Source organism: Dendrobates tinctorius, unplaced genomic scaffold, assembly GCF_039654945.1.
Source record: "Dendrobates tinctorius isolate UK_male_01 unplaced genomic scaffold, ASM3965494v1 ptg000039l, whole genome shotgun sequence".
Taxonomy (NCBI): Eukaryota; Metazoa; Chordata; class Amphibia; order Anura; family Dendrobatidae; genus Dendrobates; species Dendrobates tinctorius.
The window spans coordinates 9,478,577-9,722,369 of record NW_027361707.1 but is presented as its reverse complement, the minus strand read 5'-3'; the positions used below and the strand labels follow the sequence as shown (position 1 = coordinate 9,722,369).

The following is a 243,793-nucleotide window of genomic DNA, read 5'->3' as shown; positions in this document are numbered from 1 at the left end:
CGTTCGTCCACTTACGGGCGACGACTAACGGGGGTCCCGCTGCCACCAAAACGCGACGGACAGCGGACCCTGTGTCACCACTATGTCACGATCCCACCACTGACACCGGTGTATCAGCGGACGGAGGGACGTGACACAATGCCGGCACATGGCTATCACAGGCGCAGTGGGGCTTATCTTAGTTATCCCACCACTGGCACCATGTGACAAAAATATCCAGCAAGCTAATCTCGCTCTACAATTTGCCACAGGGGGAGTTTAATTTGGATGCCCCACCACTGCTATCAATCTTCCAAGTACTGCGGGGATTTGTGTATATCCCACTTTCTCAGTTCCACCTTGGAACTCGCAGCTCTCCGGCGCCCCCCCTTACCCTCAGGTCAGTCAGGGAACTGCACCTAGGATAATTGGTCGCCGGACGGGCTGCCTGTTGTGAACCGGCAATTAGGCTTCTGCAGTAAGGGAATTATCAATGCTGTGGCCGCAGACCCTTATTCAGCAATATAAGACCCTTCTGTACTGCCAGCAAGCCGTAATAGCCGTACACAACGCGCTGCCACCAGTCACGGTTACTTAATTCACAGTGTTAAATTAAGAGGGTCCGTGGCAAACCCCTTGAATTAGTAGCGATTATCTATCAAAGGCGTATAGTTCGAGTCTTAGAGCATAGAGACAGATCTAAATAATTATTTCATTTATTTTCCGAAAGAGGACAGTGATTACAGATAAAAGTTGCTATAAAATTGAGACATAAAATATGTACAGTACAGGTATAAAATAAAAGTGGAGAAAACAAAGAGATTGCACTCACAGTTCCATATTGTTCCTTAGGCGGACCATGCGGCTAAGGTGGGTGGAGGCGGAGCTGCACTTCTCCGCTCATCTGAGTTCTTGTCAGCACGGACTCTGCAGCTGTTCTGAGCTGGTTTGCCCAGGAAATGCCTTATAGACTTTCCTATGTGACATCACAGAGAGGTGCATTCTGGGTTGATCCCACCTCTCTTATCCAAGTTATGTTTTGGCTACAAAACTTAGATTAGCTATAACTTTATGGGAGAAGCTGGTATGGACTCATCAGTGGTATCATGTTTCCCAGCGTAATGAGCCCATCAAGAAAACATCAAACATCTATGCGATATGACCATCCATTTGGGCGCAAATCCTATCTCATGTTCTGGACAGGGTAGAACTTCGAAACATACGCGGTCTCGAAGCTGGGACCGCTCAGGTTACAAAAATATGATTTTCATATCTCTAGGGTATTTGGTTCTTATGGTATAGTCTCTCATAGTTTTATTCGTTTCAAACAAAGAAGTTTAGTTCCCGCACTTTTTTCTCTTTCAGCTGAGAGAAGCCAAATGGTGTGAGGAAGATGGTCTAGCTAATTAACATTCCTGCTCTTCCAGAGGAAGTGGCAGGGTTGGTAAAACCTGGGGGGAAGGAATTCCTACTACTGACAGTTTACAATGTCCTAGGATGGAGGATTTGTTAGCACATTGCAACATAAAACATATCTTGCAGATATTATACATCACACCTATTACCTTCAGTTTTGTTAGCTCGGGGTCTCATGCCTTTCCGTCCCTCCTAGGATACATCTCCGGATAGCCACTCTGTCTCTCTTAGTCACTTATCCTCAGGATCCCGCTATCCCTCTTCTTCAGTCTCCTCTCATCTAGAATCACTCTCGAATGGTGGCACTGTACACCTAGGACCTTGTGGTCCACTCACTGCACTCCCGGCTCTAGATGCCTTCCCATCACTTCCCCTTTCACTATCCTTTCCCACTGTGGGGTATTAGAGGAAATAAAAGAGGAGACAAGGGGCGCAGAATCTAAGTGCAGGTGTATGATAATATCCACCATGAACCATTTTGATTATTGCACTCACTCTTTAGATGTCTTGTTTATTCACTCAAAAGGACCATGTGATGGATCCAATCTTTGTAATCCTCCGGTCTGCAGCACAATGACGGGAACTAAACCAGCCATGATGCAAGGTTTGCTTGTGAGTGTAGTGTTGAAAAAAAAAAAGGATTTTCCTTTTCGGTGATTCTGGAGGACAAGGATAATTCATAAAAAAAAATTTTTTATTAAAACACTTTACTGTGATTAAAAAAAAAAAAAATGAAGAAGAGAAAAAAATGTAATCACAATTTCATGCTATACAATTTTACATATTCCTTTGTGCATCACTGTTGTGTAATTTTTGCAATTGTCATTGTGGTCTGTGTACATCTCTTTGTGTATGTGCTTTTTATTTCTGCATATTTTTGTATACCATTTTTATTTTTTTTTTCCTCTTTTTTTTTTTTTTTGAGATACCAATTTGATTCAAGACCATGCTGCCCTAACATGGGTGTGGTGTTAACCTCATTTGATTGAGGCGCACCCCTGTCATATTTGTTAGAAACCACTAGTCTATAAAGACAAACTTTTTTTTCCAAAAAATAATAATAATAAAAAAAATGCATAATATACCTGATGAATGCTGTTGCAGGTTTAACGCTTTGTTTTAGCTCAGTAAAAAGTGTTTTAATAAAAAAATTTTTACGAATTATCTTTGTCCCCCAGAAGAGCTGAAAAGGGAAATCCTTTTTTTTTTTCAATACTACTTTCCCACTGTGGGCTAGTCCCAAATATTGACTGTGGGCTAGTTCCAAACATTTTTTTCTCCATCTTCTGCTCGTCCGAGAGAATCGGATCTCACTGATCAAACTCTTATTGCTCTTATTGAAGTCTGATGAGGGTGTGATTTGCAAGAGGAATAACAGAAAGATAACATACTTTTGAGTTATATAAAACAGGTGCTTCAGATGTGTTATTCCATGGAAAAGAAACGTATTTAACAATTACAGTGCTGACCATTAAAGAAGCATTCCTGTTCTGCACACTTCCGCAATAAGAGGTAAGAGGAGCCGGTGAGGTCAGTCCTACGTATACTTGTCAGGTATCGTGCCACAATAGGAGACTTCACGTCTATTGATATCTGCCGGTTTACAAGTCATATACCTGTCGATCAAGCCACTGAATCTCCAGCTATCTGTTGACATGATTTCACCATTGTCGCTTATCTCCTGAAGCGGAAGTGAGCAGAGATGAAGCATCCCTTTCATTGTCACACCTTGTAGTGTTTTTGCCTTCTTCCGGATTCCATTTTTCTTTTCTTTCTTTGTAAATGTCTTGGACTTCCGTATTTTTCTTACACTTTCTGAGTGGTTGCTAGTGATAAACAATAGTCGCTGCTCGGCAGCGCTCTGCTGTGGCGCCCGCACTTTGGTGGTAGAGGACCCAACGTTAGATAATGGTTCCCAATGGAGCAATTTACCTAAAACTTCGCATTACGGGATTTAGGAGCAATGACTTGCAGATATGGCTGCTGGCTCTGAGAGAGTTAATGGGATAATTACTGCACCTGTAGCTTTACAGTAATAATCGGCCCCGAAGAGCGGTGCCAGGACCTCCGCTGGGCTTTACTGCAGGTGTTCAGCATCACGAGAGCTCCAGCATGTCCTGCTGGTACAGAACACAACGCCATGGTTATTCTTCCTGCCGGACGGCAAATTAACAAGCAATTCCGAGAATATTCTGAATTGAGAATCCTCAGTGGTTGATACTGTTTAATGGCTAACTGAAAAGATGGTAACACATTGCAAGCTTTCGAGACTACTCAGGTCTCTTCATCAGGCATTGACTAATACAACATCTGAAGAGTCACATATTTATGCACAGCACAGAAATAATGCAATAGAAAAGACAAGTGACGTGAAGCAAAATTGTCATTATGGGAGAGGGATAAACATAAATATTGGAACAGTTCATAGATAAGGAGCGTGAAAGTTTTATTGTCCTCTGGTTTTCGTTGTGATGACCCCAGAAGGTCTGAAGAGCAAATTCCTTAATTGATGTAAAAAGATTTATGTCTTTTTACATCAATTAAGGAATTTGCTCTTAAGACCTTCTTGGGTCATCACAACACAGAACCAGACCCAAATCAGAGGACAATAAAACTTTCAAGCAATTCCAGCAATATTACAGAAGTGTTAATCAGCTTTCCTGGAGTCCGGAACGCCAGTACTATACAGATATGATAGAGAACATCACAAAAATTCAAGAAACACCTAATGTTTCCTTTTCCCCCACTACCTCATTTTTGAAACTGAATACAGAGCCCCTAAATAAACATATAAACCCCCATTCATCATTCCGATTCTTGACTTTTTTTAGAGTAATTTCCTCTTTATTAGCTGCTTTTGCATTTGCATCTTATCCTCTATAAGTTTTGCAACATTTTTTTTACATTTTTCATTCCTCAGTCCTTTTTTCATTTTTCCTTACCAACTTTGCTAATCCAGATGTTTAAGACTTTCCCAAATGCCGATTTTTCCTTTTTTTTAGGCGCATCTCACCATAGTCCCTGCCTGGAGTAAAGTTTCTGGCGGGCGGGCGGGCGGACTTTTGATTTTGGCGCTGTTGAAAACTAACGTACGATGCTTTAACCCCTTCACCACCTTAAGATTTTCCATTTTCGTTTTTTTTTTTCTCCCCTTCTTCCCAGAGCCATAACTTTTTTTAATTTTTCCATCAATACAGCCACGCGAGAGCTTGCTTTTTTGTGAGACGAGTTGAACTTTTGAACGACACAATTGATTTGACCATATAGTTTACAGGAAAATGGTTAAAAAAAAATTTCCCAGTGCAGCGAAATAGCAAAAAAAGTGAAATTCCACAATTTATTTTTTTTTATCATGTTCACTAAATTATAAAACTGACCTTGCACTATGATTCTCCAGGTCATTACGAGTTCACAGATACCAAACATGTCTAGGTTCTTTATTATTTGTGTTGTAAGAAAACAAATCCAAAATTAGTAAAAAAAAAAAAAGACGATATCTGAGTGCGGTAAACGCCGACGTCAGCAGCAGAGGGGATGGAGAAATTAATTTCTACGCCTCCTCCGCACCTATGCTCCATCAAAAGATGCATGGAAGATAAACTGACTTTTTTTTTAGCTTTTGCCATCGTCTTTGCTAAAATACACACTATAGATTTCTTCATGGCTCAAAGTAGTGAGAAAAATGACTGGAAAACAGTAAGAAAACCCTTCAAAAGGTCACAGGTTGGAAAAAGCATCCAAAATGACCGAAAAAGCGGCACAAAAGACGGTGTCAGGGAGAAAAACTCCAGCGTTTCGTGAAGCATCTTCTGCTTGGAAAGTTTGTCCGTTTCGCCTCAGTTTAAAAGGAGTTTTGAGAATTTGAGGAGGATTTGCAAATGTTCTACTCTATTTCCACTTGAATTCTGCTCCACAAACGTCACAAAAATCTCTGGAACATGTGCCTGGAATATGTCAATTTGATTTTGCTATTATTTTTTTTTTTTTTGCTACAATTTTGTTGCCTTTTTTTTTCCAGGCAGATTTCAGGAAAAAAAACTGTCGTGTGCACATGGCCCAACTCTTTTTTGCAAAGGTTAGAAAATAAAAAAAGGTCCCGCAACATAGGATGTGAAAAACAATCTTTACGTAGGTGGTAAAGTCTGAGGGGTTTTTCAAGCAAAATCTACTTTGGGAAATGTAGTTATTTATTTTTTTTAGGCAGTTTTCCTTTACAGACCATTTTTTACGCGCTGTTGATAACATTTTGTTGTCATTTTTTTCCGCTCAAAATGTTTATTTATTTTTTTTTTTTTACAGCCAGTTGATTATATAGTGACAAGTTTGGTGCAGATTTCAGGAGGAACCCTCATCAAAGAAGTGAAGTATCATTATTATTTTATCCACAGCGAGGATTTCAAACCTCTGTAGTGAAAAAAAAAAAACTTGCTTGGACAATAAAGTGGAGTTTACAGTGAAATGAATAAGATTCGCTGCATTGAAAAAGTATTTATACCCTTTGAACTTTTCCACATTTTATCACATTACAGCCACAAACTTAAATATATTTTATTGGGATTTTATGTGATATACCAACACAAAGTTTAATTTATTTGTGAAGTGTAAGGCTAGGTGCACACGTGCGGAATTGCCCTGGACATTTCGGCAACTCAGTGCCACGGGAAATACGCATGCGGAATTCCCGCGAAAAACTAGTGTTTTGCAAGCGTAATTAGCTTGAAGAATGCTAGCTTTTTCCAACCGATCTGTTGCATCGCTTGGAAAACTGATTGACAGGTTGGTCACACTTGAAAAGCAGTGATTGACAAGTATGGCCAACTTTTTACTATTGATGCTGCCTATGCAGCATCAATAGTAAAAGGATAATAAAAATAATAAAAGGTGTTATTCTCACCTTCCGACGGCCCCCGATCTGCTCTGCGGCGCTCCCGGCATCTTCCGGTTCCAGTAATGCTTTGCGCAAAGGACCTGAGATGACATCACGCTCGCGAGAGTGCGACATCATCAGCGGTCATTCGCGCAAAGCATTACTGGGACCGGAAGATGCCGGGAGCGTGGTGAGAGGCGGGAAGGACTCCTCTGGCCGTCGGAAGGTGAGAATAACAATATTTTTTTATTTTTATTCTATTTTTTACAGGATTATGGTACCCAGGGCCTGGAGGAGAGTCTCCCCTCCTTCAGACCCTGGGTACCATCTGCACATGAAGGGCTCTCTTTACGCATGGTGGGCATAGCCACATGCGAAAAATGAGCGTTTCAATGCAATACTATGGGTGCGGAATCGCCGCGATTCCGCAAAAGGAATGAGCATGCTCGGTATTTTTCCGCTATGCGATTACGCAGCGGAAAAATCTGGAGCATTAGCACAGCATTGCCGAATCCCATAGGATTGCATGGGATGCGGTTTTTGCATTTTCACGGCAATTCCGCGCGTAAAAAAATGCCGCGAAAATGCAAAAAAAAATCGCAACGTGTGCAAACAGCCTAAAGGAAATGATACCTGGTTTTATAATTATTTTAAAAATATAAATCTTAAAATTGTGACTATTATTTGTATTCAGCCCCCTGTAGTCAGATACCCGTAAATAAAATCCAGAGTGACCGATTGCCCCCCAGAAATCACATAATTAGTAAATTGAGTCCACCTGTGTGTAATTTATTCTCAGTATAATTACAACTGTTCTGTGAAGGCATCAGAGATTTGTATGAGAACATTAGTGATCAAATAGGATCATGAAATCCAAGGAGCCCACCAGACAGGTCAGGGATAAAGTTTTGGTAAAGAGTAAAGCAGGGTTAGGTCATAAAAAATAGCCCAAGCTCTGAACATGTCATGGAGCACTGATCAATCAATTATCCAAAAATGTAAGGCATATGGCACAACTGCAAACCTACCAAAACATGGCCGTCCACTAAACCTGACATCCTACGTAAGGAGAACACTAATTAGAGAAGCAGTCATGGTCACTCTGGAGGAGCTACAGAGATCCACAGCACAGGTGGGAAAAATCTGTCCTAAGAACAATTATTAGTTGTATGCTCCACAAATCTGGCCTTCATGGAAACATGGCTAGAAGAAAGCAAGCCATAAGAAGTCTGAGATGCAGTTTTCAAAAAGCCATGTTGGTGACACAGTGAGCATGTGGAAGAAGGTGCTCTGGCCAGAGGAGACCACAGTAGAACTTTTTGAGCTAAATGCAAAATGCTATGTGTAGCATAAAACCAGAAAACTAGCCTTGCACATCACTCTGAAATCACCATCCTCACCATCACACATGGTGGTGGCAGCATCATGCTGTGTGGAGGCTTTTCTTCTGCAGGGACAGGGAAGCTGGTCAGAGTTGATGGGAAGATGGATGAAACTAAATACAGGGTTATCCTGAAGGAATACCTGTTAGGGTATGTTTCCACGGGCCGGATTACATCCGGATTAGCTTCGGATTGAACGCTGCGTACAGCCATAGTGTTCAATCCGCAGCGTCCAGATGTTACAGCATAGTGGAGGGGCGGCCCTGCGTTTCCGGACATGCGGCATGTCTTATTAGACAGCAGCATGTCTGTTTTTCTTGTGGCGACACTCCGTCTCAGCAGGATAAATAACACAGTCCTATGTCATGTCCTATGTCCCAGACATCTGACTGGGATGATTTAGCGAATCCTGCTTTGAGCAGGGGGTTGGACCAGATGGCCCAGGAGGTCCCTTCCAACTCTACGATTCTATGATTCTATGATCCTATGTATAGGGTGCGGCGATTCCGGATGTGTTCAATGAAACATCCGGAGTCACCGCGCGTACAGAAGGGGGCGGCGCTTTGGGCAGAGCGGGGTTTCCAGTAACAGTCCAGACCTAAATCCCAATGAGAATCTGTAACAAGAATTGAAAACTGCTGCTCATCGACGCCTCCATCCATTCTCACTGAAAGAGAGAGTGCAAAGAAGGGGCAAAAATGTCACCTCTAGATGTGCAGAGCTGAAAGAAACAGACCCCAAAAGACTTGCAGCAGTAATTTCAGCGAAAGGTGGTCTTACAAAGTATAGACTCCGGGGGCTGAATACAAATGCACGGCACAATTTTCATATTCTTTTTTTAAATATTTAGGAAATCATGTACAATTGTCTTTACACTTCACAAATACTTGTTACTTTGTGTTGGTATATCAGATAAAATCCCGATAAAATACATTTAATTTTGATGTTATAAGGTGGAAAAAAATATGGAGAAGTTCAAGGGGTGTGTGAATACTTTTTTTGAGGGACTGTAATTCAAAGAGTATGTGATGCCGTCTTTGAGGAGCATTTTATAGAGGACTGACTTCAAAATCCTCCTCTAAAAAAAAAATCAGTGCGCACTTGGCCTAAGGCCAGACTCACAAATCAGTGTTTTGTGGTCGGTACGGACCTCTGGGAGGGCTCCCGACCGATCGACGGCCTCAGTATGAGGTGGGCGAGTGACACCGGGTCAGGACGCCCCCCGCAGGCAGCACAGCGAAGTGAGACTCTGCCCTAGGGCTCCGTTCACACACAGTTTCTTCAGGTGGATTTTTGCAGCAAATTGCGCAGAAAATTCCAAGCAAAAACAACGCTATAAAAACTCTGTAAATCACTTATGCCTGTCCATCTCAGTGGAAAAACGCGCCTGCTATGCACACTTTTTTCTTTGGCCGATCAACTGGAATCGATATTTCCCCGTTTATACACAGTACAAAAAAAAGACACCAAAAACGTGAGGTAAATTTTGACATTTTCTGTCAAAAAAAATCCACTAAAAAACCCCCTTGACTTCTAAACACCCCTTTATAAGCGAGGTGTCACTCATTAATTTATTAATGAATTTATCGTGTGATTCTCCCTCCTCTTCTCTGATATATTTAACGCTAAAGCGCCACTTTTATCACAACACTGAACACCTTGACGTTTATCGCCACAAACACAGCCCTAAGACTTGATTGAACTACAATTCCCGGCATGCCTCTGTTACTTCCCCACGCTATCCATCGCAGTAAGCGTCGGCGCATTGCATCTTGGGATTCGTAGTTCGCTTCAGGCGTATACTGCGGGCTTTTCTAACCTAAGCTTCTTTTTTTCTTCCCTGAAGGTGGCAGCAGTGAGCGCTCAGTAAGCAGCACGTTGACGTAGAATTGCGCTATGACGTGTGTGCGTAAGACGGGAATAGCTTTCCTCCTTGTGGTCCGCCATATTGGAGTCTAGCTTGGCTCCGCTCTGGTCGGTTGTTCGCTTCTTCTGCCGCCCTGTCATTTATCGTTGCGGCTTCTATCAGCGCTCCTCTTCGGTAGAGCTCCGGTGTGCGGCTCTCGGTAGAGCGGACGGTATTGTAGCGCAGATATGAGCCCGGCCGACGCCAAGAGAGGGGCGAAGCGGAGGAAGAACAAGCGGGGCGGAGGCAGCAGCGGCAGCAGCAGCGGCAGTAACAGCAGTGCAGCCGGGGACGTGAAGGCAGCGGCGGCGGCTCTGCGGGGACAGCACAGCGCGGCCGCCGGAGGAGGCAGCGCAGGAGCGGGCAGCGCGGCGGGAGCAGGCCTCATCTCCAGCACCGCGCCCGGGACAGAGGTGAGCTGCCAGGCCCTGATGCCCGGTGTGTGCCCTGGAGGGGGCACTGCCATGTGTCTCCCGGGCCAGGGTGGTGGGAGCGGCGCTCTTACCACCACTGACACGGCTCTTATTTTGTGGGGGCCACTTTTTGGGGTTATGCTAATGTAGTTGTCATGGTAACCATACCATCAGGGGGCTGGGGTCCTACTCCAAGCATCTTGGTTTTGGAGAACTGCAAGTCCCAGCTTTACCTGAGCATCTTGCTGCCTGTCCTGATGAAGGTTGCATGCGCTTTTTATTTTATTTTTCCAATTACCAGACTCGACCTTGAGTGGCGCCGTTTTGCTAAAATAATTATGCTGGCATTTATTCTTTTAAAGGGGATTTTCCCAAAAAAAAATCCTAAAAAACCCCCCAAACACTGCATTTGTCCCGCTTCCCAGGTCCTGCACGGAGTCTCTGCCGCTGCTCTCAGTGTCGTCTTTGTTGTTGTTTGCAGATCTGACGTCACTGACAGCGCTGCAGCCAATCGGAGGGCTCGGCAGCTTTTTAACTGTCTATTCTAGCTGAGCCTACTGATTGGCTGCAGCGCTGTCAACGTGACATTTATGCAGATAAGACGCTGGCAGCAGCAGTGGGAAAACAGCGCTGGTCTTGGGGAGGGTGAGCGGAGCCCCATTTTTCTCTTACACTTGAAAAATCACATTAGAGGTTAATTAAAAAAAAACCCTGTTCTTCTGCCTAAAAAAAAAACCAAAAAACTTTTGCATTACTCACCCTCTCAAGGCCATGCACTGACGCTCCGCTGCTGCTCCCGGTGTCTGATTTTGGCTGCAGTGCTGCTGACATGACCTCAAGACACTGAGAATAGCGGCAGACATAAAGTGACGGACCTGGGGAGAGAGAGTGCAGCGCAGGTTTTACCCCCCAAAACCTCTGAGATTAAATGGGATTTTTTTCGGTTTCACAAATCCCCTGTTCCTCTGCCTAAAAAAATAATGCATTACTCACCCTCCCCTGGTCCCTCACTGAGTCTCCGGTGTCTGATTTTGTCTGGAGTGCTGACGTCACATTGACAGTGCTGCATCCAATATGTGATCTCAGCAGCTGGAACTGTGTAATCAGGCGGAGTCACTGGGGAATGCTGATTGGCTGCAGTGCTGTCAACGTGACATCAGTGCTGCAGATAACACACTGATAGTAGTATTGGAGATGCAGCGCTGGACCTGGGGAGGATCAGTGCACTATTTTTTTTTCCACAACACCTGTGTTTTGGCTGGAGTCTTTCCTGAAACCCCTTCAGAGAGCTTGGTTGCTGCTGTCACTTGTGATTTTGAGTGTTTTTTCAGGGATGGGATGCAACTATATTTGCAAAACTTTTGGTGGTGGCAACTATATGCATTGCTGTGGGTCAGGGCATTGCCTGACAGAGGTGTAGTCCTGGTATCTGGATGGACAGCTCCATTATCCTGGTGGGTGGCAGAAAGGCTCCACAGCTTTGGGGGGGGGGGGATACGTTGACTACTGCAGTGCCTTCTTTCACTTTCTACTATATACCTTGATGCGATTTCTTTCTGATTTTAAGATCAATGCTTGCTGTCAGGAACTAGAATCCAGATCAGAGGTTGAAAATTCCTCGCTCGCCCAGCTGAGGGTTTGTTACATGTGAGGCTTCATTCACCTGTTATTTTGCTCCGTCACGGAGCTGAGCAGCGCAGATGGCTGGAGGAATGGGCATGATCACTGCCCGGCTGACCCCCGTGGACTATAGTAGGGTCTGTCTGGTTTTTGTATGGCGTCCTGACTCCTAATAGCACAGAGGTTTACCTAGACTTGATATTGTCTAACAAGCTCCTTGGTTGGATGAAGTTTTGGGGTCCACACAGTGGATGTAAGAATGTTTCCCTTTACTGACGTCAGCTAGTGATTATTTATTTATTTTTTGAAACAGCGAGAAATTGAATTCAGAAGTTTGTTAGAAGTTTTTATTGTGAAGTGATTACAAAAGTGGCAATCCCTTTAAGGATACGGCAATATGGTCGCTTGTAAAGCATGATGCTGGGAGGCAGCGTTGTCTTTTTCATGTCTGGAAATTCAGGCAGCCACATCTCCGAGTTAGAAGTAAGGTATTAATGCATTTGACATTTATAATCCATTTTTTTTTCTTGTGAAGAGGTTAACTATTTCTGTTGCTTGAACTAAAAAGATACAACCAACATTTTTCCTATGCCTCATTGGGGGACGCAGGACCATGGGTGTTATGCTGCTGCCACTAGGAGGACACTAAGTGAACATAGAAAGATTAAGGCTATGTGCCCACATTGCAGAAGGAATTGTCCGCAGCATTTCTGCAACTCCCCGCCGCGGGTAAAACGCATGCGGAATTCACACAAGCGGTTTTAGCTTGCAGAATGCTAGCGCTTTTCCAAGCGATCTGTAGCAGCGCTTTTCCAAGCGATCTGTAGCATCGCTTGGAAAAGTGATTGGTTGGTCACACTCGTCAAACATAGTACTTGACAAGTGTGATCAACTTTTTACTATTGATGCTGCCTATGTGGCATCAATAGTAAAAGAGAGGATGTTAAAAATAAAATAAAAAAAATAGAGAGATACTTGCCTTCTGTCGGCCCCTGTAGTCCCCCCACCTCTCAGCGATTCTGCCGGCAACTTCTGTTCCCAGTGATGCATTGCGCGAATGACCTCTGATGACGTAGCATCACGCGAGACCGCTACATCATCAGAGGTCATTCGCGCAATGCATCCCTGGAAACGGAAGTTGCTGATGAGGGTCGCAAGGACTCCGGGGGCCGACAGAAGGAAAGTATATCCCTATTTTTTATTTTAATTCTATTTTTTAACAGGAATATGGTACCCAGGGCATGGAGGAGAATCTCCTCTCCTCCAGACCCTGGGTACCATCTGCACATGAAGCGCTCACGTTACGCATGGTGGGCATAGCCACATGCGTAAAGTGAGCGTTTCAATGCAATCCTATGGCGGCGGAATCGCCGCGATTCCGCAGAATTAATGGCCATGCTGCGGATTTTACCGCTATGCGATTCCGCTGCGGAAAAATCCGCAGCATGGGCACAGCAACTGTGGAATCCCATAGGATTGCATGGGAATGTGTTTTATTTGGGGTTTTTAAGAGTTTCTGCAGTGGCGGAAACGCTTAAAAAAACGCAACGTGGGCACCTTAACTCCTCCTCTGCAGTATACACCCTCGTGCTGGTGAGTACACAAAAATCCCTATTTTGAAAAGTTAAGCTACTCCTGCAGACCTGTGTATGGTCTCCATTGTAACAAACCCTGTGTATAGCGTGATCCTGCAGTGACATGTAACTCCGTCCTTGCATATAGCGCTGAATGCACACGTTGCAGATTTTCCACCTGGAAGAAACGCAGCGTAGTATAGCGTCAATTAAGTTTAATGCAGAAATTATCTGCACATTGACCTGCCGTGCAGATGTTAAACCCCACAGTACGTCAATTCTTTATGTTGATTTTATTGTGGCCTTTCAGTCTTGTAGGATGACATTTCTGTGTGTGTTGTATGCGGAATAACAGCGGAGAATCTGCATTGAGTCCACAATGTGTGATTCTAAGATCTGTTTATCTGTTACCTTGGAATCACATCAGCCTGCCGGGGAGCTGCAGACACACATTGGCCAGAGAGATGTAACCAAAACTAGATTTGCAAAGTTTATTTGTTTTAATTCAGTTGCTTTGGAGTAAGTATACTAAAGAGTAAATTACAAGGGATGTACTTACTTTGCAGTGCAAATATGTGAATTTACAGGTCCTACAAATGTGGTCCTATAGATGTTGATAATGCAAATTATGAATGTAAATACTGTGCTGGTTTTTAGCTATGAGGAGCGCTGCCTAATGTGATTAGGGTGGACAGCAGGAGAGATTTGGGGGCCCAGAGCTCCTCTACATTGGTGTTTGGAAGAGAAAAGAGCAGCCTGTATGACTGGTCCCCAGCATGAGGGTTCACATATTTTATTTCCCCTTTAATTTACCAGTCTTGGGCAGCTTATTACCTTTGCCTTTATCCTTGGTGTCAGCGCTGAGCCTTCCTAGGGCTGGGTGTACTGGGTACAGGTATTTCAGGTCTTCCTGTCCCGATGTCTCTCATTTCCCTCTTTCTGCTCAGGCGCTGTCACTAGGTTGGTCACACATTTGTTTTCCAGATGATACATCTTGTGCTAATGCTCTGCAGCACGCCAGCTGTTGGCAAAACTACAACTCCCAGCATGCCCCGATAGCCAGCTGAAGTGCCACAGGTTGCTCACCCCCTGAGTCTGAAGTCTGGGGAGGAGAGTTGTGATTATGGTGCGTTAAGCCTCTGGTTGGAAACAAGCTTGAGGGATTTCAGCCCCCACCTGTTGGGCACTGATGTAGTGTCCTGTCCATAGACCACCACTGCTGACTGTAGAGTGAGCCTGCAGTTTAGCACTAGTAGAAATATTAAATTGCTTAAAAAACAATCCCCCAAATGTGGTCTTAGGCATGTTACACACTTCAGCTTTCTGGCGTCAGTTAAAATCCGCCAGTGTGTGAAAAAACGGATCTGTTTCCGTTTTGCGACACAGATGCCACCGGATCCGGTTTTTGTATGGATCCGCTTTAGTCGCTAGTGCATGAAAGTTAAAGGTAACGAGAGATTGAGAGAGAGATTTTTTGCTGCCAGGAAGGGATTTGGGGTTAAATACCATGAAAGGAAATTCTTCCGGGCATGCTTAGTATAAAAAGGCGGATCCGTCAATTAACGGTTGGTAACAGATCCGCTGTCCATTGGCGTCCATTATAACGCATGGCGGACAGCGATGGATCCGCTGTTTTAACGCACACAAAAAACGTTTCATTGTCCGTCCACTCAAGACAGTGGACACCAAAATTATGACGGACCCCTTAAAAAACGGATGACTATCCGTCAAAATCCGCCGCAATGCAAGTCAATGGGAAGAAAAACTGATCCGCCAAAAAAAGGCGGATCCGTTTTTTTTGCAAAACGGCGGATTTTGACTGACGTCAAAAAAGTGAAGTGTGAAACCGCTTTATGCTTGAGCATTGTTTTGATGCTCCTCCTATATTTACTTATATTATCCATTTATAGAATGCCAACATATTCTACAATGCTGTACACACATGTCATCCCATATTGATCGTTGGAAGCAAACCCACCCAAACAGTGGGAGACCATACAAACTTAGAGATGAGCAAAAAGATTTGCGCTGCCCTGATCCAGCGTCCAGTCTGGTCCTCCGTGGCAACCTTCCTACATCTTGCTCGCTCCATCGCCTTTGGACCTACTGAGTCCAGAGTGGTCGAGTCTGCTGGGCTTGGAAGTGATGACTGCCTTGGCCTGCCTGTCACCGGACTGGATGCCAGACCAGGGCAGCGTTAATGTTATTATGCCACATACACGGAGGACCCCTGTGCCATCGTCTGACTGTGGTTGTCCCTGCTAGTAACAGGAGGAATAAATAAGGCAAACCTTGTAAATGGCTGCGACGGACTTGTCCGCTGGGTTGGGTCCTAGAATCGTTTCACTGAATATATTTATATGCTTTTTTTCTTGGGATGAGAGCTAGTATGGACCTCTACTGCAGCCCCTGCTGGTGCTGACGCCCAGCTTTCCCTGGCTCCTGAGTGACACCCCTACATATTTATGCAGTAGTATCTCCAATTTTAGAGGAGATTGGTGGCAGCATAGATCAGGGGTCAGCAACCTGCGTCTCCTGCTCTGACAATATGCCCCCAGTGTCTCATGTGGGTTTTGCTGCCAGTCCAAGCAAAGCTGTGTAATGCAATCTCCCACCTACTCTTAATAGGTTTTTGTCTATTCACTTGATTAAGTTTAGGATGTCTTTGCTGTCACCGGTTCGAACGTGGACATTGGTGGCAAGTTGCTAGGGTGTGAGGCCAATGCCTAGGCATAGACAACCTTGTTACATATACAACTAATATACTGTGTATATGTATCTATAAATGCAGCACTTGGTAAATAAGAAGTAATGCATCTTATGTGAATCACTCGGTGCCTTGGGGTCCGGTCTCCAAGCAACTCCATGCTCTTCCTCCACCGCATCCGGCCCCTGATGAAGTCTGTGCACTGGCAGGTCGCTGGCTCCTTTCTGCTCTACTTTCTCTAAATTGCTGTTTTGCTAATGACTGAGCTGTGGAAAGTGCTGTGTCGGTGACATTTGCAGAGCCGGGAGGTGCTGTAGATACGTATGAATGTGTCTGCTGTCTGTCTTCTCCCGAGCTCTTCGGCTGCCGCTTATGTAACATCCATGTAAATAAAGCCGGTGGTTGTGTGAGGTTGTGATTGCTCAGCTGTTCAGCGGCTCTCCGATTCAGACAATTCCGCCGACATATCAGGAAAGGATGGTTTATGTGCGGATGAAGTCTAGATGTTGGGTGTGATGTTTACGTTTTATCCTTTTGTATGTTTTTATCAGAATCGCAGTTTAGTTTGCTCTTTGTTTTTTAAGCAAATTCACTTTCAAAACTTTTACATATTGTCATTTGTGTAAATGTTTGTCAGTCTTTGCACCTGTCACAGAGGAGCACTGGGAGGATGTTATGGAGCATTTTGCAAAAATGTGTGTGTTTTTTTTTTTTTTTTTGTTTTTTTTTATACTTCAGATGAGCACTTTTGTGAATCTTGGATTTGGCATAGATCATCCTGTTTTGTGTACACAGCTCCTATACATCCTGCACATGCTACTCCTACTCCATTTCTTCAGCCTCCTATTTTTTATAAATATACTTGAGGGAGTTTAAAAGGGTCTTCCAACCTTGACTATGTTGACTTAAGCGCAAAAAGCCCCCCAACTTTTCTCAAACCATAGATTTTCTCCCAGTCGGGTGGCTGAAAGTTTGGATCATGACTGCAGGGTCAGACAACTCACGGTTTGTAGTGCATAACTATGGCAACATAGTTTTGCATGAGAGCTGTATACACAGTTTTTTTTTTTTTTTTTTAATTTAAGTTAAACTAACAGCACAGTTACTTTTATCCAATGAATCAAAAATGTAAAAATAAATGATTTACAGTCTACATTCCCTATACTATTACACTGGATTAATGTAGAAAAATTAACAAAAATATATAACTTATAATAAAAAATGAAACAATTATTAGAAGCCGGACCGTTGCCGCCCCGTTATGTCCTGAGCGCTAGTATCGGAAACAATATGCACCTAGCCGTGCAGCATGTGGACCATAAATGCTGTCAAAATCTTTTCTTTAACAGTTCTGTCATCTATTTCTAGTGTAAGACTAAGTTCACACTGTTTTTCCCCAGAAAAAAACAAAACAAAATCATGTGTGGTCCTACTACTTTGAATATGAAAGCGACTTGCTGTTCATATGTTCTGCTTTTATACGCCTTCAGGCTTTCAAAAACTCCCAAGTCTTTGATTCATCAAGTCGATGAGGGGGCAGATATCCTGATTCATTACAAGGCGCGCGCTTCTTAATCTATCTGGTGTGTCTGAGAAGTTGTGGGCGCCTCACCGCAAATCTGACTCTAGTTAGTGACTGGAGTAAGATTTCTGGCATAACATACGCCATAGCTTGACTTGAATTAGATGAGCCGTGGCGTGTCGCCCCCTCTCGTCTAAGCTCTGCCCATTTTGGCAGAGCTGGGTGAAAGTGGCGTGAAAACACCAGAGGTTGCAAGGTTTTTATGCAGCCCAGCATTGCACTGAAATGTTGCTACTTGTTAAAGCGATTTACACCAGTGGGGCCCAAGTGTTTAACGTGTAAATTGTTGTTGTTCTCCGCTAGAAAGACACTACGTACTTGGGTATTGTATAATTGAATGGGAAAGCTAACGACGCATGGACATCTTTTCCAGCGTTTTTGCTTAAAAAAATGCTGTCGTTTTCTTAGCTTAAAGGATTTAATAAACATCTGGAGAAAAGCAAGAAGACCCTAAAAAAATAATAAAAAAAATAATTAAAATACACATGTGAGAAAGTGCTCAGGAAATTACCATTAAAGCCAAAAAAAATGAGGTTTGCAAAATTCCAGCGAAAAGAAGCGATTCCTGGAGCGTCTTCTGCTTAAAAAAAATAAATGTTTTGACTGTCAAAGAACCCCCCCCCCCTTTTTTTCTTTTCTTTTTTTTCCATTCATTTCATTCTAGGAATTGGGAAATTAATGGATCAATGTCCTGAAATAAAAAGAAACATGGAGTAATTAAAAGAAAGTAACTTTGCAATTTAATTTTTTTTTTTAAACTTTCATTCCCAAGGACACAACTTTTTAATTCTGTTGAATATTGTTCTTTGTCCAGGTTAGTGATAGCTGTAGGGAGCTGGCGCTTGCATGCTTTAGAGCAGGGATAGGGAACCTCAGGCCTGCAGGCCGTTTATGGCCCTCGATGACCTTTTATTCAGCCCCCCTGGACAGATTCCTGGGAACCTCAGTGCTTGGGGTCGGTAGCTGGATTTTGACGGCTGCCGGCGCGTTAATTTCTTTTTTTGCTTTGTGATCACACTCACGCAGTGTTCACTACTGATAGCTGAGACTCGTGCAATGAAAGATTACGTCCTGACACCGGTGTTAGTGTCCGGAGTCCGGACATATGTTGTGGGCGCAGTTAGGATACAATTGTATGGTATAAATATTCAGATGGCTCTTAGCAGGTAAATATTCCCCACCCCTGCTGTAGAGCCTGCAAACACCGCCCTGAAGCATCGGTGGCTTATTGGCCAAGCTGCACCCCAATACAATGCTTGTGCCTTATTAAAAAATATTACGGTGCTTGATAGGTTAGTAAGAAGTATGAGGGCATGACTTCTGTATCACCCCCCCGTCTCCATTATTGTACATCTAATACATTTGAATAATGAAAAATCTCAAATCTTTCTGCATCTGCAGTTTCTATTCAGAACTATGTGTCTCCTTGGTTACAGACTACGTTTCTTTGTAGTCTGTAACTATGGAGACACATGAAAATCGACCTAATCGTTTATTCCCACATTTCATAATTGCAGCAGATTTCTTTTTTGATTGATAATCCACTGCGTTTGTAGCAGAGTGTTTTGAGATTTTAAGGAAGCTTGTGCATATGCTGCTAAAAAGAAAGAAAAAAGGTTTGGAGATGTAAGAACTGTAGTTGTCGGCCTGTGCTGCTGACGTCTGTGTATATTTCGCCCTTTGCTGCAGACCGGCGCCATTAGTCGTAAATGCCGCTGAAGAATTCACATTTCCAAAGCGGCAATGTCTGAGAACGTACTCTTATCTTGAAGAAACCAGGTAGTGATGAGATCTGCTGCCTTGTAGGCTTTATGATGTACGCCCGTCCTACAGAATGGGCGGATATCTTATGAAAGTGTCACATAAACAAGGCTATGGCCCCAGGAGGTGAAAACTACTCTGCTTTTTATACACACTGGTCTTAAACTGGGGGTTAAGGGTATGTGCACACTTTGCGGTTTCTGCTGCCTTTCCGTAGCGTTTTTGGCTCTGCAGAAACGCAGCAGATTTTGCTGCGCTGTACAGTACCTTTATTTCCTATGGAAATAAAAAAAAAGCTGTGCACATGCTGCGTTTTTTTCCGCGCGGTTTTCAAAACGCAGCATGTCAATTGTTTGGTGCAGAAACGCTGCAGTTTTAGGCTGTGTGCACACGCTGCGGATTAGGTGCGGATTCATCCGCGCGGATTTTGTAAAATCCGCAGGTGAAACCGCAGGTCAAAATACCTGCGGTTTTACCTGCGGATTGCTCTGCGGTTTTGCCCTGCGGTTTTTCATCTCCTCAATGGAGGAGATGGCAAACCGCAGGAGAATCCGCAGAAAGAATTGACATGTCAATTCTTTCTGCGGATTGAAAACTGTAGATAATCCGCGCGGAAAATTCCGCACCGTCTGCACTGCGGTTTTTTATTCCCATAGGGAATCATTGTACTGTACACCGCAGCAGAAACTGCTGCGGGTCCGCAGCGGCCAAAACCGCTGCGGAACCGCAGCAAAATCCGCAGCGTGTGCACACAGCCTTACACCTCATCCATTATGAGGTGTAAACCGCAGGGCAAAACCGCAGCACTTTGTCCTGCGGATTTCCTGCGGTTTTCTCGACAAAATCCGCAGAGACAAAAAACTATGTGTGCACATACCCTAATGGGACAGTTATGGTTTCAGTGTACTTTATTAGAAAAATCTTAATTTTGTCTTAAGGGAACCTCTCACCATGAAAATGCCGTTCACTCTGCAGGCACCATGTTATAGAGCCGGAGGAACTCACTAGACAGCGCATGGTTTTGTGAGAGAAGATTCAGTATTGCCTGTGGTTTATTAATTTAATCCTCTACCCTTTGTGGGATTGTTAGTACAGTGGGCGGTCCGATCAGTGACTGACAGCTTCCTTTGTATAATTGTGCATACTGAGCGAGCTGTCAGTCATTGATAGGAACGCCCACTGGAAGCTGAAAAAAGCATCCCCCACAGTGTATGAAAAACGCGCCAAATTCCATGCAAAGTGCCCTAACTGGAACCTTTACTGGTAGAGGAACTAAATGAATTGACAGCAGCAGATTTTTGCATCATGTGTGGAATACTTAAGAGTGGATTTACAACTTTTCTGTACTGTAAAACCAGAAAACAAAATCATTGGATTTTCCTGCATGTTGGCTCATTAGCCTGCTGGTTCTGCTGAGGAAAGATGGTGGATTTCATCCCTGATGTTGCAAAGGGTCAAAATCCTCACAAATACAGTGTACGTTTTGAAAGATTTTATTTTTGCAGTAAAGTTTTCAGCTGTAAGTTGGGGAGGATGTCATCTGAATTTTGCAGTAGATTTAGTTGAAGATTGGCAGCAGCTTTCATTGTGTGCGCTGCATTTCATAGTTTCCTACCGGATTATGTGGTAATCAAGTCCTAATGCAGCATTGCTCAGTTTTCAAAGCATCACGTCACCTTTAAGCATCGTCGTGCAGTACCAGGTCACGGAGGGCGTCAGCGGTACTCTGGGGATGTACGGTACTCCAACAAGTACTGTCAAGTAGCAGCTGTGCAATTTTCACATCCAGGAGAGGAGATGGTTAGCGCTCCCTTTGTCTGCTGCCTCCTCCCTTCGGTGCTTAGGTGGGTGCAGGGCAAAACTACCCTTGGAAAAGTCTGAATGGTATTTTATTTTTTTTCTCATACTTTTCAGACTTGAATAATCATGTATATTTTTTCCTCATACTGTTCCGTTAATCCCTTTCTGCACAATTCCATACATTTTCCCACAGCAGTTTGCAGCTTTTAGTGCCTGGGATAGAGGTTTAACCCCTTTATATACTATGGTCATTATGGAATTATAACCCCAAAGTGTTTTTTTTTTTATTGACGGAAGCCATATATATCCATATATAAACCCTGTTTAGTTTGATCGCAGGTTGCTGGTGGGCAACGGAGGGTAGCCATGGGGCTCTCAGCCGCCATGTCTGTCATGTAATGTATCCGATAGGTGCAATCAGGTGGCCAAAAATTGGTTCATGAGAATGCTCAGTTATTGACTTGCGAAAATATTTTGGCTAACACCCAAGGAAATCACTGGCGATAACTTGAGAATGTATGGGGGGGGGCCAGAACGATTGAGCGCCATTGAATCGACCTGTTCTCATCATTAGGCCGGGGTCAGACTTGCGAGTGTGATGTGAGAAACGTGCCCATCAATACCCGACACTGCCGCCAGCACTCGTCACCGGAGTGTGCAGCTGCATGTATTTCTATGCAGCCGAACACTCCTATCCCGTGTATTGATGCGAGAGACTCGCGTCAGTTTCTTGCTTTGTACTTGCAAGTCTAACCCCAGCCTTACTAGTCAGCTCACGCACAGTTCGTACTCTATGTTCACATTGAGGATTTTTTTAAAAAAAATTGCTTTAGAAACACTTGAAAGCCTTTTCCTATTCATTTCTATTGTAAAAAAGTTTTTTCTCCTGCTTTTAATGAGTAACCTTTGTTTTAATTTTCTTTTTCCATAAATCAATAGTACACACAAAATGTAATCAATTTTTTTTAATAAATCTTATCAGAGAAATCTTCTTTCTCCTCCTGGACTGATCGTTCACTCAATTTATGGGTAAAATCAGTCTTCACTGGACACTGATAATATCATTATTGAGAGAGGAGATGGCAGTTGGTGCTTTTAGAATTCTATGGAGGAGGGAGGAGCTAGAGGAACACAGACATTCTGCTGCAAGTTCTCCTCCTGTTAACGGCAGTTACGGTTCTGCATAGAATGTTACGAGCACCAACTGTCATCTCCTAGCTCAGGAATAGGAAATTCTGTCTTCACTGAAGACACATTTTACCGCTAAATTATACATTTTGAGACTGACTGGACCAGTCCAGGAGGAGGGGAAAAACTAATTTCTCTGAGATATAGCAAAGTTTGATTTTTGTGTGATATTGATTTAAGAAAAAAAAAGTTTGATAGATGCTTGGTGCGGCTCCTGGTGTAGAGCGCTTCAATTTTGGCACTATCCAATAAAGGCTGCAAAATCGCTACCGTAAAAAAAATCTTTCAGAACGCTTAAATTCTTAAATGCCACTTAAGAAAACGTACCCAAAAAAGAAGCGTTTCCCTTTGAAACTTGTTTTCGGCTGCTTCCAAAAAATACCCAACGTTTGGCCATTTTTTATGCACAAATTATTTTTTCATGTATTCCCCTTTATATAGGCGTATAATAATAATCTTTATTTTTATATAGCGCTAACCTATTCCGGAGCGCTTTACAGTTTGCACACATTATCATCACTGTCCCCGATGGGGCTCACAATCTAGATTCCCTATCAGTATGTCTTGTAATGTGGGAGGAAACCGGAGGAAACCCACGCACACGGGGAGAACATACAAACTCCTTGCAGATGTTGTCCTTGGTGGCATTTGAACCCAGGACTCGTGCTACAAGGCTGCAGTGCTATCCACTGAGCCACAGTGCTGCCCTATGAGAAGGCATATGACTAAGTGCTACATGGAGAGCATGCTGCATTTGTGGGAGAAACCCTACACCTGGGAGATGAAGGCACAGCATAAAAAAAATAAATAAAAAAAGCGTTGGCTGTAGACAGAGACGGGCAGTGTATTTTTGACCTTTTTTTTTTTTTTTTTTAATGTTCTAAGGCTGTGTGCACACGATGCAGGTTTGCAGCGGATTTTACCGTGCAGAAACGTTGCATAGCCGCATTGTGGTGTACAGTAGCCTTGAAATCAATGAAAAAAAAAAAACCGCTGTGCAGACGCTGTGGATTTTTCTGCGCGGTTTTCCTGCGGTACAAAATCCGCAGCATGTCACTACTTTTGTGCGGTTTTCCACCTGCTCCATTCTCCAAATCCGCAGGGGGAAGTCCGCAGTGGAAAACCGCAAGGAAACCGCAGGAAAAATGCAGGTCATTTGACCTGCGGATTTCTCCATTCTGCACGGAAAAATCCGCAGGGCTAAAAACTCCGTCTGCACTCAGCCTTAAACTGCAGGCGCACAGTTAACTGTGACATCCCTCTTTGCCTCTGGATTTGCACCTCCTATTTAAAATAATATATATATATATATCTATATCTCTCTCATTCTTTGCTAAGACCAATGGGGCATGTCAAAAAGAAAAAAAAGGCTGCGGATTTAATTGTGTGGAAATGCCTTTGATTTGTAATCCACGGCACAGTTAATTTTCCACTGTGGATTTTCTCCAGTCTGCATTTTAGAATTCTTAAAAACATTGCAGATTCGGTCTATGGAAGAAAATTGCTCATCTGTGTTTCCCAATTGGAACATGTCTGGTTTATTTAACCATAAGACTTTATTCACGGACCTTGTGATTTCAGTGACACCAGCTTAAGAGGCGCTTTTCAGAGCCGTTTTGGAGTAAACTTGCTGCAAAAAAGCAGGTTTTGTTTAGTTTTTGTTGCTTTTTTTTTTGTTGCTTTTTTTTTTTTTGCTGTGTTTTTGTGGCTTTTTTTTGGCAGCAGTTTTTTCATGCATTTGTCTCTCGTATATGCTGATAGTTTATTGCAAAATAAAATCTATAAAAAAATCACTTTCTACTAAACGAGGCTTTGGCACAAAAAAACACAGCAAAAACTGATACCTGTGTTTTTGCGGCTTTTTTTTTCACTTTTTTTTTTCCCATCACCCTTTTTTTTAATGAGTGAAAAAAGTCTGAAATTGACATGCTCCATTCTGCAAAACCCAAGGTTTGGCACTAAATATGGAGGACAAAAAAAAGCAAACAAGCTGTGTGCGTGAGATTTCTGAAATCTCATACACTTTTCTGGTACTGTAAAACGCAGCTAAACGTTGCATAAAAAAACCCACGTGTGAATTGAGCCTTAGCGTGACAGTCGCTGTGAATGTGATTTGCGCAGCATGGAAATTGTATGCTGCTGATATTCACAACGGTTTTCACTCTTTGCAAATACATTGTAAATCTGCAGCGAAAAAAAAAAAGCCTCAGAGTTTGGTGCAGATTGTGTCGCAGATGTGTGAAGGTTTCCCTCTTAGATGACGTTAGTATATTGGGTAACAGGTGACGGGAATTTAGGGCGGGCGGAGTGTGGTAGTTACAGTGAAGTAGTAGGAAATGATGCGTATATACAGAACTTCTGCACTGGATGTGTATTTTCCTCCTCTTATTAGTCGGCTCAGATCTGTGGAGATGTTGGGCTGACGTATCCCTGATGACATTTCTATGGATGTCGTGTTTTCCCCCATTCATCTCTCTATCGATATCAGTGATTGGCCGACTCCTGGTCCCTTCACTGTGCGGTGTCCTGAAGTGTCCTTTTCCCAAGCAGGAGGCACGCTTGTGTCCAGGGCGGGGAGGAGGAGGAAGTGTTGTCTGCTCATTTACATGATGATGCATGCTCGCCCTGGCGGCATTCTCCTTTACCAGGTTGGGGTGACTTCATGCTATGCGGAATCGCACTGCTGCTGCTTTATATACGGCGGTCAGTCTTTACAATGTACTGTAAGTGTTTTATATTTTTTCGATATTGGAATTTTTTGCAGCTTTGGAGGAAAGAGGAGGTCTCATTAAATTGTCTGTCACTCCCAGTTTTTAATGAAACCTTCACTCTACAGGGTGGGCCATTTATATGGATACACCTAAATAAAATGGGAATGGTTGGTGATATCAACTTCCTGTTTGACACATTAGTATATGGGAGGGGGGAAACTTCAAGATGGGTGGTGGCCATTTTGAAGTCGGCCATTTTGGATACATCTTTATAAATGGCCCACCCAGGTGTATCCATATAAATGGCCCACCCTGTAGATCTCATACTACAGCTCCCAGGATGCCCAGACTACTGAGGAGCCCCAAGCTAGTCCTGAAATTGATTACTTTTGAGCCAAGACATTCATCAGCGTCTTCTGCGACCTCTGTTGAGCGCTCGCTTGTCCATATTCTGCATCCAGTGTATGGAGCCGTTACATACTCGGATGTTTATATCCAGCGAGGCGACTAATTTTCCTGACGGGTCTGGCAGAGGTTGAGCCTTGCAGATGACCCAAGAGCATGGACACGTCGAAGACTGAAAAAACTACTAGGCTAACTTTCTCAAGTCTGTCTTAAACTTTTTTTTTTTTAAAGGAAGCTAAAAATTATTTGGCGTGTCAGAAATTAGTGCGCCTGTGGATCTGGGTGGCCGCAGTTTATATAGCGGCGGCAGTCCTGACTTTAATGTGGTGATCAGCTTCCTCTCCTGTAGTTTTCAGCTTACTCTGCCTTTGACCTGATTTTTCGGAAGCGTCGGAGCACATTTACTAACGTCTGATAGGCAGCCAGCGCGAGCGTAAGGTGCATTTACACCAAACAGATCCCAACTATTGGCTCATGTAAATTTGGCAGATATATCAAATTATATATATATATATATATATATATATATATATATATATATATATATATATATTATATATATATATTATTTATTTATTTATTTTGGCATGGTTATCGACAGCATGTTGCCTTGTGTATTCGGGGTGTACAGGCCTTCATGATTATCCAGTGCCCGAAGGGCATTGCTCACAATGAAGCCGTCATCAGTGTGGGATGCGGCAGAGGACGTCCACTTCTCTGCCTTTCTGTCACTTTTCCAGTCTCTGTTACACCCTGCTGATGACTGTGACCCTCTAAGCTCAGTGGCCTCTTCCGTCTGACAACATCATGCTTGAAGCCTCGGAATGGCGAGGTCCTGGTGATCAATTGTTAGGTGTCATCTTGGTCACGTGATGTCAGTGTGACCAGCATGATGAGGACTGTTTAATACCAATTCTAACTGAGCCCAGAAATGTATTGGCCGATTCATGGATCAAACACCTGTTCAAGTTGTTCAGAAAGTACTGAGACATTAAACAGTTGAACATGTGCAATCAAAAGTTTAGGGACATTGCATTAAGTTCACCTGATAATGTGTGCATTGTAGGAACATCATGAAGTTTCCCCCTTAGTCTATTCTAATACAGTTCGTGAACTGGTATATATCAAAGGGCTACGGAAATGGCAGTGTAGGACAAATGGAAAAACCTGAGCTGTTGTTTGCCTGCAACGTCTGTGACTTCATGGGATGAGGGTCACATATAGGCGCAGATCTATTAGTAGTAAAGTGTGCGTTGCATGTGAAGAAGACTGTAATGGCAGCGTCATGGGACCGCTCCCCTCAGAGGGGCGCTGCTGCTGTAGTAACCCGCCACGATAGATTAAGCACAGAGGATGTCATCTGCTACATGCTACACTTATCACAGGATTGTGCACTCTGCATTCACACAGGTTTTTTTTGCCAGGAAAGCCTCTGCAGCACGCCTCAAACGTGTCTCAAGGCCTCCTCACCTGAAAACGGCCAAGTCTTTTTTTTTTGCAATATATACTAGCACAGTCTGTAGCTTTTGAACATGAGCGACAGATCCCGCTGCCTAAGGGTGTGTGCACACGCTGTGGATTCTGCTGCGGTTCGCAGCGGATTTGGCCGCTGCAGAACTGCAGCAGTTTTTGCTGCAGTGTACAGTACCATAATATCCTATGGATATTGAAATCCGCAGTGCAGACGGTGCGGGGTTTTCCTGCGGTTTCCAAACCGCAGGAAGAGTTGACATGTCAATTCTTTCTGCGGATTCCCATCTCCTCCATTGTGGAGATGAAAAACCGCAGGGCAGAACCACAGGCTAATCCGCAGGTCTTTTGACCTGCAGATATACCTGCGGATTTTACAAAATCCGCGGGGCCAAATCTGCACCCCAATCCGCACCGTGTGCACATACCCCAAGGGTATGTGCACACGGTGCGGATTCTGCTCCGGTTCCGCAGCGTTTCTGCACCTGCGGGTCCGCAGCAGATTTTGCTGCGTTGTACAGTACATTTATTTCCTATGGAAATAAAAAAATGCAGTGCACATGCTGCGGATTTTTCCGCGGTTTACAATCCGCAGCATGTCAATTGTTTGGTGCAAAAACGCTGCAGTTTTACATCCATTACATCCAGTTTCATCCATTATGAGGTGTAAAACCGCAGATAAACCGCAGGACTTTTGTCCTGCGGATTTATCTGCGGTTTTCAATACAAAATCTGCAGAGGCAAAAAACTACGTGTGCACATACCCTAAGGCTGCTTTCACACATCCGGCTTTATGAATCCGGCACGATGCGGCAAAATTTGGAGCAACTGGATCCGGTATTGTCCCATAGAGTTGTATTGTCGCCGCACCGTGCCGGATGGGTATGCGGCGCATCCGGTTTTTGCCGGATACGGCAAAAAGTAGCCGTCCGGCGTCTGCAAAAAACGTTCACTGCAACGTTTTTTGACAGCGCCGGACCGGTTTTTCTCAGAGCGCATGCGCGGAGACTCTGAGTCTCGTGCTGCTCTTTTAAATGTGGGCGCCACCGTATCCGGCCACACAGGCATCCGGTGTCTCCGGCACATCCCGGATCCGCCCCTACGACTTTTCACCGCACAGCGCCGGAGACACAAAGCCGGATGTGTGAAAGCAGCCTTAGGGTGTTTGTGGCATCACACCATTATGCTCCGGTGGAGCCCCAGCAGTATGGCCACTGTCCTCTTGCTGCTCTAAAGCCGCATGTCTTTAGTTTGTTGTCTAGTAAACACTTCGCTTGCAATGTGATTTGCATTTTTATTCTTTGTTTACATGAAGTCTGGAATAAATGTCTTCCAAAACATATCAAATAGGTTATCAAAATCAGATAGGTGAGAATGACACCCTCACTGATAAGCACAGCTGCAACCTGTATTGTGGCTGTAGCGGGGAGCAGCAGATCCACTCCTTTTTCATTCGAATTTGGTAAATCTGCAGTACCCGGCCGCTGCCACTATGCTGCTAACAGAGCTGTGCAGTACCTGGCAGCTGCCACTATGATGCTATCAGAGCTGTGCTGTGCAGTATCCGGCCACTGCCACTATGCTGCTAACAGAACTGTGCTGTGCAGTACCCGGCCGCTGCCACTATGCGGCTAACAGAACTGTGCTGTGCAGTACCCGGCCGCTGCCGCTATGCTACTATCAGAGCTGTGCTGTGCAGTACCGGGCCGCTGCTAACAGAGCTGTGCTGTGCAGCACCCAGCCGCTGCCACTATGTTGCTAACAGAGCTGTGCTGTGCAGTACCCGACCGCTGCCACTATGCTGCTAACAGAGCTGTGCTGTGCAGTACCCGGCCGCTGCCACTATGCTGCTAACAGCTGTGCTGGGAAGTACCCGGCCGCTGCCACTATGATGCTAAGAGAACTGTGCAGTACCCGGACGCTGCCAATATGCTGCTATCAGAGCTGTGCTGTGCAGTACCCGGCCGCTGCCACTATGCTGCTAACAGAACTGTGCAGTACCCAGCCGCAGCCACTATGCTGCTAACAGAGCTGTGCTGTGCAGTACCCGGCCGCTGCCGCTATGCAGTTGACAGCTGTGCTGTGCAGTACCCGGTCGCTATGCAGCTGACAGAGCTGTGTTCTCCAGTACCCGGCCGCTGCCACTATACAGCTGACAGAGCTGTGCTCTGCAGTACCACAAGTGATGTGTCTGGGACCAGCTTATAGGCAGGAGTTTCGGGTGTCTCGCCATCACCAATCTGATATTGATAACATATATTGGGGGGGGTGGTTTATTTTACAATTTTTCCATTTCCCTATGTGTTAAAAAACAACAACAACCAAATGAAAAAGAACAAACGCAGAAAACTTGCAATTTTAACACTGGCAACTAGGTTTTATACTAGACTTAATCTTCCTACTTTTCAACAGTCATTATCACAGGATTACAATAACAAGCTACTCTGCACTGTACACAGCAAATGATCCGCCACTTACAATAGGGGATGTCACAGTTCACCACCTTCTGCTCCTGCAACACTTCTATATACCGCAGATAACACAGGATCCGCCATTCACAATCAGTGATGTCACAGCTCACCACCTCCTCTTCCTGTACAATGACTGATTTTTAAAATAATTTTAACATAAAAAACTTTTTTTAGCAAAATGCTTTTTCTGATGAGATTCCATCTTTATTTAACCCCTAAACTCCTACTTGTACGTCCAACGTAGTGCCCCTCTCTGAGCCTGCATTATGTAGCCAGCACTTTCCTCCTAATAGAAGGCAGTGGAGCTAATCCCCGCCCGCGGCTGTTAACACATTGAATGACGCTGTCTATCTTGGACCGTGTCATTTGTAGCACGCAAACCGGACAGGTGTGCCCTCATACAGCGCTATTAACTGAAAAATAAAAATATATCGGTTCTCAGGACATGGAGAGACGAGTACGGTAATTTTCTATTTTTTTTTTTTTCTTACAAATTTCTGAAATCTATCGTCACCACTTGAAAACAAAGTTTTGATATTGCTGTATTTGTACTGATCTGGAAAATCGTATCTCTAAAGTCATTTTTTATTTTGTTTTTACAACATTCAATCCAATGTACTATACAAAAAAAAAAAAAGTCTAAAAAAACAATTGCGTGCTTGTCCTTTTTTTCTAGGACTTTGAATGGGTAAACCGAAAATTTCATTCAAAAGTATAACTCATCCACAAAAAAAACGAAAAATCCTCGTGGTAATAAAGTTAGTTATAGCTAAGAAGAAGGGGAGAAAAGAACAAAAGTAAAAAAAAAATACCCTAAATAGTGAATTGCTATATGCAAGATAGGTGCATTTTTTGCTTCATTTTTAAGGCATTTTCTTTTTTATGCGTTTATTGTTCTTGCTGATTCTCCACCCCCCCCCCCCCACTCCATTAACATGGGTGAAATCAGTAGCAAAAAATGTTTAAGAAACTGAGATGCTACTGATTTAAATCTGCACCAAATCTCCAATTAAAAAATGAGCAACGTGTGCATGAGACGTCAGGAATCTCATTCACATTGCTTGGCAGGTTTTGTGAAAGACCTGCACCAGAAAAATCAACAAATCTGCAACATATGCACAGGCACATAAAGAGAATATTCCTGCAGGATTTTTGCTATGTAATCTTATGTAGGGGCAGAGAACCTGATTCCAGCTATGTGTCGCTTGCTGCCGTTGTGATACAGTCTCTGTTTTCTTTGCTGTTTTTTCTAGCAGTGCTCAAGAATGCTGAGCTGTGTATAACCCCACCCACACCCCTGATTGGCTGCAATGTACAATATACACAGGAAGCTGCCTATCAGTGGTGGGGGCGGGGCTACACAAATTAACCTTACTAACATGGAACCTAGTCCTTCAGTGATAATCTCCTTCTGATAAAATACTAATTGTATTGAAACTACAGCAAGACACATCACTGGAATCAGGGTCTACATCATGCTGCTCTCAGAATACATCCCAAAAACCTGCTGACAGATTCCCTTTTAAGGTCTCGGTAGGTATTACAATAGAAGTCTTCCTATGGCGATGGCTGTCTCTCTCCTGGACCTTGTAGTGCAGTAATGGGGGGTATTACACTAGCCTATATTGCTAGGATTAATGCATGTGTTCATGAGTCTGTGGTTAAGCAGAAACCCTGTCCTTTAGGCCACCTGGCTGCTTTGTCTGATTCAATATGGCTGCGTTCACATCCTCCGCTGGTTTTGCCTCCTATTTTTAGATCATCGAGCCTGGCAACAGGGTACAGAATTATTAATTGACTCGAGCGGCTGATTTTATGAAGAGCTGCTTAGTATTCGTCTCTGGCATGGCTGAAGGTGCCAGCCGGTATTGTGCCGGCGGCATGACTTGGTACTTATTGGCGTGCTCCATTTTTGTACTTATCATGAAGCTCCATCAGCCCATAGTCATTGGCCCTTTCTGATCCAATATCTGTCCTTGTCCGATATTACGATTTTCCTGTTCCGCTCCGATGTTTGAAGACGTCCGACTTGTCTTAATTTTTTTGTTGCATTGAATTTAAAATTAGTGCTGACTTGGCCATGTGTTCTGAAAAATCAAACCATTTAGTCTCTAGCTGCTACAAAACTACAAATCCCAGCCAGCTCAGCGGTTTCTGTGACTCCTATAGATTACATTGCTCATGTGCACAGTAAAACATATTTCTCCTACACCTCATTGGGGGACACAGAGACAGTGGGTGTTATGCTGCTGCCACTAGGAGGACAGTAAGTAAACCAAAAAAAAAGTTAGCTCCTCCCCTGCAGTATTCACCCTCTCGCTGGCTGAGATTTCTCCGGTTCTTTGCTTAGTGTCTGTAGGAGGCACTTGGGTCTTGTTTCAGACCCCACCGTTTTTATTTTTTAATTAACGGATTGAAGGGGGCGACGGTTCCTTTCTATGGCCCGCTCTCCCCTGAGCCAACAGGCAAGCACGTGGAGTAACCCTTCACGTACACTTTCCTGCAACGAATGGGGCTGATTCTTCTGACCATGGTTCCCTTACGGTCGGTACTCCACAGATATGAGGGCAAGCGCAACAGGACGTAGCACAGGAGTGCATGGAGAAGTACTTAAGCAGCGCTTTTTCGGATGCCCTGAATCAGCCCCAGAGCTCTCCATCCCCCTGCCACAGGGTGGATTGATTGAGCAATACCCCTTTAAGACCTCCTCCTCCAGCTCTGCTACATCGCCTGGAGGATGAGACAAGAAGTCCCCGGACAGCGACGACCTGCCTGAGAACAGGAGTGGAGGTATGGGGCCGGGTCCTAACCCCCCGGGAGAAGCGCTGACTTGACATCAACGGTGGTGCACGCCCCCCCGCGCTCGGGTAGGCCAAAAATTTAGTCCCGGCTTTTCTGGCCTGCTAGGCCGCAGTTTGAATAGCGCTGCCCACTAGTGCCGCCCTCTCCACCCCCGGCGCCTACCGCGGGTAGGCCAAAAATTTAGTCCCTGGCTTTTCCGGCCTACTAGGCCGCAATTTGATTAGCGCCGCCCGCGCTAATGTCGCCGCCCCCCCCCCCCCCCCCCTATAGACACCTTTCATTACTTATGAGATGCGCAATTCTATTCTCGGGGGCCATGTCTTCAGCTGCTGTTAACCCTTTCATGAGTGCTATGCCTGCTCTAGACAGCCGGATACCGGGTGACACCACAAGACACGTTTTTTCCTCCCGGGGGACCCAGCACAGGACCGGGTAAGCTGCATCTGCCCTCAGATTAAAGCTTAACCCCTTCACGGCACATTCCCTGCAGCTGCAGACACTCTGCCTTTAACCCTTTCAGGAGCTCTATGCCTCAATCTAAGGAGGCTAAATGGGCTGTTAAAAAGCACACTGCGTTTTTTACCATGTGTACCACTTGCAAGTCTGCCTTACCCAGTGCACAGACTAATCCGTTATACACGGATGGTGACCCGGACTGCGCCCTGACCTGCGCTCCAATGTCCCTCGCCGCCGCTGCTGACGGGCTTCCTGCGTTTAGTAACCCTGAGTGAGCTGCGTCCCTGTCACGGTCAGTGGAGTCTCTGACCCAGGCATAAAGCGTCCTTACCTCCCGCGGAGGGCTCTGGCATCAGCCGGGAACCGTCCCCCAGCAGGGACCATACTCTTCCAAGGGATGGTCAGCGCCTCAGCATCGGCGACTCCTGTCTCTCGTTCGCCCTCTCCTGAGGTTCATAGCGAGCACAGCTCTGATTTCGAATTTGACACGTCAGCCCCTCAGAATCCCCCAACTGACCAAGAGTCGCTTGATTCTCTTATAGAATCAGTCAACAGGATTCTGAGGTTGGATGAGGAAAATATTCCCGCTCCAGCACACCCCAGCGCATTTAAGGAAACCTAGCATGTGCGCACGTTATTTATCAGCCGTCCAGAAACATATGGATCGGCCACATGAGCGGTTCACAGGGCAAAAGTCTACTCAGGCTAAATACCCTTTTCATCCAGACCTAATGTAGGATTGGTTACAGTCCCCTCCAGTGGACCCTCCTGTATCACGTCTTGCTTCTAAAACGCTCCTATCTGTTTCTGAGGGTTCCTCAGTCAGAAACCCCTCCGATTGTCAAATTGACTACCTTGCCCGTTCAGTTTTTTGAAGCTTCAAGAGTAGCATTTTTTTCCATCTTTCGCGGCAATTTGGGTAACCAAGGCAATGGTCGCTTGAGCAGAAGTCTTGATTACTTCCTTCCAAGGCACCAATCTTCCTCCGGAGGCAACCACTGTCGCCAGGCAGATACTTCACACAGCTGACTTTGTAGTAGACGCTTCTTTTGATGCCGCCAATTGCGCGGCTCAAACTGCCGCTAATGTGATCTCCATTAAAAGAACCCTGTGGCTCCGTGGCTGGCGGGCGGATGCCACACCTAAAAGATCGTTGTCTTTTCTCCCCTTTCAAACGGGTCGTTGTTTTGGAGAGAAACTGGACCAACTCCTTTCCTATACTACCGGGGGAAAAAGTAAATTCCTTCCTCAACAATAGGGGCTGTTTCGCAACCAACAGCCGACGAGTTTTCGATCTTCTCTCAACAATTCCGGTTGGTCCTCCTCTACCTTCTCTTCTGGATCAGGTCAGTCCCCGCGCGGAGATAGAGGCTCCCAGGTCTCATACAGACCTAACCGCTCTTGGAAACCCAGGCCTAGGGCTTCTGGATCTAGGGGAGCCAAATCTCATAGATCTACCCAATGATGACAAGTGGGTCAGGGAGGCTGGTGTCCTCCGGATACAAGAGATAATTTGCGACTTGATCCAGCCTGAATACCTTTACAAACATTGCCTAATTCATTCTCAGGCCTCTGAGGATGCAGCCTGCAATTGGCAGTACCTCACTGTTGACTCCGTGGTACATGGGGTATTAGCAGATGTATGCTCCCCACTCAGGGACTGCTTTAGATGTCCCACTGTCTCTGTGACCCCCAATGAGGCGTAGGAGAAATAAGGTTTTTTGTGTACTCACCGTGAAATCCTTTCCTCCGAGCCAATCATTGGGGGACACAGCACCCACCCTGTTTAGCCTATTGGCTCATTGTAGCATTCTTAGGCTTTGACTTAGTTATGGTTATTATTGACTGTTTATGCTCCTACTGCTTTTTTCACCGAACTGGAGAAATCTCAGCCAGCGAGAGGGTGTATACTGCAGGGGAGGAGCTAACTTTTTTTCTGGCTTACTTGGTGTCCTCCTTGTGGCCAGCAGCATAACACCCACTGTCTGTGTCCCCCAATGATTGGCTTGGAGAAAAGGATTTTACAGTGAGTACACAAAAATCCCTATTTTTGCACCATATTTATTAAAGCTGTGAACACTTTTTATTTTTTTTTTTCCTTTTTTAACCGGCGGAGATCAGAGTGAAAAATAGATAATTTGTTTGACCATGTTTTGGCTTCAGCAAGCTCCTGGTGTAGCCTTTGTCTTATGTTGTCACGTCACAAGCGTTCGTGTGTTTTCAGTGGGGAGAGAGGAGAAAACTGGTGCCAGACCCCTCTGATCTCCCCTGAAAATCAGGGCTGTGGAGGTTTTTCTTATTGACTCCACAGTCCCCTGCTGAAAGCAAAAAGGCATTGATAATTTCAACAAGTCTGATCCTCATGTCCCCCCCCCCACAAAATGACAGTGTACAGCCCTGAAGCCCTCATGCCTATCAAAAGGTCATCTGGTCCTGCCAAAATCAACGTCTTGTGCCTACTTTTGTTTTGGTCAAATCAGTTTTCTAAATTTTTTTTTTTTGTTCTGTTTATCATCTCCTCCATCCCTTTTATTACAGTATTAATAGTAAAAATTACAAATCTTGCATTCTTCACACCGACTGTGTGCTTCCTGTCCTCTCAAGAACAAACACATGTACATTAGCCACAACAGACAGATTTCCCCCCCCCCTTTCTTTTTGAAGTGTCTAATGACTGTGTGCAAAATGTCATTGTGAAGGCAGGGAAAGGGATGTATAGAGGTGTTTCCTTTCAGTGTAATCCTGCCTTTGATCATATTGAAACTGCTGTAAAGTCTTCCTGAAATAACTAGCACCCAGTGGCCAGTGTGAAAATTGTGGTGTTTTTTTTTTTTTTTTTTTACTAAAGATCTTGACATGAGCAAAAAAAAAAAAATTGAAATGAATACATGTATCACAAAAATCTAATTTATCCTGAAATGTTTTTTTACAATAAGTCATTTACTGAGGACACAATGACTTAAATAAAAAAAAAATAAAAAAAATCCGTTTTCTCTTCCAGCCCGACTGAGGGGTAGAAAAAAAAAGTGTGTATGTTTTTTTTTTTTTTTTTTTTTTCAATCTCTAGAGCTCTAGAGGAATAGCTTTTATACCTGCCTTGAATCCAAAAAATAGACGGACGGACAGCAACGTGGTCTGACCCCTTTCGGTTCTGTAGAACGTAGAAAACCTACATTTATTGTGCTTACTTATTTTTTTTACTCCTCTTGAAGAATATAAATTTAGCCTTGCTGGTGATGGTTGGTGTCGTTAGTGTGTTTGTTATTTTGCATAGTTTGTGGCACTTGAGGTTAAACAGATGGTCTGAAATATCGCCAATAACTCTCCTCCATATGAAGTGCTGCACAGATTATGGCAAGGAGGAGTCCTCGCTACGCCCTGAGAGAGAGAGATATATATATATATATATATATATATATATATATATATATATATATATATATATATTCACACACGTAGGAATTCATTAGATGTGAAAGCACACCTTGGCTGAACCCGATGTGTTGTAAAATGTTGTTTTTTTTTTTTGTAATATATTTAATTTCTTTGTTTTGCAGATCGCATTAAACGGTACCTCTTTCACTGACGGACCCTTCAGTTCCGATTTCACAGGCGTCCCACAGGTAAAAGATTGTGTGTGTGTGGGGAAACATTTGCTCATGACATGGAAGCAGATGTGAAGAGCTTGTGTGCTTTAGTCTATACTTTTTTTTTTTTTTTTTTCTTTCTACATACCACTACTGGATTGTCCACTACTGGAATAACCCTTATTAATAAGGGCAAGGGAAAAAAAACCCTTAAAGGGAACCTGTCGCCTCATTTTTCGCATATAAGCTGCGACCACCGCCATTAGGGGCTTATCTAGCCCCTGATGTAACCTGAAAGATAAGAAAAACAAGTTGGATTATACTCACCCAGGGGCGGTCCGGTCCGATGGGTGTCCGGGTCCGACGGCTCCCATCTTCATGCAGTGACTTCCTCTTCCTTGCTTCTGGCATGGCTCCTGCGCAGGTGTACTGATCTGCCCCGTTGAGGGCAGAGTAACGTACTGCAGTGCGCAGGCGCCGGACCTCTTTGACCTTTTCTGGCGCCTGCGCACTGCAGTACTCTGCTCTGCCCTCAACAGGACAGAGAATTACGCCTGCGCAAGAGCCAAGACGCGAAGCAAGGAAGAGAATGTCATCGCATGAAGATGGGAGGCACCGGACCCGCGACACTAATCATCCCGGACCGCCCCCGGGTGAGTATAATCTAACTTGTTTTTCTTATCTTTCAGGTTACATTCTACAGCATTACAGAATGCTGTAGATAAGCCCCTAATGGCGGTCGCCGCAGCTTATATGCGAAAAATGAGGTGACAGATTCCCTTTAAGAACAATGGCCACATCCCAGACTGGTGTGGCTCCTCTGTAGTCACTGCTGCATTCCCCAACAGTCTTCTTGATCAATGTCTGCTTTTGCAAAATGTGAATGCTGCAGACAAGACTATATGCAATCCATTGAATGCTTTTGTTTATCTTTCACAAGTCGTCATCTTTCTGTGGGTGGTGTGTTGCCGATGGTAATTATTTATTTTTCATATGAACTATTTGCTCATTTGTTTCGTGGTCAATGGCATTGTTACACAGGCTGATAATTACTAACAAGGATTCCTGCAAACGCTTGTTCACTGGTTATCCAAATGCACATTAAAATGCCGGGCCGTGGAGTCGGTAAGCCAAACTTCCGATCCCTCAATGTCCCTGACTCCCGAATCCACTGGTCACTAGTGAGCATGTACATAAAGTGCAGCACAGATTCATCCCAACTACGACCACAGCCCCGGTCACTACTGAGCATGGACATAAAGTGCAGCACAGATTCATCTCATCTATAACTCCACAACACTGGTCACTACTGACCATGTGCATAAAGTGCAGCACAGATTCATCTCCTCTATGACCCCACAGCACTGGTCACTACTGAGCATGTGCATAAAGTGCAGCACAGATTCATCTCATCTATGACCCCACAGCCCCGGTCACTACTGAGCATGTACATAAAGTGCAGCACAGATTCATCTCATCTACGACCCCACAGTACTGGTCACTACTGAGCATGGACATAAAGTGCATCACAGATTCATCTCCACGCCGACCCCACAGCACTGGTCACTACTGAGCATGGACATAAATGGCAGCACAGATTCATCTCATCTATGACCCCACAGCACTGGTCACTACTGAGCATGTGCATAAAGTGCAGCACAGATTCATCTCATCAATGACCCCACAGTACTGGTCACTACTGTGCATGGACATAAAGTGCAGCACAGATTCATCTCATCTATGACCCCACAGCCCCGGTCACTACTGAGCATGTACATAAAGTGCAGCACAGATTCATCTCATCTATGACCCCACAGTACTGGTCACTACTGAGCATGGACATAAAGTGCAGCACAGATTCATCTCATCTATGACCCCACAGCACTGGTCACTACTGAGCGTGTGCATAAAGTGCAGCACAGATTCATCTCATCAATGACCCCACAGTACTGGTCACTACTGTGCATGGACATAAAGTGCAGCAAAGATTCATCTCCGCTACGACTCCACAGCACTGGTCACTACTGAGCATGGACATAAAGTGCAGCACAGATTCATCTCATCTATGACTCCACAGCACTGGTCACTACTGAGCATGTACATAAAGTGCAGCACAGATTCATCTCATCTCCGAACCCACAGCACTGGTCACCACTGAGCATGTACATAAAGTGCAGCACAGATTCATCTCATCTCCGAACCCACAGCACTGGTCACTACTGAGCATGTGCATAAAGTGCAGCACAGATTCATCTCATCTATGACTCCACAGCACTGGTCACTACTGATCATGTACATAAAGTGCAGCACAGATTCATCTCATCTCCGAACCCACAGCACTGGTCACTACTGAGCATGTGCATAAAGTGCAGCACAGATTCATCTCATCTATGACTCCACAGCACTGGTCACTACTGAGCATGTACATAAAGTGCAGCACAGATTCATCTCATCTCCGAACCCACAGCACTGGTCACTACTGAGCATGGACATAAAGGGCAGCACAGATTCATCTCCACTAAAAGCCCAGATCATGAACGGAGCAGACATTTATAAAATATTTCATAACTTTCCCAAATTCTTATGAAAAAATGTACTACACATCCTGCATTATACTACTGTACCCAATGTATTATATATTGTCGTAGTTGTCCCATTTTTTCCTGACTCGTACGCCACCAAAATGGAATCAGATTGTACATCCCTGATTAAAATGTAAGGGTTAATGCATGGATCGTCTCTGTGCATGCTGCAGGTCCACAATAGTGACATAATAGTAGACGGATGGGTTTTCTATGCACAGGCGTAGTGTTTCTTTTGGAGATGTCTTCTTGCGGTATCGATTTGTATAATTAATTAATTAATGGGAGTGCCGCTCTGGGCAATCCCTGGTTATTCATAGCAAGCTTGTTATAATAATGGCCATCCTGTGGACCTGAGCAAGCAGAATCTATTGATCTGAGAAAGTTCGGGATACTTATGGTGTGTTGTATGGCTGCTTTTAAGCATTGTACATGCAGAATAAATATACGCCACTCAACGTATTAGGCCCACAGTATTTACCTCTGTCCCTCCTTGGGACCTCAATTTAGTCCTAAATGATTTACGGAAGAACCTTTACGTACCTCTAGACCAGGCAGACCTCAGGTCGGTAACGCTCAAGGCATTTTTTTCTAGTGGCAATAACCTTAGTAAGACTTATAGGGTAGATCCAGGCTCTTTCCATAAGAGACGCATATCTGAGGATCCAGGAGGACTGTATCATCTTGAAATTGGATCCTGGCTTCCTTCCCAAAGTGGTAATTGACTTTCACAGAAACTGGGAGATAATATTGCCCACCTTCTGTCAAGACCATAAGAACGAGAGAGAACGCTCTCTCCACTCTTTGGACGTTAAAAGGATAGTACTACAGTACCTAAAACTCATGAAAAGCTGGAGCGTAGACTCGAACCTCTTCATCCAAATGGCAGGAAAGAAAAGCGGAAAGAAAGCATCGAAAGCCACCTTATCCAGATGGATAAAATCAATCATTACCGCAGCATATACCTTGGCGGGAAAGACTCTGCCGGAAGGCCTCAGGGCTCACTCGCTGAGAGCTATCTCCGCAGACAGTGCAGGGGCTTCTATGGACCAGATCTGCAGGTCCGCAATAAATACTTTTTGTAGGCATTCTAAACTTGGACGTTCTGTCAAACCAACAGACGGCTTTCGGGAGGAAAGTCCTCCAAGCAGTAATCCCGCCCTAATAGGAGTTATTTGGTACTTCTCCTGGTAGTGCTGTCCGGGAGTCATTTCCGCAGCATTTCTGCAATGTGGGCACTTAGCCTAAGACCTTTATTAATAAAAAAAACCCAAAAAAATATGTGCTATGGTTGTGTCTGTAAAAACCCAAACTTATGGGTATGTTCCAGCGACAAGTGTTTAAGTTCTTGATGTTGCAGATTTTCTGTACCTATTTTTTTTTTTTGTTTATTTTCCATCCTGTTTTTCATTGTGTTTTTACATACGTTCTTACCTCATTTTTTGAGGATGTAGGTTGTTGTCTCTTATTTTTGTATGTTATGCTTTAAATCTGCATTTTTATTTTTTTTTATACTTCCTAGTATTTGGCTTTGAAAACCTATTTCTACCTTTCTCTCCCTACAAATGTTAAGAAAAACAAAACAAATGCTATTTCTTAGTCACCTTGCGTCCCAAAAATTTTTGGTCAAAGTCACAAACCCAAAACTTACACCAACTAAAATTCGGTCTGCAATAAAACAAGCCCTTTAATACCCTTCCCCTTCTCAAATAAAAAAGGCCAAATTTTACACGTCTGACCACTGTCCCTTTGAGGTAATAACTCTGGAACGCTTCAACAGATCCAAACAGCGCACATAAGGAAAAAATTCCCAAAAATTAAAAAAAAAAAACACATTTCAAAGGTAACTCACCAAAACCCTGACTAATGCACTTGCAGGATGCAGCAGACCTCCATTGATAAAGGCTGGGGCAGCATAGGTGCAAACCACTGATGAGAACAGCCAGTAACCCAATATGGTCTGGCTGTCTAGTGGAAAAAAAAATGCACACAAATAGGGCTTCAACAGATCCCAATGATTCTGAGATTTTTTTTTCGTGGCATATGGTACTTTATGATAGTGGTAACATTTAGTTTGATATTTGTTTATGGATTTATTTGTGAAAAAAAAACCCAGAAACTTGGCAAAAAATATCATTTTTCAAACTTCTTATTTTTGTGCCCTTAAATCAGAGAGTTAAGGGCCTGTCACACTAAGCGATATCGCTAGCAATAGCGCTATAACTTTTGACGTTATAACGATATTGCTAGCGATATCGCTGTGTGTGTGATACTTACCTACGACCACTCCCCCGCTGGTTATCGCTGATCGCGTGAGAACGTCCTGGACCGTTTCTCGTCGTCAGCTTCCTGCGGCGCTTCCTGTGGAGAGATGAGCGTGGAGCCGGGCGGGAGGACGCAGGATCGCCTGGTGTGACAGGTAAGTAGTGACCCCCGTCCCCTGCTATGTCGCTGGTGAGATCTGCCTGTGTGGCAGCTCACTAGCGACCACTTAGCGATGTACCAGCGATCCTGACCGCGTCATATCGCTGGTCGGGATCGCTGGTGCATCGCCAAGTGTGACAGTACCTTTATTGTCACACAAAATAGTTAATAAGCAACATTTCCCAATTGTCTTCTTTACCTCAGCACAATTATTAAAACCTTATTTATTTTTTTGTTAGGAAGTTAAAAGGGTTCCAAGTTGGCCAGCGATTTTCAAACAAAATTAACAATGCCTTTTTTGTTAGGGACCTCATCATATTTGAAGTGACTTTGAGGGGTCTATATGACAGAAAATACCCAAAAATGACACCATTTGAAAAACTGTACCTTTCAAGGTGCTCAACACCGCATTCAAGAGGTTTATTAAGGCTTCAAGTGCTTCCCAGCAACTAAAGCAGTATGGAACAAAAAATAGTTAACACTTTTTTTGCATTTTTTTTTTTTTTTTTTTTTTCTAACTTTAGACCCTACTTTTTATTTCCATTTGGTTAACAGAAGAGAATATGGACCCCAAAATTTGTTGTACAATTTCTTCTGAGTATGCCAATTCCCTCTATGTGGGAGAAAACATTTGAGCGCACGGCAGGGCTCCAAAGGAAAGGAGCGCCATTTGACGTTTTAAACATAAAATTGGTTGTAATAGCTAGTGGACTCCATATCACATTTGGAGAGCACCTGATGAGGCTAAACAGTGGAAATCCCTCACAAGTGACCCCATTTTGGAAACTAGACCCCTAGGAAAGAAAATATCTAAACTCATTAGATATATTCACACAGGTGTACACCACCAATTAGATATTAAAAAGAGGGAAAGGGAAGGAAAAGGGTTAAGTGAATAAAAAATGTACTTATTTTTAAAATTATAAATTAAATGAGTTGTACATAGATCTTAAGATGTACATTGGATCACAGTGTGTGAACCATTATACAAGTGCCGCTGTGATCCACTAGTTCCCTAGTGATAGGTCTTAGATTGTATAATATAAATGATACCCCAGCTATGACCCTCAAATAATGCTGGTATTCAATTTATTATAGACACTTAGGCTTTGTGCACACGTAGTGTGTTTTTTTTTTTTTTTTGCATTTTCGCGGCGTTTCTTAACGCGCGATTTTGCCGCAAAAACGCAAAAAAAAGCATCCCATGCAATCCTATGACATTCCCCACATGCTGTGCTAATGCTGCGTATTTTTCTGCTGCGGAATCGCATCGCGGAAAAATCCGCAGCATGCTCAATCTTTGTGCGGAATCGCGGGAATTCCGTACACATAGGATTGCGTTGTTCCGCTTTCTTTCCGCATGTGGCTATGGCCCACCATGCGCAAAGTAAGCGGATCATGTGCTGATGGTAAAAACGCATGTGAATTCGCATGCTTTTTACCCGCGGCGGGATTTGCGGAAATTTTCGCAGCATTTCTGCAATGTGGGTACATAGCCTAAATGTCTAATTATAGGGCTATGTGCGCACAGTGCGGATTCTGTGTTTCTGGCCCTGCGGGTCCGTAGCAGTTTCTGCTGCGTTGTACAGTACCATTGTTTGCAACGGTAAAACCAAAAACACTGTGTACATGCTGTGGATTTTTCCGCGCGGATTTGCTGCGGGTTACAATCCGCAGCATGTCAATTCTTTGTGCTGATTCCGCTGTGGTTTCACACCTTCAACATTGTAGAGCTGTGAAACCGCAGGGCTAAACCGCAGGTATTTTGACCTGAGATTTTACCTGGGGATTTTTACAAATCCGTGCGGAAAAATCCGCAGGACCAAAATCTACGTGTGCACATAGCCTAAATTGGCCATAGATATCGTCTATATCCCCTTTTATGAACATGGGTTATAATATGCAGCAATGATAGATAATATCACTAGGGAACTAGTGGATCACAGTGGTGCTTATATTGTTCACACACTGTGATCCAATATACATCTTAAGATGTATGTACAATTCATTTAATTTATGATTTTAAAAATAAGATTTAGTATATTTTTTTTTTTTTTATTCACTTATCCCTATTTCACTTTCCCTCTTTCCAGAAACTAAACCCCTCAAGTAACTTATCTAGATGTATGGTGAGACCCGTGAACCCTCAGGTGCTTCACAGAAACTTAAAATGTTGAGCCGTGAAACAAAAACATCATATTTTTTTTTCTACAAAAAATGTTATTTTATAGCCCCCAATTTTTTATTTTTATTTTCACAATGGTAACCGGAGAAAATGAACTCCAAAATTTGTTGTGCAATTTCTCCTGAGTATGCTGATACCCCCATATGTAGGAAAAAGCTACTGTTTGGGCGCACAGCAGGGCTCATAAGAAGTAGTGAAATTTTTTTTTTTTTAACACAGACTTGGATGGAGTGGTCTGCAGGCATAATGTTGTGTTTGGAGAGGCCTTGATGTGCCTGAACAGTAGAAATCCCCCTCCCCCCATGACAACAAGCCCAGGGGCCCTGCTGTTAGAATTAAGGTGCCTGCTAATTCAATCACGTTAAAAGTGGTGCCACATTTTAGCCATGAAGTACCCAATACGTCCAATGTCGGGAAGGGGATATGGTACCAATAAATTCTGTCGCACAAAAAATAAGGTCTCGCACAGCTCTGCCGAAAAAATTAAGGTACAGCTATTAAGGGCATGTCACACTAAGGCTGGTTTCACATTAGCGTTTTTTAAGCGCACGCACGGCCGGGGGTAGCTCCGCCCCCGAGCCGGCTCTCTGCCCGGCGTGCACGCCCCTTGCTTGTAGCGCCGCCTCCTAGTGCACAGCGGCGCCTGCGATCGGCGCACCCTATCTTTAGCATAGGGTGCGCAGATCGTGCGCAGGCCGTGCGCTAGTTGCGCTTTGACCTGCGCTGCGCACTTTTGACGGTGCGCCGTGCGCGCCAAAATCCGAAAAGTTTGATTTTGGCGCGCACGGCGCACCGTCAAAAGTGCGCAGCGCAGGTCAAAGCGCAACTAGCGCACGGCCTGCGCACGATCTGCGCACCCTATGCTAAAGATAGTGCGCTAGGAGGCGGCGCTACAAGCAAGGGGCGGGCACGCCGGGCAGAGAGCCGGCTCGGGGGCGGAGCTACCCCCGGCCGTGCGTACGCTTAAAAAGCGCTAATGTGAAACCACCCTAAGAGATATCGCTAGCAATATCGCTGTAACTTGTGACGTTATAGCGATATTGCTAGCAATATCTCTGTGTTTGATACTTACCTACGACCGGCTCCCCCGCTGCTTATCGCTGATCGCGCGAGAACGTTCAGGACCGTTTCTCGTCGTCGGCTTCCTGCGGCGCTTCCTGCTGTGACGACGAGCGACGCGTGGAGCCGGGCGGGAGGACGCAGGATCGCCTGGTGTGACAGGTAAGTAGTGACCCCCGTCCCCAGCGATGTCGCTAGTGAGATCTGCCTATGTGGCAGCTCACTAGCGACCACTTAGCGATGTACCAGCGATCCTGACCGCGTCATATCGCTGGTCAGGATCGCTGGTACATCGCTAAGTGTGACAGTACCTTTAAAGTATGGTGACATAGCAAAACTTTTTTTTTTTTTTTTTTTTAATTATTAGAGAACCTGTCATCAGGATTTTGCTAAGTAAACTACAGGCATTGTCATGTTGCTGCTGTTAGACTGATTAAAATGATACCTGGGTTGAAGAAATCCGTCCCATTCAATCTGTGTTTAAGTTAATGAGATGCTCGTGCTCCGGAGCTGCCTGTGGGCACTGTCTTTTTTGTGCTCTGGCCTAATAGTCCTCATTCTGGGCTTAAATGACAGGTCACTGAACCCTAAGTGACCTGCCTTCTACTCTAAATACTGTGCCTGCACGGTTAATATTGTGGTCCTCCAAAAAAAAAAAATGCTATGTGCACTGCATTCTTAGATTCAGCCTTGATGATTTCCTCTTCTTGTGCGCACTCCCGCACTGGTCTTCAGTACACAGACTGAGAGCATCACTTGCAACAGATAGATGATACTACTGTGCATGCGCCGCAGCCAGTGCCATTTTGTTGGAGACAAATTTTTTTTTTTTTTTTTTAGACCACAAAAAAGGGTCAGAGACTTGAGAAGTGAATAACATTTTAGAAAACTTCCTTGAAAATGTGAAAAATTGCTGCAAAAATTATAACTACTTTGGCGCTCCCCCTCCCACTCTAAAAAAAATAAAATAAACGGACGTATAAGAAAACTTATTTGCATATAAAGTAGAAATATGACAAATGTCAGTTGTATAAAAAATATAGAGACACTTCATCCTGCTTTGCTGGAGATGTACGGTGCTGGTTTGGTGGAGGGGGAGCTGCCACGGTCCATGCGAGAGGCAATAATTGTTGTACTGCCGAAACAGGGTAAGGATCCGATAGATCCAGCCTCTTATCGTCCAATCTTGCCTAACCGCCTAAATAAAGTAAAGTAATAACGACAATAATACAGAGGGATCAATCCGGGTTTATGGCCAATAGTTCTACAGCACATAGCCTCAGGCGATTGGTTCTTAATTTGGGGGCAAAGGCGGATAATATGGGTTGGAGGGTTGTGGTGTCTTTAGACGCTGCTAAGGCGTTTGATAGTGTGGCGGTATTTGTGGGTGGTTCTGAGGGCTATGAGTTTTGGCAAGAAATTCATAAGTTGGGTGCAGCTGTTATATGCATCTGAGTGCTAGGGTACGGGTGAATGGCCTCCTGTCTGAGGATTTTCCTTGGAACACTGCAGGGGTGCCCTTTGTCTCCTCTGCTGTTTGCGATAGCTATAGAGCAGGGTTCCCCAACTCCAGTCCTCAAGGCCCACCAACAGATCATGTTTTCAGGATTTCCTTAGTATTGCCCAGGTGATAATTGCATCACCTGTACACAATACAAGGGAGGTCCTGAAAACATGACCTGTTGGTGGGCCTTGAGGACTGGAGTTGGGGAACCCTGCTATAGAGCCACTGGCGGCGGCAATACGGAGGGATAGGGATATAAAGCGTTATAGATATAGAGTATTAATTCTATAGAATTTGCCCTGTGCCAACCACACTGGAGCATTATGCAATATATAGAGGAGCTGAGGCGCAAGTATGATTTTGATCAGATTGACTCTACCTGCCACAGACAGAAATAGTTTCTTCCAGGCCCCCAGTTTGTTGAATCTCATAGGACCTCTGCGGAATTCGAGGGGGTTCATCACTTTGATGTATAGGGGCCTGTTGGACACTTTTTTTTACTGAGACATCCGTTAATGTTGAGGGGAAAAAAGGATGGCAGACTGGGTAAAGGGGCTAGTTCATGTTAAATGGAAATGTTTCAATCTGCTTTGTAATTTTGGTATCTGTCTGAAGTTTGTGTCAGACTGTATTACAGTTTTGATATATGCCTTAAAGGGAATCGGTCACCCCTTTTTTGAGATCATATAATGAGATCATTCAATTGTGTGTCACATAAGGATTCTCTTAGTACTTTTGCTTCCCCCTGACCCCGCACCTTTCATGCATAAATACCTTTTTTATATTGGTTCAGATGTATGTAAACTGCCACGGTCCGGTCCGCTGGGCGGGGCTTATTCACCTGCTTCCCCCCTCCCTGTCTTGCTCTAAGCATTTCTTCTTGTGTAGAGCAAGACAGGGAGGGGGGAGTAGGTGAAAAAACCCCGCCCAGCGGACCGGACCGTGGCAGTTCACATACATCTGAACCGATATAAAAAAAGGTATTTATGCATGAAAGGTGCGGGGTCAGGGGGAAGCAAAAGTACTAAGAGAATCCTTATGTGACACACAATTGAATGATATCATTATATGATAGCTCAAAAAAGGGGTGACAGATTCCCTTTAATAAAAAGTACTTGATTTAAAAAAAAAAAAAAAAAAAATTACAAATGTCAACTACCTATTTTGTGTGGTATGATTATTTGTTGAAGCGTGTACACATTAAAAAATTATTTTTTTTAATTCGGTTTCTTTAGCTTTTGTTTTTTTTAATTCAAAACTAAAGTATCCTATCACCAAAATGTACCTTTCAGGTTATCCCTCAAGTACCCTCACTTGTCTTCCCTTCTTTTGAGGTCCATGCTGTCAGACTCTACACCCCCTTCTCCATGCGAGTGGCGGTGGTGTATCGTCCTCCCGGCCCCTCCCATCAGTTCCTGGATCATTTTGCCACTTGGCTTCCACATTTTCTCTCCTGTGACATCCCTACCCTCATCATGGGTGATTTCAACATCCCCATTGCTCTTCCCCTCTCCCCATCTGCTACTCACCTTTTATCTCTAACCTCCTCATTTGGCCTTTCGCAGCTTACTAATTCTCCAACGCATGAAGACGGAAACTCCCTCGATTTGGTCTTCTCTCGGCTTTGTGCAGTGGATGATTTTGCAAACTCCCCTCTCCCGCTCTCTGACCACAATCTTCTTTCATTCTCTATCAAGAACTGCCAGGCTGCTCAGGTCACCCCCACTGTCCAGACTTATAGAAACATACAGGCCATTAACACCCAGAAACTTATGAAGAACTTGCAGTCTTCATTGGCCCCTATCTCCTCCCTCTCATGTCCTGATTCTGCATTGAAGCATTACAATGAAACACTTCAAAGTGCCCTGGATGAATTTGCACCCCCTATAAATAGAACACCACAACGCAGACGGCGACAACCCTGGCACACGGTGCAAACACGTTTCCTGCAGCGGTGCTCCAGGTGCGCCGAACGTCTGTGGAGAAAATCCAATCTACCCGAAGATTTCATCCATTTTAAGTTTATGCTTAGAACATACAACACTGCCCTTCACCTCTCCAAACAAACCTATTTCAACACCCTCATCACCTCACTGTCCAATAACCCGAAACGTCTCTTTGACACTTTTCATTCTCTACTCAATCCAAGAGTACAGGCCCCAACCACGGAGCTCCGAGCTGACGATCTGGCCAATTACTTCAAAGAAAAAATTGACCAGATCCGACAGGAAATTATCTCCCAATCACCTCATACCATGCACCGTCCTCCCTCCCCCACTGCATCTAACTCACTCTCTGATTTTGAACCAGTCACAGAAGAAGTAAGCAGGCTCCTTGCATCTTCTCACCCAACTACTTGCACCAGTGACCCATTTCCGTCACAGCTCCTTCAGTCCCTTTCCCCTGCTGTCACCCCTCACCTAACTAAAATATTTAACCTCTCTCTCTCTCTTCTGGTATTTTTCCCTTCTCATTTAAGCATGCCATCATACATCCACTACTTAAAAAACCATCCCTCGACCAAAACTGTGCCGCTAACTATAGACCTGTCTCTAATCTTCCCTTCATCTCTAAACTCCTGGAACGCCTGGTCCACTCCCGTCTTATCCGCTATCTCTCAGAAAACTCTCTTCTCGACCCTCTCCAATCCGGTTTCCGCTCTTTACACTCCACTGAAACTGCCCTCACTAAAGTCTCTAATGATCTGCTAACAGCTAAATCAAATGGTCATTACTCCATGCTAATTCTCTTGGATCTCTCTGCAGCATTCGACACTGTGGATCATCAGCTCCTCCTCACTATGCTCCGTTCCATTGGCCTCAAGGATACCGTTCTCTCCTGGTTCTCCTCCTATCTCTCCGACCGCTCCTTTACTGTATCTTTTGCCGGTTCCTCCTCCTCTCATTTTCCCCTTACTGTTGGGGTCCCCCAAGGATCGGTTCTAGGTCCCCTCCTCTTCTCCTTGTACACTGCCCCTATTGGTCAAACAATCAGTAGGTTTGGTTTCCAGTATCATCTCTATGCTGATGACACCCAATTATACGCTTCTTCTCCTGACATCACGCCAGCCTTTCTAGAAAACACCGGCGATTGTCTAAACGCTGTGTCTAATATCATGTCCTCACTATATCTGAAACTGAACCTGTCAAAGACTGAACTCCTGGTGTTTCCTCCCTCTACTAATGTACCTATACCCGACATTGCCATTTCTGTGTGTGGTTCCACTATTACTCCCCAGCAACAGGCCCGCTGTCTTGGGGTCATACTTGATTCCGAGCTTTCCTTTGCCCCCCACATTCGATCACTGGCTCGCTCTTGTCATCTGCACCTCAAAAACATTTCTAGAATTCGACCTTTTCTTACCTTTGACTCTGCAAAAACTCTTACTGTTTCTCTTATTCATTCTCGTCTCGACTATTGTAACTCTCTTCTAATCGGTCTCCCTCTTACCAAACTCTCCCCCCTCCAATCTGTCTTGAATGCTGCAGCCAGGATCATATTCCTCACCAATCGTTACACTGATGCCTCTACCTTGTGCCAGTCATTACACTGGCTACCCATCCACTCCAGAATTCAGTATAAACTTATTACCCTCACTCACAAAGCCCTCCATGGCTCAGCACCACCCTACATCTCCTCCCTTGTTTCAGTATACCACCCTACCGGCGCCCTCCGTTCTGCTGATGACCTGAGATTAGCATCCTCAATAGTCAGAACCTCCCACTCCCGTCTCCAAGACTTTACACGTGCCGCACCAATTCTTTGGAATGCACTTCCCAGGTCAATACAATTAGTCCCCAATCCCCACAATTTTAAGCGTGTCCTGAAAACGCATTTATTCAGACTGGCCTACCACCCCAACACATTAACCTAATCTATCCCTGTGTGGCAGAGCCAAAAGTTTTACCATAACCAGGTTCCCCGCATCATGTTCCCACATGCTTTATGCCTCCATTAGCCCTCTGTGTCTGTACTGTTACACACTTAACATTATGACTGGTCCATACAATTCAGGGTAACTGTTACCACCCACCTTTCGTGTCTCCCTCTTTCCTCATAGACTGTAAGCTTGCGAGCAGGGCCCTCTTTCCTCTTGGTATGTGTTATAATCTACTGTATGTGATTATTGTTATGCTGTAATGTCTATTGTCTGTACAAATCCCCTCTGAAATGTAAAGTGCTGCGGAATATGTCGGCGCTATAAAAATAAAATTTATTATTATATTATTTATATTAAAGTACAAAGTGTGATGAAAAAAACTGTCTGAACCAAGGAGATACATGAAGGCATTACAGAGTTCTTGCTTCATAAAGTGATGCAATTCAGAACTGAATTTTCCAGCGTAAAACCAGATTTTTGGTATTTCCAGTTCTGATTTTGTAAAGATATATAAAATGAAGGCCTGACCTGGGTTGGATTTGTATGGACTCTGAACGTGTTAAACTTTATTTTAAGGAGGTGTAGTGCTTCCAATCTTCTCTTTGGGTCATACTTTTATGATATATTCTAGCTATTAAACCGATTCTCCGCCCGGGTGGCGAGCATTTATATTGGTATATGGTCTCCATCCTGGTATGTGCAGCTTCCATCCTGCGCCCTAATCTTTTCATATGCTGCTCCCATCCTGCGCCCCCTTCCTGTCATGTCCAGCCCCCATCGTGCGCCCTCATTCTGTTTTGTGCGCCTCCATCTTGTCATGTGCTACTCTCTTCCTGTACCCTCATCCTGTCATGTGCCCCCACCCTGTTATGTGGTGCTCCCATCCTGCACCCCCATTTCTCCGCTGACGTATCTATAAAAATGGCACTGGAAAGTGCAGACTGCGCAGGTGCCTATTCCGGCGCCACATCCCGCCCTCTCCTGACATCACAGCCTTATTTCAATAATTTCCGCCCACCAACAAAATGGCGCCTAAAGTGCGCTATGCGCATGCGTTGTTTTCGACGGGGGATTCATGTCCCTGCCTCCGGCCCAAAGAGACCCTGTGGCGATACTGGATAGGTAAGTTGTTGTGCTGGAGATCACGGTATGCTTTCAGTGCTTACGCATACCGTGATCTCCTGGGCCACAATCCTCCTCCCCGGATGCGTAACTCTGTGGGGTCCAGACTGTGCAGGCTTCGGACAGAGTGACGTTCCTAGAGAGAGAGCGAGAGAGAGAGAGAGATACACATATATACACACACACACACAGACACCTTTACTTTAACACAAAATTAGGCGAGAAACCCACGGCAGAAAAAAGGTTAAAGGGGGATTGTCCAGGTTTGTTGATCAAGTCTGCAGTGACTGTCCCTTACCAGAATTTTAGAAGGATCAAAAAATTCAATAGAAATCAATAGGTAAAGATGTGAAAAGTTGTGAAAGTCACCAGTGACTTCATGGATGTTTGTAGTTGTATAAAATTGCTTAATATCTTTTTCCTTTTTTAATTAAAGGCACCATTTACATTTGGTCTGGGCCAGAGGGCACCTTACACCACGGGAGAACACTGCCTCCTGTGTAGGAGTGAACGAAAGGACCTTACACTCTCAGAGTGCGGCACAAAAAACTCAAGCAAAATAGCACTTTCCACATCTCCAAAATCCAACACCAAGATGCACCTTCCCTTGTGGGTATGCTCAGACTGCCGGCGGACGGTAGAAAGCGAGGATATCCACCACACGCAAGACCAATCGTTAGTGGTATGTTTGCTGCTACAATATTGTTTGATATTGTTTGAGGGAGTCTCGGCAGAGAGTGACTGTTCACACCAAGCACAGACGCTCGTTACCGCCTACTCGTCTTTTTGTTTTCTATCCTTCCTTCCTTGACTGACTGACTTTACAGGATGCAGAAAAAGGTAGAGATAGCTTGGAAACTGCTAAGGTGTGCTCAATTGTTTAACCACGCCAAGGTGTTACCGAGAGGCTGTGCTTGGTTTGATCAGTCATTGACTCCCTGATCCATGGTTGCGTGGGTCTGCCTACGTTTTTCTCAGTACTACTGGGTTCCATTTGTTAATCGTGTACTACATACACCTTTGTTTTTTTTTATCCCTTATATTTATAGAGTCAAGATTTCCTTTTGCACATGCCAGCGGGAAACAGCGGTTCAAAACAGGAATCTGTCGGCGGAGGGCGGATGTTAGTCGGAGCTCAGACTGTTGCACCCACCGTGGCCCTTAATAACGCTGCACCTCCAGAAATGTCATGCGGTTGTGAAGCATGTAATGAGCGCAGGTAAGACCCTTGTTTGCAGAAGCATCACAGTATGCTAGGATTTAAAAAAAATAAAAAAATTTGTTCTGAATTTTTTTTTCTCGTTCGCCTTTTTGGGGGACACAGAGACCATGGGTGTATGCTGCTGCCACTAGGAGGCTGACACTATGCACAAAAAAAGGTTAGCTCCTCCTCCGCAGTGTACACCCCACCGACCGGCAGGAAGGTCCTCAGTTTAGCTTAGTGTCAGTAGGAGGTGGACACGGGTCTTTCATTAGACCCATATCTACCTCGATGTGCGTCGTTCCTTTTCAGGTTCCAGGAGGGATACAATGTGAAGTCACAACTGTACTCCCACAAAGAGGCTATGAGTACGGCGTGTACTGCCACCCCGTATCCTCTTAGTTTTCCGGGCGGACCACAGGCTGAGCACAGGTGTCGTGCCAGCGAAAACAGATGGTCCTTGCCCCCCGCCTCCCACCCACTCGCCCACCAGAGCCTGTCGGTTGGACGAGGCGCGAATACGTAGAAGATGAGCAGACAGCGTGGGATACAGAAGGTACCTTTATTGGAGCAACGGAACATAAAGCCACAAGATGACCCGGGAGCGGCGCCAAAGTAGTGCCGCAGATTCTCGCACTGCTCGCGCCGTCCGACGGTCGCCGCATCCCTTTTTGGCCCCGGCGGCGGTGCGGGCCTTCTTCACCCCACCGCCGGTATTCTTGTGAGGGTTGCGTCTGGGAGCAGGGCTATGGCGGCGTCTCCTTTAGGGGCGGACGCGGCTGCGTCGCAATTCTTCCGCGCCGCCCCGTGCTGACAGGCGGCCGCCGTTTCAAATTTAGTCCCCGGCTTCAGTTTGGGCCTTTGCGCCCGTCGCAGCCACGCCCCCCGTTCATTATCATAGGCCGGCTGCGCTCCCATGCTCTCTGTGTCAGGTACGCCAGGATAGAAAGACGGTGTCCTTCAGACCCACTCCCTCCTGGCGATCTCACTCCTCCCAGGGCAGACCCTCCAGGTCCAGATCTGGACGGTCCACGTCAGCATGACTGTCAACGAACTCCCGAGGGTCCCTCCCAATTGGGAGGTCGACTCCGTTTCTTCAGGGATACCTGGCTGGCCTCAGTGGAGGACGCTTGGGTCAGGGAGCTTGTATCTTCAGGGTACAAGATAGAGTTCATTTCTCGTCCACGGGATCGCTTCTTCGAGTCCCGTCCTCCAAAAGATCCAGCCTTAGTTCCGGGGTTCTTGTATCCATTGCCTCTCTCCTCAGTTCCGGGGTAATTGTGCCCGTTCCCGAATCAGAACGTTTCACAGGGTTTTCTTCAAACCTGTTCGTGGTGCCGAACAAAGGCGGGACAGTTCGCCCCATCTTGGACCTCAAATTACTCAACAGGAGAGCCCGACTGCGTCATTTCCGAATGGAGTTTCTTCGGTTAATCGCTTCCATGGAGATGCAGGAGTTCATGTTTTCAATAGACATTCAAGATGCCTATCTACATGTTCCCATATTCTCCGGGCATCAGAAATTCCTGCGATTCGCCAGGAACATTATCAATTTTGTGCACTGCCATTCGGTCTTGCCACTGCACCTAGAGCATTTACAGAGATCATGGCGGCGTTGATGGCCTGGTGGAGAATCAGAGGTCTCGTTCTTTTTCCGTACCTCGACGACATTCTGATCAAAGCTCCATCCTTTGGTCAAGCTCGCCAAAGTCTTACCTGACCAATTTCGGGTGGCTCATCAACTAAAAGAAGTCCTGTCTTGTCCCGACACAACGTCTTGTGTTTCTGGGTCTATTGTTCGACACTCGTCGATCGAGGGTTTTTCTCCCTCAAGAGAAAATTGGCTCCCTGCAACGGGATGTACGATCGCGGCAGCTCATGAGACTTCCATCTCTCCGGACGACCATCAAAGTCCTGGGAAAGATGGTGGCGGCAACAGAGGCGGTCCCCTTTGCCCAATTTCACTCCAGACCTCTCCAACTCGCCATCCTATCCCGGTGGAACAGGTCTGTCCTTTCCCTGGATCGCCCATTTCGTCTTTCAAACCATGTCAAGCAGTCCCTCAATTGGTGACTGACGTCTCCTCTCATCTCCCTAGGACGGTCATTCCTCCCCTTTCACTGGCAGATTATGACAACAGATGCCACCCTCCTCGGCTGGGGGGGGCAGTGTTCCGCAATCACACTGTTCAGGGTCGTTGGTCAACTCAGGAGTCAGCCCTGCCATTCAACGTCCTCGAGATACGAGCGATTTATCGGTCTCTCGTTCACTGGGAGAGACTTCTCAGGGGACTGCCTATCCGGATTCAGACAGACAATGCCATGGTGGTGGCATATGTCACACACCAGGGAGGGACGCGGAGTGTCTCAGCCCTGGCAGAAATGTCCAAGATTCTTCATTGGGCGGAGGCTTCAGTCCCGGCAATATCCGCGGTACACATTCCCGGCGTGGACAATTGGGCCGCCGATTTCTCAGCCGCGAGGATCTCGCGGCGGGAGAGTGGTCCCTACATCCAGGAGTATTTCTTCAACTTGCCGTCGTGGGGAACCCCGGACGTAGATCTGCTAGCTTCTCGCCTCAACAGAAAAGTTCCACAGTTTGTATCCAGGGCTCGAGATCCTCTCGCGGTGGGCGCCGACGCTCTGGCCATTCCTTGGTCACAGTTCGAGCTCCCCTACCGGTTTCCTCCCCTGCCTCTTCTTCCCAGGCGGCTGAAGAAAATCAAGGCGGAAGGAATTTCAGTCCTCCTCTTCGTCCCGAATTGGCCCAGTAGGGATTGGTTCGCGGACGCCCTCTGGAAGCTTCCAGACTGAGCAGATCTGCTGTCTCAAGGTCCGATTTGCCACCCCAATTCTCGGCCGCTCAATTTAACGGCGTGGCTGTTGAGGCCGAGGTTTTGCAACGATCAGGATTTTCCGATCGAGTTATTCATACCATGATCCGAGCCAGGAAGCCATCGTCTTCCAAGATTTATTGCTGTTCTTGGAAGAACTATTTCACTTGGTGCGAGATAAATGACATTCCGCCCATGTGTTTTTTCGCTCCCTTCTGTCCTGGCGTTCCTTCAAGCGGGGCTGGATGCGGGTCTTGCCCTCAGCTCTTTAAAGGGTCAAGTGTCGGCGCTGTCCATTTTATTTCGTAAGACGTTGGCTCCCGTCCTCAGGTTAAAACCTTCCGTCAAGGTGTGGCTCACATGGTTCCTCCGTACCGAGCGCCCGTAGATCCATGGGATCTTAATCTGGTTCTCGAGGTTCTGCAAGGTCCTTCCTTTAAACCTCTCTGGGATGTTTCCCTTTCTCTCCTTTCGTGGAAAGTAGCCTTTCTGGCAGCCATCACCTCCATCCGGCGCGCGTCGGAATTGGCGGCCCTCTCTTGCCGCTCTCTTGGTACTCTACCAGGACAAGGTAGTTCTGCGGCCTCCGCCCTCTTTCCTTCTTAAGATTGTGTCCACTTTCCACCTGAATGAGGACATTGTTCTCCCGTCCTTTTGTCCGGGTACAGCTCACCCTCGGGAGCGGTCCTTGAACAAGCTGGACTACAATGTCTACCTAACTAGGATGACTTCTTGCGGAAGACAGATTCTTTCTTCATCATTCCAGATGGGGCGCGGAAAGGTCACCCGGCCTCCAAAGCTACTATTGCTCGCTGGATCAGATCGGCAATTTTGGAGGCCTACCGGGTCAAACGAGTGGTCCCTCCGGGAATTAGAGCGCACTCTACCCGGGCAGTGGGTGCCTCCTAGGCGGTACGTCACAGAGCTTCTGCGCTGCAGCTTTGCGAAGCTGCAACCTGGTCATCGGTTCACACGTTTGTAAAATTCTACAAGGTCCATACCTACGCTTCGGCAGATGCCAGCCTAGGTAGAAGGATCCTGCAGGCTGCGGTAGTGAGTCCGCTGGCCTGATGGAAGTTTGTTTTTCCCACCCCAGGGACTGCTTTGGGACGTCCCATGGTCTCTGTGTCCCCCAATAAGGCGAACGAGAAAACAGGATTTTTGGGTTGCTTACCGTAAAATCTGTTTCTCGGAGCCTTCATTGGGGGACACAGCACCCTCCCATGTTCTACAACTCTTGTTATTATGTTGGTTGGTTTGAGTTGTCTGTTCTGTTTTCAATCTATTCTGTTACTTCTCCTACTGCTTTCTCACTAACTGAGGAACTTCCTGCCGGTCGGTGGGGTGTACACTGCGGAGGAGGAGCTAACCTTTTTTTGTGCAAAGTGTGAGCCTCCTAGTGGCATCAGCATACACCCATGGTCTCTGTGTCCCCCAATGAAGGCTCCGAGAAACAGATTTTACGGTAAGCAACCCAAAAATCCTGTTTTATAATTTTTTTTCTTACATTCCCTCATAGTGTAGTCCCGTGTCACTGTCCTGATTTCATCCCATTGAATGTTTTGTCCTAGTAACTTTACTGGGACGCTGCATCAAGGGCTCTATCATTCTGTATTATTACCCCCTGATACGTGACAAAATGAGAAGTCATACAGTCCTGTAAATGTTACTCCACATCGCTTTTAACATTTCAGCTCCTGCTGTGTTTTGTATGAATGGATGAAAATGCAGGCGGGGCTAGCGCCAGCCATCTAATGTGTACAGGGTGTGAGGACTTTTCCTTAACCCCTTCATGACCCAGCCTATTTTGACCTTAATGACCTGGCCATTTTTTGCAATTCTGACCAGTGTCCCTTTATGAGGTCATAACTCTGGAACGCTTCAACGCATCCTAGCGATTCTGAGATTGTTTTTTCGTGACATATTGGGCTTCATGTTAGTGGTAAATTTAGGTCGATTAATTTTTGCGTTTATTTGTGAAAAAATCAGAATTTTGGCAAAAATTTTGAAAATTTTGCAAATTTTTAATTTTTATTCTGTTAAACTAGAGAGTTATGTGACACAAAATAGTTACTAAATAACATTTCCCACATGTCTACTTTACATCAGCACAATTTTGGAAGCAAAATATTTTTTTGTTAGGAAGTTATAAGGGTTAAAAGTTGACCAGCGATTTCTCATTTTTACAACAAAATTTACAAAACCATTTTTTTTAGCGACCACCTCACATTTGAAGTCACTTTGAGGGGTCTATATGGCAGAAAATACCCAAAAGTGACACCATTCTAAAAACTGCACCCCTCAAGCTTGGACATTTTAATTTTTCCAACACAAATTTCCTTTCAGCATCAATTTTTTCATTTTCACATGGGCAACAGGATAAAATGGATCCTAAAATTTGTTGGGCAATTTCCCCTGAGTACACAGATACCTCATATGTGGTCATAAACCACTGTTTGGGCGTACGGCAGGGCTCAGAAGGGAAGGAGCACCATTTGACTTTTTGAATGGAAAATATGCTGGAATATTTAGCGGTTGCCATGTCGCGTTTGGAGAGTCGCTGTGTGCCTAAACACTGGAGCTCCCCCACAAGTGACCCCATTTTGGAAACTAGACCCCCCAAGGAACTTATCTAGATGCATAGTGATCACTTTGAACCCCCAGGTGCTTCTCAAATTGATCAGTAAAAAAAAAAAAAGTACTTTTTTTTCACAAAAATTATCTTTTAGCCTCAGTTTTTTCATTTTCACATGGGCAACAGGATAAAATGGATCCTAAAATTTGTTGGGCAATTTCTCCTGAGCACACCAATACCTCATATGTGGTCATAAACCACTGTTTGGGTGCAGGGCAGGGCCCGGAAGGGAAGGAGCGCCATTTGACTTTTTGAATGGAAAATTAGCTCCAATCGTTATCGGACACCATGTCGCGTTTGGAGAGCCCCTGTGTGCCTAAACATTGGAGCTCCCCCACAAGTGACACCATTTTGGTAACTAGACCCCTTAAGGAACTTATCTAGATGTGTAGTGAGCACTTTGAACCCCCAAGTGCCTCACAAAAGTTTATAACATAGAGCAGTGAAAATAAAAAATCATTTTTTTTCCTCAAAAATGATTTTTTTAGCACGCTATTTTTTATTTTCACAAGGGTAACAGGAGAAATTGCACCACAAAAGTTGTTGTCCAGATTGTCCTGAGTACGCTGGTACCCCATATGTGGGGGGGGGGGGGGCACTGTTTGGGTGCACGGCAGGGCGCAGAAGGGAATGAGTGCCATTTGACTTTTTGAAATGAAAATTGGCTCCAATCGTTAGCGGACACCATGTCGTGTTTGGAGATCCCCTGTGTGCCTAAACTTTGGAGCTCCCCCACAAATGACCCCATTTTGGAAACTAGACCCCCTAAGGAACTTATCTAGATGCATAGTGAGCACTTTGAACCCCCAGGTGATTCACAGAAGTTTATAATGCAGAGCAGTGAAAATAAAAAATCTTTTTTTTTTTTTCCTAAAAAAAAATTTTTTAGTCTGCAATTTTTTATTTTCACAAGGGTACCAGGATAAATTGGACCCCAAAAGTTGTTTTCCAGTTTGTCCTGAGTACGCTGGTACCCCATATGTGGGGGTAGACCACTGTTTGGGCACACGTCGGGGCTCGGAAGGGAAGTAGTGACATTTTGAAATGCTGACTTTGATGGAATAGTCTGCGGGCATCATGTTACATTTGCTGAGCCCCTGTGTGCCTAAACAGTAGAAACCCCCCACAAGGGACCCCATTTTGGAAACAAGACCCCCCAAGGAACTTATCTAGGTGTGGTGAGCACCTTGAACCCCCAAGTGCTTCACAGAAGATTGTAACGCAGAGCCGTGAAAATAAAAAATCATTTTTTTCCCTAAAAAAAATGATTTTTAGCCCGCAATTTTTTTTTTCACAGGGGTAACAGGAGAAATTGGACCCCAAAAGTTGTTGTCTAGTTTGTCCTGAGTACGCTGATACCCCATATGTGGGGGATGACCACTGTATGGGCACACGTCAGGGCTCGGAAGGGAAGTAGTGACGTTTTGGTATGCTGACTTTGATGGAATGGTCTGTGGGCATCATGTTACATTTGCAGAGCCCTTGATGTTCCTAAACTGTGGAAACCCCCCACAAGTGACCCTATTTTGGAAAATAGACCCCATAAGGAACTTGCCTAGATGTGTGGTGAGCACCTTGAACCCCGAAGTGCTTCACAGAAGATTGTAACGCAGAGCCATGAAAATAAAAAATCTTTTTTTTCCTCAAAAAATGAATTTTTAGCTTGCAATTTTTTATTTTCACAAGGGTCACAGGAGAAATTGGACCCCAAAAGTTGTTGTCCAGTTTGTCCTGAGTACGCTGGTACCCCATATGTGGGGGGAAACCACTGTTTGGGCACACGTTGGGTCTCAGCAGGGAAGTAGTGACATTTTGAAATGCTGACTTTGATGGAATAGTCTGCAGTCGTCATTACGTTTGCAGAGCCCCTGATGTGCCTAAACAGTGGAAACCCCCCACAAGTGACCCCATTTTGGAAACTAGACCTTCCATAGGAACTTATGTAGATGTATGGTGAGCACTTTCAACCCCCAAGTGCTTCACAGAAGTTTATAATGCAGAGACATGAAAATGAAAAAAACATTTTTTTTCCACAAAAATAATTTTCTAGCCCCCAATTTTTTATTTTCCCAAGGGTAACAGGAGAAATTAGACCCCAAAAGTTGTTGTGCAATTTTTCCTGAGTACGCTGATACCCCATATGTGGGGGTAAACCACTGTTTGGGCACACGTCGGGGCTTGGAAGGGAGTGAGCACCATTTGACTTTTTGAACGCAAAATTGGCCCCCTGATGTGGCTAAACAGTGGAAACCCCTCAATTCTAACTCCAACCCTAACCCCAACACACCCCTAACCACAACCCTAACCCCAACACATCCCTAACCCTAATCCCAACCCTAACCCCAACACACCCCTAACCCCAACACTAACCATAACACTAACCACAAGCCTAACCCTAATTCTAACCCTATCCCTCTTTTCAACCCTAACCCTCTTTTCAACCCTAACCCTCTTTTCAACCCTAACCCTCTTTTCAACCCTAACCCTCTTTTCAACCCTAACCCTCTTTTCAACCCTAACCCTCTTTTCAACCCTAACCCTCTTTTCAACCCTAACCCTCTTTTCAACCCTAACCCTCTTTTCAACCCTAACCCTCTTTTCAACCCTAACCCTCTTTTCAACCCTAACCCTCTTTCCAACCCTAACCCTCTTTCCAACCCTAACCCTCTTTCCAACCCTAACCCTCTTTCCAACCCTAACCCTCTTTCCAACCCTAACCCTCTTTCCAACCCTAACCCTCTTTCCAACCCTAACCCTCTTTCCAACCCTAACCCTCTTTCCAACCCTAACCCTCTTTCCAACCCTAACCCTCTTTCCAACCCTAACCCTCTTTCCAACCCTAACCCTCTTTCCAACCCTAACCCTCTTTCCAACCCTAACCCTCTTTCCAACCCTAACCCTCTTTCCAACCCTAACCCTCTTTCCAACCCTAACCCTCTTTCCAACCCTAACCCTCATGGAAAAATAAAAATATTTTCTTTATTTTATTCTGCCTACCTATGGGGGTGATAATCGGGGGGTTCATTTACTTTTTATTTCATTTTGATCACTCGTGAGAGTGATCAAAATGAAATAATGGAATCTGCAGCCGGCAGATTCGGGCGGGCGCACTGCGCATGCGCCCGCCATTTTCTAAGATGGCGGCGCCCATGAACCGGACCCGCCGGACACCGGAAGCGACGGGGGGACTTGGAAGGTGCCGGGGGCGGTGAGAGTGGGTGAAGGGGGGATCGGAAGCTGGCGGGGAGCGAAGGGAATGGGAGGGGGGGCAGATAATGACAGCGGCGGCAGGTCGCCGCTGTCATTCAGTGACAGGGGGGGGCGATCGCCGGTGGGGGGGGGGTCAAATCGGTGTCTCCAGCCATGTCCGATGCTACTGCAGCATCGGCCATGGCTGGATTGTAATATTTCATCAATTTTCATTGATGAAATATTACTATCGCTCTGATTGGCTGTTTCACTTTTAACAGCCAATCAGAGCGATCGTAGCCACGTGGGGGCGAAGCCACGCCCCCTGTGGTGAATTACAAAGCCCCCTGTATCTGCGGGTCAGGTGACCTTTCATTGACCCCGGTCACCCGACCCGCAGGGGGGCTTTGAATTCATGACACAGGGTATGCGTCATTGGTCGGATTGGCACCGACTTTCATGACGCATACGCTGTGTCACAGGTCGGGAAGGGGTTAATGGAAAGAGTAAGGCAAAGGTGATTTTGTTCTAAAAATAAATCTGGAAATTGAAATAAAATTGTAAACTAATTTTCTGAGACTTAAAACTTTTTCCCCCCAGCGATGTGATGTGTGGCGAGCTGTCATTATTTTTTTTTTTTTTTTTTTTTTTTAATATTAAATATGGTAAAAAGTGAATAAAAAGTTTTAAAAAATAGTCAAAGAATGAAAAAACACAATAGATGATATCACCCCCCCCTTTTTTGTCCCAATAAAAATAAAGCAATTTAAAAAATAAATAAAATACATATTTGGTATGTCCGATCTATCAAAACCTAAAATTAAATTCATCCAAACGGTAAACAGCGTAACGAGAAGAAAAAACAAAATGCCAGAATTATATTTTAAAATTGCAGTAAGAGGCGATCAAAAGATCGGGACTACTCCAAAATGGTGTTAATAAAAATGTCTACGTAGGACGCAAAAAATTAAGCAGTCGCCCATCCCATTATCCAGAAAAACGAAAACGTTGCGCGTCTCAAAAAAATAGCCACAAAAACAACTTTTTTTCGTTGTCAAATTTCTGAGTATTTTTTCATCGCTTAAATAAATTAAAATAAAGTACACATGTTTTGTATCTGCGTACTAGAGCTGACCTGGGGAATCATATTGCCATATAGTGAACATGATAAATAAAATGCCCAAAAAAACAATTATAGAATTGCACTTTTCTTTGGCAATTTCAGCGAACTTGGAATGCTTTTGCTGGTTTAAACCTGCAAGAGAAAAATAAGTGATGTGTGCATGAGATTTAAGAAAGCTCATTCGCTTTTTATGTGTTGCTGTGACTTTTGCTATGGTAATGATTTTTTTGCTGTTTTAATTTTAGGGAAATTTCAGCAGAGACTGAACGGGAATCCCAACAGCTCCAAAATTACTGGTCAGACGTACGGTACATGATCCGATGCATATACCGGCAAGCTGGAACGCCTTTGGCGGACGACCAGGACCAGTCCCTGGTGCCAGAGAAGGATGGGATGAAAGAACTGGTAGATAGGTAAATGCACAAGATGGACAATCCCAAATGGATGGTCTGCGTCACGTGCACTTCAATGTATAGTGCAGACATGATTCCATTTTGGGGTAGATAAAATGTTTTGATTTCCTCTTACTACTTTTTTTCATGCTGTTCCAGCAGCCAAAAAGATCTGCCATTTTGGTGGTTTGATTTCTATTTTAGTTGCAGATTACATTTTGGGTTAATTGTAAGTTATTGATTGAACTTTTACGGATGTGGAGATGCCACATGTAGTTTTTTTTTAAAGTTAATTTTTAATGGTGGGATAGGGGCTTTTTTTCCAACTTGATTTCTTCGAATTTTCACTGTTTTGTAATCCCACTTAAGGAACTTGAACATGCGATTACACTGCGTTAGAAAGGTTTTGTCCCTCGGACAATTTTGAGTGTTCCTGATAGATTTTTTTCATGCTGATTTCAGAAATGACTTCAGTTTTTTTTCTATCACGTAAGGTTTTTGAGATGATACGAAACATTATAATGTTATAATTCTAAAAACTCATATGAACTATTTCTGAAACAGTATATTCTGAATTTTCCACTGAAATAACATAAATCGCTGATCTACACATATGCAAGCACTTATTATGCGAATTCCACGCAGGCGCAGTGAATCATTCGGCTGACCGTGTATGGAGCATTCCACATCTCCTGGGCAGGGGAGGAATTAAAAGACGATACTGACATACTTAGAGCATGGCTGAATGGATCACGACCTTCAATGCCGTTCGCTGTCCAAATGATATGGAGAGACCAGAGAGATCATGTAACAGATTGCTACATCTGCCTTACAAATGTAACAGGATATTCAGCAAAGAACAAGAAATCAATAGAATATCCTAATCTTCCGTCAGCCATAAGACCGGGGCCACACAATGAAAGTCTTCGTGTTCCAAAGCCGCCCAAAGTATGGACAATGGAGGATGACGAAGATGAACTAACAATGTCAGTGGAAAATGAAACTGCTGCAGACCCAGACTTTGAGTCTTCTACATCTAATCCACATCTGTTCAGTCAAGCTGATCTGAGTGACTTGGTCAGAGATTTGAAATTGTCAAAGGCAGGCAGAATTATTGGGATCAAGGCTACAAGAACAGAATCTCTTATTACCATGAACAAGAGTTTCTGTTTTTGCTGTCGTCAAGAAGACCTTAATCAATTTTTCAACCATTTGGACAGTTTAACCTTTTCATAGAATCGTAGAGTTGGAAGGGACCTCCTGGGCCATCTGGTCCAACCCCCTGCTCAAAGCAGGATTCACTAAATCATCCAGCCTCTGTCTGAAGACTTCTATTGAAGGAGAACTCACCACCTCTCGTGGCAGCAATGACGTCTTGGGGTTGTTTGGTGCTCTTGGGTGCGAACATGACCCGAATGAATGGCGGCTGTTTGACTCATCAATTTTAAGTCTGAAGGCTGTTTTACTACACAACGGAAATATCTATCCTCCTATACCTATTGGACATGCTGTACACATGAAAGAAACATAGGAGAATATGGATTTACTGTTGACCCACATTAATTATAGAAATTATAACTGGAACATATGTGGTGATCTAAAAGTTGTTGCACTTCTTCTTGGACTGCAGCTTGGATATACCAAGTATTGTTGTTTTGTTTGAGAGTGGGATAGTCGTGCACAAGAAATGCACTATTTCAGAAAGGAGTGGCCACTCCGCGAAAACCTGGTTGCTTTACAGAAGAATGTTAAGCATAATCCTCTCGTTGATCCAGCAAAGATATTTCTCCTTCTTTTGCATATTAAACTTGGGCAAAGCATTTTATCAAAGCAATGAACAAAGAATCTGAAGCCTTTTCTTACTTGCGACAGAAATTTCCAAGAATAAAGTGATGTAAAGGTTAAAGGTTTTTTTTTTTTTTATTGGCCCGCAGATCAGAGATATAATGAATGACAGTAGCTTTGATGGTCTTTTGCAAGGTGCTGAACAAGTGGCATGGAGAGCCTTTAAAGATGTGACCTTCAAGTTCCTTGGCAACAGCAGGGCACCGAACTTTGAACAACTCGTGGACAACATGCTCACAGCATATCATTTGATGAAATGCAATATGTCACTAAAAATGCATTTTCTCCTACGCCTCATTGGGGGACAGAAAAAAGTTAACTCCTCCCCTGCAGTATACACCCTCTCGCTGGCTGGGAATTCCCCAGTTCTTGCTTAGTGTCTGTAGGAGGCACTTGGGTCTGACTTCATATACCGTATATACTCGTGTATACGGTAGCCGACCACCTTAATTTTGCCACAAAAAACTGGGAAAACTTATTGACTCATGTATAAGCCTAGGGTGGAAAATGCAGCAGCGACTGGTAAATTTCAAAAATAAAAATATATACCAATAAATGTAAAATTGAGACATCAGTAGGTTAAATGTTTTTTAATAGCCATATTGAATCAGGAGCCCCATATAATGCTCTATACAGTTCACCATGGCCCCATAAGATGCACCATACAAAATACAACCCATATAATGCTGCACAAAGGTTAATAATGGCCCCATAAGATGCTCCATAGAATAATGTGTCCCATATGCTGCTCCATAAAGGTTATGGCCCCATAAGATGTTCCATAGACTATGCCCCATATGCTGCCCCATAAGATGCTCCATTGAATATGCTGCCCCATAAGATGCTCCATTGAATATGCCCCCATAAGATGCTCCATTGAATATATCCCCATATGCTGCCCCCATAAGATGCTCCATTGAATATGCCCCCATAAGATGCTCCTTTGATTATGCCCCCATATGCTACTCCCATAAGATGCCCCATAGATTATGCCCCCATATATTGCTGCTGCTGCTACTGCCGGTATTAGGGAAAAAAAGACCTAACTCTTGTCTCTGGGGGCCAGGTGCCGGTGTGCTGAGCAGGCGGACACCGGCAGGCGCTATGGGGGACAGGTGTCGCCTCTGGCTCAGGACCCGACACCTGAGATATTCACCTGTCCCGGTTCCAACGCTGCTTGCCGCTGTCTGCCCGCCGGGTCCCTCTGCAGAGACGTCAGGCAACAGAGGGCGCACACTGACTACGTCATTGCGCCCTCTGCTGCGTGAACGTCACTGACAGAGGGACCCGGCGGGCAGACAGTGGCGAGCAGCATTGGAATCGGGACAGGTGTCTCTGCAGCCCCGCTTCTCCCACGGTCTCCCTTCCTTCCTTCAGTGGTCAGGTGGTACCGCTCATTAAAGTAATAAATATGCGCATATTCATGACTTTAATGAGCGGTACCATGTGACTGCTGTAGGAAGGAAAGGAGACCGTGGGACAAGCAGGGAGGCTGCAGAGACGAACCAGGGTGGGTCAGTATGATGTGACACCCCTGCTCCCCCTCCCCCACCTACCCCCTGGCTATATGACTCGTGTATAAGCCGAGAGGGAGGAGGGGGGGACATTCAGCCCCCCCCAAAATGGGCTGAAAATCTCTGCTTATACACGAGTATATACGGTAATAAGTTAAGCCGATCTGTGAACAGCGTAACGAGCGAGGAAAAAAAAAAAACTCAACTCCAGAATTACGATTTTTTTGAGGGCCAAAAGAGGCGATCAAAATATCGTATCTATCCCAAAATGGTATTGGTAAAATCGTCAGCTCAGGGTGCAAAAAATAAGCCCCCACACAGTCCCGTGTCATGAAAAATGAAAATGTTACGGGTCTTTTTAAAAAAATAAGTGACAGAAGCTTTTTTTTTTCACAAATTTTAATTTTTTTTTTTTTTTCCCACTTAAGAGAAACTATAAATCTTTGGTATCTGAGTAATGGTTCTGACCTGGAGAATCCTATTGCCAGGTCTGTTTTACCGTATGGTAAATAAAGCAATGCAAAAATTCCATTGTGGAATTGCACTTTTATTTTTGCAACTTCAACACTCTTGGAATTGTTTCTTTCCCCCCCCCCCCCCATTTTCCAGTACGATATGTGGTAAAATTAATGGTGTCATTCAAAATTACAGCTCGTCCCTCATATGGCCATATTGATGGGAAAATAAAAAAGTTACACCTCTGGGAAGAAGGGAAGGAAAAAAAAATCGAAAATGGTCATTTCTTGAAGTTAAAGTCAGAAGACCGACATGGGGTTAATAAAGGTCTAATACATACTAACTATGGCCCCATTTTCCATCAAGGTGCACACGGATATGGCTTTGTTACACACAGCTCTATGTTGAGCCTATAATCACAGGGGATCTACTTTCAACTCTTTACTACACTGCCTCACTTTATGGCTTTTCCTTCCTCCTATGCAGGTTATGTGAGCGGGACCCTTACCAGTTGTATCAACGCTTAGAGCAGCAAGCTCGAGAATACGTCCTAGAGATGAAAGTCCGTCTACTCAAGCACTTGTCATTGGGCTTTAAGGTGACCCCAAACAAACCACCTCAAGCCCACCAATTCATCTCCCTCCTCCTAGAAGAATACAGCGCCCTCTGTCAGGCGGCATGCACAATCGGCACCTTCCTCGTCACTCTGGTAGGAACTAAGTGACTAAACTACATGTTGTAAGCCTTGATAACACTGTCCTCGGCAGCAGGCAATGTCTTTTGAGAATGTCATTTGCAGTTTTTTTTTTTTTTGTTTTTTTTTTATTTCTGATCGGCAGGAAAATGAACATTTGAAGAAATTCCAGGTGACCTGGGAATTGCACAATAAGCATCTCTTCGAAAACTTGGTGTTTTCTGAACCGTTACTCCAAAACAGCTTGCCAGCATTGGTTTCACAGTTAAGGTAATCTGCCTTCAAAGTGTTAATGATCCTGATACAATTTTATTCCTGATCTTCGATGTTGATCAAGAAGTATTCCCATTTCCAAGATCCTATCCCAATATGTAATGGGTGCAGTAATAATATTAGAAAATGCCTCCCATTAGAATTGTAGTATAGTTCTTCTGATTAGCTGTGTCCCCTACCCTATGTGCAGGACATTGCAATAGCTTAGGTATCCATGGTTACGACTATTCATATTGACAGCTGTTAGTGGCTGTAACCATGGATATCTAAGCTACTGCAATGCCCTGCACATAGGGTAAGCGACATAGTGAATCAGAAGAACTATACTACATTTCTATTTGTAGGTATTTGCTAATATTATTGTACCTACTATATATTTGGAATATTTGGATAGGATCTTGGAGGTGGGAATACCACTTTAATGGCTGTAATGTAATGCAACCTGTGCCTTTTTAAGGGGTTTGATAGCATGTTATCAATGAACTATTCATAGGATAGATCATTATCAGTTTGGGGTTACGATACCAGGAGCCCCTATTGATTGGCTGCTACCAGCTCCGGCAGCGGAAGCAGAACATGGACTACATCACACTAGTCAGTGGCAGCTCCATGGAACTGCACATCATCTCATCTAATAGTAACCAAAGTGAGCCTAGTTCTGTTGGTTGTGTTAAAAGAAAGCTAAACGTAGAAAATGCACACATAAATTATATATACATTCGCACACGATATAAAAAGTCTACACACCCCTGCTAGCTTGCCGAGATTTTTTCATGTTTTAAAAAAAAAAAAAAAATTATGAAGAATAGTTTCAGAACTTTTCACCTCTGTCACCCATATTCTGTACCATTCATTGATAAACATCAATAAATTAAAAACAATTCCCAATTGGTCAATCACATGTAAACGCATGGTAAGTAGTAGTCAGTGCACAGTTGCCATCCTTTACAGTGATTCTGATTAACCGCATATACAGTTTAGCTGTTCTAGGAGGATTTTCCTAGGTTGCATTTTGTAGCAAAAGCCATGGTCTGTAAACGGCGTAGGTGTACAACACAGCAAGGGGATGTAAACGGCTTACAACACAGCAAGGGGATCCCAGATCAAAGGCTGTATGACTCAGAGCTTGTCTGCTGCCAGGTGTATTTTTCTCTGAATGTTCTGGTGCTTTACAGAAAAGTGTGGTTATAAGATCTGGCTGAGGACTATGGCTGGAGATGAGACCAGTCCGCTGCCATTTCACGAGATGGGACAATTGGGAGGAGCCGGCCAGGGGCAGTGTTAGACTAGTCTTCTTTCGTCCCCAGCTGGATCTCATAACTATATTTTATATTTTCAGGAGACAAAGTCAGGATGTTTTCAACTTTAGTGCAGACTTCTATAGCTTGGAAAGCCTGGACATAATGGTGGTCTGTTTGATGAGGCACAGGTAGAAAAAGCTGGGGCGCCCAGAGATCCCAAGATCATTACTCTGGAATCCAGTGAAGGAAACGCATTCATTTGCTTCTCCTCCCGATCTGCTCCTATAGTGCTTGATCCTAAATGGCTCTTTTCTAATGATGGCGTTTACAGGATTAGTGCATGATTGTTGGCTTGTATGGCTGAACAGCGTTCTTGCAGAATCATGTGGTTTCATTCGTTTACTCTTACAATTGGTCCGGTGTTTTGTGCCCCAGGCTTGGAACAGCATCACACGACTCATACAGCGAGGACATGTACACTACCTTACTACAAAGGTACCTTCAGCTGGAACAAGAGATGGCGCAGATCGCAGAAGAGTGGCTGGAGTGTCAGAAGAGGATCGACAACTATGTAGATGAGCAGGTAAACGAGAGCTGGTCTAGTCCTGTAATAATCGCTTCTCTTATGGGAGAGCTACATATTTGTGTAGTGCATGTTCACACTTTTCGCTGTCCATATCTATGTGCAGGTGGAGAAGAGGATACAGACTAATCTGAGAATTTCCATCGCCGCTGGCTTTTCTAGTTGCAGGATTTGGTCATTGGTCACCTAGCATCTATTGCTCTCATCACTGATCCCACCTTTGGCTTTGTGAAGCCCACCGACTGGGCTATATCGGTGTGATACACCGCACACCTTGCTTTGGTGTTTGCCAACCTTATGGAGATTAATCATAGAATCATAAAATCATAGAATCGAAGAGTTGTAAGGGATCTCCTGGGCCATCTGGTCCAACCCCCTGCTCAAAGCAGGATTCGCTAAAGCATCTTAGTCAGATGTCTGTCCAGCCTCTGGTTGAAGACTTCCATTGAAGGAGAACTCGCCACTTCTCGTGGCAGCCTGTTCCACTCATTGATCACTCTAACTGTCAAAAGTTTTTTCTAATATCTAATCTGTGTCTCCTCCCATTCAGTTTCATCCCATTGCTTCTAGTCTTTCCTTGTGCAAATGAGAATAAAGATGATCCTTCTACAATGTGACCGCCCTTGAGATATTTGTAGACCGCTATTAAGTCTCCTCTCAGTCTTCTCTTTTGCAAACTAAACATTCCCAAATCCTGCAACATTTCCTCATAAGACAGGGTTTGCAGACCGGTCACCATTCTGGTTTCTCTTTTCTGAACTTGCTCCAGTTTGTTGATGTCTTTTAAAAATGTGGTGCCCAAAACTGGACACAATATTCCAGATGAGGTCTGACCAAAGAGGAGTAGAGGGCAATAATGACTTCACTTGATCTAGACTGTATGCTTCTGTTAATACATCCTAGAATTGCATTTGCCTTTTTTGCTGCTGCATCACACTGTTGACTCATATTCAGTCTGTGATCTATTAGTATACCCAAGTCTTTTTCACATGTGCTGTTGCTTAGCCCTATTCCTCCCATTCTGTATATGCTTTTTTCATTTTTATTGCCCAGATGTAGTACTTTTCATTTTTCCCTGTTAAAAACCATTCTGTTAGTTGCTGCCCACTGCTCCAGTTTATTTATATCTTTTTGAATCCTCTCTCTTCTCTAGTATTAGCTATCCCTCCTAGCTTTGTGTCATCAGCAAATTTAATCAGTTTACCCTCAATTCCTTCATCTAAATCGTTGATAAAGATGTTGAACAATACAGGGCCCAGGACAGAGCCCTGTATATGATTAGACAGATACTCCTGCTTTTATCCGCTGGTCTGTGACCCTTTCAAGTAATCTTAATTGTTTTTATGTTCTTGATGTCCTCTGCATTTATTTAAACTAAAATTGGTGTTGATGGAAGGAAGTGGAGAGGAGCAGAGTAGTCATTGGATAACATTAAAGGATTATTCCCATCTCCAAGATCCTATCCCAATATATAGTAGGAATAATATTCATTTGTAATATCAGCAAATGCCTCCAATTAGAAATGTAGTATAGTTCTTCTGATTCACTAACATTGCAGTAACTTCGCTATTCATGGTTGCGACCACTAACAACTCACTGAGTGGTTGTAACCATGGATACCCAAGCTACTGCAATTCCCTGCACATGGGGTAAGCGACATGGCGAATCAGACTAACAATGCTACATTTGTAATTGGAGGTATTTGCTAATGTTATTATTAGGGATGAGCAAATAGCTTCAGATAAGTGCTTATCCGAATAGCTATAGCGCTTTCTGAATAGCAGCATCAGGATCCTGGATACCTGGAGCGCTCCCGATAATCAGCTGTTCGGTGCCGCAGCTGCATGTGTCGCGGCTGTGTGACTGTCACAACACACAAGCTCTGCTATGCATATGTACTGTGACTGTCAAACAACATCGGGAGTGCTCCAGGTGTCCAGGTTATCTGAAGCTATTCGCTCATCCCTAGTTATTATTACTACTATGCCTACTACATATTGGGATAGTATCTTGGAGATGGGAATACCCCGTTAGTTAGATCTCACTTTCCATGGGGTTCGTCGTATGTGTTCAGATTATTAGCCCCTTTCTGCTCCATAACCCTCATATATCGGTTGTGGAAAGCGCTCCGGGGCGGAGTCCACTCCCTATTGGGTAGATACCATCTGCGTTACACAGCCACCATCTGCCCCTAATAATGTTGATCAGATCGCTGCTGTTTAACCACTTAAGTACTGCTGTCTACTGAAAGTGCAGCTGGGGCATCCGTTCAGGGTGCCCATCACATATTCCTCCCTGTGATGGGACTGTGTGGTACCGATTGCCCTTGGCTGCCGTTGTAACACCGCCAAAGTTCTGGTCCTCCTGGGCTTCATTGGAAACACTGCTTTGTACTATATTATGCAATACAGAAGTATCTAGTAAAAGTGATCAGATCAGGTCCAGGAACCAAAAAATTAACCGGAAAAGTTAAAAAAGCTAAAATAAAATATACATACTAATTTAATTGCTGCTTCTGTAAATCTCCGATGTATGAAATTTGTTTAAAACAATTTAAATGCCAGATCTGTCTTTTTTTTTTTTTTTTTTTTTACGGCACTGCATCCTCCATGATAACAGGCTATCAAAATGTATGAACCACACAATTTTACTATTAGCTGCTTGCCACGCAAAAATCAAGCGCTCACACAGCTCCATCGATGGAGTAAAGAAAATGATGATGCAATCAAATTATTTTTTTGGTTCTTATAAAGTTAAGAATTTTATTTTTTTTCAGCTCAGGAAATAATACATGAAAAACTAAGACCGTGATCTGGAGAATCCTATTGCCAGGTCATTTTAGCCCCCCCCCAGGATGAACGCCGTAAATGCAAAATAACATAACATGGAGGAATTGAGATTTTTGTGTTATATGGTAGATTGAATGGTGTAATTCCAAATTACTCTTCCCACCGATAAGTTGTTATGGCTGTATTGCCGGAACGATAGGTTATATCCCTTGGAATAAGGGGAGGAAAAAATAAAGTGCAGAAATTAAAATTGGATTCCCAGGGCTCCTTCCCCTTTTTGTTTCAACCAGTAAACTTCAATTTTCAAAGCATCAGGAGGCTTTTTATTTGTTGTTTTAGCCAAGAGAATATTTCAGTAAATGTTCCTAATGGCAACCATGCACTTTAAATGGCTACCAGACTAGCATTGTCGGCTGTCTATACCATGTACAGGAGCGAGACTGTGTTCTCTGTGAGAAAGCCATCGACAGACGTGTTTGTCGGTAGCTTAATAATAATCTTTATTTTTATATAGCGCTAACATATTCCCCAGCGCTTTAAAGTTTGCACACATTATCATCACTGTCCCCGATGGGGCTCACAATCTAAATATCTCTAAGAGAACAAGGTGATTGGCTGTCCAAAATCGGATATGCCTGATTGACGTCTTTTCTGACCATCAGTTGGCCGGCGCCCCTGTACACTGTCTGTCAAGCCCATCGATATCGGCAGGTTTGGCAGACATTAGTTTGTCCATTGGAGTATTTAAGGATGCTTTTGCGCTGATCAATAATTGGCAACGTTCCGGTCTAAAAAGTTAGCTTGATAACCCTATGCTTACTGTATATTCATTCTGTTCTGTGACGTATAGAGAAGAAGCTGAATGATTATATCGGTTTGCTGGATAATTTTCTCTAAGGCTATGTGCCCATGTATGCAGTAATCGCCTGAGAAAAACCAGACTCCTTCCCAGGAAATCTGCGTTTTTTTCGCGGACTTTTCCGCAGCATCCGAATACAATGAAATCCGCAAATTTTCTGCAAAATTAATGAACATGCTTCGTTTTTTTTCCGCTGTGTGTTTTTTTTGTGGAAAAAAAAGCATCATGGGCACAAAAATTGCGAATTTCATTCTAATAGGATGCTTAATGTATGCGTTTTTTTTAAGCGTTTTTGCTGCGGAAAAATGCAAGAAAAACGCGAAAAATCCTGAACGTGTGAACACAGCCTAAAACTTGCAATTTAGTAATTGAAATCCCTAGGTTTTGCATGAATGAGTCCAATGGGCGGTTCTACGTTTGATTTATTGCTGTTCATGCACAGTCACAGAGGGTAGACTGTCAATCACCGAGTAGGACCGCCCACTGGACTCCTACACATACAGTGCATTTTGATTAATAAAATGCAAGTTTTACCAAAATTTTGACGCCATAATCCTAATCAGCTCTTCCTGCTCTTAAACATCCTGCCTGCAGATGACATGGTGTTTTTAACATTACCGGTTCCCTTTTAAGCTTTCTTAAAAAAATCATTGTTCTCGGTAGCACTTTGAGCTTCCGAGAACCACCGCAGCAGCTCATGCGTGCAGTATTGGAACAAAGCTATTAGATGAGTGCCAATCGGCGGTCTTCAAAATGGATATGGCTCAGACAGTTTAGAAAAGTAAAATTGACTATTTTCTGTAAAGGCTTTAAAGGGGTTAGCTCCTTTACAATCTCTATGACGCTTTTAAACTGGTGTCTTCATATAGAAACCCCAAACCCCTCTAACATCATACCGCAGCACCCCCCTTCTAAGTCGTATGCTGGATCCAGTGTAAACGCGGTGTCCACTTCTGTCCTGGTTCACATGGTGGCCGTCATGCGACTTACCCACAGGAAGGTAAAGACTAGGACAAAGCAGTGGGGGCGGCCTAAATGGCGTGACACTGGCAGCCCACCCGATCCATGGGAAGGAAGGGGCCTAGAACAGGAGCGCTGCCATAAGAAATGCAGGCGGTTATGGATTTCCCAGAAAGCGTGTTTACTCTGGTCTAAACTTCATTTTAGATGGCATTGCAGTCCAAGCACAGGATGCTAAAAGAAGATTGGGAATACTATAGACAAAGGATGTTTATTGAAGACCACGTAAGGCCGCCACCATTGCTTTCACTGTGCTTTGGAATTGACTTTCATGAAGCAAAATCCTCTTTGGGGGAGGGAATAAATTGAGAATAAACTCTGTGATGGCAACCTCCTCTCTGCTGGGTTATCTGCTTGGTTCTCTCCGGCCCTGGCCGTGTGCTCTTCTGCTTTCCTGAAATTCATGTTGCAAAAAAAAAAAAAAAAAAGCAAAATAAGAAATGTCTCCAGCTGGAGGCAGGTGTCCTGTAAGTCAGGGTCTGACTCTTTAATAAGTAGGTTGAGTTTAGTAAACCAGGGTCTCGTCCAAAAGAAAGTCTCCCACCTGCAGACAGTCCTGCTGAAATCCAGTCCTGCCAAATTACTGTTGGGCATTAATCCCATTCTCTGTGCTTCTTTCTGTGCTTTTGGCCCAGGTGTTTCCTTACAGTAGGTCTGGTTTGTGTATGGTATTTATTATTTTATTTATTTTTTTTTTTACTGCATTTATCATCTGCGTCCAAATCCTTGTCATTACCACCATAGGGCTGGGGCTACATGGCGACTTTGGTCACGCTACAGCATATAAGGCGTGCAGTCGAAAAAAGTGTGCAATTTCCCCCCCCCCCCCTTCAAGTTGCTTTTCTTTTTTAAGTCTACTCTTGAGAACTAGTTTATTGCAGAGCACTTGAAAATTCTTTTTATGTATCTGAACAACATTTCCATCGAGCTCAATTAGAAAAGCCATTTGCGATCTGTGACTCCATGTTTTTTTTTGTTTTTTTTTACTGTCGCAGTTGCAGTAAGTACCGCTGCACTCTATACCTATGGTGCCACATTGCTGTCTTGGTGTTGCACAACCAAAGTGGCCGTGTAGCTTTACCGTAACCAGTCAAATTAGAAATCCTGATTGTTTGTCTATCTGTTCTTGTCCTAATGTCATTCACGTCAGTCCCCGTTTTCTTTAAAACCATTGCTCCGCAGTGACGCTGTGCCGGTGGGCGTCACCGCGGGCCACCGCACAGGAGCTGATGGCTTAGCACCCTGTTCTGTTTCATGAAACTTCATGATGGGGATATTATTTTTTTTTTTTTAATTTTCATCCCCAGTTAAACAACAAGAAGGCGTTAACTGGTGAAAATAACTTCGCAGACAAAATGAGACACATGCTGTCAACGCGGATGTGCATGTCCGACTGTCCGAACTGTAACTACAGGAGGAGGTGGGTTTATTGCTGTCGGTATAACCATGGACTGCTGCTTGATACAAATCCCTGGAAAGTTGCTAGACCAAAGAGAGAATGTTATAAACACTCCTGTATATGACGCCTTGCATAACCCATTGCTTGCCGCTAATTTGTATGCATGACAGTCTTTGCAGCTACGAATTATGGAGCGTGTGTAGTGTCTCTGTTTTGATTATCGCCTTCTCACAAAAAACAACAAAAACCGTTAATTATTTTTTTCTCTGACTGTACACTGTCGTGTCTGTGTTCTTAGGTGCACCTGCGATGACTGCAGCCTGTCTCACATCCTCACGTGTGGCATCATGGACACCCCCATTACAGATGATATCCACCTAAACCCATTGCCACTACAAGTAGACGCCACTCCAGATTATCTGTCGGAGATACACCCGCCCAGCATGTCCTCCGCCAGTTCAGGTTCTGGTCCCAGTTCTCCCATCACTATCCAGCAGCATCCCAGGCTGATCCTTGCAGACAACGGCTCTGCACCCACGTAGTGAGTTCTTAGTATGCATGTGTGGTTAATGTTGTGCACTGTATCTATTACGTATGTATATAAATATATGTCTGTGTGCACGCACGCTCACACACAAACTATATATGTGTATATATGTGCTGATCGGCCAGCGCGATACTGGAAGTCGGGTTCCCTTTGCAGCTTATTCTGTAAGCGCTATAATTTGCCAAGTAAGAGGGAGCCAGAACAAATTTGCCCAACTCTAGTCAAAATCCATGTTAAATTTCTCAGTAATGCGCATTAAGCTATACTTGTTATATTCACTGGGATATGCATCCCAAAACTGCAAAGCTCCCCCCACTCACGTCAATTTTATGTCTTCCCTCCTCCAGATTTACATGGCTTACATGGACGACACCTGGGCCCGAGAGATGTTTTCTCTATGGGTTACAAGATCAAATTTGTCGCTCTGCTCCTAAACAGGTTCTTTCCTTCATTGCCTCTAAAAGCTCGACCTCCAGTGCTTTTATCTTTTTTTTTTTTTTTTCTCCTCCCCCAGCCATCCACATTCTTAAGGGGTTGTCCACTACTAGGTCAATCTCTTTTCATGCCCCACGCTTGGCCCCAATAAAATGAAAAAGCCTATAGTCTGCTCCTGTGACAGCATCATTCCCTCAGTGTCGGCACTTTCTTCCCCTGGGGCTCTTGTACGGTTGTTGTCAAAAGTGACCCCAGCACCCAATCAGTGCTGGCATCACTGTCCTCGCCTCTTGTTGAATTGAACCGCACGGGAGCCCCGGGGAGAACAAGTGCTGACACCGTTGGAACAGCATCGGTACAGGAGGTGAGTATAAGCTTTTTTAATTTTATCGGGGCCAAGTGTGACAAGGAGTTGTCCAAGTAGTGGACACTTATTTAAGCTCCAAAGAGTCATTGTTGCCTGTTCATCATTTTCTAAGAAAAGGCGACTTGATCAGGCACATTTTTGACCTAAAAAGACAGTAGATTTTTGAGGGTCTGAAGATTTGACCTTTTATACCTGCGGTCTGTGGTGCGATCACTGGAGCTAGAAGAATTCCTCTTTGTTAGACACACATGATCCGTATCTTCATATCCCTATTGCAGAGTTCCACCAGTGGTTTCTTAGCAGGCATTTCTCTTCATATCCAGTTTGCCGCACCCTCCTTCAGACAAGCCCTTCATGACGTTCCTCCATGCTAGTAGGGTGACAATTGGCGCTTATCTGGATGATCTGTCGATAAAGACCTCGTCCAGGAAGAAGAATTTGTCCACCCTCCAAAATGCTCTGGATTCTTGGAGCGCTTTGGTTGCATCATCAGACTATAGAAATCATGTTCGACGCTATACTAGCGTCTAGTATTCCTGAGCATGACCTTAAATAACTGGGTGAGTTGAGTTTTCCTCCACCAAACTTTTTTTTTTTTTTTTCTTACAGACTGCCTTTTATTGTACAAAGAACACACGATCCATCTTTTTTTTTTTTAATTTTTTTATCCCCATGATGGTCCTGGGCTGGATGGTTTAATTTTTGGGCAGTACGCTTTGTCTGATTGTATCGCCCACCCTCTATAATATTACATTGTCTCTTCAAAACAAGTCAGTGAACTCTTAGGACCATCTCACCAGTCTCCCTGTTTGAGTTCGCAGAGGCCTTTAGTGGTTGAAAGCCCTGGCTCTACTTCTGGCAGATCCTTCCTTGCTGTTTAATTTCAGATGATGGCAGCCAATGTTAGTCTTTCTTGCTGATGGGAAGGGGTATTCACCAATTATACCACTCCGTCTTTGGCAGAATCCCACCTACAGATCTGTTTGCAGGAACTGTAAGCCATCTTTCTAGTTCTCCCACTTTGTGAGCAGTCTTGCAATCCTGTAAACTCTACTCTCATGGCCTACTCGAACCATTAGAGGGAAGACCCCAGGAGTCTTCACTGGATGGAGCATCATGTTCCATCACTCACCCTGGTCCACGTTCCAAGTGTGGAAAGCTGGGCCTTGGATTTCCACAGTAGAGAACCTTTCTGGATCTGAGAGAGTGAAATCTTTTACAGATGTTCGGCCAGCTACCATCGCTGGGGCCACTTCGATGTAGACCTCTTTGTGTCTTGTCTCAATCACAAGGTCCCAACCTATATCGCTGAATCCCTGAACTAAAGGACCTTTGCAGCAGATGCTCTTGTCACTCCATGAGCAGAATACTCACTGCTCTGTCTATCCCTCCTGATCACCTCCTTCCTCACATTCTCAATTGATCAAAGCGGAGGGGGATCCTAATGGTTCCAGACTGGCTTCTCCAGGCATAGTACTCTGACCTTATGGAGCTGGTCAAAGAAGCTCCATGGCTTTTTCCTTTTCATCATCAACCATCTTTCTCCTGGTCCTGGTCTTCCACCCCACTGTACCGCAGCTGCATTTAAAAGGTTGGCTGTTGAAACCGAGGTTCTGAGATCCAATGCAATTTCTGTCTTCGTTGTCCAGCCCATGCTGATGGCTCATAAATCTCAATATGACAAGGTTTACTGCTATACTTGGAGTTTCTATTTTCACTTGTGAGGACAAAGGATCTTGCATCACAGGGTTTTTCTCCATTCCTAGGATTCTTCATATACTGATTTTTCACAAATATGATACCTTTTTTTCAGGGGGTTGCTCCTTCTGCCCCTCTTTACGGACACTTGGTGAAATCTTGGGACAGTTTTAAAGAGGTTGTCCTGTGAGCAAAAGACATTTTAATTAATCTTGGAATATTAATAAGTTTAACAATTGGATGTCTTAAAATAAATTGTGTTCCTGTGTTAAGACGTTTATAAATGTGCCCATACAGTCTTTTTGGCTGTGTCCAACCATGTAGAGCTGCTCCAGTGCATACTACAACTCCTGGCCAGGGGAGGAATAAGAATATACAGACACAGCAGGGGCTTGCAGCTACGTCTTTTTGTAATAGATCATGTTTCCCTGCCTGTTTTATCACAGGAGCGAGGTGTTTCTGCTGTTTTTCCCCCTCTGAGGTCATCATAAAATTGCTGACCATATCAGCTCAGTATCCACCGTCACTCAATGACATGATTTATGATGAGCTCAAAGGGCTGGGGAGATAGTGGTGGTTTTAGGGCATCCCAGTAATACTGAGTTACAACACCACTGCAGTATTGGTAGTTTGTGTATGACGTCTCCTATCTAATTCAATATAGCAGTCATCCATAAAATTTGGGATATCGGCCTACCTATGAGGCTTTATTAATGGGTGAACTTAAGTTAACTGGATCATCTTTGTTTAAAGCGGTAGTGATGATGAAGATGGTGCCCCCTTATCAGCAAAATTTGCTGATATTTACCCCCTGAACAACTACGATGACGTGGAAGTCGTCGCCAACATGAATGGTATTCACAACGAGTTCAATGGCGGTGGAGAAAACATGGCGTTGAAAGACGAAGTAGGTGACTTCCTATGGCACCCGGCATCTCTCTCGTCTTTCATAGAAATGTAAATTGTCATGGTCTCTGCTTTACAGTCTCCTTCAGTGAGCAGCACAAGCAGCAGCTCCTCAGAGGCGGACGATGAAGAAGCAGATGGCGAGAGCTGCGGTGAGCAGCCAGACATGTCAAAAGATGACATTCATGTCGGGAAGAGGTCACCTCGAAAGGAAGGCGCAAAGGTGGACAGCCCCCCTCCATCATACCTCAGCCCACAGGTAATCCAATACTGATTCTTACTCTGTAGAGTAGGGGTGGGATGTTATACACTGGAGGGTGAGGAAGTTGGCTGAGGGTAATGGGGCCGGATGGTATACATCGGGGACTACGGAGAAGGATGTTGTACATCAAGGACTACGGTGAAGGATGTTATACATCGGGGACTACGGTGAAGGATGTTATACATCGGGGACTATGGGGTCGGATGTTGTTGGACACAGTGGACTATGGGGGCCCGAAGTTGTTGGACGCAGGGGACAATGCAAGGGCATTGATTTAGACACTTGAATTGAGTGATTAACAGGGGTTTTCCCATATTTGTAAATGTACAGAAGAAAAACAATTCCATTCACTGACAGCAAACAGATTTTAAATTTTAATAACATTAAACCGTTAAAGCACAAATATATTAAAGCGTTCAGATCAAAATAATACAATAATTCAGAAGACAACCGTTAGTCCAGACACATACATTGGAGTGATCAGCTGATCAAGCCCAGTCCTGGGGCTGGTATCCCTGGTAATCAGCCGAGTTTGCCCATCAAACTCAGGGGGTTAGCAGCCAGCCATTATTTTAGGCCAACATTCAGCCATACAGGTAGTACAAGGAAAGCTCTCCTAGCTCACATAAGTGCTCCCCAGTTTGTTTTGATATGACTGTACATAGTGGTGTAATTGTGTTTTGTATTGTAGGTGGATACTATACCAAATACTTGCGAGTGTCATGTTTGTAAGCAGGAAGCTTCTGGCCTTTCTCCGTCTGCACTGGTAGCTGGACGTCTCCCGATTGGACATCAGTTTGTTAATCCTGACAAGCCAGCGCACCCAGCACTTCACCTCTACCCCCATATACACGGACATTTACCCTTACACACAATCCCCCACCTGCCCAGACCTCTCATCCATCCCACTCTCTATGCTTCCCCGTTTGCACACAGTAAGGTAAGTTTTGAGGCGTTGAACTTTGCGCTCTTCCATCCCGCTAAGCCTATATATTGCCCTTTTACTTTTGTGCTTGGGTATATGGCTCCTATTAACACTTGCATTTTTTTTTCTTTTTTTCTTAGGCCTTGCCACCCACAACCGTACAGAATCACACCAATAAGCATCAAGTGTTCAATGCCTCCCTACAGGATCACATATACCCAACCTGTTTTGGCAATTCTCCCGAGTGGAACAGGTCAAAATTTATAAGTTTATGGAATTCAGAAATGATGAACGAGAAAAACTGGAGTCCAACGTCTTTTTTACCCGACCCCTTGGCAGGTAAATATGGCAGTATGGCAGTAAGTATCCTGCGCAGAGAGCAGTCGAGAGTTTCACCCTATAAGAGATGAGCCAAAGTGACGCTGGTTTCTTCCTTTGCTTAGGCATTAGTGATGAGCGAGCGTGGTTGGATAAGGTGTTATCTGAGCATGCTCGGGTGCTAAACGGGTGTCTTAGGCATGCCCGAACAATTTTTTTGAATCCCTGCAGCTGCATGTCTCGCTGCTGTTTGATATCCACAACACATGCAGTTATTGTCTTTGTTAGCCAATCCCTGCATGTTTTGTGGCTGTCAGAACAGTGGCGAGACATGCTTCTGAGGAAATTTGAACATATTTTTTGACCATGCCGAAGACTCTCGGTTAGCACATGAGCATGCACAGAAAACACCTCAACCAACCACGTTCGCTCATCACCATTAGGCATCCCTCCACCACAGACACATTGCAAAAAAAAGTGTACTGTATGCATGGTGTATTTCTCTAGTCGCCTTCCACGACAGCTACATCGGAGGATGTAGCTATCATGGAAGGTTCCTAGAAACCGAATTACCGGTAAGTCTAATTCTATTATTTTGTGCCTTAACGCCATCGATGCAATTAAATAAAGGCCAAAGTAAAAAAAAAAAACAAAACTCCTGGTCTGTCTGGTAAATGGTGGGGTGGGGCTATAGCAACATTAAAATATGTACTGGGAAAGGCTCATGAAGTATACTTTTTAGGCTGAGGTCCCCCATACACAGCCAAATTTGGTAGGATTTTCTGACCATCTAACTAGTATTGAGGATCTCCCATAGGAACAGGCTGTTGAATTTAACAGCGATTGTCCTGATTGCTAAGGATATAAGTAGGCAGCAATTCTCTGAGTACTGTGGCGCTCAGCCGAGCATTCCTGTGTGTAGTGGGGACGAGAGAGAGACGTGTCAGCTGAAAGATTGGACAATAGCTATCTAATGTGCATTGCCAGCTTAAAGGAAATGTGTCATCGGAAAGTGAACCTTTGTGTTAACCAGCTGTTATCTTTATACGTTTTTATTTATATTTGCTTTGCACTGATGCGGGGTAGATGCCCCGAAACACGTATCTGCAAATGGAGTATCTGCTTTGGATTTTATCTGGAGTCATTTGGCAAGGGTCCATATTGACTTTTAGGATTGCTTTTCTTCCAGTAGGTGGCACTAGAGTGCTGGTCCACTTCTTCTCTGTAGAGGCAATTTGCATATTTGATTTGCCAGAGGAGCATTGCATGGCCTATAAGTCTCCTTACACTGTCATGTCACTTTCCACAAGGAAAGCCTATGTATTTTTTAAGAATTGTTGTCAATTTTTAATATGGCAATTTAAAAAAAACAAAAACAAAAAAACAATTCATAATTTTAAAATTTTCACACTGGCCACTGGGGCTTTTTATCGTTATTTTCTGTCCTTTTTAGGATTTTTTCCTTCCCATCAGAGGCAGGATTGCAATGACTAACGCCTCTATACGCAGCTAGGATCCACCTATCTCAATACGTGGTCACAGCTCACCTCCTCCCTCTCCTTGCCTGCATCCCTCCCTATCCGTGCCCTCTCGCATTAGATGATTAAATACAAAAAAAAATAGGGTTGGAGTCTGTGCTTTGCTGCTAATGTTCATGTGAATTTCTTGAAAATGGAAGTTGGAGAATAAAAAAACCCTTACTAGCTTGTGTGGAAATTGCTACATTTCAATTTTTTTGTCTTTTTAATACAGATTTTGATAAGGGGGGAGAGACATTACCAAAAATGGACAAAAAAGAATACATTTAACAGAAAAAGCTGATTTAAACAATGGCTTATTTTTTTATCTTATTCACCTCCTCCCCCCTTTCTCGCTTTCCAGGAGGGGATATATTAGGTCCAGCCCTCCCAGAAATTAGACCAGAAACACTTCCCACCACATCCAGCAATGAGACGACAACAGCATCGGATGTTAAAGAGAAGAAAAACACTGCCAAAAAGAAATGTCTATATAATTTCCAGGATGCCTTTATAGAAGCAAATAAGGTTGTAATGGCAACCTCGTCCGCAACGTCATCCGTTTCCTGCACAGCCACGACGGTACAGTCTAGCAGCAACCAGTTCAAAGTGTCATCCAAGAGGCCTTCTTCTATCGGTGAGTGAGGGAGCGTATACTTGTCTACAGACATTGGCCCTCACACCTGTAAGCCACAACTGTCCACTGTTTTGTTTTAGCTTTTAATATTTTTCTCCCCTTCACTTATCAGTGACTTATATTTGCTTTGCACTGATGAGGGGCAAAGACCCAGAAAGACGTGTGCAAATATCTATTACAGAGTGGGCTCATGAGCGGAGACTAAACAAATACAGCTCAGGTGCCGACTCTGTTATACAGCCGTCACCCGACATTAGCTCCAGTTGCACCAATTTAACCTTTTGAATGCCATTGTCACTATTGACAGTAGAATCTAGGAGGTTGGAAAGAGCTGTCACCCATCGGCCACAGCCTTATAGCAAGAGGCAAACTAGAATCAAATATAAAAGTGTAATTATGTGCATATAAATTTAGTATTTGCTGAATTGCCTGAAATAAGAACATGTCAATATTTTTCCCATACACTGCAATGGAGAGGGAAGAAATTGGCAGGATTACTGTTTGGTGGGCAAATCATCAAAAAGTAAAAAAATAAACAAAATTTGAATAAAGGGAACACAAGGTCAAATGTACCAATAAAACTATAGTTCATGCAGCAAAAAAAGACACAACTTTATTAATTGAAAATTAAAAGTGGTGGCTGTCAGAGTATTTGAAAAAGGGATTTTTAGGTCCCCTGTCTGCCTGCTGCAGTTTTTTTTATTTTTTTAGTTTATTTTGTTTAATTAAAAAAAGCACTCTTCCTAACTCACCCCATGTTTGTAACACAAGTGAAAGGTGAAAGAGTGGTGTGTTTTTTTTTTTTTTTTTTTTTTTTCTTCCCCATGTACAACACTTGAGTTTATCTCACCCTTCCCAGGTGCAGCACAGAGTTTCTGTGGTTGCTCCCTGCATGTAACTACAGCCGGGGGATCTGTAAAAAATGCAGCAAACATGTATAAAACAAAACTCAGAAAATGAATGGCAAAATTGCTGTTTTTCTTCCTCATTCCCAGCCAATTTGAATTTTCTTTTTAATTAGCTTTAATGATGAAAATATAAAGTTAAGGGTCTTAGAAGAAGTGGAGGAAATTTGCCACTAGATGGCGCTGACAACATTCTTTTATGCATTGAACGCAATGCCTTAAAGGGAACCTGTCACCCCATTTTTCGTCCATCAGCTGCCGACACCGCCATCAGGGGCTTATGTACAGTATTCTGTAATGCTGTAGATAAGCCCCCGATGTAACCTGAAAGATAAGAAATAAGAGTTATATTATACTCACCCATGGGCGGTCTGGGTCCGGTCCGATGGGTGTCGCGGTCCGGTCCGGCGCATCCCATCTTCTAATGGCAATGTCCTCTTCTTTGCATCCCGTTGCGGCTCCTGCGCAGGCGCACTGCTCTGCCCAGGCGCCGGGAGAGGTCCTGCGCACTGCAGTATTCTGCTCTGCCCTGCCCTCAAGTCGCGACGGGAAGCAAAGAAGAGGATGTCACCGTTAGAAGATGGGAGGCATCGGACCCAGACCGCCCCTGGGTGAGTATAATATAACTCATTTTTCTTATCTTTCAGGTTACATCAGGGGCGTATAGCAAATGTGGTGCCAATATTTAAAAAGGGGACAAAAACTGAACTTGGAAATTATAGGCCAGTAAGTTTAACCTCAACTGTGGGTAAAATCCTGGAGGGTTTTCTAAGAGATACTATACTGGAGTATCTGGAGAAGAATAACCTTATGACCCAATATCAACATGGGTTTACAAGGGACCGTTCCTGTCAGACTAATCTGATAAGCTTTTATGAAGGGTAAGTTCCGGACTGGACCAAGGGAATGCAGTGGACGTGGTGTACATGGACTTTTCAAAAGCTTTTGATACGGTGCCACACAAAAGGTTGATACATAAAATGAGAACAATGGGGATAGGGGAAAATATGTGTAGGTGGGTTAAGAGCTGGCTCAGGGAAAGGAAACAAACGGTGGTTATTAATGGAGCACACTCGGACTGGGTCACAGTTAGCAGTGGGGTACCACAGGGGTCAGTTTTGGGCCCGCTTCTTTTTAACATATTTATTAATGACCTTGTAGGGGGCATAGAGAGTAGAATTTCAATATTTGCAGATGACACTAAACTCTGCAGGGTAATCAATACAGAGGAGGACAATTTTATATTACAGGAGGATTTATGTAAACTAGAAGCTTGGGCTGATAAATGACAAGTGAGCTTTAATGGGGATAAATGTAAGGTCATGCACTTGGGTAGAACGAACAAGATGTATAATTATGTGCTTAATTGTAAAACACTGGGCAAAACTGTCACTGAAAAAGACCTGGGTGTATGGGTGGACGACAAACTCACATTTAGCGGCCAGTGTCAGGCAGCTGCTGCAAAGGCAAATAAAATAATGGGATGCATTAAAAGAGGCATAGATGCTCATGAGGAGAACATAATTTTACCTCTATATAAGTCACTAGTGCGACCACACTTAGAATATTGTGTACAGTTCTGGTCTCCGGTGTATAAGAAAGACCTAGCTGAACTGGAGCGGGTGCAGAGAAGAGCGACCAAGGTTATTAGGGAACTGGGGGGTCTGCAATACCAAGACAGGTTATTACACTTGGGGTTATTTAGTTTGGAGAATCGAAGGCTTAGGGGTGATCTTATTACAATGTATAAATATATGCGGGGACAATACCAAGACCTTTCTAATGATCTTTTTACTCTTAGATCTGTGACTGGGACAAGGGGGCATCCTCTACGTCTGGAGGAAAGAAGGTTTAAGCATACTCACCAATGCGGATTCTTTACTGTAAGAGCAGTGAGACTATGGAACTCTCTGCCATATGATGTTGTAATGAGTGATTCCCTACTAAAATTTAAGAAGGGCCTGGATGCCTTTCTTGGAAAGTATATTACAGGGTATATATACTAGTTACCTTAAGATTGCGTTGATCCAGGGATCTAATCTGATTGCCGTATGTGGAGTCGGGAAGGAATTTTTTTCCCCAATGTGAATCTTACTGTTGCCACATGGGTTTTTTTTGCCTTCCTCTGGATCAACATGTTAGGGCAAGTTAGGATAGGATATGGGTTGAACTAGATGGACTTAAAGTCTCCCTTCAACCTTAATAACTATGTTACTATGTTATCTACAGCATTACAGAATGCTGTAGATAAGCCCCTAATGGCGGTGCCGGCAGCTGATACTCGAAAAATGGGGTGACAGATTCCTTTTGAGCACCTTGGCTCCCTCTAGTGTTGCTGATAGCTATCTTTACTGATGGATGCTACATTTGCAGGAAGACCATTGCTTTTTCATCCTTTCACTTTCTCTGTTATTTCAGGTGATGTATTTCATAACATCAAAGAAGAGCACAGACATCCATCTACGCCGGTTGCACCGAGAAACAGTCCGACAAGCTTAGCAGCTCTTCCCTCCCTATCTCCTGCCACACATTCATCTGCCTCCACTCCACACCATCCAAATATTAATCCTCAGCCCTTTCCCAAAACAGCTGCCACTGCTCCTGGTTTTGTGGATTCTCATTTAGGTTTCTGTCCTTCCACTGCTGCTCCTCCAACGTCTGCTACAGACAGTACGCTCAGTGCACCGCCTAGTGTCTGCAGGTAAGGGAACGCGTGTTATAGAGGTGCAGATGCTCGCTCTTAGCTCCATTCATTTGTCTATTGGACTGCCGGATGGAGCAGAGTCCAGCACTCTGCTTTCTCCAGAGTGCATAGACGATGAATGGCACGGAGGTGCACAGGCTCTACTTCGGCCAGCCGCCGCCTTTTGGTCAGGGAAGAGCAGAGGCACAATTTTCACAAGTTTTACATAAACAACATTTACTTGATTGAGCGGTTTTCAGACTTTAACCCAGAGTGACTTGTGTTCCAGCGATCCAGAATGCGAGGGTCATCGGTGTGAAAACAACGTGGCGTACGATCACCAGCAGTACGATGGGGAGGAGAGTCAGGACGAAGACAGCTGCTCCGAACACAGCTCCAGCACCTCCACATCCACTAACCAGAAAGAGGGCAAATACTGTGACTGCTGCTACTGCGAGTTCTTCGGACATGGAGGGGTGAGGGTCTTTATGTGTATAAGTAGTAATTAATAGTTTTCACTAGTGATGAGCGAACGTGCTCGGATAAGGTGTTATCTGATCATGCTCGGGTGCTAACAGTGTCTTCAGCGTGCTCAAAAAATATGTTCCCGCGGCTGTTCAATTGCCACAACGCATACAGGGATTGCCTAACAAACAGCCAAGAGACATGCAGCCGCGGGGACTCTTAACATATTTTTCGAGTACGCTGAAGACACTCAGTCAGCACACAAGCGTGCTTGGGTAACGCATTATCTGAGCACGTTCGCTCATCACTAGTTTTAACATATTCTATAACTACTACCTTGCCTGACAGCAGTTGTGCCTAGCATGCAACTTTCTATTCACCCTAATCTGAATCGAACTCCCTGCTTTTTTTTTTTTTGTGTAAAGGCTTAGGGCCATAGTTCTGATCACTGTACTCTAAGTTTGGCATTTCTCACCGAAGTGTAGCCATTGATTCAATGATTTAGTGGGTAAATAAAAAAGGTGATAGTCAGTGTGCAAGAATTCACAAGCGGTTGATTTCCTGCAGATATTACTTACGGATTTGTGCAGGTAAAAATCCACAGAGGATTACAGTACAGGCTAGTAGAAATTCTCATCCCTGTGCTGCCAACATTTTTCACATAAAAATTATCACACGAGTTTCATTCCAATGGGGGTGAAATCTGCGACTAATGTAACACACCCTGCATCAGAGTAATCGGCACGTGATCAAAACAGATGGAAGTATATAATAAAAGTCTTGATTGACAGCAATCGGAGGTCTCTGAACTTTGAGCAATTTTATATAAAAATTAAAAGTTTTACATTTCATTTTACCAAATCTGTAATAAACACTTTGCAGAAAGTGCCAACAGATGTTGCTCTTTGAATATGTTCGTACTCTAGCATTTTTTTCGCGTGTGACTTGGTTCATAATACTGTGCTCTGTGGTCTGACACGATCTGATTCCTACTTAAGCCCCCGTCAGCACCAACCAGTAGAAATTACACAGAAATGAGGGAGAAACTCCGTTTACGGCTAACCAAGAGGAAAGAAGAGCAGCCCAAAAAGCCAGAGCAGATCCCAGAAAGGGATACCGGTGTGGTCGACCATCGAAAGGTAGAAGACCTAGTACAGTTCATCAACAGCTCGGAGCCCAAACCAGTCAGCAGCTCACGGGCCGCCAAGCGTGCGAGACACAAGCAAAGAAAGGTAAGCTCCAGTCTGTTCCCGGGGCTCAGCATTACTGTGTACACACACTTGCCTGCTGCCTTGCCTCATGTACATAGGGTCCCAGCTGTTTTTTTACTCTGTGCACCACACACTTTTAAGACCTGTTGTCTGTGCTGGTGGAGCCTCCATGATAAAAACTGGCCTCTGTGGAGGTAGCAGCCAATCTCATCCATGTGGAGGCCAGTTTTTTCCACAGCAATAAATATTCATTAAATCCACAACTTGTACAGTGACATGTAAAAGTTTGGGCACCCCTGGTCAAGATTACGGGGGTTGTGAACGGTTAAGCAAGTTTGAAGATTAAATGGTCTCTAAAAGTGATAGTTACAGATGACACATTTCCTTTGTATTTTAGGCAAAAAGAGAAAAAAATGTTTTCATCTTTCACATTTTAAAAATGACAAAAAGAAGAATGGGCTAATGCACCCTGCCTGGTTAGTAACTAGTTGCACCCCCCCCCCCCTTTTTTTTTTTTTTTTTTTTTTTTTGCAAATATCACAGGTTGTACACACGTTTTTTAGCCAGACAATAGGCCTTCTATTCTTGTTTGAGGGATTTTCTTTGATTCTTCCTTACAGTTCTGTGAGATTCCTGGGTCGTCTTGCATCTTCCGCTATTTTGAGGTCTAGTCATAGATTTTCAATTATGTTCAGATGAGGGGACTGTGAGGGCGATTGTAAAACCTTCAGCTTGCGCCTTATGAAGTAGTCTTATTACTCTGTCGCCTTATTGGGGGACACAGAACCGTGGGTGTTATGCTGCTGTCCACTAGGAGGCGACACTATGCATAATCTGAAAAAGATTAACTTTGGCTCCTCCTCTGCAGTATACACCCCTGGACGGCGTCAGCCTTCTCCAGTTTTTGCTTAGTGTCGCAGGAGGCACACCTAAGATTTTTTACTCCGTCTTTTTCCTGGATTTTTTTTCCAAAGGACTACAGATGAAGAAAAGAGGGTCTCCAGCGAGACTCACGGCATGGCTCCCTCCTCGGTCCCCCATTAGGGGTGCCCGGTTGAGGTCGAGGTGGCTATTCCCCATGTCGCTCCCTCACCAGTCCCTCGGGTACTGGTTCGAGGTCGAGACCCCCCCCTCCTTCATCAGTTCCGTCCGGCTCGAGGTCGAGGCGACGATGAAGCCCCCTGACGGTGACAGCAGCACCCTCCCTAATCCCCCTCTGGGGGTATTAGGTTGAGACACCGCAGGTAGGGCCTGTACCAGGCACCAGGGACCCCAGTCTACCTGTTGGCTTCTTTTGGGACCAGGGGAGGTGCAGCGAGGCAGGGCACTTATCAGAGACCGGGCTCCCTGCGCCCCGGTCTCTGCAGCAATGGCACCCCAAGGGACCCTCCACAGGGCCCCAGTCACATACATGGCCCCACCGCCTGCCCTCCTTTCATTCTGGGGGGGGTCTGGTTTAAATCCGACCCCCCCGACCGCGCTGTCCTGGAGCCCTGCTGGGCAGGAGACTTCAAATTTAGGCCGTGGCTTCGGCCTAGCCGAAGTCGCCGCCCCATTCCCGCCCCCCGGATGACAAAAATGACTGACAAAAATGACACTGTAGTGTCATAGAAGGGGCGGATAGAGGCAGGATGGGAGCACTTTTACATGGCCCAGCGCGCCCTTTTCCAGCTCTCCGCCCCCTTCCCTCTCCACCTCAGAATCCGGTGGCCATCTTGCTGCACCTGGGGGAACGCAGCACAGCAGTCTCCGGGGGGCACAGGACGTGGGACTTATCAGCGCTGGACACCGGTGGGGTAAGATCACAGCTGGGTCCTTGGTACTCAGCTGTGAATTCCTATACCCTATAGCGCTCTCCTACTCCTTTCCTCTGCGTAGATACCCCTGTAGGGCTTCCACTAATCAGCCTAGGTACTATGTCGGGCTCAAGGAAAAGAACCAGGCAAGACTGCTTTTATGCAGTCTGCACAGCCTGCAAGGCCACTCTCCCCAGCGGCAGCACGTACCCGCACTGCCGGGATTGTACCCAAAAAACAGGATCAGAACCCCAAGAAGTCCCTACCAACGCTTCTGCGACCGCTACTGCGCCGGAATGGGCATTGGAATATTGTGTCCAGTTTTGGGCACCACATTTTAAAAAAGACATCAACAAACTGGAGCAAGTTCAGAAAAGAGCGACCAGAATGGTGACCGGTCTGCAAACCCTGTCTTATGAGGAAAGGTTGCAGGATTTGGGAATGTTTAGTTTGCAAAAGAGAAGACTGAGAGGAGACTTAATAGCTGTCTACAAATATCTAAAGGGCTGTCACATTGTAGAAGGATCAACTTTATTCTCATTTGCACAAGGAAAGACTAGAAGCAATGGGATGAAACTGAATGGGAGGAGACACAGATTAGATATTAGAAAAAACTTTTTGACAGTTAGAGTGATCAATGAGTGGAACAGGCTGCCACGAGAAGTGGTGCGTTCTCCTTCAATGGAAGTCTTCAAACAGAGGCTGGACAGACATCTGACTGGGATGATTTAGCGAATCCTGCTTTGAGCAGGGGGTTGGACCAGATGGCCCAGGAGGTCCCTTCCAACTCTACGATTCTATGATTCTATGACTCAGATGTCGCAGTCTATGACACAGTCTATAGATAACCTGACCTCCACATTACTGCAGGGTCATGTCTCGGCTATGAACGTTACCCAGCAAAGGGATGTCCGGTCTCATGATCAGGGCGCTTCCGACAGTTCGAGGCGTAAGCGGACCCACAGGTCGCGTTCATCTGCGTCTCACATAGCAATAGGTCTTCCCCCTCCAGGGAAAGACACAGTGGCCTCAGCTCACCGAGGCCGTCCCCTGATAGAGAATGACAATGCGGATCTCCACAACGATCCCAGACCACGGGAAACCTCCGCTCTAGTTCGCCCGCTAGGGAGCTCCTTAGCGATGCGCAGGACTCAGAGGGCATATGTGACTCCAATTCAGATAACGAAACAGAGAACGCTTTGCTCCCTTGTCCCCCTAGCAATACTGCGATAGTTGAGGATATCGTCTCTTCCATCCTTCGGGTGCTGGACATTTCAGATTCAACCCCGGAAGCACCAGAACACAAGATTTCTTTTGAAAGTGTTCAGAAACCATCGAAGGTCTTCCCTAATCACCTGGAATTTCAAAAAATCCTTTCTAAGCATTTTTTGCAGCCTGAGAAAAAATTCGCCAATCGCAAGTGTTTGGAAGCAAAATACCCCTTTCCACAGAAAGACATCAAGGATTGGACAGATCCGCCTGTCGTGGACCCTCCAGTCTCTAGACTAGCAGCACAAACGCTTCTCTCGCTGCCGGACAGTTCAACCCTCAAGGACACAGCAGACAGACAAGTAGAACGCATGGCTTGTTCAATCTTTGAAGCGACAGGTGCCTCTTTGGCTCCCGCATTTGCTTCAGTTTGGGCAGTCAAGGCCATCATTGCTTGGGCTGATCTATTGCAAAAGGGTCTTCAAGCTTCAAATCCTCAGCTGGCGGACCAGGCGGTGCAAATTGCAGTGGTGGCAGATTACATGGTCCATGCAGCGTTGGACTCTGCAAGAGGGATAGCGGGAATAGCATCAAACGCCATCACAATCCGGCGTATTCTCTCGCTAAGAGAATGGAAAGCGGATGCGGCCTCAAAAAAGTCCTAGCAAATCTCCCGTACTTCAGTTGCCGTCTTTTCGGTGAAAAGCTGGATACAATGATATCCAATGCTACCGGGGGCAAAAGTACTTCCCTCCCTCAACTAAGACCAAAACGCACGTTTAAAAGGCGTAATCAATCTCGTTTCCTATCCTTTCGGAATTCTTCAGGCTGGTCCGTCTCACGTCCAGCACAAAACCGTAATCGTCCCCGTCCCCCCCCCCGCAGGGACAACACACGTGCGGCACAGAGGCCGGACAGGAACTGGCAATCAAAGGCAAGCCAGGCAAAACCTAAAGGAGGAAAACCTCAGGTTTTTCCCTCATCCTGACTCATGCCCTCTGGAAGACACCCCACTTGTAGGCGGACGACTGCTACTCTTTCAGCAGGTCTGGCTGCCTATTACAGAAGACAAGTGGGTCAAGGAAATAGTGTCTTCAGGATACAAAATCGAGTTTACTTACTAGCCCACCGCACAGGTTTTTTCCCCTCTGTCCCTCCAAAATCCCTGCTCATAGCTCAGGCCTTCCGTCAAGCGGTTTCTTCCCTCCTGTGAGCAGGAGTCATAGTGCCAGTCCCAGCAGAAGAGCGCTTCCGAGGTTTCTACTCCAACCTGTTCATGGTGCCCAAGAAGGGAGGCAGCGTCCGACCCATACTAGACCTCAAGCAACTCAAAAAGTACGTTCGAGTTCGCCACTTCCGCATGTAATCCCTCCGGTCAATCGTTGCGTCTATGGAAAAAGAATATCTTGCCTCAATAGACATACAGGACGCATACCTGCATATACCGATTGCTCCCGCCCATCAGAGGTTTCTCAGATTCGCAATCAACCAAGACCATTACCAGTTTGTGGCCCTCCCGTTCGGTCTCGCCACGGCTCCCAGAACATTTACAAAGGTCATGGCAGCTACCATGGACGTTCTGCACTCCAGAGGCATAGTAGTCGTTCCATATCTGGACGACCTTCTCATCAAGGCCCCCACCCTCAAGGACTGCGAGGTCAACGTCTCGATCACGATCGACACTCTGAGGCGCCTGGGATGGTTAGTCAATTTACAGAAGTCCTCGACTACCCCGAGTCAGTCTCTGACCTTCCTGGGGATGCTATTCGACACCTCCAAGGGTCTGGTGATCCTCCCCAGGGACAAGGCACTGGCTCTCCGTCTGGGAGTTCACACACTCCTCCGCAAGTCCCCCAGATCTCTCCGGTATGCCATGAGAGTACTTGGCAGGATGAGAGCAGCAATGGAGGCGGTACCATTTGCCCAGTTTCACCTTAGACCCCTTCAACTGGCCATCCTCAAGTCCTGGGACAGGAATCCGCTCTCCCTTGACAGGGAGTTCCGGTTATCAACAAACACCAGGAGGTCCCTGCACTGGTGGCTCAAGCCAACCTCGCTTGCAAGGGGAAAATCCTTTCTCTCCGGTCAATGGAAGGTTTTGACCACCGACGCAAGCCTTATGGGTTGGGGCGCGGTGCACCTACATCACAGAGCGCAAGGCAGGTGGTCACCAAGGGAATCGACCATGCCCATCAACATCCTGGAAATTCGGGCCATCTTCCTGGTGTTGAAAGCCTTCCATCACTTGCTAGCAGACTCTCATATCCGAGTACAGTCGGACAATGCCACGGTAGTGGCATACGTGAACCATCAAGGCGGCACTCGCAGCATCCAGGCGATGACCGAAGTAACACGTATCCTACAATGGGCGGAGGCTGCAAGGTCGGTACTCTCCGCGGTCCACATTCCGGGTGTGGACAACTGGGAAGCCGACTATCTCAGCCGACAAGGAATGGATTCGGGGGAATAGTCTCTCCATCGAGAAGTCTTCTGTCATCTGTCATCGTTGGGGGACCCCGGACGTGGATCTGATGCCATCCCATCTCAATGCCAACTTTCCCAACTTCATGGCCAGGACGCGCGATCCGCGGTCGCTCGGAGCAGATGCCCTGCTTCAGGACTGGACCCAGTTCCAGCTTCTGTACATTTTTCCACCCCTCCCCCTGATCTCCAGAGTCCTGAGGAAGATCAAACAAGAGGGTGTTCCCACCATTCTGATCGCTCCAGACTGGCCAAGGCGTACATGGTACGCCGACGTCGTGCAACTAACAGCAGACGCTCCCTGGTGTCTCCCCACACGTCCCGACCTCCTGTCAATTTGACGGCGTGGCCATTGAGACCTGGGTTTTGACCCAAGCAGGTTTTTCACCGGACGTTGTTAAAACCATGATCAGGGTTCGAAAGCCAACTTCAGCCAGGATTTACTATCGTACCTGGAAGGTTTTCTTCACATGGTGCGAATCTCGTGGGCAGATCCCACTCCCCTATTCTCTTCCAAAGGTCCTCGGTTTCCTTCAGTCAGGCCTGGACGCCGGGCTATCCCTGGGCTCGCTGAAGAGCCAGGTGTTGGCGGCTTTCAGTGCTCTTTCAGAGGCGTATTGCTAACAAGCCGCAAGTGAAGACTTTTCGCCAAGGGTTTTCCCGATTGGATCCCCCCTACAAACGTCCGTTGGAGACGTGGGACCTCAACCTGGTCTTGACAGCACTACAGTCACCTTCTTTTGAACCCCTTAGGGTGATCTCACTCCGCTTTCTATCACAGAAAGTGGTTTTCCTGGTGGCAATCACCTCGCTACGCAGGTGTCTGAACATTCAGCTCTTTCCTGCAGACAACCTTTCCTGGTTTTTCATCAGGACAAGGTGGTTCACCGTACAGTACCATCCTTCCTTCCGAAGGTCGTGTCCAGCTTCCACCTCAATGAGGAAATATCACTACCGTCTCTTTGCCCGGCTCCCGTTCATAGGGTAGAGAAGGCTCTGTATACGCTTGACCTTGTCAGGGCATTGCATACTTACGTGTCTAGGACTGCTCCCTTCCGGAAGCCTGATTCACTTTTCCTTATTCCAGAAGGCGTTCGCAAGGGCCTACTGGCTTCGAAAGCCACCCTTGCTAGGTGGATCAAGTCCATCATTCAAGAGGCTTACCGTCTCAACAATTCTCCCCTTCCGGCCGGTATCACGGCGCGCACTACGCGGGCGGTAGGGGCCTCTTGGGCCATTCGGCATCAAGCCTCGGCACATCAAGTGTGTAAAGCAGCCACTTGGACTAGCCTGCACACATTTACAAAACACTACAGAGTGCATACCCAGTCCTCAGTGGATGCGAGCCTGGGTAGACGGGTCCTGCAGGCGGCAGTACCCCAAGTGTAGGGGACTGTCAGCACAATATTTGTCCACTGCTTCCCACCCAGGGACTGCTTTGGGACGTCCCACGGTTCTGTGTCCCCCCAATAAGGCGACAGAGTAAAGGAGATTTTTGTGTACTCACCGTAAAATCTCTTTCTCTTAGCCTTTAATTGGGGGACACAGCTCCCACCCTGTTGCCCTTGCGGGCTGTTACGGTTGGGTTCTCATATTGTTTGAGCCTGTTTATAGTAGCCTTTTTTTACAGGCATGGTTATGTTTCTGGTATATTCCTCCTAATGCTTTTGCACAAAACTGGAGAAGGCTGACGCCGTCCAGGGGTGTATACTGCAGAGGAGGAGCCAAAGTTAATCTTTTTCAGATTATGCATAGTGTCGCCTCCTAGTGGACAGCAGCATAACACCCACAGTTCTGTGTCCCCCAATCAAAGGCTAAGAGAGATTTTATGGTGAGTACACAAAAATCTCCTTTCTTTATCGCCTTATTGGGGGGCACAGATTACCATGGGTGTATGCTGCTGCTGCTAGGAGGCTGACACTATGCAAAAAACAAGAAAATTGACTCCTCCCCGGCAGTATACACCCACCGACAGATACCAAGTACCTCAGTTTGTGCTTAGTGTCTAGGAGGCGGACCGGGATCTCCCCAGATCCGCATCTAACCATTTTCTTTTAGGTTTTGTGTGTGTATTAATCTTTTCCCATTTATTTTCCAGATTCTACACCGGGAAACAGGGGGTCAATGTTCACCCTGCTTTCCCATATCATGCGGCTGAGCGAGCAGTGTGGTGTCGACCACATCGCAACTCACAGTACTGCAGGCAGGACTTTTTCCATATCACCATTCGGTGCTATGGGCGGACGACAGGTGGCCGGTCCTTGCCAAAACAACTCCTCATCCCTATCCCAGGACAGGGCTGAGAGGAAGACGGTGGTCGCCATCGCTCCCAACAAAAGGACGCCGTCTTCTACGTGACACGGGTAAGAGGACCTCTCCCAGCGGCCTGTTCCCTACTCATGCCCCTGTGGCCCTCCTCTTCAGGGACGTCAGGTAAGATCCTGAACGATCCCTTAGCCCCGCATGTCTCAGGAAGCAAGAGTGGAGATCAGTCTGCATTTGAATCTCCCGCCCCTACTAGCCGCGCGTCTCTCATATCAGCCGCGCTTCCTGTTAATACAGAGGCACATAACGCGGGGGTCTTCCTGGGCTCAGGGGGCTCTTTCTTATTTAGCAGGGTAGCGCAGGCTCACCTTAAATAGCGGCGCCGCGGGTGTCCGTGTAGAAGCTCGGGCGGGGAGAGAGACCGCTTTCACTTTCACTTTCTTTCAGCCGCGCTTTCTCTTTCCCCGCTCTGAGCGCGCTCCCTGTTACACTGGGCGCGCTTTCTTCTCTGAGCGTGCGTTTTTCTCGCCCCCTTTCCACCCTATCACAGCTTGTCTTTCTTTTTAGGTGATGTCTCTCTCCCTTTTACCGCGCCCCCCCCTCTGCTATTGCCAATCTCCTCCTGGCGGCGAATCCCGCCCTCCGGACGCACAGCCAGTTCCCTCCTGCAATTTTCTCTGCTTCCTGCGCTGCTTGGGGGACACGTCAGGGTCCGGCTGCTCGTCAGATTCTCGGTAGGCTCGGCGCTTAATGGCAAATTGGCTCCCCTCTGCAGTACTTTTCTGTGTAGTGCAGCCATAAGGCGTATCTTTCCCTGCAACAGCTCTGTCTTTCAAGCCCACCGTTACCCATTATGCCTGTGCACGCTGTAACAAGAAGTGGGCTTCAGGTCAGTCATCTGTCCGTCCTGCAGTCCTTCAGTTATGTCGGCCTCTCAGGAGCACACCGATTCCCGGGATGAGGGTACTTCCCACCTCCCAGAGTGGGCCATTGCAATGTCACAGTCGGTCCCCGATCTGACTAAAGTCTCTCAGTCCCTTGTCCAGGTCTTAGAACGTTTGCCTCAGTTATCTACAGCCACCTGTGCACCGACCACCTCTCAGGGTGGGTCGTCCGCACCTGACCGCGACCTTCAGAGGGACAGGCCGAGTAGGATTTCTAGGAAGCGTGTTCTGTCTGGCTCGTCTTCCAGTTCGCTAGGCCCGTCGGCTTCTCCCTGGTGTCCTTCTCCGTCTTCAGAGGACGACCCTAGGTCTGACGACGATCCCCAATCGGGATCTAGTTCAGAAGCAGATAACATATCTAAAACGCGGAATATGGTCGATAGTCCTCTTTCTGCCATCTTCCAAACTTTGGAAATTACGCAGGACAAGCCTTCTTCTCAGGAATGTTCTGTTCCATTTAAACGAGCGAAGCCTCCATCCCGAACCTTTCCAAACCACAAGGAGTTCGATACTACTCTAGCCAAACATTGGGAGCACCCTGAACAACGCTTTTCAGGCCGCAGGTACTTAGATGTCCTGTATCCCTTTGATGTGGATCTGCTCACAAAATGGACCAAAGCCCCCGAAGTGGATCCTTCCGTCTCTCATATAGCCTCTAAGACGGCTCTATCCCTGAGCCTCTCTCTGTCCTATTTTCACTTCCGCCTGGGTGGCAAAAGTCATTTCAGCTTGGGCAAAAATTCTTCGCAGAGGCATCTTAGCGGCAGCTCCCCAGGACGAGCTGGCAGATCTAGCAGATCAAATTAATCATGCCGGTAAATACCTCTTAGCCGCCTCCTTGGATGCGGCTGGGTGCGTAGCAAGGGCTAACAGCAACATAGTAGCCGTATGCCGAGTCCTTTGGCTAAAGTCATGGAATGCAGATACCACCTCTAAAAAGTCGCTTACCAATCTCCCTTTCCATGGTTCTCGGCTCTTTGGAGCCAAGCTAGATCAAATAATTTCGGATGCCACTGGTGGTAAGAGCACTTCTCTCCCTCAGTCTAGGCCAAAAAGGGTTTCCGGCCGTTTAGGCCCTTTTGTGCCTTCTCGTCCACAGAAAAATCTACCCAGCAAGATCGGCCTTCCGGCTCTACGGAGCGAGAGCAGAAGAGAAAAAAAAAAAAAAATCTTACAAACCTGCTCCCCGCTGGAGATCTAGAGGACAATACTCCAGGTCTTCAGGTGTCCGTTCCGATAGGTTCTCCTCCAAGTGACGGGTCACTCCCACCTAGAAGTTTTTCCAGGGTGGGAGGCAGACTTTCCTTTTGTCGCGGACGCTTGGCTGTCTGTTGTCGACGATGCTTGGGTCAGGGAAATCATCGCATCCGGATACAAGATCGAATTTGCTTCCCAGCCCCATCTCCTCCCTTCTTTCCGCCAGAGTGATTGTTCCCGTTCCCTCAGACGAACGGTTTTCAGGGTTCTACTCAAATCTTTTCGTAGTCCCGAAAAAAGACGGGACCCTTCGACCAATCCTGGACCTCAAGTTGCTCACTCGCCATGTGAAGATTCTACACTTCAAAATGGAGTCTCTTCGATCAGTGATAGCCTCAATGGAGCCCGGAGAATTCCTCTGTTCTGTGGACATACGGGATGCTTATCTTCACATCCCAGTTTGTTTGCAACATCAGAAATATCTTCGGTTTGCGATTCAGGAAAATCTCTATCAATTCACGGCTCTTCCCTTCGGCCTAGCCTCTGCTCCCCGTGTTTTCACGAAGGTGATGGCGACGGTCATGGCCATCCTTCGATCCAGGGGGATTCTCATCATCCCTTATCTGGGCGATCTCTTGATCAAAGGCTCGTCCCGTCAAGACTGTCTCCTGAGTCTTCACATAACCCTGGATACCCTCGGCTGTCTCGGATGGTTAGTCAACAAGGAAAAGTCCATTCTCAGACCCACTCAGCGTCTGACCTTCCTAGGCATGGAACTCGACACGAATCTGGCCCGGGTGTTTCTTCCGAGGGGAAAAAATTTGTGCTTCTGTCCAAAGAAATTCAAGCCCTCAAACGGCCGAAGCCCATTCCCCTTCGGCACGGCATGAAAGTTCTGAGGAAGATGGTGGCTTCCATGGAGGCAGTGCCTTTTTGCACAGTTTCATCTTCGCCCCCTTCAGCTGTCCCTCCTCTCAGCTTGGGACAAGACGACGTTGTCCTTAGACCGCCCCATTCTCCTCCCTCTCAGAGTGAGGCATTCCCTGACTTGGTGGGCAATGCCTACGTCAGTCCTCCAGGGGAGGTCCTTCCTCCCGCTCCAGTGGCAAGTCATTACCACCGATGCCAGCCTTCTAGGTTGGGGAGCGGTTTTCCATCAGAGAACGGCCCAAGGACGCTGGAATCCACAGGAAGCCCTGCTCCCTATCAATCGTCTCGAAATCAGAGCAGTCTTCCTGGCCCTTCTTCGCTGGCTACCTCTTCTCGTCGGCAAGCCGGTCCGCTTTCAGTCGGACAACGCCACGGCTGTGACGTACATAAACCATCAGGGCGGCACGCGCAGCAACCAAGTGATGTCAGAAGTGGCCAAGATACTGCGCTGGGCAGAACGGTACATTCCAGCAACCTCCGCTGTGCACATTCCAGGGGTGGAAAACTGGGCAGCCGACTTTCTGAGTCGTCAAGGCCTAGCGTCAGGCGAATGGTCTCTCCAGTCCACGGTCTTCGATCAGATATGCCAGCGCTGGGGTTATCCGGATGTCGACCTCATGGCATCTCGGATGAACCACAAGTTTCCGCGTTTCATAGCCAGGTCCAGGGACCCTCTAGCCGTCGCTTGCGGCGCCCTAGTAATTCCGTGGTCCCAGTTCCAACTCCCTTATCTGTTTCCACCTCTTGCCTTGATCCCAAGAGTGGTCAAGAAGATAAAATCGGAAGGGGTGCCAGTGATTCTTGTGGCTCCAGACTGGCCAAGGAAGCCTTGGTATGCGGAACTGGTGTACATGCTCGCGGACGTCCCCTGGAGGCTTCCAGACCGTCCGGATCTTCTCTCGCAAGGCCCCCCTTTACCATGAGAATTCTCGGTCTCTGAATTTAACGGCATGGCCGTTGAGGCTGCAATCTTAAGAGATTCAGGTTTTTCAAACCAGGTGATTCAGACGATGATCAAAGCCAGGAAACCAGCCTCTTCCCGTATCTACCATAGGCATTGGAAGGTCCTTTTTCCGTTGGTGCGACGATAAGAGTCTTTCCAATGTCCTTTTCCATTCCGTCCATACTGGGTTTTCTCCTGTCTGGCTTAGATTCGAGTCTGTCTCTCAGTACTCTCAAGGGCCAGGTTTCCGTTTTGTCTATCCTTTTTCAAAGGGAGCTCGCTTCCTTACCGCAGGTTAAGACATTCCTCCAAGGAGTCGCTCATGTGGCTGCTCCTCATCATTCACAATAGAACCGTGGGATCTCAATCTCGTTCTTAGCGCTCTCCAAAAAGCACCGTTTGAGCCCATCCAGGACATTCCTTTGTCTTTTCTGTCATGGAAGGTAACCTTTCTAATTGCCATAACATCCATCAGAAGAGTTTCTGAATTAGCGGCCCTGTCATGTCGTTCTCCTTATCTGGTCCTCCATCAGGATAAAGTCGTCCTCAGGCCCGTTCCTTCTTTTCTCCCAAAGGTGGTATCCTCCTTCCACATCAACGAGGATATAGTTCTTCCATCATTTTGTCCTGCTCCTTCTCACCCTCTTGAGAAGTCTCTCCACAAACTGGACGTTGTTAGAGCCTTGCGTGTTTATCTCGCTAGGACTGCTTCTTTTCGTCAATCCGATTCATTGCTGGTCATCTCTGAAGGTCACCGGAAAGGGCTTCCGGCATCCAAATCCACGATCGCTCGCTGGATTCGTTCTACTATTCTGGAAGCATACCGTCTTCAGGAAATACGGCCGCCTTCGGGAGTGAGGGCTCACTCCACCCGGGTGGTGGCAGCTTCGTGCGCCGTTCAACACCAGGCTTCGGCTCTGCAAATTTGCAGGGCCGCGACCTGGTCGTCTTTGCATACGTTTGCGAGGTCCTACAGGGTTCATACCCAGGCCTCGTCTGATGCAGTCGTTGGTAGGAAGGTCCTGCAGGTGGCGGTGGCGCATCGGCCGACCTAAGCCCTTCCTGTTCTTTCGTTCCTTATTGCTGTTCCCGCCCTTGGGACTGCTTTGGAACGTCCCATGGTAATCTGTGTCCCCCAATAAGGCGATAAAGAAAGATGGATTTTTGGTTCTTACCGTAAAATCTTTCTTGGAGCCTTCATTGGGGGACACAGCACCCTCCCTGTTTAAGTTGTACCGTGTTGGGTCCTTGAGTCCCTTGTTGGGTTGGTACATATGTTTATTGTTCCGTGGCTTCTCCTACTGCTTTCTCACCAACTGAGGTACTTGGTATCTGTCGGTGGGTGTATACTGCCGGGGAGGAGTCAATTTTCTTGTTTTTTGCATAGTGCCAGCCTCCTAGCAGCAGCATCATACACCCATGGTAATCTGTGTCCCCCAATGAAGGCTCCAAGAAAGAGATTTTACGGTAAGAACCAAAAATCCATCTTTTTGGATTTTGACGTGTCTTTAGGATCATTCTCCATTTGTAGAAGCCATCCTCTTTCCAACTTCAGCTTTTTTTTTTTTTTTTTTTTTTTTTTTTTTTTTTTACATACAGTATAATGTTATGTTTGCATCAAGATTTTGTTGAAATTTCATTGAATTCATTCTTTCCTCTACCCGAGAAATGTTCCCCGTGCTATTGGCTGCAACACAACCCCAAAGCATAATTGATTCACTTCCATGCTTAATGGTTGGCAAGATGTTCTTTTCCTGAAATTCTGTGCCCTTTTTTCTTCACACATACCTTTGATCATTCTGGCACAAGAGTTCTATTTTACCCTCATTGGTCCACAGGACTTGTCTTTCTGAAGGTCTTTTCAGTCATGCGGGGGTTCTGATTTGCCTCTAGCAATTCTACGAGCAGCTCTCACTGAAATTTTGCTTGGTCTTCCAGACCTTATCTTGACCTCTGTTGTTCGTGGTAACTGCCTTTTCTTAATTACATTTCATACTGAGGAAAGGGCAACTTAGAAAAACTTTGCTCTGTCCTTACAGCCTTCACCTGCTTTGTGGGCCTCCACCATTTTCAGAGTTCTGGACAGCTGCTTAGTAGAACCCATGGCTGCTGTATTTTGGCACAAGGATAGAGGCGGCTGGTTTTTTATAAAGCTGGGAAATTGGCATCACCTGGCCTTTCCGAACGATAATGGTGAACAAGCCATAATCCTAACAGGCTAATTTAACTTTGACCTAGGTTTCAGACCTTATGTGAGCACAGATCTCCACGGGTGATACGCTTTGCTCAACTTGTTTAACTGTTCACGATGACAGTAATTTTGACCAGAGGTGCCCAAACTTTTACATGCCACTGTATAATGCATGTCTTATTTATTTTTAATAACCAATTGTAATTTTCTTATTCTAATTCCTCATGTGCTGTCCTCCATAGGAGTATGTGGCGAGTCCAGCGATGAACATTATCGTCAGCCATGTACTCGGCTCGGATGGGAGCATGCAGAGATCCTGCAGCAGCATGGCCGATGAACGGACTGAGAGAGTAGACGCCGAACCAGAGCGAGAACGACTGGAAAAGCAGCAGGTTAGCATCTTGGCCAGCGGCGTCTGGGAGCATCTTTTGGGTGCAAGGTACCAAGGAGTAACACGAGGGACAGTATCCATCCCTGCTGTGCTTCCAGTGCTAATGTTCACAATACCTCTTGGGGGTATATATGGCGTAAAACACTGACTTATATTTCCGCAATGCTCAGTTGTGCACAAATTATGCAAGGTTTGATGGTTTCACGCCATTTTAACCCCTTCCTGACCTGTGACACAGCGTATGCGTCATGAATGTCGGTGCCAATACGATCCATGACGCATACCCTGTGTCATAACTTCAAAGGCCCCCTGCGGGTCGGGTGACAGGGGTCAATGAAAGGTCACCTGACCCGCAGATACAGGGGGCTTTGTAATTCACCACAGGGGGCGTGGCTTCGCCCCCACGTGGCTACAATCGCTCTGATTGGCTATTAACCCCTTAAGCCCCAAGGATGGTTTGCACGTTAATGACCGGGCCATTTTTTACAATTCTGACCACTGTCCCTTTATGAGGTAATGACTCTGAAACGCTTCCATGGATCCCGGTGATTCTGACATTTTCTCGTGACATATTGTACTTCATGTTAGTGGTAAAATTTCATTCAAATAACTTGCGTTTATTTGTGAAAAAAACGGAAATTTGTCAAATTTAGAAAATTTCGCAATTTTCCAACTTTGAATTTTTATGCCCTTAAATCGCAGAGATACGGCACACAAAAAACTTGATAAGTAACATTTCCCACATGTTTACTTTACATCAGCACAATTTTGGAACCCAAATTTTTTTTTGTTAGGAAGTTATAAGGGTTAAAAATTGGCCAGCGATTTCTCATTTTTGCAACACCATTTTATTTTTATGGACCACATCACATTTGAAGCCACTTTCAGGGGTCTATATGATAGAAAATACCCAAAAGTGACACCATTCTAAAAACTGCACCCCTTAAGGTGCTCAAAACCACATTCAAAAAGTTTATTAACCCTTTAGGTGCATCACAGGAATTTTTTGAATATTTAAAAAAAGAACATTTAACTTTTTTTCACAAAAAAAATACTTCAGGTTCAATTTTTTTTATTTTACCAAGGGTAACAAAAGAAATTGGACTGCAAAATTTATTGTGCAATTTGTCCTGAGTACCTGATATGTGGGGGGGGGGAGAACTACTGTTTCGGCGCATGGCTGAGCTCAGAAGGGAAGGAGCGCCGTTTGACTTTTTCAATGCAAAATTGGCTGGGATTCTGATCGGGCGCCATGTCACGTTTGGAGAGCCCCTGATGTACCTAAACAGTGGAAACCCCCCACAAGTGACCCCATTTTGGAAACTAGACCCCCCAAGGAACTTATCTAGATATGTGGTGAGAACTTTGAATCCACAAGGGCTTCACAGAAGTTTATAACGTACAGCGGTACAATTAAAAAATCATATTTTTTCCACAAAAATGATCTTTTCACCCCCAATTTTTATTTTCACAAGGGTAACAGGACCCTAAAAGTTATTGTGCAATTTGTCCTGAGTACGCTGATACCCCACATGTGGGGGTAAACCACTATTTGGGCGCATGGCAGAGCTCGGAAGGGAAGCAGCGCCATTTGACGTTTTTGGCTGGAATTGAGATCGGACACCATGTCGCGTTTGGAGAACCCCTGATGTGCCAAAACAGTGGAAACCCCCCACAAATGACACCATTTTGGAAACTAGACCCCCCCCAAGGAACTTATCTAGATGTGTGGTGAGCACTTTGACCCCTCCAGTGCTTCACAGAAGTTTATAATCGTATTTTCTCGTTCGCCTTATTGGGGGACACAGAAACCATGTATGTATGCTGCTGCCACTAGGAGGCTGACACTATGCACAAAAAAATTTAGCTCCTCCTCCGCAGTGTACACCCCACCGACCGGCAGGGAATTCCTCAGTTTAGCTTAGTGTCAGTAGGAGGTGGACACGGGTCTTTCATTAGACCCTTATCTACCTCAATGTGCGTCGTTCCTTTTCAGGTTCCAGAGGGATACAGTGTGAAGAGTCACAACTGTACTCCCAGTACGGCGTGTACTGCTACCCCGTATCCTCATAGCTCTCCACAGCAGGACCAAGAGCTCAGCACGGATGCGTGCCAGCGATCCAGATGGTCCTCGCTCCCCGTCTCCCACCCACTCGCCCATCAGAGCCCGTCGGTTTGGATGAGACGCGGACACTACAAAAGACAGACAGCGTGGGATAATGAGGTACCTTTATTGAATGCCAGACGGAGGTAAGTATGGGGGCCGAGTCGCGTCCTCCTCATCCCTAGATGCGCATCTCGGCGGCTCCAATATTATTCAAAGCGGCCACTGCGGCCGCCGCAATTACTCCTGGCCCTGGCGTCAGTAGGGGACTTGCCCGGCGTTTTCCCCCCCGCCTTCAGTCCTTGGCGCAGCAGATAGCAGCGGCGTTCTGCAGAACGGTTGCCGCGGCAGCGCTGCGGGACCTCCGCGCCGCCCCGCACTGACATGCGGCAGCCGCTATTAATTTAGGCCCCGGCTTCATTTCGGGCCTTCTTCTGCTTCGCGGCCACGCCCCCCGCCCCTTTCTTCTAAGCGGGCTTCTCTCCCGCCCGTTCCAGGTCCTCCCACCACCTCCTTCTTGCACCCCAGCCTATTCTTGGCCAGCGGGCGGTGCCTCCTTCAGCCTGGCAGTTAGCGCCGCCCTCCTTCTTCCCCTGGGAGCGCGCGTTTTTCCCATTCTTCTCAGGCGGTCGCCATCTTCCCAGCCTGTCAGCCGGATATCGCTCTCTGGGCCTGTCAGCCAGATTTCGCTCTGACCTGCAGCTGCAGACAAGCCGGATAGCATTGTCTTTGGGGATACCGGACCGTGAGTAGCTCTGCATCTGCAGACTGACACCCTCCTCTGCCTTCTGTCCCCCAACCTTCCGGCACTACCTCAGTTATCACTATGTCTAACTCTAAATCTGATCGTACCCGCTCTACGGCTCCCCCTGCACTCTAGTCAAGTACTTTGCGTGCTCTTCTTGCAATCGCAAACTTACCTCAGGTCAGTCCACTCCCCTCTGCCTGGACTGTAGCAATCCAATTCAGCCTGACGCCGCCCAGGAGCCTTCTATGGCCCCAGGTGAGAGTGAACCCCCCATGCCTGGCTGGGCTTCATCTCTTTCTCAATCAGTGGCAGACCTCACCAGGGTGTCTCAGTCCCTAGTAGCCACTCTGGATAAGTTGCCCCTGGACACTTCTGCAGGGTCCAGCAGGTCTCGAGATTCCTTCTGAGTCAGCCAGCGTTAGTCACAAAAGACCCAGGCAGGATCTCCAGCTGGAAGCCTCTCCTCGTCCCATCTCACCGCATAGTCCTTCTCAGCAGCCTCCTTCCCGGGCCTCCTCTCCCGAGTCAGGTGAAGCGTTCTCGGACAGGTCTTCTGAGGGGATTTTAGAGCTGGATTCGGACCAGGATTCGAACATGAAGGTTACGGTGCAGAACCTCATTGCAGCGATTCACCAGACCTTCGAGATTGCTGACCCCCCTGCGAAATCCTCAGATCAGGAGGTTTTGTTCAGACGAGAGGAAACACCCTCCAGGGTATTTCCTTTCCATTCAGAGTTTGGAAAGATTTTTACCAGGGAAAGAGAAGATCCGAGCAGACGCTTTCAAAGAGGAAAGCGTCTCGGCGTACTGTACCCGTTTGCTAAAGAGCTCACGGACAACTGGTCTGCTTCTCCCTCGTTGGACCCGCCCGTGTCCAGACTTTCTAATAACACGGTTCTCCCGCTTTCAGGCGTGGCGGCTCTAAAGGATTCTAATGATAGGATTATAGAATCCCTAGCTAAGTCCGCCTTCGAAGCGGCTTCAGCGGCAGTATGTCCAAGCTTTGCTTCATCTTGGGCAGCAAAAGCCATAGCTACTCGGGCAGAGGATCTTCGTCAGGGCATCCTAGATAAAGCACGTCCAGAGCGATTGGCCGATCTCGCCAATCAGATTTCCCATGCGGGGGATTATCTGCTTTTTGCTTCTTTGGATACCGCATCCTGCGCAGTTCAGGCGTCAAGCAACGTTGTGGCAATCCGACGTACAATTTGGCTCAAGGACTGGCAGGCGGACTTGTCTTCTAAGAAGTCTCTTACTAATCTGCCTTTTCAGGGAGTACGCCTCTTTGGATCCCCATTGGACTAGATTTTTAAGGACGCCACCGGAGGCACGAGTTCCCTCCTCCCTCAGTCCAAGCCTCGCAGACCTCCACTAAGGCGTCAGTTTCGACCCTTTTGGGCTTTCCGCTGTTTCAATACGGCGGAGACCCCATCCAACCAACAAAGACCGCAGGTGCGCCAAGATAGAAAGTTTGCTTCAGACCCACTTCTTCCTGGCCATCCCACTCTTCCCAGGGCAGACCATCCAGATCCAGGTCTGGACGGTCTACATCTGCATGACTGTCGTCGGACTCTCGAGGGTCCCTTCCGATTGGGAGGTCGACTTCTCCTCTTCAGGGACGTTTGGCTGGCCTCAGTAGAGAACGCTTGGGTCAGGGAGGTTGTATCGTCAGGATACAAGATAAGAGTTCGTTTCTCTTCCACGGGATCGTTTCTTCGAATCCCGTCCTCCAAAAGATCCAGCCTTGATCCCGGGGTTCTTTACGGCCATCACCTCTCTCCTCAGTTCCGGGGTGATTGTGCCCGTTCCCGACTCGGAGCGGTTCACAGGATTTTATTCGAACCTTTTTGTGGTGCCGAGAAAAGGCGGGGCGGTCGACCCTTCTTGGATCTCAAGCTTCTCAACAAGAGAGTATGCCTTCGCCACTTCTGGATGGAGTCGGTTCGTTCGGTAATCGCTTCCATGGAGGAGCAGGAGTTCATGTGTTCAATAGACATCCAAGATGCCTATCTACACGTGCCCATATTCTCCGGACATCAGAAGTTCCTGCGTTTTGCGATTCGCCAGGAACATTACCAGTTCGTCGCGCTCCCCTTCGGTCTTGCCACCGCTCCCAGAGTCTTCACGAAGATCATGGCTGCGCTGATGGCCTTGTTGAGGATCAGAGGTCTTGTTCTTTTTCCGTACCTCGACGATATTCTGATCAAAGCTTCCTCCTTTCAACAGGCTCGCCTAAGTTTGACGATCGTCCTAGACACCCTTTCCAATTTCGGGTGGATCGTCAACAGGAAAAAGTCCTGTCTGATTCCTTCTCAACGTCTTGTGTTTCTGGGTATACTGTTCGACGCTCGTCGGTCAAGGGTCTTTCTCCCACGAGAGAAGATTCTTTCCCTGCAGCAGGATGTACGATCGCTGCAGACCACACTATTTCCGTCCCTCCGATCAGCTATGAGGGTCCTGGGAAAGATGGTGGCGGCGATAGAGGCAGTTCCCTTTGCCCAATTTCACGCCAGACCTCTCCAGCACGCCATTCTGTCGAGGTGGAACAGGTCGGCTCTGTCCCTGGATCGCCCTGTACGTCTGTCATGCCGGGTCAAGCGGTCACTCAACTGGTGGTTGACGTCACCTCTTATCCACTTGGGTCGGTCATTTCTTCCCATTCACTGGCAGATTGTAACAACTGACTCGGCTCTGCCGATCAACGTCCTAGAGATACGAGCGATCTATCTGGCTCTCGTCCACTGGGAGAGGCTGCTCAGAGGCTTGCCTGTCAGGATTCAGACAGACAATGCCACAGCGGTGGCATATGTCAACCACCAAGGAGAGACATGGAGTGTCTCAGCTCTGGCAGAGGTGTCCAAGATTCTTCATTGGGCAGAGATTTCTGTCCCGACAATTTCCGCGGTACACATTCCCGGTGTAGACAACTGGGCCGCCGATTCTCTCAGCCGCGAGGGTCTCGCGGCGGGAGAGTGGTCCCTACATCCGGAGGTGTTTCATCTGCTCTGCCGTCGATGGGGAACCCCGGATGTCGACCTGATGGCGTCTCGCCTCAACAGGAAATTCCCACAATTTGTTTCCAGGTCTCGAGACCCTCTGGCAGTGGGCACAGACGCTCTGGCCGTTCCTTGGTCGCAGTTCGAACTCCCCTACCTGTTCCCTCCTCTGCCGCTTCTTCCCAAGCTTTTGAAGAAGATCAAAGCAGAAGGAATTCCTGTCATTCTCATCGCCCCGAATTGGCCCAGGTGGTCTTGGTTCGCGGACATTGTCAACCTTCTCGCGGACGCCCCCTGGAAGCTTCCAGACAGGGCATATCTACTGTCTCAAGGCCCGATTTGCTACCCCATTTCTCTGCCGCTCAATTTAACGGCGTGGCTGTTGAGACCGAGGTTTTGAAACGGGCAGGATTCTCCGATCGAGTAATTCATACCATGATCCGAGCAAGAAAGCCATCAACTTCCAAAATTTATTATCGTACTTGGAAGGCCTATTTCACCTGGTGTGAGGCCAATGACATCGCACCCATGTGCTTTTCGCTCCCTTCTGTTCTGGCGTTTCTTCAGGCAGGGCTGGATGCGGGACTTGCCCTCAGTTCTTTGAAGGGTCAGGTTTCGGCGCTATTTTATTTCAGAAGACGTTGGCCTCCCGCCCTCAGGTCAAAACCTTTCTTCAGGGCGTGGCTCACACGGCTCCTCCGTACCGAGCGCCCGTGGTTCCATGGGATCTTAATCTGGTTCTTGAGGTTATGCAAGGTCCTCCTTTTGAACCTCTCAGGGATATTTCTCTTTCTCTCCTTTCTTGGAAGGTAGCTTTTCTGGTGGCCATCACTTCCATCCGGTGCGTGTCGGAATTGGCGGCTCTTTCTTGCCGCTCGCCTTTTTTGGTACTTCACCAGGATAAGGTAGTTCTGCGGCCTCCGCCCTCGTTTCTTCCGAAGGTGGTGTCCTCCTTTCACCTCAATGAGGATATTGTTCTGCCTTCCTTCTGTCCGAGTCCGTCTCATCCTCGGGAGCGGTCCTTGAACAAGCTGGACCTGGTCAGGGCGCTCAGAGTCTATCTGTGTAGGACGGCTTCCCTGCGAAAGACACTTTTCGTCATTCCAGATGGGGCGCGGAAAGGTCACCCGGCCTCCAAGGCTACTATTGCTCGCTGGATCAGATCGGCAATTTTGGAGGCATACCGGGTTAAGCATCGAGTGGCTCCTCCGGGGATCAGAGCGCACTCTACCCGGGCAGTGGGTGCTTCCTGGGCGGTACGCCACAGTACTTCCGCTCTGCAGCTTTGCAAAGCTGCAACCTGGTCATCGGTTCACACGTTTGTGAAATTCTACGAAGTCCACACCTATGCTTCGGCGGACGCCAGCCTAGGTAGAAGGATTTAGCGGGCTGCGGTGGTGAGTCCGCTGGCCTGATGGAAGTTTGTTTCCCACTCCAGGAACTGCTTTGGGACGTCCCATGGTCTCTGTGTCCCCCAATAAGGCGAACGAGAAAACAGGATTTTTGGGTTGCTTACCGTAAAATCTGTTTCTCGGAGCCTTCATTGGGGGACACAGCACCCTCCCATGTTCTTCAGCTCCTGTTCTTTCTTTGGTTGATTGGTTACAGTTGAGTTGTTTGTTCTGTTTTCAATCCATTCTGTTGCTTCTCCTACTGCTTTCTCACTAACTTAGGAATTCCCTGCCGGTCGGTGGGGAGTACACTGCGGAGGAGGAGCTAACCTTTTTTGTGCATAGTGTCAGCCTCCTAGTGGCGGCAGCATACACCCATGGTCTCTGTGTCCCCCAATGAAGGCTCCGAGAAACAGATTTTATGGTAAGCAACCCAAAAATCCTGTTTTTTCCACAAGCATGATCTTTTAGTCACCAATTTTTTTATTTTCCCAAGGGTACCAGGAGAAATTGGACCCCAAAAGTTGTTGGCCAATTTGTCCTGAGTACGCTGACACCCCATATGTGGGAGAAAACTACTGTATGGGCACACGTCGGGGCTCGAAAGGGAAGTAGTGACTTCTTGGAATGCAGACTTTGATGGAATGGTCTGCGGGTGTCATGTTGCTTTTGGAGAGCCCCTGATGTACCGAAACTATTGAAACTCCCCTCAAGTGACCCCATTTTGGAAACTAGACCCCCCACGAAACTTATCTAGATGTGTGGTGAGCACTTTGAACCCCCAAGTGCTTCACAGAAGTTTATAACGCCACAAAAATGATATTTTTGCCCCCAATTTTTTATTTTCCTAACGGTAACAGGAGAAATTGGACCCCAAAAGTTGATTTGCAATTTGTCCTGAGTAGGCTGATACCCCATATATGGGGGTAAAACACTGTTTGGGCGCATGGCAGAGCTTGGAAGGGAAGGAGCACCATTTGACTTTTTCAACTCAGAATTGGCTGGAATTGAGATCAGACGCCATGTTGCATTTGGAGAGCACCTGATGTGCCCAAACAGTGGAAACCCCCAATTCTAACCCTAGCCCTAGCCCTAACCCTAACCCTAGCCCTAGCCCTAACCCTAGCCCTAACCCTAGCCCTAACCCTAGCCCTAACCCTAGCCCTAACCCTAGCCCTAACCCTAGCCCTAACCCTAGCCCTAACCCTAGCCCTAACCCTAGCCCTAGCCCTAGCCCTAACCCTAGCCCTAGCCCTAGCCCTAACCCTAGCCCTAGCCCTAGCCCTAACCCTAGCCCTAGCCCTAGCCCTGAAATGGAAATAAATACATTTTCTTTTCATTTTATTATTTTTCCCTAACTAAGAGGGTGATAACGGGGGGTTTGATTTACTATTTATGGCGGTTTTTATGTTTGGCAGCTGTCGCACGCTAAAAGACGCTTTTTATTGTAAAAATAGTTTTTGCATCACCACATATTGAGAGCTATAATTTTTCCGTATTTTGACCCACTGAGTCATGTGAGGTCTTATTTTTTGCGGGACGAGTTGACGTATTTATTGGTATCATTTTCGGGCACGTGACATTTTTTTGAGCGCTTTTTATTCCGATTTTTGGGATGCAGAATGAACAAAAACCAGCGTTTCATGAATTTCTTTTGGGGGGGTGCGTTTACACCGTTCCGAGTGCGATAAAATTGATAAAGCGGCTTTATTCTTCGGGTCAGTACGGTTACAGCGATACCTCATTTATGTCTTTTTTTATGTTTTGTCGGTTTTATGCAATGAAAACTATTTTATATAAAAAATAATAATTTTTGCATCGCTTTATTCTGCGAGCTATAACTTTTTTTATTTTTTTGCTGATGATGCTGTATGGTGGCTCGTTTTTTTGCGGGACAAGATGACGTTTTCAGCGGTACCATGGATATTTATATGCGTCTTTTTGATCGCGCGTTATTGCACTTTTTGTTTGTCGGTATGATAATAAATCATTATTTTTTGCTTCTTTTTTTATTTTTATTTTTTAAGGGGTTCGCTAAAGGGGTTAACTAATTATTTTAACACTTTTTTTTTTAACTGTATTACATTGTCCCAGGTGGGACATCTCTGTCACAGGCACTGCTGCAGACTTCCTCATGCCTGCGCTTTGCAGGCACTGAGGAAGCCGGCTCCCTGCAGGCACCCGTCGCCATCTTGGATTCGAAGTCAAATGGCGCTCCTTCCCTTCTGAGCCCTGCCGTGCGCCCAAACAGTGGTTCCCCCCACATATGGGGTACCAACGTACTCAGGACAAACTGGACAACAACTTTTGTGGTCCAATTTCTCCTGTTACCCTTGTGAAAATAAAAAATAGCAGGCTAAAAAATCATTTTTGAGGAAAAAAATAGATTTTTTATTTTCACTGCCCTACGTTATCTTTTGTGAAGCACTTGGGGGTTCAAAGTGCTCACTACACATCTAGATAAGTTCCTTAAGGGGTCTAGTTTCCAAAAAGTCAAATTGTGCTCCTTCCCTTCCGGACCCTGCCGTGCGCCCAAACAGTGGTTTATGACCACATATGAGGTATTGGTGTGCTCAGGAGAAATTGCCCAACAAATTTTAGGATCCATTTTTCCTGTTGCCCATGTGAAAATGAAAAAACTGAGGCTAAAAGATAGTTTTTGTGAAAAAAAAAAAAGTACTTTTTTTTTTTTTCCGATCAATTTGTGAAGCACCTTGGGGGTGTGCATCTAGATAAGTTCCTTGGGGAGTCTAGTTTCCAAAATGGGGTCACTTGTGGGGAAGCTCTAGTGTTTAGGCACACAGCGACTCTCCAAACGCGACATGGCAAGCGCTAAATATTCCAGCATATTTTCCATTCAAAAAGTCTAATGTGCTCCTTCCCTTCTGAGCCCTGCCGTGCGCCCAAACAGTGGTTTATGACCACATGTGAGGTATCGGTGTACTCAGGAGAAATTGCCCAACAAATTTTAGGATCCATTTTATCCTGTTGCCCACGTGAAAATGAAAAAATTGATGCTAAAAGAAAATTTGTGTTGGAAAAATTAAAATGTCCATTTTTTTCCTTCCATGTTGCTTTAGTTCCTGTGAAGTACCTGAAGGGTTAATAATCTTCTAGAATGTAGTTTTGAGTAGCTTGAGGGGTGCAGTTTTTAGAATGGTGTCACTTTTGGGTATTTTCTGCCATATAGACCCCTCAAAGTGACTTCAAATGTGAGGTGATCCCTAAAAAAATGGTTTTGGAAATTTTGTTGTAAAAATGAGATCACTGGTCAACTTTTAACCCTTAACTTCCTAACAAAAAAAAAATTTGTTTCCAAAATTCTGCTGCTGTTAATGTAGATGTGTGGGAAATGTTATTTAGTAACTATTTTGTGTCACATAACTCTCTAGTTTAACAGAATAAAAATTCAAAATTTAAAAATTGCGACATTTTCGCCAAATTTCAGATTTTTTTCACAAATAAATGTAAAAATTATTGACCTAAATTTACCACTAACATGAAGCCCAATATGTCACGAAAAAACAATCTCAGAATCGCTAGGATGCGTTAAAGCGTTCCAGAGTTATTACCTCATAAAGGGACAGTGGTCAGAATTGCAAAAAATGGCCAGGTCATTAAGGTCAAAATAGGCTGGGTCATGAAGAGGTTAAAGCAGCTTCACCATAATAAAAGGAGCTGGGAGGAGACTGGACGGGCATCCACTACTCCTGTCAAATTCATATGGTTGCCTATTCTCATCTGCTACTTTTAAAGGGGTCTTGTATCACAGTGCAGCTCAGGGATCGATAATCCAGTCTATAACCCTGGACCGGAGATATGTTTCTATATACAAGCTGTAAAATGGTTTTCATTTTTTTTGCCGGCATCACATTTTTTAATAACTTTATAGATTATGTGGTTAACTTTTTATATTTGAAGAGTATTTCCATTTGAAGTGATGACTTATTGTTATTAGTCATGGCCGAAAGTGTTGGCAACCCTTGAAATTGTTAGAGCAATTACACATGTTTTGTTATATACATGTTTATTTCCTTTGTGTATTGGAATAACGGAAAAAAGGCAAATTGGACATAATTTCACAAACATCTCCAACAATGCTTCCTATAACCATTAGCAAGCTTCTTACACCTCTCATCTGGACTTTTGGACCGCTCTTTTGCAAACTGCTTCAGATCACATATGTGAAGGCGCTTTCTCCCAACAGCAATTTTAAGATCTCTCCACAGGTATTCAATGAGATTTATATCAGGGCTCATTGCTGGCCACTTCAGAACTCTCCAGATCTTTTTCCATCTGTTTCTGTGGGCTTCTTGAAGTATGTTTGGGGTCATTAATCTACTGATAGACACTTGACACAAACCCAGCTTTCTGACACTGGGCACTGCATTGTGACCCAAAATCCATTGGTAATCTTCAGATTTCATGATGTCTTGCAAACAGTCAAGGAGCCCAGTGCCAGAGGCAGTAAAGCAACCCCAAAACATATTTGAAACTCCTCCATATTTGACAGTAGGTACTGTGTTCTTTTCTTTTGTAGGTCTCATTCCATTTTCAGTAAGCAGAATGATGTGCTTTACCAAAAAGATCTGTCTTGGGCTCATCTGTCCTCAAAACGCTTTCCCAGAAGGATTTTGGCTTCCTCACTTTTTGGCAAATTTCAGTCTAACTTTTTATATCTGTGTCAGCAGTGGAATCCTCCTGGGTGTCCTGCATTTCATTTAATTCAAATGTCAACAGATAGTTTGCGCTGACACTGATGCACCTTGAGCCTGCAAGACAGCTTGAATTTCTTTGGAACTAAAATTGCAGCTGCTTATCCACCATTCGGACTATCCTGTGTTGCAACCTTTCATCAGTTTTTCTCTGCCATCCTCATTTAGGAGTTTAGCTACAGTGCCATGGATTGTAAACTTCTTGATTATGTTGCGCACCGTGGACAAAGGAGCATCAAGATCTCTGGAGATGGACTTGTAACCACCTTGAGAGTGTTGATATTTTTCAACAGCTTTGGTTCTCAAGTCCTCATATGGTTCTCTTGTTTTCTTTCTGTTCTCCACGCTTAGAGGGGCAAACACAGACACACAAAGCAAAGACTGAGTCAATTTCTCCCCCTTTTATTTGGTTTCATATGTGCTTTTCATATTGCCCATACCTGTTACTTGCCAGAGGTGAGGTTGAACGAGCATCATGTTTGAAATAAAGTTGTTCACCCACAATGTTGGAGAGGTGCAAACAATTTTGTCTTGCCCTTTTTTTTTTTTTTTTGTGAAATGATGTCCAATTGGCCTTTTTTTTAACCTCTGTTTTTTTTCGTGTTCCAATACACAAAGTATGTAAACGTAAATGACAACCTGTGTAATTGCAATGATTTTCTGGGAGAAATACTTCATTTCTGGAACAATTTCAAGGGTGTCAACACTTTTGGCCATGACTGTTTATTCCACCACTTCTGATTATTGGGGGTCTGACCTCTGCCAATCCTGAAGTTAGTCTGTTCAGCTGAATGACACCCGATCACCCAAACTATATGAAAGTCACATCAGACTCCAGAGGCCGGAACTCGGGGAGAAGCACAGGTAACATAACGCCTGTCAGAACATTCTCAGCTAGACGACATGTCACCAGGGAAGCTGCTCAGGTTACACAAAGATTTGGGAAAGCAATGTATTTGGAAATACTTTTAGAAAAGATTCCATCTGTTGCAGTAACTTCACAGTAGTGGCCAACCCCTTCCACTAAGATTCACAATGTGTTTGCTCAAATAGCTGCATGCATCATTCCAGCCCTAGGCTAAGGCTACGTGGTGGCTTTGGCTAACCAAAGTTCGCTAGATGTTTCTGCTACATCACAGCTCATTAGCTGTGTATGGTCGCTAGGTGTCGCTGCCACATCACAGGTCAATACGTGTGAATGGTCGCTAGATATCGCTGCTACACGTAAATGGGGTTGTTTTGCAACTGCATGGGTATGGCGACCACGACAAGCAACTTATTTTTTTTTTTATGACTTGCTTGTCGCAGTACCCTGGGAGTGACAATGCGACTCCATTTCCTTTTATTGTGCTGCGTGGTAGCAACAACTCCTAGAGAACTTTGGCCTTGAATCCTGTCCTGCATCTTAAGTCACCGTGTAGTTTTAGTCTTAAAAGTGGTTCTCAAGGATTTAGCAGAGATGAGGCTCTGCTTTATGTGCTTGTACAAGACATTGCCGACCAAGAGATTTGTAATGTTATCCTTCAGCTAGACACACATCACATCCTGTATGGTGATATGCAATTAACCTCAACCTTGACTTCCCATTCTCCAGTAGATGTTCATTTGATAAGTAGCACATTTTGCTGTTTTGAGCCTTCAATATTGGAGAACATCATACATATTTAGAGGGTTGTTCTCAGCATTGAAAGGTATCAATTATGCATGGGATAGATGGGAACGTCCTGATTGGTGGGAGTCTTGATAACTGGCACCCTGAAGGATCCCAAGAACTTGGCTCTAATATGCTTCTTTGGAATGGGCTGGGGCATAAATATCCGAGAATTTTAAGCATTTTTTATGGTAACGAGAATGTTTCACAGCAGAAAATCTTTAATAGTTCTTATATCTTCTTTGGTTTTAACACAGTTGGAGGAAAAGGCACGACATGAAGCTGAAGTCCGAGAACTGGAAGTCTGTCGTCTCATAGAAGAGCAGCAGCAACGAGAGGTCGAAGAAAGGTTGAAACAGGAACTTCATCGGCACCAGGAGTGTCATGCGCTCAAGAAAAAGAAAAAGGATCGCTCGACTAAGGACTGTCACAAGTCTGATCGACACACACACCACTCTCTCCCCAGTAAAGAAACCTCCACAGAGGTTCTTCCCAATGGGACCCTAGAGCAGGAATCCATATCCGTTCCTTTACACAAAAGGCAGTGTCACAAAACCGAGCCAAATCCATTATTAGAGGCCATGAATGAGCTCTCCAATCACACGCACGGCAGAGACTTAAAATCTTACACCTCAAAAGAAGTGAAGGCAAAACAGCAAGAGCAGCTCTCCCTCCTCCTAGACTTAGTCCAACAAAAAGAAAACCACGTTAAGCAGAAGTCAAAAGTGGCAAAGCTCAGCCTGGAGCAAATCAAAAAGTCTGAGGTCCCCAAAATGTCCGAACTCCAACCAAAACCGAAGAACCAATGCGAAGCCAAAGTCCGAGCCGTGGAAATCGCACCTTTGGTTGAGCAGAAGAAGGAAGAGAAAAAGTCCGCCAACGGTAACACCAAGAAACAGCTAAACTTTATAAAGGAAGACAAACCCCCAGCACCTTGTGAAGCCACCATCATTGGGGAGCAGCAGAACAACAAGCAGCTGATCACTGCTGATTCTCCGCAGCCCAAGGGGAAAAGCAAGAGGAACAAGAAGAAGAAAGGAGAAAAAGTGAATAATTCAATTGGTAAGTTTCCAATCCACATTGGTGTTGGTTTATAAAGGGAAACCAGGGAAGGGGCTAATGCTGGCCAGGGAAATAACCTTGGGAGGCAGGAGCTCGTTAAGTGCTTTTGTCAACACTGAGCACTTAAGGCCCTTTTACATTTAGCGATGCACCAGCGATCCGACCAGCGATCCGACCCGGTCAGGATCGCTGGTGCATCGCTAAATGATCGCTAGTGAGCTTTCATACAGAAAGATCTCACAGCGATGCAGCAGCGACGCAGCGCACGATACTTACCATTCACACACAGCGATCCAGACGTCCTCCCGCCCGCCTCCACGCGTCGCTCGTCGTCACAGCAGGAAGTCTCAGCAGGAAGCGCCCGACGAGAAATGGAGCCGGACATTCTCGCGCGATCAGCGATGGACAGCGGGGGAGCCGGTCGCTGGTAAGTATCACACATAGCGATATCGCTAGCAATATCGCTATAACGTCACAAAACCAGTGACGTTTTAGCGATATTGCTAGCGATATCGCTTAGTGTAAAACCCCCTTTCTCGTTCGCCTTATTGGGGGACACAGAGACCATGGTGTATGCTGCTGCCACTAGGAGGCTGACACTATGCACAAAAAAAGGTTAGCCCCTCCTCCGCCGTATACACCCCACCGACCGGCAGGAAGTTCCTCAGTTTAGCTTAGTGTCAGTAGGAGGTGGACACGGGTCTTTGATTAGACCCATATCTACCTCGATGTGCGTCGTTTCTTTTCAGGTTTTTCCGGAGGGATACAGTGTGAATAGTCACATCTGTAGTCCCACAAAGAGACTGAGTACGGCGTGTACTGCCACCCCGTATCCTCATAAGTCTACAGCAGGACCAAGACCCCTAACATGGATGTGGCGTTCCAGATGGTCCTCGCTCCCCGTCTCCCACCCACTCGCCTACCAGAGCCGGTCGGTCGGTTGAGGCGCAGGATACTCTCCTTGAAACAGTACGCTGGATGAAACGGATCAGGAGGGTAAGTATGAGACCTGAGTCCCATTCTCCCCTGCGGATTCCACGCCAGGCCATTCCATGGATTTTTCGGCAGCGGTCGCTGTGGCAGTGCTGCGACGCCTCCGCGTCGTCTCCAGGCGGCCGCTGCAGCTATTTGGGCCCTGGCTGGTTATCGGACAGCTCTTTCCCCCCCCCCTCTGCCGGGCCCTAGCTGTCCTCAGTAGCGGCCACCGCGGCGGTTCTGCGACGCCTCCGCGCCGCCCTGTGCTGACAGGCGGCCGCCTCTTCTAATCCAGGCCCCGGCTTCATCTGGGGCCTTGTCCGGCGTCGCGGCCACGCCCCCCGCCTCCATCCTCGGGCGGGCTTCCCTCCCGCCCGCTCTAAGCCCGCCCACGACCTTCTCCCCTCAGGTTGAGCGTCCCGGAGGCGGCACCGTCCCTCCCACCTACCATCTTAGCGGGCGGCACCATTTTTTATCATCGGCGCCTAGCCCCGCCTACCTCCCTCCTCTGCATCTGCAGGAAAGCGCGCGCTTCCTGCTCGGCTCCTCTCTGGCTGCCGCCATTTTCACAGCCTGTCAGCCGGACGCTGTTCCCTCAGCCGTGCCCCTGCAAGCCGGACGAACCGTGCATCTCCATTTATTGGAAGCTGCGATAGGACACCGGACCGTGAGTAGCTCTGCATACTGCAGACTGACACCCTCCTCTGCCTCCTGTCCCCCAACCTTCCGGCAAGGCTTCAGTGACTGTCCGTCAGTATGTCTAATTCTAAGTCTGACCGCGCTCGTCCCCCTGCCTCCTCTGGCACCTTAGTCAAGTACTTTGCGTGCTCTTCTTGCAATCGCAAACTTCCCTCAGGTCAGTCCACTCCCCTCTGCCTGGACTGTAGCAATCCAATCCAGCCCGACGCCGCTCAGGAGCCATCCATAGCCCCAGTGGTGAGTGAGCCCCCCATGCCGGGTTGGGCCTCCTCTCTATCACAGTCAGTGGCAGACCTCACCAAGGTGTCTCAGTCCCTAGTAGCCGTTCTGGACAAGTTGCCCTTGGGAGCTTCGGCGGGGCCCAGCACGTCTCAGGACGTCCCATCTGAGCCAGCCAGCGGCAGTCGCAAGAGGCCCAGGCAGGACCTCCAGGCGGAGTCCTCCCCTCGTCCTACCTCACCCCATAGTCCCCAGCAGTCTCCCTCTCGGGCCTCCTCTCCCGAGTCAGGCGAAGCGCTTTCGGAATCGGAAGGGGTCTTAGAGCTGGATTCGGACCAGGATGCGAACATGAAGGTTACGGTGCAAAACCTCATTGCTGCGATTCACCATACCTTTGACATCGCTGACGCCCCTGCGAAATCCTCAGATCAGGAGGTTTCGTTCAGACGGGCGGAAACACCATCCAGGGTGTTTCCCTTCCATTCTGAGTTTGGAAAGATTTTTACAAGGGAGAGAGTAGATCCGACCAGACGCTTTCAAAGAGGAAAGCGTCTCGGCGTACTGTACCCGTTTGCTAAAGAGCTCACGGACAACTGGGCCGCTTCTCCCTCGGTGGACCCTCCCGTGTCCAGACTTTCTAATAATACGGTCCTTCCGCTGTCAGGTGTGGCGTCTCTATAAGATTCTAATGATAGGATCATAGAATCTCTAGCAAAATCTGCCTTCGAAGCGGCATCGTCAGCGGTATGTCCAGTCTTTGCTTCTTCTTGGGCAGCAAAGGCCATATCCACTTGGGCAGACGACCTTCGGCAGGGCATTCTGGATAAGGCACGACCAGAGCATTTGGCCGATCTCGCCAATCAGATTTCCCATGCGGGGGATTATCTGCTTTCTGCCTCCCTGGATGCCGCAGCTTGCGCAGTTCAGGCGTCAAGTAACATCGTGGCAATCCGACGTACAATTTGGCTCAAGGCCTGGCAGGCGGACTTGTCCTCTAAAAAGTCTCTGACCAATCTACCTTTTCAGGGAGTGCGTCTCTTCGGATCACAATTGGATCAGATTATTAAGGACGCTACCGGAGGTACGAGTTCTCTTCTCCCCTCCAAGCCTCGCAGACCTCCTCCAAGGCGTCAGTTTCGTTCCTTTCGGACTTTCCGCCGTTTCAATACGGTGGAAAACCCTTCCAACCAGCAAAGGCCACAGGCACGTCAGGAAAGAAAGAAGGTTTCCTTCAGGCCCACTCCGTCCTGGCGGTCCCACTCTTCCCAGGGAAGACCGTCCAGATCTAGATCTGGACGGTCTACATCCACATGACTACCATCGGTCTCCCGGGGGTCCCTTCCAATTGGGAGGTCGACTTCTTTTCTTCAGCGACGTCTGGCTCGCCTCAGTAGAGGACGCTTGGGTCAGAGAGGTTGTATCAACAGGATACAAAATAGAGTTCATTTCTCTTCCACGGGATCGCTTCTTCCAATCCCGTCCGCCGAGGGATCCGGCCTTGGTCCCGGGGTTCTGTTCGGCCATCGCCTCTCTTCTCCGTTCCGGGGTGATTGTGCCCGTTCCCGAATCGGAACGCTTCACAGGGTTTTATTCAAACCTGTTTGTGGTGCCGAAAAAGGACGGGGCAGTTCGGCCCATTTTGGATCTCAAGTTACTCAACAAGAGAGTTCGCCTTCGCCACTTCCGGATGGAGTCTGTACGCTCGGTAATTGCTTCCATGGAGGAGCAGGAATTCATGGGTTCCATAGACATCCAAGATGCCTATCTGCATGTGCCCATATTTCCCGGACATCAGAAGTTCCTGCGGTTTGCGATTCACCACGAACATTACCAGTTCGTCGCGCTTCCTTTCGGGCTCGCCACCGCTCCCAGAGTCTTCACGAAGATTATGGCGGCGTTGATGGCCTTGTTGAGGATCAGAGGTCTCGTTCTTTTTCCGTACCTCGACGATATCCTGATCAAGGCTCCCTCCTTTCAACAGGCCCGCCTAAGTGTGGCGATCGTTCTAGACACCCTGTCCAGTTTTGGGTGGATCGTCAACCGGAAAAAGTCCTGTCTGGTCCCTACTCAACGCCTTGTGTTTCTGGGCCTTCTGTTCGACACTCGTCGGTCAAGGGTATTTCTCCCACAAGACAAGATCCTTTCCCTGCAGCAGGGCGTGCGATCATTACAGATCACACGATTTCCATCCCTCAGGACAGCCATGAGGGTCCTGGGGAAGATGGTGGCGGCGATAGAGGCAGTTCCCTTTGCCCAATTTCACGCCAGGCCACTCCAGCAGGCCATTTTGTCCAGGTGGAACAGGTCGGCTCTATCTCTGGATCGTCCGGTTCGTCTTTCATGCCGGATCAAGCGGTCTCTCAACTGGTGGTTGACGTCTCCCCTCATTCTCTTGGGGCGGTCTTTTCTTCCCGTTCACTGGCAGATTGTCACTACGGACGCCAGCCTCATCGGCTGGGGTGCAGTGTTCCGCAATCACACTGTTCAGGGTCGATGGTCGACTCAGGAATCAGCTCTGCAGATCAATGTCCTAGAGATACGAGCGATCCATCTAGCTCTCGTCCACTGGGAAAGGCGCCTCAAGGGCCTGCCTGTCAGGATTCAGACAGACAATGCCACAGCGGTGGCGTATATCAACCGCCAAGGGGGGACACGGAGTGTCTCAGCTCTGGCGGAAGTGTCCAGAATTCTTCAATGGGCAGAGACCTTTGTTCCAACGATTTCCGCGGTTCACATTCCCGGCGTGGACAACTGGGCCGCCGATTTCCTCAGCCGCGAGGGTCTCGCGGCAGGGGAATGGTCCCTACATCCGGAGGTGTTTCATCTGCTCTGCCGTCGGTGGGGAACTCCGGATGTAGACCTCATGGCATCTCGCCTCAACAGGAAAGTCTCACAATTCGTGTCCAGGTCTCGGGACCCTCTGGCAGTGGGCGCCGACGCTCTGGCCGTCCCTTGGTCACAGTTCGAGCTCCCCTACCTGTTCCCCCCTCTGCCTCTTCTTCCCAAGTTGTTGAAGAAAATCAAAGCAGAGGGGATTCCAGTCATCCTCATCGCCCCGAATTGGCCCAGAAGGTCTTGGTTCGCGGACATTGTCAACCTTCTCGCGGACGCTCCCTGGAAGCTTCCCGACAGGGCAGATCTGTTGTCTCAAGGCCCGATTTGCCACCCCAATTCTCGGTCGCTCAATTTAACGGCGTGGCTGTTGAGACCGAGGTTTTGAGACGGGCAGGATTCTCTGATCGGGTGATTCATACCATGAGCCGCGCCAGAAAACCTTCTTCTTCGAAGATCTATTACCGTACTTGGAAAGCCTATTTCTCCTGGTGTGAGACCAATGACATCGCGCCCTTGGTTTTTTCGCTCCCTTCTATTCTGGCGTTTCTGCAGGCAGAGCTGGATGCGGGGCTTGCTCTCAGTTCCTTGAAGGGTCAAGTTTCGGCACTGTCCATTTTAATTCAGAAAACGCTGGCCTCCCGGCCCCAGGTCAAAACCTTCCTCCAGGGTGTGGCTCACACGGTTCCTCCGTACCGAGCGCCCGTGGATCCTTGGGATCTTAATTTGGTTCTTCAGGTTCTGCAGGGTCCTCCTTTTGAACCTCTCAGGGACGTTTCCCTTTCCCTCCTTTTCATTTAATATATAACATATAAATATGATAATGTATATATTTGCATTTATGCAGTCTGTATGTATGGGTTTTAGTTTGATATGCGGTTTTTGTATCTTATATGGATTTCATCATTATTGGTTGTTTCTTCAATATTATCGCTCTGTGTGTGCGCATGTTGACGGCGTCTCCTAGGTTACCCTCACCACGGAAGGTGTCGATATGACGCGCCCATGTTCCACTGACGTCAGTGGAGCAACTGCTCCTGGGACATGGCACGCCCGACGCCGGAAGTGATGTAGTGGTGCCGGACTCTCCGCCTCCATGCGCTCGTTTTACACAGAGCGATTGGATCCGGCTCATATATGAGGGCCTATTTAAGGTGAACAATTTCAGGAGGGATTATATCGCCCCCCCCCCGAGGAAGCAAGGTGCGAAACGCGCGTCGGGGTGTTTTGTGTGACGTGGCGACATTTCTTTATTATGGGTAAGGGAACTCTTGATGTTTATACACATGATCTTTTTTGCTAACACTACTTAATGGACTATACTGGGATGTTTCCTCCCCTCTTTTTAAGGTAGTGTGTCTCTATTAAAATTTAAGAAAATTTTCTATTTATGTTTATATTAATATTTAATAGATGACACTTATTGTTAGCATTATAACTATTGATTTTTACATGGGAGTTTCTGGTCCCTTGTTTACATATGTCTCCATGTCACAACCACGGTTGCATCATTATCTGCCTCTTACACTTGTATAATATCTTTTGTAATTGTATGTTTTGTCATTTGATGTACTGTTTTTTATATTTAATAAAGTGAACTTTTTGTATAGACGACAAAATGTATTAGTATTTTTCTGATATTTTCCTTTCTTTGGAGGGAATTTAAACTCTCATATTTTCTTGATGATATGCTATTTGGACAGAGAGTGTCCCTAATTAAATTATGGTATTTTTGTATATCCACATTCCTGGCTATGTATTCATCATTTCTTGGAAAGTGGCCTTTCTGGTGGCCATTACCTCCATCCGGCGCGTGTCGGAATTGGCAGCACTTTCTTGCCGCTCTCCTTTTTTGGTCCTTCATCAGGACAAGGTAGTTCTGCGGCCTCCGCCCTCTTTTCTTCCGAAGGTGGTATCTTCGTTTCACCTCAATGAGGACATTGTCCTGCCATCCTTCTGCCCGAGCCCAGCTCACCCTCGGGAGCGGTCCTTGAACAAGCTGGACCTAGTCAGGGCATTGAGAGTCTATCTAGCCCGGACGACTTCCTTGCGGAAGTCAGACTCTCTGTTCATCATTCCTGACGGGGCGAGGAAAGGTCACCCAGCCTCAAAGGCCACTATTGCGCGCTGGATCAGATCGGCAATTTTGGAGGCATACCGGGTCAAGCATCGAGTGGCCCCTCCAGGGGTCAGAGCGCACTCTACCCGGGCGGTGGGTGCCTCCTGGGCGGTGCGCCACAGAGCTTCCGCGCTGCAGCTTTGCAAGGCTGCAACGTGGTCATCGGTTCACACCTTTGTGAAATTCTACAGGGTCCACACCTACGCTTTGGCGGACGCCAGCCTAGGTAGAAGGATTCTGCAGGCTGCGGTGGCGAGTCCACTGGCCTGATGGAAGTTTGTTTCCCACCCCAGGGACTGCTTTGGGACGTCCCATGGTCTCTGTGTCCCCCAATAAGGCGAACGAGAAAATAGGATTTTTTGGGTTGCTTACCGTAAAATCTGTTTCTCGGAGCCTTCATTGGGGGACACAGCACCCTCCCATGTTCTACAACTCCTGTTCTTATGTTTGTCGGTTTGTTACAGTTGAGTTGTTTGTTCTGTTCTCAATCTATTCTGGTACTTCTCCTACTGCTTTCTGACTAACTGAGGAACTTCCTGCCGGTCGGTGGGGTGTATACGGCGGAGGAGGGGCTAACCTTTTTTTGTGCATAGTGTCAGCCTCCTAGTGGCAGCAGCATACACCATGGTCTCTGTGTCCCCCAATGAAGGCTCCGAGAAACAGATTTTACGGTAAGCAACCCAAAAAATCCTGTTTTAGTCTCACTAGCTTATGAATGATTTTTTTCTGGAAAGCCGTAACAGATAAGATGTAAATTTGTCTGTAAATTAACATTTGAAAGACCTCCGTGCCATTTTTATTCCATCTGGGGGTGTCTATTTTACGGACAACAGCAGGATTGTAAGAAAAATGAAGGTGGGTCTTGGACCTGGGCCAAAAGCATTCCCTCAAGTGAGGTCATGGGGCTCAAAAACTGGTCTACGGGGATGAAAACTTGTGTGTGCCTGCAACAACCAGTCATTGTGTGGTAAGAAAGCCTTGTCTTGCTCATGGAGAAGACCCTTTGGATGGATGTAGCTTTAATGAAGATTGGACAGGTTAATCTGCAGCCTACAGATTGCAGGTCGGTGCCCCGATGGGCAGAGCCTACAGATTGCAGGTCGGTGCCCCGATGGGCAGAGCCTACAGATTGCAGGTCGGTGCCCCGATGGGCAGAGCCTACAGATTGCAGGTCGGTGCCCCGATGGGCAGAGCCTACAGATTGCAGGTCGGTGCCCCGATGGGCAGAGCCTACAGCTTGCAGGTCGGTGCCCCGATGGGCAGAGCCTACAGAGAGTGTACGGGTAGATGTTGCCTCGGTAGGTAGAATATCAGCACCTCCAGGATTTGTGCTCCCTCTGGTTGTATTACAAGGTGTGCAAGGTATTATCCTGGTGGGTGACACGTACGTAATCTTTGAGATTCCGGCGGGTAGGGACCCATAGGGGTGTCCCTTTTTGTGGGTGCTCAATCATATGTGGATTCCACTTTCATTGACCAGGCATACACAGATTAACTGCATAGACGTGTTGGATAAGGTATCTTGTCGGGGTCGTAAACGACAATAAATCCTCTTTCACCAGTCATTCCAAATCATTGTGCGAGCGCAAAACATCTGGTACCAATTAAGAATGACTCAGACACGCAGCTGATTCAGTCTTAGCTAATGTCCCGCATCCACACCTGTCAGGAGCAGTACAACAACTGGCTTTATTTACAAATACACAATACTATATTGAGTGTTAGGGGAAGGCGTGCATTAGGCGGGGTTTATGCAGTATACATCTAGTGTCCAGTCTCTCTCTGATTCGTCAAAGTCTCCCGATGGTTACTTCTTCTTCACATTCCTGAGTTATCTTTTTTTAGGAGAAATGAAACTTAACTCTTTAGACACTGAATTTAAGTGAAAGTGAACACTGGCAGCCATCTTTAATACAGTTACATTTGCATTAGCAAGCAATTAGGAAAAACTTATTGTTTCACAGTATAAAAGTATAAAAGTTATATAAGAAAATATATTTTCACCTTGACAATCCCCCCTAAACACTAAGTTTTTCCCTTAATGAAAGATCCTTCGAGACTGTCCATGCGATGGGAAAAGGGGAGGTGGATTTCTTCATCCAGACACCTCAGAAGCTCTCCCCTAGCGAGAGGCCTCCAGGCAGCTGAACCCTTCACTAACCTCACATGGAGTTCTCCCGCTGTCCCTAAACTAAGTCTCTTAACATCATCTGAGAATGGGGGGTTTTGTCTACTCTCTTGAGGGGAATATACTTAGGGATCTCCCCTAGATCAGTACCATCGTACTCTGGTGGGTCTACTTCTTGATTGAGGAAGGTGCCAGTCGGAGTTGCTTTGGCAATAACCTTTTTATACAAGGGAATAACACAACAAAGAGTTATCGATCCAATTACAAGGAGGGCAATCAGTACTATACAAGCTTGTTGAAGGAATCCCTTGAGTCCACCCAACCAGCCGGAAAAGAATGATGTGTCTACTCCAGCATTAGTTTTCAATTCTGCTGCTAACCCAGTTATCTTTTTAAGGGCTATCATGGTTTTTCCATTCACTCCAGAGTTCTGAGGGATATAGGTACAACACTCCTCTCCCACCATCCCACAAACTCCTCCTTTCTCAGCTAATATCATATCAAGGGCTAGTCGATTTTGGAGTGTCATTCTAGTGTTAGGGCCCAATTCTTCAACTATACCTTGGAAGGCATCTTGGCTGAAATTGACAAACCTTTGTTCACTGTAATATATGTAATTGATCCATTCAACATTTTTATTAATCTGCACCTGTGGGATTATAGAAGCAAAGCCAGCATAGATCTGGTTCTGGGCTTTAAATTGGTCAGGCACCCCCCTTGGCACTCCAATAGCATCAATATATACTAGTGGATCTTCTTCATAACTCATATGGAGCTGATCGAGGCTTCTCCTTTTCCTGGTAGGTTCATCAGGTATCTTTGGATCCCAGGGTAGAATCTTGAACTGCATAGCTAGTTTAACAAGGGTGCATTGGCCTGTCCAGGCATTTGGCAACCTAGGACGGAGCTTACCATCTCCACATAACCAATAAATGTCATACATATATTGTGTATGTTTGATTAACAAGTCAGTATCTAGAGAACTATTCTCTTTGCAGAAACCTGTCTCGAAGATCCCTACTGGTGTACCTGTGGTGTCGTGGGAATTATAGCAGGTGTAATTGTCAGCTAATACAGTTACTTCTCCTGGGACCTTTAGTTTGGGTTCCTTATGAATTAGTGGGACGTAATCTGGGCAATCAGTGGGCTTCAAACCTTTCAACAAATTCATGACACAGGCAGTGGTGTTGTCATCAGGGAAAAGCAATGCATGTGTGTATAGGTGTGTATTCGCAGCAGCACAAGCAATACATCCTACAGAGATATTCTGGACTTTTACATTGTACCTCACCCATTCTAACCACAAATTTTTCCTTGGGGCTGTTTGTGTTTCTATGGAGAAAACCTCTTGCCAACTGAGACCTGGAATGGGGATCACTTCATTAACTACATTTTGCAAACGCTCACCTGGGCCTATTTTAGGTGTACTGGTAACGGGGGCCTTGGTTGGTCTGAAGCTAATATCCTGAAGCCGTATATGGCCTAAATACGCATAAGGTCCAGCACTAAATACATAATTATAATGCCTTCCTAGTACGAACGTCTGCAGATCAGCAGATTGAGGGCTTTCAAGATTTAGGAGAAGGGTGTGACAGCTTCTACCCCATTTACAGCCCCTAAATGGTTGCAGAAGGGCTGTTAGATGCATTCTCTCACGAAGACTCCTACCCGTCCCATCCTTGGGGAACATGGCTTCGCTAGGTTTATATCCCCAATCATTCCCCGTACTCCAGGCAGCATCTGTCCAATAATGACAATTATTGTTGTCTTGTCTGGTAACACACATATAGAACTGGATGATCCCCTCTACCACCCGTTCAGTCTCAAGGCACTTGACTACATCACAGAAATCAAATCGCCAGATATTCACCGGGGCTGTCAGGTTTACCCAGAGAATAAAGGGACCAGAATTCTTATTTACAATAGGGGCCGAAGAGGTAGGGGCGAGGATGGCCCCCAGTCCCAAGGTCAAAAACAACAGCAACATTTCCCTTCAGTCACTACTGTGACTAAACACTGGTTCGGTCTCTTTTACAGTGTGAAGCATGAATCCAGGTGCTCTTTCCTTCAAGTTTTACTGCAGTGGGGGTGACCAGGATCACCGTGTGGGGTCCTTCAAATCTCGGCTGGAGACAATCTCTGCACACAAACTTTTTCACATACACCAGGTCTCCTGGCACAAAGTCATGGACCACGTCACCTGTGGATTCTGGAAGAGAAGCAGAAACTGTAGAGTGGGTGTTAGACAGTTCCTTAGACAATGCAATCACAAATTGTACAACTTTATCATTTGTCTCAGACAACTCTTGTGGCCTAATGTCTCCTATTTTAGGTGGAGCACCAAAAAGAATCTCAAAGGGAGTCAGGCCGTGTTTTCCCTGTGGGGTGTGTCTGATATGGTATAGGACCACGGGGAGCAAATCTGGCCATGGGAGTGGGTGGTCCTGGCTCATTTTAAGCAACTGGGTCTTAATTGTGGAGTTCATTCTCTCAACTTTGGCTGAACTGGAGGGGTGATAGGGGGTGTGCAGACCCAAATCTGTCCCTAACATGTGCCACAATTCCTCGTAGACATTGGCAGTGAAGGCTGGGCCTTGATCTGATTCAACAACTTCGGGAATTCCAAATCTGCACGAAATTTCAGTGATGAGCTTCTTAGCTGAAGTTTTGGCAGTCATGTTGGTCACTGAGTAGGCTTCGGGCCATCCTGAGAACATATCCACAGCCACTAGGACGTACTCATACTTTCCTGACTTGGGCATCTGAATATGATCAACCTGGATTCTCTGCCAAGGGTAGTCTGGTTTGGCAAGATGCTGAAGTGGAACCTTGGCGGTGGCTGTTGGGTTACAGATGGCACAGACTGGGCAGGCTCTTGAGTAGGCTGTGACAGTGGTAGAGATTCCTGGGGCCCAGTAGAGCTTCTTGATACAGGCCAGAGCTTGGTTCTTTCCTCGATGAGTTGATCCATGAGCCCATGCTGCAACGGCTGGATACATTCTTTTGGGTAGACAGGGTTTCCCATCCACCTTATAGAGTCTAGGAAATTGGTATTGTCCGGCAGAACTACGATTCCCATGAATGGCTCCTGCAGCTTCCCACTGCTTCTTTTCTTCTTTAGAGGTCAACTTTTGTTCTTCCCACAATCTCTCTTCAGGTGGTCGGGCTGGCTTCCAGACAGATCCGGTGGCAGGGTATTCCATTTCCATGTCTTCTATCAACTCCCTCTTCTTTCTTCGGGCTTCGGACTTCTCAAAGTCTCGTTCTTCTTCGGCTTGGGTAGCTTCTTTGGTTGCCTGTTCTCTTGTTTGTGCTCTGGTAAGCACAGGCATCACAGGTGTATCAGTGCCTTCCCAACAGGGTTTTTCTGGTGCTGTTTCTTCTTCTTCCCACTTTGCTGAGACATTCTTTATGGCAGCAGCTTTGGCAGCTTGATCTGCTAAATGGTTTCCTCTAGTCTCCTTCGAATTGACTTTCCCGTGAGCTTTGACCTTGATCACCGCAATTTGTACAGGTAGCTCCAATGCCTTCATCAGGGCTTTAATCCTTAGTGCATGTTTAACAGGGGTTCCTGTAGCCGTAATGAACCCTCGGGACTTCCACAGGAGTCCAAAATCGTGACAGATTCCATAGCCGTATCTTGAGTCAGTGTAGACATTGGCCGTCTTCCCTTCTGCTAGATAACATGCTTGTTGTAGGGCCACAAGTTCGGCTTCTTGAGCCGAAAGGTGAGGTGGCAAGGCTTCAGCCAGAAGGACTTCTGTTTCAGTGGTGACCGCATATCCAGTGTGGAACTTGCCATAAGAGTCTGCAAATCGAGATCCATCAGTCCATAGTTGCAAATCAGGGTTGAGAAGTTCTTGAGTTACCACATTTTGTGGTGCAGAGGCTTCTTGTTCCAGTGCTTTTACACAGTCATGCGGGTCATCAGGTGACCTCCCGTCTGGTAAGTCCTTATACCCGTCAGGGAACTCCCCCCTAGAATGTGGAAGCAAAGTGGCTGGTTGATGGTAGTACATTTCTGGAAGGTGATGTTGGAGGGCAGAAGTAGAGAGCACTGAAGTCTGAGATGTCTTTGGCTCGTTAGATGCTTAGGAGATGTTTGTTGGAGGACAGCAGAGAGATCATGTCCAGCTTGAATGACCAAGTCATGACCAAGTGCTATGTCAGCAGACTTATCCAGAAGAACATGGGCTGCATGCACAGCCTTGAGGCAGGAAGGAGCAGTTCTGGCAACAGGGTCTAGCCTGGCTGAGTAGTAGGCCAGAGGACGGAAACGATCAGCATGTTTCTGTGCCAGCACACCAGAGGCATGTCCTTCAGATTCTGAAACAAAGAGATGAAACGGCTGAGTGTAGTCAGGGAGACCCAGAGCAGGGGCGCTGACAACAGCTTCCTTGAGAGCCAGGAAACAGTCCTTTTGCTGAGCATAGATATACGGATTTTCAGCATGATCCCAGTCCGGTCCTCCAGTCTTGAGGCAATCATACAAAGGTTGCATGAGTCTTGAAGCATCCGGAATCCACTGTCTGCAGTAGGTAATGAGTCCTAAGAAAGACTGCATAGCAGAGTATGTCTTTGGATAAGGGATATCCTCGATTGCATGTTTTCTGTCCTCGGTGAGGTGTCTCGAGCCTTGAGAGATGCAGTGTCCGAGGAAGACGACTTTCTCTTTGCACCACTGGACCTTGGCCTTTGAGACTTTGCAGTTGGCAGAATGAAGAAAAAGGAGCAAGGACTCAGAAACAGCAAACAGATTCTCTTCAGTTCCACAGAGGAGTAGGTCATCAACATACTGGAGAAGCGTGACATGAAGATTCTGTAACACCCACGGATCCAGGGTCATCTTCATAGCATGAGTGAACTGGTTAGGGGAGTTCTGGGCACCCTGTGGTGTCCTGGTCCAGGTCAGCTGAGATCCTTGAAACGTGAAGGCAAATAAAAACTGTGAGTCTTCATGAAGCGGGACACTGAAGAAAGCATTAGCCAGGTCAATAACGGTGAAGAGTGTTGCTGAAGTAGGCACTTGAGAAAGCAAGGTGTTTGGGTTGGGTACCACAGGAGTTTCCAAGATGGTGGCTGAATTGACTGCTCTGAGGTCCTGTACAAGTCTGTACTTCGGAGGGTCTCCAGGAGCTGTCTTCTTCTTCACTGGAAACAGGGGTGTGTTACAGGGTGAAACACATCTGATTAGCACTCCAGAATGTAAGAGGGAGGTAATCTGAACTCCAAGGCTCCGCTCTTGGGCAGCCTTAAGCGGATACTGAGGTAGTCTGGGGTATGGGTGCCCAGGTTTGAGGTGGACTTTTACTGGAGGCACTTTGAGCAGACCCACATCCTCAGGTCCAGTTGACCACAGAGTGGTAGGTAGATTGGGCAAATCCGGGGAAGGTGTCGTTTGCAGAGTCATCATCATCAGAGGGAAAGCCTTAAGGACACAACGATCTTCAGTGCCTTGTTGTGAGGCAGGATCTTGTAATTGCAATTCCATCCCTTGATCACCGAAGATGATGGTAGCGTGAAGCCTTTGAAGGAGGTCAGCTCCTAGAAGGTTGACGGGGCAGGTTTCAGACACCAGAAATTTGGCAAAGACACCAGAGAATGGGCCAGCTGGGACGGGAACAGTGAGTGGTGATGAGGTTTGTTGACCTTCAACTCCAATACATGTGAGGAAATCTGAAGACAGGGAGATTGTAGGAGGCAGCTGAGATGAAGAGATAACAGAGGTGGCCGCCCCAGTGTCCACTAAGAACTTGAGAGGTTGATTGTCCACTTCCAGGGTCACTGTACCACAAGACGAGGAAGTACAGGTGGCGGGAAAAGTGGGCACCGGTTGGCCTGAACTTCATGAGTGTGGAGGAGGAAGAGGTCTCTGAGGGTGCCCCCTGCGAGGACAACTTCTTCTCATATGACCAGGGCTGGCACACTCCCAACACAGAGGTCTCCCTTGGTCATCACGAACTGGTCTGTCCCTGTAGTTTTGGCCCTGGGACCCTCTCGGCCTCAAGCGTGGTGATCCATACCGATCCTGAGCCTGATACACCATAACAGGTACTTCTGAGGCTTCTGCCATATACATGGCTGGTTTCTTCTTGCCTTTGTCCTTCTGTGCTTCCTTCTCTGCTTCCTTTTCTGCTTCTTTTTCTTCCCTTTGAAGCATTTTCTGATAACTCTTCACAACAGTGAGGGCCTGTTTTAGGGGACCATCAGGTAATTCGGGACGAAGCTTCATGACCTTATCCTTCAGTGGATCTTCCAGACCATCAATAAAAGCACGGACCAACAAGGCTGCCTGCGTCTTCACATGAGTTAAATAACCCAAGTCTTCAAACTGCATAGTTAGTCTGGCAGCGTATTTCTCCACAGCTTCACCAGATTCTTGTTGTATATCCTGTATTGATCCTGCTTCATCACAGAGACGATCCTGGGCCCACTTTGTGAGTTGAGCGATAAACTCCTTTCCAGACTTGAACTTGTTGAGAGGTCCTGCTTTAGTGGGGTCCAATTCCTTCATGATGGTGGGGAGAAAATATTCGGAGGCTTTGATTGAGGTGATGCCTGATAGATCAGACCATGTAGCCCCGTAGATGCTCCTAGTCTGTTCCAGTTTCCTTACATACTGCATGGGAAATTTGTCCGGGTCAGGTAACTTGTTAACAATAGCATCAATTTGTACCGGAGTGAAGGGTTTGTATTTCAGCTTCAGCCCTTCTTCTTCTTCGTCATGTGTCACTGCCTCATCCTTCGGGGCAGTTGGGGGTGCTGTGGGTATTACCTCATCCAGGGGCTTTATACCTGTGTGCATCAGTGGTATCATGTATTCAGCTACCAAGGGCATGATGCCCTCTAATCCGGATTCATGGTAACAGACGATCCTAACTTCTTGTAAATCGAGATCTGGGGTTGATTGGAGACAATTCTTGATGACTTCAACGTGTTCCTTCATACAGGGGCCCAGTGGGTATCCAAAGAGTCCTGAAGATATCAATGGTATAGCCAAAGTTCTACGAGGAAGTGTATCTCTCCCTAGCCGTCCTGCAAAGATAAGCACTGTCTGTAAGGCGGTCTGCAATATTGTACGGCAATGCTCGGGTGTCCTGTAATCATATATAGGGCCTGCAGTGTGTAACACTATATCACAGGGCAAATTCCCTCCCTGGGTGGACATAGCGTCTCCTGGATGCAAGGGGCCATAATTGGTAAGGTAGGCCTGACACTCTTGGGTTATGGCTGGGCCTCCCTTTTTAGCTATCTGTTGGGCCAAACCACCTCTATGCGACAGGGTAGAGTTAGCTGGGTTCACTATGGCTCCTACCTGGTGGGTAACTATGTCCCCATACCCCACTGAGAAAAGAACCTGGGAGCCCTGAGGTGTGATGTAATAGCATGAATGACAGGGGAACCAGATTTCAGGGTCATGGGGCAACCTAGAGGATTTGTTGAGAGGGGTAGGTAGTGGGCTCCTTCCGGGCCGGGGGGATTCGAACGGACCTAATAGCAGTGGCGGGGCAGGGGGAATTGTAGCAACCTGATTGTCAGAATCTTCTGATCCCTCATCATCTCCGATAGCTTGGCGCCTCATACGCATTACGGACCGGAAAGCCGTACTGCCGGTCAGGGCATCAAGAGTGAAGGGACCTTGACCAGGTGTATTTACAAATATCACAGTGGGTTGCACCGGGAGACTAGGCCCAGAGGCCGGAACAGAAACAGGAACATTAGAGGTGGGAACAGCATCGGTCGGTGCCGGAGGTTTCTCAGGAAGTGGTGGTCCCTGATAGTACTCGCCGGAAAGTGTTACCAGTGGACATAGTGGCTGGGGAGGAATTCCGGGTGCACCAAGATGGCTGCCGGTGGAGGCGTGGCATGCCCCACTTCCGTCCATGGTCTGGGCGGAACCCCAAGGACGGCCCGCCCCACACACACGGCAGGTTTCCACCCAGGTTGGATTCTGCACGCCACAAACAGGACACACCCACGCTTCTGGAGAGCTCGTCTTGTCGCCATTATAGGGCGGTGGTTGGGACTGCATTTTCATCATCAGTGGCACGGCGGCCATTTTACAATCTATAAGATCACAGTTCAAAGGCATTTTATAACCAAACACAGGTTCCGCATTGTCTGATCCTCCTTCCCCATCAATCTCTTTCCATCCTTCATTCTTCAAGCCTCGCGCAACTCGCAGATGAGCTTGTGCTTGTTCTAACAATCCTTTATCTTTCAACATGCCTCGTTTGTTCTCTATGAGATTATGCCACATAGCCGGCTGTAATCTCCCTGACGAGGCAATCCTACATGCTTATACAATCTCTCAACATTCTTGACTGCCTTCTTGCCTTCCCGTGACGCTACTATTGCCTTGACCTCCACAGCATCCTCATCTAACTTGTGGGGCACAGACTTCTTCTGCTTTAAGATACGCAGCATGACTCTTACAGAATACTATGGTTCTCTGCAGAAAAACCACTGGTAGCGATATCAACACTGATGTTCCACAGTACGGAGCCTCACGTTCGACGTACTAGGAAAAGAGCCTCGCGCTCAATATTTCCTTTCCCTAACCTTGAACAGCAGTGATTAACAGATTATCCTGCCACGATATTCCAACAGTCGGGAGGCGGTCTCCTAGTGAGAGCCCTCCACAGAAATACAGGTGGTCCCTTCTCGGGACGTCTTCATTACCTAGCTGGTACAATATCACAGAGGCTGCGTCTCCTATCCCTTCCTCTAAGTTGCCCCACAATCTGCAACTAGCTCAATTTATCACTCCACTTCACTACTAGACAATAGTCACGGGTAGGGTGGTTAAATGGAGTACAATGACCGGTGGAGGAGGTGTGGTGTACACGAGGACGCGCAGAATGCGACGTCTCTCAGTTGCTGGTTCAGAGCGTGGCACAGGATCGCACTCAGTCTCACCACTCGACCGGTCACCCCTCAGACCCAAGGAGACCACAGACAAACCTCAGACACGCAGCTGATTCAGTCTTAGCTAATGTCCCGCATCCACACCTGTCAGGAGCAGTACAACAACTGGCTTTATTTACAAATACACAATACTATATTGAGTGTTAGGGGAAGGCGTGCATTAGGCGGGGTTTATGCAGTATACATCTAGTGTCCAGTCTCTCTGATTCGTCAAAAAGTCTCCCGATGGTTACTTCTTCTTCACATTCCTGAGTTATCTTTTTTTAGGAGAAATGAAACTTAACTCTTTAGACACTGAATTTAAGTGAAAGTGAACACTGGCAGCCATCTTTAATACAGTTACATTTGCATTAGCAAGCAGTTAGGAAAAACTTATTGTTTCACAGTATAAAAGTATAAAAGTTATATAAGAAAATATATTTTCACCTTGACAATCTATGTTGTGCCATAATTACCCCACCTATAGCTGGGGCATGAGGCTGGGTACTGCAATGTGAGTAATGCAGTCTGTCTCTTACATGGGAGCTAATATTACCCTGGCTTACATATGGAGACTACAGAAAAACCTCACCCCATTTGTTTTTTTTATTTAAAAAAATGTTGAGTCCCAATAGCACCACTTCTCTGACAGTATGGCACAGAGCAATGTTTGCAATTGGCTGGACGGCACCTCCAGCCATAATCACTGCCGGCCTCTGTACGTGGTGCGGAGGTGCTTCAGGCTGTATCCTGTTTGTTAGAGAGCTGGAGAATACTTCGCTCCTGGAGATGAACTGATCCGCACTGGGCTGTCTCTCTTGCCTCTATGAGGGTGTGTGTTGCCACTGTACCAGGTGACACTGAAGAGATTTGGCCAGCCTTAGAGCCAGGGTTGTGGAGTCGGTGAGCCAAACCTCCGACTCCTCAATTTCCATGACACCGGCTCCGACTCCACAGCCCTGCTTAGAGCATCGCTTACAGGATCTCATAAAGTTAATACTGCAAGCTGGGCACGCTCCTGATCTAGGTATCCGGCCACCTCTGATTCACTGCAGGGGTGGCAGTAACCTTTGCAACGAGCTGTAAACTATAGAAATTTAAAAATATTTACATAGAGAACAGAGATTTTTTTTTAATGAGACCGCGAAGTTGTTCGTTTTATGAACACTTTCCAGTTTTAACCATTTTATAAACTTGAGACGGCTTTTTAATGCCCAATGCTTTTTTTTTTTTTTTTTTTACCGTGAGGCGTATGCCTACATTCAGATCTTAGTCCTATAACTCATTCATACGTCATTTCTGTATTTTCTTCCAGATGATGTTTTTCTTCCAAAAGACATTGATCTTGACAGCGTTGAAATGGATGAGACTGAAAGAGAAGTGGAATATTTCAAAAGGTGAAGGATTTTTCTTACTCCCCGCCCCCCGCCGTGACCCTTTATACATAAGCAGATTGTGGGGCTGAGCTGCAGGTGCAGCTGACTGTCATGTCATACTTGCGTTATAGGTGTATTGCTGCAATTGTAATGTTCCTGGGTTTTTTAAAAGGCTTATTATTCACTTACTGCATAACTACAGATTAGAAGGGGCCCTCCTGTATCTAGAAAACTGGATATCAACAGAATAGAAGGGGCCCTCCTGTATTTAGAAACCGGTATACCTACAGGCTAGAAAGCGACCTATCTAGAAAACTGGGTATCTACAGAATAGACTGGGCCCTCCTCTATTTAGAAATCCGGATGTCTACAAAATCGATGGGGCCCTCCTCTATCTAGAAAACTTGGTGTTCGCTTCAAACTACCATATTGTTTACAGGAGAGAGCTGCACTCGTGTGGCCACCTATTCATCGGACACTTACAAGTCAGGAATATCCCAAAGCACTGGGAAGACATCTAAACCCCTTTAGAGGACCCATCAGCTCACCGAACTTGTAGGTTTATTGCCTATAATGTAACTAATCCAGAGCATATTTTAATAATGACGAATCCAGACCGCAATGGCCAGACTGTCTGCATTCCTCCTGACCCAAAGTTAATAGCCTTATAGGGTCAGGTGTCTAACCACCAGTTCGGACATCGCAGTCCATATTCCGACCATGTTTCAGGTATGTCCTAGTTTGGCCGCACCCTGTGTTTAGCCGATCCTCTGATCTGAGATGCCTCCTGAATATTTATCTAGAAATTGCTTCCTATTCCCCAGTGGTCCCGTGAGTGTCGGTACCTATTCAGCAGTGTGTATTTTGAACAAACCCACAGCTTATAAAACCAAGTTGCCCTTTTTTTGCCCCATAAATTTCTGGAAGGAATAGCGGGAACATAAGAGGCTCCAGTTGTGTATTTTCATCAGGACTGTAAAGAAAAAATAAAAGACAGACATGTCAACTGAGCGACTCTTAATGATAACCCCATATTCATGATTATCTGCTTTTATCACCGTCCCTGACCCCTGCAAAGGGAGCAAGAAAGGCAAACCCACTACCATGTTTATATCTGACAGCTGAACCGTCACTGTGTTGATAGATTCCTCCTGATTATCCCCTCAGGCTGAGTTCACACGTCGCTTTTTTTCGTGTTTTCGTGGCGGTTTTAAACGCACGATTTTGCCGCGAAAAATAAGCATCCCATGCATTCCTATGGGATTCCGCAATGCTGTGCTAATGCTGCAGTTTTTACCGCGGCGGAATCGCTTCGCGGTAAAAAAACGCAGCATGCTCATTAATTTAGTGGAATCGCGGCGATTCCGCCCACATAGCAATGCATTGTTCTGCTTACTTTCCGCATGTGTCTGTGCCCACCATGCGAAAAGTAAGCAGAACATTTGCGGATGGTACCCACGGTCCGGAGGAGAGGAGACTGTCCTCCGGGCTCTGGACACCATATCCCTGTAAAAAAATAGAATTTAAAATAAAAAATATTGTAATTCTCACTTTCCGGCGTCCCTCGCAGCCTTCCCGCCTCTCTCCACGCTCCCAGTCCCAGTAATCCTTTGCGAAAATGACCGCGATGACGTCCATTCTCGCGGGATCGCGAACTCTCGCTGTCATTTGCGCGAGGTCATCGCGAATGACCGCGAGACATCGTGAGCCAGCGAGAACGGATGTCATCGCGGTCATTCTTGCAAAGGATTACTGGGAGCGTGGAGAGAGGCCGGAATGCTGCGCGGGACGCCTGAAGGTAAGAATAACAATATTTTTAATTTTTATTACTTTTTACATCCTATCTTTTACTATTGATGCCGCATAGGCAGCCTCAATAGTAAAAAGTTGTTCACACTTGTCAAACACTGTTTGACGAATGTGACCAACCTGTCAATCAGTTCTCCAAGCGATGCTACAGATCGCTTGGAAAACGCTAGTATTCTGTAAGCTAATTACGCTTGCAAAACGCCAGTTTTTCCGCGGGAAAATCGCGGGAATTTAAAATTGCGATTTTTCCCGCGGAATGGAATTCCGGATTTCTCTTGGTAATTTCCACGAGAGTTCCGCAACATGTGAACGTAGCCTCAGCCATACACGTGTGTACTCGGCTCACCTGAGCGTGCGTGTGTTTTCATTGTAGATTGGGGGGGTATAGGCTTCTGCTAGACAGCTCTGCCGACACCTGGTTATTTCTCATGAGAACAAGGGATCGGGCATGTTGAAAACTCATTATGCCTGATCTTTGTATTTGTCAGGGGAGAGTTGTGGAGACCCGCCATACACATAACAGTTGCCAATTCAGTTCTGCCTGACTTTTTTGTGCCTGGTGAACCCCTCTAATGCATTTTAGTGAATCTCCGTGGGTTTTTTTCTTGCAGGTTCTGCTTAGACTCGGCCCGGCAGACAAGACAGAGGCTGTCAATCAACTGGTCCAACTTCAGCCTGAAGAAGACCACCTATGCTGCACACTGACTATGGAGATGTGTAAGGAGGGGAGGGCGTCACCCTGCAGGAACCGATGCCACTGGTATATGCCCTGCTGTTCTGACCGCTTAATCCGGCCCCAAGCCAGTGCTGCCTTGCCTTGTCCCCAGTGCTGTGTGGATCTGCACTGAACCCCCTGCAGCCCTGACCATCCTCGCTGTTCTGAAAAAAATGAACCCCCCCCGAATATGCCACTTTCTACCTGGATTTGTTAGCTTGTGTGCTTGTAGTCTGTGAGTGAGACTTTGGTTGTAGCAATACGCTCTCTTCTAAATTGCCTTGGCGTCAGGCTCAAGACTGGTTCCTTGGGTTGAGTCGAGGCCTAGCTAGTTGCGTCATCCACGATGGCTCATGTCACTTCTGCAGTACGCTACGTTTTATCACACGGACTACCGGCGAGATAAAAATAAAAGAATGGACTTCATACCCACTCATGAAATAATCACTGCACCATGGGGAAAATTCTAGTAAACGGATGGACGTTTCTCAGCTCACATACAATCTACTGTCGAAAAGAAGTGTACAAGATACGCTTATCTGTGTTTTTTTTTTTTTTTTTTTTCTTTTTTTTGGATTTTCTTTTCTTTTTTTTCTTTTTTTTTTTTTCTTCCCTCCCCTAAACTCGTAGCCGGCTTGTGTAAAGAATACTTGCAGAATGAGGATGTTAACTGAAGAAAAATGGAAAAAAAAAAGAAAAAAAAATACTCACACTATCAATCTGTTATAGAGTGTATAATTGTATTAACACTGACGCCCGAGTGGCTACTTTTTTAACATATTGTTAAGTAATATTAAAATCATATCTTTCTTTTTGAAAGATGGAATACATTAGTATGGCAGAATGATGGTCTGTTTCTGTGTCCTTCATTTCTAGCGGTTATCGGTATTTCACTTTTTTTTCTTTAAACTCGAGCGATCAATACCGAAAAAGGTTGTCAGAAAAAGGGGCTTCCTGGACAGGATGGGGCTGGACAGGAAGGAGGGACCACCTGGCAAAGAGAATAATGAAAGTCCGGGGAGGAAGGACTATCTGGACTTGACAAGGATGGCGTCTTAAGGGAGCCACATGGACGGGCAATGTTGTCTAATACTATTTACTATTGGAAAAATATGGTAAGTAACGACTCCATTTTTTTTAGTCGTCCCCAACGGAAGTGCACGCTCCAGCAGGAGACTCTGCGGGGGGCAGCTCCACCAGGGACCGCAACGCTAGGACAGACACCAGTCGCAGGAGCGAGACGGGAGAGTCAAGACCTAGGACGGGATCTCAGCCATCCGATCCGGTAATAAGGCTTCACTGGGTGAGTGTGCAAAGTATATACTCTGCCTATTAAGCTGACCTCCTACCCCCCCCCCCCTCTCTCCTCTCGGTCTCCCTTTCTAGACAAAGAAAAAAAATCTAACATAAGGAATGCGCATTATGTTCTGAACCTCTCCCTGACTCCTACCCCAAAAAGCTCTGCATGCAGTGCACCAGAGAGACTAGGCAGGGGTCCGCAATGTCGTCAAAAGACATCCGGGCCATAATCAGGGAGGAATTACAGGCTATCAATCGCGCCAGTACTCCCTCAGAGACTAGGAGCAAGAAACAGATGACCCTTAGCTCAGAGTCAGAGGAAGAACAGGGGTTAATCTCCGATTCCTCACATCCTCGTCATCGTCATCAGACTTGGAGGGACGGTCATGTTTTCCCCTGGATAGTGTGGATAACCTGATCAAATCTGTGAGGAGCACTATGGGGTGTGAGGAACCAAGGGGTGCCCAAACCGCACAAGACATAATGTTTGCGGGGTTGGCAGAGAAGAAAAGGAGAGTGTTCCCAGTGATACCGGCAGTTAAGGCCCTAATAAAAAGAGAGTGGGAAAAACACGATCAGAGAAGTTTTCTCCCATCAGCCTCTTAAAGAAAATATCCATTTAGCGATGACGAGCTATTAAAATGGACCAAGGTGCCAAAGGTTGATGCCGTTGTAGCCTCTACCTCTAAACAATCTACCATTCCGGTAGAGGACGCAGGCTTATTGGCAGACCCGCTAGATCGTAAGGCAGAGTCAGCATTAAAAAGGTCTTGGGAATCTACTACGGGTATATTTAAACCAGCAGTAGCCAGCACATGCCCTGCCAGATCTATGCTTGTATGGTTGGACCAATTGGATCAACAGATCGAGCAGAAGGCGTCAAGAGAAAAGCTACGGGCCGCTATTCCATTGATCAGAGGGGCAGCAGCCTTTATGGCCGATGCTTCGGCGGATGCTCTGCGGTTGGCAGCAAGATCGGCAGCTCTTGTGAACAACGCAAGGCGGGCATTGTGGATGAAGAGCTGGAAGGGGGACGCGCAATCAAAATCTAAGATTTGTGCAACCCCGTGCGAGGGTGAGTTTCTCTTCGGGAAGGCCCTAGACGACATACTCGCCAAAGCAAAGGAGAGGAAGAAGGCGTTCCCTGACTCTTCTATTCCTTTCTATAGGAAAACCTTTAAAAGACAACCGTTTGGAAGAGGGAGACAAACGGATAGGTCAAATAGATGGCCCACGAAGGAAGAAAAGCAAAAGGGTAGCATGTTCAAGGGTTCAGCATTCCGGAGGGAAAATAAAAATTAAAAAATCAGACCCACCAGTAGGGGGTAGATTAAATTTTTTTTATTCAAAATGGGAACAAATAACTTCGAGCCCATGGATCTTAGGTATAATTAAAGAGGGAATGAAGATAGAATTCCTTCAAACCCCTTATGATTTCTTTTTCATAACCCGCCTTAACTCCATAGTTCAACAAAAGGCCCTCGAAGAAGAAATTCGGAGCCTATTATCCAAGGGGGTTTTAGTGGAGGTCCCAGAGGGGCAGGAAAGTAGAGGTTTCTACTCTCCTTTATTTTTAATTTCTAAACCAGATGGCACGTTTAGAACAATTATTAATTTAAGGAAGCTTAATACGTTTATAAAAAATTATAAGTTTAAGATGGAATCAATCAGATCCACCATAAAGCTTCTCTTTCCAAACTGTGTAATGGCGGGGATTGACTTGAAGGATGCTTACTATCATATTCCTATCCATGATAGATACCAAAAATACCTAAGGGCCGCAGTGGTGTTCGAAGGCAGGATCCATCATTTTCAGTATACAGCCATGCCTTTCGGTCTCTCTACAGCGCCAAGAATCTTCACCAAGGTGATGGCAGAGGTGATGGCCTATCTTCGCCAAAAAGACACTCTAGTTGTACCTTACCTAGACGACTTCCTAATAATCGGGAACTCGGTCACCCAATGTACCAAACGTGTGGCTGACGCAATCTCATCTTTGCAGGATCTAGGCTGGATCATCAATATACAGAAGTCCAAACTCGTTCCACAATCCCTCCAGATGTTTTTAGGTTTCCAGTTAGAATCCACAACCCAGAGATGTCTACTTCCTCAGGTAAAGATTGCACTCACAAAAGGAAAAGTAGAGGCAGCCATAGATAGACCACGCATGTCTCTAAGAGAAGCGATGTCGCTATTGGGGTCGCTAAATTCCTGTGCCCCAGCAGTCCGGTGGGCCCATTATCATGTCCGCATACTTCAACACCAGATCCTCCAAGAGGACAGGCGACATGGTGGTCACCTCGAGAGCAAGATAACCTTAACTCAGGAGGTCTTGGCTTCTCTAGAGTGGTGGCTAGAGGATGACCATCTATCCTCCGGAGTCCCATGGGTCATAGTACCATCTTGTATCCTAACCACCGATGCTAGCCCCCATGGCTGGGGAGCCCATATGGGGAATAGCTTTTGTCAAGGAAGGTGGAATAGAGAGGAAGGGGAATACTCGTCTAATTTAAAAGAGCTGACAGCGGTATACTATGCTCTACACCATTTTCTTCCACAGCTCCAACAGAAACATGTCAGGATCTTGTCGGACAACACCACTACAGTGGTCTACATAAACAGACAGGGAGGTACACGATCAGAGACTCTGATGTCTTCTGCGTGCAAGAATCTTAAACTTAGCCGAAAGCTATTTGTTGTCCCTCTCGGCACTTCATATCAGAGGAGAGAACAACCAAGAGGCGGACTTTTTAAGCCGACACGCTTCGGCAAGGGAGTGGGGCCTCAGCCGCCGGATCTTCAAGGACATAGTAGCCTTATGGGGACAACCTTAGGTGGATCTCTTTGCCACGAGGGCGAACAGACAGATAAAAACATTTGCTTCCCTGTCTCCGTCAGATCACCCAGACATACTGGATGCCCTCCAAGCCTCATGGAAGTTCAAACTGGCATACGCCTTCCCTCCATTGATTCTCCTGCCACAGGTGATTCGGAAGATCAGAGAGGACAAGGCGAGAGTAATCTTGATAGCACCATTCTGGCCCAAGAGACCGTGGTTCTCATGGCTACGAATTATGTCAGTGACAGATCCTTGGGTCCTCCCTTCGATTCCCAACCTACTCTCCCAAGGCCCTTTCTTCCACCCCCAAGTGGACAGCTTACACTTGACGGCGTGGAATTTGAAAGGCAGCTACTAAGATCAAGAGGGTTTTCTGAAACACTGATTGCTACTCTCCTGCAGAGCAGGAAGCAGTCCACGACCCAGATTTATACTAGAATATGGAAGAAGTTCCTACAGTTTCATATAGCACCCCATACAGCAGAAGTCCCGATAGTTCCTATTTTAGAATTTCTACAGAGAGGAAAGGACTTGGGTCTGGCAGTAAACACACTGAAAGTACAGGTGTCTGCATTAGGGGCACTGTACGGCCATAATATAGCAGGAAATAAGTGGATATCACGATTTATTGCAGCCGGCGAACGCATAACACCAGTCCACATACCTACAATCCCCACATGGGACTTAAATCTGGTCTTAGACGCCCTGACGGGGGAACCCTTTGAACCGATAGACACGATATCCCTCAAATACTTATCGTTCAAGACGGCCCTCTTGGTAGCACTGACATCTTCTAGAAGAGTAGGTGATATCCAGGCCCTGTCCATAGATCCACCCTTTTTTCAGGTATACCAAGATAGGTTATTATTAAAGCCAGACCCCTCATACCTGCCTAAGGTATCAACAAAATACCATAGATCTCAAGAGATACTCCTCCCAACCTTCTTTGAGGATCTCTCCACTCCAGAGGAGCAGAAATTCCACACTTTAGACGTCAGAAGAACTGTCCTAAAGTATATTGAGAGGTCTAGGAGCTGGAGGCAGTGTAGGGCTCTGTTCGTTTCTTTTCAGGGCCATAAAAAAGGGTACGGAGTCACGAAGAGCACCATTTCCCGATGGATCAGGGAAGCCATTCGGTTAGCCTACTCCGCAAAAAATGAAAATCCTCCAGAAGGCATCAGAGCGCATTCCACTGGAGCAATGGCGACCTCCTGGGCCGAGAGGGGAGACGTTCCAATTGAAACCATATGTAAGGCGGCAATTTGGTCATCCCCTTCTACCTTCTATAATCACTATAGACTTGACCTTTCATCAACTGCTGACCTAAGCTTTGGCAGGACTATCCTTAGCACGGTGGTCCCACCCAGGTGATGGTCTCTGGAATCTCTCCAGTGGGTGCTGTCGTGCCGAAGGGTAAAAAGCCGGATTACTTACTGGTAATGCTCTTTTAATGAGTCCACGACAACACCCGCTCACTTCCCTCCCTGCTAAAGATATCAATAATAAAGTGTATCTGCTAAAGATGAATAAGTAAAGTTAGATATACAAAGACATTGCCTAATCCTTGGCGGTCCTCCTGGTACTCTGAAATACAAAACTGAGGAGGAAAGGCGGACCGCCCCCTTTTATCTTTCCTGTAGGGTTTCCTGTTCCAAATGGGGCGGATCCGATACCTCCAGTGGGTGCTGTCGTGGACTCATTAAAAGAGCATTACCGGTAAGTAATCCGGCTTTTCACATATACAGACTGGCATTAACCTCATTTAAAAAAGAAAAAAAACTGGAGATCGAATTAATGTTTAAAAAAAGAAAAAAAAAAACCTTGTCTGACAGTATTTTTTTTTTTTTTTTTCTCCTTAGGCATGGATTGATTTTAAACCCCCCCCCCCCCCCCCCCCAGAAAAAAAAAAAATGCCCATGCTTCCAATGCCCCTGCGGAGCCAGCGCCGGCTGCCCCCCAGGATGTCTGCCCTGTGGTCATCAAAGAAACATCTGCTAATGCGCTCGTCTAGTGATATGACCCCTGCAACTAACTACTGGCTGCAGCGGTGCTAGGACCAAAGGACAGGGCTAACTCCTCTTCTGGAGCCAGTGGAGACCTTGGGAGAGGCCTGTACTTGATCCATGGGTGTGCTGGGAAGTGAGAGTGCTTGTTTATTACTAACCAATTCATGCCTAGAAAATGAAATATTTCTCCTTTGCCTCATTTGGGGACACAGGACCATGGGTGTTATGCTGCTGCCACTGGGGGACACTAAGCAAATACACAAAAAAATAGTCTCCTCCTCCGCAGTATTCACCCTCTGCTGGCTCTATCCTGAACCAGTTGTTGCTTAGTGTCTGTAGGAGGCACTAGGGTCTGGCTTCAGACCATAAAGTTCTTATTATTTTACCTTATCCATTTTTACCTTTTTACCTTTTTTTTTTTTTTCTTCTATGGATTGAAGGGGCCCGATCTCCCAAAATCAACAACAGGCAGGCACGCGGAGTGTCGTTTCCCCGTATCCCCTCCTGCAACCTCAATGCTGGCCTGGGCTTTCCATAGGGGGCGACGGATCCCTTCAATGGGTCCGCTCTCCCCACATCAGCAACAGACAGGAACATGGTTTGTCGCCCCCAAGTACCCCCTTCTGGAGCCAGGTTCTTCAGCTGGACATGGCAGCTTGCCTCGCCACTCCTGACAAGAAAAACTACCTCAGGTAACATGCAGAGGCCCCATGCGGTGTCTGTGCAGCCCCACTGCACCACCACTGTCAAAGTGGATGGTGACTGGAGGCAAACACAAGCTCTCCACCTCCCTATCAAAGGGAAGGTGGATTGAGGAGGATCTGTGCTGTCAACAACCAGGCACTGGTGAATGCTGCCCTTGGCACCCACCTGACTTTACTTCACACATCCGGCTCTGCCGCATCCCCTTTCAGCAACACCGCACATGCGGTCGGCAGGGGTAGATAGGGGCTCCTCCGATGGTCTTTTCACATGTCTGGATCCGTAGGGGGTTATGTGCACCAGACCGCCAGCTTCCGACGTCCTCGCTCATTGCCACGATACCACCGCTGCCCCGGCATCGCCGCACTACCGACCACTGCAACCGAAAATTTAGCCCCCAACTTCTGACCAGGTTAGGCCAAGTTCTGCCCAATCAGCGGCTCCGGACACCTTTTAAGCGCCTCTAGCTCTGATTGAGCAGCGCTGCGGCCTCATCCTGGCCCTGACTCCGCCCCCTTCTGCTGGCGCTTCTCATTTCTCACGAGAAACAGTCCTGTTCTCGGACCCCCACCACTTCTGGGGGTGGTGCTGGCATAAGGGGGCTCATCCTGCATCGGGGGTTCGACATCCGACCCTTTCTTGCATCAGCCGAAAAATTGAGCACCCCGGCTTCGGCCTACATTAGGCCGTGGCCCGAAACCGGCTCCTCCCATCTTTTTGGCGTTTCTCGCACAGAACAAGAAGCGCCCCTGAGATTCTCGTTGGTCATCTTGCTCCCCCCACGACTGTCTCACGAGGTGGCACGGAAGCGGCTGCGGACAGCGCTAATCCAAGGCAACGCGCAACCCCCAAACTTTATCATATCTCATGCGCAGTGTGACTACATGATTTCACTACCTTCTCTGGTGCACGGACTCAGGACCTGGGTAAGCTGGTACACGGCGCTTAACCCCTTCCTTGCAGCAGCCTCTAAGCAGCATCAGAAGATGTGCAATATGTCTCATTCAAGACATCTAAGAAGTCTGTTAAAACAGTGGTGTATGCCTCATGTACAGCACGTAATGCACTACCACGCAGACACCGTAAGGCAATCTGTGCAGCCTGTGGAACCCCCTGCTAATGCCGACCCTAGTGGGTCTAGTCCGCCCTAATAGGCCTTGTCTCTGGTACAGTACATGGACTCTCTGGCCAAGGCTATAGATTCTTCCGCCTCACCAGAGTCATCCTTAGACAGGGACCTGACTGCAATAGAAGATAGGCAATCTTCTAGAAATCGTCCCCCCTGACACTAGTGCCTCGGTGTCCTCAGACTCTCCTTCATGCTTCCCCTCAACACGGGCTTGCTGCTATCACGACTCAGAATACAAGTCTGAAGTAGCCGTAGTCCCGGACTCGCTAGACTACCAGTAGTCTCTAGATTCATTGATGAGGTTAATATAACCCTGATAGTAGACGCAGCAGTCCGGACCATGGCGTGTTTTTCTATAGGACCAAACATCCTCACAGGGTTTTTTGCCAACCACCCTGAGTTACGGACATTGTTCAGAGGAATAGAAGTTGCCCGGACTGGCGATTCCCAGGGCAAAAGCCGCTGGAAGCCACATACTCTAAGAAAGGAGTGGACTCAGTTCCCTGCAGTGGCTCCACGTGTCTCTGCTCGCTTCCAAATCTCTCCTGTCTGACGGACGGCTCTTCCATTAAAACCCCACTGACCGACTATCTTGCCCGGTCAGTCTTTGAGGCTGCCGGAGCAGCATTCTTTCCTTCCTTCGCTGCCCCCTGGTGGCCAGATGTATAGTAACCTGGTTAGAAGCTCAAGCTAAGTCTGGTCAAGACATTAACCTACCTCCGTAGGCGGTCAGTCTTTCTTACCAGATTGCCCCGGCCGGGGATTATGCTGTGCATGCCTACCTAGATGCGGCTGTGTCGCACTTGCAGCTGCTAATGTCGTTACCATCAAGAGAGCCCCTAGGGCTTCGGGAGTGGCGATCAGACTCCGCTTCCAGGAAATAACTCTCAAATTTCCCCGCGCAGGGATAGGGATTCTCAAACTGGAGCCCTCATTCCTGTAGACACAGACCCTCTCGGTCTGGATCCAAGGGTCCTTCCTGCATGTTTTCTGCGCTATGACTCCGGTATCCGGAAGACAAAGGCAGGGTAGGCGGCTGTCTGCTTTTCTTTTGACAGGTCCCACTGGCGGTCGTTCCAAGACCAAGGGGTCAGATCTGGTGTCCCCCGGACACAGATATAGAATTTGCATCTTCCCCGCCAACATGCTTCTTCTGAGTATAAAGGTGCATGCAGTTCCATTCTATCAAGGACAAAGTGGCCGAGTGGTTAAGGTGACGGACTGCTAATCCATTGTGCTCTGCACATGTGGGTTTGAATAAATCTGAACCATGCGCCCCCCTCCTAGACCTAAAGCTGTTAAACAAGCTTGTCAAAGTACTTCATTTCAGAATCGAATCTCTGTTATCTCCTCATTGGAAACGGGAATACCTCACATCTGTCACATCAGGGATGCGTATCCACATTCCATTCTTCTCAGGCCAATTGGAGACTGACATTTTCTGTTCACGGCCTTGCCCTTCGATCTCGAGTGTTCACCAAGGTCATGGCTGCTGTCATGTCCACTCTGCACTCTCAGGGTGTGGTGATTCTACCCTACCTAGACGACCTCCTCATCAAGGGATCATCTCTGCAGGCCTATGCTTAAGGTGTTAGTGTCACGGTGGACACTCTCTCTCTCCCTCTCTCGTCTGGGTTTGGCTAGTAAACGTAGATAAATCCTTTTCAGTCCCATCCCAGCAAATCTTTTTGAGGTTGATCATGTATTCTTCCCCGAGGCTGAATGATTGTTTAATCCGGATATTGAGTCCAGCTTTAGAGTGAGAGAAAGCTCATGAGTCCAAGTTTATTTGATCTCTGCCCACCAAGCTTGATGGGACGACTGCAGCTTGCACTGAGCACTGGGAGATCTCCGCCGGAAGGAGACACATTGCGGAACTGTTCATCAGGCTGAAAATATACGCATCAAAACTGTTGGCTTTAAAAAAGAATCTTAAAGCAGGTTTTTTGCTATGTAGTGTGAGAGCAGCTTGATGTAGAGGCAGAGAGCTTGATTCAGTGAGGAATCGCTGCTCTGCTTTGTGTAGTTTTGATGGAATCCGTTTTCTCTGCTGTAGATGTAGCAAATCTTGGAATGCTGAGCCCTGTGTTAGGCTGGTTTCACATTAGCGCTTTTGTGCGCAGCGCATCGTGCGCACCCGTGCGCATGCGCACCTATGTTTAACATGATGTGCGCATGGTCTTGCGCACACTTGCATTTTCGTGCGCATGCGGTTTTTTGTCTTTCGCGCCAGGCGCGCCAGACTCAACATGTTGCATTTTTTGGTCCGCCCTGTCTCGTAAAAAAAAAAAACGCATGCGCACGCTTGCGCACGGAATGCGCAAAAACACATTGGTCTATGGGAACGCATGCGTGCGCATGGTCTTGCGCACGCTTGCGTTTTTTTACGCATGCGTTTTCGAGGTAAACAAGTCTAGAATGTTCTCTAGACAGTGGAAAAAATGTCACACCTAAAAACGCATGTGCATAAACGCAAATGCATGCAAAAACGCATGTAAAACACAAGCAACACTGCGTTTTTTTGCCGCATCAGCGTGCGCATGACGCTAAAAAAACGCGAGTCTTGCGTTTTTTTATGCGCCCGATGCGCTGCGCAAAAAAACGCTAATGTGAAACTAGCCTAACCCCGCCCACACCCGATTGGCTGCTTTCTGTGCACACTGTCAGCAAGCTGCCAATCAGCAATGGAGGTGGGGTTACACCGATTAGCCGGAATGCCTGGCACAGGACAAACAGTCCTACATTGGTAATCTGCTGATGAACTGCAGCAAGCTGCTACTGAGCAAGTGACACATTGCTGGAATTGGGCGCTCTGCCTCTACGTCATGCTGTTCTCAGATTAAATGGCAAAAACATGCAGACAGATTCCCTTTTAAATTGGATCGGTTGATACTCTAGGAAAAACGTATGATGAGGCAGTGCATAACTTTAGTCCGACCTCCTGCATAATGCACCACGCAGCACCTGATCTGAGCAAAACACCTAGTCCCATCAATTTTTACCATAGTAAATTTTATTTAATTCTTGTTTTTACCACACGGTGGCAGTATAACCTAATTATTCTAAATTTTGGAGCCAATGAAAACTACAAATCCTCCAGCAAAAAAAAAAAAAAAAAAGCCTTCGTACAGCTCGGTCATAAAATTCTGCTAGGTGATTCTTTACTGTAAGAGCTGTGAGATAATGGATTCTTTATAGTAAGGCTTGGCCCTGCACTTTGGATGTCTGTTGGCAAACTGATACGCATTCGCCCAACAACCATCTCGGGAACAGTAGTTGTGATGAGCAAATGTGCTGGGATAAGGTGTTATCTGAGCATGCTCGGATGCTAACGGAGTGTCTTCATCGTGCTCGAAAAATGTTTGCGTCCCCTGCGGCTGCATGTCCTACAGCTGTTTGACCTCCACAACACGTACAGGGATATATAGCCTATGTCGTTGAGTCTCTTGGCCACGGTGTGGCAGCAAAGCAGCAGAAATGCAATCCTTGTGTGTGGTCTCGCTCTTGACCTAATCTGCCCTTTAAATCCATTAATGATGCAATTTTAGCTGGATCAGTGAGCTCTGTAATTTGTCTTGGCATGAAGGTTCACATTCCCTGATCCTTTGCACACCTGGGATGAAAGGACAGAGGTGTTTCGGCTTGTTTCCCTCTTATGGGAACAAATAGGCATGCTTGCTCTATCCATGTCAAATTTGTGGAGGGGTGAGAGGAGAACAATTCCCTTATTAGTGATAAGCGCAAGTGTTCGTTACTCGAATTTTCTCGGGTATGCGCAGGTGCTCACGTGAGATATTCGTGTCCTCGCGGCCGTATGTTTCACAGGTGTTAGACAATCACTAAACATGCCGGTATTACCCGTGTTTGTCAGGCAATCCCCACATTGTTTTGTGGCTCTGACGGCTGCGGGGACACGTACTAGTCACTCAGGCACCACGATCCTCTGTGCAAACTCGAGTAACGAGCCCTTGTGGTGACCACTAGTCATAATCCCATTAAAGAAACAAACAACGAAAAAAACCTTGCTTCTACGTATCACTATGGTTCCGTGTTTTTTGTTTTTTTTTTCTCGCCGCTTTTGTGAAATTGGCGCAGGAATCAGGTTTTGATATATCATGCTGGTGGATGTGGAGTAATGGGGGGGAGAATGGTTTCTGGGCACACCCTGGCTCATCTGATTCCTGTGGATGGATGACCACTTACTGTCATGTTGGTGAGGAGGGGAGTAATGATCTGGGAAGGTTTCTCAGCACACTTATCGCTCCTCTGATACCTGTGGATAGATGTTTGGACGATAGAACTTACCTGACCATTGTGGCTAACTAAATTTATCTTTGTGTATGCGAAATGATGGGGCAGGATAACTTTTAGTGCAATTTTGCCAGATGGATATAGATATATCTCTATCTCTCGCCATCTCTCACGCTCTCCATATCTCTCTCTCTCCTAGGAGCGGCACTCGGTCCGAAGCCTTTATAGACTGCGCAAGCGCGACGCGCCTGCGCAGTCTTGACCCCACAGAGTAACGCATCCGGGGATGAGGAGTGACGCATACCGCGATCTCCAGCACAACAAGTTGCGTATCCGGTATTGCCGCGGGGTCTCGACGTGATGTCAGGAGAGGGCAGGTTGTGGCGCCGGAATCGCCACCTGGGCAGTCCGCGCTTTCCGGCGCCATTTTCTTGAAGGCACACTTCAGTGTGTTTTCTAGAAAATGGCTCCGGAAAGTGCGGACTGCGCAGGCGCCGATTCTGGCGGCACAATCCCGCCCCCTCCCGGGCGTAGAACGGGTGCAATAGCTAGTGTATATATAACGCACTCCTATACTAGCAGTGCAGTGCGTTGGATGACTCGGCTCACCACCACAGCCCACAGATTGTACAGACGAGCACAGGGTCTGATCACTGCCATAAATCAATAGCCATGGCCCTTCTATAAGAAATCTCTCTGGCGCTCTCAAAACGATTTCCACTTTTAGGTCCTGGCCACAGGAGGTTGAATTGGGTTTGCATAAAAAGAAAAATGCTGCTGATCTGAACTGTACTTATCCCATACAACCATTGGGGCAAGAGACCTCCGCCAGTCTCCTTTGCTCAGTGTCTGTCCCATATCTGCTCTGTGTCGGGCTCTGATTAGCAATTACCAATCCCTATATATCATTTTATTGACCCAGGTTTGATCGTTTCCTACAGTATTCTTGCAGTGTTGGTTGTGTCATCTAATACAGGTCATATCTGGATGAGCTCTGATGTCTTTTATTTACTTTCTCCATGATCATTGTGTACCAGATGTCCTAATCATTAACGTCTTGTTGCAGTTTATTGTACTATTCTTGAGCAACCTGACACGGATGTCTGTGGCTCATCGTTTTTACATGGAGATCTGAAATTCCCTAATTGTGCAAGACTATGTATGTTGTTATTCCTCCTCTTCATAGATACACTATACATTTCCATCACTGAAACGAATGCCCCTATAATTAAATGCTGCAGTAGTCATTAAATTTTGTCTCATTGCAAACACATTTGCAGCTGCAGTTATCATCTCTGTGCCTCAACTTCCATCTCACATGGAGCTGGTGTGGGGGGGGGGAGTGGTACAGCAGAGCTGATGGCACTGTCAGAAGACAGCTGCAAATGTGCGTGTTTGCAATGAGACTTGTAACTTTACTGTACTGCGTTATTTATAATCACGCACAGTGCTGCAGCGGAGCTGACGGCACTATGAGAGCACAACTGCTGCTGCAAATGTGTTTGTAATGACACAGTTCACTTCTGTGCGGTATCCTGTTTAACTTCCTGTGACCTACATGCCCATATAAACTGCTTAGCAGGATTCATCCCACTAATGGTTCCCTTTAATTCAGACATAATCAGTGCATACCTTATATTAATCATAGTGAGAACCACACATAGACATTTTTCGTAGATGGACTTTAAATCCATACATTTTTGCTGAAGAAAGCAGCCACTAGGTGGAGAAAACAGAGTACACGTTTATGCCCATTATACTTCACCTTTTCTGAAGCCACAGTTTGCGTTAAGTGTAATTAATACTGGGTGAATATACTTCACAGTAGGTAAATAAAGTCTGCTTTTTCACACGTTTTTGGATTGCTGCCCAACAGATGACCAACGGGCAGAGAGCCCCGACCTCAACCCCATCGAACGCCTTTGAGATGAACTAGAACAGAAACTGAGCCCGGTCTTTCCCCGACATCAGTGTCTGACCTCACAAATGCTCTGCTGAATGAAGGGGCAATAATTCTACCAGACTGCTATGTAATCTTGTAAACGAAGAGTAGGAGTTATTGCTGCAGAGGGAGTAAATGTAATGGCCAGAGTGATCCCATCAGCAGAATAGTGAGTGCAGCTCTGCAGTGCAGTACAATACAGGATGTAACTCAGGATCAGTAATCTAATGTACACAGTGAATGCAGCAGCAGAATAGCGAGTGCAGCTCTAGGGTATAATACAGGATGTAACTCAGGATCAGTAATGTATGTATAGTGAGTGCAGCTCTGGGGTATAATACAGGATGTAACTCAGGATCAGTAATGTATGTACACAGTGACTGCACCAGCAGACATAGTGAGTGCAGCTCTGGAGTATAATACAGGATGTAACTCAGGATCAGTAATACCGTATATGTACACAGTGACTGCACCAGCAGAATAGTGAGTGCAGCTCTGGAGTATAATACAGGATGTAACTCAGGATCAGTAATATATGTACACAGTGACTGCACCAGCAGAATAGTGAGTGCAGCTCTGGGGTATAATAGAGGATGTAACTCAGGATCAGTAATGTATGTACACAGTGACTGCACCAGCAGAATAGTGAGTGCAGCTCTGGGGTATACTGTAATAGAGGATGTAACTCAGGATCAGTAATGTATGTACACAGTGACTGCATCAGCAGAATAGTGAGTGCAGCTCTGGAGTATAATACAGGATGTAACTCAGGATCAGTAATGTATGTACACAGTGACTGCACCAGCAGAATAGTGAGTGCAGCTCTGGGGTATAATAGAGGATGTAACTCAGGATCAGTAATGTATGTACACAGTGACTGCATCAGCAGAACAGTGAGTGCAGCTCTTGAGTATAATACAGGATGTAACTCAGGATCAGTAATGTATGTACACAGTGACTGCACCAGCAGAATAGTGAGTGCAGCTCTGGAGTATAATACAGGATGTAACTCAGGATCAGTAATGTATGTACACAGTGACTGCACCAGCAGAATAGTGAGTGCAGCTCTGGAGTATAATACAGGATGTAACTCAGGATCAGTAATGTATGTACACAGTGACTGCACCAGCAGAATAGTGAGTGCAGCTCTGGAGTATAATACAGGATGTAACTCAGGATCAGTAATGTATGTACACAGTGACTGCACCAGCAGAATAGTGAGTGCAGCTCTGGAGTATAAGGCCATGTGCACACGATGCAGATTTGCAGCGTTTCCGCAGCGGATTTTACCGCGCAGAAACGTTGCATATCCGCATTGTGATGTACAGTACCTTTAAAATGAATGAAAAAAAAAAACCGCTGTGCAGACGCTGCGGATTTTTCCGCGCGGTTTTCCTGCGGTACAAAATCCGCAGCATGTTGCTTCTTTTGTGCGGTTTTCTATCTCCCCTGTTACCAAATCCGCAGGGGGAAGACCGCAATGGAAAACCGCACAAAAACCGCATGAAAACCGCGTGAAAAATGGAAGAAATCCGCAGGAAAAATGCAGGTCATTTGACCTGCGGTTTTCTTCCATTCTGCACGGAAAAATCGGCAGGGCTCAAAACTCCGTCTGCACTCAGCCTTATACAGGATGTAGCTCAGGATCAGTAATGTAATATATGTACACAGTGTCTCCACCAGCAGAATAGTGAGTGCAGCTCTGGGGTATAATACTGGATCTAGCTCAGGAGTAATCTAGAATAGTGTTGTATGTATGTGCAATTACTGAATATTGTATGTAGGGTCTGTTGATCTAGAAATGATGAAATTGTGCTCAAATGAGAACTTGCCACTTAAGGTGGAATAGAAAACATAAAGTTAGCAGAATTGTATGCAAAATGTAATAAACAGATCTTCTCTGGCATGGCAACTGTGGTGATAACACAATGCCGTGGCATGCCTGTTTTACATTGCTTGAAGGTATATAAGTAATACAATTTAATGCATTTTTGCCTTTTTATTACCTACAGGGGTAATGTCGTTTGTAAAAACATCTTTTTCACCATTAGAGTACGCCGTCACCCCATACTTGAGTGGGTGTGTAGTGGAATTCCCACTTTAAACTTCAAGTCCATTGTCTGACTCACAGTCCTGACTTTGGTTTACATAACCCTGAAATGAATGGTTCTGGTATGTACCAATCGTTACGCTGAAGAGAAGAAAAAAGAAAAACACAATTACTAAGTGGGAAGACAGTGCGGCTCTCCCAGCATGTAAAAAACCATGGATTACTCCCTAAGAAGAAAAAATAAATCTCCATATGCATCTGATGGCATCTAGAAGTACAGTAGAGCCCCGCCGGAGTCTATAAAAGCTATACTATGGGCTGACACAACTGAGAATGAGTTCACAGCTGGTGCATTTCTAAACTGACGATGTGACTGCAGTGACTCCACTGCAAAATCCACATGCGTTTTTTTTTTCCTCATGGCAACAAAGAAACCGCAGCAATTCTGTGGAAAAAACAGCATCAAAATCTACATGAAATAGAAACCTAATTTGTGGCCTAAAAATTCTTCGGATGCAAATCCACTAAAAGGTTTAATTGTTTTACATGATTTTTTTCACACTGAATAATGTAAAAAAAAAAAAAAAACTCTAAAAAATTTTAGGAGCTTTTTTGTTTGTGTATGGGGCCTTTTTTTGGGCTTCATTCGATTCCATGGTCAAATTTGAAACAGATTTTCAAGTAAAAATGCCTTAAGCACGGACATTATGTTGCTGCTATTTTTACTGGGAATAAAAACCACACAATGTTATCCAGCTGATAAAAAAAAAATTGTTCCAGAGGGCTACTGTGATGGTGTGATAGGCTATGTGGGTATCATTTTGTGTATATTTCTATTTCACTTATTTTCATAGTGTTTTTCTTGTATGTCTATAACCTGACTATCTGTCTCTTGATGACCCCCTGTAGTTCTTTAATCTCCAAGGCTCCTTTGTTCTCCTCTGGGAGGCCTAGAAACCACCCCAACCTGTTTGACTACCCCTGGACACAAGGAAGGGGGAGGGGAGAACAGGAGCTGGTCTAGTCAATTCCTGTGTGGAGAGTATCGTGTAAAGACTGCACTTCAGAGAGAAGGACCCATTTTATCCTCTGGTGCTAGAGTCTTGGAATCTCGTCTCCCTGGACATTTTATCCTGTTACTGGACTACATACTTGTTCTGGATTATTGTATCCTCAGTGTGGTGGATTGTTAATGGACCTTCTAATTTTGCCTGTAATATAGATCTTGGGATTGTTCACCCTTCCCTCGCTCTGTTGATTGTGTGGTATCGGAGAAGGACCCCATGACAACTGGTGGCAGCAGTGGGATATACAGAGCGTAACCCAATGGAGAACCACCCACAGAGTGAGTTGAGAAATTGGACTGTATCCAGTTTACAGGAGAGAGCCAGAGACCTGGGCCTGAACTACCAGGGACTTACTAAAGAGGCCTTAATCGATCTACTGGTGGGAGCTAGCCCAGCCACCTCCTCCCAGATGTCTGAAGGAAGAGCACTGGAGACAGGGATACCCATCCAGAAAACCAAGTGGTTGGTGTGGTACGAAGAAGATGGCGGTTCTGGGCCCCAGTGTCTCTCAGGAGTACAAGGAGGAGGCTGCCCGCCGGGCACAGCAGAGACAGGAATCAATGGAGCTTGAAAGAGGGAGTAACGCAGTGTGGAGTGTAACCCCAACGATCCGGGAGCCTGTACGGATCACCCGGACAGAGTTTAAGCCATTTTATGAGGCTTCCGGAGATGTGGAGGGGTTCTTCAAAGACTTTGAGCAGCAGTGTGCTGTGATGGAGGTGACCCACTCAAGCTGGATGCGTTTGTTAGTGGGGCTCCTGAACGGAAGCATGGCGGAGGCTTACCGAACCATTGTCGCACCTCAGAATCGGGATTTTAACATTGTAAAGCGGACTTTCCTGGATTACCACGCTATCACCCCAGACTCATATGGGGCCAAGTTCCAAGACCTCCGATGCACCATGGGGGGGAATCATTTAGGATGTATGCACATAAGATGTCCCAGGCATGTCGGAGATGGCTGAAAGCAGAAAACGCCTTTACTGTGGAAGATGTTATACAGGCGTTCCTTATAGAACATTTTCTTGCCAAGTGCCCCGCGGAGGTACGGGAGTGGGTCCGGGAGCGCACGCCGTGTACCGTGGATAGAGCTGCAGCCCTGGCCGATGCAGCCCTTACTATCCGGCCGCAATGGAGGAGGCTCCTGGACAATGAACCATGGCCTGCTCCCGCGCCCCGTCCCCCTCCAATTATATCTTCCCTTCCACCTAGTCGCAAGCCGATGACAATCACGCCTCACAATCCTAGGCCCCAACAGTTCCGACCACGACCTGGGGGTATCACAGAGAGGAGGTGTTATGGGTGTGGGCAACCTGGACATTTGCAGTCTGGCTGTCCCTCCAGGATTCGGAGGGAGCCCCACGCAGCCCCACCTCGTCCAGTGCATCTTGTGCACTCCACCCCGCCTGAGGAAGAGCTACCACCACCCCCACCAGACTGGACCACCGACCACAGCACCATAGATACTCCTCCTGGAGTGTACGGACTCCGGCCTCTGTCCTTTAGCTACTCAGAGCAATGGCAACGCCACCTGCAGGATGTCTTAATTGATGGATACAAAGTGTCAGGATTTAGAGACACGGGGGCATTCTTGACTATCGCTGACCCTCATGTGGTTCGACCCGAGGCAATTTACCAGGGTCCGGGAATTCCCATTGTCCTGGCGGGGGGTGCCCGCAAATATATACAGCGAGCTTCTGTGCGTTTGGATTATGGTTGTGGAGAAAAACTGTTGGATTGGAGTTATGGGATGACTTCCTGCAGATATCCTCCTTGGTAACGACATTGGGGAGTTACAGTGCCAATTTGTGGGAGCAGTCACCCGACTACAGGCCCTTCAAGCACTACATCATCCGGACCTCAGCGGGGAGCAACCACCATGAACCACCTCAGAGTCGGTAAGCAATACGTTCGCTGCTGCTACTACATTGGGAGAGTCTTGGGACAGAGAGGAGTTTCGGAGAGAAAGAGGGTGACACTACCTTAGCAGCCCTTAGGCAAAAGGCAGAAACTGGGCACATGGGAGATAATGGGGATGGCTTCACTCGAGAAAACGGACTGTATTATCGTGTAACAAAGGGAAGTGACCAGGGCAACCCTGACGCAATGAGGCAACTCATTGTCCCTCAGAAGTACCAGGGCACAGCTACTCCAACTGGCCCATGACATCCCCTTGGCTGGGCATCAAGGGAGGAAAAGGACTGAAAAGAGACTCACCCAAAGTTTTTACTGGCCTGGCGTCTCGCAGTCGGTAGCCCAATATTGCTGCACCTGCGATGTGTGCCAGCGAATGCGGCATCCAGGAGCTCGACATAAGGTACCCCTGCAATCCCTGCCCATAACTGAAGAACCATTTCAACGTGTAGCTGTCGACATCATAGGTCCTCAGGCCCACCCCAGCCGGTCGGGGAAAAAAATATATCCTGACCGTGGTGGACTGTGCCACTAGGTATCCTGAAGCTGTGGCCCTGTCCAGTATTTTTAATCCGTCAAAATACTAATCAGCTGATCCCCAGACTCCTGCCCTAACGGCGGACAGCATAGGGAGTGGAAGGTTTCCTCTCATTATTAGCACTATGGCACTTTACAAGTTTAGTCCCCTGAAGAGTGTACTTGGATGAAACGCGTCGGGACATCGATGGAGGGAAAGTGCAGGGCATGTGCAATAGGGCTAGTTGTGGACAGCCCTTGTAAGGGCAGGAGTCTGGGGATTAGCTGATTTAGCTTTTTTAGGGATATGACAGGGCATTGTCTTCCATTATTTCATCCTCCAGTTGGACTGAACAGAGGACCTCCGGGTCTCCTGACCCACTAGTCTATCCGGTGAGATTGTTCCTATTTATTATTATTCTCACCCGATTGTCAAATTTTTGGCCCAGAGAGACATTTTTTTGGCAATCTTGTATGATTTTTTCATATATGTGCAGATAGGTTATGGCATCTATGAGTGAACATATCTCGATTGCTGTATCCTTTAGATGTTTGTCTACCTATGTAACAAACCTTTAGGTGACCATCTACATCCTTCTATCTAGGTTGGGCCTCTTCCTTTATTGTTTAGGGCCCACATGCTGGATAAACAGTTGTATGCTGTTTTTTATTTTCACAGAGGTGACACATGATTAGTATTTTAATTGACGGATTAAAAGTTATATTTCACCTATTGCTTTATGTTATATATCCTATTTTGGGTGAGATTCATGTCAGTTTCCAACAGAAATTGTCTTATGCTTTATTGATAATACCCTGTCCAGTATTACAGCAGTAAAGGTAGCCGAGGCCTTTGTTACCAATCTTTACCCAGGTAGGGTTTCCTAGTGAAATATTATCGGATCAAGGCACTCAGTTCATGTCAGATCTGGTCCAGTCCCTGTGGCATACCTGTGGTGTTCGAGCCATTCGCACCACTCCATACCACCCGCAGACCAATGGACTATGTGAACGCTTTAATGGAACCCTAAAAAATATGCTGAGGGCTTTTGTTGACGTTGAAAAGACTGGGAAAAGTACCTGCCACATCTCTTCGCCTATCGGGAGGTTCCCCAAGAGTCCACAGGGTTCTCTCCCTTCAAACTACTGTTTAGCCGGAAGGTCCGTGGGCCTCTCACTCTTCTGAAAGAACATTTGGAGGGAGACTTCTCAGATACCGGAATGCCTATCGTTCCCTATGTTCTAGAGCTCAGAGACCGTCTCGCCCAGCTAGCTACCTTCACTAAAGAACATCAGCGAATGGCCCAGTCCAGACAAAAACCTGGTATGACCGTAATGCCAGGAACCGGGAATTTGTGGAAGAACAGCAAGTGCTCATGATTACTGCTTCCCCTGCCAACAAGCTTCAAGCAGTGTGGGAAGGCCCTTATCAGGTTGTCAAGAAAATTAATGACACTAACTACGTTATTGCCCTGGACTCTAGTGGCCGACGACAGAAAACCGTCCACATTAACATGCTGAAAGACTACCATGACCGATCTCTGCCGGTTCTAGCTGTCTGCCACCCCCCTAGTGATGCCGCCGAGTATCTCCCCGATCTCCTCCAGGTTGCCCAAGCGGGAGGGTCACTGTAACAAGTGCCCCTGGGCTCCCATTTATCGGATATACAAAAGAACGATATTGTCGCCGTACTAAGGCCGTGGGCTGCTTCTTTCTCCTCAAAGCCGGGGAAGACTACTCACACCAGCCACCATGTGGAAACCCCCAGACAACGCCCCATCCAGCATGCTGCCTACCGGGTTCCAGAGGCTGTTCAAGGCATGATAAAGAACGAACTGGAGGAGATGAAACGACTGGGAGTTATTCAGCCATCTCACAGTTCTTGGGCCTCTCCTGTCGTCCTGGTCCCCAAGAAGGATGGTACAACACGATTCTGTGTTGATTACAGATGATTAAATGATGCCACCAAGAGTGATGCTTATTCCATGCCCAGGATGATCTATTGGATTGTCTGGCCAGTGCCCAATTTGTGACCACGTTAGACTTGAGCAAGGGGTACTGGCTGATACCCCTAACGGAGGACGCTCGGGAGCGCTCGGCCTTCATGGCTCCATTTGGGCTTTTTGGGAATGCCCTTTGGGATGAAAACTGCCCCCGCTACTTTCCAGAGACTGGTAGATCGACTGTTACAACCATGTCAGGACTTTGCCTGTGCTTACTTAGACGACATTGCCATTTTTAGCACAACCTGGGAGGAACATCTTAAACACCTGGGCATAGTGCTAGACTGTATCCTTGCTGCAGGACTGACCATTCGCCCTGATAAGTGCCAAATAGGGATGGCTGAGGTGCAGTACCTCGGGCATAGAGTAGGGGGTGGGACCCTAAGGCCTGAGCCTGCCAAGGTGGAAGCTATTAGCTTCAGTATATGGGACCATGTTTACACAAAAGGGCAGCATAATGCCTGGAATCCATAGCGGTAAAATCTCACCAAAATAAGTCGGTAGGTGGCGCTGCCCTTTTGGGTAAACATGGTCCCATATACTGAATGAGCGGTAATTTGAGTAAAGTAGGACTCTGTAAGCCATAATGTGTATGGTGTGGGAGCCCTAATGTGTATGGGGCCTAATGTGCGTGGGAGCCTAATGTGTATAGGGCCTAATGTGCGTGGGAGCCTAATGTGTATGGGACCTGTATGACATGAAATGCAGCATAGAAATTGCAGAGATAAAGACATTTTGTTTTACATATTAAATTAAAAAAGGCGCAGGGACCCCCTACTAGTTAAAAACAGTACAGATAAAGCTGGGCGCTTCTATTACCAGGCTGGGACAGTCCAGTGTTATTGGCTGTCCAAGACAAAAAATAGAAGCCCATAGCTGCCCCCAGAATTAGCACCTCGCATCAGATCCACCAATTCTGGCACTTTACCCAGTCATCCCAATGTCTTGGTGCGGTGGCAATTGGGGTTATATATGGGTTTGATGACCGCTGTGATTTGTCAAAAATCACATCTGCCATCAAGTCCAAGGGTTAGTAATGGAGCGGGGTCAGTCTGACGCTCCCATTACTAACCCTGTAAATTAGAATCATTACACACACAGAAAAGTCCTTAAAATAAAAACCTAGACAACATCTTTCACTTATTTCTCCAAAAAACATCTCCACGGGTCCATTGTAATCCACATCGATGTCTCACATCGATCCCCGACTGTTACATCCAGAGGCTGTGATGAGCGGTGACATCAGTAAGGTTACCGAAGTTCACAGCTGGCTGCTCACATGCTGGTATGTACGGATCACACAGAGGTTACCGTGAGAATCGCCAGCTGTGACCTGAGATAACCTTACTGACGTCACGGCTCCTTACTGCCGCTGGTCCTCACTACTGTGTGTTCCAGCAGCCGTGGTGTGCGGTAATGTTACTGATGTCACCGCTCCTCACATCCTCCAGATGCAGCAGAGTTGGGGATCGTTGTGGGACAGCAATGTGGATTACAACGGACCTGCAGAAGTATTTTTTTTTTTTTTTTTTTGGAAAATGGGTAAAAGATGGTGGGTTTTTATTTTAAAATAAAAGACTTTTCCGTGTGTTTTAATGACTTTAACTTACAGGGTAGTAACGGGAGGTGTCTAACACCTCTCCATTACTTGCCTCAGGGCTTGATGGCATATGTGATTTTTGACAAATCACAGCTGTCCTCAACACCATACAGTTGTGGCCAAAAGTATTGACACCCCTGCAATTTTGTCAGATAATACTTTTCTTCCTGAAAATGATTGCAAACACAAATTCTTTGTTATTATTATCTTCATTTTATTTGTCTTAAATGAAGAAACACAAAAAGAATTGTCCTAAAGCCAAATTGGATATAATTCCACACCAAACATAAAAAACAGGGTGGACAAAAGTATTGGCACTGTTCGAAAAATCATGTGATGCTTCTCTAATTTGTGTAATTAACAGCACCTGTAACTTACCTGTGGCACCTAACAGGTGTTGGCAATAACTAAATCACACTTGCAGCCAGTTGACATGGATTAAAGTTGACTCAACCTCTGTCCTGTGTGCTTGTGTCTGTACCACATTGACCATGCAGAAAAGAAAGAAGACCAAAGAACTGTCTGAGGACTTGAGAAACCAAATTGTGAGGAAGCATGAGCAATCTCAAGGCTACCACTCCATCTCCAAAGACCTGAATGTTCCTGTGTCTACCGTGTGCAGTGTCATCAAGAAGTTTAAAGCCCATGGCGCTGTGGCTAACCTCCCTAGATGTGGACGGAAAAGAAAAATTGACAAGAGATTTCAACACAAGATTGTGCGGATGTTGGATAAAGATCCTCGACTAACATCCAAACAAGTTCAAGCTGCCCTGCAGTCCGAGGGTACAACAGTGTCAACCCGTACTATCCGTCGGCGTCTGAATGAAAAGGGACTGTATGGTAGGAGACCCAGGAAGACCCCACTTCTTACCCCGAGACATAAAAAAGCCAGAATGGAGTTTGCCAAAACTTACCTGAAAAAGCCTAAAACATTTTGGAAGAATGTTCTCTGGTCAGATGAGACAAAAGTAGAGCTTTTTGGGCATAGGCATCAACAGAGTTTACAGGAGAAAAAAAGAGGCATTCAAAGAAAAAAACACGGTCCCTTCAGTCAAACATGGCGGAGGTTCCCTGATGTTTTGGGGTTGCATTTCTGCCTCTGGCACTGGACTGCTTGACTGTGTGCATGGCATTATGAAGTCTGAAGACTACCAACAAATTTTGCAGCATATTGTAGAGCCCAATGTGAGAAAGCTCGGTCTCCCTCAGAGGGCATGGGTCTTCCAGCAGGACAATGACCCAAAACACTTCAAAAAGCACCTGAAAATGGTTTGAGAGAAAGCACTGGAGACTTCTAAGGTGGCCAGCAATGAGTCCAGATCTGAATCCCATAGAACACCTGTGGAAAGATCTAAAAATGGCAGTTTGGAGAAGGCACCCTTCATATATCAGGGACCTGGAGCAGTTTGACAAAGAAGAATGGTCTAAAATTCCAGCAGAGCATTGTAAGAAACTCATTGATGGTTACCGGAAGCGGTTGGTCGCAGTTATTTTGGCTAAAGGTTGTGCAACCAAGTATTAGGCTGAGGGTGCCAATACTTTTGTCTGGCCTATTTTTGGAGTTGTGTGAAATGATCAATGTTTTGCTTCATTCTATTTTGTGTTTTTTTTCATTTAAGACAAATTAAATGAAGATAATAATACCAAAGAATTTGTGTTTGCAATCATTTTCAGGAAGAAACTGAGTATTATCTGACAAAATTGCAGGGGTGTCAATACATTTTGCCACAACTGTATGTTAACCCGATTGCCACCACAGCATGGCATCGGGATGAGCAGGGCAAAGTGCCAGAATTGGCAAACCTAATGTGATGAGCCAATTCTGTGGAGGCTGTGTGTGGGCTTCTATTTTTTGGCTCAGGACGGGCCAATAACCATGGACCGTCCAGTTTGGCTCAGGAGACTAGCAATAGGGCTCGCGACACATGGTTGTGTGAATATAGCTTTACATGAACGGCAGATATAGGGGGTGGCTATGACCAGGGGGTCTGGTTGCCCAATGGATAGCAGTTCTGCCTGGAATTCTGTCACCGTGTGTACAAAAGGGGACCGAGCTTTGGGAGGAGTACTGTACCTAAAAGCAATAAATAGGACTGAGCTGAAATGCTGGGTACAGCTCTGACTACATGTTATATAGTCGTGTTACACTCCCCTCACTTCTTGTAACCTACAAGTGTACAAAGATATTATATAGTCACCATGTGACAAGTGGGCCTGTGTAACTTCAAATGCCAGGGCTGAATTTTAGTCTCAGTCCGGCCCTGGCTATGACATGTTAAAAAAACAAACAAACCCCACAAGTGATATTTTACCCCAAAGATTCTCCGCAGCTTCCATTACTGCTTACTTGGTGCTCAAACATGTAATTTCAGTTTTAGCCAAACGTTTTGAGATTGACACAAGTTTATGCAAAGTCTTAATATTTACAAAGTTTACCCTTATTTTTCAGGACTGCCCTTCACCCATGCAGCTGGATATCCGCTTCTGGGCCGAATTCTGACTCATGACTGCCCATTCCTCTCTAATCAGTGCTTGGAGTTTAGCACAATTTTTGTGTTTTGGTTTGACCACGTACTTTTGAGGATTGACCACATGTGCTCAGTGATTGGTCTCAGAACGCTTTACTGTTGGCAGGACGCAGGGTTCATGATGGTGCTCACCTTTTCTTCTCCAGACAATCGTTCTTCCTGATGTCCCAAACTGTCTCAAAGGTTTTGATCAGAGAACATAACTTTATCCCAGGCCACTGTATTCCTGCTATTTTCTCTGAAGAAGACCCCTTCAGACTGTTTGGGACATCTGGCAGAATGATTGTCTGGAGAAGAAAAGATGAGCGCTGCCTTGAGTCCTGAGACCAATGATTGAGAACCTGTGGTTAATCCTCAAAAGCAGGTGCTCAAACCAAATCACAAAAATTGTGATAAACTCCAAGCACTGATTAGACAAGAACGGTCTGACCTCTAGGACTCTCATGGATCTCTGAAATGCCCCATTAGATTGGAGTGATGGCCACATGTGTAACACTGTTCCATTCCTTGTCTTAAGGGATTACCAGAAATAGAAGGATGTGAATGTTGGGCCATTGCTCTGTTTTAGAGACCTGTTCCCTAGATTCGTGTGGGTCCCAGCCTTTGGACCTCAAGTGATCAGCTTCTGAACTGTTCATAGGGGATCATTTTCTAAGTGAGAAATAAGGAGATTTTTTTTTTTTAAGCAGTATGCAGTGAGCTCCCCCTAGTGGTGGCTGCAGACAGACAAAATTTGAACATCTAAATGTTTTGAAGTCAATAATTTATAAAAACCTATAATTCAACATAACTGAATTCTGGATGTCAAAAATAACTTTTTCTTTGCTAATTTCCAGTTTTATATGAATCACATATTTCCCGATAAGGAAATGCTATGAATCTTAAAGGCTGTTAAGAAATTTTCTGAGTAAAAAAAAAAAAAATCTGATGAACTTCAGTAGGGAAGTCTGTTCTAGTTAAAGGGAAGTTAGAGAAAAAGAGGTCATCATATGCTTCATGGTCTTAAATCTGATAATCAGACTCCAAATCCTGTATTGTGATGACTTTAGAATAAAGGAGGAGCCGTGATGAACTTTCTACAGCGGTCATTGAAACTTTCATAGTTACATACTGAACTTTTCCCCTCTTAGCCACTTCCTTCCAAAGTTCTACATCCCATAGAGGCAGGCTGTTTCTGCTGTAAGACCCCGGGGGGAGGCATCTAGTCTATTGAGACCCTTTAGTACTTATGGTATGTGCAAGCTAATGGGATAACTTGCACCTAAGGCGCTTCAAGCTTTTTTATTTTTTGGCACAACAGGTTCTCCAAATAACTGCAGTGGAAATTTCTAAGAGTGTCGCTAAGTCCGCTGGTTCTATAAAATATTACTTTGTGGTACAGTACTAGCCAGAAACATGTTAATACTTTTATGCTTCCCAAACAACTAAAGTATTCTAGTAGTGATACTTTATTGGCTAAGTGGAAAAATTATAGCTTGGGAATAGTTTTTCTGATTAGCCAATAAAGGTATCACTCCTAGAATACTATTGTCATTTTTGGGTATAAAATGATTTCCTATGAGCATTCTTATGTGTCCAAGTAATAAGGCAATGTTGTGCCATAATACTAAGTGCTAGCCATAGTACTATGCCTAATAGGGTGACTGGATCTCATATGGGGGGGAAAAAATGTCAGAATCTTGTTCGTCTGGACCCCACAAAACGATTCCCCTTTCCAGATATTGAGAGAGCCAAAATTTGAGCTCGATCAAACGACGTTAACCCGTGCCGCTCGTCGCTCAAAGTTTGAAAAAAATCCAAATTGAGGTATTTTAAGATTTAGGTATTTTGCATAGTCTGTTAGACTATAAAGAATGTGACAACAACATCGCAGAAATAGCCCTGACCAAATTTTCGAACCATTTGTGGTATTTGAATGCAGAGTTGGTGGGATTATCGTTTTTTGATCCCACCATTACAGACAATGAAAAGTTGTTAATGGCTAATGAATTGTTCAGTAGCACAGATGAACCATCAGAGCACGCTAACCTACATGAGTTGATAATTTTACATAGTTATCTAATCTATTCTAGAGCTTTTGTTAAAGTAGTTTTTGAAACGTCAGAATATAATGCTCGGCATTTGCTTACAACTTGCAGGACATATTGCTTTTGTTCTTCATCTTTTGTCAGAAGGTCGATAAAGTCGGTTACTTCCTACCTCTTAATTTTTCTTTCCTAACTTTTGGATTTACAACCCTAGCGTGCTCTGATGGTTCATCTGTGCTACTGAGCAATTTATTAGCCATTAACAACTTTTCATTGTCTGTAATGGTGGGATCAAAACACGATAATCCCACCAACTCTGCATTCAAATACCACAAATGGTTCGAAAATTTGGTCAGGGCTATTTCTGCAATGTTGTTGTCACATTCTTTATAGTCTAACAGACTATGCAAAATACCTAAATCTTAAAATACCTCAATTTGGATTTTTTCAAACTTTGAGCGACGAGCGGCACGGGTTAACGTCGTTTGATCGAGCTCAAATTTTGGCTATCTCAATATCTGGAAAGGGGAATCGTTTTGTGGGGTCCGACATCGATTTTTTGCGGTCACCCTAGTGCCTAATCACCACAAGGCGAATAATAAGCTCACCTTAACGGAGTACGTCATGGCTGGGCAGTGCTTGCTGACCTTGGATGTACGGCGTACGTCCAGGCACGCGATTGCTGACAGGTGTTCAGCGATTATCACAGCTGTCACCTGGCATTGCTATGCTCTATAACTGCGATCAAAGTGCTGAAAGTCAGTCTCATAGTGGGACGGAGTAAAAAAAAAAAAAAGTCAGGATATAATTAAAAATATATATTGTACTGATAAATTTGTATTTTTATGTATAGAAAAATAAAAATGTGCACGTTCGATTTTGCTGTGTCCAGAACGACCTTCCCCATAAAGCTGTCCCACTAGTTAACCCCTTCTGTGAACAGCGTAAAAAACTAAAAAAGTTATAGCGCCCAGAATAAAGTTACGCAGAAATAATTTGTTCTGAGTTTTTATTGTGTAAACGTGCCAAAAAATTAAAAAAAACTATATAAGTGCGGTATCGCTGTAATCATACTGACCCGAAGAATAAAGCTGCCTTATCACTTTTACCACACGTGGAAGGGTACCAATAGAAACGTCCACTCGTCCTGCAGAAAACAAGCCCCCACATGACTATCAGCAGAAATATGGAAAAATTATAGCTCTCAAATATGGCGATGCAAAAATTAATTTTAGCAGCAAAAAAATAAAGCATCTTTTAATGTGGGGACAGCAGCCAAAAATAAACAGATATAAACCTATTAACGCTATAATCACACAGACATGAAGAATAAAGTCGTCTAATCACCTATATCGCACAGGGGATGGCTTAAAAAAATAAAACCAATTCTGTTGATTTGATCAGTCCGCCTCCCAAAGATCTCAGTAAGGCACGGCGCACATTTATCCTGCACTCTATGATGAGCACTTACATCGGGGCTTTTTGTGTAAATCTGTAAAATAAGTGATTCAGACGGAACCCCCGGCGGAAGATTCCCTATAATGAGGCAGATGGAGACAGACCAGACAGCGTCCAAAGTATTATCTGGCGGTGTCCGTCTTTTTAGGCTTGCATAAAAGTGCTGTTGACCACAGTTTTGTGCACTTCTAAGGAAAAAAGACACCAATGAACAGAGGCAGATGGGAGTCCAGAGTAACTCTGCTGCCTCATTATAGTGAGTTTATATGGAAACCCGAATATAAGTGCTCAGTGTAGAGTGCAGGATAAATGTGATTCAAAATGTAGAACAATTGACCAAGGGCGCTAAGCGCTACTTAACCGGGATCCTGAGCAGCAAATAGCAGGAAAAAAACACCTAATTTGTCCAATAATTCAACAATAAAATAAGCTGTTTTTTATATTTGCGCTGAATTGGTACCCGGGTAATAAATCAAGTTACATTGAGTGTATAAAAATACACGTAAATGGAATTGCTCGGAGCCACTAAAAACAAATAAATAGAGGTGTGTAAAATAGGAGATGGTAGAATCAATAAAATACCTTAGTACCAGCGTACCGGTGTGCTGTAGAGAAGCTTTCCTGGAAAGGTCCTGTGAAGAGACACTGATTCAGACAAGGATCGAAATCACAGTGCAGTTCAGATGAAAATTTTCAATTGCTTCCAGGGAGGGAGTGATATCTCAGATATCTCGGATATCAGACGCTGTCTCGGATGGTGACAGATGAGCTGCCTACCGTGTGCCAGCCGCCACTGGGGAGCGCTGCGTGTAGGCTGTAGCCAGCAAGGTGCAGAGGAGCTGCAGAACCTTGCGTGATGTCACGGTAGGATTCACGTGACTTGCTAAGAAGCGCAGAGAGGACCATACTAATGTCCAACGCGTTTCGTAATACGAGGATTCCTTCATCAGGGATGATTCAAAATGTTATGTAAAATGTTCCCAATAAAAACTTCAACTCAATCAAAAAAAAAAAAAAATCCCTACTCGGGTCCGTCATTTGTTAAGATATAGGGGGCTTCCACGTAACTGGGAGCACAAAGGCTCTAGAAAAGCAAAATGGCTCCTCCTCCAAAAGGAATCCAATGAATTCTGTGCTTCCAAATTCAAGTGCCTCCTTTCTGAGTCCCAGTGTGCCGAAACCACATTTAGCGTCCACCTGTTTGGCATTGCTGTAGTGATGAGATCCAGCTTAATTTACGGGTGCGTGTCTCCAGAAGAAACTAGCTGGGCACTTCAACCTCATGGGCAGTACAACGTAATAGACACTACAATGGCACTTTACAATTTTCACTCAGCAACATCCACTGCTGCTTGTTTTTGGGAAACGTCGATGGAGTCAAAATCATCGCTATACCTGTAGATAAATTCCCAAAGGGGACATTTGGGAATTTATCCGCAAACTATTCTAGGAAAATCTGCGCTCAAGGAGGCAAATAACACTCAGTACCTCGCGAGTCTCGCTGTATAGGGTATTGCCACGTTCAGCAGAAATTGTGACAAATTTTGGTGCCATTTTTCCCCATTTCCCTGTTTGGAAGTGTAAAATCGGGCTAAAACAAAAGTTTTGTGGTAAAAATGTAATTATTTTTTTTCTTCACTGCCCAATGGTATTAAATTCTGTGAAACACCCGTGGTGTCAATATGGTCACTGCATCCTTGGATAAATTAATTGAAAGGTGTAGTTTGTAAAATGGGGTCACTTATGAGGAGTTCTGGCACCTCAGGGGCTCTCCCTGTAGGTCACGGCATCCGCAAACCATAGCCGAAACATCTGCACTATAATATGGTGCTGCTTCCCTTCTGAGCTTTGCACTGTTCCTGAAAAGTCTTTCCCTCCGCAAAGCTCCCGAACGCTAATGTGAACTTGGCCTTAGTGAGCCCATTTTAATATCCACAAAGGAAACTTTCACAAAGCATTCCACAGCCATTCTTACTCAGATTTTCAAAGTAAGTACACCAGCCTCATCTGATCTGAGCATCTTTTTTTTAATGTATGCAGCTCTTACTGTGAAATCTGATAAACACAAATTAGCTTTAATATTGCTGTAAACCAATAACTGGGTCGTATTGAAATCCAATTCAGCATAAAAAGGAATAGTAAGGTTCAATATATATAATATTTTATATATACAGTAATATATAAAACTGTAAGAATTATAAACACAGGAGTTATAATTGCAGCCTGGACCGCCAATTGCAAATCGGCATAAATGATGACATTTTCCCCTGAAGATCCTACTGTTGTGGCGAAACATGTTAGAAAATTACCTTTTGTTTAAACCAAATTTTAGTGATTTTTTTTTTTTCCCCCTCATCTCTGTGTATTAAAATGATAAATCTTACACTTCTCCCACAGGGTTTTTTTTTTTTTTTTTAAGACTCACAACTTTCTGTTGATTCTGGAAATCCACATGGACATTAGTATCCATGAACTGCCAACAACCCCAACTTTTCTAGTGAAGTGTTTAATGAGCATTTGCAAAGGTCATAATGAACGGAGAGGGAAGAGGTGAGCTGTGACATTGCCTATTGTCATTGATGGAACCTACTATCAATGGTGTATGAAGATGTCCCCCATCATTGGAATCCTGCCTCTGCTGATAATGAACCTGCTGAAAACTTCCTGAAAGCACAGGAAGTAGGAGTCTAAACAAGCCCCAGTGAAAATTACAATATGTAATATGTCTGATTGTGTGTTTTATTTTAATGCAGTTTTTGATGTAATTTTTTTTTTATAAAATGCATTTAACATAAAACCCTGATTGAAATAGGTCATTTTCTGACAACACATTCCTTTTAAGCTGATTAGCTTCTGACAGCTCCTTTATAGTTCTTACTAGGCACACTACAAACCATATCCTTCAATAGTCAAAAAAGAGACATTAAATTAGAAAAATGACAAAATGCATGAGCTCGAGGTCTTAAAAATAGTCGCTGAGCAAAATAAACCTCTCAGTCATAAATTCCACCAGTTTATTCTCTTGACTTTTCTGCTAATTCACAGAAGGGTGTGCAGCCGCCGGTGTGGAGTCTTGTGGTGAGCAGGCTGCTGACCTGCGAGAGGGGAGTTCTGGCATTGAGTAACACTAGTCCTCCCTGTGGGTGCTGCCATTTCTCTGGTTAGTTCATTCAATAGTCAGTAGGCGTTCCTTCGTGTCTTCGTATAAAGTTGTTGCTATTATTATTTAGAGAACTGGTTCTGAAGGTCAATGCATGGAACGGATGAAGTCAAACGTACAGCAATTCTATGGAAAGTCAATACCATCGAGAGGGTCGACCTTGCGTGGTTTGAGAATTTCACAATTACGCTAGTGTGAATTTTATGATGCTGACCTTTAAAAAAAAAAAAAAAAAAAAATTTAATTGAAATGAAATTCTGATTAGGAAATACACTCACTGGCCACTTTATTAGGTACACCTGTCCAACTGTGTGTTAAGACTTAATTTCTAATCAGCCAATCACATGGTGGCAACTCAGTGCATTTAGGCATGTAGACATGGTCAAGACAATCTCCTGCAGTTCAAACCGAGCATCAGTATGGGGAAGAAAGGTGATTTGAGTGCCTTTGAACGTGGCATGATTGTTGGTGCCAGAAGGGCTGGTCTGAGAATTTCAGAAACTGCTGATCTACTGGGATTTTCACGCACAACCATCTCTAGGGTTTACAGAGAATCGTCCGAAAAAGAAAAAAAATCCAGTGAGCGGCAGTTCTGTGGCCGGAAATGCCTTGTTGATGCCAGAGGTCAGAGGAGAATGGGCAGACTGGTTCGAGCTGATAGAAAGGCAACAGTGACTCAAATTGCCACCCGTTACAACCAAGGTAGGCAGAAGAGCATCTCTGAACGCACAGTGCGTCGAACTTTGAGGCAGATGGGCTACAGCAGCAGAAGACCACACTGGGTACCACTCCTCTCAGCTAAGAACAGGAAACTGAGGCTACAATTTGCACAAGCTCATCGAAATTGGACAGTAGAAGATTGGAAAAACGTTGCCTGGTCTGATGAGTCTCGATTTCTGCTGCGACATTCGGATGGTAGGGTCAGAATTTGGCGTAAACAACATGAAAGCATGGATCCATCCTGCCTTGTATCAACGGTTCAGGCTGGTGGTGGTGGTGTCATGGTGTGGGGAATTTTTTCTGGGCACTCTTTGGGCCCCTTGGTACCAATTGAGCATCGTTGCAACGCCACAGCCTACCTGAGTATTGTTGCTGACCATGTCCATCCCTTTATGACCACAATGTACCCAACATCTGATGGCTACTTTCAGCAGGATAATGCGCCATGTCATAAAGCTCGAATCATCTCAGATTGGTTTCTTGAACATGACAATGAGTTTACTGTACTCAAATGGCCTCCTCAGTCACCAGATCTCAATCCAATAGAGCATCTTTGGGATGTGGTGGAACGGGAGATTCGCATCAGGGATGTGCAGCCGACAAATCTGCGCCAACTGTGTGATGCCATCATGTCAATATGGTCCAAAATCTCTGAGGAATGCTTCCAGCACCTTGTTGAATCTCTGCCACGAAGAATTGAGGCAGTTCTGAAGGCAAAAGGGGGTCCAACCCCTTACTAGCATGGTGTACCTAATAAAGTGGCCAGTGAGTGTAGTATTACATGCGATGTTACGTGTGCCCATTACCTAGGAATCTTAAGAGCTTGACAGTGGTGGGAAACCAAACGAATGACTGCTTGTGTACAGAGGCCATTGGATCTTCTGGGCCAAAGCTGTAAAAGGATCCCTCGCCCACCATCTACAATGCTGGTATTTTGGGCATCAGGGCTTAGATAGAACTGCTCTCTGCACTCCTTACATGGGTGGCAGTGTATTCATATGGAAATTCTTGAATGTTGGTAACAATGTAATAGGTTCCTGTAGACCTCATGCGCTAATCATTCTGCCTGGACCCATGTGACAGCCCTGGACAATCAAGCTCCATGGACCAGTAGGCAATCCTGCATCTAAGGACCCAACATGTCCAGCACATCACAAACTTATTAACCAAACATGGCAGAGTGTGACTTTAGCCATCAAAGATTCACAGTTTTAAGGTTGAAAAAAGACACAAGTCCACCGTGTTCCAATTATGCCCTAACATGTTGATCCAGAAGAAGGCAAAAACCCCATGAGGGCAGATGCTGATTGCCCCATATTAGGAGAAAAAATTGCTTCTCGATTTCCCCGTACCCCAACCAGACTACTGCCCTAGTTCTCTGGTGTGAGAACTGAGCCAGCAGTAGCCGCTAATTGATGTACTATACGTGGTGTGATTATTGCTTAAGTCAAGCTTTTCCCTCTATAAGTCATACATATTACTGGGCAGTTGGACTGATGTTACATTAAAATTTCACAGATGCATGTACAAGAAGATTTCGAGAGAAGAACTTGGGGCCTAATACATTGCCCTGTGTGAAAATGACACAATACTACAGGTGGACTTGTTTCTGGGCCAAACTATCTAGCCTCCTTACTCATGCAGCACATATCGCAGCCGTTACTGGCAATGACACTTAGCTTAGTGGTTACATAGCACATGGCTTGGGGTTATAAAGTATGGTACACAGCTTAGCAGTTACAGGCTATGGTATACAGCTTGGCAGTTAGTCTATGGCACATGCCTTTACAGTGCATAGCACCCCACTTGGCATTTATTATAGTGTATGGCACACAGCTTGGTGGTTACAGTCTCTTCAAAACAGCTTGGTGGTTACAGTCTATTTGACACAGCTTAGCGGTTGTAGTCTATGGCACATGCCTTGGTTACAGTCCATGGCACGTGACACATTGGTTACAGTCTGGCACATGGCTTGGTGGTTACAGTCCATGGCACATGGCTCCTTGGTTAGTCTATGGCACTTGAAACATTGGTTTCCTGATGCACCACAGGCGCCATCCTGTCGCATGGAGCTAATCTATTCATATGGATGTTTCTTTCACTTTTTCTATGATATGAAGCCACATGAAATCTACATTGGCCAAAAAGAAGCATGAGGTCTAAGACGCCTTTGGTTTTCACTGGAAATTCCACAAAGAAAGTTAAGGATTGTTTATGGAGTTCCCCAAGGAAGCAGGTTGGGTTGGACTGTTTTCTGCTGGAGCCATCTGGGTCGGAAGACAGTCTAGGTAAATCACAAAGTCAACTTGTTTAGAACAGAAATGTGAGCCAAAAAGTGATGTCATGTGTCTCTTTTAGGAGGAGAACATATGTGGACACTACCAGAAATATGGCTGTGGCATCACTGACTACCAAGCCATGCAACAGAAGTTGTCCTCATCATCCATGATCTCTAGATCAGTGTTTCTCAACTCCAGTCTCCAAGACCCACCAACAGGTCATGTTTTCAGGATTTCCTTAGTATTGCCCAGGTGATGGAATTAATGCTTGAGCAGGTGTTTGAGTACTAATTTGACATTTGGGAGGATCTTTCTAATGTGCTCAAAAAATGCTCTGAATAATCTTAAAAAAAGATACAAGGGGCACCTGAAAACTTCGAGGCCCACCCATGAAATCTTTTTTGCATGGTCTTGTTTTGCAATGCAATATGTTATTTAGTTAGTTGAATGGTCTCATGAGAAATCTGGATTTATTTTGATTTTTTTGTTTCCGTTACAGCATTTTAAAGTTGGGTCGCAAGGCTGAAATATGGAAATGGAGAAGTTGGCAAAGTTCACACATCGGCTGCTGCAATTCACTCCTGTGGTTTCCAACTGCTTCAGCACTCACCCTATTCCCCTGATTTGGCTCCCTCGGACTATCACCTATTCCCACAGATGAAAAAGCACCTTGGTGGAAGGTGGAATTGCAGCCATTGCAACAGCGGCTGCTGCAATTCACTCCTGTGGTTTCCAACTGCTTCAGCACCCACCCTATTCCCCTGATTTGGCTCCCTCGGACTATCACCTATTCCCACAGATGAAAAAGCACCTTGGTGGAAGGTGGAATTGCAGCCATTGCAGCAGCCGATGTGTGAACTTTGCCAGCTTCTCCATTTTCATATTTCAGCCTTGCCACCCAACTTTAAAATGCTGTAACGGAAACAAAAAAAATCAAAATAAATCCATATTGCTCATGAGACCATTCAACTAACTAAATAACATATTGCATTGCAAAACAAGACCATGCAAAAAAGATTTCAAGGGTGGGCCTTGAAGTTTTCAGGCATCCCTCGTATATATATCTTCCTTCTCACCCCCATTGGGGGTGGTCTTTTTTTTTTTGTCTTTCCTCATTCTCGGGACCAGAGGCCTGGGAGTTTGAGAGTTCGGCGCAGGATCTTAGTTGTACCCCCAGCATTGCGGTTGTCTGGACAGAAAGTTCAGATGTATGTGTGTGTGTGTATATATATATATATATATATATATACACACGGCTGAAAATGTTTTCCGTGTGTTGGGGTTAAAAAGATGGATGTCAGAACGAAGTCTAAGGTTAGGCAACAAAAGATCAAATGAACATCTGGCAAAGGTCTGGGAAAAACAGCTCACTTAAGGGCCCTTTACACATAGTGATATCGCTAGCAATATCGCTTTAACGTCACTGGTTTTGTGACGCAGCAGCGATATTGTTAGCAATATCGCTACATGTGACACTTGCCTCCGACCGGCTCCTTCGCTGTCTATCGCTGATCTCGCGAGAACGTCCTGGGCTGTTTCTTGTCGTCAGCTTCCTCCTGTGGCGACGAGCGACGCGTGGACGCGGGCAGGAGGATGTCTTCATCGCCGCGTCTGACAGGTAAGTAGCGACCGCAGACCGCTGCTATGTCGCTGGTGAGATCTGCCTGTTTGGCAGCTCACTAGCGACCACTTAGCGATGCACCAGGAATCCTGACTGGGTCATATCGTTGTCGGGATCGCTGGTGCATCACTAAATGTAACGGTACCCTTAAGTAGCATGGCAATCACCTGAGATAGTGAACACTTGGAGACAGCCGACGCCTCTGATTGGATAGTTGAGCTGTCAATCAACACTGACAGCTCGGCATGCCCCTATACCAAATTAGATGGCTAAGGTGTCAGTAACTGCATCCGAGGCACACTGAGAGGTGGAACCATGACGTGTATTGCAACAATACAAAAAAAAACAGAAAAAAAAGCAAATTGGACATCATTTCACACAACCCCAAAAATGGGCTGGACAAAATTGTTGACAAACTTCCAAAAAAATTTTTATCAAGCATGTGATGTTTGTTCTAACTCAACTGTGGTAAGTAACAGGTGTGGGCAATATGAAAATCACACCTCAAACCAGATAAAAAGGGGAGAAGTTGACTCCATCTTTGCATTGTTTGTCTGTATGTGCCACACTGAGTATGGAAACAGAAGAGAACAGTCTGAGGACTTGAGAAACAAAATTGTTGAAAAATATCAACACTCTTAAGGTAACAAGTCCATCTTCAGAGATGCTGATGTTAATTTGTCCAGGGTGCACAGCATAATCAAGAAGTTTACAATCCATTGCACTGTAGCTAATGTCCCTGGACATGTATGGCAGAGAATAATTGATGAAAGGTTGCAACACAGGATAGTCTTGATGGAAAAGCAGACACAATCAAGTTCAAAAAATTTCAAGCTGTCCTAAAGGCTCAGGGCGCAACAGTGTCAGTGAGCACTCTGATTGAAATGAAACACTATGGCAGGAGACCCAAGAGGACCCCACTGCTGATACAGCGACATAAAAAGCTATACTGAAGTTTGCCAAAATGTACGTGAGTAAACCATCCTTCTGGGAAAGCGTCTTGTGGACAGATGAGACCAAGATAGAGCTTTTTGGTAAATAACATCATTCTACTATTTACCAAAAACTGAATGAGGCCAACAAAAAAAGAATACAGCACCTACAGTCAAATATGGTGGAGGTTCAAATATGTTTTGGGGTTGTTTTGCTGCCTCTGGTACTGGGCTCTTTGACTGTGTGCAAGGCATCATGACATCTGAAGACTACAAAAGGATTTTGGGTAACAATGTAGTGTCCAGAGTCAGAAAGCTGGGTTTGCATCCTAGGTCATGGGTCTTCCAGCAGGACAATAACCCCACACATACTTCAAGAATCCCCCCGAAATGGGTAGTTCTGAAGTAGCCAGCAATAAGTCTGGATCTAAGTCCCATTGAAGGATGTCAAATATGAGAGAAGTGGAGCAGTTTGCAAAAGAAGAGTGGTCCAAAATAATGTTCGCATAGGTACACATAGTGTAAAATCTTGAGCTCCAAACAGCAGGAAATGGTCGCACTCCAAGGGATGAATTATATTAATTTATTGACACATAAATTACATGTCAAGTCGGGGTAGTGGTGAAAAGTGCAGAGAGGCTGACAACGGACGTTTCGCGCTATCAAAGCGCTTCTATGGGTCAAAACGTACACATAGTGTAAAAACCTCTCAACCTCTTTTTTGAAAAACACCACAAAAAAAGAGATTGCAAAATACTCAAAAGAAACTTCCTATAAATTTCCATCAAGTGTTTAAAAGATATATCATGTCCATTCTTCAGGCGTTTTCTGCTAGGAAGATGCTCAACATTTTACAAAGAAGTCAATAGGCTAAAAAGGTCACTGAAAGATGCATCTTGTAAGCATTATAAAAAAAACTCCAGCGTTTCATTGCTTGATGGATGTAAAAAAAAATGTACAAAATGGAAAAAATTGCATACATTTTTTTTTTTTTTTTACATGTCACTGTAACGGGGACTTCTGTGCTGTAATACCTCTTACATTACCACCCCGTGTTTCAGGAGGTCCACGCTGCTTTTCCTCACTTCTGGATGAAGGACGCTGGCTTGAAAGGCTTTGCAACATGGGAACATATAAAAGATCACTGGTTCTCCACGTATTTCCAGTGTGACAACATTTTACTCACCGGTCTCAGAATATATATACATACAGAGGACAGGACAATCAATATGTGGCCGGCCAGTAGATAACAGGCTCCAGGAGGCCGGTGACCCCCGATCATTTACCGTGGGATTTACAAAGGGGGGGAGAGAAGGGGGTGTGGAAAACCACACAAAAATACGACATGCAGATCCAATTTAACAAATAGAATTTCACTTTATTGAAAAATAAGGACAGAACAGATAGGTGGGGAAGCAAATACAGGGGACAATAAAGTGCAACAGTGCTGAAAGGCGTGCCAAAATCTGACAAACAACGCACAATATCAGTTGAATAAATAACTGTGAATCCACAGTGGTTATATAGTTAAATCAATTGGTACCTCTATCCAGTATGTAATTAATTACACTGCACAAGGCCTTAGACTTAAGAGGGTGACAAAATTATCACCACTCACAGACCTAGCTGTTATAGTATAAATCGGCCAAGGCACAATTGAAGCCATGTCCAGTCAAGTGCATGGCTAATAGTGACCAGCAACAGGCTCCCCCACTAACGAGAGTACCATAAACCCTCGCAACATACCCAGGAGGAGAGGGGAGGACGAGAAAGGAGAGAGCAATGCTCAAAAATTACCTGAGTAGGCACTGGTGCGGTCTGGCAGATGGCGGCGCGTCTCCCTAAAAACAATAGCAGCCTGCAGCACACATGTCCGCCGTAACCTTGCCCGCAAAGGGAAGGAGTGTCACAGAAATGGAATATACGACAAATTCTCATTTAGCCCATTTGGGTGAACCGTATTAAGGGCCCAAATCCACCAAGTCTCTTTCTGGGCAAGGCGTTGAGAGGTACTACCCCACCGTGTCCCCAAATCCACCATGTCAATACCTCTAACCTTCAAATCTTTACTGTTACAATCATGGAAAATTTTGAAGTGTTTGGGAAGAGTTTTTAATAGATGAATATCTGTTTCTTTAGCAGCAGCCTCTATGCCCAGAACATGTTCCCTGACCCTAATCTTGAGTTGTCGGGTGGTCAGCCCAACATAGATTAGGGAACAGGGACATATGGCATAATAGACCACATTGCGTGACGTGCACGTGATGGATTTCAATATTTTATAGACTTTATTGCCCGAAGAATCCAAAAAAGTGTCCTCCCTCACCATGTTGACACATACCACACAATGGCCACATGGGGCACTGCCACCACCCCTATTACGAACAAAATTGTCCAAGAAGGTCCTAGGGGGGGTCCCCAATATAGTGGCTACGCACCAGGTGGTCATCGAGGTTTCTAGCCCTCCTAAACGTAACTTGAGGTGTATCTGGTATAATTTTAGCAATGATCGGATCCGATTTTAAGATGGGCCATGATTTTTTTAGGATATTCCGCATCTGCTCTGAGCGATTATTAAAGCTAGTGATGAACCTTACAACATCAGTCTTGACCGGCTCGTCTCTCGCTTTATATAGAAGGGCATTCCTATCGCTGTGTTTCGCACGTAGATATGCCCTTTTAATGGATCTATTGCTACAACCTCTCTCATAGAAACGTGTCCTCATATCCCTGGCCTGATCCTCAAATTCTTCTTTTGTAGAACAAATGCGTCGCAGTCTCAAAAACTGGCCCACAGGTACTGAACGTACCATATGTGGTGGATGTGAGGAGGATGCGTGTAGAAGCATGTTTGTGCCGGTCGGTTTTCTATAGATGGTTGTCTGGACCATCCCCTCCACATCTCTACTAATCAATACGTCCAAAAACTCCACTTTGTGTTTGTCAAATGTGGCAGTAAGATGTATATTTCGATTGCCATCATTTAAGTCCTCAATAAACTTCCCCAATGAGCCGTTGTCTCCCTGCCAGATCAATAGAATGTCATCTATGTAGCGCGTCCAAAAGAGGACGCGCTCCATAGAGGACAGTCGATCTGACATCAAGAGGTCCCTCTCCCACAGCCCCAGGAACAGGTTGGCATATGAAGGCGCATAAGCCGCCCCCATTGCTGTCCCCTGGAGCTGCAGGTAGAAGGACCCCTTGAAAAGGAAGAAATTGTGGGTTAGGGCAAACTCCAGGACTTCAAGGACCAAGGCCCTCAAGCCCAAGGAGATCCTAGACAAGGATAGAAAAAATTCGGTGGCCCGTAGGCCATCCTCATGACGAATGTTCATATACAGTGATTCCACGTCCATGGTGCATAGGATCGTGTCATCATCTAGGGTGAGGCCATCGGTCTTCTGTAACAATTGGTTCATATCCTTTAGATATGAGGGTAAATCCTCTACCAATGGTTGGAGTACCGAGTCCATCCACTTGTTGACACGTTCCAAATAGCCCCCCCGTCCCGACACAATAGGCATCCCTGGGGGATTCTGCATGTTCTTATGTGTCTTGGGGAGGAGATAGAAGGTCGGGATGGTGGGTTCAACTACAAGAAGAGTGGACCATAATTCCTTAGTGATGATATTAGCCTCCATCCCCCTGGTCAGGATCACCCTGAGTTGAGAACAAAAGGCGGACAAGGGGTTGAATGTCAACTTCTTGTAACATGTGCTGTTGTTAAGTTGGCGCATCGCCTCCTTTTCATATAACTGTTTGGGCCATATCACAATGTTACCCCCCTTGTCCGCCGGCTTGATCACAACATCAGGGAGGCCTTTCAGGAATGCCAAACGTCTCCTCTCCTCCCCAGACAAATTATCCTTCTGTATATATTGTGGTATATCCAGAAATTCATTTGTCACAACCTTCACAAAAAAGGTCTATTGCACTGCAATTTGAGAGGGGAGGGAATTTCTTAGAGCGTAGCCTCAAAGAGGGAGGTATCTTACCGCCCTCGGGAGTTAAATGTTCCTCGGAAAGCTCTTCCAACATTCTCAATGCCGACTGCTCTTCCTCTGTAGGAAACAATTTATTCAAATTATCATCAAAGAAGAATCGCTTAAAAAGGAGAGATCTGGCAAAGATATTCAGGTCCTTGATGGCTGTGAACCTATCAAAGCCCGCCACCGGTGAAAAGGATAAACCCTTGTGTAGCAAGGTACAATCTGCTTGTGTAAGGACATGATTACTGAGATTAATTACCTTGGTATCACTGCCAGGGCCCTTTGTGGAGCGATTCTTCTCTCTCCTATAGGGATGATAATTGTGGTTTCTCATTCTCCCATAATTTAAACCAGACCGGGTGACAAACGAGGATGTAGAGGCATCAGACTGTGTACTAAGAGAAGATACTGAGGTGTTGGATACACTACGTGTATGGAAAGAACATACGTTGTTGGGTTATTCCAATGATATACAGTCATGGCCAAAAGTATTGACACCCCTGCAATTCGGTCAGATAATATTCAGTTTCTTCCTGAAAATGATTGCAAACACAAATTCTTTGGTATTATTATCTTCATTTAATTTGTCTTAAATGAAAAAACACAAAAGAGAATGAAGCAAAAAGCAAAATATTGATCATTTCACACAAAACTCCAAAAATGGGCCGGACAAAAGTATTGGCACCCTCAGCCTAATACTTGGTTGCACAACCTTTAGCCAAAATAACTGCGACCAACCGCTTCCGGTAACCATCAATGAGTTTCTTACAATGCTCTGCTGGAATTTTAGACCATTCTTCTTTGGCAAACTACTCCAGGTCCCTGATATTTGAAGGGTGCCTTCTCCAAACTGCCATTTTTAGATCTCTCCACAGGTGTTCTATGGGATTTAGGTCTGGACTCATTGCTGGCCACCTTAGATGTCTCCAGTGCTTTCTCTCAAACCATTTTCTAGTGCTTTTTGAAGTGTGTTTTGGGTCATTGTCCTGCTGGAAGACCCATGACCTCTGAGGGAGACCCAGCTTTCTCACACTGGGCCCTACATTATGCTGCAAAATTTGTTGGTAGTCTTCAGACTTCATAATGCCATGCACACGGTCAAGCAGTCCAGTGCCAGAGGCAGCAAAACAACCCCAAAACATCAGGGAACCTCCGCCATGTTTGACTGTAGGGACCGTGTACTTTTCTTTGAATGCCTCTTTTTTCTCCTGTAAACTCTATGTTGATGCTTTTGCCCTAAAAGCTCTACTTTTGTCTCATCTGACCAGAGAACATTCTTCCAAAATGTTTTAGGCTTTTTCAGGTAAGTTTAGCAAACTCCAGCCTGGCTTTTTTATGTCTCGGGGTAAGAAGTGGAGTCTTCCTGGGTCTCCTACCATACAGTCCCTTTTCATTCAGACGCCGACGGATTGTACAGGTTGACACCGTTGTACCCTCGGACTGCAGGGCAGCTTGAACTTGTTTGGATGTTAGTGGAGGTTCTTTATCCAACATCCGCACAATCTTGCGTTGAAATCTCTTGTCAATTTTTCTTTTCCGGCCACATCTAGGGAGGTTAGCCACAGTGCCATGGGCTTTAAACTTCTTGATGACACTGTGCACGGTAGACACAGGAACATTCAGGTCTTTGGAGATGGACTTGTAGCCTTGAGATTGCTCATGCTTCCTCACAATTTGGTTTCTCAAGTTCTCAGACAGTTCTTTGGTCTTCTTTCTTTTCTCCATGCTCAATGTGGCACACACAAGGACACAGGACAGAGGTTGAGTCAACTTTAATCCATGTTAACTGGCTGCAAGTGTGATTTAGTTATTGCCAACACCTGTTAGGTGCCACAGGTAAGTTACAGGTGCTGTTAATTACATAAATTAGAGAAGCATCACATGATTTTTCAAACAGTGCCAATACTTTTGTCCACCCTCTTTGTTATGTTTGGTGTGGAATTATATCCAATTTGGCTTTAGGACAATTCTTTTTGTGTTTTTTCATTTAAGACAAATTAAATGAAGATAATAATACCAAAGAATTTGTGTTTGCAATCATTTTCAGGAAGAAACTGAGTATTATCTGACAGAATTGCAGGGGTGTCAATACTTTTGGCCATGACTGTATATTTTTATTTTGGTAATCATTCAGATCCCTGCTGAATTTGGAGGTTTGTGTCTCAATGATTTTTTTCACCAGCATATCAACTGCTTTTTCCAAAGTCTCCTCATAAGCCTTTACTGATCCGCTGAGCAGCTGGAACGCAATTCAACCAACGTTTGGTCTATTTCTTTATCCAAACTGTTGATTGTTTTGGTATTCAGACCCACCAGTAATTTCATGAAGGTCGTTGAACAAATTCCACACGCATCCTCCCAACCAGACACAAAGTCCGTATCATCAATGGGGAAGGTAGGACTCGAACCCGCAGACCCCTGGGTATCATGTTTCTCGCTATATATTTCTCAAGAAAAATTCTGTTCCACCAGATCTTAGTTCTTAGCCGCAGGTGGCCGGTGACCCCCCGATCATTTACCGTGGGATTTACAAAGGTTGGGGGAAGGTCAGAAGTGGGATATCTCGTTTACCTCTGCCAATGGGTCGCAGCCGGTTGGTTGCTGCATTAGGGGTATACATCTCACATTGCACCTATCATACATGGATCTCCTATTCGGGGTGCTGGGAGGTTCTGTAACATGGCTCCCCCTTTTCAGTGACGCGATTGGCATACACAGTCTGATCCTTAACGGATCGGCTTGGGGATGACCGAAGTCTATGGGGTTGGTACAAGTTCCGTTTGTCGACTTAGTCCATCGGCGTTACCATTTTGTTTGCCGGGTCTGTAGTGGATGGTGAAGTCTAGAGGTTGTAGGGCTAAACTCCACCGCAGTAATCTGGCGTTGTCTCCAGAGACCCGATTAAGCCACACTAGGGAATTATGGTCCGTTAGGAGGGAAAACTGTCGTTTATACAAATATGGTTGTAACTTCTTGAGTGCCCATACTACTGCCAGGAACTCCTTCTTTATGGCCGCATAGCTTACTTAGCGAGGCAGTAGTTTCCGACTCAGGTAAGCTACCGGGTGGTCTTGACCGTCCGGCCTGACTTGGCTCAGCACTGCCCCCAGTCCAAACATAGAAGCGTCTGTGTGAACAAGTAAACGTTAAGTTGGATCGGGTGCGGCCAATACCGGGGTATTTGTGAGGGCGTCCTTTAGCTGGCGGAAGGCTTCCTCACACTCGGGGGTCCAGGTTACCTGGCGGGTGAGGTTCTTACGGGTCAGATCAGTGAGGGGCTTGGCTATGCTGCTGTAATTGGGGACAAATTTCCTACAATACCCTGCTGTCCCTAGAAACGCCATGACCTGGGTTTTAGTGCATTTGGCTGTGGCCTCAGTCTTGGCTGGTTCTGCTCGCTATTTCCCACTTCCCACCCAATGTCCTAAATACTGAGCCTCTGCTTTGCCCACGTGACACTTGTTGGGGTTCAAGGTGATTCCGGCCTTGTGTATCCTGTCCAATACTGTCTCTAGTTGATTTAGATGCTCATCCCATGTCGCGCTGTAGATGGCGATGTCATCCAGGTAGGCACAAGCATAGTCTTGGAGACCATCCAGAAGCCGGTCAGCCAGCCTCTGGAAGGTCGCAGGGGCATTCTTCATCCTGAATGGCATAACTCGAAACAGGAATAAGCCGAACGGGGTGACAAATGCCGACTTGGAAATAGCGTCAGGACTTAGGGGGATCTGCCAATAGCCTTTGCATAGATCGATGGTGGTCAAATACTTTGCCCCCGCCAGCCAGTCTAACAACTCATCCACACGTGGCATGGGATACGCATCCGTCACCATTTTCTCATTTAGCTTGCGATAGTCTACACAAAACCGGGTAGTCCCATCCTTCTTGGGTACTAACACTACGAGGGATGTCCAGGGACTATCTGACTCTTCAATGACCCCTAAACGCAACATCTCTTGTATCTCTTGTCAGATCCCTTCTCGTACAGACTCAGGGACGCGGAAGGGGGGTTGTCTCAGGGGGGTCTGATCCTGGGTCTCAACCTTGTGTTGTGCCAGGCGGGTGTACCCCGGTCTTCTGAAAAAATCCTCTGTCGCTGCCTCAACAATGCCTCCGCCTGCTGTCTCTCCCGGGGCCCTAGGTTTTCTCCCAAGTGTACCTGGTCCCATGTTTTAGACTGAGTCCTCTCCCCTAAGACATCAGGCAAGGGGAGTCCTGCTAAATCCTCTGCTTCGGGTGCACAGATGCCACTACCTCTTCAGGGCGCTCCCGGTAGGGCTTCAGCATATTCACGTGGAACTCGCGGACAACCCTGGGGTTGTCACAATCAGCGACATTGAAGGTGGTGTCGGCTATTTTCCCCACTACCTGGTAGGGCCCCGGCCATGCAGCTTTGAACTTGTTCTGCCTAGTTGGTTCTAACACCAGGACCTTCTGTCCTATCTCAAAGGTGCGTTCTCTGGCCCTCCGATCGTACCACACGCTCTGGCGCCGTTGGGCCGCCTGCATGTTCCCACGTACAGCCTGAGTCAGCTCCTGTAGGCGGTCCCAGAATTCCAGCACATAGGGCACAATAGGTATCCCTTCTATAGTTCCCTCCCCTTCCCAGTGTTCTCGCACTAAGTCTAGGGGTCCCTTTACCCTCCTCCCGTATAACAATTCGAATGGAGAGAACCCCGTGGATTCTTGGGGCACCTCCCGATAGGCAAACAGGAGGTGTGGCAAGAATTTCTCCCAGTCCCTGTAGGTCCTGGTAAAAGTCCCAATGAGTTGTTTTAATGTTCTGTTAAAACGTTGACACAACCCATTGGTTTGCGGGTGGTACGGGGCACTTCTAATGGACTTTACACCGCACAGCTTCCACAGTTGGTTGGTCACCTCTGCTGTAAACTGGGTACCCAGGTCCGAGATAACCTCCCAGGGAAATCCAACCCGTGAGAAAACCTGGAACAAGGCAGCCGCCACCGTCTCTGCCAGTATGTTAGGTAACGCAACCGCCTCTGGATACCGTGTGGCATAATCTACCACTGTCAATATATACTTTTTCCCTGACGGACTGGGTTTGGCTAACGGCCCTATCAGATCGACCGCTACTCGGCTAAATGGCTCCTCCACAATGGGGAGGGGGTGTAATTTGGCCTTGCAGCGATCTCCCCTCTTGCCAATGCGCTGGCAACTGTCACAGGTCTGGCAGTACTGACGAACATCATAGGTTACCCCCCGGCCAAAAGAAGTTTTGTGTCAAACGATGCCTGGTGCGACTGACGCCGAGGTGCCCGGCCATGAGTATGTCATGAGAGATTCGCAATAGCTCCTGCCTATACTTCTTAGGCACTACCAGCTGTCGTTTTATAGTGTGGCCCGTCCCTGTGTGGCACTGCTCTGTAACCCGGTAGAGGAGTCCCTGATGCCATACAAACTGCTCCCCTTCCAGTACTCTCCCCTCTTGTGCCTTCCCACGATACCCCTGTAATGAGGGAGCTCAAGTACCTCCCTTTTAAACTCAGCTGGGGTGGCCCAAGAAATGTGTCTGGCTATGGGAATACGTGTAGGGCTGGGATGTCTTACCTGGGCCTCCTCTGAGTGTGATTCCGCCTCCGCAGCTCGAGCTTGTCTCCGGGTGGTCACAGGATAGGTCTCAGCCAGAGGGGCGACCGAGAATGCAGACAACATGGACCCCAAGTCATTTCCCAGCAAGACGTCCGCAGGCAAATCCTCCATCAGGCCATCCCCAACTCCCCAGTTCAGGTGAATCCTGGCAGCGGGCAGTCGATGTATGGCTCCCCCGGCTACAAGGAAGGCCACTGTCTGGTCCGTCTTCTCTTGGTCGAACGAGATGAGGGTTCACAAGGGTCAAAGTTGCTCCGGAATCTTAGTCCCTGCAAAAGTTTCCCATTAAGCCACACCGCTTGTCGATGCTGTTGTCGATTATCTGCCCGGGCTGCCTGCACGGGGTCTACTTCATGCAGCACTTCCTCCATCTCTTGCATCCCCGGATTAGTCCTAGCCCCCAATGCCGGGTCAGCTTCGCCTTGGTAATAGTGTACAACGGCCCGGTTGACGGTAGCCGTTCCCGCCTTTGGCCACTGGGTACACTGAGTCCGGTTGGGACATTGTCTTTGCAGGTGCCCCAGCTGATGGCAGGTGTAGCATCGCACCCCAGGGGGACTCTGGTAGGCCGGGATTTTAGCTGGTCCCCCGACAATCTTCTGTGGTTTAGGGGCCTCCAGACCCATGGAAGGGCCCCTAGTGACAGTCTTTGATCCTGGCAACTGAGACCTCCTGGCATCATGATGTTCATCGGCCAGACGATCGGCTTCCTCAAGAGTCATTGGCCGTCTGTCCCGAAGCCATTCTTGTGTCTCGGGGTTTAGTCCAGTAAAGAATCGCTCTAACAAGAAGAGCTGGAGGACGTCCTCCTTAGTGGTTGCTTGGCTCCCTTGTACCCACTGTAGCAGTGACCGCCGTAGTTTACAGGCCCATTCAGCGTGGGTATCTGTTACCTGTTTTATAAGTCCGTGGAACTTTTGGCGGCATGCCTCTGGTATCAGCGCATACCGGGCCAAGATCACTTCTTTGACCCGCTCATAGTCCATGCAGTTCTCATCAGGTACCGTGCGATAGGCATCCGCTGCCCGGCCTGTCAGCTTGCTGGCCAGAACCTGAACCCAATCCTCTGGCTTCGCTTGATGAAGGGCACACTGTCGCTCAAAGTCCTGCAGAAAGCCATCAATGTCTTCCTCTGCCTCCCCCAACTGTCGGAAGGCATTATACTGTTTTTTTTGTGGCTTACTGCTGATGGTACCTGGGCGGAGACCAGAGCTCCCCCTGCTCGCTGACTCTCCTCTCTCCGCTCTGCCATCTCCATCTTGGCTAGCTCTATTTTGGTCCGCTCTGCCATCTCCATCTTGGCTAGCTCTATCCTGGTCCGCTCTGCCATCTTTTCCTTCAGATCAGTATGCACATCAGCCATCACCTCTCGTACAATCTCTACTGCTCTTTACCTCCCTCTGGAATTCAGTCACTTCCACATTCACATTGGGAGGCGCTGCACTGTCGTGTTCCATGATGACTGCTATCTAATCCGTTTTTGTTTTGTTGCTGGCGATTAACCCTCAAGCTTCCACCAGGTCTTTTAATGTATTCCTCTTTAACTTCTAGTAGTTGTTTTCCATTCAGTTCTTTACTCCTATAGACGGGGTATCATATCCCGCTGCTGCCACCAGTGTAATGGGGACTTCTGTGCTGTAATACCTCTTACATTACCAGCCCATGTTTCAGGAGGTCCACTCTGCTTTTCCTCACTTCTGGATGAAGGACGCTGATCACTGTTTCTCCACGTATTTCCAGTGTGACAACATTTTACTCACCGGTCTCAGAATATATATACATACAGAGGACAGGACAATCAATATGTGGCGGGCTAGTAGATAACAGACTCCAATTAAGACGCCAGACGTACATTACAATAGCCGCAGGTGGCTGGCGACCCCCCGATCAATTAGCATGGGATTTACAAAGGTGGGGGGAGGTCAGAAGTGGGATATCTCATTTACCTTTGCCCAGGGGTCACAGCCGGTCGGTTGCTGCATTAGGGGTATGCATCTCACATTGCACCTATCATACATGCATCTCCTATTAGGGGTGCTGGGAGTTCAGTAACAGCCACAAAAAACATTATGCATTATGCATTATGCATGATAAAAAAACAAGAAAATACCATATCAAAGAGCGATTACTGAAGCGTTTTTCACTTGCAAATTTTATTTTTTAACTGCCAGAAAAAAATGCCAAAAACCTGTTGAAAAAGACCATCTTATACAAGCTATATTTTTGGGTTTGGTTCCACAACCGCCATCTTCTTGAGAGGACCGTTCCCATGATGCCCCCTATGGAAGATACTCTTGACCTTCGTGTATCTTTTTTTAATATTCTGGAATTGCTCTCTAAGCAATTGTCCATGTAGACTGTGTGCATACAGCGTGTGCTGCTGACCTCACCGGCTCCGGTCTAGTAGGAAGTACAGTGTCTGCAGTGACGTCTACGTGCAGCACGAGGGGAGTAACCACCATGTCTACGGCAGTACAATGCAGTCAGGAAACTCCTGCCTCGTACGCTGCCTCCAGTTCGTGCGTCAGGAAGCTTAACGGTGTTGTAAACACTTCACGTTACAGGACGCGTGTGTCCAGAATGGAAGCCCCATAGCTGCATCTGCAGAGTCCTCGCACTGCTCGTATCCTGCCTGATAACATAAGATCTAGATAAATGCAGACACGGAATTTACATTAACATCACAGCAGTAAAGTGATAAACGTTTTATATATTCGGAGCAACAAAAAAAAAAAATACAGAAGAGGTTAAACGCGTTAGTGTCTCAGTACAGCGGATTTCTAATTTCTTAATCACTGAGGCCTTATGAAGAACTTAGACGGGTATTCCATTAAAAACACATTGACGTTTGTGTGCATGTGATCGGCAGATATCATGGATCCGCGTGTGCAGAAGCGCCAGATACCCCAGCGCAGGCTCAGTGTAAAATAATGCTTATCCTTGTAAAATACTTAGGACTAGTTACCAGATAAAAATATAGTGGTTTATTTGGATTCTTCCATCAAAGAAACGATTATTACAAAAAAACATAAAAATAGGTGAAAGAGAGATTGTCCATTAATTCATTGCAAAAGCTTGTCACCTTCTTTCTCTGGGATGCCACATGGCAAATGGCCTCTGTCTCTCTTAGGCTTCTTTGTAGTAAAGTAACATACTAGTTGTTCAGTTATGACATCTTGCATCTGTGTCTCATGATGGTGAGGGGAGGAACCAGCGACCTCTACAGTTAGCTTTGAATTATATACGTCTCTTGAAGCACGTGATCCTGGTATATATGGAGTTGTCCTGTACCATGAGCCATGCTTACAAAAATAGCCTATGTCGTTGTCAGCTAAAGCAATGTACAGAACTGAGTGTGATAAGAATACAACTCCATAACTAATATATATATCCATAACTAATATAAATCCATAACTAATAATATTTAACACTCAGTCATATGAATTCCCCTTTGTTCTGCTGATCAGTAAGGGTCCCAGGAGTCTGCTCCCTTTTTCATAATGCAGTGATGGCCTATACCAGGGATAGTCATGTTTTGGTCAGCAGAGTGCTAAATGGTGAGAGATGGAGGCTATAAAGTTTTTAGAATTATGAATGCAGCTCTGAAGTATAATGTAAGCTTTATGTCAGTATCAATACAGGATTAGTAATGTAATGTATGTATACAGTAACTCCACCAGCAGAATGGGTGGAATAGGCCTAAGCAACAGCTCATATGAAAAAGACTTGGGTATACTAATAGATCACAGACTGAATATGAGTCAACAGTGTGATGCAGCTGCAAAAAAGGCAAATGCAATTCTAGGATGTATTAACAGAAGCATACAGTCTAGATCACGTGAAGTCATTATTTCCCTCTACTCCTCTTTGGTCAGACCTCATCTGGAATATTGTGTCCAGTTTTGGGCAACACATTTTAAAAAAGACATCAACAAACTGGAGCAAGTTCAGAAAAGAGCGACCAGAATGGTGACCGGTCTGCAAACCATGTCTTATGAGGAAAGGTTGCAGGATTTGGGATTGTTTAGTTTGCAAAGAGAAGACTGAGAGGAGACTTAATAGCTGTCTACAAATATCTAAAGGGCTGTCACATTGTAGAAGGATCAACTTTATTCTCATTTGCACAAGGAAAGACTAGAAGCAATGGGATGAAACTGAATGGGAGGAGACACAGATTAGATATTAGAAAAAACTTTTTGACAATTAGAGTGACCAATGAGTGGAACAAGCTGCCACGAGAAGTGGTGAGTTCTCCTTCAAATGGAAGTCTTCAAAGAGAGGCTGGACAGACATCTGACTGGGATGATTTAGCGAATCCTGCTTTGAGCAGGGGGTTGGACCAGATGGCCCAGGAGGTCCCTTCCAACTCTACCATTCTATGATTCTATGAATAGTGAGTGCAGCTCTGGGTTATAATACAGGAGGTAACTCAGGATCAGTAATGTAATGTATGTACACAGTGACTGCACCAGCAGAATAGTGAGTGCAGCTCTGGAGTATAATACAGGAGGTTACTCAGGATCAGTAAAGGATCAGTAATGTAATGTATGTACACAGTGACTGCACCAAAAACCAACCCCAAACCACCGAAATGGACCCGTGGACAGGAAAGACCAAGCAAGATATAATCTTCAATAAATACCTTTATTAGTATTATATAAGTAGTGGTACAAAACACCATAAAATTTATAAAAAACAGTAAGCACAAGTGGGACAACTTTACCACAATTGTAAAGAATTATATTTCTTAGACCCAATTATATAGTATTTGCATATGCATTCCTAAAAAAATATAAAAAATAAAATAAAAAATGTGAATTTTTTTTAAAAAAAATGTGTAATATATGTGTCAAATAATAAATCTCATAATCAATTGCAATAACAGTGCAATTGTGCAATATGAATGAACATTTAAATTATAAAACCACTGCTTACTAAAGTGCAGTGTGTCTGTGCAAAAAAAATACAATTCATTGATGTGCAAACAAAGCCATAACACTATATATAAAGTACCGTGCCTCAAAAAGGAATGCAAAAATTAGATGATATACCTTTAAGGTCCGTCACGCCCCACAAATGTGCTCCCCTTTTTTTTTTCATATTTTATTTTTTATTTTATTTTTTATATTTTTTTAGGAATGCATATGCAAATACTATATAATTGGGTCTAAGAAATATAATTCTTTACAATTGTGGTAAAGTTGTCCCACTTGTGCTTACTGTTTTTTAAGGGGTGACATACCAGCTCTGGCTTTTCAAGGTAAGGAGGCTTATTCGCCGTGCATTGCTCCTCTGGGAAATTTTATATGCAAATTGCCTCTTCAGACAGAAAGAGGACTTCTACTCTACAGCGCCACCTATTGGAAGTAGCGATCCTACAAGTCACAATCAACCCTTTAACGAGTCTTGTAATATGACTTAGGATAAAAGCCAAATAAGAATCTCAATTTGCGGACACGGTGTTTCGAGCTATTGGCTCTCGTCAGTGCAAAGTATGACATCTGATTTGGCTAGGTGAGATGCTCTGGACTGAGGGTCAATAGCTCGAAACACAGTGTCTGCAAATTGAGATTCTGATTTGGCTTTTATCCTAAGTCATATTACAAGACTCGTTAAAGGGTTGATTGTGACTTGTAGGATCGCTACTTCCAATAGGTGGCGCTGTAGAGTAAAAGTCCTCTTTCTGTCTGAAGAGGCAATTTGCATATACTGTTTTTTATAAATTTTATGGTGTTTTGTACCACTACTTATATAATACTAATAAAGGTATTTATTGAAGATTATATCTTGCTTGGTCTTTCCTGTCCACGGGTCCATTTCGGGGGTTTAGGGTTGGTTTTTCATAACCAGTGGGTAAACCACTTACTTTCATTGAATACTGGTGGTAGTGTATATAAATGAATGAAACAAATTATTGTTATGATTATTGTTTAGATAATTTGTGCAGATATATTATCCATATCCGGTGTTCGTGTGTTTCCTTTCACAGTGACTGCACCAGCAGAATAGTGCGTGCAGCTCTGGAGAGTATACTACGGGAGGTAACTCAGGATCAGTAATGTAATGTATGTACACAGTGACTACACCCGCAGAATAGTGAGTGCAGCTCTGGGGTATAATACAGGATGTAACTCAGGATCAGTAATGTAATGTATGTACACAGTGACTGCACCAGCAGAATAGTGAGTGCAGCTCTGGGGTATAATACAGGATGTAACTCAGGATCAGTAATGTAATGTATGTACACAGTGACTACACCCGCAGAATAGTGAGTGCAGCTCTGGGGTATAATACAGGATGTAACTCAGGATCAGTAATGTAATGTATGTACACAGTGACTACACCCGCAGAATAGTGAGTGCAGCTCTGGGGTATAATACAGGATGTAACTCAGGATCAGTAATGTAATGTATGTACACAGTGACTACACCAGCAGAATAGTGAGTGCAGCTCTGGAGTATAATACAGGATGTAACTCAGGATCAGTAATGTAATGTATGTACACAGTGACTGCACAAGCAGAATAGTGAGTGCAGCTCTGGAGAGTATACTACGGGAGGTAACTCAGGATCAGTAATGTATGTACACAGTGACTGCACCAGCAGAATAGTGAGTGCAGCTCTGGAGAGTATACTACGGGAGGTAACTCAGGATCAGTAATGTATGTACACAGTGACTGCACCAGCAGAATAGTGAGTGCAGCTCTGGAGTATAATACAGGATGTAACTCAGGATCAGTAATGTAATGTATGTACACAGTGACTGCACCAGCAGAATAGTGAGTGCAGCTCTGGGGTATAATACAGGATGTAACTCAGGATCAGTAATATAATGTATGTACACAGTGACTGCATCAGCAGAATAGTGAGTGCAGCTCTGGAGTATAATACAGGATGTAACTCAGGATCAGTAATGTAATGTATGTACACAGTGACTACACCAGCAGAATAGTGAGTGCAGCTCTGGAGTATAATACAGGATGTAACTCAGGATCAGTAATGTAATGTATGTACACAGTGACTGCACAAGCAGAATAGTGAGTGCAGCTCTGGAGAGTATACTACGGGAGGTAACTCAGGATCAGTAATGTATGTACACAGTGACTGCACCAGCAGAATAGTGAGTGCAGCTCTGGAGAGTATACTATGGGAGGTAACTCAGGATCAGTAATGTATGTACACAGTGACTGCACCAGCAGAATAGTGAGTGCAGCTCTGGAGTATAATACAGGATGTAACTCAGGATCAGTAATGTAATGTATGTACACAGTGACTGCACCAGCAGAATAGTGAGTGCAGCTCTGGGGTATAATACAGGATGTAACTCAGGATCAGTAATGTAATGTATGTACACAGTGACTACACCCGCAGAATAGTGAGTGCAGCTCTGGGGTATAATACAGGATGTAACTCAGGATCAGTAATGTATGTACACAGTGACTGCACCAGCAGAATAGTGAGTGCAGCTCTGGAGTATAATACAGGATGTAACTCAGGATCAGTAATGTAATGTATGTACACAGTGACTGCACCAGCAGAATAGTGAGTGCAGCTCTGGGGTATAATACAGGATGTATCTCAGGATCAGTAATGTAATGTATGTACATAGTGACTGCACCAGCAGAATAGTGAGTGCAGCTCTATAGTATAATACAGGATGTATCTCAGGATCAGTAATGTAATATACAGTATGTACACAGTGACTGCACCAGCAGAATAGTGAGTGCAGCTCTGGAGTATAATACAGGATGTAACTCAGGATCAGTAATGTAATGTATGTACACAGTGACTGCACCAGCAGAATAGTGAGTGCAGCTCTGGGGTATAATACAGGATGTAACTCAGGATCAGTAATGTAATGTATGTACACAGTGACTGCACCAGCAGAATAGTGAGTGCAGCTCTGGAGTATAATAAAGATGTAACTCAGGATCATTAATGTAATGTATGTACACAGTGACTGCACCAGCAGAATAGTGAGTGCAGCTCTCTGGTATAATACAGGAGGTAACTCAGGATCAGTAATGTAATGTATGTACACAGTGACTGCACCAGCAGAATAGTGAGTGCAGCTCTCTGGTATAATGCAGGATGTAACTCAGGATCAGTAATGTAATGTATGTACACAGTGAATGCACCAGCAGAATAGTGAGTGCAGCTCTGGAGGAGTATAATACAGGAGGTAACTCAGGATCAGTAATGTAATGTATGTACACAGTGAATGCACCAGCAGAATAGTGAGTGCAGCTCTGGGGTATAATACAGGATGTAACTCAGTCTAAGTAATGTAATGTATGCATGTAAGAGGAGAAAGCAGTTTGTCTGATGCAGTGAATAACCGGAGCAGGGTTAACAGTTTTTACTAAACAGTAGTTCACAGCAATACTCCTTGCAGGGAGGCAATGAAATAGGGTAACAGAAATATACAAAATAAACAGTGCACTTATCGGTTGAAGTTCTGGCAGGGGGAAGGCTGGAAGATCTCACGGTGTCGCAAATGGCACACAAAGTCTCTGGCTCTGTTCCGCAGGAAAGAATAGCACTGTCAGCCGACATTGCTGAATCATTCAGTCCTCTTTGTCTTTTATGTGCTGTAGCGTGGAAATAATCCTCTGGATGAATGTCCCAGGATTGGCACCAGGCACGGGCCGCAAGCACGTGCACTGTCCACAACAGTTCGTGGTCTCTCAGAGTAGTCTCTAGGCTGTGCCGATGGTATCCTAGCCGAAACAACAATATCCGATGGTTTGCTCACAGACGGTAACTCAATAGCAACAGGGGTAATCTCTAAGTCAGCACACGTGGACCTGGAAGCAGGGGAGTCGTCAGTAGGAGCTGCAGATAGGGAGTCAACCATCTCCTGTCCCTTCCTGCCAAGTCTGCCCCATTCCCGCGCTCAGTCCCCCTTAAGTACCCTGCGCCCCCTGCTGTCTGACCAGATGGTTTCTCCCTCCCAGGGGAAATTTACCCTGCTACAGTGGTGACAGCACCGATAGTTGCAGCCTTAAAGGGCACACCGCTGATTCTGTCTTGTCTCATCTTCATACATGTACACAGTGACTGCACCAGCTGAATAATGAGCACAGCTCTGGAGTATAATACAGGAGGTAACTGAGGATCAGTAATGTACTGTAAGGCCGGGATCACACACAGCGAGATACGGCCGAGTCTCGCAGGTTAAAACCAAGCTCTGGCGCCAGCATTCCGGAGCGAAGCGTGCAGCCGCACAGCAATACATGGAGCTGCACGCTCCGCTCCGGAGTGCCGGTGCCAGAGCTTGGTTTTAACCTGCGAGACTCGGCCATATCTCACTGTGTGTGATCCCGGCCAAATATATGTACACAGTGACTGCACCAAGAGAATAGTGAGTGCAGCTCTGGAGTATAATACAGGATGTAAGGCTAGTTTCACACTAGCCTTCACATGTCAGCTGTTTTGAATCACTCTCGGCTGTTAACCCGCTAAATGCTGCTGTCAAACTCTGACGGCGGCATTTAACGCGTGCTCCCGGCCATCGGGCTGGAAATCCCGCCCATCGGTGACCCCCGTCCTGGGATTGCGGGTCACCAGTGGGTTGGCATGACAACCAGAGGTCTCCTGGGAATTAGGAGACTATTGAGGAATGCCAAAAGTTTAAAAAAAAATAAAAAAATAATTAAAAAATATAAAGGTTCAAATCACCCCACTTTCGCCCCATTCAAAATAAAGCAATTAAAAAAAAAACAAACATACACATATTTGGTATTGCCGCATTCAGAATCGCCCGATCTATAAATAAAATAAAGGATTAACCTGATCCCTAAACGGCGTAGTGAGAAAAAAAGTCAAAATGCCAGAATTACATTTTTTTGGTTGCCGCGACATTGCATTAAAATGTAATAACGGGCGATCAAAAGAACATACGTGCACCAAAATGGTATCAATAAAAACGTCAGCTTGGCGCGCAAAAAAATAAGGCCTCACTCAATCCGAGAGCACGAAAAATGGAGACGCTACGGGTATCGGAAAATGGCTCAATTTTCTTTAACAAAGTTTGGATTTTTTTTTCACCACTTAAATAAAAAGAAAACCTAGACATGTTTGGAGTCTGTGAACTCATAATAACCTGGAGCATCATGATGGCAGGTCAGTTTTAGCATTTGGTGCACATGGTAACAAAAAATCCAAAAAACGTGGCATTTCACTTTTTTTGAGAAAATAATCGCAGATCTGAGTTGCCCCATAGAATTACATTGGCCCAATTGCTATCTGATAAAACATCAACTGTGTTATAAGGCAGTATGAGCAAACCTTAAATGGCATTACTATGCAGGGCAGTAAGAGAAGCGCTGTTATTGTGCCACACAGTAGGTGCAGCAATAGGGACACATACAGCAACAGCGGATCAGTATTGAAGTATCAGCAGGATGAGGAGTTTGTGCAGGTTGGGGATAGATGGGGACAGGGCTGGAAATGTGAGAAGTCTAATGTGTCCTTGTTGTAATCTCTGCAGCTATGTCCTGGCTGGAAGAAGTGATTTCAGTCTGGGCCAGATGGAAAAGATGGGAAAGTGAACGACTCCATCAGAAAGAACGTCACCTGTAAGTCACCATCAATCACTGTACTGTGATCTCTTATAAGAGCAATATCAACAAAATACATTTTATAGTAATATTTTCATATGTCATGGTGGATTGCCTGTAACTAGAAAATAGCCAAAAAATGGTTTAACTGGACACCCCCATAAACATACATTCTACAAGTAAATATCTGAGTAAATATATCAAACAATTTTATTACAATAACTAATACACTGGCAAAAAAAGAAATTAAAAAAGTCAACAACAAAAGACACTGATGTAAATAGCAACAGATCCAAAATGCGTATACTGTATATGCTCGAGTATAAGCCGACCCGAGTATAAACCAAGGCCCCTAATTTTGCCACGGAAAACTGGGAAAGCTTATTGACTCGAGTATAAGCCGGGTATACATTGTACCCTCATCCCTGTCCTGCTCTGTGTGGCTCTCCCCCCTCCCAGTATGCATGGCTCGGCTCCCCCGTCCCATCCTTCTATGTATGGCTCAGCTCCCTGTCCTCCCCCATGCTCGTCAGTGCACCCCCTGTCCTCTGTGCTCCCCCTATCCTGCTCTGTGCTCCCCCTATCCTGCTCCGTGCTCTTCCGTCATACTAACCCTCCTGTGCAATCGCTGAACGTCCACTGCATCCTCCGTTGTCCCAGGGCTGGCATCTTCTTCCTGTGATGAGCGGTCACGTGGTACCGCTCATTATGGTCATGAATATGGACACCACGCCTATGGGAGTGGAGTCGCATCCATATTCATGACCTTAATGAGCGGTGCCATGTGATCGCTCAACACAGGAAGAAGATGCCAGCCCTGGGACAATGGAGGATGCAGGGGATGTTCAGCAATTGCACAGGAGGGTGAGTATGATGTCCCAGCCACTGGCTCCTGCCGCTGCTCCCCCTCCCCAGCTGGTTTCTGCAAAATGACTCGTGTATAAGCCGAGGGGGCATTTTCAGCCCAAAAAAAGTGCTGAAAATCTCGGCTTATACACGAGTATATGCGGTATATCAGGTACAGGTAATATAAGCTAATATATATTTGCTAAATTAACATCAATTGTAATTTCAAATAATAGTTGTGCAGCGGTAGCACACTATGCAGTGATGAGGCAGTGACCCTGCAAAGTTCAAAGAAAAACGTCTCTTTAATGTTCAACTCAAAAAAAACACAGCACACAATATCGCCTGGTTCGCAGCCGGGAAACAGGACAGTCCACCTCCGTTTCGCAGCCGGGCTCATATCCTCTAGATTAGTCACTAAACACTCCAGTCCTCCTGACCTGTTGCCGTGTTAAAGTGCTGTAAAACGACAGTGCATAGATCTGTCACCTCCTGGCTGAGCTGCTGCAGTTGCCCTGTCTGAGCAGTGATAGGAGCCATACTGGACCAAAAAATGGTTTCAGTCAGAGCTAATGTCACGACTCTGGTGTCCCGGGCCAAGGTGCTCCTTCCCTGTCCCTAATGCCCTAGCTCGCCCTGTTCTCTGGATTACTTCTGATGGTGAAGATGCTGGGGGCCACGTACCTTGCCTTAGCTGCTTAATCCGCCCTCAGTTTGTACCCTTCTCCCACCCAGGGAAGAGGGTAGTAGTAGTAGTGGTAGTGTACCGTAATACACCAACTAGATTAACAAGGTAATACGAACAGGGATAACAAAAAATACTGATCATACAAATATACTCACACACATAACAGAGGAATACATCAGGGAGTCTAGAATGTGGTTAAACCAAAGTAGGAGAAGAAGGGGAATTATCACATACTCAAAACCTAACAACAGTCACAGACAATCCACCAAACCCCTTCTCAAATATCGGCCACCAACAACCTCCAACCATGTGGCATAAGCTTCTCTGACAATGAGTGCTAGCCAGGGCCCAGATTATATAGGAGATGGGAGTGGCTAACAGTGAACAGCTGAGAGTCTTAATGCAGGAAAGCTTCTAGAAGCTCTCAATTGAGCAGATTAACCCCTGCACTACAAAAAAATTTGCACAGTTTATTATGAAGGTGAAGTGCTTCTAATCAGTGCAGGAGTAGGAGAAATCAGACGCTGCGATCTTCTGGCTCCTCTCGTTCATGGTAAACCTGTGACAGTGCTGTTGACTCCGGGTGAGAGGATGACTGGTTGGTCCAATGTTAATCAACGTTGTCATACAGACACAACCGTACTAAAATTCTGCTCATCATTGCACATCCGATTTTCCTTGCAAAATCCCTACTACAAGGTTACGATTTTAAGTCTAGGGAATTATATTATTATTATTTATTATAGCGCCATTTATTCCATGGCGCGTTACATGTGAAAAGGGGTATACATAATTAAAAACTAGTAAAATAACTTAAACAATACAAATCACGACTGGTACAGGAGGAGAGAGGATCATGCCCGTGAGGGCTCACAATCTACAAGGGATGGGCGAGGGTTGAGCTGGTCATGAAGCGGTTTGGTCGATCGGTGGTTACTGCAGGTTGTAGGCTTGTCGGAAGAGGTAGGTCTTCAGGGTCTATTTGAAGGTTTCGATGGGAGGTGAGAGTCTGATACATTGTGGTAGAGAGTTCCAGAGGAGGGGTGATGTACGGGAGAAATCTTGTATGCGATTGTGGGAAGAGGGAAGTGGAGAAGGAGATCTTGTGAGGATCAGAGGTTGTGTGTTGTAGGTAAGTACCGGGAGACAAGGTCATAATGTCTTGAGGACACAGGTTGTGGATGGGTTTTAAATTTGAGTCTTTGGGTAATGGGGAGCCAGTGCAGGGTTTGACAGAAGGGAGAGGCTGGGGAATAGCGGGGGGACAGGTGGATTTGTCGAGCAGCAGAGTTTAGAATAGATTGCACGGATGCAAAAGTGTTAGAGGGGAGGCCACAGAGCAGGAGGTTGCAGTAGTCAAGGCGGAAGATGATGAGGGCATGGACTAGGGTTTTTGCAGATTCTTGGTTGAGGAATGTACGGATCCGTGAAATGTTTTTGAGTTGAAGTCAGCAGGAAGTGGAAAGGCTTGGATATGTGGTTAAAAGAGAGATCATTGTCAAGGATTACCCCAAGGCAGTGAGCTTGTGGGACTGGGGAGAGTGGGCAGCCATTTACATTAATGGATAGGTCCATTAGGGGGATCGAGTGAGATGGGGGAAAGATGATGAATTCTGTTTTTTTCATATTATGTTTTAGAAATCTAGCGGAGAAGAAGGATGAAATAGCAGACAGACATTGTTGAATTGTGGTTAGTAGGGAGGTGATATCTGGTCCAAAGATGTAGATCTGTGTGTCATCAGCATAGAGGTGATACTGAAAGCTGTGAGATTCTATGAGCTGTCCGAGGCTGAAGGTGTAAATGGAGAAGAGCAGGGACCCTAGGACTGAACCTTGCGGAACTTCGACAGATAGGGGGCAAGGTGAGGAAGTGGTGTGCGAGTGGGAGACGTTGAATGTCTGGTCTGTTAGGTATGACGAGATCCAAGATAGGGCCAAGTCTGTGATGCCAAGAGAGGAGAGGGTCCGTAGTAATGGGGAATGGTCCACTGTGTCAAAGGCAGAGGACAGAGCCAAGAGGAGGAGGACCGAGTAATGTCGCTTGGATTTGGCAGTTAATAGGTCATTGGTGACCTTAGTAAGGGCAGTTTCAGTGGAGTGCTGCGTCCAGAAGCCAGATTGTAAGTGGTCGAAGAGGGAGCAAGAAGAAAGGTCGGCGGACAGTTCAAGATAGATGTGGTGTTCAAGTAGTTTTGAGGCATAGGGGAGAAGTGATATAGGGTGATAGCTATATGAAGAGGATGGGTCAAGAGAGGACTTTTTGAGGATAGGTGTGATTGAAGCATGTTTAAAGCTTGAGAGAAAAACACCAGTTGTTAGTGATAGGTTGAAGAGATGAGTTAGGGTTGGGATGAAGACTGTGGTGAGGTTTGGGATGAAGTGGGATGGGATCAGGTCAAGTGCACAGGTGATGAGATGTGAACTTGAGAGTAGAGTGGAGAGTCGATCTTCTGTAATGTTGGAGAAGTTGGTTTTGGAGGAGGAGGGCTGGACAGTTAGGAAGAAGGGCTCTGATGGTTGTCGACCAAAACTGTCTCTGATGTTATCAATCTTCTGTTTGAAAAATGAAGCAAAGTCTTCAGCTGAGATGAGTGGAGAGGGAGAAGGTGCTGGGGGATGGATGAGAGTGAATTGAAGGTATTGAATAGCTATTTAGGGTTGTGAGACAGGGAGGACATGAGAGATGAGAAGTAGGTTTGTTTTTACTGCAGCAAGTGTGGCGTTGAAAGTAGTGAGGAACTGTTTAAATGTGATGAAGAGCTCGTTGGAGTGGGATCTTTTCCATCTCCACTCAGCAACCCTGGAAGCCCGCCTCAGTTGTTTGGTCAGGCTGGTGTGCCAGGGATGTCTGTTGATTATGCAAGCTTTGGTATGTGTGAGAGGGGCAACCGATTCAAGAGCTACAGCTATTGTGGTGTTATATAGAGGGGCAGCAGCATCCGCATTGTGTAGGGAACTTATGTCTGTAAGATGGCGTAGGGATTCAGACAGTGAGTGTAGATCGAGGTGTTTAAAATTTCTGCGAGGGTGTGCAAGTTTGTGGGGTGGGGATTGTGGACCTGGAGAAGAGAGGGAAGAGAATGTAAGTAGGTTGTGGTCAGAAAGAGGAAGAGGTGAGTTAGAGAGGTTGGATAGGGAGCAGAGGCGGGTGAAGATGAGGTCTAGTGTGTGGCCATCTTTGTGAGTAGCTGCAGAAGACCATTGAGCGAGGCCGAAGGAAGAAGTGAGAGATAGACGTTTAGTGGCAGCTGAGTGGGAAATGTCAATGGGAATGTGAAAGTCATCCATGATTAAAGTGGGGATGTCAGCGGAAAGGAAGTGAAGTAGTTGAAGAAGGTGGTGGCTGGCCCTGGGGGGGGTAAGGACAACCAGTTGGAGGGGGAGTAGATTCTTACAGAGTGCACCTCAAAGGAAGGGAGGGTAATGGAGGTTGGCAGTAGGATTGGGGTGGAGGAGCAGTTATCTGACAGGAGAAAATCAAATCCTCCGCCATGCTTGCTGCTGGTGTTGGAAAGGTGTAATCCACCATAGGAAAGTGCAGCAGGAGAGGCTATGTCAGAGGGGGTGAGGAAGGAGTTATATTAGTTATAACTATATAATATATATATACTGTATATTATATAACAATATAATATATTAGTTATACTAGTGTTATTGATGGGACATCAACATTACAAAACTGGCAGGGACTACACAGAGGCAACAAACTGAGCTGTGCGTGGATTCAGTGGGTAAGTTATAATTTTTTTATTTTATGATCTCTACTCTTGGGAACCTTTTCTAAAATTCCAGAAACTCCCTTTAAATCTTTGCAGTGCTTTACTGATTTATATAAATATTGTTGCTCTTTTTTGGATAATCAAACCTTAAGGCTGTGTGCCCGCGTAGTGTTTTTTAAGCGTTTCTGCTGCGTTTTTAAACGCGCGATTCTGCCGCGGAAACGCTTAAGAAAAGCATTCCATTCAATCATAATTGATTCCGCACATGTTGTTCCAATGGTGCGTTTTTTACCGCTGCGGAATCGCTTAGCGGTAAAAACCGCAGCATGTTCATCAATTGTATGGGCAAAAGCACATAGGAAAACGCTTGCTAAAACGCTTGACAAATGCTTAGAATAGCGCATCAAAAACCGCATGCGTTTTCCCGGGAAGAGGGTGTGCGTTTCTGCTCAGGAATACTCTGCTTAAGAAACGCTACGTGGGCACATAGCCTTAACCATAACCTGTAACTTTTATTAAATATAACTGAAAAAGCAATAAACACACAAACTGAATGATCGGTGAGCCAACAGAGAAATCCCTATGGTAGGAATGTATGGAAATACATAATATATACTGTAAAAAAAAATAGTACGCTCGTAATTAAACAATTAACCCCTTAACAACCAGGGGTATTTTTGGTTTGGCATTTTCATTTTTCCCTCCCCTTCTTCCCAGAGCCACAACTTTTTTATTTTTCTGTCAATATGGCCATGTCAGGACTTGTTTTTTGTGGGACGAGTTGTACTTTTAAATGATACCATTGGTTTTACCATGTCGTGTACAAGAAAACGGGAGAAAAATTCCAAGTGTGGTGAAATTGCAAAAAAAAAGTGCCATCCCACACTTATTTTTTGTTTGGCTTTTTTTTGCTAGGTTCACTAAATGCTAAAACTGACCTGCCACTATGATTCTCCAGGTCATTACGAGTTCATAGATACCAAACAAGTTTAGGTTCTTTTTTATCTAAGTGGTGAACAAAATTCCAAAATTTGTTTAAAAAAAAAATTGCGCCATCTTCCGAGACCCGTAGTGTCTCCATTTTTAGTGATCTGGGGTTGGGTGAGGGCTTATTTTTTGTGCACCACGCTGATGTTTTTAATAATACCACTTTTTTCCACACTTATCTATGTGATATGTCCGGTAATGCAGCTCTGTTCCGTTGCAGGCCAGCTAGGGTTTTCTAATCCTAAAAAAATCTCCGTAAAGTATTCAGTCCAATCAGGCATAAGGATCTAATTAGAAATCCCTTCTAATACAATGATATAGCCACTTCCCTTTGTAGCCTGCATCTTCGGGATGAAGCACAGTTTCACCACATAAAATGTTGACCTCCACCTTCGATAGGTGAAAGTTAACCCTAAATGTAAGATTAAAAGTCCCTGCTTGTGTAAGAAACGTGACCTTTCCTCCACCATAGTACATATTATTAACGTTATAGATATTAGATGCTGAGATTAAACTTTAAAATAAATCACATTTTACCATTTTCCTATTTTTCCTACTCATCACAAACTGGAAGAAGAATGAAAAATTAAAAATGTCACAAAGAATAAGTTGCACCTTGTGACTGAAAAGAAAATTACAATTTCACGTAGCTCTGAGTCAACTCGTCATGTAAGAAGTGTGAAACTGCACCCCCCTTCTTCTTTGTCACCCACCGCTTTATTCTTGACCTACACAATTTACTACCCAAAATATCCTGTGTTTGCTGCTCTCACTATATACCTCACAGGATTTAGAATTTTTAGAACTTCCTATTGAAATGTCAGATAAAAATTTCCCTCGGTTAACCACCATCTCTCCGGTTCTACAAGTGTTACGCGGGGTTATTCAGCAGATCGGAGTCTTGTCTGTAGCGTCTGCTCAAAGCTAAGGGTAAACCAGGTGAACGGAAAATCCCACAGTCCTCACTATCTTCATCTACTGTGCTTTCTTAAAGGGAACCTATCAGCAGTAAACTACAGCCAAACCAGATCTCCCACTTTGCACTGATGAGGGGCAGTACCCCGAAACACAGTGTCTGCAAATGGAGATTCTGGCTTGGCTTTTATCCTAAGTCATGTAACTAGGCTCCTTAAAGGGTCAATATTGACTTTTAGGATTGCTACCTCCAATAGGTGGCACTAGAGTTCTAGTCCTCTTCCTCTCTGAAGAGACAATTTGCATAATTAGCATATTTCCCAGAGGAGCATTGCGGCTTTAAGTCTCCTCACCTCGACATGCTTAGCATGTCATTCTCCGCAAGGAGAAATGATACTTCTTGGATATCGGTCAGACGCCTCTCTCACAGCCAAACCAGATCTCCCACTTTGCACTGATGAGGGGCAGTACCCCGAAACACAGTGTCTGCAAATGGAGATTCTGGCTTGGCTTTTATCCTAAGTCATGTAACTAGGCTCCTTAAAGGGTCAACATTGACTTTTAGGATTGCTACCTCCAATAGGTGGCACTAGAGTTCTAGTCCTCTTCCTCTCTGAAGAGACAATTTGCATAATTAGCATATTTCCCAGAGGAGCATTGCGGCTTTAAGTCACCTCGACATGCTTAGCATGTCATTCTCCGCAAGGAGAAATGATACTTCTTGGATATCGGTCAGACGCCTCTCTCACAGCCAAACCAGATCTCCCACTTTGCACTGATGAGGGGCAGTACCCCGAAACACAGTGTCTGCAAATGGAGATTATGGCTTGGCTTTTATCCTAAGTCATGTAACTAGGCTCCTTAAAGGGTCAACATTGACTTTTAGGATTGCTACCTCCAATAGGTGGCACTAGAGTTCTAGTCCTCTTCCTCTCTGAAGAGACAATTTGCATAATTAGCATATTTCCCAGAGGAGCATTGCGGCTTTAAGTCACCTCGACATGCTTAGCATGTCATTCTCCGCAAGGAGAAATGATACTTCTTGGATATCGGTCAGACGCCTCTCTCACACCCAAACCAGATCTCCCACTTTGCACTGATGAGGGGCAGTACCCCGAAACACAGTGTCTGCAAATGGAGATTCTGGCTTGGTTTTTATCCTAAGTCATGTAACTAGGCTCGTTAAAGGGTCAACATTGACTTTTAGGATTGCTACCTCCAATAGGTGGCACTAGAGTTCTAGTCCTCTTCCTCTCTGAAGAGACAATTTGCATAATTAGCATATTTCCCAGAGGAGCATTGCGGCTTTAAGTCTCCTCACCTCGACATGCTCAGCATGTCATTCTCCGCAAGGAGAAATGATACTTCTTGGATATCGGTCAGACGCCTCTCTCACAGCTAAACCAGATCTCCCACTTTGCACTGATGAGGGGCAGTACCCCAAAACACAGTGTCTGCAAATGGAGATTCTGGCTTGGCTTTTATCCTAAGTCATGTAACTAGGCTCGTTAAAGAGTCAACATTGACTTTTAGGATTGCTACCTCCAATAGGTGGCACTAGAGTTCTAGTCCTCTTCCTCTCTGAAGAGACAATTTGCATAATCAGTAAACTACAGACACTGTCAGGTTGGCGCTGTTATCATACTGATTAAAATGGTACCTGGTTGATGAAATCTGTCTTGTGGTTGCTGCTCAATCTGTATTTGTAATTTTCATTTAATGAGATTCTCATGCTCCAGGGCGGCTTGTTGGGGAGTCTTAATCATAGAATCATAGATTCATAGAATCATAGAATCGTAGAGTTGGAAGGGACCTCCTGGGCCATCTGGTCCAACCCCCTGCTCAAAGCAGGATTCGCTAAATCATCCCAGTCAGATGTCTGTCCAGCCTCTGTTTGAAGACTTCCATTGAAGGAGAACTCACCACTTCTCGTGGCAGCCTGTTCCACTCATTGATCACTCTAACTGTCAAAAAGTTTTTTCTAATATCTAATCTGTGTCTCCTCCCATTCAGTTTCATCCCATTGCTTCTAGTCTTTCCTTGTGCAAATGAGAATAAAGTTGATCCTTCTACAATGTGACAGCCCTTTAGATATTTGTAGACAGCTATTAAGTCTCCTCTCAGTCTTCTCTTTTGCAAACTAAACATTCCCAAATCCTGCAACCTTTCCTCATAAGACAGGGTTTGCAGACCGGTCACCATTCTGGTCGCTCTTTTCTGAACTTGCTCCAGTTTGTTGATGTCTTTTTTAAAATGTGTTGCCCAAAACTGGACACAATATTCCAGATGAGGTCTGACCAAAGAGGAGTAGAGGGAAATAATGACTTCACGTGATCTAGACTGTATGCTTCTGTTAATACATCCTAGAATTGCATTTGCCTGTTTTGCTGCTGCATCACACTGTTGACTCATATTCAGTCTGTGATCTATTAGTATACCCAAGTCTTTTTCACATGTGCTGTCACTTAGCCCTATTCCTCCCATTCTATATATGCTTTTTCCATTTTTATTGCCCAGATGTAGTACTTTGCATTTCTCCCTGTTAAAAACCATTCTGTTTGTTGCTGCCCACTTCTCCAGTTTATTTAAATCTTTTTGAATCCTCTCTCTCTCTTCTCTAGTATTAGCTATCCCTCCTAGCTTTGTGTCATCAGCAAATTTAATCAGTTTACCCTCAATGCCTTCATCTAAATCGTTGATAAAGATGTTGAACAATACAGGGCCCAGGACAGAGCCCTGTGGTACCCCACTTGAGACATTCTTCCAACTGGATGTGCAGCCATTTACGACCACTCTTTGGGTGCGATCACTAAGCCAGTTATGAATCCACCTAACAGTTGCCTTGTCCATTCCATACTTAATCATTTTTTCAATAAGGATTGTATGAGAGACTTTGTCAAATGCTTTGCTGAAGTCAAGATATACTATATCTACAGCATTTCCTTGATCCACCCAATCAGTGATACCGTCATAGAAGGAAATTAAGTTAGTCTGACATGACTTATTAGTTACAAACCCATGCTGACTCTGTTTAATCACTTCATTCTTATCCAGGTATTGACATACATGTTGTTTAATAATTTGTTCAAAGATCTTTCCTGGTATAGAAGTCAGACTCACCGGCCTATAGTTACCTGGGTCCACCTTCTTCCCCTTTTTGAAGATAGGAACAACATTTGCTCTTCTCCAGTCTTCTGGCACTTCTCCTGTTCTCCAAGAATTTTCAAAGATTATAGAGAGGGGTTCAAAAATTTCTTCTGCTATCTCCTTCAGTACTCTGGGGTGTAATTCATCTGGACCTGGAGACTTGAATTCATTTAGGCTAGCTAAGTGTTTCCTCACTATCTTTCTGTTTATAGATATCCTGGATTCTTCTATTCCCTTAATAGGACAGTGAATAACAGTTGATGTTACATTTCCTTTCTGAGAGAAAACAGATGCAAAATAGGAATTTAAAAGTTCAGCCTTCTCAACATCCTGTCTTACCATTTCATCATTTTCATCCTGTAAAAATCCTATAGCATCTTTGACTTTTCTTTTACTTTTGACATATCCCCAAAATCCTTTATTATTGCTTTTGACATCTCTTGCAAGCCTCAATTCATTTTCTGCTTTAGCTAATCTGATTTGTGCCCTGCAGGTTCTGCAGACAGCATTATATTCTTCTTTAGATATGCCTCCCTCTTTCCATTTTATAAACATTTTTTTCTTCCTTTTTAGCATGTGCTTAAGTTCTGTGTTCATCCATCCTGGTTTCCTTAACTGCTTCCTATTCTTCCCTCTTCATGTCGTGCTCGGCTAAAATATTCATCAGTGACCTGCCCCCTTATTTTACATAAGGCATAGAATATTGTGTGGTTAGAAAAAAAAATTACATTCAGCAAAAACGTTTAAAAACACATGTAACATGCACAAATGTGAACAAGTCGGTAAGACAACGTTCACACCATCCACTAACTGAGACACAACAAGAAAACAGATTTGCAAAAATACTCTGCAATAAAATATATGACAGTAATCAGCAAGTGTTGGATAACAAATACAGGGTATTTAGTCGATACTTTTTTTGCAAAAAAATATATACCAAGCTGCTTCACCGCGTCAAGGTAACCCGTATTGAAGCAGTCCCTATCTAATGTATTTAAAACCTGAACATCTGAACAGTGTCTAAAATGAACAGGATTTGGACAGGCGCTTCTTAGTATGGGCTTGTGGTGCAAGACAGCTCTTTTGTGCATTAGATAGGGACTGCTTCACCCTGTTGGTGGATCATGAGGACCGGAGTTGGGGAACATGGCGCTAATATGTCACGTGTTGTAATTTGCACGTTTTTAATGTCAGAAAACAGCGATAACGTCCCTCTTAAAGGGCTTGACCAATACTTGGATAACCCCTTCTTAAATACTGGAAACCTCCGAGTTAACTAAGTTAAGCTTAAACTTCTCTCCTGCATTGTCGCCATTCCAATGATTTCTCCCACTGCTTGCAGGATATTTTTTTGTCACATGAGCAGTGCAGTCAATCAGCTGACATCCTCTCTGATGAAATTGTAGCAGCAGCAGCAGCTGGTCAGTGGCCACCGATGGGCTGCCGTGCTCATGTGACACTAAAGGGCCTTTTACACCTAGCAAGATCGCTAGCGATATTGCTAAAGCGTCACCGATTTTGTGACGCAACAGCGATATCGCTAGCGATCTCGCTACATGTGACATGTACCTCCGACCGGCTCCCCCGCTGGATATCGCTGATCGCGCTCGAACGTCCTGGGCCATTTTCTCCTCATTGGCGTCCCGCTGGCGCTGACTAGCAACGCATGGACGCAGGCGGAAGTCGTCATCATCACTGCTTTGTGACAGGTAAGAGCGACCGCCGAGAATCGCTGGATCGTTGCTGCGTCGCTGGTGAAATCTGCTGTTTGGCAGCTCACTAGCGACCATTTAGCGATGCACCAGCGCTGATGCAACCTGATGCTGGTCCTGGTGTTGGTGGAGCTTGGGGGTTGCAAATGCTCGGGTCAGAACATGGGTCAGCCACCTCTTCACATCCCCCGTCCGGGTCTATAATGGACTCAGTATCCGACCCGGTCTCCCTCTCTGTGAGGTTGGACTGAGTTCTGTTAGGAAATGTAATAAAAAAATAATGTAGCTCGACCCTAAACAGCATATGTGTCATGTGGTGTGATGTCTGTACTTATGGTCTGAGATCCATAATGGGTGCCAAAAATGACAAACGGTCAAAATATATGTATTTCCGCTGGTCGGTGCTGCTGCCCCACTCCTGGCCCTCTGCCGTCTTTCCCGCCAGTACTGGTTGCGGATGCTGCGCCAACCGTCTCATCACATCCTAAACTGCAATGTGAAGGGAAAATGGACTTTAACCTTTGGGAAATGTGCCAAGCAATATTCCTAACTTTCACATAGTCATGTGGCCTAGTAGGGGGTACTTTTTAGGAAACTTTTTCGTTAGCAAACAGGGATACCTACAGTACATACACAGTATAGGATTGTAGGGACTACTTTTAAAAAAGCTCACTTCTGGCCTTTAAGATGATTGGTAAAAAAGGCATTTGCTTACGAATTTTTTGTTGCTCCTCACGTGGTCATTGGGCAAAGTCTGGAAACATCTGCACACAGATGCGCCTCCATGCCACCTCTTTTCTGGCCCTGTCGGAATAATGGGCTTTTCCTGGACCAACACAATTAATAGCTCCACATTAATGTGGGTAGACATGCTGCTGTACTCCGTGTAGGCGTACTTCCTGGATGTCTGGAGCGCATTTTAAGCTAATTTGCATGTCTAAGCTTCCTGATGATGGATTGGCCCCTTTCCTGTCACCAGAGCCACCAGCACCCAGCAACGTCGAAGACCCCGGCAGCAGCAGCAGTCCTACTGGCCGTCTTGAGGGGTCCCCCCAGCCTGCAGCCGTAGGCCACCGTGGGAGATGGAGAAGAGACAACACTGTCTCTGATACCCAGAGGCACGTAGACACATGTCTTCAATTACCTGTCCAGGATGAGGGTGAAGAGGCATATTCCAAAAGCCGGGCCCGGTACCTTCGTCCCCTACCCCATAAGGTGAGGCTACGTGTTTGAAGATCCATTCAGATCCTAATTGATGCATACACACATCCCAATGACCCATAGAGGGATAGCTAATACTAGAGGAGAGAGAGAGGATTCAAAAAGATATAAATAAACTGGAGCAGTGGGCAGCAACCGAATGGTTTTTAACGGAAAAATGCAAAGTACTATGTCTGGGCAATAAAAATGAAAAAAGCATATACAGAATGGGAGGAATAGGGCTAAGCAACAGCACATGTGAAAAAGACTTGGGTATACTAATAGATCACAGACTGAATATGAGTCAACATTGTGATGCAGCAGCAAAAAAGGCAAATGCAATTCTAGGATGTATTAACAGAAGCATACAGTCTAGATCACGTGAAGTCATTATTGCCCTCTACTCCTCTTTGGTCAGACCTCATCTGGAATACGGTGTCCAGTTTTGGGCACCACATTTTAAAAAAGACATCAACAAACTGGAGCAAGTTCAGAAAAGAGCGACCAGAATGGTGACCGGTCTGCAAACCCTGTCTTATGAGGAAAGGTTGCATGATTTGGGAATGTTTAGCTTGCAAAAGAGAAGACTGAGAGGAGACTTAATAGCTGTCTACAAATATCTCAAGGGCTGTCACATTGTAGAAGGATCATCTTTATTCTCATTTGCACAAGAAAGACTAGAAGCAATGGGATGAAACTGAATGGGAGGAGACAGATTAGATATTAGAAAAAACTTTTTGACAGAGTGATCAATGAGTGGAACAGGCTGCCACGAGAAGTGGTGAGTTCTCCTTCAGTGGAAGTCTTCAAACAGAGGCTGGACAGACATCTGTCTGGGATGATTTAGCGAATCCTGCTTTGAGCAGGGGGTTGGACCAGATGGCCCAGGAGGTCCCTTCCAACTCTACGATTCTATGATTCTATATGAGTTGTTTGAGTATCTTGAGAGGTGGCAGCTCTCACCCCGCAACAGTCTCCGTCTTGCCCGACAAGCAGATGTGAATGCTCAATTAGGATCTGAAGTTCTGCCTGCACGTGTGCCTACACCTCCACCCATTCCCCCCCAAAACCAACTTTGGCCACAACAGGGCCAAATGGCAGCCTATAACCAACCTGCCCAATATGGCAACTTGTACAGACCCGGTGTTGGAGGCTGGCCCCAACCTGGGTTTGGACGACATGGTCATATTGGGGGGTATGATGGACGTGGCTACCATCAGCCACAGGATTTTAATCACCATTATCCTTATGGTCTCTTTGGAGCGCAGCTACATGACCATGGCCACATATTCCCACAGGGCCAAGAATATCCTCCCCAACAGGGTGATGGTCAAGCTGGGCACCCCAACCCCCAACAAAGAGATGAAGGCCTCCCGCCATCACCTCCGCCAAGCTACCAGCAGTTATAAAACCAAAAAGTTGTTTATTTTTTTGCGTTAGCAAATGATTCTTTCTAGTTACCTATTTGGGTGTCCAAATAATATAATGTGCTATACAGAAAAGCCTAAATGGCCAGGGCAATATCTGCCATATGACAAAAATATGGTAAACAGTATTCTAAGTTATTTTTTGCATTTATAAAAAATTTCAAAAGGCAGCTTTTTGGGCCTCTTCTTTCATTATTTTAGGCATAGGACAGTAAAAAATACTATTTATATACACACACATAAGAACATCACAACATAGATACAGCCTGATCTTGCCAGGTAGTAGCACCATGAGGTGAAACAAAATACTGGGTGAACACATCACGTACTTTGAGTCCTGAGAGAGGACGCCGTTAAGGGAGCACATTTGGCCTACGCCTATCCCCATTGTCCACTACACCTTCAATCACATCAGATGAGGAGCAATCATGCAGTCTAGTTAAGTCATGGAGGACCACACAAGCTTTGATGACCTCATTGACGTTGGCTTCACTCAGCTGAATGGCAGACTGGAGGACACACCATTTAGCACAAAGATTGCCGAAGTCGCACTCTACCAGTCTTCGGGCACGTGAAAGGTGCAAATTAAAAATCCTACGCCGGTGGTCAAGGTTTCTGCGTGGGTATGGCCTCATTACATGGTTAGTCAATTGGAAGGCTTCATCCCCCACTAGGACATAAGACACCGCTTCTTGATTTGAGCCTGGCAGCTGACGTGGTGGTGGTAGGTCCAACTGGTTATTGCGCAGTTGCCGACCCATAATGGAAGAATTGAAGACTCGAGAGTCTCCAGTTCTTCCATAAGCCCCAAAGTCTACAATTATAAACCTGTAGTTACTGTCAACCAGAACCAACAAAACTACAGAAAAATATTGTTCATAATTAGAACTGGGACCCTGAGTTCGGCGGCTTACGCACACAGATGTGCTTCCCATCCAGGGCTCCAATACAGTTGGGGAATTGGCAGTGCAACTCCAATCCCCTGGCAAGCTTCAACCAGTCTACCATCTTGGGATCTGGCATGACCAGTTGATTAAGTCTGGACCAGATTTCCGAACATGTAGCCTGAACGATGCCAGATATTGTTGATCGCCCAATCAAAAACTCCACATGGAGTGCGGCATAAGAAAGGCCAGTTGTGAGGAATCTACAATTAAACAAATGTAGAAAATATATATATTAATACATGCTAAAGGATGCACACATTACATATAGATCACCAGAACAGTGGGTACGAAGATATGCGAACAATACATATACACATGTACCACGGCTAGGTAATGTGGAATAACACATCAAAGTCTTCTAACTTTTACAGCATATATTTGGGAACAATTCATAATGTCACTCAGCCAAAAAGGTGTGACTAAGAGAATTCTTTTTGAAATTAATCATCTACATACATTCTGTGGCTGAGGAATACATACTGTAAAGTAAAGAGAAGGCGCTCCTCCGCAGAGATACATTTGCGCATCTGGGTGTCCTGGTAGGTGATCCCTGGGCGCACTGTCTCCAACAAAACATCAAAGGTAGAAATGGTCATCCGACAATAGAGGAAAAACTTGTCGGGATGTGTCCTCAGAGCTGCATAAAGCCTGTGAAAATGGCTTTTATTGACACGTTGTCTCAAATGTGGATGCACCCACATTCGTCTCCTCCTCCTCGGATCCACAATCACTGGGTATGGCTGGCCAAAGCGCCGGGACAAAACCCAGTTGAACAGAACACGGTCAGTTGGGGTGAACTGAAGTGTGTCAGACATGTTTGCTAACAACCACCAAGACACCAACACAAGCACAGCACCAAAATGGGCAGATTGGAGGCTGGCACCTGATGTTGAGGCAATAGCGTCGGTGCTGATGATTTAAATTATGTGCAGGCCTCAAAACCGTTAAATGTCCATTTTGCAAGGTTACGAGAAAAAAACGCTATACGGATCACATACGGATTACATACAGATGCTTACATGAGAAAAATACGCGGTCACACCCTGGCAACGGATGACATACGGAGCACCATTTAGGGACCATTTATGCGTATTACAGCTGTACAATACGGTCCGTATTTTTCTACGTTGTGTGTGACGCTGGCCTTACAAAGAGAGCAGAAGAAGGTTTTGGCTGCCTCAAACCTGGGAACCAAATGGATCTTTCATGTATTATGTCTCTTATTTGCAGCCTATTATATTACAGTTGTGGCCAAAAGTATTGACACCCCTGCAATTCTATCAGATAATACTCAGTTTCTTCCTGAAAATGATTGCAAACACAAATTCTTTGGTATTATCTTCATTTAATTTGTCTTAAATGAAAAAAACACAAAAGAGAATGAAGCAAAACATTGATCATTTCACACAAAACTCCAAAAATGGGCCAGACAAAAGTATTGGCACCCTCAGCCTAATACTTGGTTGCACAACCTTTAGCCAAAATAACTGCAACCAACCGCTTCCAGTAACCATCAATGAGTTTCTTACAATGCTCTGCTGGAATTTAAGACCATTCTTCTTTGGCAAACTGCTCCAGGTCCCTGATATTTGAAGGGTGCCTTCTCCAAACTGCCATTTTTAGATCTCTCCACAGGTGTTCTATGGGATTCAGGTCTGGACTCATTGCTGGCCACCTTAGAAGTCTCCAGTGCTTTCTCTCAAACCATTTTCTAGTGCTTTTTGAAGTGTGTTTTGGGTCATTGTCCTGCTGGAAGACCCATGACCTCTGAGGGAGACCCAGCTTTCTCACACTTTCTACATTATGCTGCAAAATTTGTTGGTAGTCTTCAGACTTCATAATGCCATGCACACAGTCAAGCAGTCCAGTGCCAGAGGCAGCAAAGCAACCCCAAAACATCAGGGAACCTCCGCCATGTTTGACTGTAGGGATTGTATTCTTTTCTTTGAATGCCTCTTTTTTTCTCCTGTAAACTCTATGTTGATGCCTTTGCCCAACAAGCTCTACTTTTGTCTCATCTGACCAGAGAACATTCTTCCAAAACGTTTTAGGCTTTTTCGGGTAAGTTTTGGCAAACTCCAGCCTGGCTTTTTTATGTCTCGGGGTAAGACGTGGGGTCTTCCTGGGTCCCCTACCATACAGTCCCTTTTCATTCAGACGCCGACGGATAGTATGGGTTGACACTGTTGTACCCTCGGACTGCAGGGCAGCTTGAACTTGTTTGGATGTTAGTCGAGGTTCTTTATCCAACATCCGCACAATCTTGCGTTGAAATCTCTTGTCAATTTTTCTTTTCCGTCCACATCTAGGGAGGTTAGCTACAGTGCCATGGGCTTTAAACTTCTTGATGACACTGCGCACGGTAGAAACAGGAACATTCAGGTCTTTGGAGATGGACTTGTAGCCTTGAGATTGCTCATGCTTCCTCACAATTTGGTTTCTCAAGTCCTCAGACAGTTCTTTGGTCTTCTTTCTTTTCTCCATGCTCAATGTGGTACACACAAGGACACAGGACAGAGGTTGAGTCAACGATAATCCATGTCAACTGGCTGCAAGTGTGATTTAGTTATTGCCAACACCTGTTAGGTGCCACAGGTAAGTTACAGGTGCTGTTAATTACACAAATTAGAGAAAAATCACATGATTTTTCAAACAGTGCCAATACTTTTGTCCACCCTCTTTTTTATTTTTGGTGTGGAATTATATCCAATTTGGCTTTAGGACAATTCTTTTTGTGTTTTTTAATTTAAGACAAATTAAATGAAGATAATAATACCAAATAATTTGTGTTTGCAATCATTTTCAGGAAGAAACTGAGTATTATCTGACAGAATTGCAGGGGTGTCAATACTTTTGGCCACAACTGTAGGTATGACTGTTTCCATTTTTGGAGTGTTACTTTCTTTCCACACTCTGGATTTTTTCTTTTTTTTTCTTTTTCTTGTGTTGTGCTATCTAATCCCACACTCAGCTGCTCCTTTCAACCACTGCCCAATAAACCACAGAAGAGGAAATAAGTTGTAGATAGCAAGTGCTAAAATGTCCATATACATGTAGGGATAGATTGTACTTAATGTCAATACTGTAGGAGGATCCTATAAATAGTTGCACATCATCACCATAAAAAGTTATAAATTGAAAATATTGATTCTTAAAATTTTCCTCCAACCTAATTAGTATCATGAACTTTTGTACATTTACGTTTAGACGTTTTATAGTGATTTCTTGGCTCAGTATGTGCACACTTTGCGGTTTCTGCTGCGTTTCCGCAGCGGTTTTGGCTCTGCAGAAACGCAGCAGATTTTGCTGCGTTGTACAGTACCTTTATTTCCTATGGAAATAAAAAAAGCTGTGCACATGCTGCGTTTTTTTCCGCGCGGTCAATTGTTTGGTGCAGAAACGCTGCAGTTTTACACCTCATCCATTATGAGGTGTAAACCGCAGGGCAAAACCGCTGAAAAAACGCAGATAAACCGCAGATAAACCGCAGAAAAACCGCAGCACTTTGTCCTGCGGATTTCCTGCGGTTTTCTCTACAAAATCTGCAGAGACAAAAAACTATGTGTGCACATACCCTCAGATCAGTGTTGAACCGTTTATTAGATTGTTCGAAAGCTGCTTGGTGCCAAAAAGTCGGATTCTGGAGTAGCGGGATGGCACAATATCATTGGGTCAGCCTATGACTATTGGGACCTGCATATTGCCAAGATAACGTCTGGTCTGTGAAAACCGTAACAAGGCATATATTGCACTGGTTGTATAATTACTTTATGGCAGTATTTAGTTTGACACCATGTGACTCTACTCATATGTGAGAGGTAAGCACTAATTTCAGTGTTTATATCATATACAGGGAAAATCTTGGAGGCAGAAATTTCTATTCCACTATAATTTACAAAGTGATACAGGAAGGCAGTACTATCTGTGACTAAACCATTTATGGGGAGAGACAGGAAGGCAGTACTATCTGTGACTAAACCATTTATGGGGAGAGACAGGGAGACAGTACTATCTGTGACTAAACCATTTAGGCTGTGTGCCCACGTAGCGATTTTTAAGCATTTTTTCAGCGATTTTCGGCGCAAAAATGCTGCGAAAACTTTTAAAAATCGTGTACAGAACGCCCCCCATGCATTCCTATGGCATTCCGCACATGCTGTGCTAATGCTGCGCTTTTTTCCGTGGCGGAATCGCATCGCGGAAAAAATCACAGCATGGTCATTCTTTTGTGCGGAATCACAAACAATTTCCGCGATTCCGCACCCATAGGAATGCATGAGAATCGCTTACTTCCCGCATGTGGCTATGCCCACCATGCGGGAAGTTAAGCGTCTCATGTGCGGTTGGTACCCACGGTGTGGAGGAGAGGAGACTGTCCTCCAGGCCCTGGGTACCATACCCCTGTAAAAAAAAGAATAAAAAAATCGGGGTATATTTACCGTCCGGCGTCCCGCGCTGCATTCCCGGCCTTGGCGTTCCCAGTAATGCCTTGCGGCAAGGTCCTGGGATGACGTGGTCTCGCGTGACTCTAGCGGTCTCGTGAGATCGCTATAGCAACACGAGACCAACGTCATCACAGGTCTCGCAAGGCATTACTGGGAATGCTGAGGCCGGGATGGCAGTGCGGGATGCCGGAAGGTAAATATACCCAGATTTTTTTAATTTTTTTTAGCATTTTAACATTCTATCTTTTACTACTGATGCTGCATAGGCGGCCTCAATAGTAAAAACCTGGTCACACTTGTCAAACACTATGTTTGACGAGTGTGACCAACCTGTCAATCACTTTCCAAGTGATGCTTCAAATCGCTTGGAAAGTGCTTGAATATCGCACACGAAAATCGCGGCAAAATCGCGAACATAATCACGGTAAAATCGTGGTGAAATCGCGCGGGGAAAAAAACCACGCAATTTCTGGGAAGGAGTCCGGTTTTTGGTGTCCGGAATAAAACGCTACGTGGGCACATAGCCTTATGGGGAGAGACAGGGAGACAGTACTATCTGTGACTACATCATTTATGGGGAGAGACAGGGAGACATTACTGTTAGTGCCTACATCATTGACAGAAAAATAATGAAAGGCAGGTAGCAGTAATACATGTGCCTTAATTATTTACACCCATAATGAGAGAGAAAAACAGGGAGGCAATACAATCTGTGCCGACATAATTTACATAGAGGGACAAGGAAGCAGTACTATCTATACCTAGAACATTTACAAGAGAGGAAAGGATGTAGTACTATCCATGCTTACAACATTTATAAGAGAGATAAGGAGGCAGTATTATCTATGTTTATAACACTTACAATAGAGACAAGGAGGCAGCACTAGGCATGCTAAAACATTTACAGAGAGAAAAGGAGGCAGTACTATATATGCTTAGCATTACCTCCTTGTCATAAATGTTCAAATCATACATAGCACTGCCTCGGTCTCTTTTGTAAATGCGCTAAACTTATATAATATTGCCTTCCTGTCTCTCTCCATAAATATTCTATCTATACTTAGAACATTTCCAAGAGAGACAATGTGGCAGTACTATGCACGTTTAAAACATTTACAATGGAGACAAGAAGGCAGTACTATGTGCGCTCAGTACGGCCTCCTTGTCTCTAGTAAATGTTCTAAGCATGCATAGTACTGCCTGCTTGTCGCTCTTGTAAATGCTCTAAGCATGCATAGTACTGCCTGCTTGTCGCTCTTGTAAATGCTCTAAGCATGCATAGTACTGCCTCCTTGTCTCTTGGTAATGTTTTAAGCATGCATAGTACTGCCTCTGTGTCTCTCTTGTAATTATCTTAAGCATGCATAGTACTGCCTGCTTATCTCTAGTAAATGTTCTAAGCATGCATACTACTGCCTGCTTGTCTCTCTTGGAAATGTTTAAGCATGTCTACTACTGCCTGCTTGTCTCTTGTAAATGTTCTTAACATGCCCAGTACTGCCTCCTTGTCTCTCCTGTAAATGTTCTTAGCATGCATACTACTGCCTCCTGGTCTCTCTTGTAAATGTTCTTGGCATGCATAGTACTGCCTCCTTGTCTCTCTTGTAAATGTTCTATGCATGCCTAGTACTGCCTCCTTGTCTCTCTTGTAAATGTTCTTAACATGTATAGTACTGCCTCCTTGTCTCTCTTATAAATGTTCTGAGCGTGCATAGTACTGCCTTCTTGTCTCTCTTGGAAATGTTCTAAGCATGCCTAGTACTGCTTCCTTGTCTCTCTTATAAATGTTCTTAACATGCATACTACTGCCTCCTTGTCTCTCTTATAAATGTTCTGAGCGTGCATAGTACTGCCTTCTTGTCTCTCTTGGAAATGTTCTAAGCATGCCTAGTACTGCTTCCTTGTCTCTCTTATAAATGTTCTTAACATGCATAGTACTGCCTCCTTGTCTCTCTTGTAAATGTTCTTAACATGCATAGTACTGCCTCCTTGTCTCTCTTGGAAATGTTCTAAGCATGCCTAGTACTGCCTCCTTGTCTCTCTTGTAAATGTTCTTAGCATTCATACTACTGCCTCCTTGTCTCTCTTGTAAATGTTCTAAGCATGCCTAGTACTGCCTCCTTGTCTCTCTTATAAATGTTCTTAACATGCATAGTACTGCCTCGTCTCTCTTGTAAATGTTCTTGGCATGCATAGTACTGCCTCCTTGTCTCTCTTGTAAATGTTCTAAGCATGCCTAGTACTGCCTCGTCTCTCTTGTAAATGTTCTTAACATGTATAGTACTGCCTCCTTGTCTCTCTTAGAAATGTTGTGGGCGTGCATAGTACTGCCTCCTTGTCTCTCTTGTAAATGTTCTTAACATGCATAGTACTGCCTCCTTGTCTCTCTTGGAAATGTTCTTAGCATGCATAGTACTGCCTCCTTGTCTCTCTTGCAAATGTTCTTAACATGCATAGTACTACCTCCTTGTCTCTCTTGTACATGTTCTTGGCATGCATAGTACTGCCTCCTTGTCTCTCTTGTAAATGTTCTAAGCATGCCTAGTACTGCCTCCTTGTCTCTCTTGTAAATGTTCTTAACATGTATAGTACTGCCTCCTTGTCTCTCTTAGAAATGTTCTGAGCGTGCATAGTACTGCCTCCTTGTCTCTCTTGTAAATGTTCTTAACATGCATAGTACTGCCTCCTTGTCTCTCTTGTAAATGTTCTAAGCATGCCTAGTACTGCCTCCTTGTCTCTCTTGTAAATGTTCTTAACATGTATAGTACTGCCTCCTTGTCTCTCTTGCAAATGTTCTTAACATGCATAGTACTGCCTCCTTGTCTCTCTTGTAAATGTTCTTAGCGTGCATAGTACTGCCTCCTTGTCTCTCTTGTAAATGTTCTTAGCATGAATACTACTGCCTCCTTGTATCTCTTGGAAATGTTCTAAGCATGCCTAGTACTGCTTCCTTGTCTCTCTTATAAATGTTCTTAACATGCATAGTACTGCCCCTTGTCTCTCTTGTAAATGTTCTTAGCATGCATAATACTGCCTCCTTGTCTCTCTTGTAAATGTTCTTAGCATGCATAGTACTGCCTCCTTGTCTCTCTTGTAAATGTTCTAAGCATGCCTAGTACTGCCTCCTTGTCTCTCTTATAAATGTCCTTAACATGCATACTACTGCCTCCTTGTCTCTCTTGTAAATGTTCTTAGCATGCGTACTACTGCCTCCTTGTCTCTCTTGTAAATGTTCTTAGCATGCATAGTACTGCCTCCTTGTCTCTCTTGTAAATGTTCTAAGCATGCATAGTACTGCCTCCTTGTCTCTCTTGTAAATGTTCTAAGCATGCCTAGTACTGCCTCCTTGTCTCTCTTATAAATGTCCTTAACATGCATAGTACTGCCTCCTTGTCTCTCTTGTAAATGTTCTTAGCATGCATACTACTGCCTCCTTGTCTCTCTTGTAAATGTTCTAAGCATGCCTAGTACTGCCTCCTTGTCTCTCTTGTAAATGTTCTTAGCATGCATACTACTGCCTCCTTGTCTCTCTTGTAAATGTTCTTAGCATGCATAGTACTGCCTCCTTGTCTCTCTTGTAAATGTTCTTAGCATGCATACTACTGCCTCCTTGTCTCTCTTGTAAATGTTCTTAGCATGCGTACTAGTGCCTCCTTGTCTCTCTTGTAAATGTTCTTAGCATGCATAGTACTTCCTCCTTGTCTCTCTTGTAAATGTTCTTAGCATGCCTTGTACTGCCTCCTTGTCTCTCTTGTAAATGTTCTAAGCATGCCTAGTACTGCCTCCTTGTCTCTCTTGTAAATGTTCTTAGCATGCATACTACTGCCTCCTTGTCTCTCTTGTAAATGTTCTTAGCATGCATACTACTGCCTCCTTGTCTCTCTTGTAAATGTTCTTAGCATGCATACTACTGCCTCCTTGTCTCTCTTGTAAATGTTCTTAGCATGCGTACTAGTACCTCCTTGTCTCTCTTGTAAATGTTCTTAGCATGCGTACTACTGCCTCCTTGTCTCTCTTGTAAATGTTCTTAGCATGCGTACTAGTGCCTCCTTGTCTCTCTTGTAAATGTTCTTAGCATGCATACTACTGCCTCCTTGTCTCTCTTGTAAATGTTCTTAGCATGCATAGTACTGCCTCCTTGTCTCTCTTGTAAATGTTCTTAGCATGCCTTGTACTGCCTCCTTGTCTCTCTTGTAAATGTTCTTAGCATGCATACTACTGCCACCTTGTCTCTCTTGTAAATGTTCTTAGCATGCATACTACTGCCTCCTTGTCTCTCTTGTAAATGTTCTTAGCATGCATAGTACTGCCTCCTTGTCTCTCTTGTAAATGTTCTTAGCATGCATACTACTGCCTCCTTGTCTCTCTTGTAAATGTTCTTAGCATGCGTACTAGTGCCTCCTTGTCTCTCTTGTAAATGTTCTTAGCATGCATACTACTGCCTCCTTGTGTCTCTTGTAAATGTTCTTAGCATGCATACTACTGCCTCCTTGTCTCTCTTGTAAATGTTCTTAGCATGCATAGTACTGCCTCCTTGTCTCTCTTGTAAATGTTCTTAGCATGCATACTACTGCCTCCTTGTCTCTCTTGTAAATGTTCTTAGCATGCGTACTAGTGCCTCCTTGTCTCTCTTGTAAATGTTCTTAGCATGCATACTACTGCCTCCTTGTGTCTCTTGTAAATGTTCTTAGCATGCATACTACTGCCTCCTTGTCTCTCTTGTAAATGTTCTTAGCATGCATAGTACTGCCTCCTTGTCTCTCTTGTAAATACTCTTAGCATGCATAGTACTGCCTCCTTGTCTCTCTTGTAAATGTTCTTAGCATGCGTACTAGTGCCTCCTTGTCTCTCTTGTAAATGTTCTCAGCATGCATAGTACTGCCTCCTTGTCTCTCTTGTAAATGTTCTAAGCATCCATAGTACTGCCTCCTTGTCTCTCTTGTAAATACTCTTAGCATGCATAGTACTGCCTCCTTGTCTCTCTTGTAAATACTCTTAGCATGCATAGTACTACCTCCATGTCTCTCTTGTAAATGCTCTTAGCATGCATAGTACTGCCTCCTTGTCTCTCTTGTAAATGTTCTAAGCATCCATAGTACTGCCTCCTTGTCTCTCTTGTAAATACTCTTAGCATGCATAGTACTGCCTCCTTGTCTCTCTTGTAAATGTTCGTACCGTGCATAGTACTGTCTCCTTGTCTCTCTTGTAAATGTTCTTAACATGCATAGTACTGCCTCCTTGTCTCTCTTGTAAATGTTCTTAGCATGCATAGTACTGCCTCCTTGTCTCTCTTGTAAATGTTCTTAGCATGCATACTACTGCCTCCTTGTCTCTCTTGTAAATGTTCTTAGCATGCATACTACTGCCTCCTTGTCTCTCTTGTAAATGTTCTTAGCATGCATAGTACTGCCTCCTTGTCTCTCTTGTAAATACTCTTAGCATGTATAGTACTGCCTCCTTGTCTCTCTTGTAAATGTTCTTAGCATGCGTACTAGTGCCTCCTTGTCTCTCTTGTAAATGTTCTTAGCATGCATAGTACTGCCTCCTTGTCTCTCTTGTAAATGTTCTAAGCATCCATAGTACTGCCTCCTTGTCTCTCTTGTAAATACTCTTAGCATGCATAGTACTGCCTCCTTGTCTCTCTTGTAAATACTCTTAGCATGCATAGTACTACCTCCATGTCTCTCTTGTAAATGCTCTTAGCATGCATAGTACTGCCTCCTTGTCTCTCTTGTAAATGTTCTAAGCATCCATAGTACTGCCTCCTTGTCTCTCTTGTAAATACTCTTAGCATGCATAGTACTGCCTCCTTGTCTCTCTTGTAAATGTTCGTACCGTGCATAGTACTGTCTCCTTGTCTCTCTTGTAAATGTTCTTAACATGCATAGTACTGCCTCCTTGTCTCTCTTGTAAATGTTCTTAGCATGCATAGTACTGCCTCCTTGTCTCTCTTGTAAATGTTCTTAGCATGCATACTACTGCCTCCTTGTCTCTCTTGTAAATGTTCTTAGCATGCATACTACTGCCTCCTTGTCTCTCTTGTAAATGTTCTTAGCATGCATAGTACTGCCTCCTTGTCTCTCTTGTAAATGTTCTTAGCATGCATACTACTGCCTCCTTGTCTCTCTTGTAAATGTTCTTAGCATGCATACTACTGCCTCCTTGTCTCTCTTGTAAATGTTCTTAGCATGCATAGTACTGCCTCCTTGTCTCTCTTGTAAATGATCTTAGCATGCATAGTACTGCCTCCTTGTCTCTCTTGTAAATGTTCTTAGCATGCATAGTACTGCCTCCTTGTCTCTCTTGTAAATGTTCTTAGCATGCATAGTACTGCCTCCTTGTCTCTCTTGTAAATGTTCTTAGCATGCATACTACTGCCTCCTTGTCTCTCTTGTAAATGTTCTAAGCATCCATAGTACTGCCTCCTTGTCTCTCTTGTAAATACTCTTAGCATGCATACTACTGCCTCCTTGTCTCTCTTGTAAATGTTCTTAGCATGCGTACTAGTGCCTCCTTGTCTCTCTTGTAAATGTTCTTAGCATGCATACTACTGCCTCCTTGTGTCTCTTGTAAATGTTCTTAGCATGCATACTACTGCCTCCTTGTCTCTCTTGTAAATGTTCTTAGCATGCATACTACTGCCTCCTTGTCTCTCTTGTAAATGTTCTTAGCATGCGTACTAGTACCTCCTTGTCTCTCTTGTAAATGTTCTTAGCATGCGTACTACTGCCTCCTTGTCTCTCTTGTAAATGTTCTTAGCATGCGTACTAGTGCCTCCTTGTCTCTCTTGTAAATGTTCTTAGCATGCATACTACTGCCTCCTTGTCTCTCTTGTAAATGTTCTTAGCATGCATAGTACTGCCTCCTTGTCTCTCTTGTAAATGTTCTTAGCATGCCTTGTACTGCCTCCTTGTCTCTCTTGTAAATGTTCTTAGCATGCATACTACTGCCACCTTGTCTCTCTTGTAAATGTTCTTAGCATGCATACTACTGCCTCCTTGTCTCTCTTGTAAATGTTCTTAGCATGCATAGTACTGCCTCCTTGTCTCTCTTGTAAATGTTCTTAGCATGCATACTACTGCCTCCTTGTCTCTCTTGTAAATGTTCTTAGCATGCGTACTAGTGCCTCCTTGTCTCTCTTGTAAATGTTCTTAGCATGCATACTACTGCCTCCTTGTGTCTCTTGTAAATGTTCTTAGCATGCATACTACTGCCTCCTTGTCTCTCTTGTAAATGTTCTTAGCATGCATAGTACTGCCTCCTTGTCTCTCTTGTAAATGTTCTTAGCATGCATACTACTGCCTCCTTGTCTCTCTTGTAAATGTTCTTAGCATGCGTACTAGTGCCTCCTTGTCTCTCTTGTAAATGTTCTTAGCATGCATACTACTGCCTCCTTGTGTCTCTTGTAAATGTTCTTAGCATGCATACTACTGCCTCCTTGTCTCTCTTGTAAATGTTCTTAGCATGCATAGTACTGCCTCCTTGTCTCTCTTGTAAATACTCTTAGCATGCATAGTACTGCCTCCTTGTCTCTCTTGTAAATGTTCTTAGCATGCGTACTAGTGCCTCCTTGTCTCTCTTGTAAATGTTCTTAGCATGCATAGTACTGCCTCCTTGTCTCTCTTGTAAATGTTCTAAGCATCCATAGTACTGCCTCCTTGTCTCTCTTGTAAATACTCTTAGCATGCATAGTACTGCCTCCTTGTCTCTCTTGTAAATACTCTAAGCATGCATAGTACTACCTCCATGTCTCTCTTGTAAATGCTCTTAGCATGCATAGTACTGCCTCCTTGTCTCTCTTGTAAATGTTCTAAGCATCCATAGTACTGCCTCCTTGTCTCTCTTGTAAATACTCTTAGCATGCATAGTACTGCCTCCTTGTCTCTCTTGTAAATGTTCGTACCGTGCATAGTACTGTCTCCTTGTCTCTCTTGTAAATGTTCTTAACATGCATAGTACTGCCTCCTTGTCTCTCTTGTAAATGTTCTTAGCATGCATAGTACTGCCTCCTTGTCTCTCTTGTAAATGTTCTTAGCATGCATACTACTGCCTCCTTGTCTCTCTTGTAAATGTTCTTAGCATGCATACTACTGCCTCCTTGTCTCTCTTGTAAATGTTCTTAGCATGCATAGTACTGCCTCCTTGTCTCTCTTGTAAATACTCTTAGCATGTATAGTACTGCCTCCTTGTCTCTCTTGTAAATGTTCTTAGCATGCGTACTAGTGCCTCCTTGTCTCTCTTGTAAATGTTCTTAGCATGCATAGTACTGCCTCCTTGTCTCTCTTGTAAATGTTCTAAGCATCCATAGTACTGCCTCCTTGTCTCTCTTGTAAATACTCTTAGCATGCATAGTACTGCCTCCTTGTCTCTCTTGTAAATACTCTTAGCATGCATAGTACTACCTCCATGTCTCTCTTGTAAATGCTCTTAGCATGCATAGTACTGCCTCCTTGTCTCTCTTGTAAATGTTCTAAGCATCCATAGTACTGCCTCCTTGTCTCTCTTGTAAATACTCTTAGCATGCATAGTACTGCCTCCTTGTCTCTCTTGTAAATGTTCGTACCGTGCATAGTACTGTCTCCTTGTCTCTCTTGTAAATGTTCTTAACATGCATAGTACTGCCTCCTTGTCTCTCTTGTAAATGTTCTTAGCATGCATAGTACTGCCTCCTTGTCTCTCTTGTAAATGTTCTTAGCATGCATACTACTGCCTCCTTGTCTCTCTTGTAAATGTTCTTAGCATGCATACTACTGCCTCCTTGTCTCTCTTGTAAATGTTCTTAGCATGCATAGTACTGCCTCCTTGTCTCTCTTGTAAATGTTCTTAGCATGCATACTACTGCCTCCTTGTCTCTCTTGTAAATGTTCTTAGCATGCATACTACTGCCTCCTTGTCTCTCTTGTAAATGTTCTTAGCATGCATAGTACTGCCTCCTTGTCTCTCTTGTAAATGATCTTAGCATGCATAGTACTGCCTCCTTGTCTCTCTTGTAAATGTTCTTAGCATGCATAGTACTGCCTCCTTGTCTCTCTTGTAAATGTTCTTAGCATGCATAGTACTGCCTCCTTGTCTCTCTTGTAAATGTTCTTAGCATGCATACTACTGCCTCCTTGTCTCTCTTGTAAATGTTCTAAGCATCCATAGTACTGCCTCCTTGTCTCTCTTGTAAATACTCTTAGCATGCATACTACTGCCTCCTTGTCTCTCTTGTAAATGTTCTTAGCATGCGTACTAGTGCCTCCTTGTCTCTCTTGTAAATGTTCTTAGCATGCATACTACTGCCTCCTTGTGTCTCTTGTAAATGTTCTTAGCATGCATACTACTGCCTCCTTGTCTCTCTTGTAAATGTTCTTAGCATGCATAGTACTGCCTCCTTGTCTCTCTTGTAAATACTCTTAGCATGCATAGTACTGCCTCCTTGTCTCTCTTGTAAATGTTCTTAGCATGCGTACTAGTGCCTCCTTGTCTCTCTTGTAAATGTTCTTAGCATGCATAGTACTGCCTCCTTGTCTCTCTTGTAAATGTTCTAAGCATCCATAGTACTGCCTCCTTGTCTCTCTTGTAAATACTCTTAGCATGCATAGTACTGCCTCCTTGTCTCTCTTGTAAATACTCTTAGCATGCATAGTACTACCTCCATGTCTCTCTTGTAAATGCTCTTAGCATGCATAGTACTGCCTCCTTGTCTCTCTTGTAAATGTTCTAAGCATCCATAGTACTGCCTCCTTGTCTCTCTTGTAAATACTCTTAGCATGCATAGTACTGCCTCCTTGTCTCTCTTGTAAATGTTCGTACCGTGCATAGTACTGTCTCCTTGTCTCTCTTGTAAATGTTCTTAACATGCATAGCACTGCCTCCTTGTCTCTCTTGTAAATGTTCTTAGCATGCATAGTACTGCCTCCTTGTCTCTCTTGTAAATGTTCTTAGCATGCATACTACTGCCTCCTTGTCTCTCTTGTAAATGTTCTTAGCATGCATACTACTGCCTCCTTGTCTCTCTTGTAAATGTTCTTAGCATGCATAGTACTGCCTCCTTGTCTCTCTTGTAAATACTCTTAGCATGCATAGTACTGCCTCCTTGTCTCTCTTGTAAATGTTCTTAGCATGCGTACTAGTGCCTCCTTGTCTCTCTTGTAAATGTTCTTAGCATGCATAGTACTGCCTCCTTGTCTCTCTTGTAAATGTTCTAAGCATCCATAGTACTGCCTCCTTGTCTCTCTTGTAAATACTCTTAGCATGCATAGTACTGCCTCCTTGTCTCTCTTGTAAATACTCTTAGCATGCATAGTACTACCTCCATGTCTCTCTTGTAAATGCTCTTAGCATGCATAGTACTGCCTCCTTGTCTCTCTTGTAAATGTTCTAAGCATCCATAGTACTGCCTCCTTGTCTCTCTTGTAAATACTCTTAGCATGCATAGTACTGCCTCCTTGTCTCTCTTGTAAATGTTCGTACCGTGCATAGTACTGTCTCCTTGTCTCTCTTGTAAATGTTCTTAACATGCATAGTACTGCCTCCTTGTCTCTCTTGTAAATGTTCTTAGCATGAATAGTACTGCCTCCTTGTCTCTCTTGTAAATGTTCTTAGCATGCATACTACTGCCTCCTTGTCTCTCTTGTAAATGTTCTTAGCATGCATACTACTGCCTCCTTGTCTCTCTTGTAAATGTTCTTAGCATGCATAGTACTGTCTCCTTGTCTCTCTTGTAAATGTTCTTAGCATGCATACTACTGCCTCCTTGTCTCTCTTGTAAATGTTCTTAGCATGCATACTACTGCCTCCTTGTCTCTCTTGTAAATGTTCTTAGCATGCATAGTACTGCCTCCTTGTCTCTCTTGTAAATGATCTTAGCATGCATACTACTGCCTCCTTGTCTCTCTTGTAAATGTTCTTAGCATGCATACTACTGCCTCCTTGTCTCTCTTGTAAATGTTCTTAGCATGCATAGTACTGCCTCCTTGTCTCTCTTGTAAATGTTCTTAGCATGCATAGTACTGCCTCCTTGTCTCTCTTGTAAATGTTCTTAGCATGCATACTACTGCCTCCTTGTCTCTCTTGTAAATGTTCTAAGCATCCATAGTACTGCCTCCTTGTCTCTCTTGTAAATACTCTTAGCATGCATAGTACTGCCTCCTTGTCTCTCTTGTAAATGTTCTTAGCATGCATAGTACTGCCTCCTTGTCTCTCTTGTAAATACTCTTAGCATGCATAGTACTACCTCCTTGTCTCTCTTGTAAATGCTCTTAGCATGCATAGTACTGCCTCCTTGTCTCTCTTGTAAATGTTCTAAGCATCCATAGTACTGCCTCCTTGTCTCTCTTGTAAATACTCTTAGCATGCATAGTACTGCCTCCTTGTCTCTCTTGTAAATGTTCTTAGCATGCATACTACTGCCTCCTTGTCTCTCTTGTAAATGTTCTTAGCATGCATACTACTGCCTCCTTGTCTCTCTTGTAAATGTTCTTAGCATGCATAGTACTGCCTCCTTGTCTCTCTTGTAAATGTTCTTAGCATGCATAGTACTGCCTCCTTGTCTCTCTTGTAAATGTTCTTAGCATGCATAGTACTGCCTCCTTGTCTCTCTTGTAAATACTCTTAGCATGCATAGTACTGACTCCTTGTCTCTCTTGTAAATGCTCTTAGCATGCATAGTACTGCCTCCTTGTCTCTCTTGTAAATGTTCTAAGCATCCATAGTACTGCCTCCTTGTCTCTCTTGTAAATGTTCTTAGCATGCATAGTACTGCCTCCTTCTCTCTTGTAAATGCTCTTAGCATGCGTAGTACTGACTCCTTGTCTCTCTTGTAAATGTTCTTAGCATGCGTAGTACTGCCTCCTTGTCTCTCTTGTAAATGTTCTTAGCATGGATAGTACTGCCTCCTTCTCTCTTGCAAATGTTCGTACCGTGCATAGTACTGCCTCCTTGTCTCTCTTGTAAATGCTCTTAGCATGCATAGTACTGCCTCCTTGTCTCTCTTGTAAATGCTGTTAGCTTGCTTAGAACATTTACAGAGGGATGAGGCAGTATGTCTCTATCAATATTATTGACAGTGCGAGACAGGCCCGGATTGGTAATATGCCCAACCGGGCTTTTTCCCGCTGGGCTGCTGTTATGTGGACCTCGGGCGGCAGCGCCCGCTCATCTGGCCGCTTGCCAGCTGATGCGGCCACTGGCCTGGCTGTTGTTCCTGCCGCCGCCCTCTCTGCGGGCACGGAGGTTATAGTTTTCAACCCTCCTGGGATTTTTCTATCCTTCACTGCAGGGAGATAAGCCGCCATGCCTCCCCCCCAATGCACCCCATCCTCGCCCTAGCATGACACCTCCCCTCCCCGCAGCCACTCACAGCATAGCTTGCCTGCTCTCTTCTCTGTACACAGGACCTGTGATGAGGTCACAGGAGGGGAGGAGTCAGGGGTCACATGATCAGGAGTCAATCCAGACCCCTGACTCCGCCCCTCCTGTGACCTCATCACAGGTCCTGTGCCCACAGCCCTGCCTCTTGGTGTCTGCAGGACTCTGCTGTGCTGGTTGTCATGGTGCTGGATGAGGGAAGTATGTGTGGGGTCAGGAGGGGTTTACAGGGTAGATGTAGCAGAGCTGTGTGTGTATGAGGTGTACGGAGTGGAGCCGGATGTGTACGGGGCAGAGCCGCGTGTGTACGAGGTGTACGGAACGGAGCCGCGTGCACGAGGTGTACGGAGCGGAGCCGTGTGTACGAGGTGTACGGAGTGGTGCCGCGCATGTACGAGGTGTACGGAGCGGAGCCGTGTGTGTACGAGGTGTACGGAGCGGTGCCGCGCATGTACGAGGTGTACGGAGCGGAGCCGTGTGTGTACAAGGTGTACGGAGAGCAGCTAGATGTGTACGAGGTGTGCGGAGCTGTGTGTGTACGAGGTGTACGGAGTGGTGCCGCGCATGTGCGAGGTGTACGGAGTGGAGCCGTGTGTGTACAAGGTGTACGGAGTGGAGCCGGATGTGTGCGAGTTGTACGGAGAGGAGCCGGATGTGTACGAGGTGTACAGAGCGGAGCTGCGTTTACGAGGTGTACAGAGCGGAGCTGTGTGTGTACAAGGTGTACGGAGCGGTGCCGCGCATGTACGAGGTGTACGGAGTGGAGCCGTGTGTGTACAAGGTGTACGGAGCGGAGCCAGATGTGTGCGAGGTGTACAGAGCAGAGCCGGATGTGTACGAGGTGTACGGAGTGGAGCTGCGTTTACGAGGTGTACGGAGCGGAGCTGTGTGTGTACGAGGTGTACGGAGAGGAGCCGGATGTGTACGAAGTGTACGGAGAGCAGCTGCGTGTACGAGGTGTACGGAGCGGAGCCGTGTGTGTACGAGGTGTACGGAGCGGAGCCGTGTGTGTACGAGGTGTACGGAACGGAGCCGTGTGTGTACGAGGTGTACGGAACGGAGCCGTGTGTGTACGAGGTGTACGGAACGGAGCCGTGTGTGTACGAGGTGTACGGAACGGAGCCGTGTGTGTACGAGGTGTACGGAACGGAGCCGTGTGTGTACGAGGTGTACGGAACGGAGCCGTGTGTGTACTAGGTGTACGGAACGGAGCCGTGTGTGTACTAGGTGTACGGAACGGAGCCGTGTGTGTACGAGGTGTACGGAACGGAGCCGTGTGTGTACAAGGTGTACAGAGCGGAGCCGGATGTGTATGAGGTGCACTGAGAGGAGCCGTGTGTGTACGAGGTGTACGGAGAGGAGCCGTGTGTGTACGAGGTGTACGGAACGGGGCCGTGTGTGTACGAGGTGTACGGAACGGAGCCGTGTGTGTACGAGGTGTACGGAACGGAGCCGTGTGTGTACGAGGTGTACGGAATGGAGCCGTGTGTGTACGAGGTGTACGGAGCGGAGCCGTGTGTGTACGAGGTGTACGGAGCGGAGCCGTGTGTGTACGAGGTGCACTGAGAGGAGCTGTGTGTGTATGAGGTGTACGGAGCGGAGCCATGTGTGTACGAGGTGTACGGAGAGGAGCCGTGTGTGTACGAGGTGTACGGAGTGGAGCCGTGTGTATACGAGGTGTACGGAGCGGAGCCGCGTGTATGAGATGTACGGAGCGTACTACCTCCTTGTCTCTCTTGTACATGTTCTTGGCATGCATAGTACTGCCTCCTTGTCTCTCTTGTAAATGTTCTAAGCATGCCTAGTACTGCCTCCTTGTCTCTCTTGTAAATGTTCTTAACATTTGCCTAGTACTGCCTCCTTCTCTCTTGTAAATGCTCTTAGCATGCGTAGTACTGACTCCTTGTCTCTCTTGTAAATGTTCTTAGCATGCATAGTACTGCCTCCTTCTCTCTTGTAAATGCTCTTAGCATGCGTAGTACTGCCTCCTTGTCTCTCTTGTAAATGTTCTTAGCATGCATAGTACTGCCTCCTTCTCTCTTGTAAATGTTCTTAGCATGCATAGTACTGCCTCCTTCTCTCTTGTAAATGCTCTTAGCATGCGTAGTACTGACTCCTTGTCTCTCTTGTAAATGTTCTTAGCATGCATAGTACTGCCTCCTTGTCTCTCTTGTAAATGTTCTTAGCATGCATAGTACTGCCTCCTTGTCTCTCTTGTAAATGCTCTTAGCATGCATAGTACTGCCTCCTTGTCTCTCTTGTAAATGCTGTTAGCTTGCTTAGAACATTTACAGAGGGATGAGGCAGTATGTCTCTATCAATATTATTGACAGTGCGAGACAGGCCCGGATTGGTAATATGCCCAACCGGGCTTTTTCCCGCTGGGCTGCTGTCATGTGGACCTCGGGCGGCAGCGCCCGCTCATCTGGCCGCTTGCCAGCTGATGCGGCTGTGACGAACAGCCCACGGCCGTTCGTCCACTTACGGAGGCGACTAACGGGGGTCCCGCTGCCACCAAAACGCGACGGACAGCGGACCCTGTGTCACCACTATGTCACAGTCCCACCACTGACACGGGTGTATCAGCGGACGGAGGGACGAGACACACTGCCGGCACACGGCTATCACAGGCACCGTTGGGGCTTATCTTAGTTATCCCACCACTGGCACCATGTGACCAAAAATATCCAGCAAGCTAATCTCGCTCTACAATTTGCCGCAGGGGGAGGTTAATTTGGATGCCCCACCACTGCTATCAATCTTCCAAGTACGGCGGGGATTTATGTATATCCCACTTTCTCAGTTCCACTTTGGAACTCGCAGCTCTCCGGCGCCCCCCTTACCCTCAGGTCAGTCAGGGAACTGCACCTAGGATAATTAGTCGCCGGACGGGCTGTCTGTTGTGAACCGGCAATTAGGCTTCTGCAGTAAGGGAATTATCAATGCTGTGGCCGCAGACCCTTATTCAGCAATATAAGACCCTTCTGGACTGCCAGCAAGCCGCAATAGCCGTGCACAACGCGCTGCCACCAGTCACAGTTACTTAATTCACAGTGTGAAATTAAGAGGGTCCGTGGCAAACCCCTTGAATTAGTAGCGATTATCTATCAAAGGCGTATAGTTCGATTCTTAGAGCATGGAGACAGATCTAAATAATTTCATTTATTTTCCGAAAGAGGACAGTGATTACAGATAAAAGTTGCTATAAAATTGAGACCTAAAATATGTACAGTACAGGTATAAAATAAAAGTGGAGAAAACAAAGAGATTACACTCACAGTTCCATATTGTTGTTAGGCATCCCATGTGGTTTTAAGGGGGGTGGAGGCGGAGCTGCACTTCTCCGCTCATCTGAGTTCTTGTCAGCCCGGACCCTGCAGCTGTTCTGCTCTGGTTTTGTCCAGGAAATGCTTTATAGACTTGCTATGTGACATCACGGAGAGATGCATGCTGGGTTAATCCCACCTCTCCCTTTTGGATTTAGAATTACACTAGAAAACTTATACTAATCATAACTCCGTGGGGGCAGCCCGCACAGACACATATAGGGCATCATTGGTTGTGATTTGTTGAGTACAATAATTCAAGACCAAATATGCAGTAGTTCTGATACACCGTTTAGCTGGAACACATATCTCAGGTTCTGAAAGGATTAGGCTTCGCAAGAACCACGGCAGCGACGCTGTGACCGCCCGGATTACAAAAATATGATTTTTATATCTCTAGGGTATATGGTTTTCGCAGGTCAGGCTCTTAAAGGTTTACTTCTGATTCCTGATTTCAAACAAAGAGTTTATTTCCCGCACTTTTTTTTCTCTTTCAGCTGAGGCTGAGAGAAGCCAAATGGTGTGGCAGGAAATTGATTTATAATCACCTGGGGGGGAAGGGAAGCTGCTGCAGGGTGCAATGTAACTGAGACACTGGCAGGCAGCTTCTTACAAAATGGAGGATTTTTTAGCACAGTGCAACAGAAAACATATTTTGCAGACATTTGTACATCACAGCGGCCACTGGCCTGGCTGTTGTTCCTGCCGCCACCCTCTCTGCGGGCACGGAAGTTATAGTTTTCAACCCTCCTGGGATTTTTCTATCCTTCACTGCAGGGAGATAAGCCGCCATGCCTCCCCCCCAACGCACCCCATCCTCGCCCTAGCATGACACCTCCCCTCCCCGCAGCCACTCACAGCATAGCTTGCCTGCTCTCTTCTCTGTACACAGGACCTGTGATGAGGTCACAGGAGGGGAGGAGTCAGGGGTCACATGATCAGGAGTCAATCCAGACCCCTGACTCCGCCCCTCCTGTGACCTCATCACAGGTCCTGTGCGCACAGCCCTGCCTCTTGGTGTCTGCAGGACTCTGCTGTGCTGGTTGTCATGGTGCTGGATGAGGGAAGTATGTGTGGGGTCAGGAGGGGTTTACAGGGTAGATGTAGCAGAGCTGTGTGTGTATGAGGTGTACGGAGCGGAGCCGGATGTGTACGAGGTGTACGGAGCAGAGCCGCGTGTGTACGAGGTGTACGGAACGGAGCCGCGTGCACGAGGTGTACGGAACGGAGCCGTGTGTATACGAGGTGTACGGAGCGGAGCCGCGTGTATACGAGGTGTACGGAGCGGACCCGCGTGTGTACGAGGTGTACGGAACGGAGCCGCGTGTATACGAGGTGTACGGAGCGGAGCCGCGTGTATGAGATGTACGGAGCGGAGCTGTGTGTGTACGATGTGTACGGAGCGGAGCTGTGTGTACGAGGTGTACGGAGCGGAGCTGTGTGTGTACGAGGTGTACGGAGCGGAGCTGTGTGTATACGAGGTGTACGGAGCGGAGCCGCGTGTATGAGATGTACGGAGCGGAGCTGTGTGTGTACGATGTGTACGGAGCGGAGCTGTGTGTACGAGGTGTACGGAGCGGAGCTGTGTGTATACGAGGTGTACGGAGCGGAGCCGCGTGTATGAGATGTACGGAGCGGAGCTGTGTGTGTACGATGTGTACGGAGCGGAGCTGTGTGTACGAGGTGTACGGAGCGGAGCCGCGTGTGTACGAGGTGTACGGAACGGAGCCGCGTGTATACGAGGTGTACGGAGCGGAGCCGCGTGTATGAGATGTACGGAGCGGAGCTGTGTGTGTACGATGTGTACGGAGCGGAGCTGTGTGTACGAGGTGTACGGAGCGGAGCTGTGTGTGTACGAGGTGTACGGAGCGGAGCTGTGTGTGTACGAGGTGTACGGAGAGGAGCCGTGTGTGTACGAGGTGTACGGAACGGAGCCGTGTGTGTACGAGGTGTACGGAACGGAGCCGTGTGTGTACGAGGTGTACGGAACGGAGCCGTGTGTGTACGAGGTGTACGGAATGGAGCCGTGTGTGTACGAGGTGTACAGAGCGGAGACGGATGTGTACGAGGTGCACTGAGAGGAGCCGTGTGTGTACGAGGTGTACGGAGAGGAGCCGTGTGTGTACGAGGTGTACGGAACGGGGCCGTGTGTACGAGGTGTACGGAACGGAGCCGTGTGTGTACGAGGTGTACGGAACGGAGCCGTGTGTGTACGAGGTGTACGGAACGGAGCCGTGTGTGTACGAGGTGTACGGAGCGGAGCCGTGTGTGTACGAGGTGTACGGAACGGAGCCGTGTGTGTATGAGGTGCACTGAGAGGAGCCGTGTGTGTATGAGGTGTACGGAGCGGAGCCATGTGTGTACGAGGTGTACGGAGAGGAGCCGTGTGTGTACGAGGTGTACGGAGTGGAGCTGTGTGTGTACGATGTGTACGGAGCGGAGCTGTGTGTACGAGGTGTACGGAGCGGAGCTGTGTGTGTACGAGGTGTACGGAGAGGAGCCGTGTGTGTACGAGGTGTACGGAGAGGAGCCGTGTGTGTACGAGGTGTACGGAACGGAGCCGTGTGTGTATGAGGTGTACGGAGCGGAGCCATGTGTGTACGAGGTGTACGGAGAGGAGCCGTGTGTGTACGAGGTGTACGGAGTGGAGCCGTGTGTATACGAGGTGTACAGAGCGGAGCCGGATGTGTACGAGGTGCACTGAGAGGAGCCGTGTGTGTACGAGGTGTACGGAGAGGAGCCGTGTGTGTACGAGGTGTACGGAACGGGGCCGTGTGTACGAGGTGTACGGAACGGAGCCGTGTGTGTACGAGGTGTACGGAACGGAGCCGTGTGTGTACGAGGTGTACGGAACGGAGCCGTGTGTGTACGAGGTGTAAGGAGCGGAGCCGTGTGTGTACGAGGTGTACGGAACGGAGCCGTGTGTGTATGAGGTGCACTGAGAGGAGCCGTGTGTGTATGAGGTGTACGGAGCGGAGCCATGTGTGTACGAGGTACGGAGAGGAGCCGTGTGTGTACGAGGTGTACGGAGTGGAGCCGTGTGTATACGAGGTGTACGGAGCGGAGCCGCGTGTATGAGGTGTACGGAGCGGAGCTGTGTGTGTACAAGGTGTACGGAGCGGAGCTGTGTGTACGAGGTGTACGGAGCGGAGCTGTGTGTGTACGAGGTGTACGGAGAGGAGCCGTGTGTGTACGAGGTGTACGGAGAGGAGCCGTGTGTACAAGGTGTACGGAGTGGAGCCGCGCGTGTACGTGGTGTACCGAGAGGAGCCGTGTGTGTACGGAGTGGAGCCATATGTGCACGGGATGTACGGAGCGGAGCCAAGTGTGTACGAAGCATACAAAGCGGGCTTTTCCCACGGACACAGGAGTACACGACGGAGCCCCGAGGAGCATTTTAAAACTCACACATGACGTTCCACTGGAAATGATGTGCTGGAAGCTGACCAGAAATTAGATAATTTCATGAGGAAATTGTGACGGAACTAGGAATGCTTCAGATCCATCACCATGTCCTCCTCCGACAGCGCAGACAGCAGGATCGCCTTGGAATCGGGGATGCCGGCCATGTGAGCGGATCATATGTATTGCATCGGGAGTCTCAGGTGGGCACTACAATGGGAGCCGGGCTGCTATAGTATCTTTATATAATCTTTCTTTCTTTCTTTCTTTCTTTCTTTCTTTCTTTCTTTCTTTCTTTCTTTCTTTCTTTCTTTCTTTCTCATTCTCTGTTCTGTCTTTCCCTCATTTCCTTTCTCTCTGTTCTTTCTTTCCCCTCTTTCTTTCTTTTTCTTTCCTCTCTTTCTTTCTCTCTGTTCTTTCTTTTCTTTACTTCTTTCTTTCCCTCTCTGTTCTTTCTTCTTTCTCTCTCGCTCTCCTTTCTTTCTCTCCCTCTGTTTTCATTTTTCTGTCTCTCTGTTTTCTCTCTTCCTTAGTACCAGTCAGTGTGCCCACAGTACCAGCAAATGTGCCCATAATGCCAGCCACTGTGCCCTCAGTACCAGTCAGTGTGATCGGCAGTGCTAAATGGGTGCGGTTGGGCGTGGACATGGGTGTGACTAGTTGCAAAATGGATGTGGCCGGGGCGTGGACTAAAATTTGCAGTGGCGCACTGCGTGCGCCGCAGTCTTTGTCCCTCTTTTCCTTCTTCAAAGTTGGGAGGTATGATAGGGGTGGCTGTGACCAGGGAGTCTGGTTGCCCAATGGATAGGAGTTCTGCCAGGAATTCTGTCACCGTGCGTACAAAAGGGGACCGAGCTTTGGGAGGAGTACTGTACCTAAAAGCAATAAATAGGACTGAGCTGAAATACTGGGCACAGCTCTGACTACATGTTATATAGTCGTGTTACACTCCCCTCACTTCTTGTAACCTACAAGTGTACAAAGATATTATATAGTCACCATGTGACTAGTGGGCCTGTGTAGCTTCAAATGCCAGGGCTGAATTTTAGTCCCAGTCCGGCCCTGGTGCGAGACATGGAAGCAGTCTAACAGGTTTTGTTAATTGGTTTTCTTCATTTATTAAAATACTAGAAATGAAACCGTCTCCACAATTTGTGCTTTTCCAGAATTTCCTTATATCTGGGGATTTTTCTCAGCTGTAATTAAGGATCATTTCCTATTGTAATCCATTTGGCAGATGGCTCAGCGTACCAGTGCTTGCTACACCAGTTGTATCTGATGTCTGCGGATATTTTGGGGTTATATGCAAACACGTTTTACATATTTTCAAGATGAGTTTGTGTAAACAACCAGAAGAAACTGTAGAATCCTCTCACCAAGAAAACTGTAAAGTCCTGATCTGGAATTGAATTTTTTTCCTTGAGATTCTTTCCCGGCTTCTATCACACACTTTCCTATTTGGCCCGATTATCTTCAGACAGCTGGATTCACTAGTCAATACCAAATTGATGGTTGGCCAAAATTCTGAAAACCCCTTAGACCCTGGGAAACTGGAAAGGAAAAAGGAGTGTGGAGAAAGCAGAAGGCGTTTCGACTGATATAGCCTTCTTCAGGGGTGTGATCCTGATGAAGGCTATATTAGCTGAAATGCGTTGTTTTTGCCATGTGTTATTGTTGATAGCCTTGGTATTTTCTCAATACTGCTCCAACAAAAAAATCTTGATGACTCGTACAGTGTATTTGAATGACACCATTCATTTGACCTTATACTGTACAGACAAATGGAAACAATGTCAAATAGATTGAATTGCTGTTTTATTTTTTCCATTTCCATTCATTGTTTTTTATGACATTTATTTTATAATAAACTGACATCTTAACTTTGATCTGTAGGTCAGTACTAGTGTGGTGATACCAAGTCTATATATTTTTGTATTTTTATGACCTTCATGCCCATATAGACGACTCAACGCTTGTGCACATGACCGTATTTTTAATCCAAGTGTAATCAGACAAATCATCGCATTGCACTTGGACCAATGCACTTGGAAATTATCTCCCAATCACCTCATACCATGCACTGTCCTCCCTCCCCCACTGCATCTAGCTCACTCTCTGATTTTGAACCAGTCACAGAAGAAGAAGTAAGCAGGCTCCTTGCATCTTCTCGCCCAACCACTTGCACCAGTGACCCATTTCCGTCACATCTCCTCCAGTCCCTTTCCCCTGCTGTCACCCCTCACCTAACTAAAATATTTAACCTCTCTCTCTCTTCTGGTATCTTTCCCTCCTCATTTAAGCATGCCATCATACATCCACTACTTAAAAATCCATACCTCGACCAAAACTGTGCCGCTAACTATAGACCTGTCTCTAATCTTCCCTTCATCTCTAAACTCCTGGAATGCCTGGTCCACTCCCATCTTATCCGCTCTCTCTCTGATAACTCTCTTCTCGACCCTCTCCAATCCGGTTTCCGCTCCTTACACTCTACTGAAACTGCCCTCACTAAAGTCTCTAATGATCTGCTAACAGCTAAATCAAATGGTCATTACTCCATGCTAATTCTCTTGGATCTCTCTGCAGCATTCGATACTGTGGATCATCAGCTCCTCCTCACTATGCTCCATTCCATTGGCCTCAAGGACACCGTTCTCTCCTGGTTCTCCTCCTATCTCTCTGACCGCTCCTTTACTGTATCTTTTGCCGGTTCCTCCTCCTCTCACCTTCCCCTTACTATTGGGGTTCCTCAAGGATCGGTTCTAGGCCCCCTCCTCTTCTCTTCGTACACTGCCCCTATTGGTCAAACAATCAGTAGATTTGGTTTCCAGTACCATCTCTATGCTGACGACACCCAATTATTCGCTTCTCCTCCTGACATCACGCCAGCCTTTCTAGAAAACACCGGCAATTGTCTAAATGCTGTGTCTAACATCATGTCCTCACTATATCTGAAACTGAACCTGTCAAAGACTGAACTCCTTGTGTTTCCTCCCTCTACTAATGTACCTATACCCGACATTGCCATTTCTGTGTGTGGCTCCACTATTACTCCCCAGCAACATGCCCGCTGTCTTGGGGTCATACTTGATTCCGAGCTTTCCTTTGTCCCCCACATCCGATCACTGGCTCGCTCTTATTATCTGCACCATTTCTAGAATTCGACCTTTTCTTACTTTTGACTCCGCAAAAACTCTGACTGTTTCTCTTATTCATTCTCGTCTCGACTATTGTAACTCTCTTCTAATCGGTCTCCCTCTTACCAAACTCTCCCCTCTCCAATCTGTCTTGAATGCTGCAGCCAGGATCATATTCCTCACCAATCGTTACACCGATGCCTCTACCTTGTGCCAGTCATTACACTGGCTACCCATCCACTCCAGAATTCAGTATAAACTTATTACCCTCACCCACAAAGCCCTCCATGGCTCAGCACCACCCTACATCTCCTCCCTTGTTTCAGTATACAACCCTACCCGCGCCCTCCGTTCTGCTGATGACCTGAGGTTAGCATCCTCAATAATCAGAACCTCCCACTCCCGTCTCCAAAACTTTACACGTGCTGCGCCAATTCTTTGGAATGCACTTCCCAGGTCAATACGATTAGTCCCCAATCCCCACAATTTTAAGCGTGCCCTGAAAACTCATTTATTCAGACTGGCCTACAGCCTCAACACATTAACCTAATCTATCCCTGTGTGGCACAGCAAAAACTTTTTACAATAACCAGGTTCCCCGCATCATGTTCCCACATGCTTTTTGCATCCATTAGCCCTCTGCATCTGTACTGTTACACACTTAACATTATGGCTGGTCCATACAATCAGGGCAACTGTTACCACCCACCTTTCGTGTCTCCCTTTTTCCTCATAGATTTTAAGCTTGCGAGCAGGGCCCTCATTCCTCTTGGTATCTGTCTATAATCTATGTGATTATTATTATGCTGTAATGTCTTTTGTCTGCACAAGTCCCCTCTGAAATGTAAAGTGCTGCGGAATATGTCGGCGCTATAGAAATAAAATGTAATATTATTATTAATGTTATTTTATGGGTCCATGCACGTGTCCGATTTTTTTTTCCTTGGACCGAGTAAGTAAAGTACAAGGAAAAAAAATCGCTGCATGCGCTAGTTGGATCTGATTTTCGGTTTGCACTTGGCCATGCAGGTTAGTAAGACCGTAGAAGAAAATTGGACTGCACTCAGATGACATCTGAGTGCACTACAAATTCCATGGAGGGACATAATTGAGAAGATGGGAATTTTCTTTTCCCCATTTTCTCCTCTTCTGAGAAAATATGATCAGAGTGTGATTAGAATATACACTGATAAGACCCTAAGCCTTAGTGTGCAAATATTAAACATATATAGGTTTCATTTAAAGCACCACTTTTTATTTTTAGAGATCTGGGTGATGTCTGACTTCTTGCACCGTGAGCTGTCGTTTTTATTGCATGATTGCGGTGGCCAAAAAAATGTAATTCTGTCTTTTCAATTTTTGTTTCTCGTAATGCCGTTTACAGATTTGATTAATTTACTTTATATTTAGCTAGACTGGACATTTTTGATCACAGTGTTACCAAATATAAATATTTCTTTTTATTGTTTTATTTTTAATGGGTAAAAAGGGGGGTGATTTAGTTTTTTTTATTTTTAGTTTTTTTCATATTTTTTAAAAGTTTTTAAAAAACTTTTTACTTTGTTTAATAGTCTCCTAGGAGCCTTGAAGCAGTGATCATCTGATCGCCTGTGCTATACATAGCAGTTCTTCAGCAAGTGCTATAGCAAAAATCACAATCTCCTATGAACGCCGGCCACGGGCTGGCATTCACAGGAGATTCACAATGACAGGCACGGAGGTCTTCTGCACACCACCAGTTGTCATGAGTCATGACATTCCATGGGCTCCCTGTCACGTCATCAGGGGCAGCCAATGTGAGGGATTTGTGATGCAGTTCCGGCAGGCTCGTGTTAAATTACGCTGTCAATCTTTGTTAATTGGTTAACAGTCTCGGGTGGAACTCTGATCCACCCGCGGCTGTTAAAATCACATAACAGCTGATTAAATCAGCTGTTATGTACGGAAAAAGATACAGGCTCAGGGCCGGAGCCCACATCAAAGTTGGGGATATGACATATGGCTTAAATTTACATCATGTCGTGAAGGTGTTAAAATTACATCTTGATACGCAGAAAACAAGTCCGGGCACAAGTTAATTGATGGAAAAATTAAAAAAGTTCTGGGAATCAGAAAATGGGGAAACAAAGTAAGGTTTTATTTTTTACAAACTTCTTGATTTTGGTTTCGCCGTATCTGAAATTTCGTTTCACCATAATTTCACTGATCTGAATAATCGTATTTCCAGTTCAAGGGGTTAACTATCCGAGCCACTGAATAATTTTCTGCACTGTGTGGATGAGATCTGTTCAGCTTCCATGAGCTTTGATGCAACTGTACTCTGCAGCGGATGTTTCGCCTGCAAAATCTGCGTTATTTCCAATACGTCATCCCTTCCATGGGTCATGTGTGCAGTTCAATTCAATTTAAAGGGTATTCACATCTCTAAGATCTTATCCCAATTTGAAGTAGGTTTAGTAATAATAATATTGGTAAACATCTCCAACTAGAAATGTAGTATAGTTCTTCTGATTCACTATGTCTCTTTCCTCATATGCAGGCATTGTAGGACCTTTGGTATCCATGGTTACATCCACTGATATAATGACTGTTAGCTAGTTTCTAGTGGCTGTAACCATGGATACCTAAGATCCTGCAATGCTTGCTCATGAGGAGACATGGCTAATCAGAAAAACTATACTACATTTCTCACTGGAGGTATTTGCTAATTTTATTATTATAACACCTACTGCAGATTGGAGATGGTAATATCCCTTTAATGCCGCAAAATAGGGCTTAGCCAAAGGACAATATTGGCAATGTTACTTACAACAGCGATACCGCATGCAATCAGAGGTGGAAAATACAATGTTTCTAAAGGACGTGAGAATTTCCCAAAAAATCCACTGGTTGGAAAACTACCTGGTGATTAATGACAAAACAATTTGTTACTTGAGATGAAGAAAAAAAAAAAGCTGTAGCTATGATGAGAATGTGGTCTGTGCAGGTAAAGTCAGTTCACGGCACGGAAGCAGAAAAGCCTATATAAAGTAAACTACTTATGCAACCGCACAGGTGAAGCAATTCATAACTTGTGGCCTGTGATTCCAGAACAGGTACGTCACCGCTATGAGCGTCGTGCTTGTCACAGTTTCATGCTGCCTGTCTCCTGGTGATGTTATATACTTGGCTTGCAAACAATGACAACAATTATCACATCGCATGATGATGATATCGCGGTGCCTGCAGGAATGAATTTATTTTCTGAATTATACAGTTTCGCGCTGGAGGTTTTATATGTCTCCAATTCTTATCTCTCTGGCTATTAAAAAAATAAATAAAATAAAATACTACTCCCATCACATGCTGATGTATGATAGCTGAGGGGGATATCTTACAGATTTTGCATTTAGGCTCAGAAGATTGAAAGGACAGGTAAACTGAGAAATTGCCCAAAGTCGCCAATGGGCTAGAGACCCTCAAAAATAACCTGCAAAGTAAATCAATAGATGGATAGATCGATAAATCCAAAAAAATAACGCCTGCACTGCCAGCAATTGTGTATCTGTCCCCACATCTTGCACCCACATTTTTTTTTTTAAAAGTGATGCTATAATTGTATTTTTTAGATAGAAAAAATATAGGGGAGCAGTAAAGAAACAAAACAGTTATGGGTGCAAGGCCTCACAAACTCCCAATTTTCCAGGTGCAAGAAATCGAGAAAAATAAATGTAGGCAGCACTCCAAAAAATACAAAAGAAAGTGGACTTTAATTAGCCCACGTGGTGCGGCCACGTAACGGTTGCATAGAACCTTTACTGGAATTGAAAATTGAAGTTCTATGTAACTGACACGTCGCTGCGTCACGTGGTCTTATTAAAGTCCACTTTCTTCTGCATTTTTTGGAGCGCTGCCTAGTTTTATTTTTTTTTTACAAGATAGATTGATAGATTATAGAGTCGTTGATTAGATATAAGAAAGATAGAGATATACGGCTTAGATAACAGGCCAATTAAACAAATCCATTTACAGTATGTTGCAGCCATAATTATAGCAGTTAATTGAAGTGTTGTCTTCATCTTTCTTATTATATTGAGTTGGGTGGATTAGTTATGTTTCCAGGAGGCTTTGCACCCACTAATAATATTTTGTTTCTGCTCCGCTGTAGTTGTTCTGTAGATAGACACAATGCACATTAAACAGATATTAGAAGAAGAGGTACAAGATACTGTAGATAGAGCAGACCTATGGCTGTTCTATGTGCAGACCATGGACCAGGACACACAGAGGGCTTTATGTAGTGGCCTTCCACATCACGCGGCTGCCCTCCACCCGATGACTCAGTTTCATTGATATCTCCTTCCTCAGGTTGGAGATACTGGTGAATATAATAATGGAACAGGGGGCAATCAGCTACTTGTTCCATCATTGAGCCTGTGTGTCTGAGACTGCAGCAGGCACTATATTACCACACTCTCCCCTGTACTGTAAATCCGCTGCCTCGGAGTAACCCTTGACTCTGCCCTGTCCTTCAAACCACACATCCAAGCTCTCGCCACCTCCTGTCGCCTCCAGCTCAAAAATATTTCCAGAATCCGTCCTTTCCTCTACCCTCAATCTACTAAAATGCTTGTGCATGCCCTAATTATCTCCCACCTCGATTACTGTAACATCCTCTTCTGAATCTCCCGTGCTAACACTCTCGCACCTCTCCAGTCCGTCCTTAACTCTGCTGCTGAATAGTTCATCTCTCTCCTCGCTACTCCTCCGCTTCTCCCCTCTGCAAGTCCCTTC

The 243,793-nt window shown here is 45.6% G+C and overlaps 1 protein-coding gene across 1 annotated transcript; it reads left to right on the top strand.

The window, feature by feature from the left end:
• The first annotated feature begins 9,503 nt into the window (after positions 1 to 9,503).
• Positions 9,504 to 139,412, top strand: FAM193A (family with sequence similarity 193 member A). The gene is made up of 23 exons (XM_073574466.1): positions 9,504 to 9,963; positions 36,068 to 36,133; positions 51,290 to 51,535; positions 51,903 to 52,072; positions 62,080 to 62,247; positions 66,528 to 66,750; positions 66,881 to 67,005; positions 68,685 to 68,832; positions 73,648 to 73,725; positions 74,808 to 74,920; positions 75,198 to 75,440; positions 78,700 to 78,853; positions 78,932 to 79,111; positions 79,806 to 80,054; positions 80,180 to 80,378; positions 82,239 to 82,511; positions 85,835 to 86,117; positions 86,389 to 86,575; positions 87,563 to 87,796; positions 101,974 to 102,123; positions 115,985 to 116,789; positions 135,984 to 136,065; positions 138,465 to 139,412. Exons 1-23 carry the CDS (start codon positions 9,739 to 9,741, stop codon positions 138,556 to 138,558), a joined length of 4,695 nt encoding a protein of 1,564 aa, XP_073430567.1. The 5' UTR covers positions 9,504 to 9,738; the 3' UTR covers positions 138,559 to 139,412.
• Positions 139,413 to 243,793: the final 104,381 nt, after the last annotated feature.

Bases quoted from the DNA above. Each gene is read 5' to 3' on its own strand.
- FAM193A (XM_073574466.1), top strand. From the start codon at position 9,739: ATGAGCCCGGCCGACGCCAAGAGAGGGGCGAAGCGGAGGAAGAACAAG. The intron at 66,751-66,880 runs GTAGGAACTAAG...TCTGATCGGCAG, and splicing joins GCACCTTCCTCGTCACTCTG to GAAAATGAACATTTGAAGAA. The intron at 67,006-68,684 runs GTAATCTGCCTT...TTTGTGCCCCAG, and splicing joins GCATTGGTTTCACAGTTAAG to GCTTGGAACAGCATCACACG.